Source organism: Microcebus murinus, chromosome 14, assembly GCF_040939455.1.
Source record: "Microcebus murinus isolate Inina chromosome 14, M.murinus_Inina_mat1.0, whole genome shotgun sequence".
Lineage (NCBI taxonomy): Eukaryota > Metazoa > Chordata > Mammalia > Primates > Cheirogaleidae > Microcebus > Microcebus murinus.
This window is the reverse complement of record NC_134117.1, coordinates 33,507,380-33,795,737: the sequence shown is the minus strand read 5'-3', so window position 1 is coordinate 33,795,737 and position 288,358 is coordinate 33,507,380. Positions and strand designations below refer to the sequence as shown.

General features: G+C 40.0%; 3 protein-coding genes, 1 non-coding gene and 2 pseudogenes across 8 annotated transcripts; 3 read left to right on the top strand and 3 right to left on the bottom strand.

The window, feature by feature from the left end:
- Positions 1–9,510: 9,510 nt before the first annotated feature.
- LOC142875700 (uncharacterized) lies at positions 9,511–9,628 on the top strand (annotated as a pseudogene).
- A 7,177-nt stretch (positions 9,629–16,805) lies between these two features.
- LOC105875745 (suppressor of cytokine signaling 5-like) lies at positions 16,806–18,397 on the top strand (annotated as a pseudogene).
- A 60,834-nt stretch (positions 18,398–79,231) lies between these two features.
- On the bottom strand, positions 79,232–170,075 carry HTR7 (5-hydroxytryptamine receptor 7). 3 transcript variants are annotated; one of them, XM_012765558.3, is made up of 3 exons: positions 169,168–170,075; positions 89,536–90,296; positions 79,232–81,740 (listed from the first exon to the last, which is right to left on the bottom strand). In XM_012765558.3, exons 1-2 carry the CDS (start codon positions 169,713–169,715, stop codon positions 89,537–89,539), a joined length of 1,308 nt encoding a protein of 435 aa, XP_012621012.1. In that variant the 5' UTR covers positions 169,716–170,075; the 3' UTR covers positions 79,232–81,740; position 89,536. The 3 variants fall into 3 exon arrangements, with proteins under 3 accessions (XP_012621012.1, XP_012621004.1, XP_012620995.2); XM_012765550.3 differs by having other exon boundaries at positions 89,541–90,296; XM_012765541.3 differs by lacking the exon at positions 79,232–81,740 and adding an exon at positions 84,374–84,593 and having other exon boundaries at positions 89,541–90,296; positions 169,168–169,948.
- LOC142875790 (U7 small nuclear RNA) lies at positions 167,407–167,468 on the bottom strand. The gene has a single exon (XR_012923076.1). It is a non-coding gene; the product is annotated as a U7 small nuclear RNA (small nuclear RNA).
- A 12,069-nt stretch (positions 170,076–182,144) lies between the features above and the next one.
- Positions 182,145–214,880, top strand: RPP30 (ribonuclease P/MRP subunit p30). Of its 3 annotated transcripts, none has more exons than XM_012765596.2 (12): positions 182,145–182,280; positions 185,411–185,466; positions 186,086–186,142; positions 186,560–186,634; positions 189,301–189,372; positions 195,763–195,852; positions 204,580–204,696; positions 205,267–205,296; positions 205,715–205,752; positions 206,159–206,238; positions 209,893–209,991; positions 214,025–214,880. In XM_012765596.2, coding segments are annotated over exons 1-12 (798 nt in total). In that variant the 5' UTR covers positions 182,145–182,198; the 3' UTR covers positions 214,027–214,880. The 3 variants fall into 3 exon arrangements, with proteins under 3 accessions (XP_012621050.1, XP_012621057.1, XP_012621040.1); XM_012765603.3 differs by lacking the exon at positions 214,025–214,880 and adding an exon at positions 213,949–213,967; XM_012765586.2 differs by lacking the exon at positions 214,025–214,880 and having other exon boundaries at positions 209,893–210,089.
- Positions 214,881–220,872: 5,992 nt separating this feature from the next.
- On the bottom strand, positions 220,873–230,619 carry ANKRD1 (ankyrin repeat domain 1). Its single transcript, XM_012765573.2, has 9 exons — positions 230,334–230,619; positions 229,514–229,693; positions 228,349–228,486; positions 228,110–228,217; positions 226,803–226,901; positions 225,160–225,258; positions 224,874–224,972; positions 224,635–224,733; positions 220,873–221,808 (listed from the first exon to the last, which is right to left on the bottom strand). The coding sequence occupies exons 1-9, from the start codon at positions 230,358–230,360 to the stop codon at positions 221,698–221,700; spliced, it is 960 nt and encodes a 319-aa protein (XP_012621027.1). The 5' UTR covers positions 230,361–230,619; the 3' UTR covers positions 220,873–221,697.
- Positions 230,620–288,358: the final 57,739 nt, after the last annotated feature.

Below are 288,358 nucleotides of genomic sequence, written 5' to 3'. Positions count from 1 at the left end.
AGACAAAAGTAATCTGGAATTCCATAAGACAAAAATAACCATTATTGTGGCAGATTGGTTTCACAGATAATCACGGCCATTCCCTCCATCCTGCGTGTCCCTTTGCAATGTGACTTTTTCACTCCCCACATCCACAGGTGAAGTTTTATTTCCCTCCCCTTGAATCCAGGCTGACACTGCAGCTTACTTTGCCAATACAATGTGGCAGAAGTGACATTGTACAAGCAATGATGCTAGGTTTAAGAATACTTAGTGTTTTGGGTTTTGCTCATTTAGAACCCTGAGTCTCTATGAAAATATAGAAAGTCCCAGGAAATAAACAGAAGATATAAGGAAGAACAAAATAGAAATGTTAGAACTAAAACATGTAATAAATGAAATTTTAAAACCCAATGAGGCCAGGCACAGAGGCTCACACCTGTAATCCTAGCACTCTAGGAGACAGAGGCAGGAGGATCGCTTAAGTTCAGAAGTTAGAGACCAGCCTGAGCAAGAGCAGGACCCTGTCTCTACCAAAAATAGAAAACATTAGGCAGGCATGGTGGTACATGCCTGTATTCCCAGCTAATCAGGAGACTGAGGCAGGCGAATTGCTTGAGTCCAGGAATTTGAGGTCACAGTGAGCTCTGATCATGCCACTGCAGTCTAGCCCAGGCAACAGATTGAGACTCCATTGAAAAATAACAAACAAAAACAAACAAAAAAGATCCCATAAATGGGCTCCATAGCAGAATAAAAATGGCAGAGGAAAGAATCGGTGAAGATGAAAATTAAACCATGGAAATTACCCAATCTGACAACAGAGAGAAAACATACTAAAATAATAAATAAATACACAGAATCCCAGGGACATGTAGGACTATAACAAAAGAGCTAACATTTGTGTCATTGATGTCCAAGAAAAGAGGAGAAAGAGAGTAAAGCTGAAAAAGTATGCAAAGAAATTATAAGTGAAAATTCCCCAAATTTGTCAAAAGGCATAAATCTATAGATATGAGAAACTGCTAGAAACCAAAACAAGATAGGCTCAAAAACCCTTCATCAAAGCTAATTGACACAGTGAGCATTGTAGAGGAGAAGGGCATGCCTCTAACCCTCGCTTGGATGAAGCAAAGACATAAAATGTAACCAAAATGTTTATACCCTCATAATATCCTAAAACAAAAATGTAAAAATATATTTCATGGTTAAACTTCTGAAAACTAAAGATAAAGAAAAAAGTCTTGAAGGCAGCCAGAGAGGAATGATGTTTCCCCCTATTTCCTACAGGGAGAAAACAATTTGAATGGGGCAGATTTCCCATCAGAATTTATGAAGGCCAGAAAAAAGTGGCACATTTTCCAAGTGCTGAATGGCAGGAACTCTCAATGCAGAATTCTATAACCAACAAAAGTATCCTTCAGGAATAAAAGGAAAATCAAGATATTCTCAGATGAAGAGTAGCTAAAAGAATTTGTCACCAGCAGACCTACCATAAAAGAATAGCTAAAGGAAATTCTCTAAACAGAAAGAAACAATAAAAGAAGAAACCTTAGAACATCAAGAAGGAAGAAAGAATACAAAAAGATTAAAAATATGGGTAAACATAATAAACTTTCTTTCTCCTCTTAAGTTTTCTAAATTACATTTATGGTTTAAGCAAAAAATATAACAATGTCTAATATCGTTCTCAATGTATGTACAGGAGATATTTAAAACAATTATAGTAGGGGAGAGTAAAGGGATGTAAAAGGAAGTAAGATTTCTATACTTCCCTAACACTGACACATGCTGACACCAGTAGACTGATAAGTTGTACATATAGAATGTAATACCTAAAACAATCACTGAAAGAACTATACAAAAAAGATACACTCGAAACCACTATAGATAGATCAAAATTGAATGTCACCGACAGGGAGACAAGCAAAAAGAAAACAGGAAATGAAAAAGAGAAAACAAACAGAAAACAAAAATTTCTCAAAAAACACAATTATAGTGGCCTCTAAGCATTCAGAGGCACATAGTGGCTAAAACCTGTATTCTGGAGCCAGCCTGCCTGGGTTGAATTCCTGGCCCCATCCCATTGGGCAAGTCTGTCTAACCTCCTTGTGCCTTAGTTACTCTACCTAAATTGGAGGTAACAATATCCACTTCACAGGATTGTGATGAGATTTTAATAAGTTAACATTTACTTACAACAGTGCCTGTCACATGGTAAATAATATGTACATATTTTCCAATTAAATAATTAAGTTGATTTCCCAACTAGAGGCAGGAAGACATTCAATTGTTCCTGGTGGATACAGTCCCACTCCTTTTCTAGGCAAGATAAATTTCACAGACTTCTCTAACAGGTACTTTTGACACAGAACTTAAATAACTAGTATAGTTGGAGTTTTCACCAAATTTGTTTTGCCAACACACAAACTAGAGAGTGGAAGTCTTTATGGCACATTATGTGAAGATGCCCTAACTGTTCATGACTTTATACGTCACTATAAACTCACTAGAGCAGCATGCTATGTTGGTTAGCAGCATGGACTTTGAAATTAGAACACCTGGAACCAAATCTAGTTTTATTATTAGCTGTGCAACCCTGGGCAGGCTGCTTGACCTCTTCATGCTTCCGTTTCTTCATCCATACAAAGAGGGAAATAATAGTATCTACCCTACAGGGGCGTTATGAAGATCCAATGAGTTAATCCACCTAATGTACTCAGAGGAGTATCTACCATTAAACCAAATAGAAAGGCCAAGTAAAGTCCCCTTCGTGATGGCCTAAATTCATCCTCAAAGCATGAAGATAAGAAAATGATTATGAGCTTCGATGCAAAATGCTGAAGAAAAAAGGGAAAATCCCTTCCTATTTCATTATTTAGCAGTGTTAGCTGCCAAGAGTATTGTAATAGAGCTATCGGTTATGTGTCACCACTATCTGTAGCCTGCTGAATTGCCTTTCCAATAAATCATCTCTTAAAGATGAGCGAAAATTCACAAGCAATCTTGCCTAAAGAATGTTTTTTTCATCTGAGCCGATTCTAGCTGCATGCCCATATGGGAGCTTAGCACATTTATTTGATGACAAACAGATTGGCCTGTGCAATAGGGAAATCTGAAAGGCTCAGTGTGCGATTTGAAATCTTTGCAATTCTTGGTCAAAAGGAACTCCATGACTAAAGAGGTTTATTCTTAGATTCCTTGTGGCTGTAAATCAAAATACAAGATCATGCTTTAGGAGATATTGTTTGTTGTGTTTTTAAATGGAGTTTAAAATAAACTGTTAAGATCGCTCTTAAACTCTGGGCTTAGAGTAGATTCTATTTTGGGATATTATTACTCAGTATGTAAACAAACTGTACCAAGATAAACTATACATGATACCATAATTCCTCACTACTAAAGAATAGCAGCTGGTTGCTGCAAAAATTTCAGCTTCCTATCTTTAGTTTCTCCTCTCCTCATTTATAATGGCTGATTTCACTCCGGAATCCAGACATGGAACAAACTATAAAAACCATGAATTAATCTATCCATTTTATTCAACCTTGCAGCAGGATATTCAAGACCCAAGGAAATTACACTATAATGGTCAGATTTAATGCATCATAGAAAGTAGAGAAGATGTTTGGGGCTTATACATCTTTCTCCAACTCATACCTAATTAATTGACAATATATTTCAGATTTTCTACCGCAGTTCCAATATTAAATATTCTGTCCTATTCTTAGTATAAACCATCAAAATATCCTGGAAACTCTGACAGCAGAGGATTCTTGTTACATTTTTTCAGTCATTCTATAACCCTGAAGAGCCATGTGCCCTAATTTAAGGTATGAAAAATATTAGGACAATGAGACTAGGCAGCTCCTCTTTGTTCATCACTGCTAAGTATGGGCTGCGCGTTCTTGGGGCTCAAACTTTGGGTCTGGATTCCATCATTTGGGGAATGTGATCAGTGTTCCAAAGAAAGCCTTGGAAGACAGGCCTCAAGATTTCTTAAGAATTTCTGCTCCAGTGTGCTTTGGAAGCCTCACAGAATTAAATGAGAATTTGGTGCAAAAAGATTCTGCTAGAGAAGTAAAAAATGTTCCAGAGGAGGACTATTTGCATGTCAAACCATGTCCTCGTATGGAATAAATTCAAGGATTCGAGGGAGGAAAGCCAAGGTAAATGAACTAGGAAACCAAAGAGGCACTCCAGCCTGTATAGCTTTAACAGTGTGGACTCTAGAATCTAATAATAAATTACATTCATTGTATGTACCCAAATCCCAGTCAACTCGTGAAAAAAACATCAGACAAATCCCAGCTGAATGATATTCAACAAAATACATAACCAAAACTGTTCAAAATGGTCAAGGTCATGAAAACCAAGAAAAATCTAAGAAACTGTCATGCCAAGAAGATCCTAAGAAGACATGACTACTAAATGTGATGTGGTGAATCCTGGAACCAAAGAAAAGGGGATGGGCATTATGTAAAACTAAAGAAATCTGAATAAAGTATGGATTTTAGTTAATGATAACGTATTAATATTGGTTTACTGATTGTAGCAAACGTACTATACTAATGAAAGATGTTAATAATAAGAGAAACTGGGTGCAGGCGATGTGGGAACTCTACAGTATCTTGGAAATTTTTCTGCACAACTAAAACAGCTGCAAAAACTAAAGTTTATTTTTAGAAAGAAAAGATCCTATTAATAGCTTGGCTCAGAAGGAACTCCCAATATAATGGGGCAGATGAACAAACAATTAGATTAGAAATTATAATGCAGTGCGGTATGTGTAAATGTGTAGAGCCTGCACAGAACACAAAGGGATTAATGCTATTGTCCAAGGTTGTAAAACAAGGCTTTATGAAAGCAGCATTGTCTGAGCTGCAGTTTTCAGGAATGAATCCGGAGCTGGGGAGGGCTGGCCTCGTAAGCTGAAGGAATGCCTACATAAAGACTTGGAGAATACCGAACTGTTTGCTTTTGTCAGGTCATTAAGTGTCAGGGGGAGAAATGGCAAGACAGAAAACTGAAGAGGAATGAGGAACCGGATCAGAAAGGACCTGGTAACTAGACCAAGGACTAGACCTCTCTTAGCCAGAAGGAAGTCCAGCCCTTCAAAGCCATGTTCAAAAGGGGATCTGGAGCAGAGCAGCAGGAAAGACTGCTAACAGGCATCTCATTTCCTTTAAATTAAAATGCCTGTCATTCCTCCACTGTCAGAAACGACAGCTGGAACACACTGGACCTGACCTACTTTTGATTCCATTTGTCGGCTAATGCCATTGGGCTCAATCTATTGATAGCTAATAGGCTCTTTCTAGAGAAAGATTTATAACTGGAGAAAAAGAACTTAACATTAGTCAGAAGGAAGGAATCTCCTGGAATGGACAGAACAGATATCAAAAGGGCCCAGTCCTTTAGGCTTAGTTAGCCTGGGTGACAATTCCTGGCCAGTCTCAGCCTGTGAGCAGTTGACATGAATAAGGACCAAGTCAGAGGGGGTAGGGAAGTGGCAGACGCTGGGCTGGGAGGACGTGTGGAGACACACTTTTATAATAGGACAGAATCGAGGGAAATGCCCTAGGGACTGGGCTCCAATCAGAACACAGGCCAGCAGCCCAGAAATAAAAATACAGTTTTCCATCATGCAAAGGTAAAAGCATAGTGTCACATTAAGAACAGCAGTGTGAGGCACAGGTTTAACTGTGCAGATTTAAATACCAATTTATGAATAAATGAAAAGCAGAATTTGCCCAACCGGTACTTTTAGTTGTCACATCATGGGAACAGGAAGTAATGCTCTAGATGTCCCACCATGCCTGGGATAGTCCCATCCAACAAACAATTGTCTTGCATTGTATATGCTCCTTTTAATTTTTCATTGTGATAAAATACAGGTAAAATTTACTATCTTAGACATTTTTAAATGTGCAACTCAGTGGCATTAAGTATATTCACGTGTTGTGCAACCATCACCATTAACCATCCATAGAACTCTTTTTAGCTTACAAAACTGAAACTCTACACCAATTAAACAATAACTCATTCTCCCCTCCTCCTACCCATGGCAACTGCCATTCTACTTCCTATCTGTATGATTTTGACTACTTTAGGTAACTCACATAAGTAGTATCATACCATATTTATCTTTCTGTGACTCACTCATGTCACTTAGCATAAAATCCTAAAAGTTCATCCACGTTGTAGCATATGCTAGAATTTCCTTCCTTTACAACTTGAAATGATATTCCATTGTAAGTGTATACCACATTTTGCTTTTCCATTTGTCCGCTGATGGATAACTGGGTTGCATATTTTAGCTATCGTGAATAATGCTGCTAGCCTAATATGTATGTTCATGTCTTAATTTTTAACCAAAGAAATTTCAAAAATAAAAAAATAAATTAAATAGGAAAAAGCTTATAGAATAAGAATGAAAAGAAAGAAAATAATTTTGTATAGTTGTACAATATGTTTTTGTTTTAAGCTAAGTGTTATTGCAAAAAAGTTAAAAAATTTTTAAAAATTAAGTTTGTAGAGTAAAAAGGTTAAAGTAAGCTAATGTTAATTTATTATTTGGAGAAAGAAAAATATTTTCATATAAATTTAAATTTAACGTCGCTTAAGTGTGCAGTGTCTATAAAGTTTACAGCAGTGTACAGTAATGGTCTAGTCCTTCACTTTCACTCACCACTCACCCACTGACTCATGCAGAGCGACTTCCGGTCCTGCAAGCTCCATTCACGGTAGCGCCTACACAATGCTTAGATCATCACTATCACTGTCTTCCACCTCCACATCTTATCCCACTGGAAGGTTTTCAGGGGTAATAACATGCATGGAGCTGTCATCTCCAGTGTGTTATCATACCTTTCAGATGGCCTGCTCTTCTTCTTCTTCTTCTTCTTCTTTTTTTTGTTTTTCAAGAAAACACCAGCAAGTAAAGAAGGCTTTCTTCTGTAAGGCATGGTAACAATACTTTTTGAAGAACTTGCCTGAGGCAGTTTTTTTATAAGTGGAATGGGTATACTCTAAAATAATGATAAAAAATACATAGCATAATAAATATGAAGCAATAGGAATTTTTCAGCTTCATTATAATGTTATGGGACCACTATTGCATATGTGGTCTGTCATTGACTGAAACATCATTATGAGGCACATGATTGTATTTAATTTATAAATATATACTAGCTGTATACAAAAGAACACAAAAAGTTAAAACTGTATATCAAATCAAACACTCTGGGTTATATGACTGAATATGAAATAAATATAGAATACCCAGGAGAACAAATTTTAAAAGAAGACACTGAGATCTGCAATAACAACATATCAAACAAAATTCTATTTTGCCCATACCTGATCTCATGTTTGTGGGATTCTAATTCCCACCAATGGTAGAAAAAAATACTTAAATTTGACATTTTAAGGTAATTTAGTCTCAAGTTCTAAAAAGCCTCCTTCAGAGTAACAATTTAGTTTGAATAGTCAATTCAAAATTCAAACTCCCTCTCAGAGCAGTTTTGCCCCCTTTCCTCACTTCCAATGTTCTCTGCATTCCCTGCTTACTCACAGGATAGTATCTGACTAGCACAGAAGTTTACCACATACCCCCTCTGCTAGGACTGACTGGACCATCTGGTCTACCTGCTTGCCTTACTGCACAGACCAACAATGCACGTGCAATTGGTGCAGGCAAGCTCTTAGGCACCCTCTACTGGTGTCTGCAGAGAGCCGTCTAATGTGGGTATCTGGGAATGTGATGTTGGTCCCTGCTCCTAAAGCTTCTAAATATAGTGGTCAAAAGAGTTCAAGAAATAAATGCCTGAGAAAGCACCAGAGAGACTGTCTTGTTCACCATTCCAACTAAATCTCATGATGTCAAAACCGTGTATAGTAGATGTGTTTTATCTCCAGTCCAGACTACTCCTTGAGCAAATGCAGCCAACTACGACTTCACTTTTACATTATGATGTCTGCAAGACACCCTGAACTGAGTATAGTCTATTAAATTCACAATCTTAACACACACCCCCACCAAATCTGGCCGCCTTTCAGTATTCCTTAAATCAATAAGTTAATCTACCATCCACTCACTTATTTGAGTTAGAAATTTAGAGTTCATCCTGAAAAGCTCCTCTTCCTGAGCCTCTCCATATACTCAATCATCAGATGTCATTGCTTCGCCCTCCTAAGAATCTCACAAATCTGCCCCCATCTGTCTGTTTTCACCACCACCACCCTAGTCCAAGCCACTGTTGTCTCTCATCTGGACCTCCTCAACCGCATCCAACTGGTTTACCTGTATCCTCCCTGACCTTCTTCTAATCCATTCTTTCCACTGCAGCCAGAGAGGTGTTTGCTAAGTGCTAAGTAAACACAATGTCATCAATGCCCGCATGCACACATGTGCACACAACACCTACCTCTTAAAACGCTTAGATGGCTTCTTATTACTTTACCTTTACTAAGGAAAAGACCAAAATCTTTGTGCTTCTCAGCATCCTGCATCATCTGGTCCCCACTTGCTTCTGCAGCCTCCCCTCACACACTCTCCTTCACTCCTTGAGCTCCAGTGACACTGGTCTGAGTCCAGTCTCTGAATCTGAAAGACATCCTCCTGACACAGGGCCTTGGCATGTGCTAGTTTCTCTGTTTTGAAGGCGTCTCTCCCCACTTAATTCTCATTTGCCTGGCTAACAGAAACATTCCTTCTGAACTCACCATTTCACCATTTCCTTAGGGAGCCTTTTCTAATCTTGCTAACAATGTAAATTCCTCGTATTGCCTGTTCTTCTTTTCAGTTTTAAGTTTACATGTATTATGTGATATTTTTTAATATTTATTTATTTATTTTTCCCAAATTCTGTGGGTACAAATATTGTTAGGGTTACATATCTTGCCCCTGCCCCCCTCCCCACCCCGCTCTACCAGAGCTTCAAGCGTGTCCAGTCTTCAAGTGTGCGCCCTGCACTCACCATGAAAGTGCGTACCCTTCCCCTTCTCCCCCCTTCTACCTGTTCACCTCCCATTAACAAAAATTTTTTTTTTGACATTGTGGTTACAGTGTGTTTATTTGCCTCTCCCTAAAAAGGGATAGAGGTAATCCCTTCCCCCCTACAATGCTCATTACATCCTTAAGATGTGGGTCTCCCCCCCTCAGATCCCTGTTGAACACTACAATTATTTGAACACCATAGTTTTAGGCTGTCAGTACCAATTTGATGGCGAGTAGATGTGTAGCCCATTTTCCAGGTCTTGTGTCGTCTCGGTTTGTATTACAGGCTTAAACTTAATCCACGATAGCATAAACGGTGCTAGTTCACTATCGTTTCTTAGGATTGAGTAATATTCCGTTGTGAGTATATACCACATTTTAGTTATCCATTCATGAATTGATGGGCACTTGGGTAGTTTCCATGTCCGTGCAATAGTGAATTGTGCTGCTATAAACATTTGGGTGCAGATGTCTTTATAATAGAGTAACTTGTGTTCTTTTGGATAGATGCCCAACAATGCTATTGCTGGGTCTACGGCCATACCACCCTGAACGTGCCCGATCTCATCTGATCTCGGAAGCTAAGCAGGGTTGGGTCTGGTTAGTACTTGGATGGGAGACTATGTGATTTTTTGATTAATGGATATCTTTCCCACTAGATTATAAACTTAATGAGAGCAGGAACTATGTCTGTTTGGCTCACCATTTTATGTATGGTGCTCAGAACAGTGCATGGCAGGTAATAAGGTGACATATATATTTCTTTCATTGAATACATAACTGAATGAATATAATCTACCCATAAATTGTTGGGTGATTATACCCCCCCAAAATGCAGCTATTGATACTTTTGGTATTAACTCTCAATGAAAGAAATGATTTCAGATTAGGGAGTTTTAATCTAGTCTATACCACCTATTAGCCAGGAAAACTTAAGATACTCATTTAAACTATCAGCAGGAAGCATTATAATAATAATAACACCTGTTTTCAATCACAAGGCTACAGATAAACTGTCAAGTGTTATATAAATGTAAGGCATTATGATTTAATAGCAAAGTTTAAAAGCTTTTCTCTGTAAAAGCCACAAAAATATGTAAAATATGAATATTGCTGGGAAAAAAACTATTACAATTTCCCCCACAAACATCAATTTTATATTAGCTAATGTATTTGTCAGTATTCTTCAGAGAGACAAACCAACAGAATATATATAGAGAGAGGATAAGAGGGAAGTCAGGAATCAGGGACTCCAGTGACATGGCTCAGTTCAAGTCCAAAGGCATCAGAACAAGGGAAGCCAGTGGTGTAACCTTCAGTCTGAGGCCCAAGGCCCAAGAAACTATGGAGTCACTGGTGCAAGTCCTGGAGTCCAAAGGCCAGAGAACCTAGAGTTCTGATGTTCCAGGGCAGGAGAAGAAAAGTATCTCAGTTTTAGATCAGAGAGAGAGAGAGAGAGAGAGAGAGAGAGAGAGAAAACAGTCAAACTCAACTTTTCACTGACTTTTTGTTCTATCTGGGCCCCCAACTGATTGGATGGTGCCCACCCACATTGGGTGAGCTCAGATATTGCTTACTTAGGTCACTAATTTAAATGCTTATCTCTTCCAAAAACACCCTCACAAACACACCCAGAAATAATGCTTTACCAGCTAGCTGGGTATCCCTTAATCTGGTCAAGTTGACTCCTAAAATTAACCATCACAAGTCCAAACACTGTCAACTTGCCACCCATAGGCGTCTTCTTAAACCATACTTAACCATACTTATCATACTTATCATACATAAACCATACTTATCATACAACTATCCTGTGTACAACCAAAAATGCACTCATCCCTTCCCCAGAAGAGGAGATAAAGTACTTGAGTAATGTTTCTTCTCCTGATATCCCATAAAATAAATACTATGATATAAAATTGACAATACTTAAATACTGACATAAACTCAATGCATCTTGCGTTACATGATAGAAGAATAAAAGGAATAAAAACAAAGATATTTACTTAATGTATGTATACATACACACAAACATTTTAATGAAATGAGGAAATACTTATGGCAATATAGTCCTCTTTTCTATATCTGGTCATGTGGTCATAGCCAGTATTTATAACAAGCTTCTACTATCCATACAGAAGTATTCCCTTTGCAAGCATCACAGCTATTAGTGGTTTTTTACCTGGTGGAATGACACAATGAGATATAAATTCACATGTTTCCAGATAACACATTTTTAACAGACACCAACAACATACAATGGTAAAACGATAATCTCTTTAATAAATGGTGCTGAGAAAATTTTATCTGTCACCATATCCAAAAATCAAGTCACAATGAATTAAAGGCTTAAATCCAAGGCATGAAAATGGAAAATTGCTAAAAAGAAGACATTGGAGAAATGATCCAGGACATTGGTCTGGGCGAAGGCTTTTTGTGTAAGTCATCTATAGCCTAGGAAACCAAAGCAAAAATAGACAATAGGGATTATATCAAGATAAAAAGCTTCTGCACAGCAAAGGAAACAATCAATAAAGTGAAGAAACAACCTAGAGAATGGAAGAAAACATCTACGACCAATCCATTTGACAAAGAATGAATAATCAGAATATATAAGAAGCCAAACAACTCAATAGCAAAAACCCAAATAATTTGATTTAAAAATACACCAAAGATCTAAACAGACATTTCTCAAAAGAGGGCATACAAATGGCCAACAAATACATGGAAAAATGTTCAATATCATTAATCATCAAGGAAATGCAAATCAAAACAATTAGATATCCTCTCACCTCAGTTAGAAGAGCAATTATCAAAAAGACAAAAAAAAATCAAGTTCTGGAAAAGATGCAGAGAAAAGGGAACTCTTATACACTATTTGTGAGAATATAAATTAGTACAACCATTGTGGAAAACAGTATGGAGGTTTCTCAAAAAACTAAAAATACAAGTACCATATGATCCAGCAATCTGACTACTGGGTATTTACCCAAAGGAAAGGAAATCAGTGCATTGAAGAGATACCTGCACACCCATGCTTATTGCAGCTCTATTCACAATAGACAAGGACAACCTAAATGTCCACCAATGCATGAATGGATAATACCAAACCTGCTAAAAATTGTTCTAATATTACAAAGGGGAAGAGAAAGAAAGAAGAAAACCTTCCACTAGATGTAAGCGCCATAAGAACAGGGATGTTTATGATTAAATACCATATTCTTAGTGCCCAGACTAGTACATGGCATAAAGCAGGTGCCAAATAAACATCTTTTGAATGAATAATAGACCATTTCCCCTCCGCAATATAGATGCCAAAACTCAAAGTAAATTTTAGCCAACAGAATCTGACAACATATCAAAATATGTATATTATATCAACAGACGCTGAGAAGACACTCAATATCCTAATATCATTCAGCATTTTAATTAAAATCAGATATTTCAGAAATAATGATATGTAAACCAACATTCTTTCTTACTATCATGGAGGGTCTAGCAATTCAGTGAGACCAAAAACAATTAAAATAATTAATATATATATATACATACATAATGAGTGAGATGTGCACCATCTGGGGGATGGTCATGATGGAGACTCAGACTTTTGGGGGGAGGGGGGGAAATGGGCATTTATTGAAACCTTAAATCTGTACCCCCATAATATGCCAAAATAAAAAAAAAATAAAAAAAATAGTTAATTTGTTTGAATTGGAATCCAAATAAAATCCATCATTGCAATTGAAAAAAAAAAATAATTAATATAAACCTTGTTCCTGAACCTAGACAAACCAGTTATCTTAAGAGAACTTTCTACAGGAATCATTAAGTGATAAAAATCAAAATGCACTAAAATGAACACAATATCTCATTTTCTAAAACAATGTCACACACACACAAATAAATAAATGTGCATGAAAAAGAGAAAAAGAGATAGATACTTAAAGCATGGAAAGATATATACTAGGTGTCATTTTGGATTATCACATGGTAGTAAAGGGAGAAGAACAGGAAAGAGAAGCCGGACAAAATTCAAAACAAAAAATAATATGTATTTTACATATATATGTGAGATTATGTGTATATGCATATATAAAACATATATGTAGGCCAGGCATGGTGGCTCACATCTGTAATCCTAGCACTCTGAGAGGCCGAGGCGGGTGGATAGTTTGATCTCAGGAGTTCGAGACTACCCTGAGCAAGAGTGAGACCCCGTCTCTACTAAAAAAAATAGAAAGAAATTAGCTGGACAACTAAAAAAGAAAAAGAAAAAAACATATATATATATATATAAAATTAGCCGGGCATGGTGCCTGTAGTCCCAGCTACTCAGGAGGCTGAGGCAGTAGGATTGCTTAAGCCCAGGAGTTTGAGGTTGCTGTGAGCTAGCCTGACGCCATGGCACTCTAGCCAGGGCAACAGAGTGAGACTCTATCTCAAAATTAAAAAAATAAAATAAATAAAACATATATGTAAAAAAATTAATTTTAATTTTATTAATAAAACAGTTTTTTTAAATTTTATTTATTTTCAAAGAATTGTGTTGCTCCAAAGAAAAGTAGAGAATGAAATAATTAAAAGGTCATCCTTGCTGACTTCAACTCCAGACGGAGAGAGACAGTTTGAGAGCACAAGAAGCCTGAATCCCAGTGCCATCTTCTTTCTGGGCACTGCCTCCAGTGTCTCGGCCTACTTAGCTACACAGTCTCTCTCTGCAACTCTCTACAGGGAGTGTCCTCCAACTGCCTGGTAATTTATTAGCTGTGAGAGAATTAGCAGACTAAGCACAGGTGCACGCTGCTTGATTACATTTCTCCACCACTGGGCCCTATCCAATAGCTGGCTTCACTCGGTGAAGTGTGTTGCTCAAAGAACTGCGTGATTACGATGTTTAATTATTTCTCTAGGCTTCTTCCAATCCCACCGCAGCATAGTTATGAAACTAGGAGTCAGTGAGACTATCTTGCTGTTCGTGGTTTACATATCTTCAGAAAAACTTTTTTGTTGTTGTTTTGTTTTAAAATGTGCGTACCCTATGCTTAGCTTAGAAATACAAGAGACTGTCTTGAAGAGCTTTTGTTCTAAAGGGGCATCTCTCCCTGCATTCATTTGCCCATGGCATTTGTAAAAAGATTAGTTCATTGAATACATTCAGATGGGCCCTAATTTAGTAAGATCAAAATGACACATTTAATCTTATACATTTCTTTTGAATTTTGGGTATAAAATATTTTAACACAAGAAGTAAATTTTTATTCTTTATCACATTTTTTCTGACTATTAGGTATAGTTGTGATTCTGGTACAGTACCAAGATTATTCTTATATTTTGTTTTCACTGGCATCATATTAAAAATACTGGTTCTCACAAGTCCATGAGAGCAAAAGCCAGTAGCACACACATTTTATGTCTTGAGATATTTGGATATTCTTAAATTGGACTAATCAAAAAAATGATTGATTATTTCATCGTGGGTGGCCACTGTTTCATTAATGAAACTAATGGCTTTGATTGTTGCTCTTCAATTTTGCAACAGTCATTCTCTGTATTTTTTGTATTAGATACAGCTTTGAAATCCACAAAATTATATTTTTTGATTAAAACTATTTAAGCCATACTATATTTGTGAGAGGCTAATTTGCTTAGTAAAAGTATTCAATAATTAACATTCAGAAGTGTAATAATACTCATCACCATCAACTATGCTCCGAAGGTCAAGAGAGATTTAGATGTAGAAATTAGAGAGAAGTTGGTTGAGAGAACCATTTGTGGGCAGATATCATGTTATAGCAGAATCAAACCCTGGTAACAGGACACAGTTACGACTATATGGCTGAATTTCTTTCTAAAGACCAATATATCTAGTCTATATAAGAAAGTTTAATTTCTCTTATTAATATCAATATTAATTTGACCCAATTCTTTGCAAAATAATATTCATATCATTTCACGGTACAGATACATTTGTCCTCTCCTTTTGTCATACTAACAAGCAGTAATAGTTATATTATCAAAATCACTCTTTTCAAGTCTCCAAATTTCCACTTTGTCCACCAACAAAAAGATACAGATAGAAATTTCAGTCAATCCTGACACAAGACATTATTATTAATACTTGATTAATAATCTGTGGCTTATCCCCACTGGACTGTAAGCTCTGTGAAGTCAGATCCTTGTCTATCTGGATCACTAATGCCATTGTGTCATGAGCCTTGTACAGTTCCTGGAACATGGTAGGCAGTCAATATTTGTAGCAAGAAGAGGGAGAGTTGAGAGGGAAGGGGAAAGGAAGGAAAGAAGTAAATCAGGAAGCAATCAGGCATATAATAATGAATGTTTGCTCATTAGTCAATAAATGGTCACTACTATTAATGCTGTCACTACTCACATTTTACGGACAGAGTTATAAGGCTATTTTGCTTGCATTTACAATGACTTCATTAGCCTTTCAGATATTTTGATAGACATTAGTCACACCATAATTATATTTCCAGGTTTCTCTGGAAGAAACTTTTTGTGATTTCTATTTTATTTCTAAGCAAAATATAGGGTAACCGCATTTTAAAACAAAACAACAAAAAAAGTTTTTCTGAAGATATTGAAACCAAGAACAGAAAGTTCTGTTTTTATAGGAAACAGATTTTCCATTAAATGGCAAATTCATTTTTTCATATAGTTCAAGGTATTGTTTTTTAAAAATTTATATGTTTAAAGTTAGGGCACTGAAAGTCCAATTCAAGAATGTTTTCCACTACAGAAAGAGCATCTTCATTCAATTGTGAAGAAGGCCAATTTCACCTACTGTATACTTTTTGCTCTCAGTATTTTGTTCTTCTGAGCCAGGAAAATAAACAGTGACATTCTATTAGCCTTTAAAGTTTCTATTACAGTCCACATAATCATCTCAAGAATACTCTTGTATCTTAGCACATTCTTAGAAAGGTTACCACACTCAAAAATATGCCTATTTGTCAACATCCTCTTTCCTCTGTTGCAAGATGAATTTTTTCTTCCTATGCCCTTTCTCACCTGGAACCCTTCCTCCTTGTTCGAAATCATTTTAAATTGAAGAACTAATTCTCCATCTATGTTGGTTTTACCCAAGAATGGACTGAGTCGTGAGTATACATACTTTTCTGTCTCTCATACATGGGATACATCATTAATTCACGATGACACTTCTAGAGCCTGGATTCGATACACAGAATTCATATCAACATAGGTTTTCAGGCAGTTGCCTGCAATCAATTAGAGCGTTTGTATGAGAGAAAACATTTTTTTTTTCCTTTTTGCCATCACCGGTTTAGAAACTACCTGGAAGCAGTTAGGCCAATTAGATGTCTTGAGACCCATTTCAGTTTTATTATTCATTTTTATCTACAAATCAGCCTACCCCAAGGATTTAGGATAAACAAATCAATCCTTCATACTCTAGAATAACAAATGCCAACACTCTTTGTGCTCAAGTCAGCACTCAAGTAAGAGAGTGGTGACTAGGCCCGTCACTGCCCACCACCCCACACCCTGTCCCCTCATCTGCTCGGGAGGCATTTTCCATTTAAGGGGTTGGGGTTGGAGGAAGTGGGGAGGAGAAGCGGGTGGGGAGTGTGGGGTCCTGGGGGGGGCCTCCTGCGCAGCTGGGGTCTGCGGGCTCCCCCAGGAGGAAGGGAGGCTGTGCTCGCTGGGCGGGAGGAGGGGACAGGACAGGACGCACCAGAGGGCGGGCGCACTCCATGACTTCGCCGCTGTCTGGACCCGTCCTGCCTGGCCACAGGTGCCCTGGGTGAGTCTGCCCTGCGCGCCCGGATCGATCTTATAGTCGATGGATAAAGTAGGAGAAATGTGGAATAACTTCTAATACAGGTGTCAGAATCTCTTCAGTCGTGAGCGAGGAAGCGCAGTGAAAAGGTGGACGTGAACTCCCACAGATGTTCCTCTGTCGAGGAGTATAGGAGACTCAGCTCCTCGGCTGCAAAATGGTCCCTTAAGAGAAAATGTTGCCTTGCAATTAGGATTGAGCCCTTCAAAGAATTCTTCAAGGGGAAACCAAAATTGTCCCACTGAAATCTCCCAAATTGTTGAAGTAAGCATTGAAAAGGATAAAGATTCTTGTGTTGCCCCAGAAACAAGACTTGCAGGAAGAGTTTCCTACTCTTAGCATGCTCCATGGGGTGGAACGAAAAAACATACCTGTTCTACAAAGACCCAAAGTTCATTGGATACTTATAAAAAGTTTGGTAGAACTGGAAGTGAGAGAGCCGCGCTGTGCTGTGCGCAGAGCGCACAGCAGGGACGGCGTTTCCTGCACAACCGCAGGCGGTCGCTCTCGGGCACAGAGGTTGCAGGATATACTGTGGGCTTGTGTTTTCCCATGAGAACTTATAACAAGCACTCAAAACTTCTCTTTTCCAATAAAAGAAAAATACATCTTTCTGAATTAATGCTTGAGAAATGCCCTTTTCCTACTGGCTTAGATTTCACCCAAAAATGGCATTTGATTTAACAGCATACAGCCTCCTATGAGCCCACATTCAACATTTTTTTTTACATATTTGATCCATCTTTGGTTTCTACAGAGGATGGAGAAAATAGGCTTAGAGGGAGAAGATGGCTTAGTATCAAAGAAGGGATTGATCCCCTCCCAATGCACAAATACATACTTTTGAAGCTACTGCACGGATTAATCCTTTATATAAACTGGGACCAAGTTAGCTCCTGCAGTGACTTAAATAAGTGGTGGTGACAGTTCTGCAATTCCACAAGCTAACTGTGACTTGGAAGAGGGTAAACCACCCTGTGTTTGCCGTCCCAGAGGCAGAAGCAGCGTCAGGTCTCTGGAGACAGCCACGCCCATGTTAGCAGACAAGGAGCTTGGAAAGTCGGCACACAGCTTGATAACATAATACTGCCTCGTGCCTGATTTGCTTCAGATTACAGGGAATCCCTGTTACCAGGGAGTGATGGACCGTTTTGAAACCAAAGCCCTTCTCGAAGGAAAGCCTGAAAGCACATTTTTGCCAGGGACGGCGCAGGAGGTCTACCTCTTCTCTGCGAACTTTCGCAGCTACAACAGATCCCTGCATGCCTCAACTGAATAGTGGAATCGCAACTTTAGTTTTGATGCACATGACCCGTGTGTATTTCACTCCTCCACTGTGACAAGACTTTTAGAACATTATAAAGATCCCAGTTCTTGCATGTGTTTTGAACCACGGCTTCCTGTATCGCTCAATAGGACTTTTCCTTTTAGCCTGCAGTCTATGTGCGGTGCAGTAATCTGTAGGTGCACCACATGTGATGGAATTGATGGGCTCCCTTTACCGTCAATGTTACAGGATTTTTTTTAAAGAGTATCATTATAAACAAAAAGTCAGGGTTCTCTGGTTAGAAAGAGAACCAGTCAAGGCAAAGTAAATGTTCCCATCCCCAAAGGGTATTAACTAGGTCTGCTTTCATGTGCATCAGACAGTCCACCGATAGAAAACACACCTGTCAGTGCTAGGTTTTTCCCTACAGTATGTAAGCTTAGTGTTAGTGTCTGTCAGATGCAGTCTGCTGTCAGCTATTCAGATAAACGTGGTGTCTTTTGGAACAACAAAGAATAGAGCCACAAGTGTTGAGTAATTTAGCTAACAGTTTGGTTTTTGCCAATTTAGCTAACAGTTTGGTTGGTTTTTAATGACTGTAGTAATTGAGTAAGGTAACGCTGGGGCAGTAGCTATAAAGAATTCTATTTCTTACTGAAAAACGAATTATTAATATTGGATGAGTATTTCAACAGTGTGACTAATGTTTGAAATTATTTTTTCTAAGAGTTTTTCTATAATCTTTCAAAAGTAGTGATGTTTGTAGCTACCGTAAATCAAGCTTTGGAAGTCCAGAAAAATAAAAGACTCCCACCTTTTAGAAAAAAATAAATTCGATTTTCTGGCCACAAGGGCATAGTGCAGTTCACTTAAATGTTGGTGTAGATTCCTTCTTTCTTTTGCAGAAGTTACTGTTAAGTAAACTAGTTTTCTAAATAGTCATTCTTAAAATTTCAGACTTATGAAGTTAGTAGTAGAATTTCATTTAAAGGCACTAGGTAATAATTTTTTAATGAGTGCTTTAACTTACAACAGATATTTGAATATCTGCTGCAGTGTAGTGTCCTGTGTGTGATTTTTTTAAAGTTGACACGTGCAATCTAATTGTTTTATAAAATTTGGATCTTTTCCTGTGCCCATGATGAGCTTGTGAACCAGAAAGAAAATGAGACTAGAAGATGCCCAAACAAGTCAGATAATAGTAACAACAGTGGCTGCTAATGTTGAGATTATTATTCAGCTGTAATTTATAATTTGATGGCAGTATTTATCTCTTTGTTATAAACACATAGCTGAATTGCTTAAGTATAATCTGTAGAATTTCAGTGCAGTTAATTCTTAATGGAAAATCTGAAACCTAAATTGCAGACTTAAAAGGTACTGTACAACCATTGTATCTGTAAATAACTTTAAATAGCCTCTTTTTGTCACTTAGAATAATATGTAATGCTACTGGAGTGAGCTGTTTTGGAAGTTATATCAAGTTCTAGTGTTTTCTTCTTAGTAATTGAACTGAATTTACAGTTCTTTTCTAGATATTTGGCATTGGAGTGGCCAAATCCATTCTTGTATCTTTTTGTCAATGTGCTCTGTACCACTGGTGAGTGCCCCATAGTTTCCTTACCTGCTGCTACAGAATGATATCTTACATCCCTATGGCTAGTGCCAAGGCTACAAAAAAAAAAAAGCTCGATTTGTATGCACCCTAACCCTTTGACTGCTAATGTATGTTTCTGCTTGTTGTGCCATGTTATAGTTGCTTTTTTGTGTTAATAAAGTATGTGTGGTGTTCTCCTTGTTTAAAAAAAGAGAGAGAGAGTAGTGACTAGGTACATGTTGAAGCAGTAGGAATTGTGTGTCCTAAGAAAAGACAAACTTAACTTTATCTTCTATAAAATTGGAATTAAAAATCCATGATCTGGGAGGCCAAGGTCGGCGGATTGCTTGAGGTCAGGAGTTTGAAACCAGCCTGAGCAAGAGCGAGACCCTGTCTCTACTATAAATAGAAATAAATTAATTGGCCAACTAAAAATACATAGAAAAAAATTAGCCGGGCATGGTGGCGCATGCCTGTAGTCCCATCTACTCGGGAGGCTGAGGCAGGAGGATCGCTTGAGCCCAGGAGTTTGAGGTTGCTGTGAGCTAGGCTAATGCCACAGCACTCACTCTAGCCTAGGCAACAAAAGTGAGACTCTGTCTCAAAAAAAAAAAAAAAAAAAAAAAATCCATGATCTGAGTTATACTATTCTACCCCAACCAAACTTTGCAGTGGTATCTTTAAATTGTGCATAAATTTAAGAAAAGAAAAGAAAGTACATAAAAAGAAAGTAAGATGTATGTTACTAGAAATGTGGGAGTAAAGTTGGTCTTAGGCCAAGGAGAATGGAAAGGAGATCCTAAGAAAAGGAGAGTATAGAGTTAGTATCAAGAGAATCAAGTATCTGCACAGTAAAGGAAACAATCAACAAAGTGAAGAAACAATCACATTGAAAGCACATAAGACAAGAAAGACAGGAATGGAAGGGCCAGGAGTGGGAGCAAGTCTGCTTTCACACCTTGATCCTAGCTACTTAGGAGCCATTTTGCTTGCATTGGTGGGTGAAGTAGTGGGCAGTGGTGACCAATGGTATACATGACCATGAAATCCAACACACTGGATATTAACCTTTGGAATCTTGGGAAATTTGGCTGGTTCTATTACAGATATGGGCTGGGGCAATAGAACAAAGTGAGTCACATCAGGTACCAATAACCCAACACCAAGAAAAGTCATGCCAACATCAAGAAAAATCTCAAAAGTGAATCTTATAATAGCTATGAAATATTTAAATCTATAATTCTAAAGCTACTAATATATCCACTGTATTTTTCTGTGTTTTCCCCTTCATACCATCTCCCTTCATTTATTGGAGACAATAAAAGTAGTGTCATGAGAGGGACGTTAGCAGTGACCACACTACTTGAGCCCTCCTGGAAAGAGGTATTGGCATCGAGACCATGTGAAGTGTTGACACTCCCTCCAGGACATGCTTGTGACTCACAGCATACCTGCCAGCCCATATGACCTCTGCAACCAAAGGACCCACATAGAAGATTTCAATTTGAGGGGATGGAGAGATGACAAATTCCCCTTTAAAAAAGACTCCTGAAGGATAATCAACTTGGGATGGCTCCCAAAAAAGCTAAATATGCAACCTGCAATGCAGTCTTCCTCCACGGTGTCAATGTTTCTTGCATTTCCCAGGTCTGTGTACTGTGTATGCATACACTAGTCTGAAGAGTGAAACAAATGCTTAAATCAGCCGAAAAACACTTTTGTAAATTGTACCCGAATAAAGTTTGTTGACAGAGTGAGGAAAAAAATAGTTGCAATTATTTAGTCAAAACCTACTATATTTTACTTTTAAAAGTGTGATGTCTGTGGCCCTCTTGGACCTGTTTGTATTTTGTATTATGATCTGTCCCAGTTATTCAAACTCTCATTTGATTGTACAGTATAATTATAATTGAGGCTATAGAGTAGAGATGTCTCCTCGTTAAAAAATAAATTGGAGGAGGGATTGGGCATTTATTGGAGTTGATAATTTTCAGAACCTAAACCCAATCACTAATCAATCACATGCCCCCACCACTTTACCCTGTTGTGTACAAGTGGCAAGAATGCACCACTGGTTAATATTTTTAGCAGGCAAAAGCTTTACCATGTTAATACATTATAATGGATACATGCTTTCTATAAGACAGAGAAATACTATGTATTGAGCTACAAAAGAATATTTGGGTAAAAGAAATTAACTTTTATTTACATTTTTTTAATCCCTAAATATCCATGACCAAAACTGTTATAAGAGTTCTAATTACAAATGTGAAGCACTTTTTATACAGTGAGATGGTCTTCCTGACTCAGTAGCCATACGGGGTATCATTCCAGCGGTTTCCACAATAATTGGGATGTCAGTCCTGAGCTACCCACATCACTCACCTGGACCCCACTGAAAGCATACCTGTTATGTAGCACAATTTGAGATCATGGCACCACTTATAAAACTTTTTGTAAAACTGGGCATCAAGTGTGTAAATCTGGTCTCATATGAATGCCATTTGTTGGAGACTCAGTTGAGATGAACTGTCTTTCCTATTCTTCTGGAGATAATCCAGCTTACAGTCGCCTCTGACATAATGCGAAATACTGATTTAAAAAAATACTGCTCTGAGATCCACTTCCCAAAATAGCTTCTTGTATAGGTCCCTAGCTAATGATAAAAGCATAGTCTGATTTTTATAAAGAGGGGAATGTGTCTTACCATAAAATAATGCATGGTGGTATCAGAAAGAAGGTAGGGGAGTTTAGGATGGTTCAAAATCATACCCATAATTTTCCATATTTTGTCAAATATGGAACTAATGAATCAAATGAATGAGTGTTCTCAGTGTTCCTCTCCCCAGCTTCAAGCTCTTTTTCTCTTTGGGTGGGGTGGGGGTGGCTGGCAGAGCTTGAAGACTGGGACACAGCTTCAGCTTCCTTTCAAATCTCTCCGGTCTCCCATCGAAGCATCTAGAAAGTGTTACTAATTCCCCACACTCCATCTGAAGATGCAGTTACAGGAGAGAAGGACTAAATGGTCTGTATCAGTCAGAATTCTTCAGAGAAGCAGAACCATACTTATATATATATATATATATATATAAATTGGATATACAGTCAACCCTTGAACAATGAAGGGGTTAGGGGTACTGATCCCAATGGTCAAAAGTCCGAGTATAACTTTGACTCCACAATAACGTAAGTATTAATAGCCTACTATTGATCAGGAGCTTTACCAATAACATAAACAGCCGAGTACTATGTTTTGTATGTTACATGTATTATATACTGTATTATTACAATAAAGTAAGCTAGAACAAGAAAATGTTATTAAGAAAATCATTAAAGATCACCAGCAAATTGGTATTAGCTGATCAACACATAACTGGACATATAGGAATAACATCTATCAGGTGTTGGGCAGGTGGTGGGGGAGGGAACGGATATATACATACATACTGAGTGTGATGGGCACCAACTGGGGGATGGACACGCTTGAAGCTCTGACTCGAGGGGGGAGGAGGGCAAGGGAAGTATACATAACCTTACCATTTGTACCCCCATAATATACTGGAAAAAATTTTTAAAGGAAAAAAAAAAAAGAAAATCATTAAAGAGAGAAAATAGATTTACTATTCATTAAGTGGAAGTGGATCATCGTAAAGGTCTTCATTCTCATCGTCTTCATGTTGAGTAGGCTGAGGAGGAGGAAGAGGAGAGCTTGGTTTTGCTGTCTCTGGGGTGGCAGAGACAGAAGAAAATCTGCATATAAGTGGACCCATGCTGTTCAACTCTGTGTTGTTCAAGTGTCAACTGTATATATGTATAATATAGTCTGTGTGTATGTGTGTGTGTGTACCAACGGGATGGTATATTTTATATAAATAAAGAAATTTATTTTAAGGAATTGGCTCATGCAATTATAGGGGGCTGGCAAATCCAAAATCCCTAGAACAGACCAGCAGGCTAGAAATTTAGGCAAAAGTTGATGTTGCAGTTGTGAATCCAAAAATCTGTTGGGCAGACTAGCAGGCAGGATTCTATGCTACAGTATTGAGGCAGAATTTCTTCCTTTCTTCTTTTCCTAGGAACCTCAGTTTCTGCTCTTATGACCTTCGACTGATTGGATGAGGCCCACCCATATCATCATCTCTTTTACTTAAAGTCAACTGTAACTGTAAATACTGACTTTAAGTAAAAGTTAACTGTCTTTTAAGTAAAAGTTAACATCTAGTGTTTGACCAGACAACTGGACACCAAATTCTAGCCAAATTGATATATAAAATTGAAACATCACATAGTCCTAGTAATTTCTCAAAATGTTGAGCTTCCAGAAATTAATTATTTACATATCATTCTACTAGATTAATAAATATATATTTTTTCTTATTCTAAAATAAATTCTAGAAATTTCAGAATGGTTGCTTTATACACATAGCACAGGCCTGTTAGAAGTAAATGTGGAAATCATGCCACAAATAAGTTTTAGAGCTGTTTAAAGATAAAAGAAAAGCTCTAAAATATTGCAAGGTCCTTCTGTATAAATGTAGGAGTAAATCAAAATTTGGAAGCATTCTAAGTTCAGATGTCCAGTTCTGTATCACCACAAAAGTATGTGACTGGAATTGAATCAACACAGCTAAAATCAACATACTCACAATACACACTCTGCCAGAGAGTAGCGTTTCTGTCTTGAGGGGTTTTTTTTTTCCTTTTACAGGAAAAAGAAATACAACTTTGTCAGTAGTTTACATTCTCTGTAATTGCTTTGGTTTCAGGAAATAAGGTCAAAAAATGGAAGTATTTTATTATTCCCCCACATTCAACAATAAATAGAGAAAATGTGGAACCTATTTATTTTACTACCACCACAAATTCAATGTCCCATTATTCTAAAATTTCCTTTCTGTTTTCATTAATGTTGTTATTCAACATTACTGCATGCCAGCTACGTCTTAAACTTTCTCCTGTGTGCTGGCAATACAGTGATTCCCAGCACCAAGGCAGTAACCCCCTGAAGGAATTGATTGTGTTTATAAAACAACTGTGAGGCAGAGAGATAACATTTTTTTCTGTGCATAAATGCATAAACACTGCCTGAATGGTTACTGCCACTTGCCAGACAGGTACATAAGCCAAGCTGAGGCAATGTTTGTGTGTGCTTAGTAGCACCGTCCCTCTTAGTAACTCCCTCTTTGGAAAGTTGCCTACTTCCCAACACATTCACTATCTATAATACCAAACCCATCATTTTTTTTTCTTTCCTGGTCCCTTGCGGTTTTTTCTCAACATAGCACTGATCATCACTTATTTATTTGTATCTCTTTCTTGTTCACCATTATTTAGGGGATATAATGGTGAACAAGAAAGAGATACAAATAAGTAAGTGATACTTATTTACAAATACTGTTGGCACAGTACTTAGAATTGGACAAGAAAATAATAGATATTTTTGGAGTGAATTAATGGTAATTCAAAATTATATGAACATCAAAACCTGCCTGAATAGGGAGTCAAGAAGACGAGGAAAGCATACCCTATTCCCTGACCAAACAGGCATCGCCAACTGTGGGCTGCTCACATCTCTACCCCCATCCTTGGAACATGTAGTACGAGAACAATGGGGAATCTTTATTAAGCCAAAAGAATTAATCTCTAATGCCCTAAGGCATTTTGTCATAAATTAACTTCCCTCTTATGCTTCTAGAATGTTCTGTAACATCCTTAGGAAAATTGAGAAAATAGTCACTGAAATCGTTTTCTGTGTTCTGTGATTCAGAAAAGGAAGCCAGTTGAGAAAGGCTGAGTGGGAGTAACCCCCATGGCTCCGTGGCAAAGCTTCATAATGTATAAATGCAATTACACTGAGTAACTGCAGATTAGTCCCTTTCACTCTTGGCTGGTTCCCTCCATTTCCCTCTATCTTGTTTAACCTTGGCCAGTTTAATTCTGTATTGGTGGCAAAAATACATACTTTAACTCTCTTATTTTAATGCATCACTGGTAGGTAATAGTTCTTCCCTCCTTAAGTCAAAAGCCTCTTTGTCAACTTTTCTGCTGCATCATTATAGGGCCCTGGGCAGTAGTAGTTTCATGCTTCTTGTCCCTTCTTAGAGTAAGTAGTAAATTCCTTAGGCACTTTCCAATATTTCTCAGTGGACCATGAGAACAGTCAATGCCAAGGACGTCAGAAGATTGGGGGAAAGGAAAAGGGACCTAGATCCCCTATATCAAATCTGTTAACATAGTTGCAGCATAGAAGCTAGTCTAGGGTCAGCCAGAATAGCAGGTGGAGGCAGGAGGGAGGATGCCTGCTGACCGGCTGACTCACCATCTTATTTCCCTTCCATTATTCTCCTTAAAAATAAAAAAGAAGAAGAAGAAAAACAGGACTTTCTCTCCCTATGTTATGCTGTTCTTGGTAGGACTGCAAACCTCAAAGCAGCTGGGACAAGAAGGTGAAAACAAGGATGTCTGATCACTTTATATAAACCCTTGATGTAGGGAGAATATAGCCTTCTTCCTTCTGTTTCCATTAAACAAAATATGGCTGAGCAGTTTGCTTAATCAGAAAACATCTTGGCTATTTTCGAGGCTATTTTACCACTTCAGTCTGCCAGCCATTCTTTCAAGACAGATGTGATATGAACAGTGCAGCCCATGTGTCTCTCCGGGAACAATAAGTAGAGAATTAGTATGAATACCAGAGAGGCACACTTTTCATTGATCCTTATTGGGCTACTGAATTTCTAGAGTTAAGGTCTATATCTAAAATCCCAAAGAGTATATATAGAAGCCTAACGCCACTCTGAATTCTTGTGGGGATAAGTGATACAGATAAATAAAACAAATCATTCAGTTAGAGTTGCTGTTGTGTTTGAGAGAGTTTACTGTTGTTTAATAGCTTGAAAAATAAAGGATCAGCCCTACACAGACTGCTCCCTTTTTCAAAGGTCCAAGTCTGCTGTGGGTGTGTGAACCAGACAAACTAGATTCCCACCGCACAGTAACTGAAGGAAACAAGACAAAATGTACATCCATGCTTCTTGATGATTCTTCTCTTTAGATGAACTTTAGAATAATAACATATTTGGTCATCTAAACATAAAATTTATTAAATATAAGTATATATTATAATATCAATAAAAGCAAATACTTCTAGACTACTTACCGTGAGTGAGCAGGTACTATTCTAGGCATTTTACATATATTCACTCACTTAATGCTCACAAAAGCCCCATAGATTAAATGTTATTACCAAACTCTTTTTACCTATCGGAAACTTGGGCACAGAGAGATAAGTTGTAAGGCCACACAGTGAATATATATTAAAATAATAGACATAGCAAAAGGCAATATTATTAGGCAAAGAATAATACCTCTTGTCTCTAAATTTTGTACCCATCACCACTTAATTAAAACTTGCCTCAGGAAAATTTTTATTCTCTCAGAAAAAGAAAAAAAGAATCACTAGCCTTAGGTGAGGCCTTCCCTCCTAGCTATTTGCATTTTGCTTATTATAACACATGGTCCATCTTCCTGGTGACAAAGTTAAATTGAAGCTAATTCTCACTAAGTAGTCTCATATGGACAAAAAAAAAAAAAAACTATCTGTTCACATGGATTGTGTTATCTGTGGTTATTCTACACTCCTCTTTCTGCATCAGAAAAAGAAAAAGCAAGAAGACCTCTAAAATCCCCAAGAGTTTCCCCAAAACACTCATTCCAGCCATTATCTCCCAACTCAAAAATTTAGTAAAGAACCAAGTTGCCAGTTCATTCAAATAGCCGTCCTCCCCTTGCCCACGGAGTCCTTTGCTACATACAGCACTGGACTATTTCTAGCTAACTCGTGCTAGGCAAAGATGATTCCTTACTGGGGCCTTGCCCCTGGAACACGTAAAAGCACAATTTAGAAAAGCAGTAGCTTTTAAATACAGTTGCATGCTGCTTCTCTCACTAGGCGCAAGTGTCGTGTGAATTCTAAGTGAACCTTTTACCTAAACCAAGTATAGAGATATAGGTACTCCAAATAAAATTGTCTGCGTTGCAAGTCCTAGGCAAAGTCATGGTAACAAATGGCCTCAGTTTCACAATACAGAAAATGTATAGCTCCTCAGCTTGTGTGTTGGTTCCTAGTTTGTTCCCCAAATAATGAGGCTACTGTAATGAAGAATTCTAGACTCCCAAATGTTTAAAGCAGTAGTCAAATTTAGTGATGGAGACAGGAATCAACACACACCAACTCGCTTCCTTCCTCCTGTCCCTGCTCTGCTCCCTGGCCTGAGAGATGGGAGCATCTCACAGTGACCTGTGGGCCGTGGAGCACAGCAGGTCATAGAATTCTCAGACTAATCTTAAATACACGGCTTGTTATGGGGCCCCACAGTTGTTTGTCTGGGCAGAAGCATTAAAGATAAAAGTCAAGATGATCAGAAACCAACACGATGAGCCCACAGTCAATAATAGCCTACTTTGATTGAACATTCCCTGCATTCCAGGCACCTTTCTAAATTCTTTACATGTTTTAACTCATTCAGTCTTCACAGGGAAACCATGGGGGTGGGTGCTCTTTTTATTATCCACTTTTTTTTTTTATTTTAGCGTATTATGGGGGTACAAGTGTTAAGGTTATTTATATTGCCCATGCCCCCCTCCCCCCTCGAGTAAGAGCTTCAAGCATGTCCATCCCCCAAATGTTGCACATCTTACTCGTTGTAGTTGTATATACCCCTCCCTTTTTTTTACAGATGAGATGAAGCCCGGAGAGGTTAAATAACTTGCCAAGGTCACTGCTAATTAGAGGGCAGAGGCAAACATTTGAATTCCGGCCTTCCAACTCCAGAATCCCTGGGCTCAATCACTATATTCCAGCTGCCTCTTGGAATAGTTTTGTGCTGACTGTCTTCCTCTTCCTGGCCTCAGAGTTGAAGAAAGATTTGATGAGCTCCTTACTCTAGGGTTTGTGAAAAGGGTGGATTTCAGAATGGATAGCATTGTTTTTGATACTCTCTGATAAACATTTACTGAATAATTCTCATATTTGTCTGGCAGAAAACCTTGCGACACATTTTTCTTACTTTCCAAGATGTAAATAAATACTAGTTAATACCTCCCATTTGTACTTATATCTATGACACTTTAAGAATCCAACGAATACCAAAAGTGCCAATGTAGGTCACAGAGGGTACAAGGAGAGCAGCATACCTGGAAGGTGAATAACTTTGGAGCACATTTTATCCCACCACGTTCAACCGGTATGAATTTGTTGATAGAAATATGTCGTTTTTAACCTTTTCACTATTCCTGACATTTATTTAGATTCAAAGAACAAAGATGAAATTTCACTGTAGGCTACAAAAGCAATCAAGTCATTGAACCATCTCCACTGCAGAGTTTCCAACTGGCAAACTCCATTTCTCTTTGGGGATCCAGGATGATTCTGTATTTCAGAGCGTAGACTATCAATCAGAATATAAGGAGAACCCAAGTCTTGTTTATCTTGCTCACTAATGTGTCACAGGTGCCTGGATGAGAGTGTGCCTGCAGGATTCACAAACTGAAACATAGTAGACAAGGGAAGTATTTGCTCAAATTTATACCTCTAAGACTAACTCAGTTGCCCTGGGACTTGTCAACTGTAATACCAGCATTTGACAAGAGGTTGAAGATAAAGGCTTCCACTCACCCAGAGAATGGACACTGAACTCAGTTGCCAATATTAGTATGGTGGTTAAGACTTTGGTCGTTGGAATCAGGCCTAAGTTAAATTTGAACCCCACCATTTATGAACTGCTCTTTGAACCCCTTGTAGCCTAGGCTTTCCCAACTATAAATCAAGTAATACTGTGTACTAGAGTTATTGTAAGAATTAAATTAGATAATACATCAAAAGGGCTAGCATAGTGCCTGGCATATAGGAAATGCCCAATAAGTAGATGGAAAGAGTAGAGTGGGAAGATGCTGAATACTTTTTCATTCTGAGGCTCATTCTTAATATAATTTTTTGAAATCCTCACTTTTATCACTAAGAGCACATTCATTGGTCAATTACCAGTTTTTCTTTCAAACACTCTGTTTGTGCCCCTCCAGGTCACTGAAACTCTCAGAGAAGAGCTTCAATATCTTCTAGCAACTTGCCAAGGGGAGTTTGGCAAGAGTAGGTCTCATCACCACAGTGTTGAGAAATCTCATACTCATAATGAAAATATGTTTTACTAAATGAAAGAATTTATATGGATTCCAGAAATACTTAGCTTGCTCCTAGGCCAGGGGGTTCTCCTTTAACTTAATCTCAAGCTGTACTGTCAAATATCTTTAATGAAAAGAGCTCTTGACTAGTCTATACCCTGAAGATTCCAATTTAATGTATTATTCTAAATATGAGCATGTACAAGACCCTCTGAGACTCTCTTGGTCCCATTCAGGAATTCTGTTGCCTGTACTGAGAGAATCTGAGTTAGTCACAGAAAATAGTTTTGCTTATTTGGTGACATGAGCTATAAAACATAAAAGATGCACATTAGGTATACAAACATTTAATTAGCTTTAAATGATTATTGCTATCACTAGCAATATGATCCTAAGAAAAGTAGACTGGACTGTTGGGTTCATGGCAGAAAGGAAGGGAAATGAAGCTAATGTTTTAAAATTCATGCCATGTAGCAAAAGCTAGGATATTCAATCACTAGCATTTAATGAGCTTACCATATGCCATCTCTGTGCTTAGTACGTTTATGCCTGTGCTCTCTTATTTAATCATCATGCCTATTCTTTGAGGTGGGTAAAACAGATCCCAATTGGGAAAATTGTAGTACAAAAAGGAAAACTTACCCAAGGTCCTTTATCTAACGAGTAGTGAGTTCAGGACTTAAACTCCCAAATCTAGAGCCCAAGTCTGAGACTTTTCTCACTACCATTTCACATTCCCTACTGTGACTTAAGCAGATAGCAAAATGCTGACCCTCACAACTGGAACAAGTCAGTAGTATAGAATCTAATCTTATGATTAATGTACACAGACTATTTATACCAAGAAGTTGAAGATGTACCCCAAATCCTCTGTTAAATGAGGAATAAACTAGATTTCAATCTCCCTAGAGATCAATTGGTTCTAACTAAATTCTGTAATTGTGGAGGTTCTGCTTATAATGATTTTGTTGTTTCTGTATCATGGTCTAATTTCAGATCAACTGGTTACATATGGTAAGTTTTCTTTATTGACTCACCAAATTCTCCCAGTTCATGGCTCTTCCTCCAAAACCTTTTCTGGGTATTGCCATAAATGGATTTCATATTCAGAAATAAAAAGAGAAATGCCAATTGCAACCCCCGGGACTGGTTTCTAAAGGCATGCTTCAGACCCTTCACTTGCTTTTCAGACAAGAATGGAAATAATTGGGCCATGCTAGGTCTATTTTTATGAAATTATTCTGAAGAACAGTCATTATGTTGGGAAGCTTCTACCTTATCCATCTCCATGGGTTTGCAAAAATGAGGACAGTGGTTTGTGAAAAGGCAGTTGTAAGCTTTTAAAACTACCACATTTTAATGGAGTCAGTTTGATTTCTTACACATTTCAATGGACATGACCTCAAAGCCCAAAGTTAAAAGAAAAATAGCCAACTGTAGCTCCAATTTAGTAACAGCGTTTCTCTATGATGTCCAGGACTTTATGACGTGTTTAGAAAAAAAATATGTCTTTATAAACACATCGATTCACATCACACAAGCAATGTTATGGTTATTAGACTCAATTTGTAGGATATTTATTTTTATGATGGGTCCATAAAATGTAAGCCAGGCTGGGAGGTGAACCCGTGCAGCCCATGGTTTCCCAACAGAGTGCTTCTGTGTCCTAAGATTTGCAGTTACCTCTGTGGCTTTCACACATGCAAGTGGTTTAGGCCAACTGAAGAGTTTCCAGGCCAAAAACTTTAGCTCTAATCCTGGCTCTGTTGGCAGAATTCGCATCGTTTAAATGAATTTCCACATCTCTAAAGCATGTGGATTGAACTGGAAGATTTCTAAGGTCCCAGAGAAGCCTGGAGGAGGAGGAGGGAAATCTCTAGAGCTTCCTTTTCCTCCCCCGTTCCCACCCCATACACACACAGGCTTCTTCACTTCTTCCCCTTCCCATTGCAAACACTACTGGAGGCAGGGTGACTGTTGGGATTGGCCTGAGTGTCACACTCTGGGACACTGCCGGGTGGGGTTGCCATGGCAGGGAACGCACTTGGGAGTGGCTCTCCTTCCTGCTGTCTGCAGCACCACTGGAGTGATGAATTGAGCCCAGGCCTGTTTTCTGCGCCACTCTTCCCTCTCTTCCTCTCTGTCAATAGCCAGCCCGAGCCCAAGGCTCCAGTTACAGCCCACATCATTCTAGGCATTGAATTGTAAACAACTGCATTCTTTCTTACAGTCTTGTTTCTGCTCTCCCTCTCTCTGTAGTCCCATCCCCGTGTAGCTGGCAGATGTGAGGGATTGGGTATAACTAGCCGGCAGAAAACAAAAAATTGTGCTCATACAGTCCAGTCAGTTCCAGCAGAGTTCTGTGGACTGAGACCTCAAGCCCAACCCCAACTGTCCAACATGCGGCTTTGTGCACTTACCCTCAGTGTGTTCCATAGGGTGGCCCTTCAGAAAGAACCTTCCAGGGAAGATGGGAGGCTGGGCCTAGAAGGAGGCAGATGTTCTAAATCCCTTGGCTCTAACACTCTATTGTCACCAATAATACCACACCAACAGGGTGGTTTAGAGAATATCCTCTGATTTCAAAGACAACTAAAAACAATAATTTGTATCAGAAATTGGTTTATAGCCTGATTGATGTACAGCTTCCATAAAGCTCTGCATTATAAGCTCTTGCCTGACAAAGGTATGGCAAAACTCCATTTGTCCAAATTAGTTTGCATAAAATCCAAACCTCTCTTTTCCTCACAGTATCTCTCTTTCTTTCACTGTTTCTCTTTCTTGCACATGCACGCACACGCACACACAGACACGTTACAGTGTGAACACGTAGGTGCAGCATCACACTGACAGACACTGAGAGTCTGTTTTTCCCAGCCAGGACACCTGAACCCCCAAGGAGCCCCGCCCCTGATGAGGCTCTTCTTGTTCCCAAAGAAGAAATAACAGAATTGGTCCTAGTTTTTTGTCCACATACCCCCCCCCCCCACACACACACACAGCCTGGCTTATGCACTTACATTTTCCCACCCTCTGGGAACCACGCACCTCAGATTAGAGTTACCACAGCTCTGGAGAGTGAATTCTCAAGGACGCATCCCTGAACTGAGAAAACGCGCAGGCAGGAGGCAGCGGCCCTCTATCCCTAGGGGAGCTCGGTGAGCCCTCATCACCCACAGCCAAGCCGAACCCAGCTCCCTTCTGCTTTGCTTTTAGGGCATTGACTTATCAATAATGAAACTTTCCGGGTCCTCAGCCTCCCATCCTTCACGAGATTCCTATCATTTCCACACCACTGACTGGCGCCTAAATGCTGCCTTTGGTGTAGAAGAAAAGGAAATAAAGCTTAAAGAATATTCAGCAGCCACCTCCTCAGGCACTTATGAAAACTCAACTCAGAGGGTCATGTCTGGCTTCCCAGAGAAGCAAAGAAAAAGAGGAAAGACAAAAACATTCAAGAGCTGTCAAATTCCACGGTTCCTTCTGTCAGTACCTTCTTTCCGTAGTGACAACCCGTGCGAGCTGTGTCAAAGGTTTTCAGTTTTTCTTAATATTCCCTGAGCAATTCTCAAGCTGCCACTGTCACTGACTCTAATGTTTTCTAATGTGCAAGAGCATTTATAGCAATTAGGCGTGAGAGGCTTCTTCCCATTTAGAACCTTAATGTTGAAGACGAGCAGAGAAAGCTTTGGCTGAGTCCTGAGTTCCAATGGCTACTCTCTTGGACCATCTTTTTTCCAAGAGGAAGGTGAGTCTTAGACCACGATGACAGACTGGTACCAAACCCAGGGCAGAGCTGGCTCCCCATAGAGCTCCAGAAAGCGACAACTGTTCCAGAGGCCACCTTTGTACTGCACTACAGTAGGGAGAGCTATGATGAGGGACGGTGGGAGGGAAGAGGATGGAGAGGGAAGATCAGGGATGACCAAAGACAAAGAAAGGAGAAGTTAGAAGACACGTTCTGGCACAATCTTGTTACCAACCCTCCTTGGGCAGAGGCAGGAAATAACAGGGAGGTGCTTGGTGGCATTGCATTCTGTTTGGTGGCATGAGGAAAGGAAGTAAGGGGTCCTACATCCTGGAGTCACCACCTGTGCTCCTTATACCACCTGGCTCCCTCAACTTCCAGGCAAACACAGATGCCTAGACTTCTTCCATATAATGCGCCGCGCTAGCCAAAACAGGACCCAAAAATGACATATGTTATGTATTGTAAAAATATTCCATATTCACAGTAAAATCTTCAATTATGCAGAATAGTATATGATGAAAGGTAAAATTCCTCTCGGTCTCACCTGACTCCCCCACACGTGCCCTCACCACGGTAACCACACTGAATAGCTTATTTTATATCCCTGGAGAAAAGATTTATACATATGCAACTGCATCCATATATATAATGCTTTTTTAAAATATTCAAATGGGAATCACACAAAGCATACTGTTCTGTCGCTTACTTTTTTAACTTGGTGTATTTGGACAATTTTCCATATCTATACACCCAGACCAAATTCGTTCTTTTCAAGGACTGAACATTGTTTGGGCAGACCGTAATTGAATGAGTCCTCTCCTAAGTGACTGTTAGATAGCTTCCACTTCTGGTTACAAGCCACACTGCAGTTAAATTATTAGTACATATGTCTTTGTGTACTTGTGCAACTAAATCTTAGAGGTAGAATCCTTGGCTTTCAGAATATACACATTGAAAATTGTTAAAATGTCAGATTGCTCTCGACAATAATGCTTGCAAGTAAAACATTTGCTTTTTCACATCCTTGCTAATACCCAATATTCACCAATAAGTGAAAAACGTATTTTATTGTTGCAATTTACATTTCTTTAATTATGAATAAAGGGGGAATATAGCCACTCATTATAAATTCTATGTATGGATTTTAATGCTCTATTTATACACATACAGACATATATACAGAAACATATTTTCTCTGTGAATACTCTATTCATACCCTTTACTCATTTTCCTTTGTATTGTTCATTTATCCTTCTTGATTTCTAAGGCTGCATATATGAAATTACTATATCTTTATCAAATGTGGTCACATGTTTTCTACTTTGTCCTTTGAAGTTTTGTTTTAACTTTGTTTGCAGTATCATTATAACACTGAAGCTTTTGCATTTTTTAACATAGCCTAATTCATTAATCTTGTGCTTTATGACTTCTGCGTTTTGTGTCAGGACTCAAGGGCTTACCTGCTCCAAAATTATTTTTTAAACCATTACAATTTAGTCCTTTTATGACTTAATTCTTTAAGTATAAATGCTTTAATTATTTGGCATTTATTTTGGTATAAGACATGAGATGAGGATCTACCCATATATTTTCCCCAAATTTTCCATTGTCCAAATATAATTAATTACTAATCTACTTTTGCCTCACGGATTTCAAATGTCAAATTCCAAAACTTACACAGGTCTATTTTTAGACTTTATAATCTGTTTCATTGATTTTTCTATTTCTACCTCAGTTATAAACTGATTTAATTACCATAGCTATTTTTTATGCATTTAAGTATCTGCTAGGGTTAGTCTTTCCTCATAACTCTTCTTTTGTAGGTTTTATTTTCAGGCCAGAAAAGTTGCAAGCTGACTCTCTTTTTAAAGGTGGAAGCTTAGGTTTGCTTTGAAGGACGACTGTGCTTAGTTTCATGACAAGCCACTCGAGTAGGTCCGCTGGTTATGTAACACCTGCTGCAATATCTCGCAGCTCTGGAGAAGGCCTAAATACAAACCTAGATGCAATCTGTTCCAACGGAAGCCAAAGGTTCTGTTTAGAAATGTAAATTGGGCAGATCTTTTAGCAGATCTATGTTTCTACAGTTTATATAGTCAATAGAGAAGTGTTTCTTCCCCAAGTGTGGATGTATAATGTCCTATTCTTATACATGAATGCGTGCGGCAGAGCAATGTGTTTCCCTGGCAGCGTTTGTGTCCAGGAGTTGCAGAGACAGGATGGAAGAGCTCGCACGAAAGGGAGGCCGGGTGGAATCCTGACGCTCTCTTCAGCCTACGCTGCAGGAGAGAATGTGAAAAGAACAGGCCCGGCCAGGGCAGCCCAGCCTGAGCCAGAGCTCTTTATTCCACATTTGGTGCCATCCAAGATGGAACAGGCTGAACTGGGAAAGTGTATATTGTTCTGATTCATTCTGGAGGCTTCAGGGAAAACCTTATTCCTGTGGCCTTTTTTTTTTTTCCCTTAAGGAAAAGACTACTCCCAGTCATCCTGGAAGGGAAATGGGGAAATATGGATGCTTGGAGGTCTTTAGCATGTGGAGGCCTAGACTCCAGGTAAGAGAGACGTGCTCAAGTGCACGCCACCATGAGTGGTTAAGTAGCAGGTAGGTGGCTTCACTGGGAGAGCTGGAAAAAAGGAGAAGACCTCATGCAGGAGCTCTGAAAGCTGCCGTAGCTGGAATTCTTTGTGCATCCTCTTTGCTGATTCCCTTCTGAAATTCCCAGCCTTCATGAAGCCTTGCACCATCTAATAGGCAATTATGGAGAGTTTAAGAAAATGGCTTCCCCACTGTGGGGAAAGTGAACAAGACACAGCTGCAGGGTGAAGACAGTGGGGAGCAGCAGGCAGAGCAGCAGCCAGATGACTGAGGTGGCAACAACACCCACTCCTGGTTTCTCGAACTTGCGCCTTTCCCGGGGGTTCCCAGAAATACTGAGGCGGGGAAACCTGGAATACACTGGAATTCCTACAGACAGACAAAATTGGGTACTAATTTATTACTGCTTCTGTCTTATTACTTGTTACTGGTTTATTCAGGTTTGGGACTTTTTCCTGGTTCAATCCCGGTATGTATGTATGTGTCTAGGAATTTATCCATTTCTTCTAGGTTTTCCAACTTATTGGCATATAATTGCTCATAGTAGTCTCTAATGATCCTGGGTCTATCCTTGAGAATGATCCATGAACTAAGGAGAAGAATATATATTCTGTAGCTGTTGGATGAGACGTTCTGTGAATATCTATTGGGCCCATTTGGTCTACATGCAGGTTAAGTCTGATGTTTCTTTGTTGCTTTTCCGTTTGGATGATCTGGCTAATGCTGAAAGTGGAGTGTTGATGTCTCCAGTGATTATCGTATTGAAGTCTATCTCTCTCTTTAGCTTTGATGATATTTGCTTTATATATGTGTGTGCTCCAGTACTGGGTGCATATGTATCTAGAATTGGTATATCCTCTTGCTGAATTGATCCCTTTATCATTACAGTAAATATAATGACCTTCTTTGTCTCTTTTTATAGTTTTTGTCTTGAAATCTATTTTATCTGATTGAATTACAGCTACTCCTGCTCTTTCTTAGTTTCCAATTACATGGAATATCTTTTTCCATTTCTTTATTTTCAGTCTATATGTCTCTTTATAGGTCAAGTGTGTCTCTCACAGACAACATATGGTTGGCTCTTGTGTTTTTATCCATTCAACCATTCAAAGTCTTTTGATTGGAGAGATTAATCTGTTCACATTCAATATTATTATTACTAGAGAAGGACTTACTACTCCCGTGTCTTTATTTGATTTCTGGCTGTGTTGTGGTCTTCTCTTTCTTATTTCTTTCCTGTCTTCATTTGTTAAAAGTGATTTTCTCTGGTAGTGTGTTATAATTTCTTGTTTTTTATTTTTGTGAAGACACACACATTTTTGAAATGTCTTTATACAAGTTTTAGGAGTCCAGATATAACTAGGAGCAGTTCAGAAAATTGGTTAGTTATTTAAGCTATGTACAAAGAAGACTGGATAAGAAATTGCAAACAAAAATGTTTAGGTCTTTTTATGTTTTATGTTGTTACAAAAGATACATTGTTCACTATAAAAATTCAAAATTTACAGAAAAGCACTAGGAAGAAAATAAAATAAAATTCAATAGTAATTCTTTAATACTCTTTATGTAGGAAAACTACACTATTAAAGTTATGCATATTTTCAATCTTCTATTATAGTTTCTTGGGGTTTGAGGGGATATTTGTTTTGCGTTTATTTTTACATTTAGGGAGCATTCTCCACCTATTTCATAGCTTAATTCTTTTCAATTAACGATAAACTATGAACAATTTCATGTGGTATTAGCATCTTTGAACATGATGTTTGTCATATTCACATATTCTATATATTAATATACCACAAATTATTTAATTCCCTTTTTTTAGCAGTTGGGCTTTTTTATTATAAGTAATTATAATTATAACTTTACATACATTTTTGTGTATCTTTTATTATTTCCTTAAGAAGAGACTTCTGGACAAATTCCTGATTTTGCTGGCCAAAGAGTATAAACAATTTTAAAGATCTTTAGTAAATGTTGTTGAGCTGCCCATAAAGGGCATTTTATTCATCTGTGAAAATGACATTAAATTTTATTAAATTTTTTCCAGCTTTATTGCAGCATTGTTGATAAAAATCATATATACTTAAGGTATACAATGTGATGTTTTGAGATATACATCTATATACATACACACACATTGTGAAATTATTATAGTCAAACTTATTGATATATTCATTACCACACATAGTTAGCGTTTTGTGTGTGTATGTGTGGTGAGAACACTTGAGGTCTACTCAGCAAATTTTAAGTACACAATGCATTGTTATTAAGTGGATCACCATCTTGTACAATAGGTCTCCAGAAATTATTCATTCTTATACCAGAAAGTTTGTGTATTTTAACCAACATCTTCCTAACATGGCCCTGGCCCCTGATAACCACCATTATATTCTTCTATTTCTATAAGTTTGACTCTTTTAGATTCCATAAATAAATGAGAACATGCAGCATTTGTCTTTCTGTATCTGGTTTATTTCACTTAACATAATTTCCTCTAGGTTCATCCATGTTGCCGCAAAGGAGAAGATTCCCTTCTCTTTTAAAGCTGAATAGTAACCCATTGTAGATATATACCACATGTTCTTTATCCAGTCACTTGTTGATGGACACTTAATGTTGATTCCATATCTTGGCTGTTTTCCACAAAGTCTGCACTAATTTGTATTTCCACCAACAGTGTGAAAGAGTTCCCTTTCTCCACATCCTCATCAATACTTTTCTGTCTCTTTGATAACAGATATTCTAACAGGTGTGAGGTAACATCTTATTGTGGTTTTATTTTGCATTTCCTCAATGAATAGTGATATTCAGCATTTTTTCATACAGCGTGGGCCATTTGTATGTCTTCTTTAGAGAAATGTCTATTCAGATCCTTTGCCCATTTTTTAAGAAGGTTATTTGATTTCTTATCATAAAGTTGTTTGAGTTTCCTGTATATTTTGAATATTAACTAATCAGATGTATGATTTGCACCTATTCTCTCCCATCTTGTGGGTTGTCTCCTTGCTGTGCTGTTTTCTTGGCCGTGTGGAAGCTTTTTAGTTGCCTATTTTCAATGCTGTTGCTTGTGCTTTGGGGTTCATATCCAAAAACATCATTGCTCAGAACAATGTCATGGAGATTTCCTCTATGTTTTCTTCTAGTAGTTATACAGTTTCATGTCTTATATTTAAGTATTTAATCCACCTTTAGTCAATTTTTCTATATGGTATGAGATAAGGATCTGATTTCATTCTCCTGCATGTGGACATCCTGTTGTCCCATCACCATATATTGAAGAGACTGGTATTCCCCATTGTGTGTTCTGGCACCACTGTCTAAAATCAACTGGCCATATATAGGTGGATTTATGTTTGTTCCATTGATCTATGTGTCCTTTCTATGCCAGTATAATGATGTTTTGATTACTATAGCTTTGTAGCATATTTTTAAGTCAGGTAGTGTGAGGCCTCCAGTTTTCTTCTTTTTGCTCAAGATTTAGCTATTTTGGGTCTTTGTGGTTTCATATAATTTTTAGGAGTGCTTTTTTTCCATTTTTATGAAAAATGTCTTTGGAATTTTTTAAATTTCAGAATATGAAATTAAAATTTTTTTTTAAATTTCAGAATTATGGGGATACAAACATTTTGGTTACATATATTACTTTTGCATTGTTCAAAACCAGAGCTACAGGTGTGCCCATCCCCCAGCCAGTATGCTCCACACCCATTAGTTATGAATTTACCCATCTCCTCCACCCCACTCCCACTTGCCTGGCACCCGATGAATATTACTTCCGTGTGAGCACCTAAGTATTGATCAGTTAGTGCCAATTTGATGGCGAGTACATGTGGTGCTTGTTTTTCCATTCTTGTGATACTTCACTTCAAAGAATGGACTCTAGCTCTACCCAGGATAACATAAGAGGTGCTAGTTCACCACTGGTTTTTTTGTTTTTGTTTTTTTGGTTGAGTGGTACTCCATGGTATACATATACCACATTTTATTAATCCATTCCTGTATTGATGAGCACTTGGGTTGTTTCCACATCTTTGAAATTGTGAATTGTGCTGCCATAAACATTCGAGCATAGATGTCTTTATAATAAAATGACTTTTTTTTCCTTTGGGTAGATGCCTAGTAGTGGGATTGCTGGATCAAATGGTATTTCTATTTTTAGTACTTTGAGATATCTCCAAATTACTTTCCACAGGGGTTGAACTAATTTGCAGCTCCACCAGCAGTGTACGAGTGTTCCTCTCTCTCTGCATCGACACTAGCATTTGTTGCATTGGGACTTTTTTTTTTTTTTGAGACAGAATTTGTTGCCCAGACACTTTGTTGCCCAGGCTGGAGTGAGTGCCGTGGCATTAGCCTAGCTCACAGCAACCTCAGTCTCCTGGGCTCAAGCGATCCTACTGCCTCAGCCTCCTGAGTAGCTGGGACTACACGTACATGCCACCATGCCCGGCTAATTTTTTGTATACATATTTTTAGTTGGCCAATTAATTTCTTTCTATTTTTAGTAGAGACAGGGTCTTGCTCAGGCTGGTTTTGAACTCCTGACTTTGAGCAATCCACCCGCCTCAGCCTCCCAGAGTGCTAGAATTACAGGCGTGAGCCACCGCGCCCAGGCGCATTGGGACTTTTTGTAAAAGCCATCCTCACTGGAGTTAAGTGATATCTCATTGTGGTTTTGATTTGCATTTCACTGATGATTAGAAATGTTGAGCATTTTTTTATATGTTTGCTAGCCACTATTCTGTATTCTTTTGCAAAGTTTCTGTTCATGTCCTTTCCCCTTTTTTAATGGGCTCATTTTATTTTTTTTCTTGTTAATTTTCTTAAATTCTGTACAGATTCTAGTTATCAGCCCTTTATTGGATGTGTAGCATGCAAATATTTTCTCCCATTCTGTAGGTTATCTATTCATTCTAATGATAGTTTCCTGGCTGTGCGGAAGCTTTAACAGAGATTCACTGAATCTATAGACCACTTTGGGCGGTATGGACATTTTAACAATATTAATTCCTCCTGTGAACTTGGAATATCTTTCCATTTATTTGAATTTTCTTAATTTCTTTCATCAGTCTCTTATAGTATAGAATTTTCAGTGTATAGATCATCTCCTTTGTTAAGTTAATTCCTAAGTATTGTTCATTTCAATAATATCATAAACAGGATTATTTTCTTGATTTCTTGTTTGGGTAGGTCGTTATTGGTATACAGAAATGAAACATTTGGAAATATTAATTTTTTATTCTGCAACTTTGCTGAATTTTTCAGTTCTAACATTTTTTGATGGAGTCTTTAGGGTTTTCTATATAAAATATCATGCTGTCTGCAAACAGAAACAATTTAACATTTTCCATTCTGATTTGAATGCCTTTTACTTCCTTCTCTTGCCTAATTGTTACAGCTAGGACTTCCAGCACTATATTGACTAGAAGTAACAAGAGTAGACATTCAAGTATTGTGGTTTGCTGGTGGGGTTTTTTTGTTTATTTTGTTTTGTTTTGTTTTGTGCAGGTTTTTGTAGCAATGTTCACCAGAGTTAAAGGCCTGTAATTTTCTTGCCCTCATCTGACTTTAGTATCATGACCTCTTAAAATGAGTTTGGAAGTTATTCCTTCTTCTTTGGATGTATTCCTTCTTCTTTCATTTTTAGGAAAAGTTTGAGAAGTATTCACGTTGGTTCTTCTTTAAATATTTAGTAGAATTCAGCAGTGAAGCCATTAATTAGGTCCTGGGTTCTTCTTTGATGGAAGACTTTTAATTACTAACCCATTCTCCTCTGTTTAGATTTTCTATTTCTTCATGATTCTTTCTTGGTAGGTTTTACGTGTCTAGGGGTTTATCCGTTTCTCCAAAGTTATCCAATTTGTTGGTGTATAATCATTTACAGTAGTATCTTATAATCCTTTGTATTTCTTTGGTATCAATTGTAATGTCTCCTTTTTCATTTTTGATTTTATTTATTTGTCTTATTTTTTTCTTAGTCCAGCTAAAGGTTTGTCAATTTTGTTTCTTTTCAAAAAATCAACTCTGTTTCATTGACCTTTTCTATTGTTTTTCTAGTTTCTATTTAATTTATTTCTGCTCTGATCTGTTATTTCTTTTCTTTTCTAACTTTGGGCTTAGTTTGTTCATTTTCTAGATCCTTGATGTACAAAGGTAGGTTATTTATTTGTGATCTTTCTTCTTTTTTAACGTAGGCATTTATCACTAATTTGTTAGGACCACTAAGACGTTATTAGTTGATAGGAAGTTTTCAGCTACAATTATAATCTAATGTGACCATCCCTCCTATATGCAGTTTGCCCTTAACAAAACATCCTTATGCAATGTGTATTTGTGAAACTTCTACTTTTCCTCCTGTTATTGATTTCTGTTATAGTTTCTTACCATTATGGCCAGAAAAGACACTGAATAATTTCAATCTTCTTGAATATGTTAAGACTATTTTTGTGCTGGATGGGGTGGTATGGCTCTGGTTCCAGTGTGGATACAGCTGGTAGTCTACCCTATGTACATGCAGCTCCATCTGCTAAGGTCTACAATGATGAAGATTACAGGGGTCTTCAGTGGCCAAGGCTGCAGATGTCTGCAGGGGCAGGGAGGGCTGTTGGGGTCTTTGGTGGTGGAAGCTGCTGAGGTCTTCCTGATCTGTTTTTCTTCTATAGGGAAAGTCTTGGCTGAGGAGATCCCTCTTGGTGCCAGGTCTGGCTCATAGGTATGCTTGCGATGACAGGGACACAGGTGTCTGATGCACGGTGCCCATGGACTGGTCATGGAGCTGGAATCTACAGCCAGGCTCCCATGGAGAAATGGGGTTTTGGGGTCTGGGATGGTGGTGGCACTGGTACCCAGGGCACAGGCACTCTCGCTCCATCATTGGTAATGGTGTGTGAAGTGTGGGTGCTTGCAGTGCAGCCAAGGAGTTAGGGTCCAGACAGAGCATAGACCCAGCACTGGGTGTGGGGCACCTGCTGCAGGGTGGCTCTGGTGTCTATGGCTGGAGAGTGGGCAGACTACCTTGGAGCTGAGGTCTAGAGCTTGGGCACATGAAGAGCAACCACCCCTTGGGTTGATCACCAGACCTCAATAAGCCCCTACTTTTACTGATATTTTGGGTCCTCTGGAATTAATGTCAGTTCAGAAGTAGTGTCCAGTAAGTAGTCCCCAAAAGGTCTGATTATTACCTTTTCCCCAGTGCATATTTATCCTAGTAAAAGGCCATAATTCCCTTTGGGGAAGACTGAAGGAAAGATGAACAGCATAAATATTTAGTAGTGTAACAGGGCCCTTCCTGGAGGGCACCCAGCCTCTACTTCATTCAAGTAATTCTGATTCTTTAAACTGGCTCACGTCTGGGAATTGATCAAGGGGCTGTGCTTCTGATTTTATGATTGGAGTTAGAATTTCATTCACTTGACCTAAAAGCATTCTGCTTATATAGATCAAGTAAGAACTCAGTAGGCTTCCTATTTTATTTCTAGAAACATCATTATTAACTAGCCAACACTGTAGATCTACATGATTCACACTATTCTGATTGTTGCTTTGCCTTCACTGTCCACCACCATAACTACGTTCACCTTGCCTTTGGCTCCTGCCACCCAGGGATCCAATTATTCCCGTCGTGTTTAAGTTTCCTGATTGAGTGACAGCAGTTCTCACTGTCAGGTTGGGCCTACAGAGAAGAGCAATCCCAGAGCTCTTCAGGGAGGCTGGGGCTCCCCTCATCAATCTGCTCCTCCAGGTATTAGTGAAAGGTCTGTCTGGGCCCTCCCAGTGTGAGTCTGTAGGTTTTATGTAAAAAATCCACTCTAGTATTCCAATCTCCCTAAAACTCTTCCTCTTCCTCTATGTTAACCCAAGGCAGATGAGGCATCTCCAACTCACTCTCAGTGGGTCATCTTTTGATCCATGTCTCAGCCAACTAACCAAACAAGCCATCAGAGCCTTTTTAGCTCCCTGAGCTGCAACATTAAATGCAGAATCTCTGCTTTGTGGACCTGTATCAATAAATTCAGCCTGATCCAAGTACATGTTCCTTCTGCCATTATCCAATACCTTTAATAACCATTCCCACATATGCTCCCTGGATTTCTGCTTGTGTAAATTAGAAAATTCAGATAGTTCTTTTGGAGTTTAACACACTTCCTCATGGGTCACACTTTAAGCCTCACCTTTTGGGGCCCCTCACTGGGACTCAGTCAGGTTACAGGCCTAGAAGCAAAGAGGGTGGTAGGGTGGGTCCTCAGGGGTATCAATCAGCACTGCCTTGCATGGGAACTCCCTCAGGGGAGGCCATTACCTTTTTCACAGGCAATGCAGGGTTGATCCCCTCAGACAGGTGGGAAGGCCAATTCTACTGTAAGTGTGGGTGGGGCAAACAAGACTCATGAGAATTTAGGATCTTGATGTCCCCAGCCTTTTCAGGGTCTTCCCATCCATCCTTATCCCAACTTACAGAATCTCATTCTTTCCCAACCAATACCCTCAGTTTGAAAGTAGACACCCTTTGAGCCTGAAAGTTCCACTTTGGTTGTAATTCAGCCAATTGCATGATGAAGGCTTATGTTGATTTTCAAGTTCAGCCCTGATTCTAACTCAGGGCACACTGAGAAGCTCTTAGGCTATTTATGCAGAGCTGGAGCCACGAAATCGAATCCCTGAGCTCATCCTTTCCTTTCATCACTTTGTCCAGCAACATTAGGAGCAAACAACCAAAGTCGTTATATCCCTTGGTTTTCCACAAATGTTCAAAATATCATACATTGAGTCACCAAGTTCCTTGCCTCTTCTATGTAGTGAATCAGAAGTAACAAATGCTTTTTATTTTTTGTATCTCTATATACGATTCATGCCATGGACTCTTTGTGCTGTTAGAAGTCGAGTCCTTAGCACTTTTATGGTCTAATCAGATTAGAGAGCCAGTTCCAGAAACCCCAAAACCAATTAAGAAAACTCATCCTTAAAATTATATTTCTTGGCCAGGCATGGTGGCTTGCGTCTATAATCCTAGCACTCTGGGAGGCCGAGGCGGGAGGACCACTCAAGGTCAGGAGTTCAAAACCAGCCTGAGCAAGAGTGAGACCCCGTCTCTACTAAAAATAGAAACAAATTAACTGGCCAACTAAAAACATTAGCCGGGCATGGTGGCACATGCCTGCAGTCCCAGCTACTCGGGAGGCTAAGACCAGAGGATTGCTTGAGCCCAGGAGTTTGAGGTTGCTGAGAGCTAGGCTGACACCACGGCACTCATTCTAGCCTGGGCAACAAAGCGAGACTCTGTCTCAAAAAAAAAAAAAAAAAAAATTCTATTTCTCTAAAACCACTTCTGATACCAAAATACATATTAGTCAAGGTTCCCCCATAGGATATATAGAGATATAGATAGAGGAGAGGGCATCTATTAGGGGCATTGGATCACATAATTATGTTGACTGAGAATGCCAAGACAGGCCATCTGTAAGCTGAAGACCCCGGGACGCTAGTAGCATGGCTCAGTCCGAGTTCTAAGGCCTGAGAACCCAGGGAGCCACTGGTGTGAGTCAACTCAGAGCCTTTCTTCTTGATGCCCATGCCCTGTAGCTTCTACCAAAGATGCTTTCAATTATTCCTGGAATCCAAGATGCACAGTTTTTCCAGAGGAAACTCTGGCACCATAGTCACTATGTCAGTGCTTCCACGCAAAATGAATTAAAATTAAATTTTAAATGAACTTAAAAAATTAAGAGTGCAATGAATGGCCCTAACTCATGGGTGACAAAATAGAAGAGAAAGTCCAAAAGGAATAACTGGAGGTCAGAGCATGGAGTGCAAGGCAATAGGGAAAGAGTAGAGGAAAGTGGGAGGAAAGTAAGGAAGAAAGAGGCAGAAGCAGCAAAAACACAAAGAGGAAGAGGAAACTGAGAAAACAAGAGAAACAAAGTATTAAGAAGCTGATAATGACAAAGACCCAGTCTTTCCTAGCAGGAGTTGGTCAACTGTAGGACTACAGCCCAGAAAGCAACAAGAACAATCAATCTTTAGGAAATGATAGCTCAGTAGGAGAAATCAACAGAGAGGTATAAAGATGAGAAGGAGTGCAGAGAAAGAGAGATCAAGATCCACTTCTTTGGGTGATCAACTTTTGACAGCTCCGCGGTCGTCTAAACACAAAATGCAGCATTTGTGCAGGTCTGCCTATAGATGTAATGGCACAACATATTAGGAACTTTTTCTGTATAATTCTTTATGTGGAAAAAGTAACAAAAGAATGACTATTATTTTTATAAAATTATACATTCTTATAAAACAATTCTAGTAATACCGAACAGCAAAAAGAACAAAAAGACAGTAAAAGCACTCAAATCCCACGTACTGGAAATAATCATTGTTATGGTTAACATGGTGGATGTCATTTCAGACAAATAATTCTCTCTTTAGATATATATACATATAGATATAGAGATAGATAGATGTGTGTACACACATACATGCACTCATACATATATATATACACAAGCACATACACCTCTAAGTATACACACCCACCACATATTTACATAAATATATACCATACATACATAAAAGGATGCATGGATGGTTAAATAGAAGTATGTATATAAAGAAATAGAAAAATAGAAAAAAGATAGTTGGAAGATTGATTGATAGAGAGATATAGATGATAGATAATAGAAATAAATGAATAATAAACTTTTGCAAAATGGACTTTTACTCCCTGCTATTTTTGGTAAAAATATTGCAGTGGAGTCACATTATTTAAGCATTCATTTAACTTACACATATGCAATCATACATTAAGATAAAGAGAAAAAATAAAAATTTATATAATGCAGACAATTCAATTAGCATTCCCTTCATGCAAAGAGCATGAAAGAGGAGCTTTCCATCTGCTGTTTCTCATTCACTTTCAATGGCAGTGTACTTCTTACAATACAAGCATCTCACTGCACTAAATATGGGCTTTGGTATTTAAAAAGATGTATTCTTTGCATAAAATGGCTTCAAAGACTGTAGTAGGTAGTAAGTTTACATAGTACTCAACTGAAGAAACAGTGATCTCCTCCTAGCTAAAGATTAAATTGGCAGTGTTCAATTTACTCAGCAAAAATGACCTTTACCACCTTTTCCTTTTTTAGGAAATTTTCAAAGAAAATTTTGACTAGATTTAATATTCACATTCTGGGATCATTTTAAAGCCTATGTCTTGAGCAAGATGCAATTTTTCACTATAGATTTTTTTTTTTTGGTACTTTACCATATAAGATACTGAAGAGCAACTGAAAAGTTACTAAATCTCAAATTAATATTCATTTACAAGAGATTTTATTTATGGAAAGTCCTCAACACAAAAAATATAGGATTATTTTTAAAATCTGTGCTTGGAATTCTTTTCCAATTAATCTACTTTGAGTTTAGTTAATATTTATTACTATCATGTTTTGAAATATATGGAAATTAACATTTATACTTCCTTCCACCATTCCTCCCTCAATTCCTACTTTTATTATATAGTTGTTTTACACTGCTAAGGTTCATAGCATTACAGTCTGTTCCATAGTCATAATTTTTCATTATTGTGTGGTCTCTATTCCCACGAGTTCCACCACTATTCCACACATCATGGCACCACCATTCATCTCTTTAAGTCTGAATTTTGTCATCAAGTCAATTTTTCAAGATTGGCTCACAGAGACCACAAAATTTAAAATATCTGTTTCATAACTTTCCATGCAAATAACCAAGCTACTGAGGTACTGGGAGGTCCTATGCCATTGCCTTCAGGCACTGAGAAGTGCCATTAAAAAGCCTAGAGCCAAACATATTTTTCCCTTGTATAAGATTTCACTTTCTGGCCATTAAATTTTTCTTTATTCCTAAAATTTGGTAATTTTACCTAGATATGTTTTAGTGTCAATTATTCCATATCAAGGGTTTGGGTTTTTTTCTTTCTAGAATAAATTGTCTTTTCATCTGCAATTTCATATATTTTTATTTAATTTAGGAAAGTTGTCTTCTATTATATTTTTGTTAAATACTTCTTCCCCATGTCTAGATTCTAGAGTAACATAATATGCTTGCAATAAATACTCCTTGAATACATACATATGTTTGAATATTTTTTCTGTTCCATTTATTCAGCTCTCTTCTTCAGGAAACCGAAACCAATTATATTTATGTTGTTTATGTTTTCTCCATTTCAGTTTGATCATTTGTTTATAATCTTTTAAATACCTTTGTCTTTTCCATTTTGTTTTTGTGATTTCTCAAGACTGTCCAGCACTCATATCTCTGGCTATGTTTACAGCACTTACATTATTCTCATCACTTCTAAAGTGTGTTTCATCTCTGTAATGATTTTATTTTCTTGTAGCTCTTCTCTAAGTTCTACTGACTCACTATTCATTTCCTGCTTGATGTATTATATTTTTTTCTCAGAATCCTTTGAGCTGTCTTTTAGAGAAAAAAATTGTAATTTCCTTGAAAATATATGGATTTATTTGGCCAAAATCTTCCTATGTTTTAGGGTAATTCTTTTTGTGATATATTTTTAATATACTTCTTTTAAAATGAAAACAGTGATTCTTCTTTAAATGGGGCCAATTATTAGCTAAGGAATAATGGAAAGGGAAGATGATTTAAGGTCATTCACATTGTAAATTGAGGTTTATCGTTGTGGGCAGTCTCACAAAGTCTGCCACAACCTACACGGTGGTGGGCCAGAAGCTCTTGTGTATATGTTAAGCTAACAGTTTTAATGAAAATAAAAGGAAACAGCCATCTGGACACCTTCACCCACCTCATAAGGGTGCCCATATCCAACATTCTTTGTTGATAAAACATATAAATAGGAAGAGATTGGAATGTATATAGCCCCTGATGTGGACCCAACATTCCTAAAAACAGACAGACCCTTCTGTCTTTTCCAGCCTTCCAAAGGAGCGACAGTCCGTGGAGGAAACACTTTTGCTCAGTGTTGTTCAGCATCGCTGTGGAGTATTTCCACTTCCCCAGCAAAATACTGAAATGGTAATGAAGACAGTTGGTGAATTAAAACCTCAGGGATAAACGGGGGCAAAATTAGTTAGGACCAAAAGATATGTAACTGAAAGGGATGCTTGGGAGAGAGAGAAAGAGGATGACTCATACTCAAAATTATGCTGGAGGCAGAGCTAAGTGTATAAGAAATTCTAATATTGGGATTTGGAGTTTGAGTATGGCAAAATTTCAGAACCGATATGTGCCACTGGTTAGACTATCATTTAAGCTCTGATTACCCACATTCATCCTCCTGACTCACATTTCCCCAGCACCTACACCGAAAGGCCAAAAGCGGAATCAAGACTCAAATCGCAGTCTTGACTGCTCTGCTCCTTCCCCCAGGGCCTCCCCTTGCTGCTCCTGCAGAGCTGGGATGTGGGAAGCTGCTTTGGGTCTGGAGCAGGAGCTGAGGAGCCGTGGCAAGGGGAACCTGGAGGTGGACAGGTAGGGCATGGCTGCTGAACTGTGCCAGAGGGCAAGTTCACAGGTAGGGGGAACCTGATGCTTTGTCCTTGAAAGTTGAGTGCAGCTGACAATTAAGTCCTTTCTAGATTGTATTACTAGGTGGGTGATTATAACTTCCCTGCTCTCCATTCTGCTGCTGGTCAGATGGATCTCAGACAATAAATACAATATCAGTAAGGTTTCCCTTTAAGAGATGCTGTCCCTGCCATTGAAAACCATTAAACTGGGTCTCCAGGGGGGCATTGGTCACTTAGTAAACTTAGTCCTGCCATAGATACCCTAGAACTCATAAGAATTGTAGGATGGGGCTGCAATTTGAGGGAAATCTATATGCCTCTGTTCTCCTGTTTCTGTCTCTTTTGGGTGAGCATACTGTTTGGGATGGAATGCCTCATAGATTGCAGGCTGGAGTTCTGGGCATTTTAATGCTTCTTTTAATATGAAGAGCTTTTTCTGTTTCCTGGTTTTTGTTCTTTTTATTGCTTTTGGTATGTTTTAAGGGAGGAAAGAGTAGTAAAAATACTTTTACAAGGACACACTTAAACAGAAACTCTGTAAGTTTGATTTAAATACTTAGCACATTTTGATTATAATTCAGTGTATGTGCAGAGGAAGTTTGGTGATTTAGAGCATGGAGTCTCAAGTCAGTTTAAATCCTGCCATTATCACTCATGAGATCTTGGACCAGTGATTTAATCTCTCCATGCCTCAGTTTTCCCATTTTAAAAAATGTAGGTAATAGGATCTTACTGATAAACTTATTTTCAGGCTTCAATAAAATAACTCACTTTAAACAGTAAGCATATAGAAGGAGCACAAAAAAAAATGCTACTTACTATTGTTATAAATTTTCCTTAACCATTCCCTTTTGCTATGAAATGCCTGTTAAAGAAAACAATGAGGTGTTGATTTGCCCTACCTAAATCTAGGTAGACCATATTAATCATTTAGTACACTTAATCTTATATTCAAGTAAGAAAATACAACATCTTTTTCCCCAGAAGGAAAGATATGTGACACTTTCCCATAGTTCTACCCCACAAATATATCAATGGGATGTAGTAACCACCATTTATAAAAGTATAGCACTTTACAAGGCACTTGTATATTCATTTTCAACTTTGATGCTTTGGTAACACCCTGAAGGAGAGAGCCATCATTCCCATGATGTAGATAAGAGACAGAAGTCACCTGTTCAAGATTTCACGGTAAGGGTCTCAACCTGGAACTCCTCTCTGACTGTTCTCACTGTGACACATGGACGCTCATAAGAAGAGAGCAGAGGGACGGGAGAATATACGTCACCCTCTGCCTCCCTAAGGTATTGGAAGAAATAAAACATCAAAATCAGCAAAGCCAGGACACCTCTCCTCTTTATAACCCTGAAGCTTAGGAGGGCTTAGAATGGGTTAATAGAAATTTTATCAAATCCTATATGGAGGAAGATGGGAGGCAGGGAGGAAAACAAAAACCCTACTTCTGCCCTAAAAACCTTGATAACCTAGCTCAGATTCTCACAGACCTGAATGATATAATTTAAGAATTTTATTTTCTACAGTCTTTGTGGAACCAATGTATAGCCATGCCCGACATTATCAATTGATTTCAAACTTAACTTCCCCCTGGTGTCTGAAAAGAACGTTAAGGCTTGCAGAGATGACAAAAAAAGAGATATTATAAATGTCAGCCTACAAATTGCTCAATGTCAGGCTACTATTGGGAACTGAAAGCTGTTTCACTAATAGGTAGTAGCTGAAAATGGCCAGGGTGGTACTGCTCATGAGTTAAAGAAAGAGCTTTGTAACTGGCCTCTTCTTCTTGGACTCCCAAAATCTTGACATCTGGAGTAGATTGAATATCTACCTAGTGCAGACATGTCACAATAAATAGAAGAGTTTCTTTAACACATGACTTTATGAAGATGTGAATAATTTTATGAGAATAATGGATTCAAGTTGTAATGAGATCTCTGTATGGTTTCACAGTAGTTAACTTAAGAACATGGACATGCAGAAAATATTTAAATGGATTTCTCCCAAAAAAGATGTTCTCTCTAGCTCTTCTACCTCTGTTTGACCTATGTTTCTCTCCTGCTTCATTTTATGTCATAGAGGAAGGTTTTGTTTCTTAGCTTTGGGGCAGGAAACCTAACTCCCAGATTGAGTTTGAGTTTAAAATAGTATATCACTATTAAACATCATCCATGGGGGCCAGCACTTAAAATGTGTAACTGTCCACTAATCATGCCCATTAATCAGGAAGGCTAACTGCAGAACTTCTGAAGAGATGAAAACGACATAACAGTTCCTAGTGAGGCGAGAAGATGGTTTATCTCTCTAGGCCTCAAGGCCAGGACAGACTATAATTGGCTTGGGAAGAAGTAGTTTGGGCCCCACAGTAGCCTATTCTCTCCCAGCCCAGGCGGCAGTCACTGCAAAGAAATAGCAGCCCAGGCCCTACCCCAGCACACCTTGACTCTCATTCACAGCCTCATCTCAGTCAGCCCCTTTAGTGCTCCTCTAACACTTCCATTCCTTCCAAGACCCTGTGGACAATGGCTAAATCAGCAACAGAAAGAGAACAAGACAGGCACCTCTACCAACAGTTGAGGGTTTGCTTGTACATCCATCCTGAAGTACCACGCATTGGACCATCAAGCAGGTTGGTGCTACTTTGCACCTGCCATCTGATAGTCTCCAGGCAGGAGGGTGCCACCCACAGTGACAACTCCTCCTGAAATCAAATCAGGGCTTAGACCTTTACTGTACCTCAATCCCACATCATTGTCCCATGTATTGCCCACCCCCCACTTTCTGGTTTTGTAGGCACAAAGCTCTCTAGGAAAGTGCAATAGATGCCACCTTGCACCTATTAGCTGGGCCTTAAATAGAAATTAAAAATAAGAGTTGTCCTTTACACAAATAGTGAATTCTTAAAGTCACTGTCTTCAAGCATAATGCCTATACTCATGGTGCCTAACACCAGGTGATACCTACGTAGAATAATGTAAAACCAACAATAAGGAACATTTTGGTGGGGCTTACTATACTCCAAACATAGTCTTAAGTGTTTTACATGTATTAGCTGACTTGATCCTTAAAACACTCCTAAAAGCTTGGTATTATTGTTATCCATATGCTGCAAATGAGGAGCCTAAGCACAGAGAGATTGAACAAATTGCTCAAGGTCATACAAGCAGTAAGTGGCTGGGCAAGGATCCAACTCAGGCCTGTCTGAGCCCATGCCTTGTGCTCTTACCCACATGTTTACTATCTCCCAGGGCTTAGACATAGCATTGAATAACTTTATAAAGATGTTATTAAAGCTTTATATTTCCATTTCATTTTAGAATTCATGAATGTCTTGCATGTTGGTTATCTCATTCAATCTTCCCAACTGTAAGAGGTAGGCTATCCAACTTCATAAATGAAAGTTTTTGAGTCTCAAATCCTTGAGAGTTAAATGAATGTGATCAATATATCAAAGATTTTAATAAAATTATCAAGTTAGCCCTCAAAAGGAGCTCTTCTGAATATGAGGCCACCATTTTATTTTTACTGAACCATGATGTAAAGCATATTTCTTTGCATAGAAAAATTTACACCAAAATTTAAAGCTTGCTTCCTATTTTTAGATGACTAATATTTGATTAACATCAGATAAGGAACTAAATAAATTTCCAAATGCTAAACAATGTGCATGGTCAAGAAAGGTATTAAAATTTAATCAGTGCTATTATCCTCAATGCCTATAAAATTGCCAGCACGCAGTAGGTGCTCGTAAATGCTACTGGAATAAATAAAAGAATGGCAGGGGAGAATCATGGTATAGCTGCACATAAGGTTCTGGGAGCAGCTTTTTAGTCATGTGACAAGAGAGATTTGATGAGCTTGGAGACAATCTTTGAATTGATCAAGATCTGACGCAATGGGACATGGCAGTGTGGTGTCCTGAGTATTGGAGGAAGCTTGGGTTTCAGAATCTAAAAAGCAGCCTTGGACTTGCTCCCCCACTGCTTCCTAGCTACGTGGCCTTGAGAATGTATGCAACCAGTCCCAGCCTCAGCCTTCTTCAGTTAAAAGACAATTCACTGGAATCACATCACGTGAGTGTTTATATTATAAGATTAAATCAATTACTTAGATATAAGGGGATGGGGAAAAGAGACAGAAATAATAATTCAAATTGTGCTGTCATTCCATTAAATGAGCATTTGCCCTGGGGGAGGAGGGTTGCTTCTTTGTCTTCTCATTCTCATTATCTTTCTCTCTCTCTCTCTCCCCTCAACTAAATTTTTTTAACATTTTCATTTGCACATAAACTCTTTATTCTATAGCATACATTATAGTACATGGTTATTAATCTATATAGTATTTTTTTTTGAGTCAGAGTCTCACTCTGTTGCCCAGGCTAGAGTGCCATGGCATCAGCTTAGCTCACAGCAACCTCAAACTCCTGGGCTCAAGCGATCTACTGCCTCGGCCTCCCGAGTAGCTGGGACTACAAGCATGCACCACCGTGCCTGGCTAATTTTTTCTATATATTTTTAGTTGGCCAATTAATTTCTTTCTATTTATAGTAGAGACAGGGGTCTCACTGTTGCTCAGGCTGGTTTCGAACTCCTGACCTTGAGCGATCCTCCAGCCTGGGCCTCCCAGAGTGCTAGGATTACAGACGCAAGCCACCATGCCCGGCCATTAATCTATACAGTCGAACATCTGAAACTATTTTTACTTGATGGGCAATTAATAGGATTTTCAAAAATAGTTTGGATTGAGAATGATTTTTATTTTACATACTGACACTAAAACTTAACTTCTATTTAAGGTGGGACTCCACTAAACAAAGAGTTCATAGGGTTTTTGTGAAGATAAAATGAGGTAACACCCATAAAACACCGAGTACTGTGCCCAGGACTCAAGAAGTACTATTTTCTCCACCCACCTCCCAAATCTAACACCCAGACTAACTTCTTTGACAAAGTTCCCTCTGTTAATGGGAGTTACAAGCCTGAGATCAAATGAACTAGTAGAAATATAGTTCATGTTTCCTTTTCTGAGATTCATTCAGGACACCTTTGCCGGGAGCCTTCTCTGAAAACACCTGCAGAAATGAGCTAGAGATACATTGCCAGTAACATTCAATTAGTTTAATTTTTCTACTAGTTGAATTTTCTACTAGTTTGAATTGTCCTTATCTTATTATTTCTGAAACTAAGTAAACAAGATCTCAAAAAATAATTAAGATACATTTCTAAATTCATGGCATCATAGACACCATGAAATTATTCATCTTCAAAGCTTCTGTCTGGCAATTTGATACAATGTCAAGACAATTTCACTTTCTTAATTTCCTTCATACAGCAATCACTTAAATAATTGAAATAAATTTTCTAAGTCATATCCTTCCCTATTTATTCACAATTATCTAATCAATTGAAGTACTTTCCTGTAACTTTAACCATAATATAATAAGTGCTCTAATCAGATAAGTTTAAAGTTTAATCAACTCAGACTTCTATGTCTGTGGAAATGTTTTAATAATCTAAATTAAAATCACCTATGATAATTCACTCACTCCTCTCAGTGGAATTCAATAGTTTAAGGAGGGGCGCATGCCACTGGATTAGCCTTCAATGGCTTTGTATTGTATTAAGCAAAAGTCATTTTTGTTAAAGCCAATGTAATTGCATTTTAATATCTCTATAGATTTGCATATTGACAAGAGGAAAGCATAACAAATTTACTAAATAAATTTGAACAAAATTGCCCTGTGTTATTTGTCATTTCATTGCCAAATTCTAAGAATATGAATTTGCTTGTTTAAAAACCATCTTATAAAATTTTAGTGCTTCTATTTTGAAGGCAGGTAAGCTCTGTGTCATTAGAGTCCATGGTGACACAGTCAGGGTAATGATATGCACATCATTTGCATTTTGGGAACAATTCATTCTATTGTAAAAATCTAATTTGATTATGTGTGTGTGTGTGTGTGTGTGTGTGTGTGTGTGTGTGTGTGTGTGTGAAAGTGATAACCTCTAAAATGTTACAGAAAAGTGAAAGGTTATTATTTGGTAGGCAAGTAATTACAAGCAGGTTAATTCAGGGCCACTGGGTTATTGAAGGAAAAAAACCTACTAAACCAAAAAGCCACTCCTCAAATGGTCTCTCAGTTTACCATGATGTCAATTAACTGATGCTTTTTTCCAGTTATATATTCTATTAACACTTGGAAAATGTAGAAAGTAGTAAGGAAAAAAATAAGAATAATCTAAAAATCCCACTTACTATTAAAATGTACTTAGGCTGGGCCCGGAGGCTCACACCTGTAATCCTAGCACTCTGAGAGGCCAAGGCTGGTGGATCCTCTTGAGATCAGGAGTCTCAGACTCTGTCTCTACTAAAAATAGAAAAATTAGCTGGGTGTGATGGTGCATGCCTGAAGTCCCAGCTACTCAGGAGGCTGAGGCAGGAGGATAGTTTGAGCCCAGGAGTTTGAGGTTTCAGTGAGCTATAATAAACGCCACCACACACTCTAGACAACAGAGTGAAACTCTTGTCTCCAAAAAAAAAAATTACAAGTATATGAGTATACTTATAATAACATTTTGAAAATATAGAAAAGAATAAAAAGGGAAAAAAAATAGCCTGTAATGTCAATATCCAGAGATAACTACTTTTAACAGTTTGATATCCACATATACATATATGTGTACATATACAAGGATGTATATATACAATTTTTTATTTTTATTTTTTATTTTTTTTTTTTTTTTTGAGACAGAGTCTCGCTTTGTTGCCCAGGCTAGAGTGAGTGCCGTGGTGTCAGCCTAGCTCACAGCAACCTCAAACTCCTGGGCTCAAGCGATCCTTCTGTCTCAGCCTCCCAAGTAGCTGGGACTACAGGCATGTGCCACCATGCCCGGCTAATTTTTTCTATATATATTAGTTGGCCAATTAGTTCCTTTCTATTTATAGTAGAGACGGGGTCTCGCTCTTGCTCAGGCTGGTTTCGAACTCCTGACCTCGAGCAATCCGCCCGCCTCGGCCTCCCAGAGAGCTAGGATTACAGGCGTGAGCCACCGCGCCCGGCCATATACAATTTTTTAATTGGGATTATACTACTATATACATAGCTTCTTACCTGAAGTTCTTCACTGGAGATTGTACCATTATTTCTCTTTCCATGTCATTCACTTTATTTCCAAAACATGTTTATTGATGGCCAGAACAGATTCCTGTTAGACTGTACGCTCCATGAGCAGAAGAACTAAATCTGTCTCATTAATAGAGCCAGTAACAAGTACGGCCACAATTAACTTAGCCATTTCCCTGGTGCTTGGCATTCAGGTGGTTTCCAAATTTCCACTGTCACAATGTTACAGGATTATTAGCATTTGAATTTTCCCTTTCTTCAACTTTCTGCTCTCTCTGACAGACATTCAGTTTCCATCTTTCTCCCACCCTCAGAGAGGCGTTCTATTTTGCCTGGTGAGTCTTTGAGCTTTAGTGATGCAGATTCAGAAGGAAAGAAGTGAAGCTGGAGTTGAAGAACAAGAGGTGTGTAGGCTAGGAGTGGGAGAGAAATTTCCTGAGAACTCTAGGGGATAAGACGTGGGCCCAGTAACTGTGCAAGGGCACTAGAGGGAAGATAAAAAGTATCACAGTGGTCTATGTAAACTCTCCACCGAGTTTTTTAAATGCAAGTAGAGAAAATTGAAGTGGAGTCAGGTTTGGGGTTTTTTTGTTTGTTTGTTTGTTTGTTTAGGGTTTGTTTTTTTTTTTTTTTTTTTTTTTTTTTGCCTGCCCTACATTGATCCTTGAGTTTTAGGGTAGCCTCAATTCTAAAAATGAAGAATCCCCAAATCTGAGTGGCTTAATGTCATTAAAGTTTCTCACTCCTGTCTCTGTGCAATGGGGGGTCCAGTGGGTAGATGCATGTGATGGCACAGGAAACTCAGCACTTTCCGGTGGTGAACTTGACGTCCCGCAGGACCTCTCAGTCCTGCACTGGTCCTTCCACATCTTACCTGGAGGTGAGGACACAGAGAGAGCACGGAGATCTGCAGGAGTCACAATGGGCCAGCTAGAGGTGGTGTACATCACTTTTGCCCCATTCCATTACCCAGACCTCAGTCACATGGCTCCACTTAGTTGCAACGGAAATCAGACATGTGTAGTTCACTGTGTTCCAGACATGGTCTCTGCTTATCATTCCCTATTTTAGGAAATCTTGCTCAAACTGTTAATTGAAATATCTGCACTCGCTTGGCCAAATGGTGGACATAGGGCCCAGCTGAGGCTATTTGGAATCTCCTTCTCAGTATCTGAATTTTGAGTAAAGTGAAAGAAGAGTGGAAAATATTTAGAGTTGACCCACCCGATGGTGGTGCCCCTCAGGTGGTGCAGGAACTATCCATACCTTCCTGCAACCTGGACCCCACCTCGGCCTTCTATTAATACCCATCTTTACAAGAACTAGATATTCAGCTTTTCCTTCATATCTACAATCTATCCACATCCTTCCATCAAATTCTGTTTTTGCCTAAGTTCGCCACGATTAACTTTTGTTGCTTACAACCAAAGGACCCTAACTAATACAGAACTTGAATCATTTTGATATTACACTTGGTTGTTATAGACCTGTGTCCCACCACCACTGTTGGATGATGGCTTTGTAAGGTTTACACAAATTATGTCAATTGACTTGTACATAAATCTTTAGCTTGGTTCTGATTATTTTCTTAGGCCAAATGCCTAAACCAGATGTATTTTTTAAAATATGCTAATACTAATTATGTATATTAGTCAATGAAATAATATAAATTTTTTTCATATGATAAGTATTCCATCTCAGCTTTAGAAAATTGCGTTTTCACCATTATAACAGCAGACACAGGAAAGCACACTTGTGCACTACACCTGTGGTCCCCAAACCCTGGGCTGCAGACCGGTAGAGGTCCCTGTTAGGAACCAGCAGGAGGAGCCAGCAAAGCTTCATCTGTATTTACAGCCGCTCCCCATCAATCGCATCACAGCATAAGCTCCGCCTCCTGTCAGATCAGCAGTGGCGTTAGATTCTCACAGGTGCAGAAAACCTACCATAAACTGCGCATGTGAGGCATGTAGGCTGTGAGCTCCTTATGAGAATCTAATGCCTGATGATCTGAGCTGGAGCTGAGGTAGTGATGCTAGTGCTGGGGAGCGGCTGCAAATACAGACTGTCATGAGCAGAGAGGTTTGACTACACAATAAATGTAATGCATTTGAATCATCCCCAAACCATCCCCTCACCCCACCCATGGAAAACTGTCTTTCATGAAACCAGTCCCTGGTGCTAAAAAGGTTGGGGACCACTGCACTACACAGTGTAGGATTAATGTTAAAGTTAGATTGACCTACCCAGTCATGGCATGAGGAAATCTGTGCAGTAATTCTAGGTACATTATGAGTTTTCCTAGAGTGCTGCTCTCAGTTGCAAGAGGAAGGGAGAAAGGGGAGAGTCTAACTATATCATTAGTGCGGCCTTCTGTTGCTTATTTGGTTGCAGTTGCAGTCAGCTCAGATCTTTGTTTTGGTGGCGGCCGTTCCTCCGTGCTTGTCTCTCCCCCTACACAGTACCTCTCTCCCCCTACACAGTACCATCTCTAGCCACCATAAAGCACCAGGCCAGGCAGGTTCTGTCCACATAAGTCATTCGGGTCTTTATGAAATTGCCCATGAGGCCTCGCTGTTGCATGTAGACAAATTCTTTCAGAGAGGATTAGCTTGTCTTCTTGGTTTAGGAGAGAAAATAGAAAATTTGGGGATACAAAGATTCTTGATTTTTTCTGAGAGAAAAAGCTTTTTCTTAGCTTTGTATATCTAGGGTAATTCCTACACAATAATATTCAACTGTGAAATTGGAGTAGCTGCCAGTCTTTTAAAATGTATCTCAGGTGTGGTCAAAGTAGCCAAGTGCTTCGTTATTGTCCTCCTTTTTGTGCTGTTTGAAAAATAAATTCTTTATCATAATAGTACCATAAAATATTTTAATTAATATTTAAAGCTAAACAATACATTTAAAAAAGCACAAACACAAAATTACTGAAAGAGAGAAAACAGAGTAAAACAGAAGTGTGAGTAAACATTTGTAATAAAAAATAGAGTGATTACAAATGTTTAAGTTACATAAAAAAAATAAAAAATAAAAAAAATAGAGTGAAAAAGTCTTTTTTTTTTAGATACAGTATCTCACTCTATTGCTGGGGCTAGAGTGCAGTGGCATCATCATAGCTCACTGCAACATCAAATTCCTGGGCTCAAGTGATCCTCCTGCCTCAGCCTCTCCAGTAGCTGGGACTACAGGCACCTGCCACTAGGCCTGGTTAAGTTTTGTAATTTTTGTAGAGATGGGGTTCTTACTATGTTGCTCAGGCTGGTCTTGAACTCCTGGCCCCAAGCCATCCTCCTGCCTTGGCCTCCCTCCTGCTGGGATTATAGGTGTGAGCCATAGAACCTGACCAAGTCTTTTTTGCTTTGATATGGAAGCCAGAAGAAAATGAAAAAGTTTGTAAAAAGCCACCCATCAAAAAGACCTGGTAAGATTATTTTGTGAGCAAATTTTAAATAATATTTATTTTCTTATATAAATCAACTTGTCTACTGAGCCTGGAATAGTTTATAGAGAAAAAGGAAATATTCCAAATATATGTTATAAACCACATGACACTATTGCCAAATCTTATTAAACAAAAAGAAGGCTACTGACCAATATTACTTACAAATACTGACCCCCAAAATCCTAAACATAATATTAGGAAATAGAATTAAATGAGACACTAAAAGAATATTAGATCATGAATAAGTATCAATCATTCTACCCTATAAAGATAATGTTATATTAGTAAGTAAATTAACATAATATATGCCCTTAGCCGCCAAAAATAATATTTGCTTGATTCCAAATCTGTTTGTTTAAAAAAAAACAAACTGTGAAATAGAATTGGATGGATAATGCCTGAATATTATTTTAAACTACATATTGCAAATCCAAGGCCAGCATTATGCTTAGTGGAGAAATAATGAAAGTTTTTCCATTTAAGTCAGAAATAATGATGTCTTAGATCACAATTATTTAACAATGTTCTGAACATTCAAGCCAATGCAATTAACTTATGAAAATGAAGTAAGAAGTATACATACTTGAAGTGAGAATGCAAAGTTATTGTTATATTAGCTGCTTCCAGCTAATATAATTTTATATAATTTTAAAATAGTTTATAATTTCCTGCAAACCCCAGGAAAAAAATGTAAAACTTTTGGAACTATTACGAGAATCAGTAAGGTAGCTAGTTCCAAAATAAATATACAAAAATATGCAATCGCTCAGATACCAGTGATAACCAGTAAGAAAACTATCACATTCGCAGTAGCAACAAACAAGAAACATATAAATAGAAAAAGAAATTTGCAGTAATAAAATAAAAAACATTACCAAGAAATACAAAAGAATTATTGAATAAATGAAAAGACATACCTCGTTTCTGGACAGAAAGGTTTAGTGTTGTAAAGATGTCAATTCTTTCTAAAATAGGCCTTAAATTATATGTAATTCCAATCAAAATCACAACATGGTTACTTGAGAATTTAATAAAAATTATTTTTCAATTCATCTTCAAAGACCATAATAAAAATTATGAAAGGAGTGGAAGAGAGGGGCATGCACTTGCCTTATGAGATGGTAACACCTTGTATTTAGCAGTAATAGCAATAACAACAGCAACAACATGGATTATATTGGCACAGGAAAGGACAAACTACCAACGGACAGAGTAGACAATGCCAGAAACAGATTCAAGTATTATGAGAACCTAGTGCATGATAAATGTGGTATTTCCAGTCATAGGAGAAAGACTGATTGTTCACTAAATAATTGGGGGCAACTAACTGGCCACATTAGGGGGAAAATTAAATTTCATAAATTAAATTCCATTTAGATTAAAATTTTTAATAGATGTAAAAAGTGAAACAAAAATATGAATAAATACTTTTAATAACAATAGAATGGAATAAGCCTTTTTAAACTTGATACCAAAGTCAGAAACCATAGAGGACAATGAATTTACATAGAAATTAAATATTTCTGGGCATCAAAAACAAAAAAATTATAATTACAGCCATTTGAAAGACTTAGGAAAAACTGTTTAGTAACACACATGATGGATAAAGAATTACCTCTACTGCACAAAGAGCTCTTGCAAATCAATTATAAAAAGAAAAATGGTAAAAGACTATGAATAGCCAATTCACCAAAGACACAATTAAAATGGACAATAAATATAAAGAGACATTCAGTTTCATTATTGCCTAAAGTGCAAGTAAAAACAATAAAAAAGAAATCTTTTTAAACCATAAAATTGGCATCAGATGAATGACAAAAAACAAATATTGTCAAATCAAAAAAAAAGTGGCATTATCAAAAACTATTCATAGAGTATGAATGGATACAATCTTTCCAGAAGGCCTTTTTGTCAATCCACATCAAAATCATAAATGTTGTGATTTTTATAATCAATTATAAATAAATCCCATCCAATCCAACAATCTCATATCTAGAAATTCCCCACAAAGATAATTACACAATAGGGGAAAAATATATGCATAAATATGCCTATTTTAACATTCATAAAAGCAAAATTGAAAAGACAAAACAAAATATCCATCACTGAATGATTGTTTAATAAATGAGATGCTCTGCTACCATTAAAAAATAGAATGTAGTTTTTTATTTATTGAAGTACAAACATGATCTCACCATGTTTTTATGTGGGGAAAAAAATAGCCTGCAGTGCAGGATAAATTCTTACAAAGCATTATGTCCATATATCTATATGTGTGTCCATATATATTTACGAATCTAGAAGTTTATCTCTGAATGATGGGTTTTGGAGGATTTTATTATCACCTTAGTTTTTTTTGCATTTGATTTTTTTTTTTTTTTTTTTTGGTCAATGAACATGTGTCATCTCAACTACCAAACATTAAGCTTTTCAAATAAATAGTCTTACTGACAAGTTCATTACCTCTTTTCATTGTCTTTGTCCCTCTCTCTACATTAATACTACCATATTTCCTAAAGCCTAAATGACACATTCTCTTCACATTTTTTTCTTTCACTAGGATGCATCTTAAAATAGATGGCATCTCACAATTGCTGTTGGCCAGGACACTGCTGTGACATAGTTGTCGTTGACTATGTATGCACAAACTTGGTCATGGTTATTCACTTCATGGTTCATGGTTATCATCACTTCAATTAATGGCATGCATTACTGGTACAGTTATGTGTCACTTGACGACAGGGATACATTCTAAGAAATGTGTCATTTGGGGATTTTGTCATTGTGTGAACATCATAGAGTGTACTCAAACTAAAATGTATAGCCTACTACATACCTAGGCTATACGGTATAGCCATTATAATCTTACGGGACCACTGTCATACATGTGGTCCATCGTTGACCGAAATGTTATGTGGCACATGACCATACTACATTTGTGGAGTATAATGGGTATTTAAAATTGCTTGGGTTGCTATTGCTACGTTACTTATCACCTCAAACCTCCGGTGGCTTAAAACAATCATTTTATTATCTCTCACCGTTTCTGTGGACCAGGAATTCAGGAAGGGTTTGGCCGAGTGGTTCTGGCTAAGAAAGCTCTGGTGAGATTGCAGCCCGGAGACAGTGGCTGCCAACAGTGACAGCAGAGGTGGAGGGAGCAGGAGCAGCTGAAAACGGGCAAAGCCTCTCTTTGCATGTAGTCTCGGGCCTTCTCCATGGGATCCTCCTGGAGTTGCACTAGCGTGGGCTTCCTCACGGCATGGCAGCCACCGAGTCATCAGACTGGTGGCAGAGAGGCTCTGGCTCCAGAGCGAGCAGGGCGGACTCAGCACCCCAGCTGGCGCGTTCTGGCTGTAAGCAAAGGCAGAAACTAGCCTAGATTCAAGTGGCAAGAAATCAGGCTAGCCCTCATCTTGTGGAAGTAGTAAGGTTCTAGAAGCACGTGTGGAACAAGAGCTATTATTATCATCATCTTTGGACGGGAGTAAAAAAATCTGTCACAAAATGTTTTTTAAAAGATTACACCATTATTTAGCCTTGAAATATAAAGTTGTTTCAAATCCAAAAAGGTACTACAAGATAAAAATAAATCCATTTATCTCTAACAGAGCTCTTTCAATAAGTGTAAAAAACAGTGTCTCAGTTTAATCAGCAGAATGTATTCTTTCTCAGTAGCTGTACCAGAGATGTCTTCCATTTGCCCTTGCAGATCCGCTTGTCAGGCTTCTCCTTGAGAGGCTGATCTTCACAGGATGTGGACCGGCTCCTGCGCCCTTGGACTCCAGGCTGCGGTGGACAAATGAGGAGGCCTGGCAGGAGACTGGGAGGGGTGGGGAGTGGAGAAAGGGGGACAGAGTAGCTTACCTGACCCCCCAGCCTGCTCTACAACGCTCTCCCCTTCCGGGTGTCTGCAACACCTCCCTCCCCTCTTTCTTTTGTAGTGAGGTAGTGCTAGCTCCTCAAATCCTAGCCCCAGCTTCCTGCACATTCCTCTGTGGGTCCCCTACACCTTTGTAAATAAATCCCTGACTGGTAAAGAGGTGTGTAGATCATGCCTCATCTTACCACCAATGGCCTCTTAGAACAGAAAAGTCCAGCTTTCAAGCTAACTCACTCTCCTTCAGTTTCCATGTCAGCAAGATGCACAGAGACTGGCCTGTCCAAGGCCTTCCAGCTGCCATCGGGAGGCAGCTGGGAGAAGAGGGAGAGACATCAGGAAACTTCCCTGATACAGAGGGGCATGGCCACGGACTGCAGGGGCAGTGATCCACTGTCACGTTTTCTATGTTGCAATTCCCTTGTGCTACAAACACACCTGCAATTATGTTGGCTCCGTATTACACCTGATCTTACCCAGGACCTAAGCAAGGCCCACACCTAACTTTAATGTGTAGCAGAAACAGAAGAGTCGCAAAGAGGAAGAACTAGTTCCTAGATACCAAGTAGTGACCTAAGAGGACAGCGGATGCCTACACAGAAACGCTTGCCTGAGGCAATAAGTAACAAATGGAATGGGATGAGGACATGGATGATCTCCCTGTGGCATCTCAGACACCTGGAGAGGAAAAAATAAAAGACCGGACTCGCTTCGGCCTACGTGTGACTCAGAGTGTCAAAGAAGAGAGGAGGTTACCTAAGGACTGGGACACTTGCGCTTCAAACCTATTTATTTATTTAGGTGAATGTATTTCTTGCACACTTTTGTGCATGAGCCCAATTTTAGCCACATGTATGCATTTCAGTGGTAGGAGCAAGCCAGAACTTCCCAAGTTATCCTGAAATCTGTTCTACAATCTTAGAAATCTTAATACTTCCAGATACACCAGATATTCATTACGTTGAATACCAAGGTATATTCTTTCTTTCTTTCTTTTTATTATACAAACAGGTATTTTTTTTCAAGTAGGATTGGGTCAAGGGATATATTCTTGCTTTCATCTGATAAATTATGGATTCTTTTGAAAGTTACCAAAAGAGTCTGCAGACTCTGATTTGTTGTGGGAAGTTGCTTTATAAAAATTCAGTTACCTTTTTTGAATATAAGTATTATTTCAAAGATGACTGATGAGTTAATTTTAACAAAAATAAATTCTACTATTTCTAATAATTCTAATTAAAATCTGTCAAGTTAAAAAACATAGATTAAATTATTGAAAATAAAAAGTGATTAAAAGAATCACAAGTAGAGCCAGAGCTTTGGCACATCACGGACCATACCTACTGAGAGAGCCCTGGCAACCCTCTCTCCCCCTGTGGGGCGCGATGTCAACGCCATTACAAGATGGCGCCTGTTTCCGGCTTTGCCTAGAGCAGTAAACAAGTTCAGCGCACGCGCAATTGTCGGTTACCCTGTGGCGCAAGCATGCAAATGAAGGATCCTACTATGGACCAATGCTTTGGCGGCTCGACAGCTGAGCGGCCTATCCCAGCTTAGGGGTTGTGCTTCTAGGGTATATAGCAGCCTGCGTGCTGCCGGGCTGGGTCTTCCGCATCATGTAAGTCTAAAGGGAGCCCCATTAAAGCACTGTCAGAAGAACTCCAGTTGCCGCGTCTTCTTTGCTGGCGAGGCGGGCGCGACATCCCCCCTCTTATTCTGCAGATTATCCTTAAACTCCACAACTGTAGTGGTTGTAACTTAACCTTCTTTCACCTGGGTATCTGTAGTGTCTCCTAAAGACTAGCTATGATGTTACATTTTGCCAAAGGTGTCCACCTCCCTTGAACATGACCTCCTCCAGCATGATGATTCTTTAGTATTTCAGACATAAAAATACAATATTATTTTAATGAGAGTTAGCTGAAAGATAATCTCATTTTGAGGGTTTTCTACCTTCATTTGTTAGTGGATTAATAAACTTTGTTGTGGAAAGTAAGGAAATATATTTATCTTTATATTATTTGGCCCCCACCAAAAATCATGCAGGTCTAGAAAACTCCACCTACCTACAGCAGCAACTCTGGGCAAATATTCCCAGGAATTCCAAGCAATGTTTGATGTACACACTTTATGTCATAATCAGTAGATACAGAAGTATAAAATGTTACATAATAAGGCTAGTAAGGCTAAATGCTCACTCTCAAAAATCTGAACTCTGAGGTATTAGAAACAAAAAGGCTAAGAGAGGCTTTGCAATGTTCCCCTCAGTACTGGTTCTGTATTAGGCAGTATTCTCTTGGTTGGTACTGTCAGAAACACAATTCCAACTAACTTAAACAAAACTGAAATTTATTAGCTGGTGTACCAAGGAAAGGTCAGGATGAAATGGGCCTCAGGCACCATAGTGCTCATTCATTTAAATGAATAACTATGGTGTTTTTAGAACCTTTCATCTCCTCTCTGCATGGGCAGCTGAAAACCACAGCAAGGCAGAAGTCACCACTTAAACTTCCCTTTTCCAAGTATTGGCCATTCAGAGATTTTAGAGAAATTCATTAACATCAAATTGGCAATGATATCAGATGGCCTTAACTTTGAAGGCAAATAAAATGTTTTTGAAGGATGCTGATGCACTGCTGCTGGGAATATAAATTGGTCTAGTCACTTTGTAAAACTATTTGGCAGTATTTTCTAGAGCTAAATATACACATAGTCTATGGCCCAGCAATTACACTCCTGCTGTAGAACTGATGGCTTATGTTTATGGAAAGACATGTACAAGAATAGTCATAGCAGCATTAAACATAGCAGTCCCCAAGTAAAAATAAGCCAATCAATCATCAACAATAAAATGGATAAATTATGTTATGTCCATACAATGAAATATGCACAATTTTGGAAAAAAAAAAAAGGCTAATGCTACTACACACAGCAACCTGGATGAATTTCATAAACAACACTGAGTGAATGAAACCAGATTTAAAAAAAGTACATATTACACGACTCTATCTAGAGTTGAAAAACAGTCACAATGAACCTATGATAATAGGTCAGAATATTGGTAATATTTGGGAGTTTTTGAATGGTGGAGGCACAAGTAATATGCTGGGATGTTAGAAATGTTCGATAAGTAAAGGAGTAGTAGTTACATAGGTATGCACATGTGTAAAACTTTATTGAACTTTTCATAAGATGCATGTACTTGGCCGGGCGCGGTGGCTCACGCCTGTAATCCTAGCTCTCTGGGAGGCCGAGGCGGGTGGATTGCTCCAGGTCAGGAGTTCAAAACCAGCCTGAGCAAGAGCGAGACCCCGTCTCTACTATAAATAGAAAGAAACTAATTGGCCAACTAATATATATAGAAAAAATTAGCCGGGCATGGTGGCTCATGCCTGTAGTCCCAGCTACTTGGGAGGCTGAGACAGAAGGATCCCTTGAGCCCAGGAGATTGAGGTTGCTGTGAGCTAGGCTGACGCCATGGCACTCACTCTAGCCTAGGCAACAAAGCGAAACTCTGTCTCAAAAAAAAAAAAAAAAAAAAAAGATGCATGTACTTTATTGAATATAAAATATACCTCACTAAAAAGTTTACAAAAGAAAAAATAAAGGGTGCTTGAAGCAATAAAAGAATACCTATGCTTGCTCTGGGACTATCTTCTGGCCACACACGTGGTTCTCACATGAATACCCATCCAATCATGGAAAAAAAACATTTCCTAGGAAGTGACATTTAATGTACCATGTATATCAAATATTTGGCTTGAAATCCCTAATAAATGTTTGAAAGTTCATATATTTTCCTTTTACATTATTATATTCTGTTTTCTTCTTTACAATCTGTCTTAAAATTCTAAAAATTTTAATTTTGAAGGTCTGTGTTTACTGTCAGTTTTTCCTGCTGGTCCTTACTTATTTCCTTATGTGTTTGTTTACTGTGTACAGTTCATTGTCCTTGAAACAAGATTAACGGGAATCCTTTGAAGACCAGAGTTAGCATGCCTTTCTCCAGAGAGGGTTTGCATTTGATAGTTCCAGGTACCTGGAAGCATTACCCACTCACTGTAAACCACCTCAAACCGAATTAAGAAGCCTGGGCCTTGGAGTTCCCTAGACCGCTAGACACTGTGGACCAAGGCTGCAAATCTGCATTAGTACAGGCCATGGCTCCAACCTCCCAGGAAAATGTGTTTCCCTTTTCTCCCCTCCCAACAACTAGAGGCAGCCTCATCTAAAGAACCCAGAGGTGAAATTGGGAGCCAAGGCATGGATAACATGGATGAGGCTGAGGTGGGTTTAGTTGTGGATCTTTACCTGGGGGAAATATCTCCCCTCTTTGAGGTCTAAACTTAATGTGAGGAGGGTCTTTAGTAGATTCCCCTTCTTGGGAGATCCCTTCATCTCTGCACCCCAAGTCCAACAGAAGTGAACCCCAGGGGTGCCCTATAGGCAATTCCCTCAGAGGAAAAACAGCTCTGGGCTCTGCTTACTATTGCAGGTCCGTTTCTGTCTCTGCCTCCCCACTATCTTGTCAGATGCTCTCAAGATGTTTTTCTATTTTAACTTTATCCAGCTATTTTATTTCTTGTTACTAGAAGGGTTGGTCTGAATAACATAGCTCACAAATTATACTTGAATCTTTCATTTATTCTTATCACCTTTGGTATTTTTATGATATGAAGAGAATTTCCAAAATTAGATCCTATTTCATAATGCTATACTCATAAAATATAAGGATCCTTCTTACTATAATGGGAGGAATATAACTTTTCCGGTTATTGTGGAAATTCAGAATAAAGGCCCCAAACCACAGACAAGAGGTGATTATTGCCCCCACATTCTGAAGAGAGGAACTCTGGATCCAGAAGTTCAAGATAGCTCCCCTCCACACTTAGTAAGGAATAGCAACTGGTTCTCTGATCCTCCAAGCCCCCTCGCTTCTAACACCCCCAATCCCATCCACTTTCACTTTCTAGGCAAAAGATTGGAGTTTGTTAAGGTGGTCAGGGAAGTAGTGACTTCTAGGCCTTAGGGAAGAGGATTCTGAATTTTGTCCTCTCTGCCTATAGAGAAAGAAAAGAAGATATTCCCCTTCCAGACCAAATGACAGAGACTCCTAGAGAAATTCCCATAGGGACTTGAGGTTCTTGGCCAGGCACAGTGTCTCATGCCTGTAATCCTAGCATTCTGAGAGGCTGAGGTGGGAGGATCACTTGAGGGCAGGAGTTCGAGACCAGCCTGAACAAGAGTGAGACCTCGTCTCTACTAAAAACAGAAAAATTTAGCCAGGCATGGTGATGCATGCCTGTAGTTCCAGCTACTCGGAGGCTGTGGCAGGAAGATCACTTGAGCCCAGGAGTTTGAAGTTGCTGTGAGCTAGGCTGAGCCACAGCACTCTAGTCTGGGCAACAGCATAAGACTCTGTCTCAAAAAAAAAAAAAAAATTTTTGAGGTTCTTGTGATAGGTTTCCCAGCTGGATGACAGTGAGCTGTGGATGGACCCAAATAAGATGTTGTAAGAGCATTTGAGTGAGCCTTACATGAGTCCCCCGGAGTTGAGGGGTCAACCTGAATAGAAAGACCAACGCCAGCTTCTGGCTTAACTCAGGGCTTCTTAAACTTTTATGTGCATATGAATCACCTGGGGTCATGGTAAAAGCAGATTCTAATTCGGTCTGTCAGAGGCGGAGCCTGAGGCTCTGCCTTGCTAACAAGGTTCCATATGACACTGCAGGCCCCTGGAGTACCCATGGCTTAGAAAATTCTGAAGGTAGGAGGCAGGCTGGTACCACCCTGCACAGCAAGGTGAGGTGGGTGAGGAGCCCACACTCCTAGCTCTCTGCATGGCCAGTGTGTGTGATTGCCTTTGGGCAAAATAGAGGTCACAGCAGTAGCTAGGCTTGACCAGTAGTCTCAGAAGGATGGCCGACCAGAACCAGAGGAACGGCAGCACTCTGTGGGGTGGCCACTGAGGCAGGAGCTGAGGGGGTCTTGGAAGAAGTTATTTGAGAGCACAGAACCCACACCAGGATGAATGTGTGTCCAGCACAATCAAAACATGACTCACAAAACAGCCATAAATAACACCGGTTAAGTAAAAACACTTTTGATCCTTTTCCTTGTATCATCCTTCCTTTTCCTCTAATTCTCCCTCCTCTTCCAGCCAGGGAGGAAAAGAGAAAGGGCTGGAGTATGAAACAAGAGACCACACCCTGTTTCCTACTGAAGGTCTCTGAGTTATGGACCTCAGGTTAGGGCTGAGCTGGGGGCAGAGAAAGAAGACTTAAACTGGCTTTGGAATTAAAGTTTTCATCTGTATCATACTGGACTTTTTAATACTTGAAGTAGAAGTTTAATCACTGAGAGACAATTTTCTTGTCTCTGAACATCACTAGAAAGTTTCAGGCTTTGCCCAGGTTGGTATACAGGGGCCAGGAAGGGAGATCTGATGTGCTAAGCGAAAGGAGTTGGGAGAGGAAAAGTATGGACATTTCCTGCAACCTCCATGAGGTTCAGCCCATTCCAGAAACCAATTCTATTTCAATGGCTCTATTTATGACTATTGCCCAGCCCAATTTGCTCACAAGTCAGGGATTGCCCGTATTTCAAATAAACAGAAAACCCTCTATCTAAACAATATCAAATTTTAAAAAATCAAATCAACCAATCATGTTTTTAAACTAATCAACATGACCGTAGGTTTTTAGTAAAGTGGCAAGTTACTTTTCTATTTTTTATTCATTTTTATCAAGTTGCTCATATATCAAGCCATATAAAAATATGTCGTTCTCATCACGTTGTCAGAAGTGTCCAGATGGTTTGATGCCTTACATGGAAAGGAAAATCAGCAATTAATTTCTAAAAAGGAAACTCTCTGGGTACAGATAAAAATTTAAAATGTTTTGTTAAGGAAAATATTTTTGGCTAACTAAGGACTAGATTGAGAATTAGAAGAGTAAAAGAAATGTAAAGGTGTTTTCCCTAAAATAAGCTGAAAAAGTCAATATGATATATAAACTAGTTCCCTACATTACAAATATGTGCATTAATCCATTGAAAAATGGACAAAGATATGAGCAGGCAATTCACAGTAGAGGAAATACAAACGACTAATAAATACATGAAACATTCTTCCTCACTAGTAATCAGGGAAGTAAAACTGAAAGTGACAGCATTTTATATTCTTCAGGCAAAAACTTAAAAGTTGACAACACTGTGCTTGAGAAAATGTGAAAATAAGAGAAATTCTTATACACTGCTGTGGGAGTATAAACTGGGGCAACCATTTAGAATTTGGCAAAATCTAGTTAAAGATATACACACCCTCCTACATAGCAATTCCATTTTGGGTGTACTATAGAACTGTTGGGAATCTAAATTTTTTGCACATGTACTCCATAGAATAATTTTGGAAAACTATGCAGCCACTTGCAAATTTTTAAATAGATATGTAAATTTTTTAATCATAAATTTAAATACTTGCAAAAGATGTAATTTTGCAATTGTTATACTGACATTTTTAAAGTAAGACTGTAATGTCATTCTTTCAAAGCTATTCAAACTTGGTATCAGATAACCATTACCAACATTTTTTTAAAGACACAAACAGCTCTTCATTAACATTTGGAAATTTTACCTTGGTTTTGTTTTTTTGGTTTTTTTTGACTTGTTTTTCTATTCCACTTTACCACTGAAGTTTATCTTAATGTAATATTTTTTATGCTTGAATGTCTTTTATTGATCACTCTATCATATTGCTGTTCCACAAATGTGTATATAATGAAAAACTGCAAAAATATTTTTATTGTGACTTTAAGAAATTTTTTTTCTTCATTTAAAAAATTATCATTACTATTTTAGATAGTAATTTAAATATTACTAATTCCTGTTTAATTGCTACTAAACAACTATTGATCAAAGCTAAATGCATTGAAAATGTTAATACCTAATTATTAAATGTAGAAATATAAAATTTTATTGGAATTGCATCTTTTAATGAAATTAACAAGACTGGGTTCTTTTTTTCCACTTAGTTTCTGTTTCCAGAGATGAATATTGTTTACTGCTAAAATGAAACTGGGTTCACTGTAAATTAACAACAAAATAAAAGGGGGCCACTAGTAGTGCAAGGCTTACCAAGAGTATATCAATAATTAAGTGCAGAAAATCTGAGTTCAGATAAAATGTGTATATGGATTTATAGTATCCAATCATCTTGGCTAAGGTAATGGAAATGTTTCTTCCACAAGTCTGAATAAATGCTCAAGAAAATATAAAACGATAACTTCTTTCCAACACGTTTACTTGAAAGTATAATGCTGTTCTATAGGAGATGTTTTCACCTCCTCCCTCCTTAAACCTGCAAATGATGCAGGTGCACCAAGACAGAACCCCAGTGAATAAAAGCAGTCTCCAGACCCTTTCTACTTTCTCAAAATGAGAAATTCACAGTGTGCTTCTCAACAGACTAGCATTTCCCACATGGTTTTTACAACTCCTGAATATTCTTAGATGGTGAAGATCGAGCCATTGTCATGAGTTCACAGTCCCAGTGAAATAAGACATTAATGCCTTCTGTATTTCTTGCCTGTTTTGCTCCCAAAGCACTCCCCTCGGGAGCAGTGTATTCTTTGACAATCAGGAGAAGGAACTGAAGAGATCATTAAACAAAAATCGCCCCACCCCACTCTACAATATATCTGAATTCAGATCATCCCATCAGGGGTCAAAATACTATTTCTAACTCCACTAAGGTTGTCAAATTTAGCAAACTCACACAAGCACACACACACAACAGTTAAATTCAAATAATTTTTTAATGTAAGTATTGGAAAATAAGATGGTGAATGAGGAAGTGGGAACTTGCGTGTGGTTCTAAGGAACATCAATTTTAGGATCTGAAAACTGATTGCTTTAACAACCATCTGTATTGCAAAAGTTTCTGCGTGCACTTACCCTAATTTGAAGACTAGTGTCCTGGCACACAGCTTCCCAAGTCTGCATTAAATGGGCACGTGGGTTGTGGTTGTGCCACAGATACTAACCGCCTTTGCCCTTAGGCAGTCCTGGTTTAGAGGCACAGTGACACCCGGCAGGTAACCCAAGTGCAAAAGGTTGGGAAACACCACATGGAAGCACCTCTCACTAATATACATAGGGTGACTCGTCCATAAATGCTCACAGCAGCATTCTTTATAATTACAAAAAGACTGAAAATAAGTGCCTAGGAGAAGAAAAATGGATGAATTGCATTATGTTCAATTAACCAAATATTACAGTGGAATTAAAATGGATGAACTTGATCTCTATCTCCCAATAGAAAGAGATCTCAAAAACCTAGCATTGTGAAAAAAAAGCAGGTTGCAGAAAAATGCATACCGTATGGCAGTGTGTGTGTGTAAAATTTACACAGTTATGTTAATTTTGAAAGACATACATGTTGTATACTAAAAGCAGTCAAGCAATGATTAGAAGGATGCACACAGTAACTTCAGGAAAGTGCCTGTCCTCTGGGAGAAGACAGGAGCAGCATGAAATTGAGAAGTAAGAGCACTTGCGGCAGACATCAGGTTCTGTTCTCAGTTCTTTACATTCTTATTCATTTTTTAATCCTCTCAACAAGCCTATGAGGCATTGGATAGTATTATCACCATTTTTCAGAGGAAGTAACTGAAGCCCAGAAACAGAGAGATTAATGAACTTGTCCAAGGTCACACAGCTCTAATAAAGGGTAAAAAAGGGGGTCAGCTGTATATTTAAAATTTTCTTATTAAAAAAGATCTGAAGTAAATATGACAACATGATAACACAAGAGATGAATGGGTCCTATTACACTTCATCCTTTTCCATTTATTTGAAAGATCAAATTTAAAAGCTCTGCTTTGTTCTTTCATGAGTTCAAATTTGTCTAATAAGATCATTCTAAAATTCTGGTTATGATTTCTTTTAAAGAAAACATGCAGCTTTTCCTCAAGTGTTCTCACCAACAGTAGACAAATTAAATACATTAGTATTCTTTTTATATTTGCTGCAGCAAAATGGAAATAAAAACATTTTATCTCAGTCTTTATTAGACACTTTTGCTGTGAAACTACACGTCCCACCAGAATTCATGTTGCAATATTTAAGAAATGGTTTTCGTCCAAAAACCTGTGCTCTGCACGATCCAAATGGATGAATGGGAACTAGGCCAAATTTTCCCTTAATTGATTTAATTAACTAAATCTATTATATTTTGCAGATAAGTTAAAAGCCAATATTTAAAAGCTTGTTGCAATTAAAATTTTAAGAGCCAAGACAATAAGCAGTGTGAGAAATAATCTCTGATTCACGTGCTCAGAAACATTTTCAGGTGTTACTCTTATCCCCACTTCCAAAATAGATTCAAATATTTCATACAAAGCCGGTTGATGAGGAAGCTGACGGATAATGAGGATGACTCTAAGCAGCCTTCCCTGGCACTGCTCTCTTGGGCTGGGAGAGCAGCAGGAGTGTCTCACAGAAGCAGATTCCACTGAGACCAGGACCTGGAGGCAACTGGCCAAGTCTTCCTGACAAATCTCAGCTGCTCCCTAATTACCCTCATCCGTTCTGCTTTAAAAAGCTAGGGAATTCCCTCAGTTCTCAGATCTGATGTTGGCAGGAAGACCTGGCCCAAGCCAAGAAGACCGGTTTGGATAACAGCATGTTTTCTGCCTCAGGGGCCCCTGGGAGGTCTGTAAGTAATTAACAACTCCAGGGTAGACAGAAGCCCAGTCAGCAAGGAAACTCGCAGGCATGATGTGAGCTGCTATCTCCACCGCCACCTTGGCACATTGAAGTTCCCACCAACACTCTTTGGAGTTCGGACACTGATCCAAGAAGTTGCCTCCCTCGGTGTAACCATGTGCCCTGTGAGGAGAGATTTTTGCCCCTGGATGGATTAGTGCATTTGGTTAACTGGCTGACGGTTTCAAGAGACAGCGGAAGAGGAGAGACTGGGACATGGGACAGATAAGCTTTAATGAGGAAGATATAGAATGGTGCACATTAGAGGGCAATAGCAGTTAGGGCAATGTATTAGGGTCTTCCAGAACAACAGATACCAATATAAATACACACACACACACACATGCCGGGGCTGGGGGGGTGGGGAGGGGAGATTGAGAGATTTATTTTGAGGAATTGGCTCACATAAATGTGAAGGCTGAGAAGTCCCATGATCTGCTGTCTGCAACCTAGAGACCCAGGAAAGCCGGTGGTGTAATTCAGTAAGAGTCCAAAGGCCTGAGAACTAGAGGGCTGGCGGTCCCAGTTCCAGGACAGAAGACGACCAATATCCCAGCTCGAGCAGTCAGGCAGAGAGCATATTCTCCCTTTAGCACCTTTTTTTGTTCTATTCAGGCCCTCAATGGATTGGGCGATGCCCGCTGAGGTCCAGTAAAGTTCCCTGCTACCTTCTGACTTCCAGCCGGTCCCCTGTTGGCACCCCTAAGCTCTTTGGAACTGTCAGTAATAATGTCTTGTATCATGCATTTTGTTCTCACCTCCTCATCGCATTGTGTCTCACCTGACCCACACACCCAACCTCTGTCCCCTGGTCAGGGCTCTCCTTGAGAGTGGCTATCTTGGCTTATGGCCACTCTCAACAGAGAGACCTCAAGACCAAATTAGAAAGGAAACATAACAATACAAGTCACTTAAATTTAAGCATATATATGTCTTTAAATATCATATTTGCAAACTGTCTAAGGTGACCTGTGGATTATTTTCCTCCACAAGCTTGCTGGATTTTTGGTACCAACAGTTAAGCACTGAGTAAAAAAGAGCTGGTGAGCAAGTCGTGCATTTCTTTGACAGGATTCTTGAACCATATACAAAAGACTGGATATTATTTCACATTAGGCATGCTTTCCCACACTAATGGCACATAGAACTGGCTAGATAATTTGGCAGCATTTTGGGGAACAGCGATTCTCATCATTTAGAACCCCGACGGGCTACACCACAATCACCTTCTTCACTCTGCATCCCACCCCAGGACACATCATATCAGAATCTCTTGAAAGGAGGCCCAGGAACCTTCATGTTTATTAAGCCCCCTAGATAATTCTCATTCAGAGCGAAGTCTGAAAAACACTGGGTTTAAGATATAAGTTGTTGTGGTTACTTAACATAAATCTTTCTAATATTGCAAACTTTTGCCCTAAACTCTATTGGTGACACTTGGTCAAAATTTGGTCTCTTTCTTCGCCTTATGTAAGAACAGTTTTTTTAGAAAAACAATCATTTTAAACATTAAATACCTTTCAATGCTTTCAGGTCGGCATCATGGATTCAATTTAATTATAGAAAACTAAAGAGGAAAAATACAGGGGAAAGAAGTTCTGGTTGCTTAAAGGCTCTGATTCATGGCTATTTAGGAGCACGTGTTGAAGCAGGTCGCTTCTCTGCACTGGTACTACTCCAGGTGTAGCTCTCAGGGGCAAGCTGCTCCTTACGTTAGGGGCGCTCACCCTTCCTACCAGGGTGCCCTCCATGTATGGCCCGCACCACGTGTGCTGTAGAATAAGCCTTGCAACTTAGCATCCCGAACATGCAATGATTATGCTACAGTAATTTCTCACCTGGGCAACTGCTGGGTTTTCCCTAATTGAGTAACTGCTCACTTTCAGTGAAGAAAGGTCAGTTTGGGGGATTCTTTTCTTTTCTTCCATGTTATGTTTGTTCTGATCATATTTATTGAAATGTAATTTTATATCTGTTGAACCTAATAAGAAAAACTGGTCTTATCATTTGTATGTTTCGCACTTCATTTTTCTTATATCAATAATTCATTTTATTACCTCTTTTAAATGCACAGCTATGTGACAGATTTTTTTTAAAAAAACATTTCTTCACCAAAGGTATAGAGCAAAGCACTGCTTTCTACCATACTCCTTTAAACAACTTTAGACAAAACATGGCTCTAGTCTGGTATCTTCTCACGTGCAAAACTGTAGCGGGTTGTATTTGATCAACAGATTCTCCAGCTCTGTGAGTCTCTGTGGATACAGTTATATCTCATTTTCCTACAGGTGGATTATTCACTTTGTGAATTATCCATGACAAACTTTTACATTTACAGCTGACTTTCTGCTGCCTCTCATCATGGTTCTGAACCACCCCTCCTAGTAGGAGACTGTGTAAGTTTAAAGAATAAAAAGCATTTTAATAATAGCCTAATAAAAATGTAAGTAGAAAGGGTAATTTGGCACCAAAAATATTGCACAATACACATCAAAAATAAATTCCAGATATTTCTTACTACCTGCTTTTTTGGATTACCACTTCTCCCTCTCCACTAGTACAGGTGTTAATTTCTTCATTTCAGCTTTTTTAAAGTGCCAAAGACTCAACACAACTGTTATCTGCAAATCTACTTCTGATACTTACCAACCTCTCTCACTTTCTGTTTCACATTAGCCATAGTAAATTTTACTTTTATATTTTTATTGATAATCACATCCTATCTCTGTTAGCTTGTACTGCATAGGCAGGTTTTAAAAATTTTTTTATTTAACTGAGCAGGAATTTAAAACAAAGTATTTTAAGTTAAGAAATTATGTTCCAGCTGTGTGCAGTAACTCAACCCTATTATTCTGTGCTTGAGGTCAGGAGTTCAAGACCAGCCTAAGGAAGAGCGAGATACTATCTCTAAAAAATATAGAAAAATTAGCTGGGCGTGGTCCCGAGTAGTCCCAGCTACTTGGGAGGCTGAGGCAGGAGGATCACTTGAGTTCAGGAGCCGGAGGCTGCAGTGAGCTATAATGACGCCACTGCACTCTAGCTCAGGCAACAGAGTTGAGACCTTGTCTCAAGAAAAAAAAAAAAAAAAAGACAGAAATTATGTTCCTTCTCTAGAGAATGTGTAAACAAAGGAAGTTTAAAGAGTGATCCAATTAGATAAACTTCTGTCTCTGGGAACTAGAACCTCTGAGTTGGTTCTCAAAGTCTGCATGTTCCACTCATAATATCTAACAAGGTGTTCCTCACTGTAAGCTTAGAGTAATAAGTAAGCAAACATCACAACATGCATCACTCTGAATGTTTTCAGAATGCACTGACCATCTGAAAGTTTCCAAATGGCTTCTTTGTGTGCTGTTACAGACCATCTGGCTAGCTGTAGATAAACAAGTTTCAACATATGGGCCATAGCACATACACAGCTCTGCTCCACCAGTGCAGAAAATTAAGAAAAGGTCGCTCTCTCGATAGGACTAACCCATGCAAAAGCAGCAGCACCATGTAGTGAAGGGCCTGCCATAAGGTGCACACAGGAAGAGCTTAATTCCAGTTGCTTCTACCCTGCTCACTGCGCATGCCACTTGATCACACCAAGTCTCCTCCATTTCACCATACAAAAATTAAGGCACCAGTCAATTCTGGTCCCTCTCCCCTTTCTTCCCTCCCATGAAAATATAGCTATGACATGTCTACCATATATATTAATATATGTCCAGCATGGTGCTAGTAATGGGCATACTGTTGAGGAAAACAGACACAGTCCCTGCCTTTGAAGAATTACTGGACAATGATGAAGACATAATTCAAATAAATAATTAAGAGCAGGAAGAACATTCCAAACTGAGGGGGAAAGCATGTGTGAAGGTCCTGAGATGAGAAAGAACATAGACTGCTTTAAAAAAAATTTAAGATTTGTAAATATTTACATCCCTTAAATTGAAAATTCAGTCAACAAGCAAAATACTGAAAGGAAAATTCCCAGCATCTCCAGATGGTAATTCAGACAATTATTACATTAGCATAAACTATTTGAAAAATTGTCTGCATTCTCTATTCATATTGTTGATCTCATGCCTACAATCAATGAACTTAATGAAATTGCATTAAAATCTGATCATCAAATACATATACAGGCATCTCAAGCACATGACACTACAGTAAATGCTTTTAGTTATGAAATAGTTTCTAGAAAACCTAGGAATTCTGATTGCCTCCTGTTTAATATTTATAGAATAAAACTAAACACCAAGGCAACAGTAATTCAGTTATCTCTTGCAAGTGCTTTACTTCCCAAGCATGGTTTCCCAATATTCAGCCTTGCCAGAAAATGACAGCTGACACCCTAGAGTGAGAAGAAAGATTAGTCATAAATAGTCATTCTTTCTTGAACAGTCATAACATATAGAAGATGCTTATTTCAATGATATTCCCAATTCTTAGTTAAAATAAAAGTGGTACCCTTGGCACTGACAAATTATGTCATATGTGAAATAATATTATTTGTTTTTCTCATTCCCTTTCAATTTCTACATTTCCTTTTTATTTGGTTACCATATATTTAAGGCACAGTGCACACATAAAGTCCAGCTACTGTAGCCAGAATGAAGCAGAGAGTTCAATAACCAAGCATTCAAGGCAAGCAGGATAAAGAGACTGTTTGAAATAACAAAGGTCCTAATAAAAAGTTGAATAAACTCATTTGGAAACCTGAATCAATCCAAGTGACAGTAAGTCCCTGTCTTATACTACAGGAAAGAAAACTGTTAAGCCCTGCAACCTCCTATAGCACTTATTGTACTAAATTGTGACGATCTGAGATATGTCTGCCTACCGCAAACTCCTCACAAGTGAGAACTGCTCCCATCTTTGTGGCCCGGATGCCTACAGAGCTCAATGCAGCAGAAACCCGATCAATACTCATTAATCAATTCAAGTAACGAACAGTCACTGTTTAAAAAAAATAAAAAGTTACTAAGGGGATGAACCGTCACAATGAAATGTAATTAATTACAGAAGTGTCTTAGCTACCTGTTAGGATTTCAGGCAACATGTGAAGTGTGTCCTTTTGCCATTCTGCCTACAGCAATATGTATGACATAAGACCTTTAATTAAAAATCTTTACGTAAGTGTTGCTTTATTTCAGCTACAAATAAACTTTATTTGATGTAATGTAATAAAACATTTTCAAGTTTAACAATATGTATCTGACCATAAATAATCATTTAAATTATGAATATAGGTATATACGGTCACTTTAGCAAATCTGCGGTTCAGGACTTTGTACAAGCTTTGTCTGAAAGGACAGTGCCCACCTCCCCTTTCCGGAAAGGCAGCCCTTCCCCGTGTCTGGTAAGAAGCAATGTCAATGAAAGTTGGAACAAGTCCATGGTCCACGTTGGAATTCCACTTTATCCTGTGAGAAGACAGCTTTCTTTTTTGTAGGAAAATAATATATTCTCTTTCAGTTCTCTCCTATCAAACGAAGGCTTGCATTCATTCTTCCTGTGTAGGTAAAGGTTCTCTTCTGATCTAGCGTTTTCCTGTGTCCTTAGCTCATACTTATTATGTAGTACCATGTTTTTTTAAAAAAAATACTATCCCCAAAGGGACATTTTCTGTTTCCTTCCCTTCCCTTAATGTCTACCATGGGGGATGGGGAGGTCAGGGGACAGAATTGCCCAGGCACACATTTAAGTTAAGATACAGAGAACACAGAAACGAATTCTCTAGAAGGAACAGAATAGCATTTGGGAGCATTCCCCAAGAGTGGTCTTGGCTGACCTCGGATTCACACAATTCAATTTAACACAATGCTGCTCAACAAGAATGCACGTGTTTATGCTACACCTCCAGACACATCACAACCGTTCACAGAAAACCCATTATTCCCACACATCTTCCACGTAACACACGGTTATGGACCAGCCCGTGGGCCCGCTGCACCCTTGTGTTATATCACTGAGATTCAAAAACATGCCAATGATCGTGTTAATTACAATGCAGTTACGCAGCGCTGGCACTTTATCCAGGTAGAAACCCTCACAGAAGGAATCCCCCTCACCTCTCAGGACCCAAGGAAAAGCTTGACTTTTATGCTTCTCTCCAGCCTGAGATCTGTTCCTGAGTTACACCGTAACAGCAAGTGAGTTAACAGAGAAAGTACACTGGAGGGGAAGTCACAGGGACCCTGCAGAAAAGCCAAACTATTTGACAGAAGCTTGAAACAAACACTGCTCTGGGAAATCTTTTGTATTAGCTGATGACTGGGTTCTGTTTTCTAACATGGACATGCAACATATTCAACACGATGCTTACCGCAGTTTGCTTGGGAAAACCCTTCTGTCATACAAGAAAATACATTCTGTCTCATGAATGATTCCTGAATAGTCACCACAATGCCTAAACTCGGAAGCATGGGAAGTGCGCATTGGAACTTTCTCCCACTTGTGTGGATTTGGACATATGCAAAGCACCAGAAACTGCTTCCTTTCTGGAACCCAGTTCTGTTCGTGTGCTTACTGCTGAGATGATCTGGCTGTCTTAAACGGAGAACACACACTAGCACTGACCCACAGGGAAAAGGAGAGGTCGCGGTCTCCCCCGTAAGATGCTTTGTACAACGGATCGCCCTGTTTGTCAGGGCTTAGGCATCCCAAGAAAGAAGCCGCATTCCGGTCTGCAGTCTCCGCAAATGATTTCCTTCTGTTTCCACCTCTATTTTGCCTTGTTTATTTCCTCTCCATTATTCCGCTTTCGATCATGAATCATGACCTTTTTTTCTACAGTAGTCAGAGTTTTGTCTATAAAAGAGAGAGAGAGAGACAAGAAAATGATTTAGCAGAACCATAAATGTGAGTTTTCATTTTGTGGTGGGTGGATTTAATTTTTTACGGCAGTCAGTAATTTGAATCGTTTGTGGCTTCGAAGGGATTACAAGTATCTTTAAAGGGAAAGAAAAAATGCTGTGGCTCTTTTCATAAATTTCATAACTTCTGCAAGTTGCCAAGGCCTTAATATATTTGCAAATCAGCCCCAAATAACCCATTTAGAAAATCACTTTTATAATACAGCTGTAGCCAAAAATGAATTTGCTCTCAAAAATCCTTGCAAAATACTACAGCACTTGGCCTATTTGAAAAGAAGAATGACTACCAATGAGCAGTGTTCTCCCATTCAAACCTAGAAAGGGCGTTACAGTAAGCTATGTGTGCAGAGACCGGGAATCCCACTTCCCTTACTTCCTCTCCGTCTCAGACTCCTGGAAGTGTACATGAGCAAGGAGAAGTGTCAGCCACTCTCCAATGGCTGAGAAAAAATCCCTTTCTCCTGGTGTAGAGCCACACGCCCCTAACTCCATAGCTCCACAGGCCTCGACTTACTACACCACATCTGTGCTTAAGAGCTAGGTCTACGAGGTCCCAGGGCCTGGGGCGCCCAGTCTCCACATCCCTGCCCCATCCAAAGCACCCCCTTTCACTTGGCTCTCCTGCCATCGGTCCTGTTCCTCCTCCTCTGACATCCCCCTCTCAGCCTGGCCCTTCTGGACAGGTGACTCACCCGGTGGATTTCCCAGGTTACACAGTCCCTGGCTTTGCCCCGCAGCCTCACAGAATGGCACCTGAGGACAAGTGCCACACCTCAGCCCAGACCCAGCACTCTAGGCTCCTGGGTGTCTAGGAATAGAAACTGGAAAATGGCTGCGTCCCCAACGGTGCTCTACAGATACTGATTCCAAGCCCAGGGCCTCTGCCTGCTCAGCACAGAGGAGAGACCACACTTCCTCTGCGGCTCAGCACTGCTCTGCTCACACCAGCTCTTGTACTGGACTCCCCCAGGCCGCAGCACTCATCTGTGAAATCTCCCTCTCCTCGCCAGCCACCTGCTAGCCAGTTGTGACAGTCTGGGGATTCCAGCGCCCAAACATCTCAGACACCCTGGGCCCCGTTCCTGCTCTTGGTACCACCCTCCTGACATGAGTCCTCACCCTTACGTCAGTCTCCTAACCAATTCCTCTTCCCTTATTATGAAGCCCTGGTCTCACTCCTGCTCAAAAGCCTTCATCTCTCTCCCCCAGCCCTGCCCACCTGGCCCTCCACATTGACCCCAGGCTACCCAGCTTCCCAGTGTTACTGCAGACAAGCCCCAGTTCCTTGTGCACCTCCATCCATGTCTGCGTCCCCATCCATGCTATTCTCCTCTACCCCTACTAGCCCTCCTTGTTAAAATTCCAGTCTCTCTTCAAGACTCGCCTCAACTATCCCTCTTTCTTGGTTTCCACGTTGGACATTTTCTTCTTAAGAATTCCCTCCTCCACCCAGCTTATTTTTCTTCTGTACCCCTCTCTACTGCTTAGTTTTATATTGTGCTATGTGTATTTATTAACTACTAGGAAAACAAAAACATATATATTATAAAAAGCAGGAGGGGGCAATCACCTGCCTTTAAAGAGATGTTGCAAAGTTAAAATGTAGGAAATTGCAAAGCATGAAGCAAATAAGCTATTACTAGTTGATGATTTAATAAAAACAAAGTGCTGAATTCCAGCTAGTTAATTATGAGGAAAATACCATTGTAGGGAAAGAGGTCCACAAAATAATAGCAAACTTTGTTTGTTTCTGCCTTTAAGGCAACATCTCATCACAAATACCTGGGGTTTTAGGAGCCTCGATGTTTCTTCCCAATTTTCTCTGGGATTGATTTCATTTTATTTTATTTTTTAATTACTTGTTTCCATAAAGAAAGGCTAGAATTACCCTAAACTCCAAAGTTGCAGCACAAACCCTGAAGCAGTATATTGGCAGAATTCATGGCAGAAACCCAAAGTTACTCTGCCTCAAGTAACTGCTAAGAACCACTACAATTGACAGGGATTATAAGCGGCTCTTTGAAGAGAAAGACAATATAATTACCAAGAAGAAAGAAAAGGAGGAGCTACTTCAAAACAAGATCATGGCATTCTTTTATATGGAAGTATTTTCCTTTCAATATTGTTCATAAATTGTGTCAAAGAACAAACTTCATCAAAACATGATATTTAGGCCGGGCGCGGTGGCTCACGCCTGTAATCCTAGCTCTTGGGAGGCCGAGGCGGGCGGATTGCTCAAGGTCAGGAGTTCAAAACCAGCCTGAGCAAGAGTGAGACCCCGTCTCTACTATAAATAGAAAGAAATTAATTGGCCAACTGATATATATATAAAAAAATTAGCCGGGCATGGTGGCGCATGCCTGTAGTCCCAGCTACTCGGGAGGCTGAGGCAGAAGGATCGCTCGAGCCCAGGAGTTTGAGGTTGCTGTGAGCTAGGCTGACGCCATGGCACTCACTCTAGCCTGGACAACAAACCGAGACTCTGTCTCAAAAAAAAAAAAAAAAAAACATGATATTTAAAAGCAATCTGTGGCAATTAAAAGCAAATCCAAAAGTAAAGTCATCAAATTAAAAAGAAAAAAAAAAGAATCCCTCGTTATATCACATGATCACATTGGTTTTTGTTGAGTAGCACCAATCTTTGGATATGTGTGAAAAGGATTAAAATTGATAGTAGTAAACTAAAATTACCAGTGCAAAAGTATTCACAGCCTTTTTCCCTCTATTCACTCCATTACCCCAAGGAAAGTTCTCGAGTGCATACTGGACTTCTGAGGCTCTGGTTAGGCTGATCGAGAAAACGGGAAGAAATGGGTAAATATTTGGGAGTAGCAACACACAGTCTAGTAGACAGTTTACACAGGAAAGGAAGAAAACTATTATGTAGGAGAAAAAATAGAGCCAAGAAGGCAGAGAAAACAGGAAAAGTAAGGGACTAGAACCCAAGCAGCGAGGGAAGGAGCTGGAGAAATTAGAGGGAGGAGCACAGAGTCTCTAGGGTGAGAGGCAGAGGAGAGGCAGGGGGAGCTGAGGATTCTAAGATGGCATGGTATGGGCTGTGAATTGGATACCATTTGTCATTCTTCCTGGGACTCCAGAGACTGGCTCTGTTATCCATACTCCATAGAGTTATAAGTTGGGTGGGGCTATCCAACTAGTGTTGATGTGAATGCAACCATGCAGAGTAGGACTGTGTGGGTTACAAGTCTTTCACTAGCCATCACACCATCTCTACAGCCACTCCAGCCCACCAGATTCAGAGCTTCCAGAGCCTAGGACTGTCACTTACTAATCTTTCTACCCCGACCATGCCTGGCACCAGGACTTCTCCATAGCAGGCAGTCAAGTTTCTGGGAAAAACAAGCCAATGAAGAGACTTTTGACATCCTTCTGACTCACCCTACACAGTGCCATGACTCAGTCTTTGCCACTTTGATGACTCCATTCCCCTACTTGCAGATTCATTGATGGCTTACTACTGTTTACACCAGAATTTCCCAACTGTAGCATTATGGGCTAGGCAATTCTTTGTTGGGAAGGCCGTCCGGTACATTGCAGGATGTTTAGCAGTAACCCTGGCCTGTACCTAGTAGATGCCAGTAGCACGCACCTTCCCTCACCTCCTACCTGTGACAACCAAAAATGTCTTCAGATATTGCCAAATGTCTCCACTTGCAGCGGAAGGGCAAAATTACTCCTGGTCATGAATCACTCGTCTACACTAAAGTCCAAATTCTTGGAGCTGGCATAGAAGATCCTTTATAATTTGATCTCAGTCCACTTCATCTTTTCTACTGTGATCTAACAGTTCCCTCAACCTAATGCTTAGCTTCACTCCAGAGAGTCCTTCAAAAAAGCACCCACACTGATACCACTACAAAAAATGCCCCCTTCTCCTGGAATATCATTTCTGCCCCCCTTTAGCTATAAATATTTGGAACACCTTCACAGAAATACTCAAGCCCATATCCTGGCACCAGGCATTCTGAAGGACCAGAATGTCTTCTCTGATCAAGGTTAGTGTAAGCTCTGAGTTATTTTCCTTTCCTTCAAATATTATAGCTTTTCCTATTTCCATCTTTCCTTATTACAAAAAAGGATGAATGTACATATGTCTTAGTCTATCAGGCTGCTAGAATAAGATACCCTAAACTGGGTAGCTTATGAATAACAGAAACTTATTTCTTATAGTTTTAGAGGCTGGGAAGTCCAAGATCAAGGCACCAGCAGATCTGGAGGCTGGTGAAGGCCTGCTCTCTGCTTCACAAACGGTGCCTTCTAGCAGTGTCCTCACCTGGCAGGAGAAGTAAACAAGCTCCCTCAGGCCTCTTCTATAAGGGCACTAATCCCATTCGTAAGGGCTCTGCTCTCATGACCTAATCATCTCCTAAAGGATCCACATTTTAATATGATTGCATTGGGGATTAGGTTTCAATATATGAATTTCAGGGAAAGGGGGTGGGGGGAGATAAACATTCAGACCATAGCAGCATATGCCTATATTTATGTATGGTGTGTCCAATAGAAATACACACACAAAACAAGAAAGATAACATATACTTTCTGTATCCTCTTCAATGCATGGCAGCTGCAAAATAGCTCTATCACCAGAAATTGCCTCAAGTTCATAGATATTTTTAGGCTAACTCTCCTAAATGATCTGAATATTCTATAATTATAAATTCAAACTGTGAGAGATATAAAGAGGGAACACCAGACTAAGGCCTGTGGGCCAAATCCAGCTGGTAGCCTCCTTTTGTAAATAAAGTTTTATTGGTACATAGCCATGTCCATTTGTTTACTTTTGTTGATGAGAAAGGCAGAGATGAGAAGTTTTGATAGAGACCATATGGCTAGTACAGCTTAAAATATTTACTATTTGGCCCCTCACAGTAAAAGTTTGCTAACCCATCTTAGACTAAGAGGAAAACAAAACCCAAGCCTCCATGCTAGCTAAAGATACAAAGGGAAATATCCTGGGAATTTATATTAGCCACTTTATTTTTATGAAAGGCACAGTATCATAGAAGTTAAAAGCACTTTGAACACAGACTTCCTGGGCTCAAATCCAGTTCTACCACCCTCATCTATCTGTATGACTGTGAGGAAATTATTTGACCTCTCCAAGCCCTTGTTGTGTTATTTTCAGAATGCAGGTGAAGAAAATCAAGCGCTCATAAAGTTTTGAGGATTAAGTGATAAAATTCACAGACTGCTCAGCATAATGCCTCACAGTGAATCCTGAGCAAATGTGGATTTTTATTATTTTAAATTGGGAAACCTGTTTATGTTACATTTTTAAAAATTATCATTTTGCGATCTATCTGAATTATCTGTGAATTATTAGCTAAAATAATAAAATTATTCTCAAGTGCTTTGACTGTGTAGGAGGCATGCAAACATACTGGCATATTCTAGCTCAGGATTGTATCTGTTCTTTCCTAATTTATATATCAGCTGCTTAACTGGACCCCCTGCCACTCATCTTTCCCTTTGTGTGCCCTTCTCACTATTGCCAGAGAGAATTTCCTCAAACACATCCCTCAGCATGCTCCCCCTGAGAACTGAGACCAACATGCTTTCCTTTTCCTGTGCTAGACAATCCTGGGGCCAGACAAAATAATCTTGCTACTTGTTCCAGCAAATAGTTGCTTCCAGAAGATAAAGCTATACACCAACTAAAACTGCTTACTTAACAAGACTAATAGTTTGCTCATAAATACTTGCTTCAAGGTCCTCATCTAGCTGAACCCACTAATCCAAAGCTATTATGTCAGAAACTCTGCAGAGTCCTCACCAGTTCTTCACCTTGAAAGCACTCAGCCAAAGCCCTAAAACTCTATCAATATTCTTGCCTATTTCCTTCATCTAAGAAACCAGACTCTGTCTAGGAGATATCCTTCCATAATGCAGTAAGTCTAATAAACCTAACTTACTTAGAGTTAACAGGTCATTCTGCTTGTCTTCTTAGAGAGCTGATGGCGATAATCCCCAGCTCAAAAACATTCAGTGGCTCTGCACTGCTTAGAGATTGAAACCATATGACAAGTAGTGTTGCATAATGGGCAAGAACACACACATTGGAGTGCTTCATACCATACCTACCACCTAGGGACCATGTGACCTAGGTCAGTGACTTTATATTCCTGAGCCTCAAGTTGTTCTTCTGAAAACTAGGGATGCTAGAAGCACCTATTCTGTACATAGCATGGTAAATAGCACATAGTAGTAGGTATTCAATAATTGTTAAGTTATTATTTTTATTTATCATCTATTATATGCCAATCATTGTACTAGATTCCACAAAAAGAAATCGACCAATATATAGCTCCTTCTTTGAAGGAAATCATAATCTGGTGAGCAAACTCTAGTGGTCAATTAAATAGAATCTCATAGGCCTAGAAGGATGCCTGGGTTTGCTCATAGTATGTGCTCTAGAACCTGAAATTGTATTCTTTTTTTCTTAAATGCTACTTTTTATATTGTGAACAATTTAATAGATACAAAAGAGTATATATAATAGAAGTAAAAATTAATTAGTGAAACTACACCCAGCTCAAGAAATAGCACAGCTGTTGCCTTGCAAATTTGAGTTGTAAGAAAAGGCAGTCTAGTATATGAAAAATATGCTGCACTAGGATTCAGATGATGTGTGATCTACGCTTAGTTGTGACAGTAACTAATTGTGGGACATCTCACTCTCCAAGTCTCAGTTACCTCTTCTGTCAAATGAAGGGATTAGACAAGATGACTGGGAAGGTCCCTCTCAGCTAATGGCTCCTGGTTCTCTGGTCGATCCCTTCCTGCCAGGCTCAGTGAAAAGGAACGCCTCCTCTTTTATGGGCGACATTGTTCTGCTCACTGTCTCACCAGCACCTTCCAATCTCTCATTCCAAGTTTCTTTTCCCTTGGTTGGCTTCCAAACATGAAGGTATCTCCTCTACTTTAAATGTGAAACAAAGTCTTCATTTGATCTGATGACTCTAACTTCTATACTGTCTCCTTCCTTCTTGACAATGCCAATTTATTAATGTGGGGCTTACTGGTGAAAGTTCCATTTCCTTTTCACCACCTGCCCTTGGCAATCCTTTTTCAGATCCTAACCCCCAGCTGTAACTGCTTTCTGGAAAGTCAGTCGGCCCTCCTGGACAAATGCAACTACTCTATCAGTTTTCAGCTGCTGAGATGGCCAAGATGGCTGGCAGCACTTCCTGTGGCTTTCACGTCCTCGCCCCATCCTGGCATCTCCCCACGACAACCCTTCTCCTTTTGCCCAGGCTGCTTCCTTTCAGCCCATGTGAATGTAACTGCGTAGTGGAAAGATCACTTTTGCTTCCTTCCTCAAAAGAAGAATGAATCATCAGCGAAGGATGAGGCCATCAGAAGAGGGAGAAATAACAGCAACTAAAATTCAGATATAAGGACATCATTTGGATGCCATTCATGGAGAAAGAATGGACAGTATCACTTTCCTTGTCATCAATCCCAGGAATTGCAATTTATCAGCAAACCAGTCTCAGCTTCCAGTTCAGATAAGTACCTATCTTTGGCCTTTGGAATTTTATTGGGCGGCAGACTGGAATCTGTACTATTAAGAATTCAAATCTGATAGCTGAGCAGAAAACAAACTAGCTACTGATTCAGGAAGCTTTCTGTGATGTGTTGCAAGAAGAATCTGCATAAAAGGGGAAGGGGTAGGGGGGAATAAAAGGAAAACAGTGATAAATGACCTTACAGCACAATCTCCGGTCGCTCGGGCCTCTCGGCAAGCTTCAGGGCCTCGTGCATGCCTGCGGCCGAGAGCTTGCGGTTGATGTTCCGGTACTGGCACTGCAGCAGGCTGCGGTAGGTGGTCCTCAGGTCCCGGTTGAAGAAGGCATATATAAAAGGGTTAATGAGAGAGTTTGCATAGCCCAGCCACAGAAATGTCCTCTCCACCCACAGCGGGATGCAGCTGCAGGCGGTGCCGCAGATGAAGGGCCTGGCTGTGGACAGGAGGAAGAAGGGCAGCCAGCACACGGTGAAGGCCCCCACGATGATGCCCAGCGTGGTGGCTGCCTTCTGCTCCCTCTTAAAGATGGAGATGTTTTTCCTCTCGTGCTTGAGGAGTCTCGAGAGGTTGGCGCACTCCTCCACCTCCTTCTGCAGCTTCACCATGCCGTTGAGCGCCACCACGCTGTCGGGCTGCACGCGCGGGAAGCCCGGGAACTTGTGTTTGGCGGCGCTCTTCCTGGCGGCCTTGTAGATCTGGTAGTACATGAACAGCATCACTGACATGGGTATGTAAAACGCCACGGCGGTGGAGTAGATGGTGTAGCCGAAGTCCTGGCTGATCAGGCACACCTTGTCGTCGTTCACATTCTGGGCCCAGCCGAAGAGCGGGGGTAGAGTGATGGAGGCGGAGAGCAGCCAGACGGACAGAATCATTTTGGCCATGCATTTCCCGTTCTGCCGCACGGGGTACGTCAGCGGCCTCGTGATCCCGAGGTACCTGGGAGAGAAACGGACGGACAACAGGTGAACTCTGTGATCGCAACCGGTCAACGGAGGAAGGACCGCCAGCCGGGCACCACCGCCAATCCTCACAACAGCGCTTCTAGGTAGGCATCATTATTCCCATTCTCCAGAAAGGTAAACTAAGGCTCTGAGAGGCTGCCTATTTGATTCCAGGCGTCACAGTCCACCATGCAGCCTGAGGGTCCTCTGACTCTAAAGTTAGTCCATGCTTTCTGCATGCCTTGTAGCTTCTTACAATCTATGTAGGCAAGAAACAGAAGTTTAAAAGCCTGTCCCCCGCCCCCATCCCCGCCCATGACCACAGCCACCAAAATCAGCCAGGAACAAGACATCAAGCCTGATATGGGATGTTCTGACACATCCTTGCAAATCAACCAAGGTCTACCACACTCTGATATTACACACTCCCTGATCTCCTCAGCGGTCTTAATCGAAGCCAGCTTCTAATTCATTTTCACTTCCCCTTTGTACTGCAGTAAAATCATTTATTTAAGATCACAGAGATTTTTGAGCTAGTCTGGAAATCCTAGAGGTTTGAAATGGAAAGTGGAACATGATCATTTTTTTCACCCAGAAAATTCTCACACAACAGCAATGTCAGATGAACAATCTGTAAAATAAACACAGCCTGCCCCTCCAGTTCTGAGGAGGATCATACGAAAAGGTATAATTCTGATAAATATTAGGCAAATCCAACATTTTCTCTGTGCTCAGTTCTATGTAGGAAATAAATATTTCTCCATCTCTATTATCAAAGTTTTATAATGCAAAAGAGACTCTGCAGAGAAAACATATACAGTAAGATGTTTTGCCAAATGCTTATTATTTTTCAGCTTTCCAAATCTGTGTTTTCCTCTATATTTAAGTCTTAGCTTCTATTTTAGGAAGGATGCAAAGAGTGCTTGAGAAGCACCAGGAAAAAGCTGGTCATTTTGTTGTTGTTTTACTTCCTTTATGTATATAAAAGACACACTATTGAACCATAAAAAGGAAAGGTACAGAGAGTCCCTAATTTCCCCACAGGTTATTTTTTGAAAGTCAGTCAGTTGGTAGGTCAGAACCTAAAAATATAATTTCTGCTAGAAATACCCTTGATATCTAAATTATCCCACAAAAGTCCAAAATAATATTTTCACAATGAAAATTAGCATCATTGCAGTACTTACAAGATAAAATTGAAATATAGTAAAAAGAAATAAGCTAGATTTGCTTATTCATCCAAAATACTTATTCATTCTTTCAACAAATACTAATGGAGCAAGCACCTTCTATATGACAGGTACTGCTCTAAATGTTGGGGATATGGCAGTGAATAAAAGAGACAAAAATCTTGAGTGCAGAAACATGGAGAAATCATGTGAGGTAAAGCAGAAGACTAAGGGACTTCCGAACTCTTCCAAGGACTCAAGTGTTCACGGCACTGGTTCTTCACAACCTCTGTCTTCCCTTCTTGGTAGAGACGATGACCCTCAAACACCATCCTTAGGTTATCAGCTGTAGTTAGGATTATGATGTGGCTCCCCAAATAGAATGAAGGAAGAGAAAGAGGGAAGCTTTCCTGAGAATGCAAGAATAAGAGCTGAAAAAAAAAGGATCTAAGAAGAACCGAGGGAGAGAAGTAAAGAAACAGGAAAGAGATAGGAAGAAAGAGAAAAAAAGGAAAATATGAAACAGGGTTTGCCTTATGTGGAATTCCCTGAGTTTCAAACTAAAAAAAAAAAAAAAAAATAGAAAAAAAATCTTTCTTAAAAAAAGGAAAATGAGAAAATCCTGTAAAAAGATGTTAGAACTGACTGGATAACCAAAATTAAGGGCTTCTTGCCAGAGGCTGAATGTAGAAATTCCATTAAAATAAAAGTCTACCTTCTTTGCTTTGCTTCAGGTGCCCTCTCAAATTATTCACTGATGGAAGTCCTTTGCAGATCTCTCTTTTTGGATATAGTCCTTGCTTTCTACTAGTTCCTGTGAATGTGGCCCTTTGAGTTCCTTCCTTGTTTCCCAGCTCCCCCCAGCAGCCTTTCCCAGGACTTGGACTTTGATATCTCTTCTCCCTGCCTACAGCCTGAGCATAAACTGCCTGCTCCCAAACCTGGATCTGGCATCTAAAACACCAATCCAGGCTGGAGCCTCAGGTTCACTCAAGGAGTAGAGTCCAACAGGTAGAGAGGTTCCCCGCACAGTTCCTCAGGTGGCCACCAGATGGCACTGTCAGACCATCTCACCCATAACTGGGGAGGTGTTGATATGGTGGATGGTTGAATCAGTAAGTGTATGTTGGAAGGACGATTACTCACAAGAAAAGAAGTTATATTTTATTTGTGGGGTATAAAAAATATTAGCAAGCCTGGAATGTACAAGCTGGTGAACTATTTTGAAGAAGTCAACTAGTTCAATTTCACCTTCCATTCCTCTGCATTTTCCTTACTGGAACAAGGGACTATACACCTTCAAGCTCAAGTAAGAACCCTGCCTTTCTCCAGCCTACATAAATATACAGAATTCACAAAGATTAATCCTGAGATATTAATTAATAGAGTAACAAATGACTCTAATAATATCAGAATAGTAGATAATCTCATAAAAGCCTACTCACTCTAGTATACTTAATCTGACATATTTTAATGATGAGAATTTGCCCATCCCATATTCAGTCTATACTGGATGTACTAATTATACTCCACAAACTCTGTCCTATTTCGGGCTCCATTCTCTCATAGTTTCAAGTCACATCCTACAATAAGGTAGTTAGTTATATTTATTTCTTTAGTCTCCTGAGTACCACTTGGAGGGACTTCAGAAGGCAAAAATCAACTAAAAGGTTACTAGAAGAAAAAGAGTGTTTACCAAAGTGTCTGGATAGAAAATAAATAAACAAAAGTCAATAGCTTGTATTTTAACCATTAACAATTAGAAAATATTATGAGGGGAAATAATTCCATTAACACCAACCAAAAACTTAAACTATCTGGAAAAATCTTTCAAAATAGCCAAGGCCCATATGAAGAAAATACAAAAATGCTACTTAGATATATATAAAAGAATACTTAAATCTATGAGGAAAAAAACCTTTTTTCTTCAATAATAAAAGCCAGTATCATAAAAGTACCGATTTTCCCTCAGTTAATACTATACAACTTCAATTGAATACCCTTGGCAGGGCTTTTGTTAATTTGACCATAAGATTTTAAAGTTTATCAAATCAATATGCAAAAATGGACAGATAATCTGGAAAAGAATAATGAAGGGATACTTATCTTATTTTAAAAAATAGTATAAAGCCACAGAAATAAAAGTCCAATAATAATTATTCAAAAATAGATCAATAGAATGGAATAGATCTCATACATAGATTCAAATGTATAAGGGAATTTAATATGATAGGTGTCATTTGAAATCAGTAGTAAAATATTGGATATTCATGAAGTCTGATAGCTGGCTAGCAACTGGAGTAAAAATAATATTGACTTCTTATCTTTCATCTTATTGAAGATAAATCTCAGATGGATCAAAGATTATCATGTAATAAATGAAGCCCTAAGGCTACTATAAGAAAATATAGGTATCTCTGCAATCCTGGGATATCAAAGGCCATTCTTAACTGTAATAGAAAAGCTTAAAACTATAAAATGAAACATAAATAAATTTTTGTGGCAAAAATTTTATGAACAAAATCAAATAAATAAATGACATTTAGTTTAATTTAAAAATCACTATGTGCAGAGTTAGAAGTTAAAAAACAAAGTTAGAAGCCAAATGACAAGATCCCAATATTCATAGATCTCTTACCGGTCAATTAAAAAGACAACCATCTCAACTATCCCAGTGTGTATATATGCACACTGAGATGTCCATAAGAACATCCCCTAAACTATCAATCTGAGTTTTATCTGAGCTGTAGAAATTTTAGTGGCTTTAAGTTTTCTTTGTACTTTCCTATGCTTGAATTTTTACAATAAGCATGTAAAAAAATCCCACTATTTTATGAACAAAAGATTTAAGAGGATTCTGTGATTCCTAAATTACCTAAGTGGTTCTGGCAATAAAGAGAATCTGGTTCATAAAATCTTTAAAAAGCTGATAATTAAATCTTATATTGTTTTACTTGATTAGCTTGTCAAAAGTGTTTTATTACATTCATAAATTCACACAAAAGAAAAAGAACTCATCAGCATTTAAAAATCCTATAATTACTATTAATATATAAAGTAATATTGGTATTCAGGGAAGTATTTGTCCAAATTATACATTTACTCTCCCATACCTTGTACAGTATAAATCTTGCCTCCAAGGGAGAGAAAGAAAAAAACTTGATCAATTCTGAATATTCTTTAATATGCACAGTTAATATTTTATCACACTAACATTATATGCTTACTGTTAATTAGAAAGCAGGGTGCTTATAAAGCCTTCAAAATTTAACTTTAAAATGCATACAAAGGTTAAAGCAGTAAATCTCAGAGACAAAGGCACCAAAGAATTATGTAATTGAGAAATGTATGCAACTCACATTAAGGGTTCCATTGAAGTAGAGCTTCAGAGAAAAAAAGGATTAGGGAGTTATAATTTGCATAGGGAGAGATTAGAAGCAAATTAACTCTTCTGCCTGTCTTCCATTCTAACTGTATAGAAACAGTAGATAATGGTTCTTTAATTAAATGACTTCTCCCAAGTTTCACTGCTATGGAATAATAATTTAGGGGGTAAAAGAAACTGGGTAGAATTACTCTGAAATACAGTGGTTTTTAGAGTGTTCAGCTTTAAAAAGGTTCTCACACTTAATAACACCTCTTCTAGGAGACTCCCTCCCTTATGGCAGGCAAATTCCACTAGAATCTCCAGCCAATATTAGCAGTTTCCCAAACTTCCAGATTATCAGAATCACCAAGGAGCTTTTGAAACATGCAGATTCCCAAACCACTATTCTCTGTCAAGGAGGTTTGGAGATTCAGGACTCTGTATTTAGGATTGATTGCTCTAGGTTTTTTACTTCACATACTGCTGTCAAAGTAGCCTTCCCCCATTCAATTACAAGGACTTTACACTTATCATATGGAGAGCTTTACTTTTACCTTATATTTATATATTTCGTCTTAATGGTTTGCTTCTAGTTTGGCCCTAACAAAATCATTATGAATCATGTTTCCATTATTTCAGCTAGAGTTCTCTCTCCCATTACTATGCTAAATGAGGAAGGCATGGTTGTTTTAATCAACGTGTAGATTTTTTAAAAATAAATAATACACAACAAGGTTTTGTAACTTTCTGACCACAGTTCACAATAAGAATTTGTATAGAAGATATGTATGTGATGATATGTATACACATATATAGGTATTTATAAAATTGAAACAAAAGTTTCACAAACTATACTTAGCATTATAACCATTATTTATTCTTTTCTATACTATTCTATTTTAGACTTTTTAAATGCTAGTCTTAATGAACTAAGTTGATTTCATTAGCCAATAATGGATCATGGCCCAATGTTTCAAAATTGCTGTCCTTTAACAAACATGAAAAGGTGCTCAACATCATAAGTCATGAGAGAGATGCAAATTAAAAGCACAATGAGGCCGGGCGCGGTGGCTCACGCCTGTAATCCTAGCACTCTGGGAGGCCGAGGCGGGCGGATTGCTCAAGGTCAGGAGTTCAAAACCAACCTGAGCGAGACCCCGTCTCTACCATAAAAATAGAAAGAAATTAATTGGCCAACTAATATATATATATATAAAAATCAGCCAGGCATGGTGGCTTGTGCCTGTAGTCCCAGCTACTCGGGAGGCTGAGGCAGGAGGATCACTTGAGCCCAGGAGTTTGAGGTTGCTGTGAGCTAGGCTGACGCCACGGCACTCACTCTAGCCTAGGCAAGAAAGCGAGACTCTGTCTCAAAAAAAAAAAAAATAAAAATAAAAGCACAATGAGATACCACTAACAGCCATCAGAATGGTTAAATTAAAAATAATGAGAGAATATGATAATAATAAAAACTATAATGCCAAGTGTTCTATGAAGATACAGAGCAAATGTAATTCTCATACACTACTGATGGGAAAGTAAATTGATGCAATAACTTTGGAAAACTATTTTTAATATGTACTAAAGCTGAATAATATACACTCTATGACCTAACAATTTTTCTAATTATATAATAAATATTAAAATATTAACCAAAATACATACGTTTATAAGAACGTTCATAGCAGCACTACTGGTAGTAGCCCCAAATGAAACCAGCCTATTCTGCAAGAGTAAAATGAGTACAACTCTACAATAGTAGAATGGGTACATAAACTGTGTTATATTTATACAATGGGATTCCATAAAACAAGAATTAATCAACTCCTGCTTAATCACCATCATGGATGATTCTCACAACATGATGTTGAGTTAAAGCAGCTAAAAATAAGAGATCACACTGCTCAAAACCAGGCAAAACTAACCTATGGTGACAGAAGCCAGAAAGGCAATTACCTTGGGGGTAGGAGGGTTCCTAATCAGTAAGAGGATATATAAGGAAAATCAGGAATTCTGGAAATGTTCTATTTTTTTATTTTTTTAAGACAGAGTCTCACTCTGTTGGCTGGGCTAGAGTGCAGTGGCATTGGCCTACCTCACAGCAATCTCAAGTTCCTGGGCTCAAGCAACCCTTCTGCCTCAGCCTCCTGAGTAGCTGGGACTATAGGCAGGCACCACCACACCTGGCTAATTTTTTCTATTTTTAGTAGAGATGATGGGGTCTTGCTCTTGCTCAGACTGGTCTCGAACTCCTAAACTCAAGCAATCCTCACACCTCGGCCTCCCAGAGTGCTAGGATTACAGGTGTTCTATTTCTTTAATCCGAGTATGTTACATAGGTACTTTCATGTTGTACAAATTAAATGAGCTGTGCAGTTATGATTTGTGCAGTGTTCTGGATGTATGTAAATAAGTTTATTTTTATAATATTAAAAGTACATTTTTAAAAACTCACTGGTACTATCATTTGACATTAACCTAGATGTTGACCTATTCTCTAAAATCACTATTACAATGGGGTTCCGTTTTCATCAGTGTTTCCAGCTACAATTATAGTTAGGAACAGTAAACAACCTAAATTCCTCATTCTGACCTCAATATTGAGAGAGAGAAGTAGATAAAAGAGAGGAAAAAGAAAAACAAAGAGCAACAAAATTGGACAAAATTTGGAAACAATAATAAAAGCCTCCCTTTTGAGAAAGTATATTATTATAAAACAGGAAATGAGAGTTTCCCTTTAGAGAAACAGAATTAAAAGAAAGCAAATCACGTGAGTCTAAAAGTACTTTTAAAAATTTGTATACTGTATTAGTTAACTGTTGCTACATAACTAATTACCACTATAGTGACTTAAAACAACACCAATTTATCATTTCATAGTTTCGTAAGTCAAAAGTCTCAGCACAGCTCAACTGAATTCTTTACTCAGGATCTCACCAGGTTGAAATTAAGATGTTGGCTGGGGCTGAGGTGTCATGAGGCTCTGAGTTCCCTTCCAAGTGAACACAGTAGTTGGCCAGACTCATTTCCTGGTAGCTGCGGAACTCATGGAGATTGCATCTTTAAGACCAGCAGGATAGCAACTACTGCAGCTATGAATCTCTTTGATCTTTAGATTCTCTTTAAAAAGGGTTCACCTGATTAGATCAGGCCCACCAATATTCAAGGGAAAGGGATAACCTAGAGCATGCGTACCAACCAGGAAAGGACACTCTTGGGGCCCCATGTTAGAATGCTGCCTGCCATGGGTCCTATGTGGTAACAGAAGCTCAGGGTGCAATCTTCCACCATGGGAGCTAAATAAAGATCTACTTACTACCTATTCCAGTTGAGACAAGCCTTCCAATAAGACTAATCTTGTCTGTACTCTATCATAAGGCAATTCTTTTCTGCTGTATTTTTCTGTCACTCAATGTTTCTCTTACTGTCAACTCAGTTTTTTGTCTACTTATATCTATGAAAAACTAAAAATGAATTTTTAATTACAGGAAAGTCATGAAAATGAATAGTGTGGGAGGTTAATAGTGACCCCTGAATTATACTCGATGTTAATCACTTCAGTTGTATCTGTACTTACAATAAACTCTGAATTTTCCCAAAGAATTTGGCCTTTTATTCCTCAGAGAAAAAAATGAAATGGAAAGGCAACTAGCGAGCCAAAAATTTACCAGCAATAATAAAACAAAGAAATGGCATAAAAATCTTAGCTATAAACTTTAAAAGGTTAGAGGCAGGAAAAAAAGACAATATTCTGTTTTATGTCTGTTTTATGTTTTATGTCTAACCCATCCCACCCTGTAGAAGCAGGACTGTGGAAAGGTGATAAGTAAAATCCTTAAAATTCCAATTAATACCCTTATATTTAGGGAGAAGCAAACAGAGTAGGTGAGAAGCCAGCCTAAGGGAGAGCAGTGAGAAGTCATCAAGAGCAAAAGCCCCATCATGCCATTTTAGCAGAGTTAAGAAGGGCCACCAGAATTTGTTATCTTTCAGGACACTGAGCTGAACTTGGGGTACTCCAAGTTCCAGAAGATGGATAAATCATTAGTTTAGAGCAGGGTCCTCAAACTTTTTAAACAGTGGGCCAGTTCACTGTCCCTCAGACCGTTGGAGGGCTGGACTATCATTTAAAAAAAAACTATGAACAAATTCCTATGCACACTGTACATATCTTATTTTAAAGTAAAAAAACAAACGGGCAACCACTCGCATGTGGCTGGTGGGCCGTAGTTTGAGGACGTCTGGTTTAGAGGAATGTGCTCTGGTCCAGGCCATTTAATGAGAATTCAGAATAAAAGAACAGTCCTCCCTAATGGACTTCACTCAGCTGCAGTGGCGCCTACTCCTTGCCCTTACCCCAACCCTACACCTGCAGGCCATATAGCCTAAAGGGAAAGAAAGAACTGATATCAAGTAAGGTGGAATATCAAGGAGAATTCAACCACACTGTGTGAGAAAAAACATGAACATTTAAATAAACAACCCATGTTAAGAATGAGCAAGATGAAAAAATAAATAAAAACCTGTTACAACTACTACACATACATGCTCCAATAATACCAACCATGAAAGAAAAAAAAGAGAACACGGAGCATTCATTACTCAGGCCGGGGAAGAAGAACCAAGTGTAGTAAAAAACGCAACCTCATTTTCTTACAAATATGGTTCACCATAAGAGATCTTAACAAATATATGTAATCACTAACACAGAGGCTCAGAGATGTTAAAACAACGGAATGAGATAGAAAAAGAGACTGTTCAGGAAGTAAATTGTGACCACCAGTGCAGATCTAATGGACGAATCAGAAGCACTAGGAATAGCAGAAGACATACCTGAAAAGTGAGCCAATGGTGTGAAGTAAAGGCTTGAGGTAATCGTAAACAATGCACGCGGAAAAATTTATTCAAGCGATTAACAGACTTCCAGTACTATGCTGAATAGAACCGATGAGAGTGGGCAACTTTCTCTTGTTCTCTTGTCTTAGAGAAAAAGCTTTCAGCTTTACACCATGTTATGATGTTAGCTCTGGGCTTGTCATATATGGCTGTTATTATGTTGAGGTCCATTCCCTTCCATACCCAATTTGTGGAGAGTTTTTGTCATGAAAGGATGTTGAATTTTGTCAAATGCCTACTTCTACAACTATTGATTTGATCATATTATTTTTATCCTTCCTTCTGTTACTGTGGTGTATCACATTTATTGATTTGCATATGTTGGACCATCATTTGCTAGTATTTTGTTGAGGATTTTTGCATCTATTTTTCATTGGGGATATTGGTCTATAATTTTCTTTTCTTGTAGTGTCCTACTGTCTGACTACAGTATCAAGGGAATACCAGCCTCATAAAACAAGTTTGGAAGTGTTCCCTCCTGCACAGATTTTCAGAAAAGTTATAGAAGAATTGGCCTTAATTCTCCCTTAAATGTTTGGTAGGTTTACCAGTGAAGCCATCTGGTTCTGGACTTTTATTTGTTGGGAGGTTTTTTACTACTGATTCAATCTACTTACTAGTTATTGGTCTGTTCATATTTTCTATTTCTTCATGATTCAGTCTTGGTAGGTTATATGTTTCTAGGAATTTACCCATTTCTTCTAGGGGATCTCATTAGTTAGTGTATAATTACTCATAGAGGTCTCTTACAGATCCTTTATATCAATTGTAATGTCTCCTCTTTCATTTCTGATTTTATTTATTTAAGTCATCTCTCATTTTTTAGTCAGTCTAGCTAATGGTTTGTTGATTTTGTTTAACTTTTCCAAAAAACCAACTCTGTTTTACTGATCTTTACTATTGTTTGTCTATTTCACTTATGTCTGCTCTAATCTTTATTATTTCTTTCCTTCTGCTAACTCTGGGATTAGTTTGTTATTCTATTTCTAGTTCCTTGAGGCATAAAGTTAGGTTGTTTACTCGAGCTCTTTTTTTCTAAATATAGATGTTTACTGCTATAAACTTTCCTTTTAGAAGTGCTTTCACTTTATCTTATAAGTTTTGGCATGTTGTGTTTCCATTTTCATTTGTCCCACAGTATTTTTTGATTTTTCATTTCTTCTTTGACCCATTGGTTGTTCAAGAGCATGCTGCTTAATTTCCACATATTTGTGAATTTTCCTATTTTCTTCCTGTGATTTAGAGTTTCTTATCATTGTGGTCAGAAAAGATACTTGATATGATTTCATGTTCTGTGGCCTAATATATGATCTAGTCTAGAAAATGTTTTGTGTGTAACTGAGAATATGTATCCTGCTGCTATTGGGTAGAATGTTCTATATATGTATGTCTGTTAGGTCCATTTCATCTATAGTTTTGTTCAAATCCACTGTTCCCTTATTGATAGTCTGTATGGATGATCTATCCATTGTTGAGAGTAGGATATTAAAGTCCCCTACTATTATTGTATTGCTATTTATTTCTCTCTTAAGTTCTGTTAGTATTTGCTTTATATATTTAGGTGTTCCAATGTTGAGTGCATAAATATTTATAATTGTTATGTCTTCCTGATTATTGACCCCTTTATCATTATATATTGACCTTCTTTGTCTCTTGTGATTGTTTTTTGACTTAAAGTCTATTTCGTCTAAGTGTAGCCACCTCCACCCTTTTCATTACCATTTTCATGAAATATCTTTTTCCATCTCTTCACTTTTGGCCTTTCTGTGTCCTCAAAGCTAAAATGAGTCTCCTGTAGGCAGCATATCATTGGGCCTTTTTAAAATCCATCCAGCCACTGTATGTCTTTTGCCTGAAGAATTTAATCTATACACATTTAAAGTAAATATTGATAGGTAAGGATTCACCACTGCCATTTCGTTAATTGTTTTCTGACTAGTCCCTTGTTCCATTCTTTCTCTCTTGCTGTATTCCTTTGTGACTGGAAGATTTCTTGTAGTAGTATGCATTGATTCCTTCAGCTTTTGTGTATCTGCTACCTATTTTTCCTTTGTGATTACCATGAGGGTTACATAAAATATCTTATAGTTATAACATCCTATCTTAAGTTGATAACAACCTAACTTCCACTGCATACAAAAAGTCTACAATCACCTCTTCTAACCATTACCCAGGCACTTTGGCAGGGAAAGAATTTCACCAGTCGATCCAGCCTGTGGTTTTAGATAGCACAGCTGGTAGCATTTGTGGGCAGGTGGAGCTTACTGTTGGGGTCTCTAGATGAATGAGCCATTGCCGGTGCTCTGAGGTTGGGTGGGTCTGCTGGCTGGACTCTGCATTCAGGCAGGGCCCACAGGCTGCGTTCAGCACTTGGACAAGGCATTAGGTGAGCTCCATGGTCAGGTAGAGTCACTGGCCAGGCTTCCTGGTTGGAAGAAGCCATACGCTATACTCCTCAGTGGGCAGGGCTGCTGGATTGGCTCTCTGCTCAGTGGGGCATGGGTTTCACAGCTGGCAAGGGTCACCATGGTTGAGTGACCATGGGCTCCCTGGTTGAGTGGAGGTTGTGGGTAAAGCCTTTTTTAAAATTTTAATTTCAGCCAGCAATTTCATTCACCTGCCAATTGGGCCTTCTTTACAAGTCTCTTAATGAACTCGGTTAAGTTTGAAATTAACTGCTGACTTAACCATATTCAATTTCTCAGAAATTTCTGCATATTATTTTTGCACCATAAATTCTCATTAACTTCTTGGATTGTGAAGTAAATCTTGGGAGAATGCCAGTTCTATGCATCCTAATGGTATATAATCTCCTAAACAGCTGTGGAAGACTAAGTGTGGCCATATATTCTCTGCCACCATCTCTTTCACAGGTAAATGATTCCACTCCCCTTTATTCTGGGCTGACCTTGTGACTTGTCTGAGTATAGGAAGTGATGCTGCAGGACTTCTGAGGCTTAAGAGATCCTCAGCTTCCACCTACACTGCGGGGAAAATTCCCTCTAGGAAGCCAGTTGACAGGAAAGAAGTTTGTCATTCTGTGAGGAAGCCCAAGCTAACCAAGTTAGGAAGGATAGCATCACTTGGAGAAGCACTGAGGAGCCAGACATGAGTGAAGCACCTTCAGGGCCAAGAGCAGCCAAGTGAACAATCCTACATGATGCCACCTGTCATGGAAGACTCTCCCATATGAGCCCTGCCCAAATCCCTGGCCCACAGAATTAGGTGTGATAATAAATAAAAACAAAGTTACAGGGTGGTTTATTATGCAACAATAGATGACCGACACAGCATAGAAATTGGATTTGCTGACAAGTATTTCACCTCATCACTAGCAATGTGTCTGTCCAGCCCTTCTTTCATGTAGTACCTCCAGCCCTTAAAGGAGAGCAACCAACACTCACTAGTGCTTGAAGCAACCCCAAGTTCACTCCCTGCCCACTTTTACTTTGACCCCATTTTGATTAACTGATTCATCCCCTCTCTCTAAAAACATGCCCTGAGTATCGAGAATATATCAAGCACTGTTTTAAGGACCAAGGGTACAGTAACAAATAAAACAGACATAAAGCCATGAAGCTTACAATCAGGGATGGGGCGGAGAGATGGAAGATAACTGAATAAGTAAAATATTGAGTAGGTCAGATAATTGTAAGTTTAATAAAGAAAAACAAAGCGAGGAAGGGAAATAGAGATCTGAGGGTGAGACTTGGGGCAACTTGCAACACAGATTTGCATTGTTACCACAACCTCAAAGTCCTTTCATTGCTCCATTCCAGGCTAGGCATTTAGAGCTCAACTTTTCCCTACGAATTTGAAATTGGCTTGTCCCTTTAACTTGAAGACCCTGTTATCTCAAGCAGGACTTCCCTACCCAAGTCTTAGTCTAGAGAACCCCAAACTCTCCCCCTGCAAGGGGCATAGTCAAAGAGCACTGGCTTTGTACCTACAGGTACTTTCTTCCCTCCTCTAGGGTCTGGCTTCTAAATTACTTCTCTTTCTCTCTTTCTTTAACTATTCAAGTTTACAGGTTTATTCTTTTTTACCTACATATATAAATGCATGCATGGGTGCATGTGCGTATACTGTTGTACATGTTATATTCCATTTAATCCTCCATCGTGCTTATACTTTTTTACGCCAAATTTATTGAACACATCATCTACCTCAGCTGCTTTCATTTCTACCCACACTCTTCTTTCTGTTCTCCCAGTATCTGGCTTTTACCCTCATCACTCTCCATCAGTGTATCCTAAAAGGGCACCCTTCTTTTGCCAATTTGAATTGTTTTTTTTGTCTTTTGGGTTTTTTTTTTCTCATTTCTTGGTAATTTTCAATTTCTCTTCTCCCTGAAATGTGACTGCAGACTTCTCGGCCTCTGTTGAAATGTTCTCCACTCTTAACTTCTGTGACATTACCTTCATCTGCCTCTTTATCTTAAGCTGCATTAGAGAAATGCCATCTCCACATACTGGCTACACAATATTCAACATTAGGATATAATGAAAACCGCTTAAACCTTGCATCAGGCAGACCTGGTTTAAATTCTGCCTCTGCCCTTCTTACTAGCTAAAGTACCCTGAAAAAGACACTCAGCTTTCCTGAGCTTTCGTTGCCCCACATATAAGAAGAAAAGAACACCTATCTCATAGGGTCACTGTAATGATGAAATGTATGTCAGGCTTTCGATCCCATGCCAACCACCTAACAGACACTCAAAAAATACAGCTGGCTTCCTTCCTTCAGAACCCCATTTTTTAAAAAGGCACTGGCAAATAATGCTGCAACCTGAGTAGATCCAATAGGAGAGTAAGAGGACTGTAACATACATGTAATACACAGCATCTGGCAAATGAAGTAAAAGCAGAGGGTCCATATAGCCTACACACAACACAACGAAGTCTCACAGTGTAGATGTTTGTGGGTTCCATTGGCATGCGAGCTGCCTGGACCTGAACTGGCGCAGTGGCAGTACGAGTGGAGAAAAGAAGGCAGAAGTGAAAAATAATCACAGAAACAGAGTAAACAGAATTTGCAAATGGTTTAGCAAGGATGGAGAAAAGGGGAAAAGACAAAGGAGGAGTTGAATAAGCCCATCCGTTTTCAAGCCATGGGAAGATGGAGGGGCCGTTACGTGAACTAAGCAACTCTCAATTCACTGCCATCTGCCTTCCCCTCCAACAGGCCTCTGAAGCAGATCTCGCCAGAATCACTGATGCTCTCTCTAGATCCGGTGACTATTTCTCTATCCTCAATACATGACAGCCCTGCAGCCCTCGGTATGCACTCACTGCCGCCTTCTTAAACTCGCTCTTTGGTGCAGCATTGCCATGCTCTCCCAGTTTCCCACCCCTCTGCCCACTCTTGCCCAGTCTTGTCCTCTGCAACTGGGCCTTTATGTCTTAGAGTTCCTCAAGGCTGGGCCCTGACTCCACTTTTCTTCCTCCTCTACATTCTCTGCGTGTTCTCCTCCATTACCACTGCTTCCAAAACCTCTATGGGCTGACAGTCCCAAAAGCTGGATCCCTGGCCCAGACTTGCCCTTGGAGCTCCAGACCCACAAACCAACTGCCTCCTTCACATCTGAACTTGGATATCTCTAATGCGTCTTATTCACACCTTCATTCGACAAACCTTTATTGAATACCTCTAGGGGTTGGGACCACCTCAGCATGTCCAAACATAGCATCATCACCACAAAACTGAACCTCCTCTGTTTCCCCAACTGAGTGAATTCGGCTAAGTGTGTGGTCCAGAAGCCTGGGGGCCTTCCTTATTCATCATCTTAAGCAAGCCTGGCCTATTTTACCTCCTCAATATCTCTAAAACGCACCTGTTCTCTCTGTCACCATTGCCTCCACTCCAGAATCACTCTCTGTCCGTGGGTCCCTACAATGGCCTCTCCCATGGCCCCCACTCTACTCTCCTCTTTCCTAACCAATTCTCCCCATGCAGCCAGGGTGATCTTTTTTCTTTTTCTTTTTTTAATGTAAACTTATTTCATCAAATAAGAAATATCTTCACATACTCCAAAAATCAATATACAATAAAGTATATATTCAGAAGTCTTGCTTCAAATTCTTCAAATTCCTCATCCCCTACCTCCTACATGTATCACGTTTATTAGAATCTTTCATACTCTTCCAACTTATCTTTGTCCAAATGCAAGCAAATAAGAATGTATGCTCTTATCTTGCCCTTTCTTACATGTGAGACAACATACTGCATCTGTTTTCACTTAATATATCCTCAAGATACTTTCATACTGGCGCATCAAGGGCTCCCTCAAGCTTGTTCAGAACTGCAAGTATTCCACTGTGGGGCTTTGCCATCATTTATTTATCTAGTAATAAATGAAGAATGGGATAAATAAATTCAAATGATATTCACATAATTCCTACCCTCCTGTCCACCAATCGAGGACAAAATGAAATCCACACTTCATATGTCAACATCCGAGCATACAAAGAAAGAAACAACTCCAACACCTTCCTTGATGATGTGAATTCTAAAACGCAGTGGCTGCCAGTCCTTCAGCTGGCCTTTGAACAAAAGAAAGGATGTCACTGGCCAAGGCTGGTATTCATCTACTGAAGGTATCACTGAAACAGAGCACAGAACTGACGTGTCCTCCCACTGGCCAAGAACATTCCCATTAATCAGAGCCCAGAGCCCTATGTTCCAAAATGTCCTGCAACTGCTGAGGGTGTGCATCCTGAAGCCATCCTGTTTGGAAAAGATAAATTTCCTGAAGTTTCCTTAAGTTGCTGCACTATTTAAATATAAATATTATTTTTCTTCTTACTTTAAGGATATCATGCTTAGCAATCTAGAACCATCAATATTCAAGGTTTTAAAAAGCATATAAAAAGATGGCACCTATAGCTTTGGGTAATATATTTATATTTTGAACTTTGATAACACCATTTCTCCTTTTTAAGGAAGTCGTATCAAAAGTTATGGATTAAATTTATTCTATACTCTCTATTTAATACTGCTGATAATTGTTAATTAATTTGCCCATTTCCATTAATCTTGCCCCAAAGCAATCAACTAACAAACATGTTTCATATTGAAATGCATATTATATATTCAAAGTTTCAATGTGTTTTCTTTCTGAACTAAATTGCTGATCTGATCTAGGCCTATCACAAATGTTCACATAATCCTACTAAAACACAGTAGAATATAAATCAGTATATACTTATCAAAATGCATTTTCTAGTTTAAACATAACAAGCTTTGGACTTTACAAGTAACTATAACCAAATATATACTTCAAAATAACCATGACAATGAATGAACAAAAGAATTTTTAGAATTAGAAAATCAATTATATATTGTGACTGAGAAAAGGAATTTTAAAAATTAGATCCTAGAAACCAAAACAAAAATAAAACAAGAACAGCAAAACCAGTTACCAAAATAACAAATACCAAGAGTTAATTCTTTGAACAAAATACATAAAATTGAAAATCTGCTTTACAGACAATAAAATGAGAAAGAGATTAAAAGGAGAAAGAAGGCCGGGCGCTGTGGCTCACGCCTGTAATCCTAGCTCTTGGGAGGCCGAGGCGGGCGGATTGCTCAAGGTCAGGAGTTCAAAACCAGCCTGAGCAAGACTGAGACCCCGTCTCTACTATAAATAGAAAGAAATTAATTGGCCAACTGATATATATATAAAAAAAAAATTAGCCGGGCATGGTGGCGCATGCCTGTAGTCCCAGCTACCCGGGAGGCTGAGGCAGAAGGATCACTCGAGCCCAGGAGTTTGAGGTTGCTGTGAGCTAGGCTGACGCCACGGCACTCACTCTAGCCTGGGCAACAAAGTGAGACTCTGTCTCAAAAAAAAAAAAAAAAAAAGGAGAAAGAAATGAAAAGGAAATAAAATGTCACGTAACAAAATCAATAACTTTCAAAGTAAATGAAAACATAAAACAATTCCTTGTTTTAAAACCCCTTTTTGGTTAGAACTATAAACCATTATATGTATAAAAAATAATATTTAGGGGGGGGCGGAGCAAGATGGCGGACGAATAACACCGCCAGACAGAGGGTCTCTGCAGAAAAGACAGATTCTAGCAGAAACTAGAGGAAAGAAGCAAGAAGACGAGCATACAGCGGACGAGGGCCGGAAGGAGGGGTACCTGAGACCCTGGGAGACTCCACGGGAGGAGGCTGCGGAGGAGAACTGGAGGCTGAGACCACCGGAGCAGCCCGGAGACCAGCGGCAAGGGTAGGTGGATCTGCTGTTTCCCCTCCCCTGCATTCGGGACTGCTGGCGGGCTCCCCAGCGGGTGGAGAGACCTGCGGACACCAGCCCAGAGACTGCCGCCGCCTGCCAACGGTGAGCCTGTAGCAGACGTGGCACCAGGTTCCCAACTTCCTCCGGGCACCTCCGTGTGCACAGACCCGAGCCGAGCGGCAGGCGCCATATTGCCTCCTCCCCCCCTCCGCCGACCCTACCCGCGGCTGCCCAGAGAGACAATACAGCCACCAGCCGGAGGCACCTCCAGGGAACGGGACCTTCCGGTTTGGGACCCTGCCCGCCCTCCCAGGTGCTGCTGGCACCGTGTTCCCAGGAAAACGGTGCCGACTCAGAGGCTGAGAGACATAGACCCAGCTTGGGCTCCCTGTGGGTGAATTAGGACTGGAAATCCTCTCCCTGGTGGGAATACAGTTTGAACTCTGGGACCCAGAGGTCGGACCTGCAGACCAGATCCCCTGCACCGAGGGCCAGCATTGCCCGGGGCACAGAAGGGTTATACGTGAACAGCCTACTGAGGGCTGTGTGCCTCCAGGGGCGGATCGGTGTCCTAGAGGGCAACCCTCCTCCCAGGAGGAGGCCGTGCGCCCAACCCAAGTGGCGTTCCTGTGCAGGGAACCTCCCCGCCGGCATCACAGTCCGGGGAGGCCTGGTAGCTTGTGGTCTGGCCTGCTGGCAGAGGCCCAGGAGTAGCTGCGGAGTTGGGGAGGGTGGAAAGAAGCGAGGCCTGCTGCAGACTGCGGATCTCAGACAGCCCCACCCCCACACCCAGACTTTCTGGCTGAGCGGGACCATTCCAGCCCCGCCCTGACAGCAGAGAACAGAACTTTGACCCCTGCTAATGGCCTGAGGGCAGGCTTACCCAACCCAGCTCTGCCCAGAACGAGAGCTGATAACAGGACTCAAAATCAACACCATAGCCTGTTCCTCCAAGCAAACGCCACCTACTGACAGGGATGGCATCTTGCACAGCCTTTCCACGACACCCACTGACTCAATATACAGGGAGTGGTCCAATTTCACCCACAGGCACCACCTAACGCCTCAGAAACTAAACAAGGTGTGTGAATACCCAAACAATAACCTGATCGACAACTGATCGATCGATCAGAAACAACAATTGATCGACATGGGAAGAAATCAGCGAAAGAACTCAGGAAATATGAAGAACCAAACGGAAAACACACCCCCAAAGAGGAGCACCAGCCCCCTAGAAACGGACACCGACCAAAAGCAGGCAACCAATATGACAGAAGAGGAATTTCGTATGTGGAACATAAGAACACTCACCCAGCTGCAACAACAACTCAACAACCAACACCAAGAAACCACAAAAAGTCTCCAGGATATGAGAAAAGAAATAGACACATTGAAGAAAAGTGTAACCGAACTCCTGGAAATGAAGAATCAATTCAAGGAACTACAAAATACAGTGGAAAGTCTCAAGAACAGGGTAGATGAAGCAGAAGAAAGAATCTCAGAGCTTGAAGATAACACCCTCCAATTAAATAAATCAGTCACAGAAATAGAGCAGAGAAACAAGAGAAAAGAGCAAAGCCTACAAGAGCTGTGGGATTATGTGAAGAAACCTAATGTGAGGGTCATAGGGTTACAGGAAGGGGAAGAAGACAACACTCAAGGGTTGGACAAGCTGTTTGAAGATATAATAGAGGAAAATTTCCCAGGCCTTGCTCAAAATCTTGATATACAAGTTCAAGAAGCTCAGAGGACCCCTGGGAGATTCAACGCAAACAGGAAGACATCACGACATGCAGTCATCAGACTAACCAAAGTATCAACTAAAGAGGCCCTTCTAAGAGCTGTAAGATAAGAGAAGCAAGTAACATACAAGGGAAAGCCAATTCGAATAACATCAGACTTCTCTAATGAGACTTTACAAGCAAGGAGAGACTGGGGCCCCATTCTCACTCTTTTGAAACAAAACAATGCCCAGCCTAGAATATTATTCCCTGCAAAACTAAGCTTCGTATATGAAGGAGAAATAAAAACATTCTCAGACAAGCAAACGCTCAGAGAATTCACCAAGACAAGACCAGCCCTACAAGAAGTACTTAAAACAGCGTTATGCACGGAACATCATAAAAATAACCCACGAATATAAAAACAACCAAAACCCAAAGATATTAAAGGCCAGATATTACAATGGCTCAAGACAGAAATCATAGCAACAACATCCAACCCAACAGAATGATCAGTAATCTACCTTACCTATCAGTTCTCTCAATAAATGTGAATGGCTTAAACTCTCCACTCAAGAGACATAGGCTGGCTGAATGGATAAGAAAATACAGGCCAAGTATATGCTGTCTTCAGGAAACACATCTAACCTGCAAGGATGCATATAGACTAAAAATAAAAGGGTGGAGATCAATATTCCAAGCAAATAGAAGCCAAAAGAAGGCTGGTGTGGCAGTTCTAATTTCAGACGATTTAGTTTTTAAACCAACAAAAGTAGTAAAAGACAAAGAGGGTCATTATATAATGGTGAAGGGCACAGTCCAACAAGAAGAGATAACAATTTTAAATATATATGCACCCAACTTAGGTGCACCCAGATTCATAAAGCAAACCTTACTGGAGCTAAGCAAATGGATTAATAGCAACTCCATAATCGCCGGAGATTTCAACACCCCACTGACGGCACGAGACAGATCCTCCAAACAGAAAATTAATAAAGAAATAATGGACTTAAACAAAACTCTAGAACAATTGGGTCTGACAGACATCTACAGAACATTCTACCCAAAATCCACTGAATATACGTTCTTCTCATCAGCTTACGGGACATTGTCTAAGATTGACCATATCCTAGGACACAAAGAAAATCTCAAGAAATTTAAAAAAATAGAAATCATACCATGTACCTTCTCAGATCACAGTGGAATAAAACTAGAAATCAACCCTAACAGAAACTCACATTTCTACACACAAACGTGGAAATTAAACAACCTCCTACTAAATGATTACTTCGTAAATGAAGAAATCAAGACAGAAATAAAAAACTTCTATGAAGAAAACGACAATGGAGAGACAAGTTATCAACTCCTCTGGGACACAGCTAAAGTAGTTCTGAGAGGAAAGTTTATCTCCATAAATGCCTATAACCAAAAGACAAGAAGATCACAAATAGACAATTTAATGAAACGACTCAAAGAGCTGGAAAAAGAAGAACAGACCAACCCCAAACCCAGCAGAAGAAGTGAAATCAACAAGATCAAATCAGAACTAAACGAAATTGAAAACAGGAAAGCTATTCAGGAGATTAATAAAACAAAAAGTTGGTTCTTTGAAAAAATAAACAAAATTGACACACCATTGGCTAAGCTAACGAAAAGCAGAAAAGAGAAATCTCTAATAAGCTCCATCAGGAATAAAAAAGGAGATATCACAACTGATCCCAAAGAGATACAAGATACAATTTATGAATACTACAAAAATCTTTATGCACACAAACTGGAAAATGTAGAGGAAATGGACAAATTTCTAGAAACACACAGCCTCCCTAGGCTCAACCAGGAAGAAATAGATTCCCTGAACAGACCAATCTCAACAGCTGAAATAGAAACAGCAATTAAAAATCTCCCTAAAAAGAAAAGTCCCGGTCCAGATGGCTTCACACCTGAATTTTACCATACTTACAAAGAAGAACTAGTACCTATCTTGCAGAAACTATTCCACAACATCGAGAAGAACGGAAACCTCCCCGACACCTTTTAGGAAGCGAATATTACTCTGATACCAAAACCAGGAAAGGATGCAACAAAAAAAGAAAACTACAGACCAATATCCCTAATGAATATAGATGCAAAAATTTTCAACAAAATCTTAGCTAACCGAATCCAGACACTTATCAAAAAAATAATCCACCACGACCAAGTGGGCTTCATCCCAGGGATGCAGGGATGGTTCAACATACGTAAATCTATAAATGCAATTCACCACATAAACAGAAGCAAAAACAAACACCACATGATTCTTTCAATAGATGCAGAAAAAGCTTTTGACAAAATTCAACACCCTTTCATGATACGAACACTTAAGAAAATAGGCATAGAAGGGACATACCTAAAAATGATACAAGCCATATATGACAGACCCATAGCCAACATCATACTGAATGGGGAAAGATTGAAATCATTCCCACTTAGAACTGGAACCAGACAAGGCTGCCCACTATCTCCACTTCTGTTCAACATAGTGCTGGAAGTCTTGGCTACAGCAATCAGACAGGAAAATGGAATCAAAGGTATCCAAATAGGGGCAGAAGAGATCAAACTTTCACTGTTTGCTGATGATATGATATTGTATCTAGAAAACCCCAAGGATTCAACCAAGAAACTCCTGGAACTGATCAATGAATTTAGTAAAGTCTCAGGATACAAAATCAATACACAGAAATCAGAGGCATTCATATACGCCAACAACAATCTAATTGAGAACCAAATCAAAGACTCAATTCCCTTCACAATAGCAACAAAGAAATTAAAGTACCTAGGAATATATTTAACCAAAGAGGTAAAAGACCTCTACAGGGAGAACTATGAAACACTGAGGAAGGAAATAGCAGAGGATGTAAACAGATGGAAATCCATACCATGCTCGTGGATCGGCAGACTCAATATCATCAAAATGTCTATACTACCCAAACTGATCTACAGATTCAATGCAATACCTATTAAAATCCCATCAGCATTTTTCACAGATATAGAAAAAATAATTTTACGCTTCATATGGAACCAAAGAAGACCCCGAATATCAAGAGCAATTCTAGGCAACAAAAACAAAATGGGAGGCATTAATATGCCAGATATCAAACTATACTACAAAGCTGTAGTAATTAAAACAATATGGTATTGGCACAAAAACAGGAATATTGACCAGTGGAACAGATGTGAGAATCCTGATATAAAACCATCCTCATATAGCCATCTCATCTTTGACAAAGCAGACAAAAACATACGCTGGGGAAAAGAATCTCTCTTCAATAAATGGTGCTGGGAAAACTGGATAGCCACCTGTAGAAGGCTAAAACAGGACCCACACCTTTCACCTCTCACAAAAACCAACTCACGCTGGATAACGGACTTAAACCTAAGATATGAAACTATTAGAACTCTAGAGGAAAAAGTTGGAAACACTCTCCTAGACATCGGCCTGGGCAAAGAGTTTATGAAGAAGTCCCCAAAGGCAATCACAGCAGCAACAAAAATAAATAAATGGGACATGATCAAACTACAAAGCTTCTGCACAGCCAAAGAAATAGTCATGAAAGTAAACAGACAACCTACAGAATGGGAGAAAATTTTTGCATCCTATGCATCCGATAAGGGACTGATAACTAGAATATACTTAGAACTCACGAAAATTAGGAAGAAAAAATCAAATAACCCCATCAAAAAGTGGGCAAAAGACTTGAACAGAAATTTTTCTAAAGAAGACAGAAGAATGGCCAACAAACATATGAAGAAATGCTCAACATCTCTAATCATCAGGGAAATGCAAATCAAAACCACAATGAGATATCACTTAACCCCAGTGAGAATGGCCTTTATCAAAAAATCTCCAAACAATAAATGCTGGCGTGGTTGCGGAGAGAGAGGAACACTCCTACACTGCTGGTGGGACTGCAAACTAGTTCAACCTCTGTGGAAAGCAATATGGAGATACCTTAAAGCGATACAACTGAATCTACCATTTGATCCAGCAATCCCATTGCTGGGCATCTACCCAAATGATCCAGTGACACTCTACAAAAAAGACACCTGCACTCGAATGTTTATAGCAGCACAATTCATAATCGCAAGGCTGTGGAAACAGCCCAAGTGCCCATCAATCCAAGAATGGATTAATAAAATGTGGTATATGTATACCATGGAGTACTATTCAGCTCTAAGAAACAATGGTGATATAGCACATCTTATATTTTCCTGGTTAGAGCTGGAACCCATACTACTAAGTGAAGTATCCCAAGAATGGAAAAACAAGCACCAGATATATTCTCCAGAAAACTGGTATTAACTGAGTAGCACCTAAGTGGACACATAGGTACTACAGTAATAGGGTATTGGGCAGGTGGGAGGGGGGAGGGGGGTGGGTATATACATACATAATGAGTGAGATGTGCACCATCTGGGGGATGGTCATGATGGAGACTCAGACTTTTGGGGGGAGGGGGGAAATGGGCATTTATTGAAACCTTAAAATCTGTACCCCCATAATATGCCAAAATAAAAAAAAAATTAAAAAAAAAAAAATCTTCTGCACAGCCAAGGAAACTATCATGAGAGCAAACAGACAACCTACAGAATGGGTGAAAAAACTTGCATGCTACATATCCAATAAAGGGCTGATAACTAGAATCTATATAGAATTCAGGAAAATCAGCAAGAAAAAAATCAAACAACCCCATTAAAAAGTGGGCAAAGGACATGAACAGAAACTTTTCAAAAGAAGATAGACTAATGGCCAACAAACACATGGAAAAATGCTCAACATCTCTAATCATCAGGGAAATGCAAATCAAAACCAGAATAAGATAGCACTTAACTCCAGTGAGAATGGCTTTTATCAAAAAGTCCCCAAACAAAAAATGTTAGCATGGATGCAGAGAGATAGGAACACTCATTCACTGCTGGTGGGACTACAAATTAGTACAATCTCCGTGGAAAGCAATATGGAGATACCTCAAACAGCTATAAGAAGAAATACCATTTAATCCAGCAAACCCATTACTGGGCATCTACCCAAAGGAAAAAAAGACATTCTGTAAAAAAAGGCATCTATACTCGAATGTTTACAGCAGCACAATTCACAATTGCAAAGATGTGGAAACAACCCAAGAGGTCATCAATACATGAGTGGATCGATAAAATGTGGTATATGTATACCATGGAGTACTATTCAGCCACAAAAAGCAATGGTGATCTAGCACCTCTTGAGTTACCCCGGATACAGCTGAAGCCCATTCTACTAAGTGAAGCATCACAAGAATGGAAAAACAAACACCACATTTCTCACCATCAAATTGGTATTAACTGATCAACACTCATGTGCACATACAGTAGTAACATTCATCAGGTGTCAGGCAGGTGGGAGGGGGGAGGATGGAATGGGTTTGTACACACCTAATGGGTGTGTTGCACACCGTCTGGGGGATGGACACGCTTGAAGCTCTGACTTGGGTAGGGCAAAGGCAATATATGTAACCTAAACATTTGTACCCCTGTAATATGCTGAAATTAAAAAAAAGAAAAAAAAATAATAATATTTAGGAAGACATCTCAATTGAAAATTGATGACAAAATTACCATAAAATTGTTAAATTACCTCCTAAATTCAGACAGTATTCAAACAAATTTATAAAAACAAAATCCTAGATCACAGCAGCATAATTTTTTCTCTTATCCATGTAATACTTTAAAAAAGCAACAAGTTATTAGATACTGGTTTTGTTATTTATTCTCTTCTTTCATTTTAATCCTTTATCCTCATATCCTTTTAATATTTTCCTTACAAATGAAATCATTCTACTAGTTTTAAATAGTATTCAGTATTATTAGCCTACATTAGCCATTAGTTATAGAGTCTAATAACTTAGATGTCTTCCTTTTCTTCTAGGAAATAAGAAATGCATCAATAAGAGTTGGAGATTTTTTTCTCTCTTCTACCTTTCCCATTTAGCACATTAGCCATTTAAAAAACGACCACAACTTTATTCCAGAGGATATTTTTATTCTTCTGTTCTTCTCCTTAGTCCCTTTCACATGACATATCTTTACACTAAAGCAAAAACCTTCCAGAGTTTAAAATTTTAGCTAATAAACTTACCTTCCACTTGTGTGAGGGAGGGGTTTGGGGGAAATACATTCCTTTTATACACATGTCTACCCAGAAACCCAGCCTGCTTTTCCTTTTATGCCCAGAATGAGTACTGCTAAAAGGAGAACAAGAAGAGCAAAGTTAATTCTGCCCTGTGTTTTCACTGAGTAATACTAGCTAACTGAGCATATACAACGTGCCAGGCTCTATGATAAAACCTTATCTATATAGAACTGGATTCAGTGCTTACAACCCTATAGGTTAAATATGATAATTATCACCATCCTCATTTTACAAATGAGAAACATAGCCTCAGAAAGGTTATCTTACTCTCTCAATGTCACATAGTGAATAAAGCTCAAAACTAGGTTTTAACACGGCTTTTCTCATTCTAGAGCCAATACCTATGTTTCTGCTCAATCGTTTACAATGTCCATATATGTGCTCTCACGTAATCCCTGTTTTTCATTTATTTGTTGAAGAATAAATAGAATTCTACTTGGAAAGAACTTAGAAACTCTAACTGTAACTCAAGATAGAAATCCCCATTGAAAGCATCCCTAGCTTTTGGTTAAACTTACACGTTGACAGAGAAGTCACCAGTGCTTGCAGCAACCAGCTACACTGTTGAATAGTCCCAAGTGTTTAAGAGTTCTATATTAAGTCAAGGACAAATGTGCCTTTTCATGGATTTCCGATGGATGTCATTCTTTTAGAGCAATTGAGAATAATGCTAACTTTTTTCCATCTGACAACCATATGACTACAGACTTTTATGATACACTCCTTTTCTCCTGCTATTCAGGAAGGTCCTTTCCACTAAAGACTACAAAACAGGAGTAAGAAAGAAGGCAAAAGTAATGGCTCAATGAATAAAAAAAATTCAGGTCATGCTTCAGGCCCACCTTAATCCAGGTGCTCAAAAGATGCCACCAGAATCTTCTACAGAATATGGCATCAATTTTTTTTTACAGAATTCCAGACTCCAAATGTATCAGAACCAGCACAGATTACAGGGAAAGGGAAGCAGTCATTCCACTTTTTCTACTTTTCTGTGTTATGTTTATAATTCAAGTTTTATAAATTATATTGATAATTCAAGGTACTTCTTCTTTACTGGAGTTGTTCTTCCCTTAAGTACTTAGTACTCATACTGTGCTAATTGTGTCACCAGCCTGTTCCTTGGGGAGAAATTCTACAATAGTATATCTTATGATGACTTCTGCACTTTTGTCTGACAGGCTTAAGATTTAGAGGTTGCTTCACTTAAATGTTATAACATAGCATCAGGTAGATATACAGTATTTGGCTGGAAAGAAATTTTCAGAAAACCCAGTTCAAAATGACCCCAACAATAAGAATAGGACAGCTCTGAAACAGTTTATTTGGCAGCCCAATGACATGATGAGGGACCTGGTTTCCTTCTATCTTTCTACTTTGCCACCCTAAGTGTTTGGGATTCACAGCCCCATGGACACACTATGGCTGCCGCAGTTCCAAACATCACATACAAACCAAGACCAGTAAAACTCTGACAAACTGTTTCTTCACAAGCATCTCTTCTTAATCAATGAAACCTTCCCTAGATGGCCTTTTCAGCCCTCTGCTCAAAGCTCAATGTCAAGAAAGTCATCACATACCCACTCTTAAACCAATTGCAGACAGAAATATAGGACAACCCTGAGTGGTTTTGGTGAATCATGACCACGTGCAGAAGACGCACTGCCTGAACAAAATAAAGTTCTCGAAATAAGGAAGAAGATGGTGCATGCTATTAAGAAGAAAACAGAAGAAAATTAAAATCATTTATAATCTTATTACTAATGAAGAGATCCTATTACTATTTTGGTATATATCCTTCCAATTTGTTTTTGTTTTTTTGGTTGCTTCACTTAATATTATTTCATTCATTCATTCATTCATTCATCCATTCATTGAAGTGGAGGGCCTATCACGTTCCACCACTGTTCCAGGCAATGGAGACACGGTGGTGATCAAGGCAATGACACAAACATCGTCTATGGCTATTTCGGGCAGAGCTCAGTGCTATGTGGATGAACACAGGGACAGAGAGAGAGGAAAGAGACGGGAGTGGCAAGATGAGGTAGCGAGTTGAGAGGAGGCTGTCCCAGAAGAGGCCTGGAAGAGGTGTGAGAGAAGGAGCCACGTGGAAATGCAGAGAAAAAGAATCCTGCGTGCAAAAGGCCTTGCGAGCAACACTCGGCCATGACCAAAAACCAGCAAAGTGCCGATGTGGCTGGCGCAGAACAAGCAACAAGACGAGATGTAAGTGATAAATTCCACAGTGGTGAGGAACCAAACCACACAGGGCGGAGCAGGCCACAGTGATCAGCCTTTGGTTTTCTTCTAAGTGTAACGAGAAGCCCTGGGAGGGCTGAGCAGGAGGAGGGAGACATATATTTTAATGCTTACTCAGGCTGCTCTATGGAAAACAGATTCTTTGGAGACAAAATTCTAGGAAGCAGATTTTTTAAGAAGCTCTGGCAGCTTTTTCAGTTCATTTTTTCCTCAGTTACAAGAACAGTGCTTTTCCACTGACTGACTTTCTGCTGTTTCTCTGAGAGTCTGTTTCAATTACTTGGTTGAGACCAGCACCATCTAAAAGAAACAAAATGTTTGCCACAAATCCAAGCCACATATGTATTTTCAAGTCTCTAGTAAAAAATAGTAAAAATAAATAGGTAAAATTAGTTTTAATAAGGAATTTTATTTAATCTCATATATCCTACTAAATATAATTTCTACATATAATCAATGTAAAAATTTATTAGTGAGATATTTTAACATCCTTTTCCTTGCATAAAGTCTTTTAAATCTAGTGTATATGATACATTTTCAGCACATCACAATTCTCAGAGACCACATTTCTAGTACTCAATAGCCCCATGTGCCTACCGCCTACCATATTGAACATGGTAGTTTTGAACAATAGTATCTAACCTGTCTTTGTTCCTCCTAATGTGTTCTTGGTGCTACTTCATGCCTGTAACATTTGACTACTTAAATTCATAAATATTTTAATTATGAAAAATATGGATAATTTTTTTTTTTTGAGACAGAGTCTCACTTTGTTGCCCTGGCTAGGGCAACAAAGTGAGACTCTGTCTCAAAAAAAGTGAGTGCCGTGCTGTCAGCCTAGCTCACAGCAACCTCAAACTCCTGGGCTCAAGCAATCCTCCTGCCTCAGCCTCCCAAGTAGCTGGGACTACAGGCATGCACAACCATGCCCAGCTAATTTTTTGTTTATATATTTTTAGTTGGTCAATTAATTTCTTTCTATTTTTAGTAGAGACGGGGTCTTGCTCAGGCTGCTTTCGAACACCCGACCTCGAGCAATCCGTCCGCCTCGGCCTCCCAGAGTGCCAGGATTACAGGCGTGAGCCTCCACGCCCGGCAATTTTAATATCCAGTATCTCTCAAATCTGTCAAATTGACATTGTCTCCTTCTTATGTTGTCTCTAACTTTTCATTTTCAAATGCTTTAATTCAAATGCACCCTCACACATATGTATGTTGGTCAACTCTCATTCAGGGATATTTATTTCAAAAAGCAGAACATAGGTAATCTTTATATCCTTTAATATGTAGACAAGTTCTATTAACCTTAGACAAAATGTGAAGCTGAACTATTTTTCTTTAAGTTTATGACTTAAATTTGATTTAGTCACACAGGCAATTTTCCAAACTTCACACCTCACATTTCACATAGGTTGAAAGAAAGTGAGTTTTTTAAAATTTTAAAATGAACATTTAAGCAGAGTAAAATACCAGGTGTGAAAATGTTGATTAAGCAGAATACTTAGGGAATAAGATGGTTTTATTCTTTGAATTCAAGGTTAATGTTTTGTTCTTTATTGAAACATCTTTTGAAAATATTATTAAGCAGATTTCTACTTAAATAAATATAGTCTACAGACTATAATCGAATTTTCTTTGATGATTCCAGAGGTTGCACAGTGTCAGTGTTGTTACAGAGATGCAAAGGAAGGAAAACCTAATTAACTGAAGGTCTCAGCTGAGGTCTGGCAAGAATTCACTGTGGCATGCCAAATAAGAGCAACTATTTATTTTGTAGAGTAAGTGAGAGTGTAACAGTTATGAAGGCTTTTGGCTGAATATAATATAAGCTCACCAAAGTGGCTTAGCCAAATAAGATTAGTATTCCTCAGGGCAGTCCAGGACAGGTATGGTCACTCCACAATGCCATCAGAGACCCAACGGCCTTCTAAACTCCTATCTTTAACCAACTTACTTTGTGGCTTTAAGATGTCTCCTACAAAAAGAGGCATATACCATCCGTGTTCTAGGCAAGAAGACAGACAAAAGACCAAAGGTAGAAGAAAAGCCAACCAAGTCTGTCTATTTTTAAGGACTTTTCCAGGTGCCACCTCCAAGAATTGTCATTTTCATCTCACCAACTAGGACTATATAACCTGACCACCAAGCACCAAGAGAGGCTGGAGGCAAGTATTTCCACTGAAAGCATTGCCATCCTAAACAAAACCAGGGCTCTGTTAATATAAAGAAAAATGAAGAACAGATTTGGAGAAGGCAGCCAGCAATTGCGTACAAGGGGGTTATGGTGCAATTGAGGGAATCAGGAAGTGAGCTCTTGAATTCCTTTCTTGTGATAGCTGGTGGGAAGTGAGAAATAGATAGGAACAGTATGAGAGAACACCATTTGTGTCAAAGAGTAACGATGTCACCTCCCCAATCACCACCCCAAATCACACATGCTTCTTCATCTCTTTCTCTTCAATCTTGAAAATTCCTCTGTGGATACTTCCAAGGTACAATTTCCTACAGTTCTTTCCTCCTCAGTTCCCCTAAAGTTAATTCTAACAAACTGAACCATGAATCCCAAAGGGCAGGATGATGACATTACTCTACCCCCAGTCATTCCAGCATAGCAGTGTAGACCACAGGACAAAATGAGACTCCTCATTACTCTCCTATGCTATGGTTTGAATGTCAGTCCCCTCTCATGTTGGAATTTAATCCCCTTGGCCGGGGCGGTGGCTCACACCTATAATCCTAGCACTCTGGGAGGCCCAGGCGGGAGGATCCCTTGAGGTCAAGAGTTTGAGACCAGCCTGAGCAAGAGCGAGACCTCATCTCTACTAAAAAAAGAAAAGAAAAGAAACTTAATCCCCCATGTGACAATACTGAGAGGTGGGGCCTTTAAGAGATAAATGGATCATGAGGGCTCTGCACTCATGAATGGATTAATCTATTCATGGATTAAGGCATTAATGGTTTATCATGGGAGTGGAACTGGAAGCTTTATAAAAAGGGGAAGAAAAACCTGAGCTAGCACATTAGCACGCTCAGCACCTGAGCCATGTGATGCTCTGAGCCACCTCCAGAGAGTCCCTACCAGCAAGAAGGCTCTCATCAGATGCGGCCTCCATAACCATAAGAAATAAATTCCTTTTCTTTATAAATTACCCAGTTTCAGGTATTGTGTTATAAGCAAAAGAAATGACCTAAGAGAGTGGTTCCCAACCTTTTTGGCACCAGGGACCGGTTTCATGGAAGACAATTTTTTCCACCTGCCCCTCCTAAGAGTTCAATGGGTTTGAAGAAGAAAACACAGACAAACAAAACTCCCTTTCAAGGGATAAATGTTTACATGTATAACAGATAATGGCTTGAAATTTAAAACTTTGAAACTATTCTCATTTTTTCATATTAGAAAACAATGTATGACCAAAGCAAAACTTTGAAATAACACAAAATAGTATGAATTAAAAAGTGAAAGTCCTCTTCTGCATTTCTCCAACACTGCCCTGAAGTAATCACTGTTAACAGTGTATTCTTCCAAAAATTTCTTCCAGAAATTCTCTATGCATATTCTAGACCTTGCTCTTTTGTCTTCACAGTCTATCCTGGGCATCTCTCTCTCTATCAGTATTAATACATATGAATATGTCTCATTCATTTAAAAGTTGAATAGTGAGAGTAAGGAATTGAGGCCAAATTCCTAACAAATAAATGACCAACAAGCTTTTGAAGTTTTATTTTTAAATATTTCTTTCACACAGGAAAAAAGTCTTTTAGACATTCTTCTCTAGAAACAATTAGAAAAGTGACTTCATGTTCTACAGAAAATCCAGAAGACATCTGAAGGGTAAAATGTGGCCAATGCAATGCTACTAGTTATCTTTTAACTGAAGATAAGAATCTGATAATGAAAATACTTTTCCTAGAAAATACTGTGTGCTATTCTACCAGGAAAAAAAAAAACAAAAAACATCTGATTTCAAATGTTTTTATTTCAAATATTTTTGTCTTGCTATATAAGGCTTCTTCCTTTATTTCTCTTAGCAGAAAATCAGAATTAGAAGCCCTCTTCCATCAACTTAAAGAAATATTCATGCTTCAGATTTTCTGCATCAAAATCTGGATTTAGGTGGGAGAAGCCCTTTTGCCACTGTCCTTTGATCATTACAATTTAGCTCCTGACATAACCTTGCCACTGGCTACGTTGAATGCAAGCAGCAGTCAAATCACAATCTGCACCTTACTCAAGAATTTCTCCAAGCCCTGGCGCTAGGCCCTTCTTCCTTGTTCTGGGCACTTTCTCTTTTGGCTCCAGACCTTGGCTCTCTTACTTCTCTGCCTGGATCAAACTGGACTCCAGGACGAAGCATTGACGGTGCTGGCTCTGTCCTGGTTACCACTTTGGGAGGCCAATTCCTGTCATTAATGGGACATCACAAATACAGGTAATCCTGGAGAGACTCCTCCTAGCTGGGTCCCCAGCTGTCCAATTCCACGGTCACAGGCAAGAAGTGCACCCTAGCCCCCACACTCCTCCGGGTTCCACGCTGGCCGCTCTGCTTCTCCAGGAGGACACTGGGCAGCTTCCAGAGGCACAAAGTTCAAGAATGTGAGCCTGGACATCAAGTTAACTGGATTCGCACCTGACGTCTAACTCTTAAGCTTGAGTGAGCCATTTAACCTCTCTAAGGCTTCATTATCCCAATTGTAACACAGGGTTAAGAATAGTACTTATGTACTAGTATTAAGAAGGTTATAATAGGCTGGTGGCTCATGCCTGTAATCCTAGCACTCTGGGAGGCCAAGGTGGGCGGATCACTCAAGGTCAGGAGTTCGAAACCAGTCTGAGCAAGAGCAAGACCCCGTCTCTGCTAAAAAAATAGCAAAAAATTAGCTGGACAGCTAAAAATATATATAGAAAAAATTAGCTTGGCATGGTGGTGCATGCCTGTAGTCCTAGGTACTCAGGAGGCTGAGGCAGAAGGATTGGTTGTGCCCAGGAGTTTGAGGTTCCTGTGAGCTAGGCTGATATGGTACTCTAGCCTGAGCAACAGAGTGAGAATCTGTCCCGGAAAAAAAAAAGGTTATAATAAGGTTAAAGTAAAACAATCCACATTATGTGCTCAGTATAATGCATGAAACATAATATATGTGCTTCATAAGTACAAATGGGGATGATGATGATGATGATGATGATGACGACGGCAATGATGAAGCTAAATCTTTCCAAAATGTCTTTGGAATTCTTAACTTCCTTGACCAATCAGATTTCTAGAATCATGCCCCATCACCTTTCCTAGACCTCAAGAAATGAGATCACCTGGATCCTTCCAGAGGAAAGGCATCGTGAGAAAAAATATGACAGTACCCTTAAATGGCCAGCTAGACTCAATCAGGATCCTCCAAACAAGGTAAACCCTTGACCCACGAAGATGCTTCTGAGGCTCCCAAGTGTTCATTTGAGGCTTGTACGATTTTCTACCACCACCCATCCCGAAGCCTTTTTCTCCTCTTTCCCACAAATCTGTCTGATAATTTTGGAAGTTTTTGTTGTTATTCCTTGCTCATACTTTTGATTCCATCTTTTACTTGTTTAAACACAGTAAACATGGGTGTTTTAGTTTGGTATTTGATCATTTTAACATGTAAAGTCTGCAGATCCGATTGTGCTGTGTGTGGTTTTTGGTAGCAGTGTCTTGTTTCCTGCTGAGTTCTATGTTCTGGTGATCGTGAGCCCCTAAGTACTGGAACTGGAACTGCGGGGATTCTCTGAGGGTCTGTTCCACCAGTGACCACTGACATCCATTTCTGCCAGGCAGGCAGCACTGTCAATCTAAGACCCCTTTAAGCTAAATTCCACTTTGAGGTTTCTGTGTTTGTTTTTCCTGGGCCTCAGGAGTAGTATGAACTCAACCCCAAATCCCATGGGTGCCTGCGATGGTCACAGATTCTCAAGAAAGACTTCCCACTCGCCAGCATCAGGGTTAAACAAGGCAGACTTCCCTGCTAAGTTAGTGCAAGTTCTCCCCTTAGGTCCCCCTTTTAAGAGTCCTAGATTTGGGTGGTAACTACAATCTCGGTCCTCACTTTGTAAAAGCCCTGTGCTTATTTCCTACTCCGAATGCGGTCCTTATATATTTTCCAGGTTCTCGGTCACCAGAAATCAGCAAGCTATCCCCAACAGAGCCCACCAGCTTCCACACTGGTTGACCTCTCGGGCTGCTGGCTTCCTCTCCATCTCAGACCTCTAAGGATTCCTCCTGCTTTCCTGGCAGCTCAGCCAGGCAATTAAAATGATACATATTTTTTTAATTTTATCCAGCATTTTTAGTGTTTTGACTTCAGTTATGGCCTTTTTAGAATATTTATAATGCTACCAGAAATAGCCTGAATTTTAATTTGATGTTAAAATTTACTATTTTCTTTACCCATTATTTGAATGGTGTACATTTGCCTGTCCTTGTCACCTGCTTCAATTCCTGTGACGCCCCTGCTTTACCGTGCAGCCCTCACTAACTCAGAACAATCCACCTCTGCCAGTGCCCCTCCTCGTGCTCCATTAGGCGCTGGTTCTTCACTGTGAATTTCTCCAACTAGGTCTGCCCGTGGGAGAAAGGTGACTGTGTAATTATTATTTTTATTCTGTGACTTCCAGCAAGATTTCTAGAAAATTTAGTTCTTGACAGGTACGATACAATTACACAGAGAAAGATGGGAATTAATTACCTTCTTGCTAAGACAAGTCATATTAAACAGATGATGTGGAGTTGTATAACATTTTATACATTATCTTTCAAAAAATATACTACATACAAAACTCTCTAATCATGATACCACCAGCTCAGGAAATATTACCATTTATCCCTGTAAAATTCTTTCATTATCTTAAAATTAATGACAAAGGACTCTGAAAAGACCCATTAACAACCCCTCCATCTTGTTCTTCCTCTGCAGCCCAAACATTGGGGTTCTGTGCCCACCCTCTGAGACAAACAGCCTGGGTTTGAATCCCTGCACTAATCCCTGCCTAGGTGAGAGGCCAAGAGCAGGTCACTTCATCTCCCAGAGCCTCTGGTCCTCATCTACACAACAGGAATGTGACAGCTCCTCCCTTGCAGGACTGTGTCAAGGTTTAAATAAGAACACTTTCAATATACTCACCAGCAAACTGGTATTAACTGAGCAGCACCTAAGTGAACACATAGGTACTACAGTAATAGGGTATTGGGCAGGTGGGAGGGGGGCGGGTATATACATACATAATGAGTGAGATGTGCACCATCTGGAGGATGGTCATGCTGGAAACTCAGACTTGTGGGGGAAGTGGGGGAAAGGCCATTTATTGAAACCTTAAAATTTGTACCCCCATAATATGCTTTAAAAAAACCCTCAGAACAGTGCCTGGCACTTAGGTCATCCTCAGTAAGTGGCAGCTATAAGTACAAATTCTATTACTATGTAGGTTTTTAAAGATAGTCACCCAATATTACCATAAGTGGAGTAGTCTTTATAATAAATGACCTACGACTGAGCCAATATCACTCACACCTGACACTTCCTGGGTGTCAGGAAGCCAAGAAGTTGGTTTCAGAAATGGGGATATTAATGTGTGCTGATCTGACCACCGTCTTTCACTCTGTCCTCTGTGGAGCCAACCCACTCTCCAGGTGAGAGGGTCAGAAGAAAGCCTGACAATTCCTGCCTTGACCCAGAGCAAAGGTGTAATAGCTGACCACTTGACTCTGTCATTGGCCTCAGCACATCCGGTTCGATATTACTTCCCAGCTCACTCATCAACCATGCAAGCTGTCAACCACTCTGGGAAAGACTCAGGCTCCCTCCATCCCACAGGTTGCTTCTCTGCCAGGACCACTCCACACTCATTCTTAAGACATCAGCGTGGATGCTGCTTCCTCCAGAAAGACTCTCCAGTCCCAGTGAGTGCCCCGCTCTGAGTTCTCAGGGTGTCTACTCATTATCAACTGCACTGGACTACAGGCGCCCACTTATTTGTCTGGATCCCCAGTAACATAAGATGAACTAGGACAGGAACCACATTTTTCCTTGTCCAGCACTAAATCCAAACCCTTGTACAATGGCTTATATGACATGGGCATTAATAAATATTGGCTGGATGAATGAATGAATGAAACATGCAGACAGAACTGCAGCAAAGACTTCTTTGTCCCATAGACATCACTTACAGGCAATTAAAACATCAAAGGTGTTTCATCATTCAGAAAGACATAAATCTCAGACATAATCTAATTTAAAAAGTTGCAGCAACATAGTTGTGTCTGAGAGCCAACTAGAGGATTTTTAAATCCTAGAGGCAAATTCCTTTGTGATCTTTGTGATGTTCCCTGTCTGTCTGCTCCTCCACCCCCTACCCAACACACACACACACACGTCTCCTTCTAACACATGACTCAGTACCTGGTACACAGGCACTAAATCAGGCATCCTCAAACTACAGCTCGAGGGCCACATGTGGGCCTCCTAGCACATTTATCTGGCCCTCCAGGAGTTTTGCCGCCGCTGCCTGTCCTGCTTAGCAGCTGACTCATCCCAGGACCACAGTGCACACTTTCCAACAGTCTAAGGGACCCCCATTTAAAAAGTTTGAGGACCCCTGCACTAAATGAATACCACCTGAATTACTGAATGGCACTCTGCATTTCCCCATCAATCCTAACACTGCCCGTGCTAACAGCCATTTCAGCCGAGAACCAGTACTGGACTTCCAGCAATCCACCTCCAGCCTCTATTTTGTGATATATTTTAAATAACACCATGGTTCATTCTTATTTTTTACTTAGTCCTTAAAACTGTATTGATTCCCCCCCACCCCACCCAACATTTCTTACTGCTCCTCAGACTGCACCATGACAAGGACTGAGCCCAGAACACAGCAATGCGCAGAGTCCTGCGGGCCTGTCCCCACTGCTCAGGAGAACTGGGAGGCAGTCACTGCGCTGCCTGGCCAGCAAGCTGACGCAGGAATGCCCCTGCCCTTGGAGTGTGCTTCCTCGCCCACATTCATGCCACCACAGGGAGGTGGCCTTTCTGCAAAGTGCTTTCACTCCACCTGGCTTCCATCTTAAATACTGCTTGTTCCAGGCATTTCTGGGGAGGGGAGTTTCTCGGCACATATGCCCAAGGTGATCCCTGACCTGGGCCAACCTGTGTTTTCATTAAAAACCACATAATTTAGAAGAGCAGGCAGATGAACACGTGATCTTTAATCAGCATTATAAACCCCACATACCCCAACAAGGAGGATGACCGCCAAGGCTTTACCACTCTGTAATGCCATGTGGCCGGGGGCAGGCCTCCACTAGGGACAGTTCATCCACTTCATCACAGAAAAACGCTGTGGAACCTACTGCTAGATACCTGTTCATGTTTCTCTATGCAGTTAAGTGACTTTTTTTTTTAACCACACATGTTGTCTTGGGAATTTGAAGCTAATGAGGAAGCCAGATGCGGTGCCTTACTTAACATTTTCAAATGTATTTGTTCCTAATATCTGGGAACGTAACAGGAGCAGGCTATGAAATGTTTCAACAGATGGAAAAATGGTGAGACCAGGAAAGAGTGGGAAAACCTGACAGAGTGGAACTTGCCTTATTCTTGGTTATTACCTGAACTTTTATTTTTAAACCACAAAGCCTTGAAATTCATGAATAATACAGGAAATCTGTAAAATGCCACTTTTCTGGAATAAGCAGGACATTAAAATGCAAATTGCAGTTCCACGCACAGCTGTACTCGATGTGACAAATTAAGCTCTTCTTATTCCTAGTCTTGACATTTGCCTTCAAGATGTTTGTTCAATGGAGAGAGAAAGTGCGAGGGAGAAGCTGACAGGAGGGGTGGCAACAACGCCAGGAGGCCAGCCCCCCACAAAGAAGGGGTCCCCAAGGGTGGAAGGTCTGCATGGGAACCTTCTTCTCCAGCAGAATACCTGGGAAAAACCAGCCTCTGCATTGCTGCATTTTCTCAGGAGGACTTTCTTATGAAAATGGAATTCTTCAATGATAAAGATATTTTTTAGAATGAGCAGGACAGAAATCTAGAAGAAACTGAGTGAACTGGAGAGTTTCTGAGTCCCTGTTACACTGGTGCTTCTGCACATCACTGCCTCAGCTAAATTCACAAAGCCATCTTCTAACTCTCCCTTATTCACTCAACATATTTACTCAAGAGGTGGTGGCTGTGTACCAGGCGCATGTGGGACACATCTGTGAATAATAACACAAAGCTCACTGCCTATATTGGACTTACATGCTGGAGCTGGGGGATTATATCAGCAGCAGTGCTCTACATATTTAACTCACAGAAGCCAAATGAGGGAGGTAATATTATTATTCACATTTTACAGATGAGGAAACTGAGGCATGGACAGGTTAAGTAATTTAGCTCATAAACTAGTAAGTGAACAAGCTGGGATGTGAACCCAGGCACTCAGGCTCCAGTATCAGCGTGTTGAACCACTATATCAGATTGCCTCACTTTTATGGCCTCTTCCACTTGGTCTCTTGCCATTTCTGTACAATAAGAGAATACCCTCCCAAGGTCAGGGTCTGCTCCCTAGTTATCTTTGTAACCCTCCACTCCCTACTTCTGTAGGGGCTGGGTCTTGAGTGCTAAATAAATATTGTATAAATGATTCGCCTTAGAAAAATTACCTTTACCATGAGCTGGAGCTGCAACGGCAAGTATCAGCACCACCTAGCGAAGAGGGGCCTGGCACTGGGAGGACTAGCATTAGAGAGTGGTTGACAATACAGCCAAAGCCAGCTAGGGGTTACAGCAATGACCTGGATGAAGAGGTCAACAGCTTCACGTAGGTGCTTTGCTATCATTTGCAGACCTCGGACAGTTAATCTAAAAACCCCTCAGGCTTACCAAAAGCTAGACACCAATCTACAAAGTAAACAATATTCCAAACCCAAAACAGATCAAGCTGTGGTATGTTTAAGGATTCGACAAAGCAGAACAATTTAAGCAGATCTCTTCTAGAGAATCTGTGATTGAGGTCACAATTCTTATAGGAAAGACCTACATGTAAGTATCGACAAATAACTGCATTAAACTTGTTAAACCAAATATAAGCAATCATTTGGAGACCAAGAATTAAATTGGACCCAGATATAAAGCCTAAAAGAAAATGATCATTCCTAATCCCTATTTCTACAGGAACTCAACTCTCTTTGTACATTTATGAAATATTAGCTAATTGTGATATCAACATATTATTATAAGATTAAATAAAGGCTCTTCTATACTTTGTTTAGAGTATAACAAAACAAAAAATTCATTGTATGTCTTTTAAGACCTCATGGCAAAAATAAGAGGGAAAATAGAATATTTTATTTCAGTTAGTCACTTTTAGTTGCTTTTCCCCTTTGACATAAAGCGAAGAGAGGCGGTAGATGAAAAACACAGGGAAGCATAGTAATAGGCCAAAATGGAGAAGTCCGGACCAGTCTGCATTCATAGTCCCCACTTCATAACCTAGCAAACTCCTATTCATCCTTCAAGACCTTGCTCAAGTGTCACCTCCACTGTAAAGTCCTTCCCATCTGTGCCCCATCCCCAGCTACTTACTCCCATTATTGAGATCCCATAGCACTTGACACATCACGCTGTGATATAATATCATATTATAATTGTGCACTGACTTGCCCTTCTTCCCCAAAGACCATGAGGCCTTTCTCAAGTTTCTCAGCACATCTGCCAGCTAAACAACTACTGAAACCAGAAGCAAATAATGATCACTTGAAACAAATATCATCTCCCTCTTCCTTTTATGCTTTACATTGTCACGTAACAAAAAGCTCTTGAAAGGATCATAAAGAGCCAGCAATTTTCAAGGCCTTTGCTTTGACTCTTTTGTGATATTTTTTTTTCCTACATGATCTTCAAGACTAGTCTTCCCAAGCCACAAAATCAACAGTCATTGAAATGTAAAGTAGAAAAAATAACCAAGGGCTTTCGTTTTAAATGCTATTTTCTTCTCTTCTGCCCACGATAAAACTGTGTCAGGGGGACGCCCCACTCACATCAGTGCATCTGCCTGAACTGAAAAGAATGTGGAAATGCTCGCTGGGAACATCAAATGTCCTTTATAAATCCAAGCACCCAGACATGATCTGTTTCTTTAAGTGCTGTGGGCAAATGTATTTCTGAAGGTTAACAGATAATTAAGGATCATCGTAGTCCCATGAAAATGATAAACAAAACAGAAAGATCAGCCTTTCATGATTACATAACATCAGCTACAATTAAACAAAAATAAATCACCAGGGAAAGCACTGCATTTGCTAAATGTATTATGTTGGTATATGGTGATGGCTAAACATTTGGATTTGAGGAGATCACAGAGCCAGAATTCAAATCCATGCTCTGCAAGGTATAAACTGGGTGACCAGAACACATTATGTAATCTCTTTATGCCTCACTTTTCGTATCTGTAAAATGGGAATAATAATAGTACCCTCCTGGGTTTGTTAAGAGCACTTAACAGAGCCTCTTGGCATATAGGAAGCATTCAGTAAAGATTAACATTAATTATTCTTTTTCTTTTCTGATTTATTCATTACTTCAAGAAAATATGTATTTAGTGCACACACTCGACATTGTGCTGGAGACTCTACACACATCATCACAGTTCACATCTAGAAAAATGAAAAGGTTAGACACAGTGAACCTTTCCCATGCTAACATCCTTTTATCTTAGTCATATGGTATTCTAATTGTGCTTCCAGGGTTCTGCAAACATTTGATTCAAATTTCATGATTAAAATATATTAATCATTTTTAAAACTGTAATAAAAAGCATCACCCACACTCACTTCTGTTCTCTATCAAATTTTAATACGAAGGAGACCCTAAATGACTTAATTTGTGCTGCCTGGTTAACTGCTTTATTCTGGAGCCCTCAAAATAAAACTTCACAGTGGATATTTGAACTTCTTAAAAATGCAATACTGATTAATAAGACTGCAAGTCTTTTTCTGTTTTATTAAAAAATTCAGACCTGTACATGTCTACTCACATAAAATTGTACAAGCAAATGCAATCCTATGACAAATGTGTGTTCCATTCAATTAAAGGACAAGATACATTCATACAGTATTTTCTGCCAAATGGTGACAAATTAAGCTGGCTGAGGAATCCATTAATTGACTCTTTAAACTGAACATTTAATAATTAATAACTGCATGCACTTGTTACTTGCTGTGATTTTAATTTGAAACTAGCATTTCCTACTCTTTTTAGCTACTGTATCAGTTAAAGATCAAGCTACTAAAAAACACTGTATCAGTTAAACTGAAGAACAAATTATTAAAAAACAAATACTGCAACTCATTTGCAACTCATCTGTGTGAATCCAGATTTTCTTGATATCATGCAAAGAGAAGGAAGACAAAGGGAAGGGGAAAGAGAGAGAGAGAGAGAGAGACAGGGAGAGTACGAGGAAAACATTAAATTGGATGCTTAGACTTTATGTGACTGCAACTGTCTTCCATAAACACAAATTGCATTGGAAGTTTATTAAATCAGACTCACTGTTCTTTTGGATGACTATAAGAATCAAATGTCACAATTCTGAACCAATAAATTTATACTAATAAAATACTCCCCTTAATATCTTCTATATATTTTAATCCTTCTTACATATTTCATTTAAAAGGGGAAGGAGGTTCAGAAAAGCCCTTCTCTTTTATGGGTAATTACTATGGGCCTATAACTGTTATGGTTCCGTAGTAGGACAGAAAGAAAAATATCACCAAGTACCTATCCACAAGAAAGTTTAAACTGAGAGAAGACAAACAAATGCATATTTAGAATAAGGCAACATGTGGAAAGTGCCATCTAAGAGTGTGTGTGTGTGTACACATAATGTATACTATATAATGCCTAAAGGAGTAGGAGGAGGCAGATTGGGGGATGATTAATTTCAACTGGGAAGTTAAAGGAAGGTTAATATAGATAACAATATTTAAGTTGTACATTGAATATCGAATAGAAGTCAATGAGATGATTAAGTAGAAAATACCAAGGAAGGATTCAAAAGTACAAAATTCAGAAAATGCTCAAGAAAGATAAGTGGTCCAGTTGTAGGTGTACAGTTTAGTTCATGTGCATGGGAGCAGGAAGAGGAATAGATAGTATAACAACAAATAAGTCTAGCCTAAATTAAAAGATGTCATAGCTCCAAATATTATACTTAGAATAAACATATGCATTTTGTACTTATCCTATTCTTCCTAGGTCTAATGAGCCCAAAGAGAAATTTTTTTTTTTTTTTTTTTTTTTTTTTTAGAGACAGTCTCACTCTTACTCAGGCTGGTCTTGAACTCCTGAGCTCAAGCAATCCTCCAGCTTCAAAAGAGAAGAATATTTAAAGCTAACTCTGTTGATGTTCCCTCCCAGTGTTTTCTTTTACTCAAAGGACCATTAATCCTCTCATTTCTTCATCTTTCTTAACAATTTCTCACAAACATGAGAATTATTCCATTTTTAGACAGGGGTTTCAGCTCCTCAAATATGAAATATCTGATCATTGCTGTTCCCTGTAGTTCTTTGGTATTTACCTGGGAAATCTCCAAATCTGTTTTCAGTTTAGTACAAAAAGATATCATGAAATTAAAGAACCTTGAAAAGAGAAGAAAACCATAAAAACCTTGTAGCTCAAACTCCTCATTTTCAGAGGCATCTACCAATCAGAAAAGATTAGGTGACTCTGTTGAATGGATAAAATAAAACAGAACATGAAATCATTTTATTAAAAAACACTAATTTTTTTTAAAGGATCACACAAGTTCATCACACAAGCTCTCAGTGATAGGAACATAATCATGATTCCATGGTTCAAATTTTTAAATTTCTTTTTGCTTCCAATCCAATATCGACCATGTGCAGGGCACAGCAGGGAATTAAAACTTATGACAACACAAAGTCCTTGGTTCTAAAGAATTCAGTGTCTAATTGGACAGATAAAGAAGGAAGTCTGTAAATAGAAGGAATTTGTTTGTGGGTTTTGTTTTTTGTCTTTTACTGCAGCTATACTGGAAGGAATTAATCATAATTCTTGATTTATAACACATTATCAATATGCCCTTCTCATAAGGTTTTTCAGTGCTTAAGTTGTTAGTAATGTATATGCAAGAGAGATTTTGTAAGCTATGAAGACATTACAGATGGTTCCTGACTTAGGATGGTTTCACTTAGGACTATTTTATTTTACCACGGTGCAAAAGCTATATGCATTTAGCACACTCCTCAACTTATGATGTGGTTACATCCAAATAAGCCCATCATATATTGAAAATATCCTTAAGTCAAAAATGCACTTTCATGTACTTTTGACTTACAGATATTTTCAACTTACAATGAGTTTATCAGAACACAATGGGGAAAAGACAGTAGTTTAACAACTGGTGCTGTGAAAACTGTATATCCACATGCAAAAGAACAAAGTTGGATCCCAATCTTCCACCACATATGAAAATTAACCCAAAGTGGATTAAAGAGCTAAATGTAAGTCCTAAAACTATAAAACTCTTAGAAGAAAATATAGGGAGAAGGCTTTGTAACACTGGATTAGGCAATGACTTCTTGGCTATGACACAAGTACAGGTAACAAAAGCAAAAAATAGACAAATGGGACTAAATAAAACTTAAAAATTTCTGTGCATCAAAAAAAAATCAAGAGAGTGAAAAGACAACCTATGAAATGAAAGAAAATATTCACAAATCATTTATCTGATAAGAAACTAATATCCAGAATATATAAAGAACACCTATAACTTAACAACAAAAAACCAAATAACCCAATTTTTTAAAATGAGCAAATGACTTAAATAGACATTTCTCCAACAAAGATATACAAATGCCCAATAAGCATAAGAAAAAGTGGTTCAACATCACTAATCATCAGAGAAATGCAAGTCAAAAACCACAGTGAGATATCACCTCACACCCATTAGGATGGCCACCATCGAATAAAAGCAGAATAACAAATTTCGAGGAGGATACGGAGAAACTGGAACCATTTCGCATTGTTGGTGAGAATGCAAAATGGCACAATAGACATAGAAAACAATATGGAGGTTCCTCAAAAAATCAGAAATAGTTCCTACCATATGATCCATCAACCCCACTTCTGGGTATACAACCAAAGAATTAAAAGCAGGATCTTAAAAAGATATTTGCACACTCCTGTTCATTTAAGCATTATTCACAATAGCCAAGAGGTGAAAGCAATCTAAATATCTATCAACAGATGCATGGGTAAAGAAAGCATGGTGTATATCTATACAATTGGATATCATTTAGCCCTAAAAAAGAATGAGATCCTGTCACATAATAACAACAGGGATGAACCTTGAGGATGTTACACTAAGCAAAGAAATCCGGTCACAAAAAAAAGACAAATAACGTATGATCTCGCTTTTACAAAGTATCTAAAGTAGTCAAACTCATATGGTTACCAGAGGTTAAGGTGGAGAGGGAGATATGGAGTTCAATAAGTATAGAGTTTCGGTTTCACAAGATGAAAAAGTTATGGAGATCTGTTGCACAACACTGTGAATATACTTAACACTAGTGAACTGTACACTTAAAAATGGTTACAATGGTAAATTTTACATTATGTGTTTTTTCAATTAAAAATAAATTTTAAAAAATTTCAAGGCACTGATTAATTTTCATTCTAATACAGACAAAAAGATGAAAAGCCATGCAATTCATTTTACCAAGCTAATATAACTCTAATATCAAACAAAAATAGCTCCAGACAAGAGCAAACTTTAAAAATTAACTATAAACTGCTGCCAGATCTTTAATTTCAACAGATGTCACAAGGGCCTGTTATCAACCAAGCACTATGCTAAGACACAGAAAAAATATGGTCTCTGTTCTCATGGAATTTACAGTCTAGGCATTAAACAAGTATCTATAATTATGATAGGGTAGAGATAAGAAAATCACAACATGCTGGCAGAACTTGAAAATAAGCCAAAAGAATCATTTATAATTACCACGGAGGAGGGTACCACCAGCAATGTAAAAACAGTTTAATGTTAGGAAATCATCTGGGTGCTGTAGGCTTAGAGTTGATGGGTAGAGAAGGGTGCCCCAGGACAACCAACAGTGTGACTTGGGTGGGAGCAGTTATCAATGTAGGAAGAGACAGGCAACCTGCCACTCTCAACTCTCTCCATTCCCAAAACACTAACTGGTAAAACACCCCACCTGGAAAAGCATCCTGCCTTCCCCATAGTCACCAAGGCTCCTGCAATAAGACTCTATTAACAGGCAGACAAGATGAACCCCCAACCAAGTATCACAAAACAAACATCACCAAAGTGAGATACCAAACTCCATAACAAGTACTGATACGAGACAAAGAAGAATTATTAGAGCAAACAGGGAGATCCTTTAAAATGGACATATATATAGTATAATTACTAACTTCAATTAGAGCAAATAGGATATTACATCCATGAAAAAGTAAAAGCTAATAGGAAAAATTGTATTGAAATCCAATAGGATATTGTTTATGTAGAATGAATCAAATGATTCCAACAGTCATCTGGAAGAATATTCAGATGACATTATACAGGAAATTTTGAAAAAAAAAAAGGTCCTGTCAGATACTAAAGAAATTATAATAAAACACCAAGGTATTGATATAAGAACTGATAACTAATCAGAGAAACTAACAGCCTAGAAACAGACCTTAGTACCTATTAAACCTAATTACATTAGAATAATGAACATTACTAAAGAACAAATATAAAAAACAATCCACAAAATGTCCAAAACAAATCACAAACATTTACCTTGTCAAAGGATGAATAAGGACATCTTAAACACAAAAAGCAATCTAACAAATAATGAAAGAAAAGAAGAACGATTTGCCTATATTAAAAATACCACACAAATTGTTAATCAAAAGCAAATGGCAGAGTAATCACTTAACCCCAGTGAGAATGGACTTTATCAAAAAATCTCCAAACAATAAATGCTGGCGTGGTTGCGGAGAGAGAGGAACACTCCTACACTGCTGGTGGGACTGCAAACTAGTCCAACCTCTGTGGAAAGCAATATGGAGATACCTTAAATCGATACAAGTGAATCTACCATTTGATCCAGCAATCCCATTGCTGGGCATCTACCCAAATGATCCAATGACACTCTACAAAAAAGACACCTGCACTCGAATGTTTATAGCAGCACAATTCATGATTGCAAGGCTGTGGAAACAGCCCAAGTGCCCATCAATCCAAGAATGGATTAATAAAATGTGGTATATGTATACCATGGAGTACTATTCAGCTCTAAGAAACAATGGTGATATAGCACATCTTATATTTTCCTGGTTAGAGCTGGAACCCATACTACTAAGTGAAGTATCCCAAGAATGGAGAAACAAGCACCAGATATATTCTCCAGCAAACTGGTATTAACTGAGTAGCACCTAAGTGGACACATAGGTACTACAGTAATAGGGTATTGGGCAGGTGGGAGGGGGGAGGGGGGCAGGTATATACATACATAACGAGTGAGATGTGCACCATCTGGGGGATGGTCATAATGGAGACTCAGACTTTTGGGGGGAGGGGGGGAAATGGGCATTTATTGAAACCTTAAAATCTGTACCCCCATAATATGCCGAAATAAAAAAAATTTAAAAAAAAAGCAAATGGCAAACCAGAAAAATATATCTGCAGCATATATGACAAAAAATGATTATCCTTCAAATATGAAGTGCTCTTAGAAGTTAAATTTTAATTAATAGTGAGATTAAAAAACAATTATTTGGATATTTACCGATTTAATAACATTCATTTCTAAGTGGTAAAATTAAGAGTAAAAAATTAAGTGGTAAAATTTTATTTCCTTTATACTTTTTTGTAGATCCTAAATTTTCTACAATGAATATAAGATTTTTATGCAGAAATAAAAGTTATTTCTAGATGAGTAAAATAAAGATGAATACCCCATTTTAAAAATAGGCAAAGACAATTTGCAAAAAAATACCAGGCCAATCAAAATATGCTAAAAATTGGATGCTGCTGATCAAAAATACAAACCAAAGTGAGTTATCATTTTTGTTTCTTAAGTTAGCAAAGTTTTTTTTAAAAAATTTAATAACACAACATTCAGTGTTGGCAAGAATGCTATGAAACAAACACTCTCACACAGCGTTGGTGGAGTAGTATAAATTCATATATAATCTTTCTGGAGAATGTGGCACTATGTGTCATAAATACTAAAAATACACAAACCCTTCCAATTTTCATTTACAGAAGATTATCCTAGGAAGATAACCAAAGCAGTAAATAAATATTTTCATCATACTATTAATAATAATCAAAAAATGGAAACAATCTAAATATCCAAATAAGCGGAATTATTAAATAATCTATGGTAAACGATGATATGGTTACTAAAAGTCATATCTTTGAAAAAAATGACTTAATGACATGGCAGTTGCTCCTAATATAATTTTTCCAGCTTTACTGAGGTATATTTGACAAATAAAATTGTATATATTTATGATATAGAACAGTGATGATGTGACATACGTATTGTGAAATGATTATCGTAATCAAGTTAGTTAACACCTATATGTGTGTGCGCACATGCACGTATGTTGAGAACACTTAGGCTCTACTCTCTTAGACGATTTCAAAAATATATTATTTACTATAGTCACATTAGATTCCCAGAACTCATTCAACTCATAACTAGAAGTTTGTACCCTTTGATCCCCATTCTCCATCCACCCAGCCCTAGTTCCTGGCAACCAACATTTCTGCTCTATTTCTGTGAGTTCCATTTTTTAGATTCCACATGTAAGTGAGATCATGTAGTATTTCTCTTTCTTTGTCTAACTTACAACGCCCTCCAGGTTTATCCCTGTTGTCTCAAATGGCAGGATTTCTTCCTTTTTATGGCTAGGTATTTAATTATATATACAGTCATATATTTCTTAATAACAGGAATATATTGTGAGAACTATGTCATCACATGATTTCATCATGGTGTGAACATTATAGAGTTTCCTTACACAAACCTAGATGGTGTAGCCCGCCACACAAATAGGCTACATGGTATAGCCTACTGCTCCTAGACTACACATCTGTACTGCATGTTACTGTACTAAATACTGTAGGCAATTGCACCAAAAATACAGTATAAAAAATAAAAAATGATAAACCTGTCTAGGGCACTTAATCATGAATGGAGCCTACAGGTCTGGCAGTTGCTCTGAGTGAGTCAGTGAGTGAGTGGTGAGTGAACGTGAAGGCCTAGAACACTTCTGTACACTACTGTGGACTTGATAAACACTGCACACTTAAGCTACACTAAATTTATAAAAAAGGATTTTTCTTTCTTCAACAATAAATTAACATTAGCAAACTGTGACTTTTTTACTTTATAAACTTTTAAATTTTTTTAAATTTTTGACTCTTTTGTAATAACACTTAGCTTAAAACACACATTGTACAGCTATACAAAAATATTTTATTTCTTTATGCCTTTATGCTATAACCTTTTTCTACTTTTAAACTTTTTTATTTTCTTTTTACTTTTTAAGCTTTTAAAAAAAAAAACAAAAACTAAGGCACAAACACACAATAGCCTTGGTCTATGTGGGATCTGGATTATCCATATCACTGTCTTCTACCCTCCACATCTTGACCTTCAGGGGCAATAACATGCATGGAGTTGTCATCTCTGAAGATAGCAATGGCTTCTTCTAGAATACCTCCTGAAAGATCTGCTTGAAACTGTTTTACAGTTAACTCTTTTTTATAAGTAGAAAGAATACACTCTAAAATAAGGATAAAAAGTACAGTAAATACATAAACCAGTAACAAAGTTGTTTATTATCATTATCAAGTATTATCCACTGTGCTATACTTCTCTATAAGTGGCAGGGCAGGTTTGTTTATGCCAGCGTCACCACAAACGTGTGAGTAACGCATTGTGTTGCAACATTACAATGGCTACGTCAGGGAGCAACAGGAATTTTTCAGCTCCATTATAATCTCATATTACCACCATCACGTAGGCAAGTCCGTCATTCACTGAAACATCATCATGTGCTGTATGACTGTATATACACTTTCTTTATTCATTCACCCTTTGTTGGACACTTAAGTTGTTTCCATGTCTTAGTTGTTATAAATAAAGCTGCAATGAACATGGGAGTGCAGATATCTCTTCAACATACTCATTTAATTTCCTTGGATATACCTCCAGAAGTGAAACTGCTGGGTCATATAGTATTTCTGTTTTTAACATTTTGAGGAACTTCCATACCATTTTTCAAAATGACTGTGCCAATTTACAGTCCCATCAACAATGCACAAGGGTTCCCTACTCTCCTAAATGAAAAACAGGATATGAAAATTTATCTGTAGTATGAACCCACTTTTGAAAGACATTTATATGTAAGAGAAAAAAAATTATCATCTCCCTCCACCATGTCCACCACCATTTTCTAAGGAGAGTGTTAGTAGGAACAGAAAAGTTTAGAGGTTCTCTCGTAACACATGTTAAAGGCAGAAGATGTTAGAAGTCTATGAAAGAACTAGGAGTAAGAAGACAGGAGCTAGATGGGAGTCCAAGATGGGAGTCCACAAAAGCAAGAGGAAGATTGAAAGAGAAACCCAAAATTCCATTGCCAAAGGACATTTACGGTATATTATAAATTGCTTACAAACACTTTTATGCAAGTGGATTCTGCTGGGAAAGCTCAGAGAGGGAGTTGACTGGCTGCTGACACTTGAGTTATATATATGCAAATGTCTAAGAAAAAGGAATGGAAGCCTAAACCCTAAAATGTCAATGATGGTTATTTCTGGACAGTGAAATTCTTAGTAATCTTCTTTTCTTTTCATCTTTTATCCATTTATGTATTTTCTAAATTTTCTACAATGAGCATGTGGGAGATGTAGTTTTTTTAGTGGTAGTGTTGGAGCACAGTACAAAACAGGGAATGGAAAGAAAGGCAAACAACAGGCACTGCCTTGAGCAAGAGAAATATACAAAATTTAGAAACAGGACAAATGAGGAAATTCATTCTTTACAGTTCATTCATTCACTGATTCATTGATTCATTCATTTATCTAACACATCTATCAAGACTGGAAGGAAACCAAAATGAAGACAACTTATTCCTTGCCCTCAAAGAGCTGACGGTCTAACAGACCCATTATCAAGTAACCATAAAGACATGTGAGAAGACTATAATAAAGCTGGCTTCAAGTTCAATGCTATGAGCAGAACTAGAAATCTTATCAAAGTACTAACTGGGATCTAGGCTAGAAAAATGCTTTGAATGACTATAAAGCAATAGACAGATGCAAGATACTGTCACAACTATCGGAATTATTCCAGAGAAGAACAAAAACCCCATAACACAATGAAGAATGTATCAAGGAAACTGTCCCATAAAGTAAAATTTCCAAACAGTGGATTTAGCAGGAAAATTGTAATAAGCATTTTGGAGTGAAATCTTTCAAAAGTAATTTTCTTTCTTGCATTCTGCAACAGCATCCGGAAAACAAATTTTAACCTTTTCCTAAAGACTCAGTGTCATCATCACAAACATCAAGCCCTGCACTGTCTGTGGACTAGTTATGCCCTCAGGAGCTGCCCACTTTTCCAGGAGTCTTTCCTCTACACTGGGTCCAGATTTCCAGGTTTTTTGCATTTTTTTTTTCTGCTGCTTTTTATAGCTTTTATCTTAAATACATCGAATTTTAGAGCTGGAAGGGACCTCAGAGATTAACCAGTGCAACCCACACATTTTACAGAGAAGAAAACTATTTCCCTCCTCCACGGGGTAGCTCTGGTTCCAACTTTTTGCTGTTTTAATGCACCTACCGTGAACAAATCGTCTCCCTTTTCTAATTTTCTGCTTCTAATCTGTCGGCTGGGAAACCAGATAAGCAACCTTGTTAGAATTGTACAAAATAACCATAATCTAAAGGAAAAACTATTCTAAGAACACAAAGTGAGAGTTTTAATTTTGTTCTCTAGGGCCATACATTGTGGTAACTGGGAGGCCTCTTTTCCATTCCTTGCATTTGGGGAAGGTGTTTACGTTACAATACTCAAGATTGCCAGGACTTTCATGTAAAGAATGCAAATCCTCTAAGAATTCAAACTTCTTGATCTTCAGAAAACTGGTTAATGGCTCTGAGTCTCAGTTTTCTCACATATGAAAAGAAAATGAACTCTACCAGGTAAGATGATCTCTATACTCATCTGTATCTACTTACAGTGGGTGAATTTTATGGTATGTAAATTATACCTCACTAAAGCTGCTAAGCAACAATCAAAAAAAATGAAAATAAATACGGAAATGTAAATCTTTATTTTCACCCCTTCCCAGAAAATCCGTTCTTCTCCTTAAGCATTACTAAGCTGCCTCTTTATCTACCATGGCAAACAGGGATGCCTAAGGCTGGGAACCCAAAATCCATAGGAATCTACTGGGTTTGGGACCCTTTGTTTGAACAGAGTACTCCATCCCATCTTAACTTCTCCTAAATATCCATTTATTTGTAGGTAATTTAGTGTTATAACGCCAAATCGGCCCATGAAGACTTAACCTGATACTTGGTTTCTGCTTCTAGGGCCAACCCATTCCTAACTGCCTTCTTGGTTCCTAAGTTCCCTTTTGCCCTAACAAAGCTTTCGAGAAGCTTTAGTTCAGCTTCACTCCTCAATGCATAACACTGAAACAAAAATCTCAAATACCATCACAGACCCCAGACCAAGAACCTCACTAAGACTGGCACCAAGGAGCTTCCCACTAGCTCTGTGGAGGGGTGGCATTCAGGCAATATTTCACAAGCTGCAAAGCTTATCCTAGCAATTCCCATCTTTTTTTCAGAAATAAGAACCCCCCCCTTTTAAATGTCAAAACATTTTTCAAACCTACACTTAGTAATAATTGTACTTTTAGTATCAGTTGATTGAAAAAATACAGAATGACAAAAAGCTACTATGATAGCTTAAATGCTCTTAAGTAAATTTGCATTTTATTAATCATAACCACACCTACATTTATCAGGAAGGAAAATCTGCTATAAAACGGGAGAAATACTTGCGTGGGCTGCCCCTGCATTCTGGTCGAGTGCAGAATTCACCTTAGGGGGAATAAGTCATTCTTTTGTTTGGGATGGCACAGCCTTTAGGTTGTGAAAGGGAAGGTTCTAGGCTAGTCTGATGGCAAAGTCAGGCTAAAGAGAAATAAACTGTTCTGCCTAATGAAATCCTAAAGATCTTTTGAGTGGTCCCTTGGGAGTTTAAGAGAGAGTTGGCTTTTTGTTTGTGTTTTTGTTGTTTGGGGGGCAGGGAGGGAAGAGGAAGGATCTGAACACGTAGAAACAAGTATGGGATGGAGATTTTGATGGGAGGAGATGTTGAGCATTTTTTCATATGTTTGTTGGCCATTCTTCTGTCTTCTTTAGAAAAGTTTCTGTTCAAGTCCTTTGCCCACTTTTTAATGGGGTTATTTGATTTTTTCAGTGTTAAACCAATTCTTAGTGCTTGGAGCAGAGACTGGGAGCCTGCCAGACATCCTGGCTTACATAATGCGGACAGCCACTGTAAGAAATGTGCTTTCTAGTAATTTTCTTGAGTTATCTCTTTGGAATCATAACTACAAGTGAGTTTTACAGATACTGGGCGAAGCTCCTAAGAAAAGCTAAACTAGTTAGTTCTGCACACAGATCAAAATGTCAGCATATGTCCTATAGGACAGTCCCACGGAGTCTGTCAATTCAGACAATCGTTACATCCTGACACTACACTAACACTTATAATGGGGTTACAGTGAGTTTACCAGGACATAACCCCACGGTAAGTCGAGGAGGTGCCTAATGTGTATTGCTTTCGCACCATGGTAAAGTTGAAAAATATAAGTCGAACCATCCTAAATCAGGGGCCATCTGTAATCTGGTTTTAACTTATAAAAAAGCTCTCTGGCATATATATTTTTTAAAACATAGCCATTAAGAAACCCTATGAGAAAGATATTATTGTGAACTAAAATAAAATCTTAAGCCTCCCACTAACTGAATGGATCCCCTCTTGGCCAAAAGGACCCCAGAAATACCCTAAAGCTGAGTTGCTGGCTAAGAGAACAGAGATCAGACATGCCTCATCATCCTGCCCTCTTCCCTGCTTGGAGATATCCTCTGTAACTCATTCACAGGCCTAAGGCTATGCAAGACAAAGCTTGAACCACACCTGCAGGTCTACAATTTACTCAATAGATTTGTGAGTCTTAGCATATGTCTGATGACTTGTCTCTGATTAACAGACTTTCTTATCTTAAAGCATTCCAAGTCTTTAGACAAAGCTTCATTTCTTTAACCAGTTACAAATCAAAGAATCTTTAAACCCACCTATAATCTGTAATTCCCTGTGTTGAGATGTCTAACCTTTATGGGCCAAATCAATGTACGTTTTCCCTATATTGATTTCTGATTTACACGTAATTCCTGTCCCCTGAAATGTATAAAACCAAACTGTAACCCAACCATGTCAAGACTATTTGCTCAAGGCTTCTTGGACATGGCTCTGGACCATGGTCACTCATACTTGGCTCAGAAGAAGCCTCCTTATTTTACAGTTTTTGAGCTCTTTTCTGTTGGCATTATCAACTCAACTTTACATTGGAAACTGAGGCCCACAAGGAGTAAAATGACATTACATCTAACAAGAAAGTCACAGAATCAGAACTAAAATCAAGGGCCTTCAGATGCCAAATGCAAGTGCTCCTTCTACTTTATCACAGGTATGGAAAATGGATATTGAAAAAAAAATCAAGGCATCAACAAAATTCTAGTTAATTTCATCAGGTTTCAAACACCAACTGAGAACACCTCAGAAATCAAAGAATTAAGCACTACTCTCCACAGATTACACGCTATTGCTAACTTTAAACTATTTCCTACTCATCGACAACATGAATATTCATACATTCAATCATTCAGCAAATATTTATTGACTGTTTATCTTGTGCCAGTACATCTGAGAGAGCCAACCTCAGTAATCCAAATTTGAATACCACTCAGTAACTGTTACCAATAAACAGTATGACAACACTCTTCCCTTGACGGTAAGATCCTGATTCACTGCCATTTTAGTCTGTGTTATTAAACTGATGAATATCCTGCATTTCTTTTTTTCTTTTCTTTTTTTTTTTTTTTTTTGAGACAGAGTCTCACTCTGTTGCCCAGGCTAGAGTGAGTGCCATGGCATCAGCCTAGCTCACAGCAACCTCAAACTCCTGGGCTCAGGCAATCTTCCTGCCTCAGCCTCCTGAGTAGCTGGGACTACAGGCATGCGCCACCATGCCCAGCTAATTTTTTCTATATATTTTTAGTTGACCAATTAATTTCTTTCTATTTTTTAGTAGAGACGGGGTCTTGCTCTTGCTCAGGCTGGTTTCGAACTCCTGACCTTGAGAAATCCGCCCACCTCGGCCTCCCAGAGTGCTAGGATTACAGACGTGAGCCACCATGCCCAGCTTTATCCTGCATTTCTTAAAGAATAAAAACTATTTACCCAGGAAGGCATTAATTACACTCACACACAAGCCACCTGCCTATACTGCTTTTTAAATTCGTAACCATATAAACACAGAAGACCATTCATGGCATTTTTTATTCTTAAGCACCTATGAAAAGGCAAAAGTCCTAGCGGAGAAACTGCCCAAGTTTAGCTGAGAGATGACCTGGGCAAAAGTCACTCTAGGAAGATCTGGCTCCACAAAAAAAAAAAAAAAAAAAAGGAAAGAACATAAATACCTACCCCAACTGTTGTGCCATTTCCTTTTTGGGCTCTGTGAGAGGATCCCTGGAAAAGCAGTTAGTCCCGTGTGCTTCCAAGTTTGGGTTCTGCCACTTAACAGTTGCTTCAAGCAAGCACTGTCTCCGTGCTTTGGTTTTCTCTTAATAGAATGCGAAGGTCGGACTACATAATCTCTTAAATTCTTTATCAATCAGAGTCCTAGCCATAAATAGATCACACACTCAAATTAGGATAATTCAAGGACACTATTTACAGAGGTATGATAGGGAAACCACAAAGGACAGGGCAGCAATGGGAAAACAATCTCCATCCCAGGCCCAAGGGGAAGAGGAAAGGGGGCAGGGACAGGGCCCAGAAGGAAGAGTCATGCAGCAAGGGCTACCCTAAGAGGAGCAGGGACCTCCAGTGAAGGGCACTGCCAGTGCAACATGGCCCAACAGGGAGTTGGGGGGACCCCACTCTCCCTCTCCCTCTGACATCCTCCCCTGGTCTCCCCATTGGCTGTACCCAACCAGAAGCCAGAGAGCATGTCAGTTTCCCAGGGAGGAGAACAAGATGGAGGAGGGTGGAGAGTAGACAGAGACATGGATTAGCACAAGTCCCTTCCAGTTTAATTAATAACGTTCTCTGATTGCTTGTCTGGGAGTTGTGGGGGACAACCTTACCCCGTTTGACCTCAGGCATGCCAAGCCTTGAACTCCTGGGCAATTAGAACCAAGTATGGACTAACATACCCACCAAGGTCAGCCCCTACCCTATCTCTGTAGAGAATATTTCAAAAAGAATATCTCGGCTGGGCGTGGTGGCTCACGCCTGTAATCCTAGCTCTCTGGGAGGCCGAGGCGGGCAGATCGCTCAAGGTCAGGAGTTCGAAACCAGCCTGAGCAAGAGTGAGACCCCGTCTCTACTATAAATAGAAAGAAATTAATTGGCCAACTAATACATATAGAAAAAATTAGCCGGGCATGGTGGCACATGCCTGTAGTCCCAGCTACTTGGGAGGCTGAGGCAGCAGGATTGCTTGAGCCCAGGAGTTTGAGGTTGCTGTGAGCTAGGCTGCCGCCACGGCACTCACTCTAGCCTGGGCGACAAAGTGAGACTCTGTCTCAAAAAAAAAAAAAAAAAAAAAAAAAGAATATCTCCAAGGTCTAAATAGGCTATTTGATTTTCATTATTAAAAGTGGATCCATGAAAGACCATATTGTTTCAATCCTCCCTGCTCTGTGAAGCTTAAGGGTTAGATACCAGCTCTGAAATCAGACACAGGCAGGTTGGATTCCAAGCTTTGACCTGATTATAAACTCTCCAAGCCTTTCCTCATTAGTAAAATGGGGGTAATAGAACCTCCCGAATGGGGTTGCTATGAAGATTAAAAGAGATGCTCAGTGTGCAGCCCAAGGTCTGGTTAATAAACGGTAACATTTATTATTAATCCTTTATTGAGAATTTATTTAACAAGCATTTCTTGGGAAGCTGTTAATGACTTTTACCTGAGTTTCCTTCTCTTTCCCTCATTCTGTCTTTGGGGCCTCTTTCATAAGACTTACTAGGGTTCCCCAAATGCCACTAACCAATCAGTGACTTTTACTGAAGTGACACAGTAAATGGATTTTTTTGAAGAGTTATCATCTTAGACAAGATGAAATTAATAGCTTTCTGCAGAAAACCTGTTCGTTTTGAAATATGAATCTTATACCTTGAAAATAAAATCAAATCTAAATAAAATAAGAATCAATCATCACATAATACCATTTGAAAAATGTAATTTAGAGAAAGGAAATTTGGATTCTTATCAAAAGGCTTTGTTTTGGTTGGTGCCTTTTATGACTACACAACCTATTTTGAAAAAACTTGGAGACCTTTGCTATTATTTATAGATACCCTAAGAAATTATAAGGATGGATAAAAGTCACCATAACAGTAAAAAAGGATGAGAAAATAGAAAATTTTGATAATGTGGCAAACAGTAGGTTTTATATACCTAACTGGAGAGTGGGGAAGAAATAAGTAAAGGAGCTACTGGTGACACAGAAGCCAAGATTCAAATATTGAGCTGTACATGTTTCCAGAGTGCATTCCTGGTGCCTGGCACTGGGCTAGGGTTCAGGTGGGCAAATCCTATTAGTCCTGCAGATGCTGCTCCTGCCCTTGGAGTATCCAAAGTCTACTGGGGATGGCACTAAGATACAATTTTTATGGTTCATTTACAATACATTATTCTAAAAAAAAAAAAACAAACAAACAAAGTCTACTGGGGAGGTAAACTCATGAACAACCATCCAGAGAATACGATGGACTTTTACTATAATATGAACAAATCAATATGGAAACATTAATTCAGGAGAGAGGAAAGTAAAAATCACTAAAGAGTTGCTATATCAGTTAACTTTTGCTGCATAACAAAGTACTCCAAAATTTTGTGGCTTAAACAACAGCCATTTATTCAGCTCACTGTTCTGTGAGTCAGCTGGATTGTCCTAGTCCAGAGAGTTTTCCATGTGTCGGTGGTCAGGTAATAGATCAACTGGTGTCTGGATAATTTATAATAACCTCATTCACCTGACTGGCAACTGGCCGCCAAGGAAATGGTATGACCAGGCCATGGGTCTCTAGGTCTCTCATTAGCCAGCCTGGGCTTCTTCACATGGTAGCCAGCAGTCACAAGGTCCCCAAAAGCAGCAAAGAAAGGGCCAACTCCAATGCACCTCCCTTTACAAGTCTCTGCTTACATCATGTTTGCTGAAGTCCCATTAGTCAAAGCACATTTTAAGGCCAAACCTAAAGTCAGAGGGGGAAGGGCTGAAAAATCACACTTGAAAGGTGGGTGCACATAGGAATCAGAAGAATTAGGGGCCACTTTTATAATCTATCACAAGGCTGCATACATGTGATATCTGGGGAGACTGTAACACTTTCCTAGGAATTTCCCAGGGTCAGAACTATTCCTTGAAAAAAAAAAATCAAGAAAGGAACCAGTGTGGAAATGTAAAAATGCCTCTGATTCACCCAAGATGTAACAATGAACAGTGCGTATTTTGGGAAGTTCTGAAGATAAAGTTAGAGTTCATCACATGATTTCCCATTTTGTGCAAGTATATTTGAAATATCTGTGGCTGTAGTGGAGTCCATCATACTATTTCCAGTGTCTAGTTTGCCTCTGGGGCTTGGAAGCCAACCCAGTAAGGCTGCTGGGGAAGTTCACATAATGAGATATTCAGGTAAAACCCCATTATACTGACCGCCCGTACAGGGAGACCTTAATGACAGAACATCCTGGGAATGAAATCGGCAGTGTCTTCATAAATCATGCACAGCAGAGCTGTGCCTTCAAAGTCACAGAACAAATGGTCCTGGCAGGTAGCATGAGGTCCCCACTCAGCAGGGAAGGAAACAAGGCCCACCAAGGCAGAACTGGTCATCAAAGGTGCAACTTCTATGTCCCCCTTCCACATTCCCCTGCCTACCTGTCATACCCAAGATGCAATTAAATAAAATGGTCAACAGCTGCTTGCTTGTTTCTTTGTTTCCTTCCTCCCTTCACTCATCCAGCAAACATTTATTGAGCACCTTCCACATGCCAATAGGAGCTGGGAACAGAGATGAATAAGATGCCCCTGTCCCCAAGGACCTCAGCATTTGGTGTGTGGGGAACACAGAAATATGAACAATTAAAATTCAGCAAAGAGGGACTGCTGAAAAAAAAATTCAGCATGATGGTAATAGAGAAGGAAGCTCACAGTATTAAGGGAGAGGCTAGAAGGAACGCCTAACCCAGACCGAGGTGTCAGGGACAGCTTCCCAAAGACCATGACACTCTAGCTGAATCTCAAAGAATGTGTAGGAAATAGGCAGACAAGGGAAAGGCATTCCAAGTAGAGCAAACAGCTTGTACTGGGACACGGAAACAAAGGAGGACATGTGCCATGCAACAAGTCCACAGGGAAAGGGCAGGAGACACTAAGGATGGTGGCAGGATAGCATTGCCTGAAGTCTCATCAAGACCCCATATAGGCTTTTCCTAAAGGTAAACTTGATTTACTTATTCATTTTAGGATGAAAGGAGAGTCGGGAAGGGCATCAGCAAGCTGTCCCACTCAAACAACTCTCAAATCCCAGAGAACTGCCCTGACTGGCTGGCAGAACACAAATCCCTAGTGCAGCTCAGTATAGAACAATATTAACAATGGTATTAATAACAATTCTAGCTATCAGTGGGTGTTTATATGAGTCAGGCCTTTGGCTAAACTCCTCATGGATATAATCTCATTAAAGCCTCACATTAACTCTGCAGAGATATTTCCATCGTTATGAGGAATGAGGGTTAGAGATCAGGTATAATAACTTCTGTAAGGTCACCATTAGGGAGTCAGAGACAAATCTAGAAGGTCCTGCATCCTATTCTCTGACTTCTGCCTTAACAGAGTTCTCTGTGCCCCCAGACCCCAGTCCCAGGTCTTCCCCAGTCCTATGGGAACTTTGGTCTAAACAGCCTCCATCTCTGACCTTTCCTGGCCCCAGTTTCCATACCCTACCCACAAGTTTACCAAATTCATTTATCCATTCAGGAATATTTTTATAACCCCACTAGTGCGCATAAGCTTGTAGAAGAGAAATCAGACACGGTTCTCAAGCCTAAAGTGCTTCTACTCTACCTACATATTCACTAATTCATCCATCCATTCATTCAACTAAAATGAGCAAGCATCTACTGTGTGTCAAGAGCAGGTGTCCTCAAACTTCTTAAACAGGGGGCCAGTTCACTGTCCTTCAGACCGTTGGAGGGCCAGACTATAGTTTTAAAAAACCTATGAAAGAATTCCTATGCACACTGCACATATCTTATTTTGAAGTAAAAAAACAAATGGGCAAAAACACCTGCATGTGTTTGAGGACACCCGTAGTTTGAGGACACCTGGCCAAGAGCTTTGTGCTAGGAAGTAGAAGTGAATAATGGCGTCAAATGGAATTTAAGATATGTACATAAACAATGTTATGGTTTGAATATGTCCCCCAAAACTTCATGTGTTGGAAACTTAATCCCTCTGCCCTCATGCATGGAGTAATGCTGCTATCACAGGAGTAGCTTTGTTGCAAAAGTGAGCTCTCTCTGGCTCTCTTGTTCTCACCTTTTCATTATATGATACCCTCTGCCATGTTATGACACAGCAAGAAGGCCCAGATGGTGGCACCATACTTTTGGACTTCCCAGCCTCCAGAATTGTGAGCTAAATAAACATCTTTTCTTCATAAATTACCCACTGTTTGTGGGATAATATTCTGTCATAGCAACAGAAAATGCACTAAAAGAAACAATTATCTTTGGGGTACACTGCAGCAGGTAGAGGGCTGGTCCCTTGACCTTTGAAGTGAGTGCCTATCAGCAAAACTTCTCAGAAGAATTTTCTAGTCACTGTCTCTGCTTCTTTCCCCTCATTTTCCCTTCACCTCACTCCACCTGGTCTTCCATTCTACCAATTCACTGAAATTATCTTCACAAAATCACCAATGACTTGAAGATCACCATAATAATTACATATATCTTTGTCAAAACATTTTCCCTTTGATTTCCATGACAGCACACTTACCAGGTGTTCCTCATTCTCACTGACCATTCCTTTTTAAACTTTGCTGGCTCCTCGTCTTCTCTTAACCTCCAAACATTTTATCTCCCCAAGGCTTGGTATTGCCTTTTTCCTTTCTACTTTCTCCCACACCAAGGCTTTAAATATCATTTGCAATGACACTCAAATTTGTATTTCTGGTCCTTACTGTTCTCTGGGATTCCAGACTCTCATATCAAAATGTCTTCTGATATGAAATTTATCACTCAAAATAGAACTCTTGATTTTTACCACCAATTCTACCCCTCTCTTGGTAAACAGCATCACTGTCTACTGACCTGCTTGAGCCAAAAGCACAAGAATCATGCTCCATGACTCCGTCCCTAAGCCCCCTACATCCAGCCCATCAGCAAGTCCTGCCAATCCACCTCCAAGACAGATCTGGAATATCTCCATTTGTGTCCATCTTCACTAATCCCAACCCAGTCCAAGCTACAATTATCTCCTGTCTCAACAACTGCGGAAGCCTTCCCATTGGTCTCCCAGCTTTCCTTCTCATCCTCCTCCACTTCATTCTCTACAAAGTAACCACAAAGAACTACTAAAACTAAAACCCAGGCCATGTCACCCTAGGCTTCAAATTCTCCAATGGTTCGACTGCACTTAGCATAAAATCCAAACTCTTACCTGGCCTGAATCCCAATATAAAAAACAACATTTCTTTAATCTCATCTCCTTCCAGGTTTTCCTGTGATCCCTCTACTCCAAGCACACTGAGCCAGGGCTGCTGCCTTTGCCTGTAATGTTCCTCTTCCCAATCTTCACATAGCCAGCTCCTTCATGTCATTTACATCTCAGTTTATATGTCACCTCCTCAGAAAGGCCTTCCATAATCACCCACTCTAACACATTGCTCTGTTTTAATTTTCTGTGTGACACTTGTTAAAATAAAGTGTGTGTGTGTGTGTGTGTGTGTGTGTGTGTGTGTGTGTGTGTGTGTGTGTTTTAAATGATCTGTTTCTGGCCTGTTTCTTCTCACTAGAATATAAGATCCAAGAGAGCCAAGATCTTATTTGCCTTGTTTAGGATACTGAAGAGTAACTGATACATATTACGTAGTCAATAAATGTTGAAGAAGTGAATAGATGAATCCTCTATGATTCCCATAATAAGAAAAGGTGATTTTAATATGTTAAGAAGTTGCTAATAAACGGCTATCACCTTTGTGACCCTGGGAAGCCAGAGTATTAAGCACCTACAGTATCTAGAAAACTATCAAATACAAGACTACAAGGCAATCCACTTATCAGCATCGAAGCATTTTCAAAGACTTTGATCGAGAATAGCAGAGACTTTTTTAATCCAAATATACAGAATATACATTTCCCAAAAATAAAATTCTGAAATATTCAGCCAGATGGACCAGATTGATTATGGATGGATTGGAGCATGCCATTCAAGTTTCCCCATGTTTAACCATAAATATTGATAGCCCCTTTTAGGTGGATGGTTCTGCCTGATGGTCCAGATGAAAGAACCATTTGGAAAGAAGAGAGCTATACAGCTGCCTCTCTTTGGAAGAGTCGAAAATATTATCAGAATGCCCAGAAATACAGAATGTTCAGAAATTTGAATCAGAACAGAGGCCATGATGAAAGTGATAATGAAAACTGGCTAAATGGACAAAATAAAGCTCCCCAAATAGATGCGCTAGAGATGGTCCCCAAAGGACCACAGCTGCTCAGCCCCCAGAGATTGGCAGCCTTCAGTAATTAATGCCAGGTGATGTTTTTAAGCTTATATTATAATAGATGATGTTTGTCTGGGGGTGATATTTTTTAAACTTATATTAAATGATGCTTATCTGGGAATTGGGACCATGAAGAAAAGTTGGTTATGTTCCCTGCTTACACATGCAGATAAATTAATACATACTTACACAAGAATTTTCAGGGCCCAAATATAAGATTAGCATCCTCTAGTTCAACACACAACATCAGAAGAGTAAGAAGTTAGGTCTGACCAAGGGCCATCATTTTGAAGAAGTCCTCAAGAATTCTTCAGGCACAGAAAGGCTGTTTGAAAACAGACCAGGGAGTACCTGAGTCTTTACTGATGGAAGTGCTGCAACACTATTGTTTACAACCAGAAGTTAAATGACTCATAACTGCTTCAAGAAAGTTTGTATCACATAAGAATTGACTGTAAAGCAATATCTATAACCTAACTTTTGAAAGCTCCAAATTTTCTAATATGTGAACAAAATCATCCTCAACTAGATATCATCTTGATGATAGAGCTGGGTCTTTACTCACCTTTGTATCCCCACAGTACTTAAATATCTAATAGGCAAATAATAAAGTTTTGCTTATTAAATAAATCTCACCGCCACCATCTTCTCTAGCTTTCTTGTGCATGTACTCCTCTGTCCCTCACTCCATTCCTCCCTCTCTCCATTTCTCTGTATCTCCATCTCTCTCTCTCTCTCTCTCTCTCTCTCTCTCTCTCTCTCTCTCACACACACACACACACACACACACACATCTGGCCTCTCTGTTAGGGCTCACTGCTCAGATTCTATCTTAAACCTGTGAAGGAATAGATCTCTATGATAGATCTACATGGTCATTATAGATAGTCCCTAATGACCTCATCTTAACCCTAACCTCAAAGCTAACTGATGGAGTACAATGGAGGTTGCCTTGGATCAACACTGGAGAGGAGTGAGGCCAGATGGTCATGGGCCCCGTCCATTTTACTACCCCTAAACATGGACATGTGCTGAAAACCTAGGGGCCAGGTGTCCCGAACATCCAACACTTACAGCAGCCAGTAAAACCAAGAGAAGGACAGAAACATGGAGTTTATCTTATCCTTTTAACTCCACAAGTTTCAACTTTTAAGGACTGTTCAAATTTTTCTTATAGAGATCTTACTCCTCTATTCATGGTAATATATTCTTTACTAAATAGAGAAGCACAGCATCAATACAACAACAATGCTAATAACTGTAATAGCTCACATTTATCAGCATTCAGCATGAGCCAGGCACACTGTGGAAGACCTCACATAACTATGACAAATCTCCAAGTAGGGCATTAGTATTATCTATTTCATAGATGAGTATTCTGAGTCTCAAGGAAATTAAGACTTTGTCCATGGTCAAAGAACTATAAATATCAAATGTGGGACTTGAACCCAGGTCTGTTGACTTCAGGGCCTGGGCAATATCCTTCTTTAACTTGTTCATCCTTATCCCCAGCACTGGTCAAAGCTTTACGCTTCAAATCTGAGCACCAACAATTGCCTAGAGGAGATATAAGAGCATAAACCATGAAGCAAGAAAAAAAAAAAAAAAGCAGCCATAGCTTCAAGTCCCAGACAGATCATTTACCAGTTCTGTACTTTAGGTGTGTTTGTTAACCCCTCTCTGAGTCAAAAGAGCCTTTACATAGGGCTGTTTTGATAATTGAGTGAACTTAGTATCTTGTGTAATGTGCAGTAAGACTGTTTACAGGTCCACAATTCTTTATCCATAAACCTAAAACCCACAAGGCTCTGAAATCAGACCTTATTCTTAAACTGCCTATATTAATTTCCTTTTGATACTTAACAAAGTATCTCACAAACTTAGTGGCTTCAAACAACACAATTCTACAGTTCTACAGGTGAGAAGTCTAATGTGGGTCTCCCTGGGCTAAAATCAAGGTACTGACAGGCTGCATCCCTTTCTGGAGACTGCAGGAAAAACCCATTTCCTTGCCTATTCCAGCTTTTAGAAGCTGCTCCCATTCCTTGGCTCATGGCCCCATCCACATTTAAAGCCAGCACAGCTGAATTGGGTCCCTCTCATATAATATCACTCCAGCTTCTGCTTCCATTGTCACATCTTCTTCTCTTGACTCTCTTGCCTCCCTTTTTGACATTCAAGGACCCCTGTGATTATAGTGGGCACACTTGATAATTCCAAGATCATCTCCCTCTCTTAGTCAGATGATTAGCAACCTTAATTCCACCTGCTACTTTCATCCCCACCCAACCCTGCCCTTTGCCATGTAAGGTAACATATTTATAGGTTCCAGAAATTAGGATATGGAATAGATATCTTTGGAAGGTGATTATTTTGCCTATAAAACTGGTAGCAGACTTATCTGGCAGCAGAACCTAACTTTAACTGACGTGGCTATTCATAGTCTTTATTTTTCTCCACTAAATATGAATATTTACCCATTTGATTATAGGTTATAGCCCTCAGCCTCAGTGAGGATGCTATGTAATATACAGTATACTAAACTGAATTATATTTCTGAAATCCAAAAAATTCTGAATTCTGGAACACAGCTGGCCCCAAGGTTTTAGATAAGAGACTATGGATTATACTAAATTATTATTAATATCATTTTCTTCTCTAAAAAACAGGAAAAAATGGTCCATGTTTGACAAGGCTCATAGATTACATTCAGAAAGCCAGTACCCCCTTGAGCCCTGAAAGATCCTGCTATGGTTTGAATCTGTGTGTTTCTCCAAAATTCATATGTTGGAACTTTAACCCCAACACGATACTATTAAGAGATGGGCTTTTAGGGAGTGATTAAGGCATGAGTGGAGCCCTCAAAGATGGGATTAGCAACCTCATAAAAGGGCTGGAGTGAACTAGTTAGAAAGCCCTTTTGCCCTTCCGTCCCTTTGGCCACATGAGAACATGGCAACAAGGTATCATTGTGGAAGCAGAGACTATGCCCTCACCAGACACAGAACCTATGGGCATCTTGATCCTGGACTTCCCAACCTCCTAAACTGTGAGAAACAAATTTCTGTTGTTTACAAATTACTCATCTTTTTTTTGTAGCAACACACACAGACTAAGACAGATCAGGGTCAGACTTCACCATGGCCGAACCTGAGGCCATTCCTTTCTTCCTGTGTGCCCCTGAGCAAGTTATTTAACCTCCATCAGCCTCCCTGTCCCCATCACCCAGGAGTGGGCTGGAGTGACAGTGCCCACAAGGTGGCCAGGGGATTAAATGAGATGAATCACAGAAGTCCTTGGCACCAGGCCTGGCACGTGGTCCAACACTAGGATGGCTGCCAGTAATCATGCTCCCCTACTTGGGGGTTGCTCTCATGCCTGACACCGTGGCTTTCCTTCTGGGTTGTGTGAGCTTCGTTGACAATGTGTTTATTCACTGAAAGAAAAAGAAAAAGGCTCTGGGATCTCATTTAATTTTGCCTGTGTTTTCACCCTGCTCCACAGCACAGCACTGATGATAACAAAAGAGCAGATTCCTGGCTCTGAGCTGCTGAGGCTTTCACAGCACCCGCAGTTGTGTTAATGCCAGTGCTCTGCATATGCATGGACAGCAGAAAGTGACTCACCAGCCCACTATGCCTTGATGAGACAATCCCTTGGGACTGTCCCACTGCCTCCACGATGCTTCTGTTTTCACCCATCTCCCGATCCTAATTTGGTTTACCAAGTAAACTTCTCCACTGTTACCAAGAGGAATGTTTTGTGGAAAGCTAGAGGACAAGAAGTCAGAGCCAGATGTTGTGGATTTGAGAATGAGAGGCACCATTCCTTTCCTCTCCCCTCCCTCCTTCTCTCCCTTCCTTCCTTCCAAAGTCAATCTGCAAAGATTAACTGAATACCTGCCACGTGCGAAGTACTATGCTGGGAGCTGGGGATGCGGTCTCCAACAAGATAGGCCCAGGTCCTGCTCTGTAGAATGTGCAGATCCCACAAATCATGAATTCATTACAGTTAATTTCACAAATCATTAATTACACATTGAGGTGAGTGCTGGGAAGAAAAAGTACAAGGTGTTATAAGCCAGTTTAAGATAGGGGGTTCCAGGAATGCTTCCATGAGACAGTAATATCTAATCAAGAACCTGCCTGAAAAGTGATAAGAATTACCCAGCCAAAGGCTGGTTGTGGTGGCTCACACCTGTAATCCTAGCACTTTGGGAGGCCAAGATGGGAGGATTGCTTGAAGCCAGGAGTTCAAGACCAGCCTGAGTGAAAGCAAGACCCCATCACTACAAAAAATAGAAAACTTAGCTGGCCATGGTGGTGTACACCTGTAGTCTCAGCTACTTGGGAGGCTGAGGCAGGACGATCACTTGATCCCAAGAGCTTCAGGTTGTAGTGAGCTATGATGATGCCATAGCACTCTAGCTAGGGCAACAGAGCAAAATCCTGTCTCAAAAAAAAGAAAAAAGGGAAAAGAATTACCCAGCCAAATTCCAGGGGAGAAATGAAGACAGCTGTGAAGGTCTTGAACATCAAAATGTCAAGGAATTGAAAGACAACCAGAGTTGTCAAAATATGGGGGAGGGGAAGAAAGCAGATAGATGGAAGGAAGGAAGGAAGGAAGGAAGGAAGGAAGGAAGGAAGGAAGGAAGGAAGGAAGGAAGGAAGGAAGGAAGGAAGGAAGGAAGGATTGATTGAATAGAATAGAATAGAATCTAGGGTAGAAGGTGGCAAACTTCCAAAGAGCCAATCTTACTCCAGTCTGTCTTTGTATAGATCTCCCAGCTAAGAATGGTTTTTATATTTTAAAATAATTGAAAAAAATAAAAAAATACTACTTCATAACATGTTGAAAATATATGAAATTCAAATTTCAGTATCCATGAATAGTTTTATTGCAATACAGCCACACCCACATATTTACATATTACCTATGGATGTTTTCAAGCTATGACAGCAGAGTTGAGGAGTCGTAACAGAGCCCACGTGGTCCACAAGCCTAAAATATTTACTATCTAGTCCTCTATTAAAAAAAAAAAAAAGAGTGTGCCAATCTGTGATTCAGTGAGAGATAGGCAGAAGCTAGAACATATAATCTTTTAAGTCACATTAAAGATTTAGGATCTTATCCCAAGAGTGGTGGAACCCATTAAAGAGTTTGTAGCAAGAGAACAGCAAGATCCAGTAGTGCCAAACTTATCTGTACGTTAGACCAGGGAGCTTCAAAAAATATGGATGCATGAGTCCCACCACCAGAGATTATGAATTAATTGGTCTTGGGTATGGCCAGAGCTTTGAAATTTTGAGGGGATTCTTTGGTGATTCTCATATGCAGATAAGTTTGGGAACCATGGGTATAATCACATTTGCATGTTTTAAAGATCATCTCAACTCAGGGTTCTCTCTTTAGCTGCCTATTAGAATCATCTCGGGGATAGTTTCAAACATACTGATGCCCAGAGCTACCCTGGCATCAATCACATAAGGTTCTCTAAAGGGGGGCCTAGAATTGGTATTATTTTTAATAATTTGTTTTAAATTTGGCCCAAGTGGTTCTAATGTGAAGCTAGGGTTGTGCACCCTACCTTAACAGTGGCCAAGGACAGAGACAGGGACACCCCAAGGAGGGTAATCTGAGTGGTCCAACCTAAAGATGATAGGAGATCAGGTTGAGTTGTTTGGGTGGGAGGGGGGAATGAAGAGGAACAAGCAGCAGGACTTGGTGATTAGTTGATGACAGTGAAGGGTTGGGGTGGGAAGTTTAAAAAATGATACTGAAATGTCTAGCAAAGCAACTAACTGCAGACTGATGCCATTTACTGGGATACGAACTTTGGAAGAGGAACAAGTTTGTGGGGTAAGAGCATTAGCTCTATTCTGATATAATGTTGAAAAGAAGAGTGCCTATGGTGGAGTTGGTCAGTTGGTCAACTATAAGGGACTGGAATCAAATGATAAAGGGCCTTGAATGCTATCCCAACAACATCCTCCTCATACAGGGGCAATGGCTACAATGACGTAGTGGAACACACGGGGGCTTTTAATTCAGACACTGTGCTTACCACGTATAGTGCACATGAGTTTCCTTAGCTCCCTCGCCTGCAGAATGGGATTAAATGTGTTCATATGTGTCTCGTTCATCTCTGGCCAGCAGAGACGTTGCTCAAGGCCAGACACTCAACACTCAATAAATACCCTTACAAGAAATATCGCACTTCATTGTTGTGAAGATTCAGTTAGATGCCATGTGTAAAGTGTCTAGAAACCTAAGTAGCATAAAAGGCACTCATAAAATGGCAACATCACCCTTGAAGAGTTTCCAAATAAAAATGACACAGTGACACCTTCACGCTAAAGTTTTAGGAAGTGCACATGGCCATCTGCAGGAGGGATGAGCAGGTGGGGGAAGAAATGGATACAAGTTGTGACCCTTTATCCTCAATGCCAGGGGCCCAGAAATGTTTCAGATTTCAAATGTTTTTTGGATTTTGAAATATTTACATACATATAATGAGATATCTTGGGGATAGGACCAGAGCCTAAACACAAAAACCATGTATGTTTCATATATACATAACTTGAGAATTATTTTATACAATATTTTTTAATAATTTTGTATACCTATCACATGAGGTCAGATGTGCAATTTTCCACTTGTGATATTACATCAGCACTCAAAAATTTTCAGATTTTGGACCATTTTGAATTGTAGACTTTCAGATTAGGGATGGCCAATATCTACTTAGGTTTCACATTTGGAATTGAGTTTACCTGTGTCTGATAAACACAGTGGTATCAGTTCATCAGTTAGTAAGAAGTCAGGGTTCCAGTAATCCTGTAGAGCTGACAGTCCTCCGGGATCCAGGCTACCCTTCCAGCATACTGCTCCTCTTTTCCAAGCATGGCCCTTATTGTACATCTTGGCCAAGACAGCCAGAGCTCTAGCCACCATATTCATATTCCAGGCAATAAGATGGAAGAAAGGAGTAAAAAGAAGAGGGCACACACCGATGCCTTGAAGGAAGTTTCCTGGGGGCTGAAACATAATATTTCTACTAACATCTCTTGGACCAAAATTTAGCAACATGGCTATATCTAGCTGCAAGAGAGGCAAGGAAATGTAGTCTTTATTCTGGGCAGCCACATCTCCAGGTCAAAACAGGAATTCCCACAACTGAAAAGGAAGGGGAGGATGGAGGTTGGAGTAGGCACGGGGCAAAGCTTCACTGACTAGGGCCTTTCCCATGCTAGTCCCTCACTCCTGCTCCCTCCCTGAGTTCAGGGAGACTGAGCACTGTGCCTCCATGCTCTTGGCATCTGCTGTTCCCTTGCCTGGAATGCTATGCTCTCTGGCCTTCTTATCACCAGCCTATTTCAACATTTATTTTAAGACCCAAATCAGGATTTATCTCCTTTATTGTGATCTATGTCTCAACTTTTATTATTTTTCTTAAATATATATACACATACATAAATACATGATGTCTGAATAGGCTTGGAACACAGGTTCCACCCACACAAAGTGTATATCCTCAGACAAGTCACTTCTACCCTCTGAGCCTCAAATTCCCACATCAGTGGGAATAATAACGTCTACCTCACAATGTTGTACGGGGGATCAAAGGAGATTTCTATATTTGCAAGCGGTCTGTAAACAATAAAGCATTAAATATCTATTAGCTGTTACCATTTCTACCCTGAGCTGTTACTTCTTGTTACGATAATGAATGTGAGAAAAAAAAAACAAAACAAAAAAAAAAACAGTTGGTGGGAAGTGTTAGCTCACAAAAGAACAGGGCAGAAGATGTGTTTCATTTCCTCCCTTTCATTTTCCCATAGCAAAGCTAGAAGAGGATTCTATCAATTCTTAAAATATATCTACAAGCTGAAAATTAATTTTAGACATGAGCAAGGATGACTTCCTTCAAAGAGAAAGGCGATCCAGAGAAGCTAGAATGCACCCTGCACTGCTGATCACAGCAAAATTAAAGCCAAGAGCAGAACTCAGATCATCGAAGGGAATGAGTCATAGTACCTGGCGAGGAAGCAAGGCTTCAGCCAGACATCAGTCAGGACTAAATATTACTGCTCTTGCAAATAAGGGAGATGAGTTCCCGCAACCATGAACAACCCAAGGATGGCCCCTGCCCTCATACATGAAGCTAAAAGCTAATGGTTGCTGATAGCATTAAAATAATAACTGCATCTTCTCAGATTACTCATACATCTGACATAAATCCATATTCACCTCACAAGATGTCATCCAATAAATACTTTTGCCACCTTTATTATAAAACAAAATACATATGTGGCTAAGTGCCAAAAATATACATGGACACATTAACAGTAATTTTAAAAGGAAGCCCTTGTGTCATTACCACTCCAGTCAAGAAATAGATCAAGGCTGGGTACGGTGGCTCACACCTGGGAGGCCAAGAGGGAAGGCACTTTGGGAGGCCAAGAGGGGAGGACTGCTTGAGACCAGGAGTTCGAGACCAGCCTAAGCAACACACAGAGACCCCGTCTCTACAGCAGATAGAAAAACTAGCTGGGTGTGGTGGTGTGCACCTGTAGTCCCAGCTACTTGGGAGGCTGAGGCAAGTGGATCACTTGAGCCCAGGAGTTTGAGGTTACAGTGAGCTATGATGATGCCACTGCATTCTAGCCTGGACAACAGAGTGAGACTCTATCAAGCAGAGGAGAGGAGAGAAGAGAAAAGAAAAGAAAAAAAAACAATAGAACATAACACTATCTCAAAAGCATGCCTCTCTGATAACAATTTCCTCCTTCCTACCAAGAAGTAATCACTATTCTTGTTCTTATGACACACATTTCCTTTTCTTTATTACCACTTACGTATGTCCCTACACAATGTTTTTGCCTATTTCAAATTTTTATATGAATGAAATCACATGTACGTATTCCTTTGTACTTTGCTTCTTCTGCTCGGCATTATGTTTGTGAACCCAAACTATTTATCAGTGAAATGATAAGACATTTGAAACTTGATTTCAAATAATGGGATCAGGGAGGAGTTACAAAGTATATGTTGAATAAATTGGCCATAAACTGATCATTGTAGGAGCTGGATACATCAGGTTCATTATATAATGTTATTGACTTTTAAATATGATACAAAATTTTTATAATAAAAAATGGTTTAAATTACTTTGAAAGATGCATTTGGTTGCTATGTTTAGTTACAAATTTATTCATTTTCATTGCTGTATAGCAATAGTTCTTCAAGTAAGTTCCCAAGACCAGAAGCATCAAAATTACCTGGGAGTTTTTTTGAAAAACAAATTCTCACACCACTCTCCCCTGGCCCCGTACCCCCCCTCCCCCTCCAGACTTACGGATTCAGAAACTCTTGGGGTAGGGCCCAGCTGTCTATGTTTCAATAAGCTCTCCAGGTCATTCTGATACATATTCAAGTTTGATAACCACTCCTGAATAGTATTCTATTGTGTGAATATACCAGAATTTATTTATCCATTCCACTAATGAAATGCATATGTCTTATTTCAAGTTTTGGGGTTTCAAGTTTGTGGATATTCTTCTAGAAGACTTGGTGGACAAGAGTCTCTCTGTTTTATACCTAGCGATGAAATAATAGGGTCAGAGGGCATATGTATCAAACTATTTTCAAAACGGTCCACCAATTTACAATCCCACTGGTAATATATTAAGGTTCCCTTTGCTCTACATCCTTGACAACACTTGGTATTTTTCAGACATTTTAATTGTTGCCAATCTAGAGTGTTAAACACTTTTAAGCTTTCCAACTTGGAATCAAAGAAACACATATTAGACAACCAGTCACAGTAGCTCACACCTGTAATCCTAGTAATCTGGGAGGTCGAGGGGGGAGGATCACTTGAGGCCAGGAGTTCCAGACCAGACTGAGCAAGAGTGAGACGATCATCCCCCCTACAAAAACTAGAAAACTTAGCTGGCATGGTGGTGTGTATCTATAGTCTCAGCCACTAAAAAAAAAAAAAAAGCTGAATAAAGCACAAATATACACGCACGCATGCGCGCACACACACAAACACACTTTCGTGAGGGTATCACAGAGTTAGTTGTTGAGACAACCAGGACTTGAGGGGACAAAATCCTGGAGAAGAGAGAACCCCAGAGATGTGAGCCAAAATTCTGCAGTCATTCTCTCCCTTGGGGCAATTGCCAAAACTAGGTGAGGAGTAAGGGTCCGAGGATCCAGGCAAAAAGCCTCAGCAGAGTTACCATTAGGAGGCAAAAACACCAGAACTCTAGCCAGTCTCTTGGGGCTACAGAGACAAAAATCTGAGAGGCCAAGACCCTAGCAAAAGGAAGGAACAGAAAACTAAGCCCAGCATGTGTCTGGTATTTCCCTTAAAATATTTGCTGAATTCTGAAACTATGTAAGGCAGGAGGCTAAGAAGTCAGGAAGAAAGCTCCCAGAAAGTTTTCAGTGGGAATTTTGATAGTTTCATGGTGATAAAAAAAAAAATTAGAGTTCTGAACTAGCCAGGGGAGAAGTCATTGAGAACATCCAGGCTCTGAGGTGAAATCTCAAGAAGGCTACACCCTAGAAAGAGGCATCTGCCAGTGGCAGGGTTTCATCAAAACTAAAAGGTAGCCCACATTTAGCTCAGTCCCTAATTGGATTAAAATAATCAGTTCCCCAATATGTCTGCTTAGCAGCTACTTTCTCTGGAAGAAAATAACATCATCCACAACATCCACAATTTTTTATACAAAATGAGTATACAATCAAAATTTGCCAGGCATGCCAGGACAACAAAGACAAAAAGAAAAAATATCATACAAAGAAACAAGTGGCTCAGATATTGGAGTTAGAAGACAAAGAGTCTAATAATGACTAATATACTCAAAATATTACAAGATAGAGAAATTAGATGAAAAGGTAGAGAATTTCACCAGAGTATTAGAATCAATTAAAAAAATATATCAAATGGAATTTCTAGGACTATAAAATATCAATACTGAAATTAAAAACTCAATAGATAGGGTTGAACAACAGATTAGATTAGACATAGCAGAACAGACAATTAACAAAGCGGAAGACAGGTCAAAAATTTTTCAAAACTGAAGCACAGAGAAAAAAACATAAAATGGAAAATATAGAAAAGATCATAAGAGATGTGTGATATAGTAAAAAGGTCTAAAATACATATATTTGAAGACAGAGAATAAGAAGAAAGAATAGAACAATAATAACAGTGTTTGAAGACGTAATAGCAAACTAAAGATATCAATATACAAATACAAAAATCATTAGGAACCCCAAACAGAATTAATAGTAAATAAACAACAAAAAAATAATCAGTAAAGCCAGACCTAGAGACATCACAGAAACACTGATTAAAAACTAAAGATAAAACCCTAAAATCATAACAGTAAGTAAACAACAAAAAATAATCAGTAAAGCCAGACCTACAGACATCACAGAAAAACTAATAAACACTAAAGACAAAACCCTAAAAGCAACCAGAGAAAAAAAGAGACACATTACTTTCAATGGAGTAATAATAATGCCGGCTGATGGCTGGTTTTTTCAACAGAAATGATAGAAGTGTAAAGATAATGAAATAATGTTTTATTGAAAGTGCTAGAAAAAAACTGAAAATACAGAATTCCATACTTACTGAAAAAGCATTCGAAAATACAGGTAAAATTAAGACATTTTCAGATAAGTAAGAACTGAAAGGATGTGTCACCAGCAAACCCTCACTGAAAAAGCAATGCTAACAGGAGTCCAATTGGGCATAAAAAAATAATCCCAGATGAAAGTATGAAAATGCAGGAAAAAATAAAGAACAATAGAAAAAGTAAGCATGTGAGTAAATAAGAATGAATATTGATTGTTTTAAAACAACAATGAAAATAACATTAATAGCTATCTAACAGGCTTTTAAAACCTATAGACTTAAAATACATGACAATAATAACAAAAAAAGGTGTGCTATGGAGACAGAAATAGAATGTTCCAAAGTACCTTATTACCTAGGATTGTATTTACCCAAAAGAAATTAAAACATGTCCACAAAATGATTTGTACACAAATAAATGTTCAGAGCAGAGCCATTAGTAACAGCCTAAAACTGGCAACAACTCAAATGTCCATCTACAGGTGAATGAAGAAACAAATTATGGCATATTTGTATAAAGAAATACTGCTACTCAGTAATAAAAATGAATGAATTACTGATAGCTTAAAAACTATGGATGAAACTCACAGACATCATGTGAGCAAGTGAAGCCAGATTGAAAAGAGTACATGCTATACAATTCCATTGATACTAAGGTTAGCCAAGCAAAACTAATGTATGATGCTAGAAGTCAAGACAACAGTATCTTCAGGGGCATTAACAACCAGAAAGGAACAAGAGGGGAACTCTGGGAAGCTACCAGTGTTCTATGTCTTGATACGGCTGATATACAAATGTGTTCACTTTGTGGAAATTCATCAAGTTTCACACTGGGGAGTGCGTACCTTTCTATATGTATTTCCAAATAAAGTTTTAAAAAGCATTTCAGACATACAAAAAAGTCATACAAAGAATAGTAAGTCTGTATCTACCACCAAAATTAAGAAACAAAACATTACCAATATAGTTTTTTGGTTGTTTGGAGTCAGTTGTCTGGCTCTGTTGTCCAGGCTAGAGTGCAGTAGCATCATCATAGCTCGCAGCAACCTCAAATTGCTGAGCTCTTTGGTCCTCCTTCCTCAGCCTCCCAAGTAGTTGAGACTACTTGATCCTCCTGCCTTGACCTGCCCCAGTTAGCCATGCCTGGCTAATTAAAAAAAAAAAAATTAAATTTTTTGCAGAGATGGAGTCTCACTATGTTGCTTAGGCTAGTCTCGGACTCCTGGCCTCAAGCAATCTTCATCTTCCTATCTTGGCCTCTCAAAATTCTGGGACTTCAGGTGTGAGCCACCATGTCTGGCCTCCATATAGTTCATTTGTGTACTCCTCCCTGATCACTCCTCCACCCATCCCACCAGAGATAACCATTCTCCTGAATTTGGTGTCCACCATTCCTCTGCACTAGTTTAGACTTTTACTCCTTAAAAAAGCTTCCCTAAACAATATATGGAACTGTTTCACATGTTGCAAAACTATATACGAAAGGTAATTTGATTTTTATTTTTAAAAGAACATTCTAAACGGGGCATGGGAACTTTCTTGGATGACACAATTTTTACGTATTGACTAGAATATTGGTTACACAGGTGTGTATATATATATTTGTCAAGACTCATCAAATTGGATATTTGAGAACTGTGCATTTCACTATACATAAATTTTATCTCACGTACAACAAACAAAAATATGTATAATAGATCATTCTAGCTTCTTCATAGGGAATGGATGGTGGGGTAGACTGAAGTAGAACCAGGAAAGCCAGTTAGAATATGGCAGTGGACCTAGTTAGTGTCAAACTCAGCTACCTGAAAGGTAAGAAATTAAAGACAGGTTGTGGACACAGTTTTCTGAGCAGCTTAACTGTGAAGCAGAGAAATAACTGGAGGAAGAAGTGAGGCCAAAGAAGGAATTTTTAAAGACAGAAGACCAAGCTTGACCAAGTAGAGAGGAAAAGCCGATGACAGACCAAAGATGAAGGATCATTGAAGGAGCAAAGTCCTCAAGAAGGTGAGGGGATAGAATATAAAGTCCAGGGCTTTGGTCTTTGTTAGGACACAATGTCTTCTTACCTTTTAACTGGAAGGAAATAAAAAGAAGGGTAGAGACAAAGGGAAGATTTTTTTTTGGTGATGGAAAGAAAAGAGCATTCCCATCCAATGGCTACTACTTTTTCAATGAATATGAGTTGTTATCTAAAAAGGGTGGGAAAGGGAGTTTTGAAGCCTTGGGAAAAGAATGTATGGCATTGCATTGGAAAAGCATCCCAGTATGGTGAGGAGTGGTTAAGAAAAATGAAATGTTCCATTTTGGACAGGTTAAGTGCCCAACAGATATCCAAACTCTTGAATATGAGCTCAAAAGCAAGAATACTGTTATTCATCTTTTATTGTGCTGCACAAAAGCACAATGTAACCTATATTAGGTACTCAAGAGGGAATGAATAAGGGAATAAATGAAGATTAATTTTTTTCATATTTTCATAGCACATTTTATATCACCTATCATATTCTACAGTGGAACTGAAGAAAACATTCTTTTAGAAGTAATTCACCTTAGATATCAAATGCATTTTCCTTTTCCTCATTTTTAGTTCTCTATGTTATTGGAAGAAAATCAATCTGTGCCTTCCAATTTTATCAATTCTTCATTTTATCTAAAGAATTGATATGCTGATCTTCTAAAATAATTTTTAAGCAGAATTCACCAGGATTATTCTGACAGGTAAGAAGAGATAGAATCTATCATAATTTGTGACAATCATAAGGATATAGGTAATGAAAAAATTAGAAGCTCTTGCCAAGAAGAATTAACATCTTCTCTGTATTCGGGACATGCCTGCTGGTACTAAGTCACACATGCACACTGAATGAAGAATGTCTTTTTTTTTCTTTTTTAAAATATTTTAATAAATTTTAAAAGCCATCCTAGTTTTTAGAAGTCTGATGAAGAATGTCTTTAGTTCATGTACAGGAATCACAGGGTAATCTCAAGACATGCTTTAATGTGCCCAGAAGAACAGAAGCACCAGCTATCTTAGGAGATAAATTAGCACACTGTTCTATTTATTTATCAACTATCAATTATGAAATTTTTAAATGGTTACAAATGCATTACTTGCAGCATAAATTGTTATTTGTTTTATTGCACGAAGTTCCATTTAAAAGGACACCATTCATGCAAGATGCTTCAATTTGGCTGGCTGAGCAGTGGGATTTCTGAGCTTATAGTTCATGTATATACTTGCTATATAGATTGAGTACACTCTCCTAATTCCTGTTGCCATAGCCAGACTGCAAATGCATATGTTTTTATCATTCTTTTTTTTTTTTTGTAGCTTTTATAAAGATTTTTTTAGTTGCTGGCTTTTAAATATACATATTTTTATTCAGACCATCAATTTTTATTTTTATTATATTTTAAAATAAATTTTGGGGGGATTTTCTGGTGAGGACTGGAAAACCTGCTAGACAAATTCTAAAAGAGCTATAACACTAGACCATCAATCTTTTAATTACCTATTTTATCATCCTATGCAACTGTTAAGCAACAATTTCCCTTTTAAAAAGATGACTCCGAGGTGAAACAAGGCAGAAAATGTATATTTCAAAAGCACAGAGCTAAGGCTTTAGGCCTAAATATTGTACCATCATTTGCTCATACCAAGGGGGAAAAAAATTACATGTAAAGTCCCAGTTAAGACAAGATTGCCAGGAAAAGTATCCTAAACAAAGGTAAGACTTGTCATGTAAAATTAGAACAATGGTCAAGGGACTCCCGTTTTTGTCATTCTTAACTACAGTAATTCAGAACTTCAGCAGCCAAATTTGGTGCTAATATCCTCACTTATGTGGTTCATGCTCTGCTCTTAAAATAAGTCCTTGTTTGCTGTTAGAGGCTCCTATCATCATATATAAAATGGCAAGGATCAATTTTTTAAAATCATGAAATAAATGGAACTACAATGTATTATCTTTCTTGAAAATATTCCCTTTCCTATCATTTCCTTTATTTAGTAATTATAAACCCTGGTCAAGCAGTAAAATAGAACATTTTAAATACCAACAAACCACAAATAGCAATGTTTTCAAGGAGAAAAAAAGGAAAATCTCAGTTTCATGCCAAACTATCCTTTGATGGATGCACTGTCATTTTAAGTATCAAGGTATCAATTATTTCTCCTATGCCGAAAAGTCTACACATTTAAAGGTTCTGCAGATCCACTATGAAAACAAGCAACCATTTCTATCATTAAACACAACAGGATACTAGTCCTGTGCTAGTTTTAAAACACCAGCAAAATTCTGAATGTGAATATTAAGGGTTACTATTTCAGTTTTAAGTGAAACCGTTGCTCTATAGCCAAAGAGCATTGACCATATACTTCAAATTGTCACCTGCATAATATTTGTAGGGCCAAAGACTAGCTCCATTTCAAAATTCCCTGAGGGTTTCCTAGTCTAAAATGACACCCAAGGCAGGACTATTTTTCCCCAGTCAGCCCTGACAGATGGTCAGACTGTTTCAATTACTCTAGTGGGGAAGTTCTCAAGAGAAGGTCCCCAAGGGGACCTGATGAAAGACTAGAACCAACCACTCAAACAGGGAGTAAGGTTCCGGTCAGTAAGCTTGCAGGATACTGACAACGTTGCCAAACACTTAAAACCAGACTTCCACAAGAATGCGATGCGGAATTAGCAACCACGAGGGTGCAACGTTTAAGGCATGTACACCTGAATCCAGGAACCCTCCAAAGTTCTTTCACTGGCCTAGGGAGTAGCTCGCACACTCTGGGGAAGCAAGGTGTCTTTTCTCCAATTTCTTAAAGTAAGAAATGACTTGTTAGGCTCACAGCAAGGGTTTGTCAAGTCAGACGGCATCAAATCCCTTCCTTGCTTAAACCAAGCCAGGGGACCCCCTGGTGGAACTGCTAAGGCTTAAAATACTCTAACTTTGGTCTTAAAATCGTCACTACAGTAAAGCAGAACATTTCGGGTTTTTCTTTCAGCGGTGTACATAGGCTACGCTGTAAGCGAAGTTTGGCTGGTGTAGGGTGGATGTGTGGGGGTTGTTGCGAGCGCAGCCCTTCATCCCGCCTTGGAGTCGGGCTTGATCCTCCCAGGAAAGGCGAGCGCGCGGGGCTGCGCGGCCAGCACATCCCCAGCCGGACCCCAGGACGGGCGGCCCGGCCCTTACCTGTCGATGCTGATCACGCACAGGGTCATGATCGAGGCCGTGCAGCACATGACGTCCATGGCGATGAAGACGTTGCAGAAGAAGTGGCCAAAGATCCACTTGCCCCCGATGAGGTCGGTGACGCTGACGAAGGGCATGACCGCCACGGCCACCGAGAGGTCGGCCAGCGCCAGGGACACGATCAGGTAGTTGGAGGGCTGGCGGAGCTTCTTGACGAAGCACACGGAGATCACCACCAGGCAGTTGCCCGCGATCGTCAGCAGCGTGATGAGCGTCAGGATGGAGCCGATCACAACTTTCTCGGCTCTGCCGTAGTTGATCTCCTCCCCGCAGCCCGAGACATTGTCCGGGGGCGCGTTCCAGGTGGGCGCGGGGCTGGCCGTCACCTCCGGGACCGCGCTCAGCAGGTGCGGCGCCCAGGAGCCCGCGACCGGGTCGGCGCCCCCGTCGGGGCTCAGGTCCGGCAGCCCGCGCCCCACCTCTGGCAGGAGGAACGAGCGGAGGTGCCCGTAGAGGTCCGGGCGGCCGCTGCTGTTAACGTCCATCATCGCGCCGCTGTGCGCTGCTGCCCATGGAGCCGGCGCCCCCGCCACGCGCTCCGGCTGCCGGCCCCGGGGCTTCACCTCGCCGGTTCCGCTCCGCCCGGCCCAGCCATGGGGCCCGCGCCGGCCGCTGGGGGGCGCCCGGCTCGGTCTCGGGGCTCCGCACGCCCGGACCCCCCAGCCGCTGCGGGAAACGCGGTGGCGCGACCGCGCGGGGACTCCCTGCGGGAGGCGCCGCGGCCCCCGACGGACGCCCGCCCCGGACGCGCGGGCCGGGCGCGGCTGGCAGCACCGCAGCCCGCGGCGGCCGCGCGGCTCGGCCCGGAGCGCCCGGCGGCGGCGGCGGCGGCAGAAGTTGCGGAGTGCGCCCCGCCCCTCGCGCCCGCAGCCGCCGCTCCCCTGCGGCAGCCGCGCCGCGTCCCCGCCGCCGCCGCCGCCTCTGGCCGCTGCCCGCGCCCTCGCGCTCCCGGGCCGGCTCTCCGCGCCGGGCAGGGACCGCCGCCGCTCCCGCTCCTCCCCGCCGTGCGGGGGGCGGCGCTGCTCGCGCTCCCGGGATCCCGAGCCCGCTCGCTCGCGGATCTTTCTTGCCGCAGGAGACTCTGAGCCCCGCGACAGACCCAGCCTCCTCGCAGTGTCAGCGGCAATTTGGCGGGGGCTTCTTTTGTTACGAGGACTAGTGGGCCGGTGGATGTTCGGACTCAAAGCGAAATGAAGAACCTAGACAGGGAATTTTTTTTTTTAATTAAAAAAACCTTCTCGAGCACTACCCCAAACAACAAATGCATGCTTGCGTTTCCTATTTTGACCACTTATGAGAGAAAGCGAAAATGGAAAAGGAGAAACAGCCGGATGGGATGAGGATGGGAGGGAGGGATGCCTTAGACCCTGGCACCAAGGAGGAGCTTGGGGCCCTGGGGACGGGGCCTCCAGGGGGGTGAAAGCCATTCCGATTAACAGTCCTCACACTCCGGCGTCTAGAAACAGGCCTCTCAGCTCTGAAAATAGACCCCGTCTGCCTTTATATTTAGACTTCAAAGCCTAATATATTGAAATGAGGGTTAATTTTCCCATGGCACTCTGGAAATCTTACACATAAGCAAAGACATGGCCTGTTACAATGTTCTGCAGAAGAATCCTGGAGGTGTATGTTGATTTAGTACCTATTGCCTAAAATTCCCCCTAGTATTCAAACCCTGTCAGAGTGGCTGATTTTTATTATTCGTGAGACTTGCGTCATTCCATTTTGTTTAAAGGTTTTATTGGAAGCCAGCAGTGATTTCTTCAATTTAAGATGCTAAAAATAATCAAATCTATTTTCTTTTTTAGTTAGACCCTAGCGGATTATAAATAAAAAGAAAAGGAACAAAGACCTCAAAATATATTGATCTGAGTGCTGAATAATACTCTTATTCTTCAAGGTGGGAATTAGCCCTTTTTTTTCCAGATAAGGAAACTCAGTTGCTAATGTAATTGGCTGGTAGGTAATATAATAGTTATGTTTCGAACCCAGGTTTATCTGATTAGTATGCCCATATTCTTACCCCTACACATTCAACAACAACAAAAAATTTAAGTGGGAAAAGAAATCTTTAGAATGGGCCAATGTTTATAGCACTTTCACTATGATCAACGTTTTGGAGGTTCTCCTTTGCCTGGGATATGCAAAATAATCTATTGAGTCAGAAGAAAAGTGGAAAATAATAATATCTAGGCCACAAAGCAATATTATTTAATAGTTAAGAAAATGGTGCCAGGTGTGTTGGCTCACCCAGTTCTCTCCTCAGAAGGAAGCGAGGAAGGTTGGTTCAGTCATTCATCAATTCCTTCATTCATTCAGTAATAACCCTTGAGCACCTACTCAGGGCCACAGCTTGGGCAGAAACATGCGACGCAAGGATGGACCTCACACTGTCCTGCCTCTGGGAGATCACTGTGTATTGGACCCACAGTGACCCGCACAACCTCCCACTCCTAGCACTCTGGGAAGCCCAGGTCAGAGGATTGCTTAAGGCCAAGAGTTCAAAACCAGCCTGAGCAAGAGTGAGACGCCCTCACTCCCCCCTACTCTCTACAGTAAATAGAAAAATTAGCTGGGCGTCATGGCCAGTGCCTATAGTCCCATGACTTGGGAGTCTGAGGCAGGAGCATGGCTTGAGCCCAGAGTTTGAGGTTGCAATGAGCTCTGATGATGGCACTGCGCTCTAGCCAGGGCAACAGGTGACAGAATGAGACCCTGTTTCAAAAAAAAAAAAAAAAAAGACAATGGATGAGAAAACTTCCTCAACCTTACTTTAGTATAGTGATTCCCCCTTATTCTCAGTTTTACTTCCCTTGGTTTCTGTTAGCCGCAGTCAGTGGAGGTCTAAAAATATTAAATGGAAAATTCCAGAAATAAACAATTTGTAAGTTTTAAGTTGCACGCCATTCTGAGTAGCATGATGAAATCTCTCTCTGCCCCACCCAGAACTTGAATCATCCTTTTATCCAGCTATGCACACTGTATATGCTACCCACCCATTAGACATTCAGTAGCCATCTCTGTTACCAGATCAAAATAACATAGTATATATACAGAATCCAGTACTATCTCAGGTTTCAGACAGTCACTGGGGGTCTTGGAACGTTTTCCCCGAGGACGAGGGAGTACTACTAGACATAATCTCAGATAAAAGAAAAATAATTCGTAGCTAGAAGGCATCTAAGAAACCATTTGTTCACCCTTCAATGCAGAAGAGGAAATAGAGCCTGGGAAAAGTCCCAGACAACTTGTCCAAGATCATACATGACTATATTGAAATGTCTCAGTTTTTGGTTTTGAGGTTTAGAATTGTCTCAAAGCCTCTTAAAAATTCTTTAAGATACTACATTTCCCAAGATACTTTTGACTTTTCTCATTTTAACTTTTTAACTCTGACTTTTCTCATTTTTTTCCCCTTCAATATTCTAATCAGTTTAGCTTACATATTCTGTCTTGGCTCTTTTAAGTAACATTCCACATTAATTAACTACACAAAGGTTTCAAAAAGAATGGTTTTATTTTTATTTGAATCACCAGTCAATATAATTTACCACCTACACTCTTACCAGCCCTTACCTAGCTCACTTATATTTCACAGAAACTTCTGCTCTTTGCTTTTGTTTTGTTTTAGTGCCTTCAGGATGCTATAATAAAAATACCATAGACGATGGCGTAACAATAAACATTGATTTATCACAATTCTGGGGGGTAAGAAGTATAAGATCAAGATGCCAGTAGATTCGGGGTTTGGTGAGGACCCACTTGGTTTATAAATAGCATCTCTCTGTGTTCTCACATGGCAGAAAGCAGTGAATGAGCCCTCTGGGGTCTCTTTTATGAGGGCACTACCATTCATGAGGGCTCTGCCCTTATCACCTAATTACTTCCCAAAGGTCCCACCTGATACCATCACATTGGGGAGTAGGATTTCAACATATGAATTTTGGGAGGAAACAAATGTTCAGTCCATAATGACTTTTCAATATGTGACATGCAAACTAACCAAATAATCATTAAAATTCTACCTTTAAAATTACTTCCCCTTTCATTGTCAATATTGCATTGAGCCCAAACTCCCCTTTTTATACAGCTGTCACCTTTCTTATATTTTCTATACTGATGGCTGAGTGTATTTCCTAAGAGTTGCTAGGTTTTTAATTTATAAGCTGTCACAATGTATAAACATAGTTATTGAAAATCTCGGCTTCTGCAGCATCTCCTTGCTTCTGTTGAGTTTAAATTTCATCTATCATTATATTATTCCAAAATCCTGACAGAACAATCTGGAATTCTTTCAGTTTCCCTCTAACCTTCACTAGCAAATCGTTATATCTTCATAAAAATGCTAAAATCTTGTATATCCTTTTCCATAATTTTCTCACAAAAGCTAAAGATATAGCTTCACAAAATATTCATAAAACATCTAAACATTCATGTAAATTTGGTTTTTTGCCCTTGTTTTGTTGCTGTTTTAAAACCCACATCAAGGTGTTGCTTCCTTCACCCCTCCCCCTGCCCGCCCACTCGTTGGCGTTGACAGTGGAGATAAGTGAAGTGTTGGCATCTAAATGAAATCCTGTCTTTAGTTTCTATCCCATTTCTTTCTTTCATTAAAAAAAAAAAAAAGTCCTGAGTATCATTCTTGTCTAGACTCTCGTTGCCTATAATGGCATTCTCATAAAATTGTCAGCAACAGCACCTGAGAACACAGCTTGCTGATGTTTCCAACGGGCAAGCTCCTCCTCTCAAAACTGCTCTGGGGGAGTACAGAAAAGCTGCAGAGTTCCACAGCATGAATTGTTATCTTTTTATAAGCCCTTCTTCCCCCTAGGTACTCATCTAGCTCATCTAAATGCATGTGCTTAATCCCATCTATGCAAACCCACACACACTCATCCATAGGATGTAAGCTTAGGATACTTTATTTTCCCATAAACCAACATACTCTGACAACCTAGATTTACTGTAAGAAGCACAAGTAGGCCAGGCGAGGTGGCTCACGCCTGTAATCCTAACACTCTGGTAAGCTGAGGTGGGAAGATGGCTTGAGGTCAGGAGTTTGAGACTAGCCTGAGCAAGAGCAAGACTGTCTCTACTAAAAATAGAAAAATTAGCTGGGCATGGTGGCGCATGCCTGAAGTCCCAGCTACTCGGGAGGCTGAGGCAGGAGGATGGCTTGAGCCCAGGAGTTTGAGGTTGCAGTGAGCTATGATAATGCCACTGCACTCTTTCCCAGGTGACAGAGCGAGACACTGTCTCAAAAAAAAAAAAAGAAGAAGCAGCACAAGTAAAATAAAGCTTCCTATGTCATCAGATCCACTGGCAACTCGCTAGTCAGTCAGGCATGCTAGTATCATTTTTGCTGGGGGTCCAATAACTTCCCAGGCCCATGCAGTAAATCTCATATGGGCTACTCTTTGACACTCCAGATTATTTCAGTGTCTCACTTTGGTACCCTATTTCCACACTCAAGTAAACTAATTGTCTGGGTGTCCCTTGACTCAGAATTTGATGAGAAAAGACTAGAAAAACAAGAATGCTTAAGCAGCACAGTACTAAGATTATGGCATATAAATATCTAAATACTACCCTGTGGCTGCCAGAGGGGCTATAGAGCAGTAGCACAGAGACAGAACACACATCTTAGAGACAAGGACTCAAGTCTGTCAACACAGACATTTCCGAAGCCCCGTTAGGATAAAACCAGTTATTCTGGGACACCTGAATGACCTTTCTCTGTGACAATCCCCCTCACCACAGCTAATTTCATTCTTTATGTTAGCTCTTAAAGCATTGTTTTCATATCTTTATTAATTATATTAATACTTTATGTTTATATGACTCTGTTTTCCATTAAACTGTGAACTCTAAAGGCAGGGAATTTTTTTTTTTTTTTTTGAGACAGAAGCTCACTCTGTCACCCCCGCTAGAGTGTAGTGGCATCATGGTAGCTCACTGCAACCTCAAACTCCTGGGCTCAAGCATCCTCCTGCCTCAGCCTCCTGAGTGGCTGAGACTACAGGCATGCACCACCGCCCCTGGTGGTATTTTCTCATTCTTGCCACATATTACGATCTTCAGTAAACATTTGTCAAATGAATTGAATATAGAATAATGCCTATAACCAAGAATCATTCCTATTTTACAATAATTCTTTAGCCTAAAAGTGATTTGTGAGTTTTGTTTGAATTCAGATGCATGCATCCTTTAATCATGCTATTTTCATGTGCACTCTTTTTAAATTTATTTATTTATTTATTTAATTTCTTTATTTTGAGACAGGGTCTCACTCTGCCACCTGGGTTGGAATGCAGTAGTGTCATCATAGCTCATTGCAACCTCAAATCCCTGGGTTCAAGTGATTCCTCTCCTGCGTCAGCCTCCCAATTAGCTGGTACTAAGGCATGTGTCACGATGCCCAGCTAATTTTTCTATTTTTTGTAGAGATGGGGTCTCACTCTTGCTCAGGTTGGTCTCAAACTTCTGAGCTCAAGCAATGCTCCTGCCTTGGCCTCCCAAAGTGGTAGGATTACAGGTGTAAGCCACCACCCCGGGCCCTGTATTATCTCTTAATGCTGACTTTAAAAATGTATGGTTTTTTCCCTTTGGTTCTTTTAGAAAATTTTTATTCTTTTTACAAAATCAATGTAACTTTTTAAAAATTTCCTTCAAATAAGATAAACAGAAAATCAGACAACAGGTACAGCTAAGAGCACTTAATTATTTTATGAGTTTTCAGTTTTTTCTTAACCAGAACTGTTTCTGAAACATAAGTGGTGCACGCATACCCCCTAGTGGGGAGTCTATTCAGCAACGGAAATTCCACGAGAGAATTTACATGGAAAGGTTTTAAGGAAGGAATTGGATGTTGTCAGCTCCCATAGTCTGAACCTGAATGACTTCTAATGAAAAGAAAAATTAAGTTCCTCAATTTAAAAAATAGATAAAAGTAGCAATCATTTATTAATTGAGTCAACATTATCGTCTAATGCATACCAGTTATTCTTTTAGGAGATCTTTTTTAAAAGAACATGTTAAGTTTGAGATCCTACTGGACAGTCAAGTGATGTCACCTATGCAGGTACGAGTTCAGGGGAAGATCTCTCAGGAGGAAGAGTAGATACAGAAGAGGCCTGAGAATTAAACCTGGGATACACCAACATCCTGAGGTCAGGGAGAGGAAGAGAAATCACAAAGACTGAGGAGAGGCCAGTGAATCAGAAGGAGAACCAAGAGAAAGCTATTTAAAGTCAAGAGAAAAAAATGTCTCCAACAGCATGGAGCATGAATTGTGTATGGTCCATGGTTAATGCCTTCGCTGTTATTTGTATGGTTTTTAAATTCAGAGCTCAAAGTGGTTTCTGCTTAATGGTAAAATAAATTGGCTTAAATCCTGTATCTTGACAAAATCTTGTCACATTGTGTTTATGCTTTATAAGTCTAATGTTAACACTGACCCTTGAAGAATCCCTTCTGCAACCATGGTTACCAATTCTGACAAGTCTGCTTTAAAATTCTCCAAACTTTCTTCTATATACAAAAATAAGCCAATTCCTAATGTGCCTTTTTGGAGCACTGTTTCCCCTGAAATCTTAGTCATATCAAAATTCTCAACAGCACTAATAGCCTTTAGGTTTCTATTCTATTATCAGCTGCCATGAAAAATGCCAGAAATAACTCAGTTTTTTCATGTAACTTGTCCTGTAAGTTCTAGGCCATATTTATAATATACTGAGCAATAAAATTCATAGTATTACATTTGTAAATGCTAGTTTCTGTTTAGGACCTGTTCTTTCTTTTGTCTTCAACAAACATTCTTTATAAACTTGCCTTCAGTACAAAGTTTGTTATGGAAGCAATTTTTTTTTTTTTTTTTTTTTTTTTTTTTTTTTTTTTTTTACTTAACAATTTAAAGAGGGCTTCACTGAGATGGTTAACTTTATGTGTCAACTTGACTGGGTCATGGGGTGCCAGGTACTTGGTCAAACATTATTGGGGTGTGTCTGTGAACATGTTTTTGGAGATTAACATTTGAATAGGTAGACTGAGAAAAGCAAATTGTCCTCCTTAATGTGAGTGTGCCTCATCCAATCAGCTGAAGGCCTGAATAGAACAAAAGACTAACCTTCCTTTGAGTAAGGGATGATTCCTTTTGCCTGACTACCTTCAAGCTGGGACGTCAAATTTTCCCTGCCTTTGGACTCAAATTGAAATGTACACTCTTTCTTGCTCTTCAGACAGCTTGCTTTGGACTGTGATTACAGTTCAGCCCAAATCATCAGCAATTCTGGTTTTCAGGCCTTTGGACTCAGTTTTGAACTATGCCGTCACCTGTCTTGCATCTCCTGCTTGTTGACTACAGATTGTAGGGCTCGTCAGCTTCCATTATCACTTGAGCTAGTTCCTTGAAATAAATCATTATCTCTTTCTATCTCTCTCTCTCAATATACATATATTGTGTGTGTGTGTCTGTGTATGTGAACCAACATCCTATTGGTTCTTTTTCTCTGGAGAACCCTCATACAATCATTTATTTTACTTATATTTAAAAAACCAACCCTGTTGAAATTTTGTAACAGAGGTAAAGATCTGAAAAAGGGCAATGAAATATTTTATGAGTTGTCTCTTTAAAACCACCCCCCACCATTTTGGGAATTAAAACCTGCATTCCTGCCTGAGGCTAATAATCAAACGGGCAGAAAAATGTTCTTTGCTGTTTGGTTTCTAGAACCTTAAACCTCAGGAGATGGCTCAACAGAATTGCCCGAACAAGGGTCGTGGTAGACTGAAACCACCAATTATAGTTAAACAGCAATAGCTCAAAGCCACAACATGTGACATAGACCCAAGCCCAACCTCTAAAACCTCCCTTTTAAAAAGCCCTGTTTTTCTGCTTAAAGGCATGATGGCAGTCTTTGAGACACTAGTTCACTGTCCTCCTCATTTGCCAGCAAATTAATAAACTTCCCTTTCCTTTTCTTCAAACCACTTGTCCTCGTTCTTCATTCTCACTGATTTGGCCTCAGGGAAAAGTACTGAACTTTCAGCAACAATTTCTGTCCTCTTCTTTCCATTCATTAAATTTATCATCATGCATTTTTCCACATACCAGTCATAGTTCTTTCTTTGATTTCTTTCATAATGGCTTCTTAACACATTAACTACCACACCAGAAAAAAATTTTTTTCCCTTAAGACCATAGTGTTTTATTACAAAAATAGAATACAAATTTTGAAAACAAAATGATCCTTTCTTATTTGATGAGAAATTTAATGAGAAATGAAAATGTATTGACTTCTATTTATGTAATCCACATTTTGAGAATTAATGTATCAATATTAATTATAACAATAAGAACATGGACAAGTAAGATTTTTTTCATGAACTAACTGCAGGATTCTACCCAGGTTTAGCTTCACGAGGCCCCTGGCTAAAAACTAGCATAAGTTAAACACAGTTCACATGGCAATTAATGTGTTAAGTTGTATTTATTTTTAAATAACAATTTATTGTATACTTTATTTATTTATTTATTTATTTGAGACAGAGTCTCACTCTGTTGCCCAGGCTAGAGTGCCATGGCATCAGCCTAGCTCACAACAACCTCAAACTCCTGGGCTCAAGCAATCCTTCTGCCTCAGCCTCCTGAGTAGCTGGGAATACAAGCATGTGCCACCATGCCCAGCTAATTTTTTTTCTATATTTTTTAGTTGGCCAATTAATGGCTTTCTATTTTTTTAGTAGAGACGGGGTCTTGCTCTTGCTCAGGCTGGTCTTGAACTTCTGAGCTCAAACTATCCACCCGCCTCTGCCTCCCAGAGTGGTAGGATTACAGGCATGAGCCACTGTGCCTGGCCCAGTTAAGTTGTATTTTTAAAAATTCAACCATACTTTGCATCTTAAAAAGGTAGGAATGCTCTTTATTTTCACAATCAAGCATGCTCTCATGTTAATTTTTTTGTAGCATACAAACATTCTACATCTGTCTTTCATTTTAAACTTTTATAGACATACGAGTATAAGAAATATTTCACTTTTATCATAATTGCACTTATTAAAAAAAACCTTAATATTGCAAGCAAGGATAGATTACACCAGCACAGAAAGTGGACAGATTCTAATGATATTAGGTCAGTTACAAGAGTTTCTGAGGGAAGGCAAGAAGATGAGGGAATAATTTTTTTTAGCTTTCCCAATGAAGGAAGAATTATTGTGAGGGCTTCCTGAGCAGGTGATATCCTGTGGAGTCCCACTGCAGTTCTAGGCTTGGCAATTAACCCCTCTATGTGCTTTGTCAGGGCTTTTGGAAAAGGTTGGGCAGACAGTTCATTGCACAAACTATGTGGTGAATAGGACAAATGCAATGCCTGCCTGGAGGTAGAATGTCTTTGGTGTAGTCTCCCCAAAGGTTCCTATAAGTGTCCATCATTTAGGACACAAGAGGAGGGTTCTGTGTGTGTCACTGGTGTATCATGCCAGTGCCTGTATGCACAGTTCAGAGAATTTGTCGCCATGGGATAAGATATTTCAATATATCCAACAGTGTTATAATCCCATTAACATGGGTATGAAGTTGAACAAGAGGTCATGAGTTCATTCATTCAATCAGCAACTTTTGACTGAGTACCACCGACTTTGTGCAGCTCCAGATATACCCTAGATACCTGCATCATGATCTCTGCATCATGTTTCTCTTCAAGTTTATACATCAAAATTTAATTCAAGCATTACCCCCTCAGGGAAACTGCCTCTTTTCCTCTTCAGATCTCCCTAACTGCTCCCTGAAATTGAAAGAGAAGATCCTAGTAGGTCCTCCCAACACATCTGTGCATGTCATGTAATAGTATGGCTTTCTTGCCTGGCTCCTTCTTCAGCCTTACGCAGCAAGAGGACGGGTTAGGTGCAGTGTGTCTTGGCTCACTCAGGAAGGGTGACACAAATGAATGGAGGATAAGGCTAAAAACTAATCAAGCACACACCCAACTCCACACACAGCCCAAGAAAGAGAAGTCTTCCGGGAGACCGAGAAGGCTCCAAAAGTTGCTTTGGATGTGAAAAACCACGCTCTCTCTTTTTTTTTTTTGAGACAGATTCTCACTCTGTTGCCCAGGCTAGAGTGCTGTGGCATCAGCCTAGTTCACAGCAACCTGAAACTCCTGGCCTTAAGCAATACTTCTGCCTCAGCCTCCCAAGTAGCTGGGACTACAGGCATGTGCCACCATGCCCGGCTAATTTTTTCTATATATTTTTAGTTGTCCAGCTAAGTTCTTTCTTTCTATTTTTAGCAGAGATGGAGTCTCACTCTTGCTCAGGCTGGTCTTGAACTCTGAGCTCAAACCATCCGCCCATCTCGGCCTCCCAGAGTGCTAGGATTACAGGCATGAGCCACCACGCCTGGCCTACTCTCTCTTTCTAAGCTCTCCAGAGAATAAAAAATGACTTAAGAGCCATCCTTTCTGAGCCCAGAACTCTCCCTTGCTATAACAGGAATAACAATGTCTCTCTCATTGGCTGTTGTAAGGATTAAATAAGATAATAAATGTAAAATACTTATAATATTAATGATTGTACAATACTCTTATCTTCCAGTGGGAAATTTCCAGGGTTCTTTTCAAATTTAAGATCCTTGCTGCCTCAGCCACCCCTCCAGGCCAACTTCTGGCCCCTCTTTCCTGTTCATCTCCCCTATCTCATCTTGTCTTTTTCTTCTTCCCATTTTTTAGTCCCCTCTTCCACTTCTCTTTTTTCTTCCCTCTCCTCCCCTGCTTTCCCTTTCCTTTGTTCTCCCTCCTTTTCTCTCCCTCCTCCCTTCCCCACAAGTCTCTTCTCTGCTGGCTTTGCTTAGGAGGTAATACTCTGGGCAAGAATTGAACCAAACTACCTTGATCCACATGTAGTTCCCCTAATAGGACCCAAGCCTTCTGAGACCAACAAGAAAATGTGTAAAGAGTATTTGTGGTCCATAGATCGGAGACACTCTCCCTAACTGTTTATGATCAGTAAATACATTAATGTTTGCAGCACTTTGGCATTATCCTGATATCCAAGTCCTGATCACTGGATTCTTCTTACTCAGCCAGGTACAGGGCAGTTCAGATTTTGTCAAATTTATGAGTGCATGAGGTCAGGCTGCTTGCTAGTAACGCATAAGAGACCAAGTGCTGGTCTGTGAAGAACTGGGGGGTGAGGGGGAGAAGGAAAGGGGAACATGGCCCTTCATCAGATAATTTGAGAAAATGGATTACCAATCTTCAATCGTTTATTTACATGAAGTCAAAAAAGTGGAAACAGCAAATATGTGGAATATACAGTATCTTGTACATTTCTCACATAGAAAATTGTAAAACACTTCTATTTTCACCTCCACTCTCAAAGCTGCCTTTGCTAAACAGTGTTGGCTCCAACAGAGTCTCATGCTAGAGAGAGCCCTGCCATCTTGTGGTTGAAGGTGTTGACTGTGACAGAGAGCAGCGTGCTTTGACATCGCCGGTTCTGATTGGGCAAAAAGACCCTTCCTTGTCTCGGGCAGTTTTCTTATGGTCAGTCTTAAGGTCAGAGTCCCTCTCTGGCTCTGTCTCTGTCTGTCTCTGTCTCTCTCGCGCGCGCCCGTGCGTGCGTGCGCGCCCGCGCCAGTATTAGCAGAAGTCTCTGATCAATAGATTACTGCGTGCGGATTTCGAACGCTTTTTACGTTATTGTATAGGAGGAATAGTAGGGGATTGGAACCCCTCCAGGAGGAACCAAACATTGTCATTCAACAGAAGACAAACAAGGATTGAAGCTGTTGGTTCAACACACTAACTTTTGCTGGTACTTCAAGGCAAGTAAGCACCTGCGGATCCCTAAAGTAAAACAGTCGGCTGGAGGGAGAGACGGGCTAAGTAGGTAAACTACAACTCCCAGAATGCCTTGGAGGGGCGGGTCCGGCGGCTGCGCAGACAGGCGCGCGCGGGCTGTCATGGGACTGCAGCATGGCGGTGTTTGCAGACTTGGACTTGCGGGTTGGTTCGGACCTCAAGGCTCTGCGAGGGCTCGTGGAGACCGCTGCTCACCGTGAGTCGCCCCTTTTTCGTGGGCTGCGGCGCCTGCCCAGCCTTGCTGTCTCTCAGACAGTCGGGCCACGCTCGGGAGGAATTGTTTCCTGTCAGGCCTCGTTCGGGTCTCCTGGAATCTCTGGGATGTCCCTGGAGACTGATGCCAGCCGCGGTGTTGCTCTGATCCTAGGCGCGGGAAACTCAAACATTCTAGGGGGGCTGTTATCCCTTCTAGCTCCATTTTTCCTGAAAATTGAGGGAGCTACGGCCCAACGAGGGCGAGAGATTTGCGTGGGGCCCCACAGCTGATGGATGGCAGAAACCAGAGCTAGCCTCCAAGTATAGTTTTCTAAGCCAGAGTTTTTAGTATCAGCCCTTCTTAACTCTCACGACAGTGGCTGAACGAATGCGGGAAGCCGGAGCACAGACTGAGAGTGCTGTGGAGGCTCAGAGGGGGGGTAGACATGGGGGTGTGAGTGTCGGATTAATATTATCTAGAGAGAGGGTAGGTGGGGGGTGGAGAACATACTAGGCAGGGGGCGGCGGGGAGAGGACAGCTTGGCCAGAATGTTAGGATGTTACTCATATTTAAATCAAAGGGGAGAGAAAGCCCTGAGAGATGAGACCTTTGAGTTAGTCATGGTTTCTGTCTTCCTTAGACTGCAAAGTGTGGAGATAGGTTAAAAGATGAAAGAGGTTTGTGCAGTAACATCTGTTCCTCGGAGACAGTTCTCAGCTCATTCTAACAGCTGATTACTAATATTTTTCAGAGGTGGTGCTAGAAACAGCTACTTTTTAACAGAGTGAATCAACACCATTTCTTCTTGTCCTCTTTATGAAGTATCCTCAGGGAAATGACTTTATCTTTCCGTTGCTATCACTAATTGTCTTTCTAGGATGTACTTTTCTCATCAGTAGACATGATCTGGACCATTTAGTGCTATTATTCTTTGATAGTTCCTGTAAAATAAATTTTCCTGGGTGTAGCCCGTTGAAGCATTACCTCCTTAATGAAGCTTTTCCTGATGCCATCACCTTTTTAATACACCATAAGCTTCTTTAGAGAGTGGCTGTGTCTTATTCTTTTGTTTATTTACTCTGCTTAATATGGTTACTCTGCAGGCACTTGTGCATGGTAATTACTCAGTTAATGCTTATGGAATAAATAAACTGAACACCTTTTAAAAAATAAGTACAGAAAAGAAAAGTTATAATGATATCTTTAGAGAATTGCCCCAATTTAAAATATGCTTGAAAGAGGTGTGGTGATGTATGTACATTGTCAGCCAGTCTTTATTTATTTCTTTGAAAATTAAATGAAATTCATGACATATGACAGGAAATCACCTCAGCTTGCAAGTCAAAAGGCAAAGGACAGCTGTTTGGTGAATGAAAATTTTCAAAGAATAAAGAAGACAGAGCCTGGGTTCTTAGTTTATGATGTGATGTAAGAAAACTATGATAAGCTTCAGGAATATGCTATATAGATAAAAATACACCAAAGACTGATTGGGGAAGTACTCCTAAGATGTCAGAAGAGGAGTAGTCTAGAAAAAAATTTTATGGGGAAACAGAATCTAGTTAACATTTCAGAAGGACAGGAGAGACTTTACAAATGGCCAAAAGGGTATTTCAAATAGGTTTATCAAGAAAGGTTAGACTTGGGAGTATGGTTAAGAAGAATGGGGAGGAGGTGTGGCTGACTGATTTGACTGGGTGAAAGGTGAAGCCCAACGTATGGGCACATTTCTAGTTTTTGTTTTTAAAGATCACTGTCTCCAAGGAGCCTTTTCTGACCCTGTACACCAGATTTCATTCTGCTGTATGCTTCCATAGAAGCTTTACTTATAAAAATTTTTATTTATATATGACTTAATTGCCTTATTTTTCCAATAAACTGTAAGCTCCTTAAGGATGAGGATTGTATTATTTACCCTGTATGCTCGGCACCTAGCATAGGACCTCTGAAATACTGATGCTCAATAAATACTTGTGGGAGACAAGAAAGAAGGAATTTGGACAAACTGATGAGAGAGGGGACCACTATTTTAGCATAATATATATTATCTTTTAGTATTAATGTCCTGTCATCCCAATTGATGTTTTAAAAGCTTAAAGAGGCCGGGCGCTGTGGCTCACACCTGTAATCCTAGCTCTTGGGAGGCCGAGGCGGGCGGATTGCTCAAGGTCAGGAGTTCAAAACCAGCCTGAGCAAGAGCGAGACCCCGTCTCTACTATAAATAGAAAGAAATTAATTGGCCAACTGATATATATATAAAAAAAATTAGCCGGGCATGGTGGCGCATGCCTGTAGTCCCAGCTACTCAGGAGGCTGAGGCAGGAGGATCGCTTGAGCCCAGGAGTTTAGGTTGCTGTGAGCTAGGCTGACGCCACGGCACTCACTCTAGCCTGGACAACAAAGCGAGACTCTGTCTCAAAAAAAAAAAAAAAAAAAGCTTAAAGATAGCAGTCATGATTTAGATGCATTTTTTATACCAAATGTCAAGAACAGTGCTGTGATGAGGGTGATAAAGACAACCATTGGGCCTCAAAGAGTTCCCAATCTATTGATAGTGGGCAGTTCATAAGGGGAAGTAGGCAGTGGTGTGAGGGAGTCATTACTCTGTTTCTCCTTAGGAAAGTGTTCTCTGAAGGAAGTAGAAGGGTAAAAGACAAAAGAAATGAGCAAGAATAAAGGTCACAGTGAAAAAGTATGAACTTCATGGGATGAAAATGAACAAAGGGATATGAAAAAGAATGATGGTTGGAAAGGAGAGACACAAAGCTATACAAAAAGGTCTTTAGTATCATGCTAATAATAAATCAAAATAGTTAAACAAAGCCCTGACTGTGTGCCAGGTACTGTTCTCAAACACCTTAATGTGTGTTATTTCATTTAATTCTCATAACAGGTATATGAAGTAACTGCTGTTATTATCACCATCTAACAGATGACCTGAAACTTAACATTGAGTAACTTTAAATGGTAGTGCTTAGATTTGAAAGCAGGAGGTCTGACGCCAGAGCTTGCACCCATAACCACTCTGCAAACTGCCTCCGAGTCTTGACATCTAGAATCAGGATGGGCTTGTGTGTACAAAAAGGAGAGGTGGTTATATTTAACAAGAATCTTCAATTTTTCTTTACAGTTGGCTATTCAGTTGTTGCTATCAATCATGTTGTTGACTTTAAGGAAAAGAAACAGGTAAAATAAGATTTCTGAAGCTAATAAGTGAAGAAATAGTATTTATAATTATTTGTGTTTATATTAGTAATGTGGGAGCTACAGATGAGCATATTTCATAAATGCAATCCTTTGTACACTATTATTTTCTTACATGTTAACAGTTGTACTGGTGCATATTTATACAAATGAAGATTTTTGTGAAGTACTGTGGCACAGTGTAAGGATTTCTGAAGTTGACTTGATGTTAATTGTTGCAATAATGTTTAAAAAGTACATTGTTACTGACTGTAATCACAACATGTAGTCCTTTTAGTTGACGTGGACTCTAGCTTTTATGCTAATATGTATTTCTCTTTAGATCAACAATTGTATCCTATAGATTATTTCAATATAAAAATTAGTTTTTATCCCTCCTATTCACTGATGTTCTTGGCTATTTAGCTTTCTTTAATAAAAATAATAATTACAAAAAGCTTATTTAGTCTTTCTGAGTACCATAAATCAGCTTTCTTTATTTTTAAAACAATATATATGTATATATAGGGTTTTTTTTTTCTCTTAGAACCCATTATAAGTTTTCCATTTTTCATGCCATTAACATGTACAATCTGTGGTGACTATATATTGTTTGTTGCAGGAAATTGAAAAACCTGTAGCTGTCTCTGAACTTTTCACAACTTTGCCAGTTGTACAGGCAGGTGTTTGTTGTTTAAGAAGCATAATACCTATTTATTCAATTAAAACATACCCAATTGTGTGTGCTATTCTCTAACCTAAGCTGCATCTTCTCTGCCTACCAATCCTACCTTTTCATCAAGGCTCAGCTCTTCCATGAAATGTTCTGTTACTATCAGTTCAGTACTTCTTTGATGATCTTCTTTCCTGAAGTCCTACAACTTTTAAATTATCTCATTATATAATTTAATATACATACATCTTTTCTCTGGCTGTATTATAAATTCCTGGAGAACAAGGACTGGGTTTTATTGATCTTCACTATCCCTTACAGCTTGTACCTTTTAAGGAATACTTAAAAGGTAAAGTACTTGTAAGGAGGAAAATCAATCAGTTGTATTCTGTGTTTTTCTGATAGCATGTTTTTTGTATACAGGGAAAATCAAGACCAATTAAAATTTTAACTAGATTGACGATTATTGTTTCGGATCCCTCACACTGCAATGTTTTGGTAAGTTAATTATTTCTCCCCTCTCCTTTTGGCCTTGTAAGTTGTACTGATTAGTGTTGAACAGTGTTGCATTTTATCATGCCCTATTCTTACATCTCCCCTCATCTCTGCAAACCATAACACCTGCCTGCGTTCACTGTCCTCAGCGTTCACACGGTATAATATGTCTTTGTTCTACCTACTTATACCACATGTATAGTGATGCCACCATTAAAGAATCCCTTGGCAACACTTATTTATTGAACTCATGAACTAGACAAAGGTGGGTGCTGGGGATATTGCTGTAAATAATATAGATAAGATCCTTAAACGTATAAAGCTTATATTAATAGTTTAATTGGCAAGACCAGCACTGAACAAATAATAATTACAAATGTGAGGAATATTTAAAAGGGAAGAGGTGGTAAATAAAGGATGCTCTGGGAGTGTAACCTGAGTAAGTTAATGTTCAAGCTGGGTGACATAAGAATCAATAAATGTTATGTAGGTGACAAGAAGGAGACTGTTCCCATAGATAGGATGAATTATGCAAAGGTCCTGAGGCCAAGGAAAACCTAGTATGTTCTGGGAAGTGAAACAAGACTAGTAGAGCTAAGCCTAGTGAGCTGGCTGCCTGGGATGAAGTTAGGGAGGTAGGCCTGGGTGAGGATTCCAAGAGCAAGGGGGAACCCCTTCGAGGTTTTAACCAAGGGAGTGAAATTATGAGCTTGGAGTTAAGGAGGGGATTTGAAAAACATTCAGGAGGGAGTATTGATGGGATTTGTTCATTGATTGGCTACAGGATGATGGCCTGAGCAGCCAGGTAGGTAGATATTACCATTTCTTGAGGTGGGTCATAACAAAGAGAAGCAGTTTTGGGGGCATCATGTTTAAGACATGAGTTATTGTGAGAGTTCCAGTGGAGCCTATCAAATAGGCAATTGGAAAAAAGGTGTGGCCCTCAGAAGAGTGATCCCAGTTACTTTGAAAGTGGTCACCTGTAGAGAGTAATTGAGATCATGGGAATGAATGAGATGCCCTAGTTGAAGTGTGGTGTGGAAAGAGGTCTAGAACAGAGTCCTGAGGAATTTCACTGTTTAATGGTGAAGGAGAGGATGAACTAGGCTTGGAGACTGAGGAGGGACTACCCTAGAAGTAGGAAGACAATGAGGATAGTGGAAACAGAAGAGGAGGAAGGGAATGTCAGCAGCATCAAAATGCCTGAATAGTCAAGCAAGACAAGGGCTAAAAAAAATGTCTTTTGGATTTATTGACAGGGAAGTCATTGTCTGCCTTAGCAAAATCCATTTTAATGGATAGGGTTGTGAGAAAATGCAGACAGTTTGTGCTGCTGACTCTGCTTGAGAAATTTGACTCCATAGGAGAATGGAAAACATAGAGTGCTTGATGGATGAGAATCTGCTGTATAAGGAGATTCTGTTTGACGAATGAGGAAGGCGTGAGTATGCCTGCTGACAGGAAAGATACAGCTGGGGAGACAGAAAGTGAGATCCCTGAGAAGGTGAATGGTTTTATCTTTAGCTACAGTGGACATTCTATCATAGAACAGGACTAATCAAGGAAAGGCTGCCTCTCTTTATAATAGCATTGCTGAAGAAATTGTGAAAGGCAAATTTTGGTATTTTTGTATAACTCCAAGGCAACATTCAGTTCTCTAGGTCTGGGTAAACATAAATAGAGCTGTCTTTTGATAAATTGTAAAGACTTTAATTTACTCTTGTTATCATGAACATAGTGGTAGTCCCTTTTTGTCTTCTTCCCAAATGAGAGCAGGCAGGTGGAGGAGAGAGAATCCTGGATCCTAGCTTTTCCTAAGACCAGGAACTTGCCCTGTCTCAGCACAGGGCTGCCTAGTAGGCCCTCTTACTTGCTTAAACATAGCACCTGCTGCTCTTCTTACACTCTCCTCTAACTTTTATTATATCTTTTCTTTTTACAAAATAGCCAGATTGTAAAAATTTATATGGTGCCAACTAGCAAAGAAGAAATATCACACATCCCATCATTCAGAGATTGTACATTTGAATATATGTTTTTCTAGTCTTTTCACATACAAACTCATACAATCTAGGTTTGAGATTTTCTTTTATAAACAACTCTTTAACCAAGATATTTCTCTGCTATCCTGGGACTCTCAGGTATTTTCTTGCATATCTAGCATTTTAATTTGTATTTAACAGTATTCTTATTGTGCACTTAATTGTATCACATTTAATCATGTATATTTGCTCTATGTACATATATGCTCTATGCGCATTACACTTTGCCATGTATATATTTTGTCTGAAAAAAAAATTCCATTGAGGAAAGACATATGCCTTAATGATTTTGTGTCCCCACTGCCCAGCAAGCTCCTTCACTAGTTTGTAAGATCAAGGGCTATCTAGTTTGATTTTTATATCTCAAACACAATGTATGGTATTTGGTTAAAACAAATAAATGTAGGAAGGATTGGAGGAGCATGATTAGTGTGATGGTTGTTCATATAATATCTAAATTCTCATGTGCTTAACGGTCTTTTCTGCCAACATACAAAGCAAAGCAGAAATGTCAGAGGCATATTAAAAATGTTACATGATTGAAATATAAGTGCAGTTAGATCAGTAAGCAGAATTTCATGTTTATATTTTTTGTTACTGAATAATAAATTCTTTTCACATTCCTAGAGAGCAACTTCTTCAAGGGTCCGGCTCTATGATATTGTTGCAGTGTTTCCAAAGACAGAAAAACTTTTTCATGTGAGTAACAGATAAGCAAAAGAAAATTGTGTTTATGATTTTACATAAGTCTGATGTTACACTTTTGTAGGTGACCTGTTTAGCTTCAACTGGAAACTTTAAGGATTTTTCATTTACACTTAGAGGCCTAGAATTTCACAGGGGTTTAACTGGCTTGTTTTTGTTTTGTTTTATTTGTCTTGCTAGACACTTGATGGGCTCAGTTTGAAAGAGCCCATTGAGTTTTTTTGTTTCTTTACTTATTTTTAAAGACATGGTCTACCTCTTTTGCTGAGGCTAGACCACAGTGGCATCATCATAGCTCACTGCAACCTCAAACTCCTGCGCTCAAGCAATCTTCCTCCCTCAGCCTCCCAAAGTGCTAGGATTGCAAGCATGAGCCATTGCACCCGGCCCAGTTTTCTTGTTTCTTTATCTCTGTTTCATTCATTCAAAACTTCCCTTAGGTAAATGATGGTCCATCTCTTTCTATTAATAGCTCTAAAATCACTTTAGTTTCTGCCCTTCTTACTATTCATTGCTGCCTATGTGGAAAGAAAGGGGTAAGATTCTACTGTATCATAAAAATTTCCTCCCGTTTCTACTTCCTCCTTTGTATGTTCAAAAATGTAACCCATATGCCAGCATGATTATCTCTGCCTTCCAGAAATTCTTCCAGCCTTCCAGAAAATCAACCACCTGCTGATACGATCTCTTTTCCTGTTCTCAGGGCCTTTATGAATTGAATTCTTTTTGTACTTCTGAAAATTGTCATTTCAATGCTTTTGCAGGAGGGAAAAGAGCTTAACATGTGTGCTTATTTTGTCAACTTGAGACTGAACACCCTGGGCATTTTAAATGATTACAGTAAAAAAAGAAAGAATGAACTAATACATTTTACTGTGTAGCTATTTTTAGAAAGTTCTGAAAGTTGTCTTTATCTAGATTAAAAAAAAGCCTCCATCTGCCAAAAGTAAATCTGCCAAAGGATGTTGCAGAAAAAGAAATACTGGTCTTTGATGTTTTAATTTTATATCAGGTCTTTTTTAAGCAAAATCTGTTCAAAATAGTAGACACATTTTTCCTAAGTTCATCCATTAGATGGAGCCAGTGACTAAGGAAGCTGATGTGTGGTAAATTTAGTTTTCAAGACATACTATTAATTCTTGATTATTTATAATAATAGAGGGAAGCAGCGCAAATTATCTATAGATGCCTACCCCTTTTTTGTTTACCTCCTTTAAAAATGCTCAATTAGGCCGGGCGCTGTGGCTCACGCCTGTAATCCTAGCTCTTGGGAGGCCGAGGCGGGTGGATTGCTCAAGGTCAGGAGTTCAAAACCAGCCTGAGCAAGAGCGAGACCCCGTCTCTACTATAAATAGAAAGAAATTAATTGGCCAACTGATATATATATAAAAAATTAGCCGGGCATGGTGGCGCATGCCTGTAGTCCCAGCTACTTGGGAGGCTGAGGCAGGAGGAGGATCGCTTGAGCCCAGGAGTTTGAGGTTGCTGTGAGCTAGGCTGACGCCACGGCACTCACTCTAGCCTGGGTAACAAAGCGAGACTCTGTCTCAAAAAAAAAAAAAAAATGCTCAATTATAGTAATTCTCAAGAATTTTGTTTTAGTTAAAGGGGTGAGTAGAAGCAAGTGGTTCTTAGTCATCAAAGATTCCTGTAGAACTTTTTAAAATTGGGCACATTCAGCCTTCACCACTAGAAATTCTAATCCAGTAGGGTTAGGGTTGATTCTGTGTTTGTTCAAGTTCCACAGGAAAGTCTGATTCAGTGCCGAAACCATTGGTATATGCTATAAGGAGGGCCATGGGCATTTCCAAATTTGTTATTAAATAAATAGCAACTCAGTCATGATGTAGACTAAAAGTTGGTGATGTACCAAGTTTTTTGTTGTACATTTGATTTATAGATTAATTTTGAAGGTCATACAACTTATATTTCCATAGCTCTTTTTATTTTGAGATAAGAGTCTTGCTCTGTTACCCCAGATAGAGTGCAGTGGCATCATCATAGCTCACTGCAGCCTCAAACTTCTGGGCTCAAGCAATCCTCCTGCCTCAGCCTCCTGAGAAGCTGGGACTACAGGCGTGCGCTACCATACCTGGCTAATTTATCTGTTTTTTGTAGAAACAGGGTCTCACTCTTGCTCAGTCTGGTCTCCAACTCCTAAGCTCAAGTGATCTTTTTGCCTTGGCCTCCGAGAGTGCTGGGATTACAGGTGTGAGCCACCTTGCCTGGTTTCCATAGGCCTTTACTGGTGATTAGAGAAACAGAACACTTAAGTAACATTTTGGCTTTTACATGTTTATTTCCTTTAACTTTCACACCAATCCTGTAGGATGACTGGGACAGATACTTACTATTTAATACTATCCATGTGTTATAGAGGGGAAAACTGAGACTAGTGCTGAAGGGTTTGCTCTAAATCTCCTAGAAGGTATATTGTAAAGGTAGGACTTTGGGGTTTCAGAATATAATTTTATATAGTAATTTTATTTATCTTATTGTTTTTCTCAGACTATTTGAATTTGAATTTGCTGAACACATTCTTGATGTTAGTGGGTGGAATAGTCAGAAATATTTTAGAAGATAGATGAAAGTTATAAATAATTCACAAAGTATTTGTTTGGAATTGACTATACAGATATACTAAAAAAGTTACATGGAAACAGTTTTTAAAATTGGAACATCTTCCTCTTTTCTGTCCAAATATTACTCATTCTTTAAGATTCAGTTGAAGTTAGAGTTCTCTCTGTTTTCTATAGAAAGTCAATTAAAAAACATCTTTCTTTTAATCATAAAGCTTTTGTAAGTATGTCATCATTTGGAATCAGGTGAAATGCAAGCAGTTGTGGCTTAATAGGTTACATTCTATATGTGATTTTATTTATTTTGTTTTTAAGTTGATTATCTAGAATTCTAACACATCTCTGTAGGTATGATATTCTAAAACCAAGGTCTCTAAGATAAGTCATGAAACCAACACACATGTTCATATACATCAATAGTTAGTAGCATAAAATCTTAACCATCTTAAATAGCATCATTTCCACGGGAAATAACATACTGTTTTCCTCAGAGTATCTGGGAGATGTATCATAGATAGGAAACCCTCCCTCTCCATAGCTACCACAGGGGATAAGGCAAAGATCAAAGATTGTGATAGGGGTATACACTGGCCAGGGCTCCTTGGGATGGAGGGGTCAGGGACAGCTGTTGCATAGGAATATGAGTGGGAGAGTTACATAGAAGCCTCAGCAGCTTCTCAGTCAGCTATTCCCATTTAGGATTTCCAGTAGCTAAGCAGGATGAGGAGAAATTGGGTTATTTAGTGGAGTGGTCTCCAGCCTGCTTTGATTGTACACACGGTTTAAAAAATGTTGAGCCTGCTTCCCAATATATGTATGTTTCTTATAAATTATTGCATGTCCCGTTATACCAATGTGCTTTATGAAATAATATACACACAAAACAATTTTTAAGAGTGAATTAAAAATAAATGGAAATAGAAGTTTTATTTTCTTTCTGCTCCCAAAATTTGTGCCTTCCCTTTGAAGAGCACTATTGTGGATTAATTACCTTGAGGGAGGGCATATCCCGTGTTTCTCAGAGTGTTGTCTGGCTCCACGAGCTTCAGAATTACCTGGGATATTTGTTAAAATACAGATTGTTAGGCACTACTTACTGAATGATTCACTGGAGGTGGGGCCTGGTTATTTCCATTTTTGGTAGATTCTTCAGGGGAGTTTTGTACACACTAAGGTGGAGAGCAATTATTAATAGGCTGTACTCTTTTTCTTTGGTAACCCTGTGTCTGTCTCTCTTGCATAATTTATCATAAAATACCAAGATATGTTAGCCTGACATCCTTGTAAGGAATTTAGGGGGAATGTTAACTCCTACCCTCCTGTTCCCTTTGTGCCATAAAAATGTGTATATATGTGTGCATTTTTATAGAATATCCTTTCCTTAAGTTGTCACAGGGTTCTCCAGCCCCCTCCAAAAAGTGGTAAAGAACACCTAATGTGAATTCATAGGCAACGTACCAGTTGTCAGGGAAAACCTTTATAAGATTCTTAACCTCAAAACTATATTGGTCATAATCTTTTTTTAATGATATAGACAGTCATATTGTGAACATTAACTCTTATTTTATGGTTATCTAAATGTATCCGTTGAACATTTAGGTTAATAGAAAGCTGAATAACGAAAGAATTCAGTTTAGGACATTTTAAGTGTGTGGTGTCAGAGGACCAAGTGGAGCTGACCTTTATATCTAGAAATTTATCATAATGCATATACTTAAACCAACACAGATCCATTGTTTAATTGGCCACTTTTATATAGGAGTGGGGAAGAAAGGAACAATAGATAAATAAAAAGTAATCTAATTTAGTTTTTTTCGGGGGAGAATACTTAACAGACTTTTAAAAAATTAACTTTTTTATTGAAAAAATAATTTATGCTCATGTAATAAGTTCAAACAGTACAAAGGGGTATGTATTGAAAAGCATGTCTTTGTCCCACCTCAAACTTCCTCTCCCTTTTTTTCAGAGGCAACCACTCCTAAGAGTTCTTATATATCTTTTCAGAAATATTTACCTCACCTTTCTTTCCTTCATTCTCTCCTCTCCCCCTCCCTCTTTCGTTCCTACCTAACACCATGCTTTTTTTTCACCTGATAGTATATCTTGGAGATTGTTCCATAATATCAATTAGAGATGTACTTCATTCCCTTTAAGGATATTGGCATATTTCATCATATAAAGGGATCATAATTTATTTAAGTAAAATTGTGTACTGTTTAATTGTGCCTAGTCTTTTGTGACTGGTATTGCAGTGACTGTCCTTGCACTAATGCCCTTGAGCCTTTGAGGGTATATATATTTCTAGAGTCTCTATAGAATACATTCCTTTAAGTGAAATTGCTGGTGTGTACATTTAAAATTTTGATAGCCATTGCTAAAGTGCTTTTCAAGGTCCCATACTGATTTAAAGACCCTATGAGTGCCTGACTATTCATTCTCAAGTCTGCAGTATATTACTGAACTCTTTGATCTTTGCCAGTCTGCTAGTTAAAAAATGATGAACAGAAAGCTAAACTTGTTTTAGCTATTATTCAGAGCTTTTTTTCATCCATTCTTATCAAAGTTTCAATGACTCTTTTGTGAGTTGGACAGCTGTAGCAGTTGGGATGGAGCAGATTCTTTATAAGCCAAGTATTTCTGCCAAAACAACATTGCTTCCCAGGCTTACTAAGTTACTATGATGGTCATAAAGCCAGGCACTACTTGCTTCCGAAAGCCCTGGGGTAGTAGGAGTGGCTGAAGTGGGGATTCTGAAGAAAAAGTGATATCTTGTCATTGCCCAAGGTTGGGCATCATTACTCCCTCTTCACCTCTCTTCCTTACTCTGTTCTTTCCACTTATATTGGTTCACCAGCATAGCCATCCTGGCAGTTTAAATTTTTCATCAAGCCTGTACAAGCTAGCATTGTCAGTAGGCTTATTTTTAATGGAATACATAACAGCCAATTCTTCCATCACAATAAATCAAATAATGGCAAAATCAGAGTCGGATGCACATCTTCTGGTCGTGCCTTCTGGCTTGCGCTCTACCCTATTAAACTTTCCCCAGCTTTATTTTTCTTCCCTGATTTTCCCTTTATCCTGATTTTCTTCTCTGTTTATTTTATCTTGTATGTAGTTTTTGTAAGCAGTTTCACATCTTTTTTAGAAGTAAATGCAGAGTATTGATCAACAAATAATAGCAAAAATTAGGACAAAGGGAAATTAAAAATTGAAAAAAAGCATTCATTATTATTTGATTTGTAACAGCTTTGCTTTAACCATGTAAGTAGACTATTAGTATTTGAACAAAATGCCATCAGTAGTGCCATTAACGTTTCTTTACCCACTTAGTAGACTGATAGGATCCCCAGCCCCAGGACAAAGCATGGCACAAAGGTGCTCAGTAAATAGTTTGTGAAATAAATGGACCATGTATACATTCCTTTTGGCTTATTTTTCCTTGGATTTTAAAACAGTTTCTTCTTTCTGGAACAGTCTGAAGTAACGTTCCAGAAACTGAGCCTCACTCAGCAACCCTTCCTTATGTAGAAGAGCATATGAGTTAGAGGGTCTCCAGGCCCAGTGTTTTGTGAAGGTCTATCTACATCTCACTCTGCTTCATCTGGATTATAGTTAAACCTGAAGGAAATGGCTAAATAGTTAGCTTTGTAAAAGGTCAAATGCATTTCAACACAGAACCATCAAAACACCTATGGAGTGAGATATACCTATTTAAGTTTCTTTATGTCAAGTTTGACCTTATCTCCTGTTCTTATTTGTGCCAGTTTTCCTTTTGGCCTTACCTGTTGTTTCTTCCTGACAGGTTGCTTGCACACATTTAGATGTGGATTTAGTCTGTATAACTGTAACAGAGAAGCTACCGTTTTACTTCAAAAGACCACCTATTAATGTGGTAAGTATTACACTTTTCATGTTGCATTTGGATCTGTAGAAATGTGCATTAGCAAATTGGAACAGGAGCATAAGATGTTTTTGAAAGGACTTAGACACTAAAATTTATGAAGGATATTTCTTAAGAGGGTAGTTAATAATGATGGGTACTTATAGTCTGAATATTGAACATTAAGGGAAAATAGCAGTCAAAAAAGAAGGTAAAAGGGGAAAAAACCCCGAATAACACAGAGGGTCCCTGAGGCACCAGTAAGGTAAAGAGAGATAGGGAGGGGGCATGGAATTACCTAGGCATGATCTATGCAAAATTAAAATCTTAGTTGAAGCACGCAGATTCACACGAAAGATCAGGGTTACTTCTGTATTAACTAACAGGGTGGCCATGCATTCAGGGAAGTTTTTTGTTTTTCCCTCTGCTATAGAATTTTTCTCATCACCCTTCTATATAGTTTTCTCTTGTTTTCCTTTACTCTTCATCTTACATCTATCATGCCGCCTTCTAAGTCTCAGTCCCTTCCATTTCCATCATAAAGGTGATATTATTTCACACCAGTAACTATTTAGTGGCTATGAGGTCAGCACAACTGCTAACTATTCACTTTGCCAGCCAGATCCTAGGAAGAGTTAGGATGCTATTTTAGAATAGTGGCTTCTAAAACTCTGCTCAGTCTCCTGTTCTCAAAAACTTAATTATCCAAAGAGAAAAAGGGTTTAGCAGACACTTGCCAAATTATATAGTTAATCTTGTCAGAGTTGGAAAATTTAATTTAATTTTTTCAAAGTAAGTAATTCCCCTATCTTTTTTTTTTTTCCTGAGGCAGAGTTTTTCTGTCACGTAAGCTAGAGTGCCATAGTGTCAGCCTAGCTCACAGCAACCTCAAACTCCTGGGCTCAAGCGATTCTCCTGCCTCAGCCTCCCTAGTAGCTGGGTCTGTAGGCACGTGCCACCACACCTGACTAATTTTCTATTTTTGGTAGAGTCGGGGTCTTGCTCTTGCTCTTGCTCAGGTTGGTCTCAAACTCCTGATCTCAAGCGATCCTCCCGCCTCGGCCACCTAGAGTGCTAAGATCCCTTATTCTTTTGTCTCTATAGAAAGATAACTTTCTCAATTTTTGTTTCCCTTTGCTACTAAGGAATTGACTTGATACTGAAAATTAGAGGGAAACAATCAGGAGAAAATGGATTTCATTGGTGTGTAAAAATTTAATCCAATGTGGAAAAATTTAAGTTGGCTTATGTTCTATCCCTAAAAATATGCTACTAAAACTATACTTGAGAAATACCAAAAATATAGTCATATATTTCAAGGAAAAAATATAAAACAGCTCTTGTTTGGTAAATATTGAGAGCACTACGGAACATATAACAATATTGGCTAAACTCAAATCATTGGTTCCACATGCTGTTGCCAGTACTTAGATAAGTAAACACTTTTAAAAACCTCTGAAGCACCACATTTTAGAGTTGGAGATCTATGTTGTTCAACAGCTCATTTATCAAATGTGGGGAAATGAAGGCTAGCAAGAAGTCATTCAGCTCTTTAGTCACAGGGTTAGGAAAGTTCTGGTTGATTGCTTGTCAAATAAGATCTCTATCATGCCCTAGGTACCTATGATAAAAGCCACAGACTAATACGTACCCAAGTTTATGACACTCTTGTTGGCCTCTCGTATTATTCCTCTCCAGAGGAAGCAATCTCTGTCTTGCCTAAGCATTGTGTCAGGCTCCAACTGCCAATCCTGGTTCTAAGTAGAACTCCCACAGTTAGGCAGTGCAGCCACTCTGCAAATTGCTGTTAAACTTACAACTTTTTCACCTTTTTCTTCATCTTAATGAACTAGGAAGGCCATTTTCTAGATGTCTTTGCCTGATAAGCCCACATTTGATACTGTGTCCTTGGTTGGGAGGAGATAGTGGCATGTGATGCTAAGGCCAAGTCCATGGAATGGACAGCAATGCCCAGCACATAATTCCTCATATCCCAGGACAATGGTAAGATTCCCAGTGGCTGTTTTGTAGAGGGCTTTAAGTGGATTTCTTATGAACGTGTCTTACTGTTCAAACCAGATTATAAACTTCTAGAGAGCACCAATTGTATCATGTCCTTTTGTAAATTATCCCAATATCTTGCTTATGAGTCCTCCCTAAAAAATTGTTAATTGAATGAGTAAATGTTAAGCTTAGCATGTCAAGGTACAGCTTGGGGAGCCCAGCCAAATCCTACTGGTCATTAGTCATTAGCTAGATGTCAGTGTTGGGCCGGAAGCACATGCAGTGAGGGAAGTGGGGCACTGGGGCGGCCTTAGGAGAGGAATGGCACTAGGACAGCCCACCCCCTGATTCCATCTGGAAGTTCAGGAAAGCTGCTGTTGTCTCATGGATATTTCTGGCTTAATTCCTCCATTTTCCAGTTTAAGAATTCTGAAAAGTAAAAATTTGACAAGTGAGAGGGATATGCAGCTTAACACAGTGTCTGCTTTTAGAAAAAAATCTGGTGTGAACACTTTACATATGTTGTTTAATAAAAACTGGATGATGGAATGGAAGAAAGGCTGCACAGATTATTTTTAGTCTTCATCTAGTATAGAAGTAGGTTGCAGATAAATTGGTCAGGAAGCAGAAAATGTCCTATTAATTTATTTACCTATTTTTTACTGAGAGAACGCTGGAAACATAGAGGTATCTAGCTTGTCTTCCATGGTAAGCAATAGTTGTTGTATAGGTATGTATGTATTATTTGTAACATGATATCTAATCTGGATATGGAGCTATGTGTCTGCATTAAAGTATGGAAAAATATTCGCTGTGAAAGCACAACACATGAAGTGAGCATAGGTAACAGTTCCGTCTTAAGTCTTGGTCCTTGCATGCTCCCTTGGCTTTGAGCATAAACTTGTCTTTGGCCTTCAGAAGTCCAAGGTTTGCTTTATAGGGATCGCTTTATCGGGCACATGAGAAAACAGCATAGATCTTAATTTGGTTAGTGTTTGGGCCTCTTTTTTTTTTTTTGAGACAGAGTCTCACTTTGTTGCCCAGGCTAGAGTGAGTGCCGTGGCGTCAGCCTAGCTCACAGCAACCTCAAACTCCTGGGCTCAAGCAATCCTGCTGCCTCAGCCTCCCGAGTAGCTGGGACTACAGGCATGCGCCACCATGCCCGGCTAATTTTTTCTATATATATTAGTTGGCCAATTAATTTCTTTCTATTTATAGTAGAGATGGGGGTCTCACTCTTGCTCAGGCTGGTTTCGAACTCCTGACTTCGAGCAATCCACCCACCTCATCTACCAGAGTGCTAGGATTACAGGCGTGAGCCACCACGCCCAGCCAGGCCTCTTTTTTTGTTGTGTTAAAGCAGGAGTATTAGGTAGTTAGTCTTTTACCTGTAGGTCAGAAGCCATGTGAGAATTATCAGCTCAGAAATTTGGGATTATGAAAGAGGGCTCTGAGCATACCAAAACACTCCATTTCTATGACTTACAGCTCTCATCCCTTTTGTTACCCTTCACCACATGCTTAAGGCACCATAATTTCAATTATGCAATTTCCTCTAAAATCTCCTATAAACCTCTTTTGGAGTCTTAAGTATCTTGTATGGTAATCACAACTCCATTTTGTGACAGATGCATTCCTAAAGAATTGAATTCCATTCCTCTTCTTGGATAATCAAATGACTTCTAATTATTTAGCATTTTATAGTTTAAGCACTTTCACACCTGCTGTGGCCCACCAGCTTTGGGGTGGAGTAGATGTTAATTATCTCCATATGTAGGTAATAGAATTGAGTCTTAGGTAGTTTGTGGCTCACACAGTTAAATGTCTCTCTCAAAGGCTTGATTAGGGATTTGTACTCAAGCTTTCATTCCAAATCTACTGCCATTTCCTTCTGGGAAATGCTATTTAAAGTTACTTTATAGCAGAACTCTTTGTTGAGCACAGAATAATTTCATATTATAAAACATGAGCTTTATGAATTCAAGTTTTGAGAAGAAGATTTTCTTAAAACAGCACATATCTTTACCTTCCCTTTAATTTTTGTTTGTTTGTTTCCATTTCAATATTATTTCCATTCAATAATGACTTCAGGTTTATTGAGTTATTTTCAGGCCATGTATGTTTCACACTCTTCTGAGGTTTTCCCTTCAGCATCTTCTTTAACCCTGATCTTTGTGGTCCTGTTTGTGCCCACTGAAAGATGTCTAGTAAATAATGTCTAAAGCAGTGAGGTAGTTCTAGGAGTCATGCTATGTATACTTGATTTGGGTGTGAGTGCTCTAGAAACTTTATTTTTCATCACACTCGAACCTAAATGTATTAAGTACTTGTCGATTCAGTGCTTGCATCAGTACCGCCAAACTTGCCAGTATCAAAATTTTCTGTGTAGCCACCAAAATGAAAAAAGAAAAAACCACCAGAAATAAAGTTAAAAGATAAATGACAAGCTGGTGGAAATATATTCACTGATGTCATAGACAAAAAGGCTAATCCCTGTAATATATAAAGAGCTCCTAGAAATTGGTAAGTTAAAAAAAACAGATGAACAATAAAAAAAATGAATTAAGAATATGAAAGACATTATACAAGAAGGAAAATACGGAGTCCTTAAACATATGAAAAGATGCTTGAATTCACAATAATAAGAGAAATTCACATCGAAATAACCTATGTAATTAGTGATACACTCTGTAGTAAGGCTGTGGGAAAGCAGGTATTCCCATATTAATACTTTGCTGATAAATTGGAACAATCCCTATGGGGGGGTAATTTGGCAACAAGTATTAAAATTACAAATACATTTACTGGCTTAACACAACAGAAATGTGTTGCTTCACAATTCTGGAGGCCAAAAGTCTGAAATCAAGGTTTCAGCATGGTCACGTTCCTCTAAAACCTATAGTGGAATCCTTTACCATTTTTTTTTAGTTTTTGGTGATTTTCCAGCAATCTTTGGTAATCCTTGATTTGCAGCTAAATAACTCCAATCTCTGCCTTTGCCTTCGCAGTGCATTCTCCTTGTGTGTCTCTGTGTTTTCACGTGGCCATCTTATAAGGGTATCAGTCATACTGAATTAGGGGCCTACCTTATTTTAGTATGGCCTCATCTTAACTAATTACATCTGCAGTGACCCTATTTCCAAATATGGTTGTCTTTTAAGGTACTGAGGGTTAGGACTCTAACATATATTTTATGGTTAGGGTCACAATTCAACCCATAATGCCCAGCAATCCCACTTTAGTGTTGATTCTACAGATACATTGAAACAACCCAAAGTCAATCAGTAGAGGTTTGGTTAAATATATGCTGTACCTCTACAGCAGGGGTCCTCAAACTTTTTAAACAGTGGGCCAGTTCACTGTCCCTCAGACCATTGGAGGGCTGGACTATAGTTTAAAAAAACCTATGAATAAATTCCTAAATACTGCACATATCTTATTTTGAAGTAAAAAAAAAACAAATGGGCAAAAACACCTGCATGTGGCCCACGGGCCGTAGTTTCAGGACGCCTGCTCTACAGCATAATGCTATGCAGCTATAAAACGGAACGAGAAAGTTATGAGCTGACATGGAAAAGCTTTCAAGTCAGGACAAGATTGTAGCAGACTACCTTTTGGGTAAGAAAGAGGAGAAATAATATATATTCATATTTGCTTATATTTGTATGAAGAAATTCTGGAAGAAGACACAGGAAATTAATAAAAGTTACTATGGGAGGAGAGGTGGGGCAGATGGGATCAGAGATACAAGTAAGACTTTTTATTGTTTCCTTATGTTGCTTTGATTTATGAATCTTGTGAATAAATTACCTATCATAAATAATGATACATCAAAAGGGTGTCACCCATTTGAATCCAATAAAGAGCTAATTTTTATGAAATTAATGGGGAATGACTACATTGTCCCAGTAATCAATTCCCCATTCTCTTCCTTCTCTAGCTTTGCTTAGTACTTGGAATTTTATTGCCAGTATCTCTGGATTCAAGTATCACACACCTGCCCTTGGTAGCATCCTTTTGACTGTTATTTCTCATTAGTAAAGAAATCTGCTCTATCCACCCATGCCAGAACCTTTGGTCAGACATGTGAACAAAAGCCAATCAGGCAGGCACTATTATGAAGAGGCTTTTATGAACAATCATTTGCTAAGTGTAAGGCAGTTTGCATTAAAATGGTCTTAGAAGCAGGAGCCCAAGTAATGAGTGTCTATTTTATCTCTAAAAATTTAAAAATAAGATGTTATGAAAGAAATATTCACCATAACTTCCAGTAGTAGCACATTATCTTTATAATTTTTCTTTTTCTAGAATTCTCTTAGTTTTAAAGGGAGCTTGATTAATGTACCAAGATCAAAATCAGAAATTTTTTCTTAAAAAATAGTTAAGCTGATAATTATGTCCTTTTTCCCCCTTCTTCCCCCCACCCCCACTCCACCAAAAGGAGTTTTTATTTTGATCTGGTCCCCAAAAGGTTTTAGAAGTTTAGATTCAGTCAATTAGAAATGTTTTGGGATCTGGTCATCAAACCCTATATATCATTCACATCTTTTATTCCTCCTCTTCTTCATTGTACTGCCTTGTGTTGTGGTTCTATAACTTGTAAGTCAGCCTCTTCAGTTAATTATAGTAGTTTTTGTAAAAGAAATAGCCAAGGAGATGTTTTCATTTATCTATGAATTTCAGTTAGCCAAGTCTATTGTGTTTCCTTCTATGATAGATAATCCATAGTGAACATCATTATCACATGACCTCTTTTCCCCGAGCTATTATTTATTCACTCAAAATGTAAATATATTACACACTTTTTGTGTAAAAGGCAGTTTTGTGTTAGAAGGTGTCATGATACCAGCTCTCAAGAAGTATATGAACTAACTAAAGAAAATGAGGTATACATTTAACTATGGCAGAAAGAGTATCATAACAAATGTCGTTTCCAGAAATAATCAACACACGATAAAGAATTAGAGGTGGGGAAAGGTTGTCAAAATATGGGAGAGGAGGAAGGTTGCAAGGGGAAAATAGCATTTAAATTCCAACTAAACTAGAATCAGATATATAGGAAAATCTAAAATAAAATCTGGGAGCCTTAAGGCCAGAGGAAAAGGAAAGGGATGTTTGGGGGTTGGAAGAAAGGAAATCTGTGTTCAGGAAGGGAAGGTAGAGGGACCTTTGAGGTACACCTGAATTAAATCAAGGTGGACTGCCGGTTCTAGAAGAAGACAAGTTTCTCCATTCCCTGTAAACTGCTCAGGAGTAAACCCCAGCAGTCCCAGTTGGACCAGTCCCAGCTCATCCTCTGTGTAACAGAAACTCATTTGCCAGGCAGAGACTTGCACCATACTGCCTGGACTGTGCCTGTCATCCTTTTATTCATTCAAAAGCCTACTGCAACCAGTTGGTTTTTGCACTTGCAAGTCTGCTTATCACCACCAAGTTAACATCCTCCAGATGTTTCCCCTTGCTGTTACCGGCTCTGCACAGCTGGCCCTTCTCATCCTCTTGGGCCTCATCTCCCACCTTAGGGCTCTGCTTTGTTTGTTCTTCTCCAGCCTTGGACCTTCTCTACATGCTTCCATGTTCCAACCCCAGAGCCTTTCATATGCTCTTCCTTCTCTCTGAAAGTGCACCTTCCATACTATTTAACTGCTTAATTTCTTCCTCCCTCACTCCCGAACTTCTCCTTAAAAGCACTTACCACAGTTGAAGTTTTATATTTTTGTGTGGTTATTTGATGGTCTCCCCCACTAACCTGTAAGCTCTTAGAAAGGAGGAACCATCTCAGCCTTTGCACACAGTGAGCTTTAAACATGTCCATTATGAAGGGAAGAAGCTATTGAGGCACTCATCAGGGAAGCTGAATAGTGTGGTGGTCGATTTCAATTCCATTTCCACTTCTTCCAGGCTTTTTTACCTATGGATCTCTATGTAATAAGAGTACATTAAGTAAGAATGAAGTTTCTTTTTCTCATGAAAAAGGCCAAGCTTGTACAGTGAGCTGAACAGAATCATCAAGGGCCCAAGCTTCTTCTATCTTTTGTGCTGGATAAACATAAGTCCAGCCAAAAATCAGGGGCTACGTCACTAAGGAAAAAGGAGAGAAACCAGAAACCATTCCTGGACAATTAACAGCCTGCTGCAGTGCCTCATATAAAGGTATTATAAGGGCTAAACATATACATAAGACTCTTAGCACAGTGCCTGGCATGCAGTCAACACTCAGTTAACCATGGCTATTGTTATTCTCTCATTCAACATCTATGTATAATAATGACTTACCTGAGAAGCCTTCTTATGCCCATTTTTTGGACTTTGTCCAGCTTTATGTATCTTGTCTCTTTGTTCATTCTTGAGTCAAATTACTTGGTTTACTGGATTTGCATACAGTTTATCCTAAGTGTAGGGAATATATCTTTGTTTTCCTTTTGATAGTTCATAGAATAATAGCTATTCTGGCACCACACTGGGACTTCACTCTCCTTAGCCTCTTGATAATTCCTGTTTATATAAAGTCAGGCTTCCCATAGCTAAGATAAACTCGGTTGATCAAATAGAGCCACAGATATGTTTTCTTCTCCTTGTGGATAGTGCTATTTGTGTGTGGATCTGTCTTTATTTAAAGCTGTACCTTGACATGTAGGAGGTAGGTAGTAGGGGGTGAGGGAGGACTTCAGTGAGAATTAAGTAGGACAGTGTGTGTTTATCTTTGACAGTTTATTTTCTTTATTTCCTGTGAAGGCAATTGACCGAGGCCTGGGCTTTGAACTTGTCTATAGCCCTGCTATCAAAGACTCCACAATGAGAAGGTACACAATTTCCAATGCTCTCAATTTGATGCAGGTCTGCAAAGGAAAGGTACAGTTCTATAATTTTATGATATTTTTCATATCTGGCAGTTTATTATTAATATACTAGAATTGTCAAACTTATTTCTTTTCCTTAAAGTAGAAAGTTCTCAAGGCACAGAAGCAAATTCTTCCATTTCAATGAGCTCTGCGAGTTTTAAGGGAAGGAAAAATATCAAGGGGAAAATAGTATAAGGGAGAAAAAGATGTATTGAAAGCCTATATCTTTTGATAAGGACTTTGCAATTTACATACTGTGAAAAGAATAGTCTGGATCACAAATGTTTGTCCTCAGTGAGTTGAATTAAGGTTATATGATCATTTAGTCTAATTCTTAACTTAATTCCTCTTCACTAAGATTTGTTTAGAAAGCTTATTCTCTTTCTTTTTATAAGCTGCCTTAGTTTGATGTGAGATATTTCATTTTTTCACTTTAATTATTTACCTTATCTATAAAACAAGTTGGTATTTGAGCCTTAAATGTTAAAATGTGATTACTGGTTATTTGTATTATGAGATTCTTCAATTGCTTTTTTTTACATTTATCTAAGATTAATATTGATCACTTTCTATTTTGTAGAATGTAATTATATCTAGTGCTGCAGAAAGGGTAAGTCTAACATGAAATACTTTGTTTTCACCTTTCAAGTTAGAAAACTTTGCAGAGTTTCTAGGGGAGAAATTAAAATAGTAATGTAATGAATGTTTACAGCATGTTTTCTACTTTATTGATTTGCTCTTTGTAATTGGTGAGGTATAAAATTTTCTCCATTCTCTTTAGGCTTCAAATTTTTGCATATAAATAGTTTTTCCTTTATACTGTTACAAAATGCTTTTCAATGTTATTTTATATTTTCAAAAACTTATGAAACTCATCAAAATTATAAGGACTTAAATTTATATAGGTAACTTTCTTATTTTGGGATACTTAAATATCTTATTAATCTACAAGCCCTAACCCTTAAAGTCATTAAGTCATTGAAATGTTATGAGTACCTTTTCTCATATGTATTTTTTGTTTATTTTAGTCTTTAGAAATAAGGGGACCATACGATGTGGCAAACTTGTATCCTTTTCTGAGTAAGAAGTTGTTGAAATTTTCTTTTAGGAAATTTGGAATTTGAAGGAAGTAGCAGTATAGTTTCACATGATATTTTTCTCAACCTTTTACTGTAAGGTAAAAGTTTACCAATTAATAACTTCAAAAACAATTTACATCAGGTTGTAGACAGCTTTATCCCTCTTTTTTGGATTAATCATGAGATAGAAAAGGGGGAACGAGGGACTTTATATGATAAAAGTTTATAGTTAAATGAGTCTCTTCTCAGATGCACATTCCAGTTTGGCTAAGAACTGCTATGGAATTAATTAGTCTTTCAACAAGACCAGGTTAGCTGGCATTTTCAGTTATGTTTGTGTTCGTCTCTTGTCCTTGGCTGATTCTGGGTTGAAATCTTTAATGGTCCCACCAGAGGGTTGCTGTTTGGGCTGTCTGAAAGTGATGCCAAGGCTGCGGTGTCCACCAACTGCAGAGCAGCACTTCTCCATGGAGGTGAGCAAGTTCTTCCAATAAAAACTGAATGGTCATATTAGAAGCAAGTCATTTTTATCAAATAATTGAGCAATATCTATTTTTGCTATCCTATCCTGCAGAGTTCCTTTGGAATCATCTTTTCTCAATCTTCTAACCATAGCCATCGGTGCTTTCTTACCCTCACTCTAGACTTTCCTTTCTGTAGTTTGTGGAATGAATACAGTTTCTGCATTACAGAAATGAGTATTGAATGAGTTCTTTCAAACTATACATTTGTGCCCCTGCCCACATCTTTTCTTTTATTATTTATCTATTTATGAATGAATGAATGACAGGGTCTCGCTCTGTCACCTGGGCTGGAGTGTAGCATCAAACTCTTGGATGCAAGTGATTCTCCTACCTCAACCTTCCAAGCATGTGCCACCACACCAGGCTCCCTGATTACATTTTGTAGGCACTTCTAATTTCCCTTACTCCTCCTTCTTTCCAGAGGGGCATGCTTTCCCTGTTGAAAATCTCTGTTTTAGAGAACTGATACGTCAAAAATATATGTTAAATCATTATTAGGAAAACAAAAACAACATTTTTAGAAATTGATACTTTGTCCACTCTAGAGCCAGTCCAAACACAGCATTTTTTAAAACCCAACAAAGCTTGACTAACTTTTGCATTTATTACAACTCTGAATGTTTCTTTTCTCATTTTTGTTTACATAGTCAAGTATGTACAGACTGTACATTGTTTACCTACATTTTGTATAGATACATCTTCACTTTAGTTCCACTGCTGGAACTCACTGAATTTTTTATTCATCAGATGATAAAAGCTCAACTAGAAGTATGCTAAAACTTTGGAAAATGCAAATTTAGTTTTATTAAAACAAAAATCTTAAAGTTTTGATCTGCTATTTGCTATTTTGTCTTCATTCTCTTTGTAGTTTTTAGGACTGGTTGTATTTAAGAAATAGTTTAGTTGATGTCATCCAGATAAATTTTAAACTTCAGAATAAGTTGCTACATATAGACTAAGTTATTTATCATAGGAATAGCTAGGTTACTGAGGGCTCATGTGTTGTGTCTGGATTTTAATGATCTGATTTCCACTTGAGAGAACTGTTTACTGTATTAGCATGAAGTTTTGCGTTTGACTTCAAAAAACTCAACTATTCAACATATGATAAAGTCAGGCTTTTATAGACACTAAACTATTAATGAAAGAAGGCTGTGGACTTTAGATGGCATTACCATTCACCCCAATGTGCCCAGTACAGTCCTAGTTTATACCTGCTATTCCTATAAAATTATTGACACTTCTGTTTTCTGAAAACTATCCCAATCTAGATGACAAATTACAGTTACCCTGGTTTTAGTTGGTATTGAGATCAGTGTGACACATAGTAGCTGGCTTTCATTATTGGAAAGCTTGCCACTGGGAATCAGAATTAGGTTTTGTGGGGTTCTACAAACCAGTGACTAGTAGTAATCCATCCATAGGAGGTTATGGGGAAATGACAGAGGAAAGAGGTTCAAGGTCAGAGGCTTTGCCCTATGATTGACAAGGTCAGTGTCCTTCATCAACCACTGGACCAAAATAGACTTGTTAGGGATGCCTGCTTTAACTCTTTGTGAACAATAAATAGTTCACTTGCTGATAATTCCTTTAGAGCTAGTTGTAGATTTTCCTTGGCAAGATGATTAAAGGAAATATTATATATGAAAACACTTTATAAAGTAAAGCCCTATACAAATCTGTTTGCTGTTATAAAAAATGAATTTATTTTTATTGTTATTTTTTATTTTATTCATTTATTTTTGAGACAGAGTCTCACTTTGTTGCCCAGGCTAGAGTGAGTACCATGGCATCAGCCTGGCTCATAGCAACCTCAATCTCCTGGGCTCAAGCAATCCTGCTGCCTCAGCCTCCTGAGTAGGCGGGACTGCAGGCATGCACCACCATGCCTGGCTAATTTTTTGTATATATATAAAATGAGTTTATTTTTAAAAGATACTGAAAGTTACTTTAAGTAATAATGAAAGTCTCCTTCAGTTGTTTATAATCTGTCATTTTAGATTAAGGAGTAAATATTCATTGATAAAGATAGAACATTTCTGAGATGGAACTAAAATAATTTTGGAACTAATACATTTTGGTTTATTACAAAGTTCTGGTTTTCACAATTTTTATATTTTTATTCAATAACTGAGTTTTAGACTATTACTCAGAAACATAATGATATAAATGCAGAATTTTTCATTTAGTGAAATGGAAATCATGGACAATTTCTATTTTGAGGTTCTTTCATTATGTTGGCATTTGAATGACCTCGAGAACAGTTTTATCCCTTTTATAAATTACAGTGTTTTAAAATAACTGGCAGAGATTTAGTAGGCTTGGTAAATAAATCCTGATAAATGGGAAGTTAATGCTTAACACTTTAGAGTTGACTTTACTTTTATTACTTGAAATAAGAAATAATTCTTAACTAAATTTCTGTTCATCAGGTTCTTTTGATTCTACCTCCTTTGTAGTTAATGAGGATCTTGATCCTTCTCCATAATCTCTTTCCATTTCCTAAGGACAAAGTTTGAATCTCTTTCATGACTCTATGGTCTTTCATAAGCTACTCTTCCAGCCTCATTTACCCCCAATTTTTCCATACTCTTTCACACCAGTCATACCATACCCTAAATACTCTTCCCTCGTTTCTTCTTACCTTTCAAAGGAATACTTTCTTCTCCTTTTTTTCCTTTTTTCCTATTCCTAGTTGTGGTAACTTTTTATGATACCTAATTGATTCATCCAGGTGGTTAATTCTTATGGCTGACTACATTCCTATTATATTTGCTCTTAATGTGCTTATCCCATGCATGAACTGTGGGAAAAAGCACTGTCTATAGGCATCTTTTTTTTTTTTCGATCAGAAACTATTACCTGCATATAAGGCATCTTTATACTCTCTATATAAATGGCACAGTGGCTGGCCTATTCGTAGGTTTTTTAGCAGAAGTTGGCTAAATTTAAGTTGACCTCTGCTGCCAATATGATCTAAGCATCTAATAATCACCATTTTTCTTTGTTAATTATCATCAGTAATATAAGGCATTGATATATTTATGAGTTTGATTTTATTCATTCACTCAGCAAGTATTTATTGAACACCTGTTATATAACCAGGCCATTGCTGGGTGTCCACAATGCAATATAATGGATTCTTCAAAGGTACATTGATGATCTAGTGAGAGAGATAGAATATGTGCTGTAAAATGAAGTAAGCACACACTCCACCATGGGAACAATACAACTCACTGTTGTCTTTGCTCTTTTGATTTGTTTTTCTACTATGCATAAAGCATTTGCTACACTGATGTCTATGATTTGGGCTCTGACTGCATAAGGTGCCATGAACAGACCATTAAGAGATAACACTGCCCTGCAGCTTTACCCTTGAGATAATCTTTAGGAATGAATTAGATGTTAATAATATCCTGATATATGTATATGTTGGGAAACAAAATAACGACATGTTAATGGCACCAGCACCCATAGCAGTTCATTATGATTTATCACTTACTAGTGCTGTAAGCCAAAGTAATATGGTGATGCTTGTTAAACCACCTAATTTTAAATTATGTCTTAACTTCAAGCACTATAGTTTTCCTGCTTCTTTTACAGAAACTAGAAAAACTGCTTTTGGAATCATTTCTACAGTGAAGAAACCTCGGCCATCAGAAGGGGATGATGATTCTCTTCCAGCTTGCAAGAAAGCCAAGTGTGAGGGCTGAAAGGAATACCCCAGTCTTTGTCAGCATTCCCTTCTTCTCTTTTATAGTTCATCAGCCACAACAAAAATAAAACCTTCACATTTACTGTTTTCATTTGGAGCTAGAAATCGATAGTCTATAAAAAGTGTTATATTCAAGCCATTAAAACAACAAACAAAACCTAGTGAAGCATTAAAGAAACAAGGCTGCCAGTTTAATGAATTTAGATGTAGTTTAAGAGAAAAACAGAGACTCTCCTTTTTGTAAGTGATAAATAGCAGATATACTTGAATAAGATATTTCAATGTTTTAAGAGATTCTTTAAAAATGTTTCTTATTCATTTAAAAACTCATACTTTTCTACTTTTTATACACGGCTTATTTTTTAATCTTACTACTCAAAAAGTAGTTATTGGGGTAACTATTAAAACTTATATTGGGGGTGACTTTTATTAATTGTTGATCTATTCTTGTTTTAACCTTCTCTTTCATGTATTCATCAAGTCAGCATTCTTTCTAAAAGCAATTGCTATGAAATTTATGGAAGCAGAAGGGATGTGCACGTAAAATGACACTTGACCTCTTCCTTTGCTACTTGCTACCTCCATGAGGTCTTTGGAATAAGATTCCTTGCTTTTAGTTGGCAACCCCTGAAAACCTAATACTGATTTTCCTAATAACTATTAAAAATATCAAAGTGTTAGACTCAACCAACTTTGGAAATGATTTTTTTTTAATGGCAGGATCATCATGTTAGGTAGAAGTAGCCCTTTTTTCCCCCCTAAATACCCACATTTATGCTATATTGATATAAAGGCCCCAAAACATCATGGAATTTTACTTATGAATAAGTAAAATATTGGTAAAGGGAAACCATTAAAACAGAGTACACTGGCTGGGTGCGGTGGCTCACGTAAACCTAGCACTCTGGAAAGCCAAGGTGGGAGGATCGCTCAAGGTCAGGAGTTCGAACTCAACCTGAGCAAGAGTGAGACCCCATCTCTACAAAAAAAAAGAAAGAAATTAATTGGCCAACTAAAAATATATAGAAAAAATTAGCCAGGCATGGTGGTGCATGCCTGTAGTCCCAGCTACTCGGGAGGCTGAGGCAGAAGGACTGCATGAGCCCAGGAGTCTGAGGTTGCTGTGAGCTAGGCTAATGCCACGACACTCTAGCACAGGCAACAGAGACTCTGTCTCAAAAAAAGGAAAAAAAGTACACCATGACCAGGTGAGATTTATTCCAGGAATATAAGGATATTTCTTTTTAATGCAGTGTACATTATTAATAGGTCAAAAGAGAAACCAGAATCTTCTTAATAGATGCCAAAAAGACATTTGATAAAATTTAAAATCCACTCCAGACTATAAAAAGGACAATAAAAACCCTTAGCAATATATAAATAAAAGAATATTGCACATGTACATATATATGTTCATATACATATATACACATACAAACAAAGCACGCTGGTTTTAAAAATAAAGCATTTCCAACTAGCTTCCTCTTGACCAGTGTGGTGGGGCCGCCTGCCCCGTTCCCTCTGTAAACTGGCTGCGCACCAAGAGTCAGCGCATCCCCGTATGCCAGTGTGCTGCTCCCTCCGCCCCACCCGATTCACCAAAACTCAGCTCTGTTTCTTCACAAGTCTGTTTATGCCAGTTGTATTTAGTATTTTAAATTATGTAAGTTAATTTAAAAATTATGAAAATTAGTGAACTATGGGGACAAAAAAGAATTCCCAGGAAAACTAAGTGGATACTTTGAAAAAGTTTGGAAAAGGTGAGTCATTAAAAAGAACTGTCAAAATAGGACAGCTAAGAGCAGGACAGCTAAGATTTTGGGGTGCTCTGATAGAAATTCTGCACTCAGGTTGTTCAGGTTGTTTCACTGAAGTTATAAGTTCTCTTTCTACCTTAAAGGGACCAGAACTTAAGAAAGGCAGCTTGGGATCTTGCATCGCTGCATTTATGTTCCCCAAAAGGGGCTTTGACCTTTAAGAGTATATGTTTATATATTTTAAGCTCATAGGTTTAAGGAGATGTATGTTCAATTTCTTATGATGCCCCACCTTAATCTACTTTATGAATTATAACTATGTACTAGCTCCAATTGCATCAGATATAATAGGATTTTCATATTATAATAGGCAAAATTATTTGTAGAGCAGGTTTCCTTGTGATATTTACTTTTGTCAGAACATGAATGACTGATTTATTGTAATTGCTACAAGATGACAGTACCTAAAATTAAGCAAAGTGGCCAGTTATGGATAAATACATAAAAACTAATAGGTTTTTGTTGTTTTTTTTTTTTTTGAGACAGAGTCTCACTGTGTTGCCTGGGCTAGAATGCCATGGCGTCAGCCTAGCTCACAGCAACCTCAAACTCCTGGGCTCAATCAATCCTTCTGCCTCAGCCTCCCCACTAGCTGAGACTACAGGCATGCGCCACCATGACCGGCTAAGTTTTTCTACACATATTTTTAGTTGGCCAATTAATTTCTTTCTATTTTTAGTAGAGATAGAGTCTCACTCTTACTCAGGCTGGTCTCAAACTCCTGACCTTGAGCGATCTGCCTGCCTCAGCCTCCCAGAGTGCTAGGATTACAGGCGTGAGCCACCACGCCCGGCCCCAATAGGTTTTTTTGTTGTTTGAAACAGTTCTGCTTGTTGCTCAGTCTAGAGTGCAGTGGTGTCATCATAGCTCCCTGCAACCTCAAACACCTCGGCTCGAGTAATCCTCCTGCTTCAGCCTCCCAAGTGGCTGGGACTACAGGCACATGCCACCACACCTGGCTAGTTTTTCTGTTTTTTGTAGAGATGGGGTCTCACTCTTGCTCAAGCTGGTCTTCAACTCCTGAGCTCAAGCGATCCTCCTGCTTTGGCCTCCCAGAGTGCTAGGATTACAGGCATGAGCCACCACGTCCAGTCAAAAGCCAATAGTTTTAATTAATAGTAACCTGTTTTAAAATACAATTTTAAAAGATGACTCTATTCACAAGACATAGATTACCAAAATATATGTAGCGCCCTCTGTGAAGAAAATTCTTAATGAAAACCGGAAGTGAATATAGGGAAAAGTCAAATTATCTCTCAAATTAATCTAAATGCCAAATCAAAATGCTTATAGATGTTTTTGCTTGTTTATATGTTTGGGTTTTGGAGAATAAATTTGAGAATACCTAGGAAATTTCAGAGGAAAACCTCATAGGAGGGACTTGTACCGCTGAATATTACAGAGTATGACAAAAACTAGTACCGTAATTAGAACAAACTGGTGCAGAAATTCCCAAAGATCACTGAAAGAGTAGAGATCCCAGGATCACACTCCAGTTGTAAAATGGATTGTTTAGTAAGTTATATTGAAACAACTGTTCATCTAATTGGAATACTAATTGGCAGTACAACCTGCCAGTAAGTGCACAAACAGAAGACAAAGTATATTCGTTAAAATCCCAATTTACCAGTACTTACTAGCTGTGACCTTGAGCAAATTACATAATCTCTCTGTTCCTTACTTCATCTAGTCTCCTTACCTGTGACATTACCACAAAGGTTAAGTAGATTAATATTTGTAGAGGGCTTACAGTAGGGCCTATCATATAGCATGTACCCATGATTATATTTGATTATATTAACATAACTATTGAAGTATCAACTAATATTATTTAGGAAAAATCTAAGTCAAATCCCTATCTGACACCCAATACACAACTTGTACACAATACTAGAGAAAAACGTAGGTTAATTTTTTAAAATAATTTTGGATTGGAATAGACCTAAGCATGATCATCAAAGCCAGAGAATAAAGTTTTATCAATTTGTTTCTATAAAAATGTTAGAAAAATACAACAACTAGGAAAATACATTTACAATACATATTCCAAAAAGGTTTAACATCCTCAGCTTTTAAGGAATTATAAAAGCAGATACCCAACATAACAAATGCTGTTTGTGTCCACAGAGATCCCCTTTCCCAGGGAGGCATATTTGTTGCCTCAGAAGTTGAGTTCTAATGGCTCATCTTCATCCTTCCCCAGAGTGTCATCCTGAACTGATGGAAATCACCTTACACAGAGATGCCTGGAAAGTTTTGTCCCCTCTGAGGTTGGCCAATCGCCAGTGACTGATGCAGGACATTACAGCCCAACCTTCTGACCGCGGTGGGGCAATTCATGCTCCTGAGCTCCCATGGGATTAGGCTGAGGATGGATTTCTCCTGAAGCCACAACTTTGCCTCTTTTCTTCTGCCCTGCTCTGTTTCCCTTGTTCCCTCTCAATGAATCACTTGCACAAGAATCCTCATTTCAAGTGCTGCTTCCAGGGGGCTTGACTGAATAAAAAAATGGGCAAATAAGTTGATCCAAAAAACAAAATGTCCAGTAAACATAAAGATACTGAACCTTGCTTGTCACTAGGGGAAAAACATCAAAAATATATCTTTGTTTTGTTGGTCAGGTTGAAAAATAAAAGAAAAAGATTTATAAGACTAGTATTTTGAAGGTTGTGGGGAAAGGCAGTAACGTATTGTGGAAGGGGATATAATTTGATATCGACCTTATAGATAATTCTGTAAATTTATTCTTCATAAATAACTGGTTAGGTATAAAGGGTACATGGATAAGGATATTCACTGCAATCATGTCTAAATGTGAAAATGGAAACAACCTAAATATACAATAATGACAGGATTAAATAATCCATTACACATTGAAACAAAACAATACCATGTATAAAGACGTCTAGAATAAGTTGCTTGATTGAAAAAGTTATAAAACTACACAGTACCCATGCATAATGTGCACAGAAATAATCAGAATGGATACCATGACATTGTGATTACTGGTGATGTTTGCTTCCTTTGTTATTTCTATAATATATCAGCTCAATGTTTAATGAGTATTGCTTGTTCAAAAGGAGAGGGGAAACTTTTTCATTGTGGGGGACAGTACAGTAGATGTTATAACCGGAAAAAATGAAGTACAGTGGGAGCACACTTGGGGGGAACTAACGAAATCTAATGGCTCCAGAATGGCTTCCCAGAGGAAATGCAGCTAGACCAAGGGGGAGGGAGGAGGAGAAGTTATGCAATGCAGTGGGGTGGGCTGGGGCGGGAAGGAGAGCCTGCCAGGGAGCTGGCACAGTGTGTGAAAACAGAAAAGCAAGTGCAGGGATTTTTAAGGAGCTAAAAATTCAGTAGAGTTGAAATTTAGAGTTTGGCTAGGAAAGTAAGAAGAGACAAGAATAAAGAGTTAACAGCAGCCAGATTTTAAGGCTTTTATAAGACTTTTTAAGGAGCTTTGATTTCATCCAGAGGGAAATGGGAAGCCATTGAAGGGATAGAAAGAGGAGAGTGACTTGACCAGATTTGCATTTTAGAAAAATCACTGTGTCTGCAACTTGAAAAACAGACTGGAGGTAAGCAAGCCTGGAGGCCGGGAGCCCAGGGAGGGCTGTTTGGGAATCCAGAGAGAAGTGAGGTGATCTCAACGAGCGGGGAGGCACCTAGCATGGGAGGACATGGACAGATTACAGGGCTACCATAGGTAGTACATTTGGCAGGACTTGGTGGTTGATGGAAAGGGATAGGTGGGAGAAGGTCAAGAACAACTTCCAGGATTCTCCACTGGCCCCCACCAAGAGAGCAAACGCAAGATAAAAGATTGTGGGCAAAGAGTTGTTTCAAAGGAAGGCAAGGAACTTATAGAAATTGACTGTGTGATTAAAAACTTGGAATTTTTCCCCTGAAGTATTTATTTTTTCCATTAGCAGAGCTAACTAAGAGTTGGTCTTATTCAAATGTCTCTCATGCCCTCTACCTCTTTATTAGTGCAAATATTTATATGTGGCAACACAAAATTTTTAATTTTCTTTTCCCTCTTGCCACTCCTATTCAAAAAACTTTTTAACTCTTTACTTTTCACTCCTTTACCCTCCCAGCTCTTTGGGGGTTGGGGGGAGTACTTGAGGAAGATACCATAAAGAATGAACCTGGTCACATAATAGCACATCCCAGTTATGCCACAGGAGGTATCAAGGCTAGCAAGAGAAATGTCTGTGTTGTAAGTGCTCTACTTGGAAGGAATTGAAGGACTCTGAGCGTTAAGGTCTGACAGACTAGAGCCAGGAGCCTGTGGTCGGGGCAGAGGGATGGAAAAGGGGATTGGGAGGGAGGGGGCTGACAATGAAACCCCCCAGTGCCTGTGAGAGGGGAACTCTGGATTAGTAAGAGACTAGATAGAAAATGCACAAAAATATTTCAAACCATTCTCACAACTCTGTATGCTTCCATGACCATACATTCCAGGAAGACGTCCTGGACATGGACTGTGCCTGTACACTCTCCCACAATGGCAGAGTCATTTCTATGAGGTTAATGTATGTGATCCTATCTGAAGTGAGTTTTAGGGGGATACAAGTGCTAGTGTTTCACATCAGCCTTCATTGGCTCTTACATATTTCCTCAAGTGCCAAACATTTCCCATCTCTTTCCCCTTACCTATGCTTTTCCTGCTGCCTGGAACACTCTGCTTGAATAATTCCTGTTTAGCTGTGAGACTCACCCTTAAGGTCACCACCTCAAAGAAGTCTTTTTAGAAACCCCTTCCCCTCCCCGCCAAATCACATGCCTCCTTGTCTTAGACGCACGTAGCACTGTTGTATTTTTCCCTTTGTTGTATTTCCCACAGATTGATACTATTCAGTCCCGCATCACTTAGCGACAGGGATATACGTTCTGAGAAAAGCGTCATCAGGTGATTTTGTCATTGTGCAAACATCTTAGTGTACTCACACAAACCTAGATGGCCCATTGCTCCTAGGTTACAAACCTATACATGTTACTGTACTGAATACTGTAGGCAATTGTAACCCAATGGTATTTGTGTACCTAAAAATATCGAAACGTAGAAGAGGCATTGCATTTTGCTATGAGATTATGACAGCTGTGATGTCACTAGGTGACAGGAATTTTTCAGCCCCATTATAATCTTTTGGAACCACCCTCCATATATGTAACCCATTGTTGACCAAAACATCATTATGTAGCACATGTCTATGTATTTATTTTTAATTATTTCTTTTATATTCATCTATTCTAAAAGGGCAAAGCAGGGACAATCTGTTTTTCTCACCACAGGTCTTAGTACCTGGCGTAGCACCAGGCAACTAAATATAGGTACGCCTCATTTTATTGCGCTTCCCTTTATTGTGCTTTACCGATACTGTGTTTTTTACAAATTGAAGATTTGTGGTAACCCCATGTCATGTATGTCTTTCAACACCAATTTTTCTTTTCTTTTTTTTTTTTTTCCGAGACTGAGTCTCACCTTGTTGCCCCAGCTAGAGTGCCATGGCTTCAGCCTAGCTCACAGCAACCTCAAACTCCTGGGCTTAAGCAATCCTTCTGCCTCAGCCTACTGAGTAGCTGGGACTACAGGCACGCGCCACCATGCCCGGCTTATTTTTTCTATATATTTTTAACCGTCCAGTTAATTTCTTTTCTATTCTTAGTAGAGACAGAGTCTCACTCTTGCTCAGGCTGGTCTCGAACTCCTGAGCTCAAATGATCCCAGCGTGCAAGGATTACAGCGTGAGCCACGGTGCCCCGCCTCAAGACCATTTTTTTAACAGCATGTGCTCACTTCCTGTCTCTCCTGTGTCACATTTTGGTAATTTTCACAATATTTCATACCTTTTCATTATTATTACATGTATTTTGGGGATCTGTGATCTGTGATCTTTGGTTTTATTGTTATAATTGTGTTGCGGAGGCACGGATTACACCCATATAAGTCAGCAAACTTAACCAATAAGTGTTGTGGGTGTTTTAACTGCTCCACTGACTGGCCGTTTCCCAGTCCCCCAGTCTCTCTCCTGCTCCTCAGCCCTTCCTATTCCTTGAGACACAACACTATTGAAATTAGGCCAATTAATAACCCTACAATGACCTAAGTGTTCCAGTGAAAAGAAAAGTCACATGCCTTTCACTTTACATCAAAAGCTAGAAATGTTTAAGCTTAGTGGGAAGGCATGTCAAACGCCAACACAGGCTGAAAGCTAGACCTCTTGTGCCAGTTAGCCAAGTTGTGAATGCAAAGGAAAAGTTCTTGAGGGAAATTAAAAGTGCTACTCCAGTGAACACATGAATGGTAAGAAAGCAAAACAACCTTATTGCTGATGTGGAGAAAGATTTAGTGGTCTGGATAAAAGATCAAATCAGCCACAACATTCCCTTAAGGCAAAGCCTAATTCAGATCAAGTCCCTTAATGCTCTTCAATTCCACAAAGGCTAAGAGAATTGAGGAAGCTGCAGAAGAAAAGTTTGAAGCTAGCAGAGGTTGCTTCATGAGGTTTAACCCTTTGCACTCAGATGTCGAGTGTGACTCGACATGGTTAGCAAAAATTATAGAGATTAAAATTACTCTTTGAATGTATCAATAATTTGAAATATAAAAAAAATCCAAATAAATAAGTTTATATGAAAAGAAACTCCAGTTATTCTACTGCCACGCTTTGTAAAATCTGGGGTATTTAAAAAATTAAATCCCGAGTATAATAAATGAATCGAGAAAAAAAGCAAGCGAGTGCAAAGGGTTAAGGAAAGAAGGAATCTCTGTAACATAAAATTGCAAGATGAAGCAGCAAATGCTGATGGATAAGCTGCAGCAAGTTATCCAGAAGATCTAACTAAAATCATTGAAGAAGGTAGCTACACTAAACAACAGATTTTCAATGTAGACAAAACAGCCTTCCATTGGAAGAAGATGCCATCTAGAACTTTCATAGCTGGAGAAGAGAGAAGTCAATGCCTGGCTTCAAAAAAAGGGACAGCCAGACTCTCTTGTTAAGAGCTAATGCCGCTGGTGACTTTATATTGAAGCCAATGACTGCTCATTTACCATTTTGGAAATCCTAGAGCCCTTAAAATTATGCTAGATCTACTCTGCTTGTGCTCTAGAAATGGAACAACAAAGCCTGGATGACAGCACATCTGTTTACATCATGGTTTACTGAATATTTTTAATCCACTGTTTCCTACTGCTCAGGAAAAAAGATTCCTTTCAAAATATTACTGCTCATTGACAATGCACATAGTCATTCAAGGGCTCTGATGGAGATGTGCAGGGAGATGAATGCTGTTTTCATGCCTGCTAATACAATCTCCACTCAAGCCCATGGATCAAGGAGTAATTTCGATGTTCAAGTCTTACTAGGTAATAAATACATTTCATAAGGCTCTAGTTTCCATAGATAGTGATTCCTGATGGATCTGGGCAAAATAAATTGAAAATCATCTGGAAAGAATTTACCATTTTAGATGCCATTTAAAACATTCATGATTCACAGGAGGAAGTTGAAATATCAACATTAATAGGAATTTGGAAGAAGTTGATTCCAACCCTCATGGATGACTTTGAGGGTCATGGCATCACTGGAGAAAGTAACTGCAGATGTGGGGGAAATAGCAAGAGAACTAGAAGTGGAGCCTGAAGATATGACTGAATTGCTGCAATCTTATGATAAAACCTGAATGGTTGAGGAATTGCTTCTTATGGATGAGCAAAGAAAGTGGTTTCTTGAGATGGAATCTACTCCTGGTGAAGATGCTGTGAACATTGTTGAAATGACAACAAAGGATTTAGAATATTACATAAATCTAGTTGATAAAGCAGTGGCAAGGTTTGAGAAGATGGACTCCAGTTTTGAAAGCAGATCTACTGCAGGTAAAAATGCTATTAAACATCATAACATGCTACATAGAAATATTTCATGAAAAGAAAAGCCAATCAATGCAGCAAATTTCATTGTTGTCTTATTTTAAGAAATTGCCACAGCGAGCCCAGCCCTCAGCAACCACCAGCCTAATCAGTCAGCAGCCATCAACATCAAGGCAAGACCTTCCACCAGCAATTTTTGGTGGTGGCTTGTTAGTAATTTGTTTTAGCAGGTTTGTTAGCAATTTTTCTTTTTTAGCAATAAAGTGTTTTTAAATTAAGGTGTGTACATTTTTTTAGACATAATACTATTGCACATTTAATAGACTCCAATATAGTGTAAACATAACTTTTGTATGTACTGGAAAACCAAAAAAATTCATGTGACTCACTTTATTGCAATATTAGCTTTACTGTGGTGGTCTAGAACAGAATCCACATCTTCCAGGCCTGCCTGTGGCTCCCACTGGAGGTCAAAAATCACTGACCTCGTGTGTTCTCTCTGGGAGGCCTTTGACACCGCAGGTCCTGTCCACAGGAGCAGTGAAACCTCTAGTTAAGCCCTAATGGGAACGTCTTGCAGGGGTCCTCAATCTTTTTAAACAGGGGGCCAGTTCACAGTTCCTCAAACCGTTGGAGGGTCGGACTATAGTTAAAAAAAAAAAACTAAGAACAAATTCCTGTGCATACTGAACATATCTTATTTTGAAGTAAAAAAAAAGGGGGGGGGGCAAAAACACCTACATGTGGCCCCCGGGGCAGTAGTTTGAGGACGCCTGGAAGGAATCACGTTTAGCTTGCAGTAATCCTTATGACCACCAGGGGTCTCTTTCTCCACATCATTGAGACCAAAAGAGCTTAAACTGTGTGGTTCCAGTTCTCAGCCTAGCTGCTCAGAGCCTGGCTGAGACATTCCACCGCCTCTCACCACGTGGGAGCTTGTCAGAAAAGCAAAATCTCAGGCTCCACCTGAGACTACCTGAATTAGAATCTACATTTTAACAAGATCCTCAGGTGATCTGTATACACATTAAATCCTGACGGTGCTGTTGGAAATACAGGATATTTCTAATCTGCAAAACTTGGAAAACAATGAAAAAGAACACCTCCTAAATGGCCTTTTCCACATGGGACGTCCCCGCCACACTTATAGAAGGACTTAGAAAGAGGCGTAGAGTTTGTTTGCTTTTATTATGAATATAAAATATACATACAACACAATATACATTTACACATTTACAGTTTGCATTTCCTTTTGTCTTTTTTGAACAAATTCAATTCTGCATGGCCCCATGGGCCGCTCCTGCCACTGCCCTGTGCTTAAACTCATTACGTTCTTGTCACCTGGGTACGCTGTGTGACTTAGTAACAAACAAAGCAAAACCAGGCCCAGGGGTAACATGGCTGACTTCCCTGTCTTCACGGAATCACTTTCATTCCATTGTTTCCTTTCCTGTCACTACATGCCTTCCCTTGCTCCATTCAAACTTTGGCATTAAAAATTCAAGAGAAAAGAGGGTTGCAATAATCACCTTTGTCTTTTAAAATCACCTTGAAATATCTTACATGAGTGAAGTGACACTCAAGTAGGCACTTAGAGCATTGCTCATTCACCTGATTTAAGAGCTGTCTATGGGAAGGCTCCGAAAGTGTCATACAAATTAAGCTTTGCTCACCAAATGGATGATCATGAAGTTCTGAATAGCAGTATCATAGAAGTTAATAAATAAGTAAAGATATGAAACTACAAGGATTCTAATAATAAAAAAAAGAAAAAAAAATAAATAAGTAAAGAGGAATAAATAAAAATAAATAGAGTGAGTTTCGCTAATAGAAATTTGAATACCTATAACCCAGTGCTTTCTCGAAACTTCATTAGGTACATCTTCACCACATGTTGATAAAGCAGAAATAAGATTTTATGGCTAGTTACTCTTCTTTGGGCTGTGCCTTCAAAATGTGAGTGAACGGCTACTGATGAGAGTCTGTCGTTTCCCTTAGAATGTAGCTATGCGAGAGGTTTTGTAGGAGCTCTCTTTGAGGCTGTCGAATATTGCTTTAGTTCCATTCTGCCAGTGTAGCACCAGATCCATCGGGGTCTTCCCAGCCTAATCAAGAGAGAGGAGGAGACTTGACTTCCAGGTGGGAGACATCTGTAAATTCACATTCTCTGTGTGTGTTTCATGAGGTAAGAGATCGGTGTTTGGTACATGTTATCAAAGTGTTTTATGGTTTCCACTGTGAGTGATTCACAGTTTAGATTCAAGCCTGCCCTTCACTGTTTCTTTTTCTTTTTCTTTTTTTTTTTTTTTGAGACAGAGTCTCGCTTTGTTGCCCAGGCTAGAGTGAGTGCCGTGGCGTCAGCCTAGCTCACAGCAACCTCAAACTCCTGGGCTCGAGCGATCCTTCTGCCTCAGCCTCCCGAGTAGCTGTGACTACAGGCATGCGCCACCATGCCTGGCTAATTTTTTCTATATATATTAGTTGGCCAATTAATTTCTTTCTATTTATAGTAGAGACGGGGGTCTCGCTCTTACTCAGGCTGGTTTGGAACTCCTGACCTCGAGCAATCCGCCCGCCTCGGCCTCCCAGAGTGCTAGGATTACAGGCGTGAGCTACCACTCCTGGCCCTTCACTGTTTCTTACTGGGATGCTTCTGGCAATTTTTTTTCCACTGAGGGACTATCCCAGGTATTGGTAAAATGCCTAGTCCCTAGACACTAAGTAGCAAGAACCTCTTAAGTCATTTTGAAATTCAAAAAATTCCTCAATTCATCTCCAGTATCCTGTGGAATGGGCTCTGGGAGGTGGCGGTATCCCTCTTGGTTAAGAATCAGTTCCTATCAATTTGGGAAATAGTTCTTTGATTGATAAGAACTGGTGGTAAATGAGCTGCTTTAACACCTTGGCTTAAGTACTCAGGTACTGCTAGGGTACTGCTGCTGCTCCTGGGAGCAGATTTTTCATAACTTCTCAGAATTTACGTTGTACTCTCCCAGGAAATTTATTTTTCCTGGAGTTGATGTCAATGACATGTGCAAATAAATATTTTTGAGGCCAAACTTTGATTTCCCTTAGGCACATGTCTCAAGATATTTACCCTGTCACCTCTCAATTCTTGTCTATAGATAGAAGTCCTAAATTTTTCCATCTCTATTCATTTAGAAGTATCTGTTTAACCTAGTGATAGCAAACTAGCAGCTTTGAAATGCAAATCAGTCTAGAGATCTATTTTGTTTTGACCCTAACAAAACTTAGATTTTTTTTTTTTTGAGGTTAGAATTAATTGGCAACAGTTGGAAATCAAAAGATTTCCCAACTGGATTTGTAACCTCTATGAAAAATATCACAAGAGTTGGCAACATGGTACCCATGTATCCACAGAGAGACTGACTCAACAATGAGTTGGGGAAGGGCCGCCAACTGAAGTCATTTACATGATCTGCCTGCCTGGCCTCTGTGGGCATTTGAGTTAAAGGCCCTGAAACTTTCATTTTGAAACTTCTCCACCTCTGCAGTGTCTTTCTTAAGGAATACATTTCAGTAGACATGAATACAGAGTTTGGGACAATGATAGAATATTGTATGTTGTTTTCAATCTCCTTCAAGATGGCATCAATAGCTTATTAGTCATTTGGGGGAACATCAGTCCATTGGGTCAATGACATTAATAGTTCCAAAACCCTTAGACTGAGATCTAACTGATCATTCAGAGCCATGAGCCTTATTTGTGTATTTTGGGCTACTCTTCCACAAATTCCTTGCATTCCTCTCCATTGAAATTTATCTCCTGATTTTCTGGCTACTTACACAGTCTTCCTAAATCTGCATGCTATTTATCTTTGCTGGTAGTTTCTCACTGCCTGAAAAAAAAATCTTCATATTTTCTGCAGCTTTGGAGATTTCACTGAATCTACTCTTTCTCTGATAGTTTAAAAAACAGTATTATATAGACCAATCCGAATATCTAGCCTGAAGGGACCCTATTGGTAACACTTTCCCATCCCAAGCAATCTCCATTTATCACCACTCTTTGCTCCTGTCACCAAGCCAGATTTTTTAAATGATAAAATATTCCTCTCAGTCTCAGTAACACAAATAAAGGGAGAAAATTGTTTGCATTTATAAGATGACTGTTCCCCTCCCCCCAACTTTCTGTAAAGTGATTCTCCAAAAGCTTCTTCAAATTATTTATTCTGTAATTTACACCCATTCTTAGGGTGATATTTTTCAAGCTTATATTAGATGATGCTTGTCTGGGAATGGAGACCACGAGGAAAAGTTGGTTACATTCCCTGCTTACAGATGAAGTTAAATTAATATGTACTTATATAAGAATTTTCAGGGCCTAAATATAGGAAATTATTTTGAGAGATGTGCAAACAAAAGTGGAGAATGGATAGAAATTATCTGAAAAAATATAGGCAAAAGCATAGCTAGCCCTGGAAGAATGTGATTATATTTCATGTTGTTGTCAGAGGGAAGGGCCATTCTGAATTACTCGGATTGGATATTGATTGGTTACACTGACCACAGGAATTTTAGACCCTTTCAGGAATGGGGTGGGTGTCTATATTCCTAACCACCCCAGGCCTTGCGGAGACAGGAATGGCCAAGGCAGATTGGACTCTTCCAACATATGTGTTTGTAAAGGTGAGCAATTGTAACCTTTTATTTTCAAGATCAAATTTTAAAAGAATTGTTAGGCACTGTATCGGGCACAGAAGTCATAACTACGGCTTCCCCCATCCCTGCCCATGTGACCTGAGTCTTTGCTCAGGTCAACTGTGTCCTTAAGGAAATGGGCGGGGGCATTTACACCATCAGAAGACCCTCCAAAATACTACCACCGTGGGAATCTTTTCAAGTATTTAAGAAACGCTTCTGGAAATCAGAAAGCTCGCACGCGGCGCCCCTTTGTTCCCGGGACTTACACAGTTCTTGACGTTGAGATCCGAGCCATACGTAATCAGGAGTCGGATCATCCTGTACCGATTCAGCCTGACGGCGTCGTGCAAGGGCGTGTCTCCTTCCTAGGGAGGCGAGTAAACGGGACACAGGTGGGTCCGGGGCCAGCAAGTGGGTCCCCCAAGAGCACCCTGGCCTGGGTGGGGGGGATCCAAATACATAAGCGGTGAGGCGTCAGGAGGCCCGCGAGCGCCCGGCCACTCACTCTGTCTTTGGCGTTGAGGTCCGCCTCGCAGGCGATGAGATGCTCTGCGCACTCGTAGTGGCCGGTCCGCACCGCCACGTGCAGCGCGGTGCTGAGCAACTGGAAAATCGGAAAGCGCCGCTGACCCGCTGGGGGTGAGGACAGAGGCCGTCCCAGCCCCCAAGGCACGTGCGAAGGGGACAGGTGGCCACTAGGTGCCAGCACGCTGCACGGACTTCCAGATGACTTCAATGAAGAGGTGGGATAGATTAGGAATGGGAGGAGGTAGGGGAGGGGGAGGAAATACCTTATCTCGGGCGCTGATTTTGGCTCCTTTGTTCAGCAACAATTTTAAAACATCCAGGTTTCCGCCACGGCTTGCCCAGTGGATGGCTGTGGATTCAAGCTGTACCGGGGAGGTAAAGGACACGACAGTGTAAGGAGGACGCGGTCAGGGGAATTAGTACTTGGTTTCCAAGCCCAGCAGAACCCAGGTTCTAGGGCATCCCTGATAACACGGGGGTGTCCCCATCCAGATTGCCAATTCTGACTACTGGGGTTGAAGATTCTTGCCAAATGATTTGGTTAAATTGTGAGGGGCTGGGGGTGTCTGTGTGTGCCCTGGCGCCTGCATGTAAACACTTATGTGTTTATTTGTGTACATGTGTGTATCATTAGGAAGCTCTTAATAAAGCTAGTATATATGTTTTTTTGAAGAATAAGAACAACCATTTATTGAGAATTTCCTCATACCAACGTGTTGCTATACATTCCAGATGCCTTGATCCTTCCAGCAATGTTTGAGATAGGTGCTACTGTTCTTATTTTGAAGATAAGAAAAACAAGGTACCAAAAACCTCAAGTTTCTTTTCAAGAAAACACAATTAGTGGCAATGTATATATATGCAAACCCACATCTGCCTGGAACTTTTAACTACTTTTGCCAAATATACGCAAAAGTTCTAGACATATGTATTTAAAATTCTGGCAGAATAAAAGTACTCCGTTCTGAAATATTTTAATCTAGATTTGACACCCGCATCCGGGGTCCCTGGTTCACTTTCCCCATCTCATGCTGGTCCTCTGCTCTCATTTATGCCAGTACCGCCTCTGTACCTCAGCTGTCCTCACTTACAGTCACTAAAGACTGCACTAGCCACTCCCTCCTCACTGCTCTGTTTGGTATACCCCTGGCCTTCCAAATCCCACACTCATGAATTTTAGTGTCTTTCCACGCAAACTTTATTTTTGTTTCTTTAATTTTTTTTTCAGTGTGTTTGTTTTTTGGATTCAATTTTGGCCAAGTCCTTTGATTTCTTCAATATCCTTTTTCCACTTTGCTATAAAGTCAAATTGAGCTGCATTTAAATACATAAAGCATTTTCCCAGCTCAATCTTCAATTCATAAATTATGCTATATACTAGTCTTTGTAGAAATCACAGTGGTTGAATTATTGAGGTCTGAATAGCAGCTATTTTCCATAGATGCAATTCATTTTGTATGCAGTCTAGCCCCAAATCTCATCGATGGCAGTTGGCATCTATCATATAAAGCGTGCAGCTAGAGAATTCTTATACATTGCTGGCAGCTGAGGGGCCACAAGCAGGCTGCTGTGTACAATGGAAGGACAGAGCCGTGGGCAGGCAAGTGTTGACTGCATTGCTTCTCAGTAATGCTACTGACTTGATAATGAATGACCCAACTCTCTGATGAGGATATTGAATTCTGTTCAACAGCTTTCACTTCCTTCTTTTCAGTATGTATGGAAAATACTTTCTACCTGACCTAGTCTCATCTCCCAACTTTCCTTTGTAGGGAGAAATGAGCTTTTGCCTATTTCTCTCAGATCAATTTTCAATCCAATCAGCCCAGTTTTTCATTGAAGGTTTTCTTGAGCTTCATACAGTCTACTTATTTTGGCTCATTTCCAAGCAAAGAAATATATTTACCATATCACGGAATTCAATCTGGGCTCCAGCTTCTATTAACTTCTCCACAATTGCCAAGTGTCCTTCCAAGCATGCTCTATGAAGAGCTGTCCGCTTATACTGTCAGAATAGAGATTAAAATAAGAGATAGCAATGCATATAAAATGTGCATAAATCCTTTTAAGAGGTATTAAGCTGCGGACTCTGATGACCTGATTGATAGAAACCCCAGTGCTTCTTTATGAATTAGAAATGTCAAAGTTAACTAAAATTGCAGAATTATTAGAACAATTTTCCTGCAACTAAGATTTGAGCTTCCTGCAAGATACATCCCTAAGTGCTCAAAGGTCTATATTAAGGGATATGAACTTAAAAGCTCACAACTACCTACATGCTAACATTTCTTGTATTTTAACCGTCCTTGTTTATATAGCATTTGCCATTCAGATCAGACAGTTTTCTTCTATCTGGGACTGTTACTAGGTTGAATAGCAAAAAGTATTCAATTTCTAAATATAGAGATATGCATACACACACACACACACACACACATATATTTAGAAATTGGGTCTATGTTGCACCGGCTGGACTCAAACTCCTGGGCTCAAGTGATCCTCTCGCCTCAGCCTCCTGGGTAGCTGGGACTACAGGTGTGTGCCACTGTGCCCAGGTTTCAATTTTTTTTTAAGAGAATGGGAGACTGATTTTTAGTTCAACTTCAGAACTGATCCCCTTCAATTCATGGGGGAAGAATACAAAAGGATTAGTGATTTCTGGTAAATTGTCTTCATGTGAATGAATATTCACACAAATAATCTAATAGGCTATTACAGCTGGAACAACTCTAGACATTTACTCCAATGCCCTACATTTACAGACAAGGAAACTGAGGCCCACAGAATGCAGATTAGCTCAAAAACAAATAGCCAAGTTGTGGTAGAGCTAGTACTTGAACTCCAGTCTCCAGATTCTAGTGCTGACACATTTGGGTCCAATCAAAGATGATGCTAATAATATATTTCTCCAAAGGTGACTTTTTGGCCCTTATTCAAAGTCTTATCCCAAGGACCTAAGAGGTTAAAGATAAACTGAAAAATCAGCCAGATGTATATGAATGTAAAAAAATGATACAATCCATAGCACTAACCCAGAATTTATGTATTTGTTTTTTGGACTGCACTCTGCTATTCTGCTACTGGCACATGTGGCAATAGCTGGGGAAACTGTTTCAGGTGGAAAGACTTTGGCATCATGTAACAAGGCCACAGTAAAACAGAAACACATAAAATTAATGAGCTGGATTTTGCAGTACTTTGTATGAGCCTTACCTCATCACAAACATCTGGATTGTTCTTGTCTGACAAGAATTTTTCTACTACTGGCAGTTTATTCTCCAGAGCAGCCTTCAGAAACCTAGGCACATCTACAGGTTCTGTCTAAAGCCAAAAAATAGTATGAGTGTTACTGTGAGCTCGCCAACATTCAGTCAAACCCTCCACAGATATCCGTTCCCTGGAACACAACACTGGACGTACGTATATTACTACAAAACCAAAACAGCCCTTACAATGATTTCGGGTTCCGGTTCCTTCATAACTGGAACTTTCGTTTTCTTGTATTTTTTCCTTTTCTTCAGTTGAATGATTATTTCAAGGTCCTCTAAATTTTCAAGCTTTGATCTTTGTTCTAGTTTTTTCTTTTTGAGCTAAAAAAGAAATCCGCATTTCAAAAAATATGGTGAGTTCTACTGACAAGCACTCTGGTGGTATCTAAACAAAATCTGCAAGGACTCAGATAAGTACGTGAACAGTTTGAGCAAAAAAAAAAAATTACGATTTTTAAAAATACATCTTTGACTTCAATTTAGTGATTTCTTATTCAAGTATTTATTCAGGGGTCTAATTCTCAGATAATTGCCTTCATCTTTACTTCTCTTGCTTGCAGAATCAGCCCTTGACTAATTGGAGACACTATCTAGTCTCTAAGTGATGATTTTATAATTAATGCCATAAACAAGCCCTAGATTTCTGTAGGACTTTTTTTTTCCTCTTTTTTTTTTATAGAAATATTTTAATTTTCTCTCTTTCTTCATTTTCTTCTTTTTTCTTTTAAAGCTTGGTTTTTCTCTATGCCTTTATGTAGGACTTTTTCTTTATCATGCTCAAAAATTAAAGATTTTTAATCCCAAAGAATCTAATTATAAATATTAAGCTCTGACATATCAATGTCATTCTCTTTCAGGTATCCCACTAAACAGGGTCTCTAAAATAGACTGGCCAGGGACTACAGCTAACTACTATACATTTTATCTGTGTTAGTGAGGAAAATTCACCCAGAAACACAGACTCTGTCAACACAGATAGTGGACACAGTCAAACAATGATCCATGGACCACAGGCCATGTTATGGAGACAAAGAGTTCTCCTTTGCTTGGGATTAACTACACAGTGTTTATCATCAGAAATTCACTGGACACATTTATCTTTCCAAGTGTATCTTTCAATCAAAACATGGTTATAACACATTAAATCATTAATTCAGAATCCAGAGGTCATAGCTTTGTCCAAGAATTATTTCCCAAATCTGTTCCATATAAGTTTGTCTTTTATGGATTAGAATTTGGTAAAGAAACATCTTGGGAATGGCTGCCCTTGTTTCTCTTTTCTCTTCTCTTCCTCCCTGGTACCTCCAGCCCCAGCCTCCCACCGGTGGATCCCACGGAAGGTTCTCACCTCTGCCTCTCGTTGTTTCTCCTTTTCCCACTGTTGTTCCCCCAGGGTCAACGGGTGGGCTGGAAGTGTCTTCAGGTCTTCCTGCTTCTCTAAAGTAACAGCAGCTTCGTACTCTCCATCTCTGAAATCCTCAGGAAGGAATTCACCTGCCTCCCCATTGCTGTTCTTCTTCCCTGTGACCTGCAGGGAGAAGGTGACAGCGTCAGCAGCAGCGAGGCCCTCACTGGGGTCGTTCTCTACAGAGGATGCTGCAGGAGGCCCTTGGTCCTTTCTCCTCCCTGCGGGCAGCCGCCTCTGTGCTGTGCACTCGCAGCTGCAGATGTCCCAGGATTACCTTCAGGTGCTTGCCCTACTCTCTTGGTTGAATCAACACTTAGGTTGACATATTTAAATCTACTTTTAATCTGCTTAATCACATCCATCCTGGGAAAATCGCAACCCTCCTTTGATTATTGAAAACTCCTTCATTTTAGGTACTCTTGATGACCCTTGGCCTTGAGTTGTAAAGTTTCCAGACTTTCTTGCAAGGAAATTTCTTCCCTACGGCATTTTGATAACTACCTGTGATTCCACCCTACAGTATTGATAATAAAACCAAAGGAGAAGATAACAAACAGGAAAGATGCAGAGAATGCATTACTGGCAGCTCCATTTTTTTCCAATTTCACTTATTTCATCACACAAACTAACCTTTTCCCAGATATGACATTTTCAGAGTTCCTTTGCATTAGGCCTTGAAAGAAGAGGACATTTCAATTTTCACATAAAAAACAAAGATGAACCAGTTTTCACTGTGTAAAAAATCATGTGTCTTACGTACCAGCTCTTCTACTTTCAGCATCATCATGTTGGCTGAAGCCCGTCTGTGTGTTTTTCTCCTGTGGAAGGAACCCCTGGAGTCAGCCCTCCACGCTGGTCAGCTTATATAGCTTGGGCTGGGTGAGATAATCTTCCAACCTGGGAGCCCAAGTAACACCCCTGCCCCCACCAGCAGCCAACTCAGAGGCAGGTGAATTTTCATTCCAGACTCAGTGTCTGGGAAGCCAAAGAGGGAGGGGATGACAAGCTAGCACCGCTGAATATGTGAATCAGGAAGAAATGTGAGAGGGCCATTCCTTTGGCAGTGATCACACGGCTCAGCAATGCAAGCCATCCTATTTATCGGGAAGGCAGGAGACAGCTGTCTGTTGATATTGCACCATATCATTGCCCTTTTCCCTTCTTTGTCAGCTTTCATATGACTAACATATCAAGAAAATGACCCACATATCACACTCCCGGTAATATCTTTCTGATAACCAGGCTTATCAACACTTCACTTGGGGGCAGTTTGCCTCAGGACATCCTATTCTGGCGGGTAAACAGCCCCAGAGGAAAGGACTGGGGCCCTAAGGGTGCTGTCTATATCTGTGTGGAATTCTCTGGAGTGATGTCTGGGGCTAAAACGGCCCCATGACATGCCACCTTCCCATCATTATAAGAAATTGAAAGCACTCAGCAATGCACTTTTATTTTATGATGTCACTGGCTATAATTAGCACATGACATGCTTAGTGTGCTTTAAAACAGCATACTAACTGGGGCATTTTTTCTTCAAAATGGATCAGAGTGGTCAAGAGATAGGTTATATGAGCCCAGGTATTAGCAATGGCATTACCCTGATTAGGTCATTGAGCCAAATATCTCAAATGCTGTGGGGGAAAGAATCACCTGCTAGAGTTTGTCCAAAATGCAGGTCCCTGGGCCTCACTCCAGGGGATTCTGAAGCAGTTTATGGGGACTTAAAGCACTCACATGATTCTGTTGCATGGAGGTTGAGACCCATTTCCAGAGGCGTAATTAGCTTTGCTATGGGAAACATTGAAAAACATCTCTGTTTTGATTTCTCATCTCTGAGATGCTAAATCATATAAAAATATTTAGGTCTTTCTATAGTTCAGGAGAAACTGGGGTTTCAATCTTCAAGCCATTTAAAACCTTATTTTTGACCAGGTATGGTGGCTCATGGTGGCCTGTAATCCTTTGGGAGGCCAGACAGGAGGATTGCTTGAGGTCAGGAGTTCGAGACCAGCCTGAGCGAGTGCAAGACCCCGTCTCTACAAAAAATAGAAAACTTACCTGGGCATGGTGGTGCACGCCTGTAGTCCCAGCTACCCAGGAGGCTGAGACAGGAGGATCGCTTGAGCTTGGGAGTTTGAGGTTGCAGTGAGCTATGATTATGCCACTGTACTCTAGCCAGGGCGACAGAGCGAGACCTTGTCTCAAAAAAGTAAAAATAAATAAAACCTTCTCTTTTTTTCAGTAAAAGAAAGGAGGGAAGAATGAAAGTGGGATTATTAACGGAGGGGAGTGCTAATTAGGATGTTGTATTTGACACATTTGTGTCTATCTCTCCTCAAACTCACCCACTGAACAAACTTGGATGCTATTCTCATCTTCCTCCCCTAAAATGATAAGCTGGTGGATAATGTTTCTGGAACTTTCACAATGAGACACTGACCCCTGCCCCAAAGCCAAGACACTGACAAAGAGGGAGCCTCCCAGTCACTCCCGTATCTCCTGTTCTGTCCTCATAAGGTTCTGTCCTAAAAGGGAAATCCCCTGGTCTCTTCTTTGAGGTGGATGCAGTTTTTGCTATTTGCTTTGGTCCCTTTGTCTAAGTGAGAAGTAGTCCTGGAAGCTTTTCCTACATCTCTTATGCCTTCTTGTTCCAGGCCTGACCCAAACTGAGGGAATATCTTTGGGGAAGAGTTGCGGGTTGTTAAAGGATCTCGAATATGGAATCTCAGAGCTGTCTGTGCCCTCAACGTTGGAGCAAGACCAATGCTCTCATTTCACAGAACGGATGCTGAGGCGCAGAACTGTGAAGCAACTTGTTGCACACACACAGCCAGTCAGTGGATCTAGGTAGGGGGAAGAGTTTTGATTCCTCGCAATAGAAGCAAAGAATCATTGAGCCCAGAGCAGATTTCTTTTTTTTTTTTTTTTTTGAGACAGAGTCTCGCTTTGTTGCCCAGGCTAGAGTTAGTGCCATGGCGGCAGCCTAGCTCACAGCAACCTCAAACTCCTGGGCTCAAGCAATCCTGCTGCCTCAGCCTTCTGAGTAGCTGGGACTACAGGCATGCACTAATATGCCCGGCTAATTTTTTCTATATATATTAGTTGGCCAATTAATTTCTTTCTATTTATAGTAGAGACGGGGGTCTCGCTCTTGCTCAGGCTGGTTTCGAACTCCTGACCTCGAGCAATGCGCCCGCCTCGGCCTCCCAGAGTGCTAAGATTACTGGTGTGAGCCACCGTGCCCGGCCATAGAGCGGATTTCTTAGGGCAGGTCTCATCTAGACCCACTCAGGATGCAACAAAAAGTGATTAAAAGGCTCTTCAGTGTTCAAATCACCTCAGAGAATGTAGGTGACAGTAGGTAGGGAGGTTTACCAAGCCCTTTCCTGCTTCCAGTGATTTAATTAGCCCCTCAAACCTGACTGATTCTCCACAAGAGGCTCTGGGGAGTCTTAAAGAAAACTTTGGGGAGGATGACACTTGAAGAAGGATTGATAGAATGGGCTGAACTTCAAAGGGGTGAGCTGGGTGGATGTGTGGATTTTAGGGCCGGAGAAATCACTGCCAGGCCAACCTTTTCCCGTGCTGATTCAGTCTGTCCCAGCAAAACACGAGAGGACCTGCTTTTCAAAAAGGGATTCCAGATACATTTAGCTCCTTAACAACATATAAAACAAAACTGTATTTTCAAATCATCCTTATTCATCAGAACCGAGAACAAAACTTCTCAACTGGAGGAGAGCTTTCTGTCATTTGATTTTCAGGAGCTTCCTTCCCATAAAAGTTCATCTAGTGGGGGAAATTCTGCTATTTGTACAGTTGGCTTTATCATAGCCTCATACTGGACACAGCCTTTCCTTACTAAGGTGAATTAAAACAACAAGGCTCCTGGTTGGTTCAGCAAACATTAAGCAACCTAGTGTTGACCCTCTGTGACCAGAATGAAGAATGACCCTTGAGTTTTGCCAGTGTTACCTCATGAGCCTTTCTCCGCCTCCTCAGGATTTATTCATTTGGATGGATGATTTGAAATGTGACCAACATTATAACCCTGTTTACAGCTGGAGAAAGGAAGAAGCAGAGAAATAAGGCCTAAAGCACTTATTGCAGCCACCCAGGGATTGAAAGAGGCGCCCCGATGCCACCAGGGTTCACGTGATGTAGCTCAGCTCCAAGGGCAATTTTGCCTTTCTGTATAAAGTATGAAATTTAAGACATTCTACTTCTACCAGATTTTCATTTTTCTTATACGTTAACTTTATGAGTAATATACACATTATTGTTAAACATTAAAATGACACAAAGAGAATGTTGCTTCCTTGAGGTCTTACTGAGTGTTCATTGGATACTTGATTTTTTTTTTCACTCAGTAACATGTCTTGGAGAGCGTCTTCTGTCGGCACAGACAAATCTATCTCATTATTTTAAACAACTGCATGGATTTCCATGTGTGGACATATCATCTCTCATTTAACCATTTTCTTCTTTGTGAGCATGTAGGCTGTTTTTCAAAACGGTCGCTTTTATTTGCTACAATCAAAGACATTTCATGGCACATAAAATTTTACTGTTATTAACACTCCTTGTCCTTAGAATATCCACCTTGATACTAAAAGGAAGTGCTCCAAGGACTGCAGCCAGGTTCTGACTTGGAAGCCTCATTCCACTGTCATAATTGCCCGTTTTGCCATCCCTCTTAATAGCCTGCCCAGTCCCAGCTGTGACTCACCTTCCTTGGCCCAGAGAAGTGGCTGACTTAGCCTGACCGGGAATCCAAGCGTCCTCACGGCAGAGCCATGGCTCAGTTTCACGTTTTCAAAAATGCCAAAGGGAGGTAGTAACCGTGAAGCAAACAGGCTGGAGATTGTTTCCCCTCCCCTGCCAAGAATGGAATCACCTGTATTTAAAAAGGAGAAAAGGGCCAGGCGAGGTGGCTCACGGCTGTAATCCTAGCTCTCTGGGAGGCCAAGGCGGGAGGATCGCTGAGGTCAGGAGTTCAAGACCAGCCTGAGCAAGAGCAAGAACCCCCCCCATCTCTACCAAAAATAGACAAAATGGAGCCAGACATCTAAAAATAGAAATAAAAAATTAGTTGGGTGTGGTGGTGCGCTCCTGTAGTCACAGCTACTTGGGAGACTGAGGCAGGAGGATGGCTTGAGCCCAGGAGTTGTAGGCTGCAGTGAGCTGGGTTGATGCCACGGCACTCTAGCCCAGGCAACAGAGTAAGACTCTGCCTCCAGAAAAAAATAAAAAGAACAGTACTGGAGACATTTTGAGCAGAATTATAGCAACTGCCTTCATCTCCTCTCAAAGAACAGACAAAAAACTAAAGTTCTTCTTTGCAGAGCTCTGGATAGAATGTGCACACAAACTGCCCTAAGACAACTGGACCACCCACAGTAGAAGGTTCCTTTCCACAGATTTCAGCAGCTTCCTGATGTTAGAGGTGGGTAAAGGCTGTCTCACCCCTACACCTTACAGCTCGTGCCTTGTTACTAGAAAATAATGTGTCTCAGTACAAATTCCACCACACATAATAAACTCAGGTCAGCCAAAAGGCACAAACAGCCATGTGGATTGTTCTGTAAACTCAGCGAATCCCAGCCCTCTCTCCATTTAGGCCCTTGGACTGTGTCCAGCATAAAAGGTTCACTTGAAGCAAATGAAATCACATTCTAGCAGCAGATTTCAGCTAATTTTCTAGTCTCCTCAGACTACAGAACCCTCCATGTGTGGTCAAACCCAAGATCTGGTAGCGTTCTAGCGCCTATCGTCATATAGGTCTGGGACTCCAAAGGGCACAGAAGTGCCTGACCTATAGGGGGGCCACATAAATATTTAGCTGAGACACTGCACGATTCTTATATCCTTTCTAGCTAAACTGCTATCTCAAATTCTCCTTTCAATGGGAAATAATTTGTAACATTTTTAATGCTAATTAACAAATAATCCTTTAATGCTAACCAGAGGTAAAGGTAATTAAAGTGCTTGTGGTCACCTCTTTTGGAGTGGGAGCAACTTCTTTTGTGCCTTTCAAATGCTAACCCCAACAAATGCAATCTCCTAGTTCGGGCTTCTCAGGTGTGGACTGAAATTTCTTAGAGCAGTGGTTCTCAAGGCTTAGAATTGTCTGTGAAGCTTCTAAAAAATGCTGATGTCCAGGCTTCACCCCAAGTAAATGAAATGCAACTCTCTGCTCCATGGTACAGGTATTTTTTAAAATGGCATTTTAAAAAATTTTCCAGCTGATTCTAATTTCCATCCATCATTGAGAATACCACTCCAAGGTACAGAATTAAATGAATATGTATGTAAATATATGTGTGTATTTTCTTGAAGTTGTAGTAGACAGTCAAGCTATCCTTAACCTGGTCTCAGAGCTTTGATTGTTAAAGACTTTGCCTATACTAGGACTATGGGAAACACACACACACATAAAATTTACTCATTTAATATTTACTTCGCTCTACTATGTGTCAGGTACTTTTCTAGAGCAGAGATATAATATGCTAATGCCCACAAGAGACAAAAGCCTCTGCCCTCATGGAGTAGGTATTTAATGAAAACTGCAGACAATGTAACAAGCTTTTGTGCATGAAGCTGAGGAGGGTGAAGCAAGGCCACAGTTGTGTGAGTACAAAAGGACGTGGGGTGAGGAATCCGGAACCTTGCCTCTAACCCTGATTTGCCGTGTCCACGAGAGGAAGTCCTCTCACCTCTTACAATCCCAAATCCTGGAGTTATAAAAGGAGAGCTTTGAACAAAATGATTCCCAGGGCCTTAGGGTTATATTGAGGTCTCCAAATTGTTACTGAAAGCTCCGCACTTGTCCACGAGGCCAAATCAGAGGAATGAGGAGAAGTATTTGAAGAGAAGGAAAGAGATTTATTTCTTTGCTGGCAAAGGGAGGGAAAAAGGCAGACTATCGCCCCGAAATCCAATTTTTTCTCTACCATAAGCAAAAATGCAGAGCTTTTAAAGGGAAGGATTCTTGGGTTCAGGGTGTTGTCACTGCTGTTGGTGGTTCTGATCCTTTCATCTCCATATGTTGAGACCTCTCCCCCCACTGGTCTTGAGCTGGGCCAGAGCTGCCCAGAGTCTCCTGGGACTGCTTCCGGGTCAGAAAATTTGCCGTGTTCCCCACCCCGACCTGCCATTCTCTGTTACAAAATCACTGAATCAAAAGGTAGAAATAAACCCTCATAACTTCCGCATCCCGTGCAAAGAGCCAAGTTGTTTCTGGAATGCCTCTGAAATAGGAAATAATCCATAAACCTTTCACTAGCACAGAATATTTCAACTATTTTTAAGACATGCCCCCAGTTGATAAACATAAAAATCTCATACCTTCTGTTACCATGAGTAGAAGTTTCAGGATCAACTTGGGATCAAAATGAGATCAAAGCAATGGCAATTTGGAATATGCTTTTTCAATGTGTCCAAGACCTTGGAGATTTTGATAAGGCCTCCTCCCTCCTCTTGTCCTCCCTAGAATCCCAGCCCAGGCTCTGGCCTCTGTCCCTATAGAAAAGGTCAGGAAGGGTTGTCAGTGACTGTCCTTTAAATTCTTATTTCCCCTAAATAAGAGGGTTCTTGTGTAGGCTTGCAACACTAATTCCCAGCATCTTAGGAAGGCAGAGCCTTTAACAGTCAACATTCTGAGACTGTGATAAGGATGACTGAACTGTCTATTATAACTTCGAGAAGAATGGGTGTGGGTAGAGAATTGGTTAAAATGTGAATGCATAATGACTCCTTCTCCCACCCCTCAACTTTCTGAAAAGCAGAATTTACTTCATGAGATGAAAATTCACTCAATGGACGGTGGGATGATGGAGAGTTTGCATTGACTTGATTTTTTTTTTTTTTTTTTTTAGAAAAGAAGTTCGATTGTCATAGTAACGCTCTGAAAAGATTTTGATGCAACTTCGGGATTATTTCACACCCAATTACAGAGGACATCTACTTGGGGTGAGAGATAAGTGCTTCTGTGATGGCAAGCATAGAAAGAAAAATCCATTTAGCCTTTTTAGCCATTTATTAAAGCAGAGGAGAATTATTTTTAAATTGCAATTTCTGACTTCAAGAAGCAGTATTAGAAAAATATTTTCTTGGTGTAGTTTGGAGTTCCCTAATAAAAGAGAAAATGCTGCAGGACATTATGAATTCTTTGGGAATTGGAGAAATTTAGGGCCAGTGGAACACTGAATGGTCATCGAATCCATTCCCCAGCCATAAGGAAAGGCCAGGCTCAGGCAGGTAGGACCCTCTTACTTTAAAGACTAAAACCTCCTTTTGTCAATATCCTGATGCTTAAAATCTTGCTGCAACACAGTTTCTTATGGTTTACGTAGCTCTTGGCAGTTTTGTCTGTTTGTCTCATTCTAGCTTCAGGTGAAGTTCCTGCCGTTGAAATCTTTCATGAATTGAACTACCTCCCTTCACTAGTTGAAAATCCTTTACATAACTAGGTATTGTTCAACTCTTCAGAACACAGACTTTTGGAACATACAAAGGGCTTTAATATTGTCTAATCCCATCCTCTAATTATACACAATGAAGCAAGTGACACCTGAAGAGGTTATATAGATATCATTTAGTCATTCAACACATGTTTATCTAACCTGTTCCTGTGGGACTACATGACATTATGCATTTCCTGAAATGCTGTAATAAGACATACAGTACATGCCATCACTTTTGTAATATTCTTGCCCAAAATCTTCAACCTGAATCTAATCGTGAGACAATATTCAGACAAACCCAGAATGCAGGACATTCAACAAGGCAACTGGCTCAAGCTCTTCAGAAAGGTCAATGACTAGGAAAATAAAACAAAAAAGAAGTGAGGGATTGTTCTAGAATAAAAGAAACTAAAGAGCATGAGCTTCGGTTGGATCCTGTAATTTAAAACACAAAAGCCATAAATGACATTTTGGGGACAATTGGGGAAATATGGATGGTATGTTAGACAATATTCTTGATTTAATGATAGCTTTCTTATGTGTAATTATGGTTTTGTGGTTGTCGCGCCCGCCTCGCCAGCAAGGAAGACGCGGCAACAGGAGTTCTTCTGACCGTGCTTTAATGGGGTTCCCTTTAAACTTGCATGATGCGGAAGACGCCGAGGCGTTCTCAGCGGCTGCTTATAAAGGCAGTAAGTACACTGGGCATTGTCTGATTGGATAAGGCACTTGGAAGGGAGGAGACAAACTCTGCACATGCGCTGAGCAATTGTTTGTCAGACTAACAGGGTTTGACCAAGAAGTGGGCGCCATCTTGGAATGGCGTTGCCACCGCGCCCCACATCTCCCCCTATTTTATTAATTAAATGAGAACTGAGCAACCGTTCAGCACCATCCTTCGATAGTGCGATCAAGGATGCAGAGCCTCACTTACCCAACAACAACCACCTTACCTCGTGCAATGAGCAAAACTCTGAGATGTGCAAAGGCTGGTTGTGGGACTGGGAACATGCCTTCTCTGGTGCAAAGGCCATGTCTGCCAAATGCCTGGGGGTAGGAGCGGGTGCAACCCAAACCTAGGCTAACCCTTAAGCATGGTCAACCACACCTGTGTAGACTGTCCCAGTTCAAGCGCAGCAAATGCCTGTGCCAATACCACATGGTCCCTCCGTCTCTGGGCCTGCAGCCTACAGATGCACCACAGTCCGCCAACAGCCGCAACGATCAGCAAAACGGCCACGGCTGCAAGACCGGACCATTCCTTCAGATGATGGGTGGCTTGTTGAATCCATGCTGTCAGTCCTGTGGCAAGGCTCAGATCCACACGAGTGGAGTTCACGTGCACGATGGCCAGTCTCAGGTCTCTGAGTGAGGAATCAGCGGCAAAGGTAAAGTTCTCAGAGCACAGAAGTGACACAGAGGCCGGTCATTCTCCACTCACAACCCAGCTGCGCAAACTGCCAAAGAGTGTCCACCTGGTCCTGTACTAAATCCACTCGCTGATTCAGGCTTGAGTGTCGAGGGCTGCGGCTACTCCAGCAGATAGATTGTTGAGAGCCTGAGCAGTATGAATCGCAGCTGTGATCCCAAAATCTCTGCGAGATCTAAACAGAGTCATAGAGCTAGGCTGAGGCCACACCACTTTAGTCCAGGCAACAGAGCAAGTAGGCCAGCTTCCTCTCTGGACGGCGTCCCTTGCGGGGCTGCGTCTCCGTCACCCCGTGTCCCGCACACGCCGCGCGGAGAAAAGGCGGGCGCCTCTGCCCGAGGAGCACGCAGCCGCGCGGGCCTCTCTCTGCTTCTCGCATGCTTCCGGCGAAACTCCTCTGTCTTCTGTCCTGTCCTTTCCTTTGTCATTTTTATTTTTGGTACCTTTACATTTCTACCTCTCCCTTTTCTTCTACCTCTCCCTTTTCTTCTACCTCTCCCTTTTCTTCTACCTCTCCCTTTTCTTCTACCTCTCCCTTTTCTTCTCCTTTCTCTCCCTTTTTCTCCTTCTTTCTCTCCCTTTTTCTCCTTCTTTCTCTCCCTTTTTCTCCTTCTTTCTCTCCCTTTTTCTCCTTTCTTCTTTCTCTCCCTTTTTCTCCTTTCTTCTTTCTCTCCCTTTTTCTCCTTTCTTCTTTCTCTCCCTTTTTCTCCTTTCTCCTTTCTCTCCCTTTTTCTCCTTTCTCTTTCTCTCCCTTTTTTCCTTTCTCCTTTCTTCTTTCTCTCCCTTTGCAGGTCGGGCTGCGCTATCCCTCCCTGCATTTTCCTTTTTTGAGCTCTATATTCCTTTTTTCCACCTTTTACCGCGGTACCTCCCTTACTGCTTCTCTCTGAGCTTGCTTCTTGCAAGTCACTCAGTGCACTTTGGCTAGCTGCTACGCGCGGGCCTGAAGTCTCATCATACAGGCATTTCATGATAATAGGCCACAAAAGGTGCCGCAGCAGAATATTACCCATTTTTTGGAAGCAGGGGAGTTTTGGCCGTCCCACACGTCAGTTCTGAACTCTACCTCTTCCGAGGTCGTCTTCCGCTGGTGCCTCAAAGTTGTTTCAAGTTCCCGGGTTTCGGCACCACTTGTCGCGCCCGCCTCGCCAGCAAGGAAGACGCGGCAACAGGAGTTCTTCTGACCGTGCTTTAATGGGGTTCCCTTTAAACTTGCATGATGCGGAAGACGCCGAGGCGTTCTCAGCGGCTGCTTATAAAGGCAGTAAGTACACTGGGCATTGTCTGATTGGATAAGGCACTTGGAAGGGAGGAGACAAACTCTGCACATGCGCTGAGCAATTGTTTGTCAGACTAACAGGGTTTGACCAAGAAGTGGGCGCCATCTTGGAATGGCGTTGCCACCGCGCCCCACATGTGGTAATGTAGGAGAATGTCGTTATTTTTAGATGTATTCTGAAGTATTTAGGAATGAGGTGTTATGCTTTGAAATGGTTCAGCAAAAAAGAGAATGTGTGTGTGTGCGGAGAGAGAGGAAAAAGCAAGCACGGGAGAGCACAACTGTACGATATTAACACTTGGTGAATTTAAGTAAGAATATACAACTGCTCACTGTACTATTCTTTCAACTTTCTATGTATTTCAAAATTTAAAAATTAATAAAATATTTTAGTACAATAGGAACCCTAGAACATAAATTCCACCCAGCAAGAGATGTTTGTTTCTCCCCAGATGGACACCAAGCCGTACAGCAGTCCTGGCACACAGTAGGCACTCACAAATACACATTTAATGAGTAACAAAAGGGAAGGCAGCCTCAGCTCGGGGTGGGACGGGGTGGCAGGAGCCAGGAGTGGGCGAGTGTCCGGCACTGCTCTGCCCTGACTGCCAGCATTTTTGCCAGGCTCCCCTAGAGCCACAGGAATGCTGCAGAGAAGGCTCCTGTGGGCAGTGCTCTCTCAGCTGCTTCTGCTTTTGGTGCTGCCAGTTGGGCAGAAGGTTGGGGAAAGAAGCCTCACTCAGCTGAAGTGGCTTCGCTGTGACCTGCTTTCTCCCCACCTGCCACCATCGGACTGGACGCAGCATAGAGAGGTTTCGGGTGAGGGTATAAAGACATGGACATCAGCCAGCACGCCCTGGCTGAGCCACCCCATGCATTCAGGGGAAAGCCTGCACCTCTGTGAAACCTCTGGGACCATGAGATCCCTTAGACCCCACTTTACATTAGGATGCAAATGGTAAAACTGAGAGTCTTACTATATGGCAAGAGCTGGCTTCTTTCGTCATTTTATTTCCTTTAGTGCCTCCCAAACTATATATTGTTTGAAAAAGGTTAACTCATCTCCAAATTCCAGGGTTAAGGAAACATATATGTTAAGAAATGGCTAAAATATGAATAAAGGAAAAATGCCCCAGGAGGTTGATGGAGGAGGAGGGTACCAGGGCGGTGATGAATTCCACAATGTGCCCCATCCAGGCTCAGCTAAAGCCCAGGGAGCTAAAGGTTTCTTTCTTTTTCTTTCTTTCCTCCTCTTTTTCTCTTTCTTTTTCCACTTTCTTTCAATGGCTCTTTTCTTTCCTCCTTCCCTCCTTCCTTCCTTCCTTCCCTCCAACCTTCCTTCCTTCCCTCCCTCCCTCCCTCCCTCTTTCCTTCCTTCCCTCCCTCCTATATTCCCTCCCTCCCTCCTTCCTTCCTCCCTTCTTTCCTTCCCTTCTTCCTCCCTCCCTGACCCCCATTTTAAAACCCACAGTGATTGAAGCTTTGATCTGTGACGCTCTGGCTGGCTGGCCCCCACCTCCACCCCAGGCCTGAGGGCTGATTGTGGAATACTAACTGGCTGAGAGAGAGGCTCAGACCCTTTTAACTAAAAAAAAAAAAAAATCCCCCTTCCCCCCCACCCCCAGGCGTGTCATTTCTTTTCCTGTGTAGACCTGCAAGGGAAGGATCTTGCCTCTCCCACTGAGAAGGAGCCTGGCAGTGCTGTCTAAACTGAATTCACATAAGAAAGAGACGAGCCTGTTTGCAAAAACAGACTCTTCTGCTGCCAACACAAGCAGATCTCTTAGAACGGAGGGAAACTGTAACCCCTCCAAGATCTTCGCTCTCCCTCCGAGGGGCCGAGGCTCTCAGGTTTCACAAAGGAATTTATAGAGCAGACTGACGCCTCTGTGGTTGGCATCAGCTCAGGACTAAGTGGCGAGCAGGAGAGGGACAGGCACCCTTCCCTGCTCCGTGCAGGCTGGGGATTGTTTACCAGGGGATGAAAACGTCCTCTCCCTGAAAAGGAATGTTTGGCAAGGAAAGGACCTCGGGAGGCACAACTGAATGGCTCCCTGAGGAGTCGGTTTGGGTTGGTAACAGATCAGAACCACCAACCTGGACAAATGACACTGGGCGGGGCAGGCTAAGATCCCAGAAACTCCTCTGGGAGGTTTAAAGCAACCTGCCTTCAAGGCAACTGTCTTCTTTTCTAGATAAATTAAGTGTGACAAAAGAAGGAAAAGGAAAAAAAGAAAAAGAAGTTAAAAATCATATCAAAAAATTTAAGGAATGTTTGATTTGTCCGAAAGCGATTCCTAACTGTACCACCTTGCCCTGTGCTTGTCCTAGGTCCCTTCAAAAGCACAATCAGGGGGCAGCAAGATGGCACGGAGTGAGTGACTCTGGTTGCTGGCGTCCACACTGGGATGGAGGGAAGAAAGATGATGTCCTTCCTTATTTGGTGGCTCAGGAAGCCACATTCCCTTCTTATCTCTCTTCCCATAGAACCTGTGGTTGGTCAACAGATGCTCCACTCTGCAGCCCCCACCCTTGGCATTTCCTTATCTAGGAGTCTTCACTGTGGAATTCCAAGGCCCACCCAATGCTCCGGATGTGCCTCAACCCAGGGCCTGCCACTTGGTTCCTCTTGTGATGACAAGCAGATAACATAGCTCACATGCCTTCTTTTCCTGCATACCAGCCCGACCCCAGCTCTGAAAAGGAAACAAACCACAAACCAAGAGAGATGTTTTGTTTTTATATAGACATCGTTAAGACTCTGCAATAAGCCTAGAATGGTGGAAAGTGCTTTTCCATGTTGTTCCAGTCAATCCCCTCAATCACTCTCGTACTTTTAAAAATGAGGAAATCAGTAGGTACAGAGGTTAATTAAATACCCAAGGTCACTAGCACGTGTGTATGTGTGGGAGGTGCCAATTCAAAGTCAGGACTCCAAGTCCACAGCACGTTTATTGCAGTTAAATCCCATCACAACTAAGCACGACCCCATCGGGAATCACTCTCAAGAAGCTTTACAGAGTTCTGACATTGTTAAGTTCAAGACCAGCATTTGTTTTTTAAAGAGATTCTATCAAAAAGTGCACTTCCATTATTCATCAACATCACTATGGTTACAACCATAACTCATCCGCAATTGGCAAAGACCCTCTATATCTGAGAGACAACAAAAAAGTGAAGGAAATATCAACTGAACAAAATAGTAAATAAATGGGTATAAAATATGAAATAAAGTGAGTGGCAAGAATATATCCAAATCAATAAATATAAACAAGTTAAATGCCTCTTTTAAAAACCAGATACTCTTAAGACCCAACAATTCCAACTCTGGGTATATACCCAAAAGAGGGCAGGGTCTTAAGCAGATATGTGCACACGCATGTTCATAGCAGCATTATTCACAATAGCTAAAGTGTAGAAGCAACCCAAGTGTCTGTGAATGGATAATCAAAATGTGGTATATACATACAATCCAATATTATTCAGCCTTAAAAAGAAAGGAAATTCTGACATATGCTATAGCAGGGATGAATCTTGAGGACATTATGCTAAGCAAAATAAGCCAAAAAGGCTACTACCTTATGTTTGCACTTATATGAGGTACTTAGGGCATTCAAAATCATAGAAACAGAAATAGAATGATGGTTGCCAGGGGCTGGAGAGAGGGAGAAATAGGGGGTTATTCATGAGTGTAGAGTTTCAGTTTTACAAGGTGAAAAGAGTTATGGAGATGGATGGTAGTGATGGTTGCACATTATAGTTGTGTTTAATAGCACTAAACTATACATTTAAAAATGGGTAAGATGGTAAATTTGAGGAGGGGAAGAAACTGGAACTCTAAACATTTTTTTAAATGAATTTTCTTTAAAAAATAATACTTTTTTTTTTTTTTTTCTTTAAAGACAGGGTTTTACTATGTTGCCCAGGCTGGACTCAAACTCCTGGGCTCAAGCAATCCTTCCACCTCAGCCTGCTGAGTAGTTGGGATACTCTTACATGTTGTAAAGCAATAAAAATCTAGCTACATGCTGTTTAAAAGAGATGTATCAGAATGACACTGGGAGGTTGAAAATAAAGGATGGACAAAGAAATACTACGTAAACGCTAGCAAAATATGCAGAAGGGGCAATATTATTAGTACCGGACGAAACAAAATTCAAAGCAAAAGCACTAAATGGGAAAAAGAGGAATGAACAAGATACAACAGGTAGTTACACCAATAATTAATTTTTGTGCAATAAATAACATGACATCAAAATATATAAATACCAAATCTGTGTACTTAGGCATGCTAAGAATGGGTAAATATAGTAAAAAGTACTGTTTGGGCCCAATAGGAACTTGCTGTCTCTTCCAGTGGATAATTTGTCTGCAGTGTATTTAAAGCAGGGAGCTTATGCTCAGACTTCCAGATTGGAAAGATCCAAAGTATTTCAGGGAGAGGTTATTTATGCTGCATGAGTATTTTACGTCAGGGAAGCATTATAACAAATAGACCATAAAAATCCCACCACATCCTAGGGAAAAACAAAAAGCCACAGAAGGTTCTTGGCGTGTCTCTTCAGGAAATCCTCAGCACTCAGGCTCTTGCCAGTTACCAGCGGTCCCCAACCTTTTTGGCAACAGGGACCGGTTTCATGGAAGACAATGTTTCCATGGATGGTGGGGCATGGGAGAAGGTGGAGCTTATGAGCTTATGCCGTGATGCCAGCAATGGGAAGTGGAGCGGCTGTAAATACAGATGAAGCTTCTGTCACTCACCTCCTGCAGTGCAACCTGGTTCCTCAGTTTCATGGAAGACAGTTTTTCTGGTGCAGGAGGGGTGAAGGGAGGCAGAGCTCAGAGAGCTCAGGTGGTGGGGCGGGGACACCACAGAGTTAGGGTAATGTGCTCATAAATTTCCTCCAACAAACTCATTCCAGCGTCAGAAAATGACCAATCAATCAAACTTTAGGGGTTTGATAGCTAAACTCTTCCAGCACTGTGGGCATGAATCCAGGAAAGAAATTTGTGCCAGAAAACTGAACTCCTTCCTGCCAGAAGTGGAAATAAAGACAGAAAGAAAACCAGTTCTTTCATTTCAACTCATATCTACTGCATTTTAGGCAAGAGAGTGAGGATGCAACTTAGAGCTTCTCACAGGTGAGATGAAATTTTTAGCAAAAGGAAGGCACTAAAGTACTTGGTTCGTAAACAGATCTCATTTTCTCCAGCAGGGATTGGGTTAGTGGAGAGAAGGGGCCAGGCGCCCAGTGATGGGGAAGGAATGAACTGGGACCTTGGTTTCTAAATGATATCTTTCTAGAGGACATAATTTGAGTTGATATTGAAGGGAAACCTAAAACTCGTAAGTGCTAATCTAGAAATTTTTTATTCTGAAAGGGCTAAATTAGACACAACGAATTGGTTAGAAATGCTGGGGAAATAGTTTTCCAAGCAAAGAGGGCTTTTTCTTCCTGATCTTTTGTCAGACACACTGAGGTGGGATCCCCATTCATGAAAGGGAGTTGATGTTGTTGAGCTCGCTAATAACTTCTGTTGTACATCTGAACCAAACAAATACCTCCAAACTCTGTGGTAATGGGGATGGAGACCCCACTACCTAAGTCACTGGCCAGTGAGTTTTTTTGCTGCATGAATGGACTGAACACACACACACACACACACACACACACACACACACACACACTCATGTATATCTAGATAGATGAATATTAATTTCAGGTCTCTTTCAATCTCTCCCTCTTCTTTCCTTGCATTCTCTTTTCTCTGTCTGCTCACTCTGGTCTGCCTGGCTGTGCTCCTCTGTTTCATTTCCTTTGTGTCTGCCAGGAGGTAGGTCTTGTCTCACTCTGTGTGTCTCTCCATGGGACTCGGTGCATGTCCCTCTATCTGTTGCTGGCTGTCTGCCCTTCTTTCTTCCTCTCCGCTCCCTTCCTTCCTTTCTGTCTTCTGCTCTGGCCATGGCTGCTTCCCTGGCAGCTCTGATGCATTTTCTATTGATGGAGTGAGCGTTAAGGAGCCCAAATATGGGCATGGGTTTCTGTCAGGGTGGAGATCGTGGTAGCCAGGCAACGCCCCCTGCACAGTCTTTGGGAGACTCAGGGTCGTCACAAACACTGGCCCACCTTTTGACCGGACACCTCAGGTCAGGAGGAGACAGAGTGATTTAGCCAGAGCCCTTTTTATAAAAGGCAGCAAGGCTCTCTGCTGGCAGCTGCCACTTGCTACAATACAGTCAATTTTCCATCCCACAGCAATTTACATTCATGTCTGTGTTATGATCACTTCACTGTGCCCTTCCTGGAAGGGAAACCATTTTCTTTAGCATCATTCACATAATTAGAGTAAATCCACTGGATAAGCAAAGCTCAGGCACAACAATGAAACTATTGAAATATCTTATTAAAAAAAAAAAAAAACAAAAAGCAACTCACCCTCCTCCTCAAACAAAAAGAAAAAAAATTCAAAGAAATTGCCACATCAAAGTTCTGAAATGTCAAGAATTCTTACCATTTCCTGCTGTGGCTAATGCCAGGAACCTTCTAGAACACTGCAATTTCTTATTCCTGAGAGTGAAGGATAAGGGATAATTCTGTTTGCCTGTAAATTCACCCACCTGAGAAGCATTTTTTCCCAGGGTGATGCTTAAGCAAAAGGCTGGCTGAAAAACTTTTAACCAACCTATGGGGAAATAACTTTTTTATTGAAGAGCTTTGATTAATCAAGCACCCTTCCGTGGCCTTTCAGGGGATTCATTTTTACTGAATCCTTCTAGAACCTACAGAAAATCTTCAAAACGGACTGCGCCAATGTGAGCCGCAGAATACATCTGCAGCAGAGCGGCTGAGGGGCAGATTGCCGGGCCGAATGTCAAGGGCACAGTTCCATTAGGGGACATTTTTTTTGTGTGTGTGAATTTTTTCTTTTAGGGGAATCTAAGTCAGAAAAGCAGAGATGCCTTTAAATCCCTTAAATTCATGGCTTAGGAAATTATTAAAAAAGGTTTCTATGCCAAGGGGAAACTGGACTTCTAAAAAAAAAAAAAAAGTTTTTAAAATCTTGTGAAAAGGCTATGAAACTTTCCACTCCGGACAAATACTAAACACTGTCACGGGATATTTAACTCAACCTATTTATTACCATTTATTGAACACTCATTTAAATCTCACAATAACCCTTTCATGCAGATCTAGTCTTTCCCCCTACACCCCAATTTTACAGATGAAGAAACTGAGTCTGATGTGTTAATGCAATCTGTTGACAATCACACACTAGGAAGGAAGACATTTGGGATTCAAACAACTCAGGTCCACTGACCTTATAGTCTGTGTTTTCAAATACCTGCCTCATGGCCAGGCTGGCTGCCCTATGGGTCCAGCCAGAAAGAGGAAATTAGCTCTCAAAAGTGGCAGAAAACCAGAAACAAATGTACTAGCTAGGTAGCCTGCTCACTCTTCCCTGGGCATGTACAGGAAGTCTGTACAGTAAACTCTACAGAATGTTACATAGACCGTTGTAGCAAGAACTGTTTAGCTTTGTCTAGCTGTATACCACCTGCAATGCCTCATATCTGTGATCTCAGGTGATCTTTTCTAGGACTCTGTGACTTGGAGGTTATTGTTTCCATTTAAACAGGAAAAGAGACTAAGACCCAAGGTGGTTAAGTGACTTGAGGGGTTGCACACCTTGTCCGGGGCCTTTGAGCTCCTTCTCCTGGGCCAACTCCGCTCAGTTGATCAGGACTGTCTCGAAGTGTTATTTTGAAAAATAGTCCCAGGATGTGTCAAGACGTGGCAAGAAAAAGTGTCACCGTGATTAAACATGTCTGCCTGGACACCAGCATGAGGGGCGGCAGCTCACCCGCCACGACGAAGTCATCTCTGATCTATTCAGTGCAACCCTGTAATACTATAGAAATGGAAATGGAAGCCTGCCCACCTCAGAAACCCTGAGACTTCTCCAGGTTCTCTCCGCAGTTTGACAGCAGAGTGAGGAAAGTACAGTATGTATGAGAAGTTGTCCAGATCTCTTGTCATAGCATATTCAATATGGGATTCAGGCTCATGCTCACTCAACTCTAAGTCCCAGAATCCCTCATAGGTGGGAGATGGAAGGTAGTAAGCAAATTTAACTGGGGCTGTTTCCAGAAAGGGCAGAGAAAGCTGGGATTGGTACAAGACTCTGCTGCTGCCACAGGACACTGCTCAGCTCGCATCAAACACCTGCCCTTCTGTTTCCTTCCCTCACTCTCACCGTCGCCAACACTGACCGCTCCCACCTCTGCCCCAGGCTAATCCATTTTGCCTTTGAGAAGGAGTCATATTCTACCCCATTGATCCCACAAAACCATAAGCCGTCCAAGGTCAGCTGACATGCCCTTCCTGGTATCTTACCGCACATAGGCTCTGCACATATCCTTATTGAGCTGAATTGATTCCATCCGGACTGGAATTGGATTAAATTGAATTGAATGGAACTAAATGTACCTGGATCAAAGTAAGTAATAAGTTAGGCCTGGTGATCAATTAATTACACAGTGAAAAATTGAAATAAAACAGACATAGAGCTAGAATTTGTGATGTAGAAAATTCAGAGCATCTTCCTATCCCACATTCCCAATATCCTACCCCAAATCACCAATAAACTAATCTTAGTAAATATTACCAGTTAATTTATACCTATAACAAGATGTTGAGTGGTACTTTTCATCTTGTCCCAGATCTCATGTCTAGGGCCTATAGCTAAAAAAAACAAGGAGAGTTGCTTTTAGATTAGATTTGGGGCCAAAAATCCTACCACAGATGGTAGAACTAACCTTATGGAAGCCCAATTAGCACCCCTTCCACTGTCCTGCCTCAGTTTATATCAATGACTTTCAACTCCACTGGACTGCATGTCTTCTTTTAAAGACAAATAGTGTGCAATGCCAATTTGCATACTGAAATGTAATGGATAGTATAACTGTATGTGTGTATATGTATTTGTATGTACATATATAATATATAAAATTTCCCCCAAAACCAATAAAATGTCCTAATTTTATAGAAATGATACAAATAAAGGGGAGATAAGTGATACTTAAACATAACATGTTTAGTAGGTATTTCCTGGGGCACAGCAATGCTAGAAGACATAATGAAGTACCTGTTTTGGCCTGCTTGTAATGAATAAGTTTGGATTAAAAAGAAAGCAAGCCCATAGGAAGCTGAATATCATCAACAACTTGTCTTTATATGTAACATATTGAAAAAAGTAAATAAGCAATTTTTTATACCTAGACTTATTGCCAAGTGAACAGATAAAATGCAAATTGACATAATGGCACCTTAAACAGCACAACTGGCCTCACCATCAGCAATGTGATTGTTCAAATGTGAACAGTTGTTGGTAAATTTCCAAAAGAAACAAGTACTATATAATCTTCCCTTGATTTACATACACGATAGTTATGTTTCTGGAAAATTCAGTGAATGTTAAAGCTATGCAAAAATTCTTTGTGTTTTTTACATAAAATGGAGTGAGGTTCTAGGCCAGATAATTATAAAACATCTGGCAGGGCACCAGAAAGATATGCAGATGTGAGATGATTCTTCTGGGTGTAGAATTGTCTTGGCCATTTCAGGACGTCTGGAATCCCTGGCCCTGCCCATTAAGTGTCAGAACATCTCCCAATCACTGTGACAACCAGTAACAGCTCCACATATTTCTAAAGTGTCCCTAGGAGATGGTGTCATCCCTATTGAGGACCTCTGCCCACCACAAAAAAGACTGGGAGAGGAGGGAAAGTCTAAGAGATGACCATCAGCCATGGAACTCTCTAATTTTTCCGGCTGGAGCTGAGTGGGCAGCTTCCCAACCAAGCCAAGGAGGAGGGTGCGAAGAAAACTGAGTATAGAAATTGGGGCTTCCAGCATGAAAAGGAGACTGGCATCTCCTTGCCCTGGTTGGATATCCACAGCGAACTTGCTCTTCTGTGTCAGCATCAAAGAGAATTGGGGAGACAGGGAGGTGGGGAGAAGTTTGTCACCAACTGGAGCAGCTGCACAGCTACCACTGGGCCTGGCAGTCAGTGAGCCTGAGTTTCCCAGGGGACAGTTGGACACAGTGCTTGTCAGGGAGCTGGTTTGAGCCCTTGCTTTTATCCTACCCAAGAGGCTTACCTATGGGTGAGGATGCCCAGTGAGAGGACTTTGCACGCAGTGCTCTTGAGGAAGTACAGGTAGAGGGAGAGCAGGGGAGTGACGAGGTGGAGCTGAAGTTAGGTCTTCTGGTCAGAGAGCTGGACAGCAGGGGAGGGAGAGGGGCCGTTAAGAGTCTCTAAAAACCTGCTGCATGAACTCGGTCACCCTGGAGGCATGGACGTGGGCCAGCATGGGTTGGCTAATTAGCAACCAGTTACATAAAGACTAGTTCCCCCTTTCTCCTTCCCTCTTCCCCATCCCAACACAGTGAAGGAGCAGGAGCCCTGAACAACACAGGAGGCTGAAGTTGTATATCATACCAGACTAAATTTTAACAGCCGGAAGTAAAGAGAAGGTTATAGAAGATGTTGTTAAATATACCTAAGATGTTGTTAAAGCATGAAGAATGATTTAATGGAGTATAAATGGGGCTTGGGAGCAGCTGGTGAAAGAAATAAAAATGCTTCGTGCCTGTCCTCCAGTAAGTGGAGACCTGGAGCAGATCTCTCTCCCACAGTCCTCGGAAGGAACCAACCCACTGACACCTTGATCTCAAACGTTTAGCCTCCAGCGCTGTGAGAAAATGATTTCTGTTATTTAAGTAGCCTGTTTGTGGTATGGTTGGGTGTCATCTGGGGTTTAACCAACCACAGATTGAAAATATTCAGGAAAAAGCAAATGGTTATGTCTGTACTGAAGATGTACGGACTTTCTTTTTCCTTGCCATTATTCTCTAAATAATACAGCATAACAACTATTGACATAGCATTACACTGTATTAGGTATTATAAATAATCTAGAGATTATTTAAAGTACACTGGAGGATGTGTGTAGGTTATATGCAAATACTACACCATTTTATGAGTGACTTGAGCATACATGGATTTTGGTGTCTGAGCAAAGTCCTGGAATCAATCTCTGATGGTTATTGAGGGATGACTATACTTTGTCATGGTGCCCTAGCAAACTAATCAACTGGCAATCTTTGGCATTCCTTGGCTTGTGAGTGCATCACCCCAGTCTCTGCCTTTGGGTTCATGTGATATTCTCCCTGTGCATGGCTATGCCCCAATTTCCCCTTTTGATAAGACATAGCCATATTGGATTAGGGTCCACCCTACTCCAGTGTGACCTCATCTTAACTAATTACATCTGCAAAGACTCTATTTTCAAACACAGTCACTTTCTGAGGTACTGGGGGTGAGGACTTCAACATATAAAGGGGTATACAATTCAACTCATAATAGTTACTCATTGTGGTAGATTGAAACATCCAGCCACAGTATTTTACAGCTCACACCATCAAGAGGTAGAGTCAGTTCCCTTACCCCTTGAGCCTGGGGAGGACCTGGGACTCACTCCGGCTCATAAAAGGCAGCAGTGGTGACGCTGAGTGAGATCTGGATCCCAGGCCTCAAGAGTCTTACAGCGTCTGCCTTCTCCCTTTAGGATGCCACCCTGCGCCTACGGTGAACACAGCTGGTCCAGCCTCCTGGAGGGGAAGGGGCCTTGTGGAGGGGAACCGAAGTGCCCAGGCCAGCAACAACTGCCAGACCCGTGAGTGAGACCACCTAGCACCTTTTACACTAGAGACAGATGTAGCCCACTGCCTATTTTTGTATGGCCTGCAAGCTAAGAATGGGGTTTTACAATTTTAATGGTTAGAAAAGTCAAAAGAAGAATAATAATTTTGTGATTCATGAAAATCATATGAAATTCAAATTTTAGTATAAAGCTTTATGGGAACACAGTCACACTCTATTGTTCACATATTGCCTGCGGTAGCTTTTAGTTATAACAGCAGACTTGAGTATTTGAGACAGAAATTGGCCATCAAAACATCAAATGTTTATTTATTTATTTATTCACTTAATTTTTTAGAGACAGAGTCTTGCTTTATCAGTCGGGTAGAAGTGCAATGGCGCAATCATAGCTCATTCTAACTGTGTACTCCTGGATTCAAGAGATCTTCCTGCCTCAGCTTCCCAAGTAGCTAGAACTATAGGCGCACCAACACGCCCAACGATTTTTTTTTTTTTTTTTAGAGATGGGGTCTTGCTGTGTTGCCCAGGCTGGTCTCAAACTCATGGCCTCAATGGATCCTCCCACCTTGGCTTTCCAACGTTCTGGGATTACAGGTGAGAGCCACCACTCCTGGCTAAAACCTAAAGTAATTAATATTTAGTTCTTTACAGAAAAAGTTTCCCAATCCATGTGCTAAGCACAGACAACTCCCCAGCTGGACACAATTGCTCAAGTGAGCCCGAGGGAAACGAGCAGAGGCACTGCCCAGCCAACCCACAGATCACAAGAGTAAATCACTGTCTCAAATGACTAAATTTAAGGGTGGCTTATTATGCAGCAACTGATGACAACTTTTAGATAACATTAACCTGACTTCAGTTAAGTGAAAAATCATTTGTAGCATGAAGCCCAAACAAAATATGTCTGTTTCTGAAAAATAAACAAAAACAAAATGCTTAAAACATTGAGAATCTAAGTGCTAAACTTCTAAAATGTTTTTTCATGTGCATAGCAATTTTTTCAGGTAATTATTTTTAACTGACAGTTTAAACATTTTAACATTTATGTTAAAATGACTAGTAGAATCCAAACTGTCCACTAACCTATGTTTAATGCCTTCAGTCCATACTGGATTTCATCCTAAACCCTGATTTTCAGAATTCTCGTGCTGTCTAATTAGCAGCCTAAGGTTTTGGCAAGATCTACTGCAAAGGGCTTACGAAAACTCACCCCCTCCCTTTGCAGACTGGTGAAAGAACTGAGCTCCTGCAAGGTGAGCCCCGGAAGAAATGTGTTGTGTCAGTCCGTTTTCTGGGTACTGCTATGGTTAACTGACTTCCTGTGCAGGCGACACAGCCACCGCCGCACCCCAGAAACATGCGGTTTCCTGCCGCTGACAACAGCGAGAGCCAGGCCCTGGGACGTCTGTGAAAACCTGGGTCTGAATCCTCCCACTGGACTTGGGGCTCCTGTCTCAACAACCCCAGCCACGTTCCCATGAGGTATCAGGGAAGTCACCGAATGGAGAGTTAAAAGACCTACGTTCTCCAGCCTGTGCCTTCTCAGTTATTGCCTTCTCTGCACGTGCAGAGTCTAGTGACTTCTAACAGGTGCTTCATGCATATACTGCATGTTAACAGGGTGCTAAGTGCCGTTCTAGGGCCAGAGCCGCAAACAAAACCAAGTCCTTGCTCTCTGGAGCTCCTCATGGCAGAGAGAAAATTCTACAGTGGGGGGGAGGAGCTAAACGATACACATGTGTACAAGCAAACATTGTAGACTTCGTGGTGATAGGCCCATGAAAGAAAATGAAACAGGGTAAGAGGTGGCTGTGTGACACAGGTGAGGAGGCAAGGCTTGGATGTCTGCAGAGAGCGCCCTCCAGGCAGAGGGAACAGTGTATGAGGGGTCCCTGAGGCAGAAGCGCCCTGGGCACGTTTGGGGAGCAGTACAGAGGCCCTGTGGCTGCAGGGGGGAGAGAAGGGCAAAGAGAGGAAGTGGGGCCACATCACATCAGACTTTGGGGATCATTTCGAATAAGATGAGAGACCCCGTCTGAGAGCTTGAATAGAGGAGTGATAACTTTGTATCAAAGTGACACTTTTAGTTAGGTTTTAAAGGATCTTCTGGCTGCTCCGTTGGGAACAGATTGCAAGGGGGCGAGGGTGGCAGGAGGGGAACCGTTGGAAGGCTAGCACAGGAACGCAAGCGAGCATGGCTGTGGCTGGGTGACGTGGAAGGGTCAAAGGGGAGCACAGAATGGGAATGTTTTGACGGTAGAACTAACTGAGATTTTCTGAGGGAAAAGTGGTGGCGTGTGAGAAAAAGCCAAGCGTCAAGGGTGACACTGAGGTTTTCCTCTAAGCATTTAGGGAGACGGAGCTGCCATATTCCAAAACGGGGAAGCCTTGGGGAGAAAGGTGCTTTGGGGGAGAAGAATGAGGGTTTGTTTGGGGATGTGTTGAGGTAGAGAGGGCTATTAGACCTTGGAGGTGTTGCTGGCAGAGAGAAGGCAAACCCATGCCCAGAGAGGGTCCCCGTCAGTTCTGGTAGAGACGCGCCACCATTGCCCCAGGGCAGAAGGGGTCCAGCCTGTCGCCTTTGGGGGTTGATCATAATCCCCCAAACACAATCCCGAATGCCATAATCCCCAAAGTTGAAATCCTTAAAGATCAAAATCCTAAAGATAAAATTCTGGAACAGGTAATTTAAAAATTCTTTAAGAGATATTGATTCATATTTTTATGAGAGGATTTATTTGAGAAGCATACAAAAACATAGCAGAACACTTCATAGGCCGCTTTCTATAATAAAATAGGCAATAATGATATACATATTTTTGAAAGCACAACTCTCAGGTGTACAAATGACAGTCGCATGAGTGTAACAAGAGTAGATGAGCCATATTCATAAAGAAATAGGTAAACAGGGGAGATGTATAAACATATATTGCTATGGTTGGCAATTGTGCGCAGCCAGCTTTATAACTGTGATCATCTGAAATACTGTGATGCCTGTCTTTTGACAAAATCAATCAAAACTGCAATGGGTCACTACCACAAATGCAGTTGCCCAAAGAGCTAAGAGCTCAAGAAATTTTATCTTTTACAAATGCAGATGTACAAAAAGGCAATCTCTTCACTCTTTGAGGAAGTTTCAATGTTTTTACAAACATGCACAGTGCTTACACCCAAAGTCAATGTTATGATGATGCACTTTTGTAGAGTCAAATTTGCAAAAACATGCATAAAATGAATTAGAACTCTAAATATATCTACATAATTTATACATCTAATATTGGAAATGATGTAAAGATGAAATACATAGCATAGCACATTGTAAAAAATAATGCTGACTATTTTTTTTTTTTTTTTTTTTTTTTTTTTTTTTTTACTCCATGGATGGTGAGAATTTTTTTTTTTTTTTTTTTTTTATTATTTTTTTTTTTAATGCTGACTATTTTAAATAGTAAAAATACTAAAAAAGTAAAAGAAAAAACTAAAAATAAAATTTAACATATGAAAAAGTGTATTACAGGGACAGATTATGGGCAAGTACATGGAGATAGTCCATAAGAGCTGGCAGACTTTCACATTCATTAAACACATTTTGAAGTCTTGCGTCAGAATGAAAAGCTGCTTTTTTTCTTTTAGGATATGGATGTCCTAGGAGAATATGTTCATACTCATTTTCTTAGAGTCATCAAATATGAATGTCCGATTTTGAATCAAAAGTGCAGTTTATTATTATCTCAAACAAGAGGCAGTACGATTAATCAAAGTACGCGCCTAAACTATTGACAAAGTTTTGCCATCTTAACAGTAGCTTGTTCATGCCAGCAGTGAAGAAGCCTGGAGGGTAAGTCGTGATGAAATTGTGAAAGGTGTTTCCACAGCTTGTGGAGAATTGAATATTTTTCTTTGCAAGAAGTGGTACAAAGCCTGGAAGAAGTGGTAGTCAGCTGGTGCAAGGTCTTGTGAATACAGTGGATGACAGAGAGTTTCCAAGTCCAGCCTCTGTAGAGTTTTAACAGCGTTGTTTGTGCAACACGTGGTTGAGTGTTGTCTTGCGAGAGGATTGGCCTGTGTCTATTGACCAATCTCAGCTGCTTAATCGCAAGCATCTCATCATGCCGTCCAACCGGTTGCGGTAGACATCCACTGTAATGGATTGACTAGGTTTCATGAAGCTGTAGTGGATGATACCAGCGCTGGACCACCAAACAGACACCAGTAGCTTTTTTTGATGAATATTCGGTTTGGGGCTTTGTTTTGGCACTTCATCTTTATCCATCCATTGTGCTGAACACTTGGATTTGTCAAAAAGAATCCATTTTTCATCACACATAACAATACAGTATAGAGGCGGTTCGTCTTTGTGTCGTGACAGCAAAGAAAGGCAAGCTTTGAGACAATTTCTCTTCTGACACTTGTTTAATTCAAGCAGTACCCATCTATCCAGCTTCTCTACCTTGCTGATTTCTTTAAAATGATCCAATATTGCCGGAATAGTATCATCAAACCTTGCTGCTAATTGATGCCTAGGTTGAGATAGATTCACTTCCATGACAGCTTTCAGCTCATCATTATCCACCTTGGTCTCGGGTCTCCACATGGTTCATTTTCAAGATTAAAACCACCAGAACAGAACTTCTCAAACCATCGATATACTGTGCGTTCATTAGCCACATCCTTCCCAAACACTTGGTTGATATTTTGAACTGTCTGTGCTGCATTGGTTCCACGACAGAACTCCTATTCAAAAATAACATGAATTTTTGACTTATTCATGGTTTTACAAAAATTTCTCTAAAGAATATGAAAGACAATCACAAGCCAAGATGTGCATTTGCAAGACTGAGGATGTACCTTCACAATAAAAATAAAACAAGAAATGTCAAAGTGAAATGTCAGAGATAGCAACTGTCAAACTTAGCACTTAAGGCAATCAGACATTTCCTACTTAATAACATAAGTATGTGGCAATGCTTTTTTTGAAATTTTTCTATGATTCACCAACATGAGCATTCCCTATTAAATTTTTCCATCTTCTGTGCCATGCTTCTCTGTTGTTTTGAGTATGCAAAAATCCATTTTGCATGCACACATATACAGACCACAAATTTAGTGGAAATAATATTGGTGATTGAACAGCAATACCCAAAATAATGCTTTGCCAGGTTTCTACATACTTCTTACTCCAGTCAAGTTGACACCTAAAATTAAGTCCAAAAGTCTACCCTTGTCAACTTGGCTCCCATACGGATCTCCTTAACCCATACTTAATCTCCATACAAAGACAATAACAAGGTAATATTTCTGCCTAACATGATGCAATTATTCTTTGGTTGTGATTTTCAGGATTTTTGATGTCATGGATTTTAAACTTTATGGATTTAGACTGTAGAGATCTTTCAGGATTTCAACATTTGAGATTACAATGTTTGGGATTGTGTCTTTATGGATTATGATCCAAACCTCCCTTCTGGTAACCCAGTAATGCCGTGATCAACAGTCAGTGCCACCATATGGCTAGCTACTTTCCTCCAGACACAGTGCCATGGCAAGTGCTCGGGGTCAGTCTCTGCAGCTGTCGGGAAGGGCATTTGAGAGTGACAGTAGCTAGAAGAGCCTTAAGGAGAGGAATCCCTTGATCTTGGGCCCACTTATAGTCCCATCCCTGCCACATGGCCACTCATGGGCCTATTTCCCAAGTAGTGGGGTGGCTGAGAGGAGAAGCTGGCTCCCATCCATAGCGTGACTTGCCTCACCTACCTGCTCAGTGCCTCCTCTTCAAGATACAAGTGTGTTGTTTCCATTTCCACGTGACTCTTTTCCAAGCTTCCTTTTCTCTGGCCCTCGATTTTTCTCCTCCCAGGGTCTGTACCAGCCAGCCAAGCCATTTTCCACCTCTCTAGGGCCTGTGTATATTTGTACTCCAAGCTGTTGCTTGCTTTATACAAGCTGAATGACCAAGTGCACTGCTGGAAGTCTTGCTGACTGTGAGGATTTTCCTTTAGCACTGTCCTTTGGGCCTACCTCTGAATAGTCCTGAAATGTGGCAGCTGTTCATAGTCAGCCAGCACCCAACTGTGAACCAGGCTAGAGTTTTTCTCTCCTCTCATACCTGATTGCAGAGGACACCCAGGAGGCCACAGGTTAGCACTGAGGACGAGGCATTCATGCAACAGAGATATGTGACATGGAGGTTTGTGTTATCTGTTCATGTAAACTTACTTGTACCTTTTGGGTCTACTTGGATCCAGGTTTGAATGTACCCTTTCCATCCTATGATGGGCCTGACCTCATGACTTGGTGGACCCAATAATACCCATTTCATGGTTAGTAATTTTATATCCCATGCTCAGGTGCTCAACCTCTAATAGGGTCTGGTACTACTACTGTGCTGCTTTGCAAATGGTAATTAGTTCTCTGCCGTAGATGACACGGCCTTGCTCTAGAACCTTTGGGTCTGTGCTGTGACTCTTTTGTGGACCTTGGCAAAGACCCCACGCAGCACTGACACCTGCCATAGCCATAGACTCTAGCACTGCCGAGTCTGATGAGTCATAGGTCCTGAATGGCAGAACACTTTTCACTGTATCATAGGCCGAATCTGCTGCAGACTCTTGCTCTGGTCCCACTCAAAGCTGGCGGCTTCTGAGTCACTCCACAAATGTGTTGGAGAAGTAGTCCCAAGTATGGTGCATGCTGCCTCCAGAATCTGAAGAAGCCCACCTAGTGCTGTGCTTGTTCTTAATGGTAAAAAATGCAAAGCACAACTTGTCCTTTACTTTAGAAGGGATGACTCAAAAACTTGACCAAAGTAGAGAGTATCTGAACTTTCATGGGATATAGCTCCCGCCCTCCAGTATGCGTCTATTTTAGTACAGTATCCAAACTACTTGCCTGCCACTTCCCAGTTATTAGGTTCAATCAATATAGAGAACCTCGGTGATGTTCAGTACAACATCAAGATGATCAAGGCCCTTTGGACTATACTGTAACACAGAACAGGAGAGGCACCTGGGACCTCATGCTAGATAAAACAGTGGATGTGTGCTGCTCTCCAGCCAGAATAAAAGCCAACTATTTTTGATCCTCTTTTTGGCATTGGTTGAAGAAAATGTTTCTACCAGATTAATAGCAGGACCTAGTAGAAGCCCTGTGATTATTTTATGGATGAAGAAACTGAAGCTCGGGAGGGTTATAAAACTTCAAGTGTCAGCCTGACTAGGGCAGCACACTACAGGATCAGAGACGCCTAGCCAGTCACAGTGGCCTGAGGTTACCTGGTCCCCAGGGAGAGAGAGAAAATGATAAAGTTTTCACTGCCAACAGATTTTGCTTTCTGCACAGGGAATCACAGATCCTAGCATTGAGGGTGCTTTGGAAGTATCTAGCACAACCTCTTAACCTGACAATGAAGTCCCTCTGCTGCAATGTTAAATTTAAAGTTGTAAGTTCAGTAGAGTGGGGAGAGAAAAAACACAGCTTTGCAGGTTTGGAGACATACTATATCATTCAACTTTTGCTATATAATAAACCACCCCAAAACCTACTAGCTTAGTACATTTTTATTATTTTCCCTGAGCCTATTGGGTTGGCTGAGGGGTTCTGCTAAGTTGAGCTGGGAGCAGGGGGGCTTGCTTACCCAGGCATCTGTGGTTGACAGTTGGTCAGCTGCAGGTTGGGTAGCTAGATGGTAGCTAGATGGCTTGCTGATCTTGGCTGGGCTCTCTCACATGTCCGTGAGCCACTGACGTGGCCTAGCTGTGCTCCATACGTCTCATTCCCTAGTAGGCCAGCCAGGCATACTCTCATGGCAAAGTCAGATCAACAAGTACACAGGAAAGAACTATAATCACTGTGTATCTCATACGTTAATCAATGGAATAACAAATGGCTCATTGGCCAAATCATGTTGACAGTGAGTCCAGGGTCAGGGAGTAAGCAGCACACCCTGGCCACAATGGGAGGCGTGAAGATGCAGGCAATCTAACACATAACTGAATTCCAATCCCAGCCATAGTAGTTATCAGAAAAGTCACTCTCTGAGCCTTCGTCTCCATAACTGCAAATAAATAATAATAACATCTATCTATTATTATCTATATAAAGACCAAAGAAGATTTATAGAAGGCACAGAATACAGTGCTTTGGACATAAGGGACTTTAAAAAAACTGGTGGTTCTGATTATGAAGGGTGGTTTCTGGGCTGATAGACCTTTGGCTACCTACAGCTCAGGATGCTCTGGGGAGCATCTCAAGGTAGCTGAAAGCTAAAGTCCCTCCCCAGACACTTGGGCTAGGGGACTGACTTTCTGAGGACACACAATGGCCACAGCTAGAGGGCTCACAGGACTTTGGGGGCTACAGCTTACCACATCCCTAGGATGCATTATTCCCCAATGTACCACCCCCTTCCTGACCCAGCCACCAGCTGCAGAAGATGGGGAAAGCGTGGTGCCTCCTTCTGAAAAAGGCAGTGTGAGTGTTTGCTAAGAGTCAGACAGACCAGTGCTCAAAATTTGGCTTGGACATTTACTGGCTGTGCGATTGTGAACAACTGTGTAATGTCCTGAGCCTCAGTTTTGGCCTATCCCACAGGCCTGTTGTGAGCACTAGTGAGATGACATCTGTTTGGGACACAGGCTTATATGGACGTTGCCCACGTTGGCAAATGGGGAGCTGGAGGCAGAGCTAATGACCAGGGAAGCCTGGGCATGATTCTGGTTTTTCTTCATGGATGAGAATGTGTCCTGCCTGCCAGCAAATTTAGCCGAAGAGCCAGGAGAATCCAGTGCCTGGAAACATTTCCTTACACCTAAGCCTATAGACCTTAAGGGCAAGTTTTCCCAGAATAGTAATGTGATCCCAGGTATAGAATGGCAATAACAGAATGAGCAGTGAGCTCCTCAGATCTGTGAGGACTTTGCTTTGTATGAATGTTGTAGCCAAGTTCATGCTCCTTACAAGGGACTCTAGAGCAAGTCTACTGATACTGATACATAAACAGCACCTCCTCCCACCCTGCGGTGCTACCTGTTTCTCAAGGTTTCTGGATCCTTGGCTAGATGAATCAGGCACATAATATAAGCACATGGTAGATGTGAACCTATTTCTTCTTTGCCAACCCATCCACTACCCACCTTAGCTGCTGCATCCTATAAAATACTCAGCATAGCACAAATCTCAGGAAGGGTACTTGGTAAAGGTTGCCTCCTTCAAACTCTCTGCTACAGGCAGGTAACAACATCACAGTTAGTTTTATACGTTCCCATCATCATCAGTTATTGAAACAGCCTTATCAGGTTCTGGAAACTTGGGCTATTTTATTTTATTTTATTTATTTTGAGACAGAATCTCATCCTGTTGCCCTACCTAGAATGCAGTGGCATCATCATAGCTCACTGCAACCTCAGGTTCTTGGACTCAAGCAATCTTCTTGCCTCAGCCTCCCGAGTAGCTGGGACTACAGGTACCCACATCACACCTGGCTAATTTTTTCTATTTTTTGTAGCTACAAGGTCTCACTCTTGCTCAGGCTGGTCTTGAACTCCTGGCCTCAAGCGAACCTCCCACCTCAGCCTCCCAGAGTACCAGGATTACAGGCCTAAGCCACCGCACCTGGCAAGACTTACTCATTTTTAAACACCCACCCCACATTCAATTCAAAGCTTTCTTCCTCCCAACCCTGTGGCCCAGCTCAGGCTGCTCTGGGGGCTCCGGGTGCCTGGAGTGGAGTGGGAGATGCAGCAGGACCGTGGTCTGCCTTTCACTGCTCTGAACCTTCTTCTCTGGCACTGGGATGTGGAGCAGGGAGGTGGAAGGTCCCATGAGACAGTCTCTCCAAATGTGCCTGCTCTGGCAAGGTGCTCTCCTGAATCCACACTCTGCCCGTGGGCGGGACAAGTGGCGGATACAAGGGGCCTCACTGGCCAGTTATCCAGCCCCAAGCAGCTCCCCTACCCCTCGGCATTAGTGGCCCCTGTCAAGAATCCATTCCTCCGCCAGCTGGGGGCCTCACACTCCACATGCCCCTCACTGTGGTGGCCCAGAGCCCCTGCGCTCTTTTCCACGCGCAATCTCACCTCTCCTTTGGAGACTGACACAGGAGGATTGATTTTCTGTGCCTTTAGAGGAATGAGGTCCTGAGGGTTAGGTTCCTTCCCCTCATTGTCCCCCTACTTTGCCTCCCGTCTTTCCCGGGGGCTCAGATACCACTGGGGCGGATCTGCAAGTCACGAGGCTGAACAGACAGATGTTCAACTCGGGACAGAAATGGCTGTCTGCCCACCATGCTTTGTAAGACGGTTCTCTTGGGCCTCACTTCTGTGGCTCTGTGGAGGGACTGTGGAGGGCTTCTGTGGAGGGACTAGTCGGGCTTCTCCTTGAGAGGAGGGTGATTTAAAAATGAAGATTTCCACCAAAGCAACCTCTTTCCAGATTCTAGTCCTCTCTTACATCTCTCCTCTCCACAGGGCCCTGAGGTGGCCTCTCCTGCACCCTGTGGCCCATGGTGGCAGGCGACAGGGTGTCCTATAGCCAGAGTGGGGCTTTCTTTGAATTCCAAGGGGCTTGGAGAGCTTATTAATGTCTCAATAGTTCATTATCTCTGCTCCATAAAGCAAAGTCAGGAGCAGGATAAACCTCGATCAATACTTTGTAATGTCCCAAGACATAGGAGTGAGATGTTGGCAAGGCAGAGACCTACATTTGTCCCCAAGGACTTACATCAGCGATGGGGGCCCCTGCCCAAGGCAATTAGGGAAATTCCTACTGTCAGAAGAGATGTCGAAATATCTGTTTCCCATTAATGTCAAGGCCAGGGGTTGAGTTACTGGCCTAAAGTAAACTTTTCTGGGCCAAGCAGCCTGACAAAACACTTAACCACTCTGAGACTCAGTTTCCTGATCTGAGGAAATGACAGATGAATTACTCTGTATGTTTCCCAGTTCAGAGATTTTAAGAGTTAAGATAATGGAATGTGATGATATTGTGTAAATAAAAGTTTTTTTTTTTTAGCTCTTTGGAAATCCCCTTCACAATTTGTGACTAGAGAAAAAATTCAGATTTATAACCCCAAATAATATTTTCCTATTTTCCCAAATATTTGCAATTTACTTTTTGGCTAACTATTATATTCCATTGTGGATTAAGCCAAATGTATTTTGTCCTGATTAAAGACAAGAAAAATGGAGTGACTGCTTCAAATAGGTAAGTAAACTCATAAAACTAAAGAGGCATAACAAAGTTATAAACTAAAACTCGCAAAATATAATAAAGGACTCTAGTGACAAATGGAAAAAGAGCAAGGGTGTCTTTGTCCAGGACCATTAAGATGATCTTAAGACTAAAAGTGGGTTTGTTGGAAGGACACCCGGGATCTCCCAGAACTCAAGGGCAGGCAGGGCAGCTGGCCCCAGGGGCGCTGGCACCGGCTGCTGAGCCGCCAGGACACAGGCTCTCTTATCTCTGCTTCTCTCTGCCTATCCGCTTCCCTGTTGTGATTAGGGGGTGCTGGGGGAGTGAACAAACTGATGCGAAAGTCAGCTACAAAATGCAGACAGCTCAGTGAGGCTTTTCCCTGATAACACTGAGTCTAAGATTTTAATTACCTGTGAATCTGTTTTTAATGGACTTTGCTGCCATGGGGTACCTAAGGAGCTTACATTTGGGGTGCCTTAGGATCACCAGGAAGGAAAAAACAAACTAATACAAAGCTGGATAACAAGACAGAGAGAGTTAATTGAAAACTGTCCATCCCTGAGAGATCTGAAGAAGGCGGGAAGCCTCTCATACCCGTCATGCACCATGTTTTTGGAGACAGTTGACCTGTTGACTTAAACATATCATTAAAAAGGATCAGCTAGAAATTATGACAGTGTCAGAACCCGCTAACCATGTTGAGTTTCGAGGAAGAGTCAGTTCAATAGGAAAAAGGGGACCTTTGCCTATTACTCAGACACCTTTGGCTTAAAAAAAAAATAATTTCCAGACCTCACTATAATTTGGGCCAAAAGTTAGAGGTCCAGATTTTAGTGCAGGCTTTGACACTAATTTTTCAGAAACTCTTTTCCTGGAGCAATCTGGTGAGTGGCACAGAATCCCTTCCCTGCTGCCCTCAGTGGCTGTGGGTTTTGATGTTTTCCGAGAAAGCTGGGATCCCGGTCCCATTACTCACCAGCTGTGTGCCCCTGCCTGTGTACCTTGACCTCTCTAAGTTTTGCTCATTGTAAAGATGAAGTGTTAGCTTTCTTTTTATTCTGTATGATTTGTCGTTTTCATTATATTTTTTAGCTCTCTAAAAGCATTATTTTTCACCTATAATATCTTGTCCTGTATCGTCTACCACTGTTAGCATAATGCTAAGCTGAGAGTCTGTGCTCAACGAATGCTTATCATTTTCTTCATTTTGGCATAAATGTTAATACTCATTTATTCCAGATTCACCCTGGGCAAGATATTGAGTCTGGTTATGATGACAGGGGAGGGGGAAGGACAAATGAGGAATGAGAGTTTCCTTAAGGAAGGTCCAGTTCAGCCTGGGGGCCAGACAGGTAGACACACAGCAGCTAACTGTTCTCTCCCACAACGTGTCACAGTAGGGAAGTATCTCGGGAGTAGAAACTGTTGGGCACAGAGCTATTTTCTGGACAGGCAATCCTGGCTTCCTGGTGGTCCACAGAGACACATAAATGGAACTGCCAAAGCTCACTGGTGCTCTGTTTTCCTAAAACAAGTACGCACTGGAAATCAGAGCTATGCAGTTCTTTTCTAAAAGGTTCAGTGAGTTTCAGCGGAACAAGCAAGCAGCAGGTGGGCAGGGCAGAGGTGAGGAGGAGAGTTCTTCACCCCTGCCCCCTCTCCCAGCTCCCCCACCCCCCATCTTCTCGCAGTCCTCACCACTGTGGCCACTCAGGGCCCCTCCCGTGGACACTGCCCCCTCCCCAGCTTGTCCTCTTCCAGCCCATTCTCACTGATCTTCTGGGGTGGGAGGTGAGGTTGGGGAGCATGAGTTCTAGTTCCGTGAATGAGAGGAGGGGGCATGGCTGAATGCAAACGGGGTGGAGGATGAGGGGAAGGAAAGGTGGGCTTCCAGCTCAGCCTACCGCTAGTTTCCTCCTCAATCATCTAAAATCTAAAATCAGACACTCTTGGCCAATAGGAGGATCAGCTGTCTTCTGATAGTGCCCACCTAAATGTAGCCTGCGTGAGATGCTCCCATTCCCCGCTGAACAGAAATTTGCTCCTGTTTCTTGTGATTCTGGTCTTAAGGGGCTGAGTGTTTGTCCCTTCCATGTTCTGGGTTATTGTGAAGCTTCCTGGTGTTCACTGACAATGGTAGGTACCTATTACCCCGATTTCTCCCCTTCCCAGGTGGGGGAATAGGAGACACAGAAGAGTGAAGATTCAGCCAACTTCATAATGATGTTAGCAACACAAATGCCAAAGTTAATTCAAGCAGCTTCCTTCTATAGGAGTCCGGGGAAGTGCTGGTCCCCGAAGAAATTGTGGAAGACATTAGCAGACCCTTGAATCTTAATGTTGATTATGCTGCCTTCTCCGTGATTTCTAGAGAAACCTCTTGAGGGACACTTTCCTGTATACTGAGAGTACAGTACATACCCAGTATAATTGCTTTATTCGTTTCCACCGCTCCCCACCTTAGACTGTGAGCCACTGGATGGCAAAGGCTGCCCTGCCACCATCAACAACTAAGAGCATACTCCCTGCCCCCTCCCAGCCCTGGCACACAGTATTTTGTCAAATATAAAAATACTTTGCCTCCATTGTAAACATTTAGTAAGTTCAGAATCCTCCCCCCTGCCCACAAAGTTCTCAGAGTCCCAATATAAAGTTAGCCCATGATCGATGAGACAAAGTATATATTAATACAAAGACAAACCGAAGACAGATTGCCTTCCAGCCCTGATGCAGGTAGGCTGGGGGATTCTAGCTCCACTGGCAGGTCTACAGCAGCACAGACTGAATGGCATCAGCATAACCAAGAAGGGTCCGGATAGCTGGACAACCACAGCTCTAGAAAGGAGAGTCCGGGAACCAAGCCCCTGCAATGCATCTCCAGGGCTGACACACGGATGTGCCCTGTCTGCTCTCAGATATAGATGACTCAGCTCTTAGAGCCTGAAGCCATAAAATACTTGAATCTTACACGCAGTTCCCCTTGTTCTGATTTCATGCTCAGCAAGCAGCTGACAAACTACAATTTGATTTCCCGTGTATTTATTAATAGCCCACTTTGCTCTACAAAGGTTATAAGGGTGCTTATAAAAGTGGACATGCTTCAGTTTAAAAAATGGAATGTAAATTGATTCAGTGGGTTTGGGTTTTGCCTGCTTCATATCCATTTTCCCTTCTCTTCCTCCTGTTTTCTCTGGGGAAACTCTCTACCTCTCAGGTGGAACTGGTACCACCTCATCACAAGTTCCTAGACAAGGCGTGCAACCCACACCTGGCCAATCTGTGACTTCCATCGGGTCTCAGTGGCCGCTCAATTAAGAAACTCAATTAAGTTGAGTTTGTGGCTGCTCTCAACTGAGGAACCTGATTAATTCAGTATATGAGGAAAGTGAGGTGAGAAAAAAAAATGAGGCTAGAGAAGAAAAAATGAAACTAGCAGTAAGGTGAACACACTCTCCCACAGACCTGCTTGCATGAATTGCAGTATATTTGCTAATGTGGGCCTGCCACGTCCACTCAAATTTTATAACTGCCAACACAGAGGGAAACCCTCTTAGTCATGTTAATTTGAATGCCCAGAAGATTGAAACTAATTAAGATGTTTAGAAGAAATATAATTATTCCTGATTATAAAACTGGAAAGGAATCTCTACCTCGGCCTCCTTATAAAGAAGATGCTGTATAAAACCGTGAAGCACACATTCAATAACAATATTCTTGCAATAAATAGAACAATGAATTAATGAATGACTTGGGATTGTTTCTTATAACACCCTCCAGAATAGACTGATAACATAGAACCAAAGCACAATTCAGTTTTAAAGTGGGGAAAATTATGCAGGTCACGTATGCAGTGCCCTGCTAGAATGGCCAGCAAGACACAAGTGACCCCTCCAGGATGCACAAGTGCAGCTGCGCCTCTAGGTGACAGAATGGTTTGGGGCTATAAGCCAGATAAAAATTCCTTTGCTTTGGGAAGCTGATCTAAGTCTTATATCTTAAGGTAATTAGATAACAGGAATCATTGTCTCTTAAAGCCATTTATTCTTGGTGGTTTTCTATAAAATCACATCACATGCAAAGAAGAGAATGTCTTTCTCTTAGTTATGGGGCAAGTGGGCTACGGGAATGGGCTTCCCACCTGGATTTCCTAGAAGGAATCCTTCCCTGCTTTAACCATTTTGGGACCAGCGTCGACTATAGTCGACAGCCACAGATGAACGCACACAGTGACTTTAGCCAACAGCCATGATATGACTTTTCTAATTTTTCATTTATCAAAATAACATTGTGAACATTTAAAAATAACATAACAAAAACATATATGTATATGTTACTTACTCTGATTTACATTACAAGTAAAGCTGCCTGTAAAGTAAAACAAGCTTTCAGTGCTTTAAAGCTTTCCTCATCACACAAGAGCAAAACGGATTCGTTGTCAATGCACAGCACGAACGACCGTGCGGACTATGAGTGCCGGCTGCAGGCAAGGTTTCACGGCTGGTGAGCGCCGTACCCAAGTGGTTAAAGGAGCCTTCTTGCCTGCAATCCAGTTGAGACATAAAATCGCTTTTGTTTGTCTTAATCTCACCAATTTCAGCCCTAACCATGTGTGACTGGCACTGGAGCAGGCCCTGTGGAGTGGGAAGACAGGCAGCCCCTGCTTGCTCACTAAGTGTTGCTAAACACATGTGAGTTGGACACACTAGAAGTATATGTAATAAAGGTTTTCTGTCCCTGTTGAGATGGAAAAGTCTGTAAAATCCCTAATAACACTTTGCCTTCTGGATGTAATCTTGTAAGCCAAGTTTTCAGCATTTTGTGTGTCCCACCAAATCTCTTTATTTACATGGCCATTATCTATTTAAAAAATATATGAAAAGTACATCTCTAATAATCACAAATTTTAATTCATTTCTTTTCCTCCTTGACTTATATTTCCATTCCATTTCTTCCATAGAATTTTGTTCTGATGTATTTTTATATTTCAAAGTATTTTGCTGATATTTATCTTGAAGAAATATACTTTTATAAATTGAAATTAATTCTTTTTATTCTTGTGAATTTAAAGTTCTTATTGTTAAAAATTTATCTGGATTCAGTTAATATACAGTAGCTAGTAAAACATGATGGATCAAAATAACATAACTGTATTATGGTTTTTATGAGAAATATTTTGATGAGAAATAGAGATATTTTGATAAGAAATATTTTGATGAGAAATGAGAAAAATTTTATGGAATAGTTTTTATTTTATTTTAGCGTATTATGGGGGTACAAGTGTTAAGGTTACATATATTGCCCATGCCCCCCTCCCCTCTCGAGTAAGAGCTTCAAGCGTGTCCATCCCCCAAATGTTGCACATCTTACTCGTTGATATGGAATAGTCTTAATGAAACTTAATGGGACTATATTTATATTTATTTTCAGTTAGTTTATATAGTCATGGATGAATGTTACTTATTGCTAGAATAAAACAGGATTCAACATCAATTCTATTCCTCATGTTTTTTTTATATATAAATATAAGCATTAAGAAAACTGGTTCACCTAGGTAATTAGATGAGAATAGAAAGAATTTTGTTTTCTTAGTGTAACTGAATTATTTAAACTCCTTCTAAGTTATATTCAGAAAATCACAGAGATCCATGTTAAAATAACTTTTAATGACCTTTGAAAGAAAATTATTTGGCCCTCTTTTAATTTTGCTGAAGCAAAACATTAGAGACCATAATGCTTGGAAAAGGTCTTTCTAGGCCGGGCGCTGTGGCTCACGCCTGTAATCCTAGCTCTTGGGAGGCCGAGGCGGGCGGATTGCTCAAGGTCAGGAGTTCAAAACCAGCCTGAGCAAGAGCGAGACCCCGTCTCTACTATAAATAGAAAGAAATTAATTGGCCAACTGATATATATATAAAAAAAATTAGCCGGGCATGGTGGCGCATGCCTGTAGTCCCAGCTACTCGGGAGGCTGAGGCAGAAGGATCACTCAAGCCCAGGAGTTTGAGGTTGCTATGAGCTAGGCTGACGCCACGGCACTCACTCTAGCCTGGGCAACAAAGTGAGACTCTGTCTCAAAAAAAAAAAAAAAAAAAAAAAAGGTCTTTCTGAAAAAAAATCCTGTTGTTAAAGTCATTTACTTTTTCAAAACTTTTATTTTTGACGGCCCATTTTTCCAAGCCCCAGACTTTTTTTTACAGCGATAGCAAGATCAAGATGAATGAGTGGCGTGTAACTTGGGGAAGCACGTTTGTGATCAGGGAATGTCTCCATGGCGGGTCAGTTTCATATGGAAATTAAGTATCTGGAAAAAGATTCCCTCAAAACTAACTCTTTATACCTTCATATCCTTAGAAGGCATCATGTACCTCTGGAGGTATGTGCATCTCAGTTTGAGGGCCAATGTTCTAGTGGAGACAAAAATTTATAAAAATAGGTACAATGTGATACTTCCTGGTAGTAAACAAGCAAAAAATGCATTAAAGAGGAAGCAGATGGTAGAAAACCCGGAGGGAGAGTGCTATGTGAGATAAGGCAGTGGGAGAGGCCCCCCCACGCAAGAGGGGCCACCTAACCTGAGCCTGAGGGGGTCCCCAGAGGTGGCCTGCAGAGCTGGGGAGTCACGTTCTCAGCAGGAGGAACAGCAGGTGCAAAGGTCGTGTTGGGAATGAGCTTGGCATGTTTGAGTGGCAGGCAGAGGATCTGTGAGGCTGCAATGCGCTGACCAGGGGAAGAGTGGAGGAAGGTGAGGTCAGAGAAATGGGCAGGGTCAGATCTGTGGGGTCCCTAGGGAGCTGTGTATCATTGTCAGTGTGATTCAAAGCCATCTGAGGTTTTAAGCAGGAGAGTGACAGGAGCCGAGTCGTGCTTTGGAAAGATCATTCTGCGTGCTGTGAGATGGGGGCAGTGGATGGTAGGGTAGTAAGCACAAAGCTGGCAAGTAGCAAGACAGCCATGGACTATTGCCATCATCCAGAGACACATTTATGGCAACCCCATAGAGTCCATGTTGCATGAGGTAAGCCCTCAGTGCACTCCTGCTGGGTAGGTGAATGGGTTGGATGAATGAGAAGAGCCTTGAAGAAATCCAAAAGGAAAAATGAACATGTAAAAAGATTTCATCAAATGGGGGAAACTTTGAGTGTTGGAGAGAATTCTAGATGGTAAAGTGTTATGAGTGAAGACCCAAGTGTAGCTTCTTCTGGGGAGCTTTGACCTGACCTGGGCAGAGATACGTGTTTGAGATGATGGCGGATATGTTCATATGTGTTGGTAGAATAGGCCCAAATGTGTCATGTCTTGAAGGTTATCTCAAGGAATTTGGATTCCAGTTGTAATTAGCATGAATGTGGTGCCCAGCCTGAGACCTTTTCTTCTGAAATTTAGTCAACACAATCTGGACCAACAGAAAATTTAAAACCACAAGTAGTTTTCAGTTACTCAAACTGTAGAAATTCAAAAGATACAGTCTTCTGTTTTTTTTTTTTTTTTTTTTGAGAAATCATCCGAATGAGTCAACATTTCAAAAATGTAAAATAAAGCTTGCTTTATAAAATGAAGATGTTATTAACTCCAAGAGGCTAAGCTCCTCAGTAAGATAATGAGACATGTTGTTTATGGTGCAGAAAGAATTGCTTCCTTGCAGATAGGTTTCCCTTAGAAAAGTGTTTTCTTATGGCCGCGGGTAGATGCACGTGTTCTATTTGGACAGTTGTGTTCTTGTTCAGGCAGATACCCACAGGAAGCCAGGAGGGGAGACGGTGGCAATGGTGAGCGGCTGGATCGTGGCTTCACTTTACCAAGGGGACTGGTTTGGGTTCTGCAGGATTCAACCTGGACTAAACTGCTGTATCCTGTGATATTGTTGAAGACAGATTAGCCTAGAAAATACCATCATGTTGTGATGTAAGTGAGGGTGTGGCAGAGAGACAGGTAAAACCCCCGTAGATGAAGAGTGGTGTTTCTTTTAGAAGGAGTGAACATCCCCACTGTCAGTCACCCTGGTAAGAAGCAGATCCTGGGACAGAAAAAATGAAGAATGAGACCTTAGACTAGAGAGGAGGAGAAACTCCTTTCTGTGGGCCCCCCGTGAGGGGCCTGGTCATGCTTTGCATACTCCAGTGGTGGGCGGGAGTGAGCAGATCAGTACGGAGACAACTGTAAGGTGGCGGATTGGCCTGTAGGTTCAGAGAAGCCATGTCTTACCGTATAGCTCATAGTTCTCTGCCTGTGCTTCCCCACACCTGGAGTCAATTTTAATCCACTTGTAGCCTAAGCGAGATGGTAGGAAAAGAAGAACAGGCCTGGGGTATGTTTGGGTCCTGCTGGTGAAGGGCAGAGCTGAGCCCCTTCCTGATGCCAGAGTGGTAAAATCGTCATGCAACACCACCATGCGCCTTGGAGCAGCCAGCCCTCAGGGCAGTGGTGACAGAGCCTTGAAGTGTCATTATCAGACATGAGACCCCATCCTAGGGGACATTCTGAAATAACTGAGATAAAATATACAGCAGCAGGTGGTGGCCAAAGTCACAGTTTAGCAATTTAATGAAAATTGTTGGAGTTTAAGCAGGTCATGATGAGGCATTCCTCTGTCCCCCTTCTCTCAACTTGGAACCTTTAGAGATTTAGACACAGGAGTGTAAAGGTGGAAATTACTAGTAGCACTGGCTTGGATATTGTCATATAAAGTGGTAAATGACCAAACGGCAGACACACTAGTTCTTCTGGGCCAATGTTCCTTGGGAAAGACACAAAGACAGGAATAGTAGCAGGTGTGTGTGTCCACAATGCCTACTGCCTTCTGGGGCAGAACAAAGTGATCTGTGGGGCCAGACATCAGATTCCAGGAAAGGGACTCTGCCCCTTGGGCTGTGGAGCTTTAAAGCTACATTAGTAAAGAAACACCAAGCCTTGTTCTGGAGGAGTAGTCAGATACAAGTCAAGCTTCTGGCATGGCAGAATGTTGGCCCTAGCCTTATCTTGCCAGTGCAGGGCTTGTGGCTGAGGGATCTCGAGCCCCTCCCCTTGCATAACCAGGAAGCTAGGTCCAAGCCTAGCCATTGCAGCTGCACACCCTGGCAACTCAGCAACAAGACTCCTCCCCTAGCATTTATGATTGGGGAAGCATCATCACCTTTCTCCAGGCCAGCTCAGGGGCTGGGGCCAAGCCTCAGGATTGCCCAGGATTGGTTGCCTTCAACCTAGGGTTATAACTCATTTCCATGGAGCTTTGCATTCAACTCCTTTTCTACAAGGCTGATGAGTGACAATCAGTCTTGGACAAACAAGGGCATAATTTTTGGAGCCACACCCAAACTCACTTCCTACTTCTTCCCCCCCAGAATGGTCCTCACTTTTTCAGAGCTGCTGATCTTCTCATGCAGGGACACAGGAAGTATGTGTCCCGAGGCAGGTTGCTGTAAAAGAGAAAGCCCAGAAAAGGCTGAACTTCAGTCCTCCTAAATCACCAATCAGCTTATTTATTCACCTATCCTTGGAGAGGGGAGAAAAGGATCTATGAACCACTGGAAATGTTCCACTGTTACTTTTCCCTCCTGGGGAGGGAAGCACAAGTTTCTTGTCCTCTATAGAAATGAGCAAAAATTTTATTTTGGGATCTAAAATAAACTAGATCTAAAAGTTCTAGAGATAGATGGATGGTGGTGATGACCCCAAAACAACGTGAATGTACATAAAGGCACTGAATTGTACACTTAAACATGGTTAAAAGAGTATGTTTCTTGTTATGTATATTCCACTAAAATCAATCAGTAAATGTAAAAAATGAACTGGATAGAATCATGGTTTTGATTTTGTTTTTGCTTTGTTTTGAATAATTAATATATTCATGTGGTCTGAAATTTAAAAAACACAAATGGCCCCTCCGTAGTTATTATCCCTAGCTAATCCATTTTCTTCTCCAAAGGCAAACAATCCTACCAGCATTTTGGTATTATTCCACAGATATTTTATGCATTCACAAGCAACAACATTGTTTTAACATTTTTTAATACAAATGGTTTCATATTTTACACATTTTCCTGCAATTTGCTTTATAACATAATGAAATTTCTTGGGGAATGTTCCATATCAGGACATCAGAGTTCCAGCACGCACAGCTACATGTTTTGCCAGAGCACACATTTCCACAGTTGATTTAACCAGTCTCCCTTGCCGTGCAAATCTAGGTGTTTTGACTCTTTTGCTATTCCAAACAGTGACTAGCCTCTTGTATATGTCATTTCTCACATCTATCTGCTCATAGGATAAATTCCCAGATGTGGAATTGTCTAACCATGGTTTTAATAGTTTTCAACATAGGCCAACTTGACCTTAACAGTGTTGAGTAGACATTTGAAATGCAGTACTAACTGCCCAAATGAGTGGAAGAGCCTGGATTAAAATCCAGGTCAACAACCTAATCCCGTGCTCTTTCTGCTAATCAATATTGTCCTTTTTCTCTGTTTCTTAAAGATAAATGAACTATTATTGAACCTACCGGGCCCAGGGGAGGTCTCAGTTTATGGTCAGCCAATGACTGTCTCACTATTTGGAACTTGTCATGATGGTCCACAGATGTTGAAGATAAAGAAAATGATCTCTCAGGCATAAAAATTATCTTTAAACATGGGAGGTCCAGGAAGGCTGATGTCTTCCAGGCTTGCCTACAGCCTTCCACAGCTCACACACCAAGATAGAAACAGAGAAGTCTGAGCTTGGAGAATAGTGGATATTGCTACTCAGGGAAGAAACAGAGGTGAATGGATTTTGTGCAACAAGGAAGAATTTTTCACATTATGTATACCAAAATGCTCTGAACTATAGTCATGTAATGCATAATGACAGCGTAGTTCAAGGCATTACTCATGTGCTTGTGGTGACTCAAGTGTAAACAAACCTACTGTATTGCCACTTGTATAAAAGTACAGCACATGTAATTATGTATAGTACATAGTACTGGATAATGATAGTACATGACTATGTTACTGATTTGATATTTACTATACATTTATTGTTATTTTAGAGTGTACTCCTTCTAGAAAACAAAAAGTTCACTGTAAAACAGCCTCAGGCAGGTCCTTCAGGAGGTATTCCAGAAGAAGGCATTGTGTCATCATGGGAGGTGACAGTTCTGTGCATGTTGTTGCCCCTGAAGACCTTCCAATGGGACAAGATGTAGAGGTGGAAGTCAGTGATAGTGCCATCCTGACCCAGTGTAGGCCTAAGCTAATGTGTTCATCTGTGTCTTAGTTTTTAACAAAACGAAGTTTAAAAAGTAAAAAGCAATTTAAAAATTTAAAAACGGAAAAAAGCTTATAGAATAAAGATATAAAGAAAGAACATTTTTGTGCAGCTTTATAATTTGTCTTAAGTATAATTACAAAAGGTTTAAAAACTTAAAAAACCAATTAAAAAGTTACAGTAAGCTAAGATTAATTTATTATTGAAGAAATTTTTAAAAATAAATTTACTGTAGCCCAAGTATACAGTGTTTATAAAGTCTACAGTAGTGTACAGTAATATCTTAGGCCTTCACATTCACTCATCACTCACTCACTGACTCACCCAGAGCAACTTCCAGTCCTGCAAGCTCTATGCATGGTAAGTGCCCTATACAGTGTACCATTTTTTATCTTTTATACAGTATTTTTATGGTATATTTTCTATGTTTAGAGACACAAATACCACTGCGTTACAGTTGCCTACAGTATTCAGTATGGTAGCATGCTCTACAGGTTTGTAGCCTAGGAGCAGTAGGCTATACCACATAGCCCAGATGTGCATAAGTGCACTTTACAAAGGTCTTGCGTAAGTACACCCCATGATGCTCACACAATGACAAAATCACCTATGATGCATTTCTCAGAACACAGCCCCATTATTAAGCAACACATGACTGTATTTAAGACCCCTCCTATGCAGTGCAACTCGGGGTGGCTTAGAACAGAGAACTCCGGCGCTGCATACAGAGGAGCAATTCTGGGGACACCAGACAACAGGCATTGCACTAGATGACGACAACTCTGGGTATATAAATGGTCAATGAGAAATTTACTTAAAGTCTGAACGTTAAGCCATAGTAGACAGGGAAACTAAGAATTCCTCAAAGTTAATATTTCCAACCTTGATCTAAGGGAGAGTCTATTCTGAGTGTTATAATGAATGACCCCCAGATTCCCTGGAGAAACAGCAATGGTTTGTTTCTCACCACCATCGAAGTCCAGTGTGGCTGTACGGGGAGAGTGAGGAAGGCTCTGCTCCAGGCAGTCACGGCATGGCCTGGAGGCCTGGCACTCCCCTGGCCAGGGCTCAGTCAATGGCTCCTAGGGACCAGGAGGCTGGGAAGTGAGCCTTCCTCTGTGCTCAGGAGAAGTAGGATTTGGGGGAACACATTTGTAGGGCAGTATCGCTGCTCTGTCAACATAAATTGGCTCAGAACTTAAGTGGAAAGGGACGCCGAAGAGGGCAAAAAATATATGCAAACCAGGACAGTGAAAGGAACAAAGGTCTGAACAGGACCAGATAGAGACATTTGCCTATAGACAAGTCTTTGGTAAAAAGGATGTGGAAATTGATTCCAGAACTCCACTCTATATTATTTATGGCTTGTGGGACATAGGAATGTGTTCAGGTTGACTGTGTAATAAACTGAACATAATTCTCATCTTGTAGCTGGAGTCAAACACTCTCCATTGGTCTTTTTTGCTGTCTTTATGAAGCCATGGGTTCAAGAACTCTCCTGGGTGCTTCCAACATGAGGTGTCTGGGCTGGGAGAGTCTTCCTATCAACTGAGGTTAAGATTCTTGGTCCAGGAGTACAGGGCCACCCTGGCCGGGTTTATTCCGATCTGGTGGGCTACATCTTTCGCTTACATACTAGGAGAACTAGTGAGTGAGCAAGTGTTGATGTCAGGGTCCCTGACAGGGCTTTTTTGAAGCCACACACCATGACAAATCTCAGGGATGTTAAAAAACAAACAATCATAACCAAGGCAGCCGAGCTATTTCAAAAAGAGATGGAGCTTCATTACTTCAAGCCCAAATTCCTGAGAGCCTGGCAACTACCCTATGTCAAAATAAACATCCATCTGCCAGCCCTCATGTTTAAAAACACAAGTTCTATTCTCTGAAACATAAGCCTTCTCTAACCTGAGCAATGTAAATGTCTTTGAGGGCGGGTTGATGAGGGTATGCCTGTGTGAGCATGTGGCAAAGCTGTTACATGGATTTGTGTTGCCCTGTGTGTGTGTCAATGTGTGTGTTTGTCTGTGTGTGTGAGATCCAGAGCAGAAAGAGGAAGGCAACTCAAGTGGATTCATGCTTTACATAACATTTGATGGATCTCTGTAGTTAATTGGCTGTAGAGAAACGGGGAACCTGCGAGTAACTGACATTAGGACTGTTGAAAGGCTCCCAGAAGACCCAACCCTGGCTGGCTCTGTAATCACAAGCACCTGCAAAGCTCTGCCTTGCCGAGAGAGCAGAGCACACCTGCCAGCCGACATCTGCCTGGAGGAAGAAAAGACAGGGCTTCACCCCTGAGCACATGAGCACCGGCCCTTCTTCCGTGCTCGGCTGTCATGCTCAGTTGCACCGCGCGTGGATCTGCCTGTCAGCCTGTGCTGAACCCTGCGGCACTGTGCCAGGGCTTACTATCTGCACTCTGTTTGCAAAAACCTGTTGCCGCTACCTGTGTGCACTGGTTTCTATAACAACAGACCCGGTCCCCAGAGTTTCATCTCACCTGCCAGTGTGGTGCATGAGGCCACCCGCCAGTCCATGCTGATGTAGCCCAGCCCTCAGCCTGACTCCTCCAGCCCTGCTCCACCTGCACCTATTCCCACCCAGACCCCAGTTCTGATCATCAGCATCTCCCAAGAGTGGGAAGGGGAAAACGGAGACTTAGTAAATATGTAAACAAAAGCACAGCTTTCGCAAGCCGTTCTAATCTTGGCATAGTTTGCATTTCCTTCACTGTGGCTTCATCTAGGTACTTTTAAGCGTGCAGCAAGGAGAGACAGCTGTCAATTAGCTTACCATGATATTTTCTCAATCATCTTTTGGAAGTGAAGTCAAATTCAAGATGTTTTAAAATCTGGAAGCAGAAGCATGCTGCATTTATGGAGATGATATCTTTTTGTGGGTTTTTCTGTCTTTCGTGTGTAGGATCTTTCTGAGAGACCAAATCAGGGGAAGAGAATAGGTGAGGTGTTGCTCTGTGGGTTTGCTGCAATCTGGAAGGAATAAGGTTGCACAGTAGCGATAGGAAAGTCTTAAGGACTGTGATCTTTTGTATTGCAACTGGATTCACATTTGCAGTCATCCTTTTGACCAGAAGAGCCACGTGAATAATGTGTGCTCTGAAGGAGAAAACAGAACTGCCCATTCGAATGGGGAAGCGGAGGCTAGTGCACTGCAGGCTGCATGAGCGATCGCCCCCGGCAGTTGTGGGCCCGGAGGGGTTGGGGGGGGGGACATCAGTGCTCTGGGTAGACGCTGGGCTAGTTCTTTCTATACCAGTTGTAGTTGCTAAGAGCAGGTGACCTCACAAGCTGTTTTAGCAACTCTTACTGCTGGGAATCATTCTCTGGGGAACCTCAGAAGCTGGCAAAATAAATCTTTGTACTCACTCTGCTTATATTCTGACAACACTGGCGAAAATCCTCTGCTTTGAAAAAGAAAATTATTTTCCCAAGCAAACGCAACTGATGGAATAGACTCCCCGCATGTGGCTTTGAAGGTGTTAAAGTAATAATCATAATTGCTTTCGTTTTGATAAGCTTTGCAGGTTCCAGAGCTCTCTCACGAGTTCCATTTCACTTGGTATTTGCAGTTACCATGTGAGGTAAGCAGAGCCGACCTTGCCTGGCTTCCCTATCAGCAGCTCAGTGGGATTAAATGGCTTGCCAATGTCACAAGGTGAGTAGTTGACACAAATTGCAATGCAAATATTCTGATAAATAAGTTACCAGGCATTCTGTTCTATCATTCCTCCAAACTTAAAAAAATAATCCTCTGAATTAAAAAAAAAAATGTAATGGCCACTTATGCACAAGCCCCTGGAAAATTCACAGGCTGATGAAAGGGATCTATTTTGGTGATTCAAGGGAATATTGAGCTGCTGGTTTTGAGCAAAAGCAGCTGATGCAAATAAGCATGATATATTCATATATTCATCCATTTGAAAGAAATCTGATGGCAGGAATTTTTCTCCCAACAAAACAGATTCCAGGATGTGGCAGCATCTGTATGAATGCATGTCATTCTCTGCAACCTCCATGCCTGGAGAGGGACCACAGATTCCTTGAGCATGAAGACTGGGCAGAATCTTGGAGATAATTTTATTCAACCTCATGCTACCTGGGAGGAAAGCAGGTTCCCAGAGCAGTGCCTCGGCCAGGTCACACTGTTAATAGGTGTCAGAAGTAGGACAAGACCCCAGACCCTCAGATATCACACCGAGTTCAGAGTGACACCCCTGAGTCCCTGGGAGATTCCAAGTTCCTAAAGCACCACTAGATTATCCTCAGTGCAGTATTTAAGCAGATGAGTGTGGTAAGGTCTTTTGGCAGGATTTAGAGCAACAAAGGCTGAAATCAAAGGCCTTTGACTAGCTTAGGGTTGTTCTGACAGTGTGTCTCTCCAGAGCGTGGGCTCAGTGAAATCAACGTCACCCCAGCTTTGCCCTAGAGCCTCAGCAGTGGGGTGTGAAGCCAGAGTTGGCTGGTGCTCGTTATGGCGTGACGGTGGGGATGGGGTTTGGCTCTGTGCTCCCTGTGCTTTCTCCATGGCGTAGTTTATCAGCCAGAGCACAGGGAGAGTCCCAGAAAACCCGACCAAAACAATCCTAACCCATGTCGCAACGGGCTACGGTATTTATACAGGAGCTGTCTCAGAAGGCTTTCCAAATAGTCCATTGAAAGGTTGAGGTTTTTGTGGGGTTTTTGTTTGTTTGTTTTGTTTTTTACAAACCTCAGTCCAAGACCAAACCACTTATAGTTATGTCCGCAGCTTTGCCCAAGGTGTCCGTGAGCTGTCGTCAGTAGCCTTCTCAAAGAACGTACAGGCTTGGGATTTTCACTGTGCCTTTGAAGGAATGGCCTGGAAGCAGGGTCAGTAAGAAACTTTCTCTTATATCTCTGCACCAGGAACTTAATCGGACAACATTGTGTTGGGGGGTGCTCCCATGGTGTGGCAGGTACTGTGGGGTTCTCTCTGACCCCTCTCAGGACAGAACCACATACCCTCCCACATGCCAGGAGTGTGGCCCATAGCTGAGTCCCTCCCCAGGGGCTGTCTTTGGTCAGAGGTTGCTGCCTCATGCAAGATTACAGCCCCTTCCCTGGGAACAGCCTGCATCTGAAGACTGGTCCATGGAGGGGTCCAAAGCGTGGGTCCCCTTTGCTCAATTTGGGGCATTTCTGAAGGGTTCCCCCACCCCCAGCTCCAGAGCTTCCTGGGGGATTGGCTGAGGTGTCTGTGCTACTATGTCGGAGTGAGACCCTGCCCAGTTCCCCAGTAAACTGCCTGCACGCAAATCTTTGTCCCAGAATCCTTTTCCTGGGGAACTTGACCTATCTCTCTCTCTCACACACACACACACACACACTCTCTCTCTCTCTTTTCTCTTCTTTGAGGTCAGAATCTTTTGTTTTTTTAAGGCAAGCATGAAAATGAGGTTTATTGAGGAAAGGTAAGGATTATAGAGCAAGAGCAAGATATATTATGAAAATTATGATATATACTGCCATAGATGACGACCGGACCCATTGTCACAACAAAGGAAGAGAAAAAGGAAAGGCATAAAGAAAAGCTGAGGTCAGAATCCTGATTCTTGTCATCTGATGGAGACAGCTCCATCAACCACTCCATATCAAATGCCTGGAAGTCTCCCTTTTATCAAAACAGCCAAAAAAAATCTGTACTCATTCGGCTGCTGGAATGGCTGCTGGAACAAATCACAACAAACTTGGTGGCTTAAAATCACACATGTATGACTTTATAGTTCTGGAGGTCAGAAGTCCAAAATCTTCTGGCCAGAAGTCACCAGGGCTGGGCTCCTTTGTAAACTCTAGGGGAGAATCCACTTCCTTGCCTTCTCCAGCTTCTACAGCCTTTCCTTGGCTCAGGCCCCCTGCCCCCACTGCCAAAGCCAGTGCTGTGACATCACATTGCCTTCTTCTTCTGCGTCAAATCTCCCTTTGCATCCTCTTAAAAGGATGTTTGTGAATGCATTTAGGGCCCACGGGGATAATCCCCACCTCAAGAAGCTTAATTTAATCTCCCCCGCCAAGTCTCTTTTGCCGTATAAGGTAACATTCGCAGGTTCTAGAGATTAGGACGTTCATACCCTTGCAGGCTATTGTTTAGCCTACCATGGGATCATATAGCAAGTTCTGAGAAGTACATTCTGATTTCCATCTGTAGTTCATCATCACCCAAAAGCGAGATGGTCTCCGGATCTTCTTTTTGTCATCCACTTGCTATTGTCCCAAATAGCCTGATTTCAGCTGTGATAACTACTTCTTAATTCAAGCCTTTATTAGGAATTAACTGTGGTTGTTACATTTTACCTGACACTGCTAGAACTCTCCCTCTCTCTCTAGCTAGGCATGGTGGCACAGGCCTGTAGTCCCAGCTAGTCAGGAGGCTGAGGCAGGAGGATCACTGGAGCCCAGGGGTTGGAGGTATGATGAAACCACTGCACTCTACCCAGGGCGAGAGAGTGAAACTGTTTTGAAAACAAAACAAAACAAAACAACACAAAACAACTCTCTTTCTCTCTCCCCTTCTACCCCTCTCCCCACCAAATTCTATGTCTGCACTCATCTTGGTGACTCTATTGCCTATGCTGGAATAACATTCTCAGCACACTATGGCAGTGGGTGGTGGCGTGGGGTGGGGGGAGGTGAATAGAGTAGTGGTTTAAGCCTAATGGGCAGATCCTGTGTCACTTCCATAAATCATTCTCTGCCAATAGCAACTTGGGATGATAACACATGACCTTTCGGATTGGAATTTGAGTGGCTGACTTTCACACACTCGTTGACCAGAAATAAGGTTGATATCAAATTCTGTTCATGCCAAGAAATGCTCTATAATCTCATTTCTACCCTGCCCCCAATTCTTGCAGCATGCTGTTTCTACCTCCTTTATGGACTATATAGCTTGATCCACATAGTTGTCTGCTCCACTAGAATGTGAGCTCCTTTCTTCCTCTTTCTACCCCCATATGGCAACTACCAGGGGCCACCTGAGATAACTTGGCCTCTGCAGAAGAATCCTGCTGCCTGCAGTCTGTGAGCTGGCCTAGAGTCCCAGTGGCCCTGGCTGTGCCACATACCCACAAGGACAGGCACCAACACCCAGTGACATTTTGACAGTCACAGGGAACCTGTGACTGCTATCCATAGATATGATAGCCAAGGTTGTTACCCTGGGGAAAGCCCTTCACCTGCGTCTTTCCTTGTTGCATTTATTTTTAGCCCAAATGAAAAACTGCAGCTGTTTTTCTCAGTGGCAGGAATCAAACAATAGGCAAAAAGAATAAGAAATAATCATGATCTTTCTCCCCATTAGGACATACACACCTTGCATTTGGGACCACGTCTCTCTGACAACTAGAGCTCCCATGCTGGGCTCGTGGGATATGCACAAATGTTTATTGTACTGCAGAAGAGTCAAAGGAAGAAGACTTGAATTCTGGCCCTAAGCTTTTTAAAAAATGTTTCTCCATTTTTAAATTAAGAAATATTTCAAACATATAGAAAAGTGCAGAAGATAAAATAGACAACCATATGCCTAACATCCAGATTAAACAGCTGTTCGTATTTTTCCCATATTGACTTCAGATCACTTATACCAAAGGAAAGACCAAAAGATATAGCTAAAGCCACCACCTGCTTCACTCACATTCCTCTCCTTCCCCTGCAGAGGAACTTCTGCCTGTAGTTGGTGTTCTGTTATTCCCATGCATGACCTTGCATTTTCTTTAAATATTTGTCTTTACAAAACATTTGCTATTGTTTTGTGTGCATTCAGAATCTACATAAATGGCATCCTGTATATATTCTCTTGCAATGTGCTTTTCTTACTCAGCAGTATATTTTAGAGACTTATTCATGTTGTGTGGGTACAATGTAGACCTACTTCAGTCATTTTAAGTTAATTTAAATACCACTGTTTATTTATCCATTTCCCTATTGGGGGAAAATTAGTTATTTGTTCTTTATTTGCTTTACTGTTGTTTGTTGCAATGAACATGCTTGTGCACGCATCTGTGTGCATACCTATGTAATTTCTTAGTGAAACACCTTGAAGTGAAATTGCTAATTAGTAGGAAATACACTTCTTCACCTTCTTCAGTATTGACAGATTGTTCTCTCAAGTGTTTGCACCTATTTGAACTCTCATTAGATTAGAAATTCCTGTTTTCCCACGTTCTTACGATCACTTGTCAGACTTTCTAATTTTTCCAATCTGATAGGTGCAAATGGCATTTTATTGTTTTGATTTACATTTCCCTAATTACTCATGAGCTTAAGCATTTTTACATGTTTACTAGCCAGTTTTGTTTGTGTGTAGGAGGTGTGAGTATGCGTGTCTGAGAGACAGAAAGAGACCAGTTCTAAACTTTTGTACTTCTATACGTTTATCATTGTATTTATTCTGAAGTTCTTATTTGAGTTGCAAACGTCTTCTCACAAACTATATCTTGCTTTTTTATTTTGTTTCTGTTACTTTCTATTATAAATAACTTTTTAATTGTCACGTAGTCAAATTCATATGTCTGTTCAAGGTTTGTGGGTATTTGTCCTTTGGTTAATAAATCTGTTCCTAACTCTGCAGTCAAGATACTCTCCCACATTGTTTTCTAAAAATTCTAAATTTTTGCTCTTCATATTTAAATCTTTGTCCATCTGGAATTTACTTTTGCTTGTATGATGAGTAAGGATCTAATTTTATCTTTTTCTAAGCAAAAAGTTAATTGTTAAGGATAATCCAGACTTTCCCAGTGTTTGAAATGCCATTTCTGTTAAATACAAATTCTCATATGTAAGTGGTAGGTTTCTAGACTCTATACCATTCTGTTGTTGGTTCGTTTGTCTGTACCTACACCCATACTAGAATTTTAACATTATTATAGCTAAATAGCAGTATTAATAGCTAGTGCATTGATTTACCCCTATTTTTTTTTACCCAAAAAACATGTCTATGATTTTTGTCTTTCCTTAGTCCTTTTCTTACCAGTATTTTAGGATCAGCTAGTGAATTCCTATGAAAAATGTTATCAGACTTGATATAGGATATGCATCTAAAAAGATAAATTTGGGGAAATTTTGTCCTTTGTACAATACTGAGTCTTTCCAACCATAAAATCTAGTTAGGCCTTCTTTTTATATTTATGTTATTTAATATGGATTTGTAATTTTTTCTGTAAAGATTTTGGACATTTTATTAGCCATATTATGACGTATTTACAGTGCTTGCTACAAATGTAAATAGTATCTTTTTTTTTTACAGTTCCTAATAATTTACTGTAGGAGTTCCAGGAACTATTTTAAAAAATCAGTTTTAAATTAGGCAACCTGTTGAATGTCCTTCTTTCTTCTAATAGTTGACTATTACTTCTTTTGAATTTTTAAAATAGATAGTAATAGCATCCATAAATAATGATACTTTCATTTCTTGCTCTTGAATCTTTATTTTATTTCTTCTTGTTATCACTTCACTGAATAGGACTTACAGAGCAATGTTAAATAAAGGCTTTTGATGGTAGGCATCCTTGCCTTGTTCTTGAACTTAAGTGGAATTATTTTAGGGATTCACAAAGTATGACTTTCACTGTAGATTTATAGTAGATATTTTTATTGAGTTATTCTTTTTATTTCTAGCATGCTAAGAGATTTTGGTTATTAATGGGCATTGAATTTTATCATATCATTTTCTTTATCTTTTTGGGAGATCATATATTTTTCTTCTTTATAATGCATGTGTAGTAAATTATTCAATAGCTTTTCTATTGTTAAACTTCTATTTCTTGAGTAACCCAACTTGGTCATGATGTGTTTTTAAACACTACTATATTCGGTTTGCTAATATTTGATTTCAAAATATTATGCATGTTCATAAATGAAATTAGCCTATTCTTTTCCTCTTTTGTATTGTCTTTTCCAGTTTTTGTTGTCAATGTTATACTAGTATAATGAGTTGAAAAGTTTTCCCTCATTTTCTTTTTTCTGGAGCAGAGTGTACAAAATAGAAATTAAATTTTTCTTGAAAATTGGGGAAAATTTACCTGTAAAACTATCTGAGGTATAGATTTTTAATTATTGATTTTTGATTATTTATTAAATGTTTAAAGACCATGTGTTTATTTAGCTTTTCTACATTTTTTTAGTTACTTTTATAGAAATGTTTTTATTTTATCTAAAATTTCAATGTTATTGGCATAAAGTCATATATAGTAGTCTCATGACTTTGTGAATGTGTATTATATAATAAAATATAATACACATTATATAATATTATATAAATATAATACACATTATGTAATATGTGTATTATATAATAAAATATAATACACATTCACAAAGTCATGAGACTACTATATTTACATATTTTTCTTTCCCAATATGATTCATTTGTTCTATCTTTATTTTTCTCCTAAATAAATAAATCTATCTTTATTTTTACTTTTGTTGGTCATCTCAGTGGCTTGTTTTCTATTTCACTAATTTTTGTTCATAGCTATATCTTCTTTCCTTTGTATTTTCTTGCATTTACACTCATTTTTTTTTCTAATTTCCTAGATTAGATGTGTTCATTAATTTTCAAACTTTCTTCTTTTCAGGTGTATGTCTATATATGTGTGTATGTCTATAATTTTCCCTCTGAACTATTGCTTTAGCTGAAACTCATGATTTTGATATTCGGTTTTCCCTTGTCATTGAGGTCTAGATATTTTAAAATTTCTATTATGATTGCCACTTTGACTCATTAATTATTTAGAAGTGTTTTTAAATTTCCAAATGTGTTTTCTTCTTTTTTTAGTTTCATTTTTATAATTTATTTTCAGTTTAATTTATTTTCACTTTCATTTTGAAAGGGAATGTGGTCTGCATAATTGATTCATTTGCTTATTTTAGATATTTTTTGTGGCTAAGAATGTGGTCATTCAAAAAAGCTCAATGTGTATTCTCTAATTGTTAGGCACAGGAAATATTATGTTTAAGTTATTAAATGTGTTGTTTTAATCTTTTATGTGTTTACTAATTATTTTGTTTGCTTAAGCTATTTAGTATTGAGCATTGTGTTAAACTATCTTATCGTGGTTGTGGATTTCTTAATTTTTGTGTATGTCTGTGTGATTCTGGTCATTTGTGGTTCACATATTTTGAGACTACATTCTTAAAAATCTACATTTTCAGAAGTTTTAGATCCTGTGGAGCAGGTCCTAGCCTACCCATGCGATAATACCTCCTTTGCCTTTACCTGTTCTTCCTCTTGGAACCAAATCAGGCCCAGCGGACCCTGACACCATTGCCTGTACCCCATTACCACGGCCCTTGGAGTAGGTTTTACAGCCCACCTTCCAGAAGTAGATTTTGCAAACTTTGCCACACGATGCTCTTCGTGTTTCCACCTGTGCACCTCCTTGCTCAATGTCCGGTGCTGTCAGGGAGCATTTCAACTTATTTCGTGATTCAACTTTTGGCCATCGCCCAGTTTTGCTAAAATTGGAGATTGAATTCTATTTTGCATTCTTCTGGTTGTTTTTGGATGCTTTCCTAGAAGTACTGACTTTTGCTACCATCTTCACACTGGAATTTTGACATCATGATTTTTGACATAATCAATAACTTTGCCCTCTTTCTGAACATTACCTTAGCATGTATTTATAAATATGCTCTTTTTTTTTCTAGAGAAGGTAGTATTGGAATTAATTCTTGAAGGAGAAATTGGTCTTTATCCTTTGCTAGGGAGAAGGAGATAGCTTCACAGCCCCCTCCCCTCTTTCCCTGGAGCAACGTGGGAGAGTGAGAGGTTGGCACTGAGGATTATGTACGACCAGCACACTCAGGAAACCTGTCCATCTGGAAATAAAGGTTTCAGTCAATGCAGTGAACGTAACAAGAGACAGAACCAATGAGGCCAGATTGAAGGAGTCGATCTAAGCTGAATACAAGGAAGAAGAGTTATCTTGGGATGGAAATCAGCTGTCCCACAAGTAAGTACATGCCTGGGGGAAACTGAGGCAGAAGCCACAGAGGGTCCTTCACTGGGAAGCCAAGTTAGACCAATTCTTGTCTTCTTGTGAAGTCCAGCCTGCCAGGTACACAGGGAGAAGCCTTTGGTAAGGAACAGGTGTAAGAGTTATGCACTAAATGACACCCTCACTTGGGGAGAAACAAAGCCCCAAATACAGGAAGAGTAGTTCTTTTCTAAAACCCGAGCCAACGGCACAGGAGAGAACAAAGGAGGCAGGGGAGAAGATACTTACTCTAATGAGCGGAGCTTTGCAGCCATGTTTTCTCGGAGCCACTAAGTCAGGCCCAATAATGCATAGGGTCAAGAGTATGAGAATTTTGGCCCAAGATGAATAAACCTGGCCTCAACAGCTGCCACCCACTCTGGAAATCTGTATGTTCAAAGAATGTGAGCACTTGAGACTATTTCTACTTCCAGCTGCTCCGCGGTATTAATAAAGGTCTAATTGCTAACACCACGTGGAGTGGACATGGTGTTCATTTTCCTGACACATGGAAAATGTGGTTTGGAGGCTGAGCTGTCAGGCCCAAATCGCCTCCAGACCCTGCCTATTGCAAGCACATTTCATCACCGGGCAGGACTTGCTAAGTTTGGTGGATGGCCTCATTTTGGCTATTTGTATCCTGACACTGGAGCCAACATGACAGGTTAGAATTCCCATCAAAGGAATGTGACACCAGGCTTCCTTTCACCCCATTTCCAGGTAATGTGGCATGGAGAAAGCCCATCAACTTGTCACACCTGAAGATGAAGGAGCAGTTTGTACAGCCTTTGGCTTGGGTATGTAAAGCGCCCTGCAATTCCGACCAGATAACTTAATATAGAGGATGCCCCTTATAACTTGGAGACTCTCTCTGCAGACAATTTGGGTCCCTTTGCAAATAGAGGTGGGCAAGGGTGATGGGGCCGCAGCCACCTGCCTGTGCAGGGAGAGAGGCTCAATGTTGGTGGGGGCAGTTCCTTCTTATTGCTTCGCCCCATCCCACCCACAAATAGTGGTTGCTATCTTCCTCCAAATCTAAATGTATTTTGCTACCTTATTGCCTTATGGTACTGCAATATATATTCACCAAAGCTAGTCATAAGTTGTTCCATGCTACAAATACCAAAATCCACACATTTATGTTTTAATACATATCTCCAATTTTTTATGGGGAATCTCTTTCTCTAAATTTACTCACTTTAAATTTATTTTTCTAGCTTGTAAAAGGAGTTCCCAACTAGGGCTTTATTCCTTATTGGGTTTTCCACCCAGGCCCTGGGCTTTAATGCATTAAACCCCATCTGGGTTCCATGGAAATATGTTTTGCTGACTTATGGGCCTGCCCCCAGGGACACATAAATCCCCGAGTTTCAAGAAGCCCTGGGCATTGACAAGCTGTATGACACAGTGATTAAGAGCCTGAACTCTGCAATCTGACTACCTAGA

Bases quoted from the DNA above. Each gene is read 5' to 3' on its own strand.
- HTR7 (XM_012765541.3), bottom strand. From the start codon at position 169,715: ATGATGGACGTTAACAGCAGCGGCCGCCCGGACCTCTACGGGCACCTC. The intron at 90,297-169,167 runs GTAAGGGCCGGG...TTTCTCTCCCAG, and splicing joins TGCGTGATCAGCATCGACAG to GTACCTCGGGATCACGAGGC. The intron at 84,594-89,540 runs GTAAGGTCATTT...TTTCTCGATCAG, and splicing joins GAGCGACCGGAGATTGTGCT to CCTAACCAGAGCCTCAGAAG.
- RPP30 (XM_012765586.2), top strand. From the start codon at position 182,199: ATGGCGGTGTTTGCAGACTTGGACTTGCGGGTTGGTTCGGACCTCAAG. The intron at 182,281-185,410 runs GTGAGTCGCCCC...TTTTCTTTACAG, and splicing joins CGTGGAGACCGCTGCTCACC to TTGGCTATTCAGTTGTTGCT. The intron at 206,239-209,892 runs GTGAGCAAGTTC...CTTCTTTTACAG, and splicing joins AGCAGCACTTCTCCATGGAG to AAACTAGAAAAACTGCTTTT.
- ANKRD1 (XM_012765573.2), bottom strand. From the start codon at position 230,360: ATGATGATGCTGAAAGTAGAAGAGCTG. The intron at 226,902-228,109 runs GTAAGGCTCATA...CTATTCTGACAG, and splicing joins ATCCAGATGTTTGTGATGAG to TATAAGCGGACAGCTCTTCA. The intron at 224,734-224,873 runs GTGAGTGGCCGG...TCGCCTCCCTAG, and splicing joins ACCTCAACGCCAAAGACAGA to GAAGGAGACACGCCCTTGCA.